The sequence below is a fragment of the Pieris napi genome, chromosome 11 (assembly GCF_905475465.1).
Source record: "Pieris napi chromosome 11, ilPieNapi1.2, whole genome shotgun sequence".
In the NCBI taxonomy this organism is placed as follows: domain Eukaryota; kingdom Metazoa; phylum Arthropoda; class Insecta; order Lepidoptera; family Pieridae; genus Pieris; species Pieris napi.
In genome coordinates, this window is record NC_062244.1 from 10,061,068 (window position 1) to 10,349,425 (window position 288,358).

At 33.1% G+C, this 288,358-nt stretch overlaps 10 protein-coding genes across 17 annotated transcripts in view; 7 read left to right on the forward strand and 3 right to left on the reverse strand.

Moving 5' to 3' along the window:
• The window catches only part of LOC125053888 (malate dehydrogenase, mitochondrial-like), a 7,216-nt gene extending 5,009 nt beyond the window's left edge, over positions 1-2,207 (reverse strand). Inside the window, exons 1-4 of the mRNA XM_047655495.1 lie at positions 1,946-2,207; positions 1,628-1,791; positions 1,017-1,124; positions 166-429 (exon numbers count right to left, since the gene is read on the reverse strand). Of these exons, the coding sequence (XP_047511451.1) occupies positions 166-429; positions 1,017-1,124; positions 1,628-1,791; positions 1,946-2,120 (711 nt within the window). The 5' untranslated portion in view covers positions 2,121-2,207. The remainder of the gene's footprint in view (positions 1-165; positions 430-1,016; positions 1,125-1,627; positions 1,792-1,945) is intronic.
• Positions 2,208-3,483: 1,276 nt separating this feature from the next.
• LOC125053891 (gustatory receptor 68a-like) lies at positions 3,484-5,264 on the forward strand. Its single transcript, XM_047655499.1, has 4 exons — positions 3,484-3,972; positions 4,563-4,631; positions 4,741-4,830; positions 5,214-5,264. Exons 1-4 carry the CDS (start codon positions 3,484-3,486, stop codon positions 5,262-5,264), a joined length of 699 nt encoding a protein of 232 aa, XP_047511455.1.
• Positions 5,265-8,057: 2,793 nt separating this feature from the next.
• On the forward strand, positions 8,058-9,089 carry LOC125054086. The gene has a single exon (XM_047655761.1). The coding sequence runs from the start codon at positions 8,058-8,060 to the stop codon at positions 9,087-9,089; it is 1,032 nt and encodes a 343-aa protein (XP_047511717.1).
• A 6,236-nt stretch (positions 9,090-15,325) lies between these two features.
• Positions 15,326-22,820, forward strand: LOC125053723 (interferon-inducible double-stranded RNA-dependent protein kinase activator A homolog). Of its 6 annotated transcripts, none has more exons than XM_047655236.1 (8): positions 15,326-15,557; positions 16,633-16,827; positions 17,037-17,190; positions 17,435-17,552; positions 17,687-17,826; positions 18,160-18,320; positions 19,142-19,276; positions 20,200-22,820. In XM_047655236.1, exons 1-8 carry the CDS (start codon positions 15,555-15,557, stop codon positions 20,446-20,448), a joined length of 1,155 nt encoding a protein of 384 aa, XP_047511192.1. In that variant the 5' UTR covers positions 15,326-15,554; the 3' UTR covers positions 20,449-22,820. The 6 variants fall into 6 exon arrangements, with proteins under 6 accessions (XP_047511192.1, XP_047511195.1, XP_047511193.1 ...); XM_047655239.1 differs by having other exon boundaries at positions 15,543-15,557; positions 17,687-17,817; XM_047655233.1 differs by lacking the exon at positions 15,326-15,557 and adding an exon at positions 15,732-15,858.
• A 2,243-nt stretch (positions 22,821-25,063) lies between these two features.
• Positions 25,064-28,241, reverse strand: LOC125054087 (putative uncharacterized protein DDB_G0282133). Its single transcript, XM_047655762.1, has 3 exons — positions 28,061-28,241; positions 25,884-27,660; positions 25,064-25,793 (listed from the first exon to the last, which is right to left on the reverse strand). The coding sequence occupies exons 1-3, from the start codon at positions 28,197-28,199 to the stop codon at positions 25,064-25,066; spliced, it is 2,646 nt and encodes an 881-aa protein (XP_047511718.1). The 5' UTR covers positions 28,200-28,241.
• A 13,237-nt stretch (positions 28,242-41,478) lies between these two features.
• LOC125053957 (dynein regulatory complex subunit 2-like) lies at positions 41,479-43,129 on the forward strand. Its single transcript, XM_047655592.1, has one exon. The coding sequence runs from the start codon at positions 41,554-41,556 to the stop codon at positions 42,964-42,966; it is 1,413 nt and encodes a 470-aa protein (XP_047511548.1). The 5' UTR covers positions 41,479-41,553; the 3' UTR covers positions 42,967-43,129.
• A 29,542-nt stretch (positions 43,130-72,671) lies between these two features.
• On the forward strand, positions 72,672-75,029 carry LOC125053725. The gene is made up of 4 exons (XM_047655242.1): positions 72,672-72,843; positions 72,928-73,213; positions 73,644-74,174; positions 74,582-75,029. The coding sequence occupies exons 1-4, from the start codon at positions 72,833-72,835 to the stop codon at positions 74,888-74,890; spliced, it is 1,137 nt and encodes a 378-aa protein (XP_047511198.1). The 5' UTR covers positions 72,672-72,832; the 3' UTR covers positions 74,891-75,029.
• Positions 75,022-76,859, reverse strand: LOC125053726 (geminin-like). 2 transcript variants are annotated; one of them, XM_047655243.1, is made up of 5 exons: positions 76,700-76,859; positions 76,442-76,563; positions 75,883-76,020; positions 75,541-75,667; positions 75,022-75,450 (listed from the first exon to the last, which is right to left on the reverse strand). In XM_047655243.1, exons 2-5 carry the CDS (start codon positions 76,558-76,560, stop codon positions 75,334-75,336), a joined length of 501 nt encoding a protein of 166 aa, XP_047511199.1. In that variant the 5' UTR covers positions 76,561-76,563; positions 76,700-76,859; the 3' UTR covers positions 75,022-75,333. The 2 variants fall into 2 exon arrangements, with proteins under 2 accessions (XP_047511199.1, XP_047511200.1); XM_047655244.1 differs by having other exon boundaries at positions 76,685-76,841.
• A 2,077-nt stretch (positions 76,860-78,936) lies between these two features.
• LOC125053724 (inositol polyphosphate 5-phosphatase K-like) lies at positions 78,937-97,311 on the forward strand. Of its 2 annotated transcripts, XM_047655240.1 has the most exons (10): positions 78,937-79,079; positions 79,175-79,294; positions 83,030-83,255; positions 84,397-84,572; positions 86,951-87,196; positions 87,945-88,098; positions 94,392-94,571; positions 95,029-95,172; positions 95,338-95,533; positions 96,444-97,311. In XM_047655240.1, exons 1-10 carry the CDS (start codon positions 79,066-79,068, stop codon positions 96,611-96,613), a joined length of 1,626 nt encoding a protein of 541 aa, XP_047511196.1. In that variant the 5' UTR covers positions 78,937-79,065; the 3' UTR covers positions 96,614-97,311. The 2 variants fall into 2 exon arrangements, with proteins under 2 accessions (XP_047511196.1, XP_047511197.1); XM_047655241.1 differs by lacking the exon at positions 94,392-94,571.
• A 7,609-nt stretch (positions 97,312-104,920) lies between these two features.
• Positions 104,921-198,020, forward strand: LOC125053854 (G-protein coupled receptor Mth2-like). Its single transcript, XM_047655446.1, has 10 exons — positions 104,921-105,440; positions 188,912-189,135; positions 189,977-190,203; positions 190,914-191,099; positions 191,599-191,677; positions 191,904-192,085; positions 192,564-192,689; positions 194,994-195,144; positions 196,385-196,574; positions 197,845-198,020. Exons 1-10 carry the CDS (start codon positions 104,958-104,960, stop codon positions 197,950-197,952), a joined length of 1,956 nt encoding a protein of 651 aa, XP_047511402.1. The 5' UTR covers positions 104,921-104,957; the 3' UTR covers positions 197,953-198,020.
• Positions 198,021-288,358: the final 90,338 nt, after the last annotated feature.

Here is a 288,358-nt window from a genome sequence, read left to right on the forward strand (position 1 = left end):
ATCTAAAATACTGTGTACCAAGAAACAGACATATACTAGCAAAATACATTCTTCTATGTACCACTATTAAAATAATAATTTTATAAATTCACTCTACAGGACATCAGTGTTTTGAAAACTGAATTTTTAGAGCATCTTCAGCATCCTTAAATATTCAAAACATACCTGTTCCTGACTCATAACACACGGGTGAACAGCTGCTGATAAAACCGGCACCATAGTAGTGGGTGTGGCGCCGCCTATAACCGGAACTCGTACTGACTCAGGTGGTACCCGTAGAAAGTCTGCCAGTATCGTATTAGCGCGAACACAGTTCAGCTCGACACAGCCAAGTAATCGTCGCGGGTCATATTTGCACCTACATCTCTGAATTTCACCCACGAGTGGGACCAAACTTTCTATAGGTTCCGTTGCTACTATTGTGAAAGCCTGAAATAAAGGCGACCTTAATAGGAAAAGGAAATAACATCTATACGTATTTGCCAATTTACTCAATGAAAGTTCTTTATTATTAAAATAAATAAATCAGTGGTGCTACCACCTTTTTAGGTCTGGGCGTAAGAATTCTCAATCTTAGAGGCAGGTAGGTGATCAGCCTCCTGTGCCTGACACACGCCGGTGACTTTTTGGGTCTAAAGCAAGTTGGTTTCCTCACGCTGTTTTTCCTTCACCGTTTAAGCGAATGTTAAATACGCGCATAGAAAGAAAGTCCATTGGTGCACAGCCGCAGATCGAACCTACGACCTCAGAGATGAGAGTCGCATGCTAAAGCTACTAGTCGAACACTGCTTTACTATTCTTTATTATTATTTACATATATCTAACTCTTTAAACAAGTTGCTTAATCCTTTATTCCATACTACAACAATTGTTCATTGTTGTTTCGCGCGGTAAAGACTTGTGATAAGAGTCGTGTGATATAAGAATAGGTATATGCCTTAATTGCTTTAGATATCGCAAAAATGTCTGATTATATCTATCTAAAATATTCCATATATCTCTTATAAAATACATACATCAGGGCAAGTGTTGCATATTTGAATCGCGATTTCCGTCAAGATAGGTGAATTAGCCTCAAAAGAATCCACTTCATTCCTAGCGACAATCACGACGACTCTGGCCCCCTGCAATTTGACTCATCAATATGAATAAAATCACGAATAATCCTAATGATCACTACTATACTACGATACTCGAAGATGAGATAAGTCTTGTTCGGACACAGACAGAAGACGGTGAGTAAAACTACTACAATTTGCTCCATCTATATAAAATCTTAAAATAAGAGTAAATATACAAATGATTAGCTAACAATTTAAAACTGGAATCTGTGTCTAATGAAATCAATCGTAATGTTAAAGAAGATGCACAAAAATTATTCAATTAGACAAAAATTCGCACATCTACTTTATTTTTTTAGGAATTTTCTTTTGCGAACCAACGAATTGTAGAATCGACTGGTGGAGGTGTTCCCTAGGAGATACGAACTCTAGTTGTAATAAAGTGTGGAGTGGGTAGCATCCACTAAAATGGGTGTCAAGGGGCAGCGATGACTGGACAGTCACGGGCGTCCCATAGCCTATAGGATGCTATGTTAAAAAAATAAAGAAATAAACCTATGGACAACCTTTAATGCATCACAAAGCATGTGCGCTCCAGAGTACGACGAAACTTTGCATTTAGTGTCTACATGACTGAGTTCCATTCCGTAGCCACAGGTGGCGCAGACATCAAACAACGCTATTTCGTCCAGTAATGGACATTGCTTCAACAGTAAAGCCAGTGGTTCACCTGGGAAAAGCATGAAATAAGCAAGCAATACGTGTTCTAGTCACAATTCGTTCACTGATTCATCATTCAGTAGAGTGATATAGACAAAACAGATCTCTCTCTGTAAATCTATGCGCTAGGATTTCCGTCGAAGAATTTTCTTATATTTATTTACCTGTGCAACCAGCTGCTCCACACACAGTAACTTTCATGCCGCTTGGACAAGTACTGTAACGTTTGATTTCTTGCCCTTTATTCAAATTTGTCTTTCCATAATATTTTTGCATACAACCGCCTGGAATACGTCGGCCTACTAAAAAACTAGTATTCATTAAACACTTGAAAATCATATTTTTTGTTTTTAAATTTTTTACACAATAATTTTGTTTATTTTTCTATTTTATTATTTAACGTTTGATTTATTTGACAAAGACTGACAGATAATTGTTTATTCTTTCATTTTAAGTCTGAAGAGTGTTACAATGAGAAAAGATAGAAGAAAGTAGTGTTTTACCTGTTTAAAATATAGTCCGAACTATATTTTTAACACTATCTGAAGAATTATTATTTTAGTGTTATTTATTTAATTATTTACAGCTATGTAAGGCCAGATTATAACTAAATTATGTACTTACTAAATATAAACAAGTTTAAACGCAAATAAAAAAATCTTCCCTACAAGTACTTAATTATTTGATGGATAGTAAATAAAATCCAGGCTAACTGGTAACTAGGAAAGAAAACAAAAAATAAATTTAAAAATGATCATGAAACAGATTCAGAAATTTGAGTCCAAGAGCTAAAGAAGTTGTAGCGCCAATGTTTTTTTTTAAAGAATTGTAATATAATTGTAAGTAAAAACCTATTATTAGGCAACCATTCTTGTTCTATAGAACAATAACATCAAATTGTTAATCGATTAAAATTTAATCTTTAATGAGAAACGCAATATCTTATTTGCCTATAAAATCAAACTACTGTTTTTAAATATTAGCTTTTAAAATAATTAAAACAAAAAGTATATAAAAACATGATACCGGCAGTACTGTATTATCATGACTATTATGCTTGTTCGTACGTTCAGCATACTATTAAATATGATATTTCTACTATAATAACATACCTATTGCAGTGAATAATTATATAGTCCAAACACAATATGCTTACATTACAAATCCTTATTTTATAGTCATTAGAAACTTTTGGTTATCAATTCATAGACGTTTTTATAGTTTGGATATCACCAACGTCAATACCATGATTGCCGCCTTAAGATTCTTGCCATTGAGAAATATGGAGCAAATTGAGATTCAAGATGTTTTAACACCGATTTTACTCACGGGATCATTTTTTGGATTGATACCGAATAGTGTGAAATTTTCAAAGTCAGAACAACGTTTTAAAAACATCCCAAAATCCATATATTTAAATATTTTGTGTGTTGCTTTTTTTCTAACCCTCCATGTAACGTTTTTAGTTTATCACCTCTACCTTGTGTTTTATATAGAAGAAAAGAGAAATACTTCAATGAAATTAAATTATGCAATGGAACTTGTTAATTTTCTTATAGTATCTAGTACAACATATATTTACGCGTACGTTAACCGAGCCAAGTATTTGAAAATCTTTAACATGATCGTGTCTACATGGAGTGGTATACCACAATCTCCGAACAGCCGAAATTTTTTAATGAAATTGTACGTTTCAACTAACATGATCCTTATAGTCATTGTAATTTTAATTTTACTACAGATATATTTAAATACGAATCAGGCAAATATCGTGCAAAAATTTGTAGTTGGAATTACATTAAATATGCCGCAAGTGATACAGTTTTGTTTTCTTTCCTTTTACACCACGCTGGTAAGATGTATCACTGCAATATTGGCAAGAATAACGGAGCACTGCAAAAGCTTAAAAGCGTCTGATGAAGCAAATATGAGTATAAGGCAAATGGAGCTGGTATATATGAAGGTGTTTGAAATTAAAATGGACATAAATAAGACGTTTGAAGGGTCTATTTTAGCCTCACTTTTCCAGTCTTTTCATGCGCTGGTCAGCGAAGCTTATTTAATATATTACGCTGAACTGCATACCAGCGACACTTCGAAGACTTTTGTATATAATAATGGTGTTTGGATTACATGCCAATTCATAAAAATATATTTGCTATCTTATTCAGGAAATTCATTAAAGGCTGAGGTATGTTTAATTATTGAGCTGTAAATTATTATATTGTTTTTTTAGATAGTGCAACCTATATTCATGCGTCCAATTTCTAACACTTTTTCGGGGTTTTTGCTACTCCATCCCACAAATGCAGCTTCGTTCTACTTTTCCTTGCCACTGGAACCACATTCCAGTAAGAACCTTGGGGCTATTTGGTTTGGTACATTTCCCAGCAATTGTCGCGTTTTATTAATTGGATTTTATTTGCGTCGTCAGAGATAAAATTCTTAATTTACGCGAATATACCAAACATGTCATCGCAACCACTTGTAAATCGTTGATTTTATACACATATTCTTCATTTGGATTAAAGAAGTTTTTTACCCGAAAAAAAGTTTAAATCTTATTTTTTTTCAAATATACATATCTAAAATTCGAAACTTCATACACTCTAAAAATAGAAATTTTTAATATCAATAACTTTAAATGTAAAAACTGCCGTGTACTGTGTTAAACAAACTTTAATTTTATATAACATTAGTATAGGCTACCATTTTGTATTAATTAACATTGACGTCGCTGCAGACTATTAAATTATTTGATATTATTTTAATTTGTTTAAGGCTTTTAAAATTGGTGAAGCTCTACACTACGTATCAACAGAAGGGCAAGGGTTACGATGGATGATGGAGGTAAGAAAAAATACTAACACGAAAGTTTGCATAGAAAATTCATTTCATTGAAAATTCTCCTACCAATTTATTTGCTTTATTAAATAAATAAAAATGCTCAATGTTTCAGGTACAACATTTCTCTACAATGCTTAAATATCAATCTATGGACATTAGTGTGTTTGGATATTTCTCATTAAATGCTACTCTAATGTTCAATGTAAGTGTTGCATTTTATATCAAGACTAGCTGACCCGGCAAACGTTGTTTTGCCATGTATATTATTTCTAGGACTTTGGGGTGGAAACCCCTATGCATAAAACATTTTATAAAAATCAGTCGAGCCGTTACGGAGGAGTATGGGAACGAACATTGTGACACAAGAATTTTATATATATAGAGATTATTTAAAAAAATTAAGCGTGGTGTCTTATTCGAATCCCGCCGAAACATACATACATTGCTTGTTTATTTGATTACATTAATTGAATAAGTTTATTTGCAATTTGTATAGTATACGTAATAGCGTAACATAGCATACGTATTATATAAAGCTTTGTTCTAAAAAAATACAGGATATATACCTATAAATTATTATTGCAGATGTCTGCATCAGCAATCACCTACCTGATTATTATGGTGCAGTTCGCTTAAAGTCTATTAGTTCAACGACGTCATCCGCCCATACTGTACGGTTTCAATGGCTTGAAAAATTGAATGTATGCATTTAGAAACTTATGAATTTTCTTAAGCTGCGTATAAATTAAGCGCGGCGGCCGCGCGAGCCAATGTTCGACCAGATTTGACGTTCATTTGCCGCGCGAGCCAATATGTAGATATAAATTTAGTTGGATGTGACTGCCGCGCGCGGCAGGCAATCCATCACGAACAGACCGCGGCGGATAGTCAGACCAGTTCACTCTTGTAAACCTGCGAGTATGGACGCGCGTGGTCGGTCGGCTGCCGCTTTCATTGTGATTCACCATCTTATTTGTAAAAAAAATAAAAGAAAAATAAATATAATTATTTATTTAATTTTTCAAATGTAAACTGAACTTTATTGACTATAATGACTCCTTTTCCAGTCTTTGATTATTTAATTGTAATTAATTATTTGCATGTAATCAAAAACTATTTTTAATAATGCCAGAGAAGTATAACTTCTTACGCGCGTACATAAGTACACGCACCCTTTTTTACGTATTCGCCGCGCGAGCCAAATCACCAAAACTATAACCGTCCCAACTGCGCGCGAGCCAACGACTGAAGCTCCTTTGATGCGGTCTCTAAAACCGACAGCGAGCGGATCGACCCGCGGCACGTTCGAGCGCAGCAATGTTCGAGTCGCCGCGCGCGGCAACCCCGTCTACATAGAGCGCGGCCGCCGCGCGCGCCAATGTTCGATGGTTTGCCGCGCTTAATGTATACGCAGCTTTACTTTCGTGTTATTTTGCATATAATAAACGTGAGAAAATATTCTCAGCCTAATTCAGGTCTTTAATTTTATAAGATAGTAGTAACTTAATAATTAATAAAACCTATGTCCTTGATCACTTGGAGGATGGGACGGGCTTTGGTATGGGATGCTACTTGTGTGGACACGTAAGCCCCGTCGTCGTCCACGGACAAGTAAAAAAGCTGGGGCGTCCGCAATGCAGGCGGAAAATAATAAACGGCTTAAATATAAGGCTTTCCTCCAACTTCCCTTTTTATTCCCTTTAAAGTAGAGACTCTTGGGCCGTGGGATTCAAGTGCACAGGCGCTAATTAAAGATTTAAGTTGGCGCTTGGTAGATAGTACCGGTGACGCCAGAGCTGGCACTTTCCTGGCTCAACGAATAAGTATCACAATAGAGCGAATAAATGATACCAGCGTTAAAGGTACACTGCCACAGGGAAGAAAACTTTTTAAATTTGTTTTAATTTTTAATTATAAATACAGTGTAAACTCTTTATCACGAATTTCAAGGGACCGAGCATGTTCTTTCGTTATAGAGAGAGAATAGAAATAAAACCAAATTTAACCAATTACAATAATTTCTAATTTTATTACTATCAATAGGTAAATTATTCTAAACACATAACGCTTTTCTTTTACTGGCCATCTTGACAGATTCAAAATTTATTTACGACTGATGATCCACGTTAGGTGACGGTGGTGCTTTTAGTAACTGAGACCAAAATTTCCTACAGGCTATGTAATCTAAGAATAATGGCACACGTGTTAATGCAATTAATAACAAAGGCGAGACGGCTGTTTATGACCTCTTTCTTAGAAAGAGACCACAGATGTCTTTCTTAGAAATTTCGACACCTCAAAAGTTTAGTTTTGTAAGCTGATTATTAAAACAACTATACTTAAGTATGTTGTTGATGTCTAAATATGAAAATGTTTCTTCGTTATAGAGACTGGCTGGTGCGTTATAAAGAGTGAATTAATGTAAGGGTTTGGTGATAAACCAAACACATGTAACTAGTTTTTCGTTATAACCAATGTTATAAAGAGTTTTCACTGTATTTATATATTGATTATTATTATACTATGTAGATTAAGAATATTGTAAAAACTTCATAATTAAAGTTTAATATAAAACATTTATATTATTTACCTTTAATAGTATCATGCACTATATTTATATTTTGTGCAAACATTTTGGATTGGTTTCAATGCTCTAATTTCAAATTTAGGTTTAAAATCAAACAAAATATCTGCAAACAATTCTTATTTTATTATTTGCCCTCCCTCCAGACTAGTCTTTAGACTGTCTTGTCTAACTTATTTTTCTAGATAATTAACCATTCGTGAGACAAAAATGTTAAGCAAAATGCTACTGCAATAGGCAAGCGACTCAGCCCGCCATTTCCTTACAAAGTACAAACAGAAATGGCGCCAAAACTCAACTAATCACTGCGCATATTAGGCTCTGCCACAGAGAAGAAAAACAAATAGACATGGTGAGTCCATGTATGTAGCCGTTCCCTTGAAAAAATAATTAAACCTATGGGTAGCCATAACTTTAAAAAATAAAGTAGTGTAAGTAAAAGAAAAGTTACAATAAATTTATTTATTTCGTTCATAAAATATCATTTCTATAGAAATTAGTTTTAAAGTGTGATAATTAGTTAGTCTGTAAAGTCTACCTTAAGATAAACTGGTAGCCTAGAAACCAAATCGAAAACATTTTTTAACTTAAATACAATGCACTATACAGTGACATTTTTATTATTAGCTTGACTGTTTATGTTGAAAGCAAGTCATCAATGAAATGAAGTAATAATTATTATTTTAACCAAATAGAAAACAACTTTTACACGTAACATGTGATGTCGGGAATATATATCCATATACTCACTGTTATTAACAGTCATTAGTGAATATTTGATGAAACAGCTACGAGCTACATACTACGAGTATCTGAAAATGTTTGAGCGCCACAGTCGTCAAATGATGTCTATATTAAGAAATATTTTGCCATCTTGTGAATATAAACAAGAGTTTAACAACGACAGAGAAGTTATTGAAGATATTATAAAACCAATTATCATGACCGCAACCTTTTTCGGACTCTTACCAATTAGTATAAACTTTTCGAAGATAAAACAAATTTATGTACCCGTTCCGAAATCTATATATCTAAACAGTTTCCGTTGCGTCACATTTATTTTACTTAATATTGTATTCTTGATTTTTCATATCTATCTTTTGTACGCATCAGCTGAGAGTTCTAACTTCGCCAATCTTCCAAAACGTATTAATTATATATTTGAAAACTTAAATTTTCTCATTGTATGCGTTACAGCGTATGTAAGTGGTTTTTTGAATCGTTATATATATTTAGAAATATTAAATAAAATAATTTGCGCCTGGACGAAGATGCCACCATCTGACAACGGCCAAAAAATACTGAAAAAAATTGCTGTGCAATGCTATATAATACTTCTGGGTATAATGTTAGTACTGTTATTCCTGATATATTTCAACAGCAATCAAGTAAACATACAGTGGAAGCTTGTGCTTGGAATGTCTTTGAACATGCCGCAAACAATTCAACTTGTTTACCACGGGTTTTACACAGTATTAGTAATATTGTTGGCCGCAGTTCTCTGCAGAATAACAGAACATTTTAAATCGCCTACTCAGTCGGCATCAATCATTGAAGTGAGACCAAAACAAAGGCATCTGTCGCTTGTGGAAATGAAATCGCTTTACATAGAGGTCTATGAAATAAAATTGATTATCGAACAGGCATTTAAGGCGCCATTGACTTATTCCCTTTTGCAATCTTTCCATTCTCTGATTGCCGAGTCGTATTTCATTTTTTACGGAATACTTTATTCGAAAGATATTCCAACATATATAATATATGCATGCGCTGAATGGATTTTATGCCAAGTAATCAAAGTGTACTCCTTATCTTATTCGGGAAATTTGTTGAAAAATGCGGTAAGGATACATTCACGCCCTTATTTATTAAACTAAATCACCGTAACTCATATATCTGACACACAGTTCTGTCTGTTTCTATCTCAGCGTAAACAGCAAGAGATGAAAGATGGCTAAACTTACGATTAACTTTTTTATAATTGTTTCATTAAACTGGCTTAGTTTTTATAAAACAGAGAAATAAATAGGTTACAATCACAACTGTCATTTAAAATTAATGAAATAATTAACAGAATGTTTTAGTCTAAACACCAAAGCGGATAATTCATAGGTTATAATTTATATGATAAAAACAATTTGTATTCCAGGCATCAAGATTTGCTGAAGCTTTGTTATCTCTGCCTACAGAAGGACAGAGTATTCGATGGTTTATGGAGGTATGTACAATACGTAAAAGCTTAGTAGGACATAAAATATAACATGTAGGTATGGGGCCGTTCAAGTATTACGTAAGCCCTATAAGGAGGAGGGGGTTGTTTTTGGTTTGGTTTCTTATTTGGTGATTACATCAACAGTAATTATTTACTTTTTTATATGTATTACCCACACATTGTCTATGCTTGAAAACGAAATGCATTTTCGACGATTCCTACAAAAAATTAATACGTTTATGTACAAATTTTTAGAGCTTTGCTTACTTTTGCTGACAAGAGGAAGGGGGGGGGGGGGGGAAATTGCAGTAAATCTGATTACGTAATACTTGAACGGTCCCTATGACGTCCCCTGAAATTCCCGCAGCTACGAATACATACTTCTCAAACCACTAGGGCAGGCCAGTCAGTGATAAGACTGGTCAAGGATCCTTCCTTTACGTTAGTGGAACAGTAAACCATGATCGTGAGCCTGACCAACTAAACTAAGAAGGCAGAGGTATATTCAGCCAATATTATAAGAATGTATCTCCCATTCTTAGTCGGTTAGTTATTCACCATACCAATAACAATTGACACAAGTTTTACGTTAAAAGGCGCATTTGAGATCGTCATTTTTTTAAATACAGACAATGTCAGAAGCCCATAACCAAGCGATATATATCTTTTTAAAATACCTAATGTGTTCTAGTATGAGTCATACTATAAATCATACTGTGTGACTCAAATTGCAGGTTCAAAACCTTTCTACATTATTGAAATATCAGTCTATGGATATTAAATTGTACGGTATTTTTTCGTTGGATGCTACACTTTTGTTTAACGTAAGTTCTATTAACAAGTAATGTTATTAATTAAAAAAATTAAAGAAATAAAACTCTTTATTCACTACAACTTCTTTTGTTCTTTCAGGTATTTGCTTCGGCATTGACGTACTTAATTATTTTGGCACAGTTTGCAGAATAGTTAAATAGCTTGACTAGCACTTAGTGCAATTACACATAGATTTGCTATCCTAGACTAGAATCTAGTAGTACGGGAGGTAGCAACGTTTTCGAGAAAGAATTTCAGGTCAGCTGATTTTGTGATATGTCTTCCTTCTTGCACTTCCGGTTAGAGTCTGGGCAATCTGGCTGGCGGTAGCGGTTGCGTTCATTAGTGCGCATCCTATCTGTCCAGGTAATAATCCTGGATTTTAAAAGCATTTTAAGAAGCGTAATTTTTAACTTTTCGTTTTTAAATACGTCTACCTGACATACTTTTTTTATTGCCAGACATTTTTCACGTTGCTAACTATGTGCCAGACGCGATTTTAAGTTTTATTTTTATGAAAATTTCAAAGCATTTTAGAATGTCTGTAATTTTAATATTATGTTATTTAAATATAAGGAAAACTGAAAATGAATTTGCCAGACATTAATTCGGTTGTTAAGTCTTGAATTAAAATGATAAAGTATTGCAGTATGATGAAGCATTGCATTTTAAGAAGCGTAATTTTTGATTTTTCCTTTTTAAATACGTCTACCTGACATACTTTTTTTATTGCCAGACATTTTTCCCATTGTTAACTATGTGCCAGACGCGATTTTAAGTTTTTTTTTATAAAAATTTCAAAGCATTTTAGAATGTCTGTAATTTTAATATTATGTTATTTAAATATAAGAAAAACTGAAAATGAATTTGCCAGACATTAATTCGATTGTTAAGTCTTGAATTAAAATGATAAAGTATTGCAGTATGATGAAGCATTGCATTTTAAGAAGCGTAATTTTTGATTTTTCCTTTTTAAATACGTCTACCTGACATACTTTTTTTATTGCCAGACATTTTTCACGTTGCTAACTATGTGCCAGACGCGATTTTAAGTTTTATTTTTATAAAAATTTCAAAGCATTTTAGAATGTCTGTAATTTTAATATTATGTTATTTAAATATAAGGAAAACTGAAAATGAATTTGCCAGACATTAATTCGGTTGTTAAGTCTTGAATTAAAATGATAAATTATTGCAGTATGATGAAGCATTGCATTTTAAGAAGCGTAATTTTTGATTTTTCCTTTTTAAATACGTCTACCTGACATACTTTTTTTATTGCCAGACATTTTTCACGTTGCATGAATTATTCATAACTTACATTTAGTAATTAGGACAATTTAAATAAAGTGTTGATTATTAATTTTAATCTAATTTTATATTCCTTTTTATGCTCGTACTACAAGCATTATACTGCAATACTTTTTCATTTTAATTCAAGGCTTAGTAATCGAATTAATGTCTGGCAAATTCATTTTCAGTTTTTCTTATATTTAAATAACATAATATTAAAATTACAGACATTCTAAAATGCTTTGAAATTTTTATAAAAATAAAACTTAAAATCGCGTCTGGCACATAGTTAGCAACGTGAAAAATGTCTGGAAATAAAAAAAGTATGTCAGGTAGACGTATTTAAAAAGGAAAAATCAAAAATTACGCTTCTTAAAATGCAATGCTTCATCATACTGCAAAACTTTATCATTTTAATTCAAGACTTAACAACCGAATTAATGTCTGGCAAATTCATTTTCAGTTTTCCTTATATTTAAATAACATAATATTAAAATTACAGACATTCTAAAATGCTTTGAAATTTTCATAAAAATAAAACTTAAAATCGCGTCTGGCACATAGTTAGCAACGTGAAAAATGTCTGGCAATAAAAAAAGTATGTCAGGTAGGTATTTAAAAAGGAAAAATCAAAAATTACGCTTCTTAAAATGCAATGCTTCATCATACTGCAAAACTTTATCATTTTAATTCAAGACTTAACAACCGAATTAATGTCTGGCAAATTCATTTTCAGTTTTCCTTATATTTAAATAACATAATATTAAAATTACAGACATTCTAAAATGCTTTGAAATTTTCATAAAAATAAAACTTAAAATCGCGTCTGGCACATAGTTAGCAACGTGAAAAATGTCTGGCAATAAAAAAAGTATGTCAGGTAGACGTATTTAAAAAGGAAAAATCAAAAATTACGCTTCTTAAAATGCAATGCTTCATCATACTGCAAAACTTTATCATTTTAATTCAAGACTTAACAACCGAATTAATGTCTGGCAAATTCATTTTCAGTTTTCCTTATATTTAAATAACATAATATTAAAATTACAGACATTCTAAAATGCTTTGAAATTTTTATAAAAATAAAACTTAAAATCGCGTCTGGCACATAGTTAGCAACGTGAAAAATGTCTGGCAATAAAAAAAGTATGTCAGGTAGGTATTTAAAAAGGAAAAATCAAAAATTACGCTTCTTAAAATGCAATGCTTCATCATACTGCAAAACTTTATCATTTTAATTCAAGACTTAACAACCGAATTAATGTCTGGCAAATTCATTTTCAGTTTTCCTTATATTTAAATAACATAATATTAAAATTACAGACATTCTAAAATGCTTTGAAATTTTCATAAAAATAAAACTTAAAATCGCGTCTGGCACATAGTTAGCAACGTGAAAAATGTCTGGCAATAAAAAAAGTATGTCAGGTAGACGTATTTAAAAAGGAAAAATCAAAAATTACGCTTCTTAAAATGCAATGCTTCATCATACTGCAAAACTTTATCATTTTAATTCAAGACTTAACAACCGAATTAATGTCTGGCAAATTCATTTTCAGTTTTCCTTATATTTAAATAACATAATATTAAAATTACAGACATTCTAAAATGCTTTGAAATTTTTATAAAAATAAAACTTAAAATCGCGTCTGGCACATAGTTAGCAACGTGAAAAATGTCTGGCAATAAAAAAAGTATGTCAGGTAGACGTATTTAAAAAGGAAAAATCAAAAATTACGCTTCTTAAAATGCAATGCTTCATCATACTGCAAAACTTTATCATTTTAATTCAAGACTTAACAACCGAATTAATGTCTGGCAAATTCATTTTCAGTTTTCCTTATATTTAAATAACATAATATTAAAATTACAGACATTCTAAAATGCTTTGAAATTTTCATAAAAATAAAACCTAAAATCGCGTCTGGCACATAGTTAGCAACGTGAAAAATGTCTGGCAATAAAAAAAGTATGTCAGGTAGACGTATTTAAAAACGAAAAATTTAAAATTACGCTTCTTAAAATGCTTTTAAAATCCAGGATTTTTACCTGGACAGATAGGATGCGCACTAATGAACGCAACCACTACCGCCAGCCAGATTGCCCAGACTCTAACCGGAAGTGCAAGAAGGAAGACATATCACAAAATCAGCTGACCTAAAATTCTTTTTTTTCAAACGTTGCTACCTCCCGTACTATAGGCAGATGATTATTACATTTACTGACGGCTCTAGACACTCGCGAGGCGCCTCCTAGGGACAGGGGACTGTCTACTATAAGATGGGCGTGATTGGAGTGACTGCATTAGCTACTTTATGTGCCTATCAATATTATACTGTCTTGCGCTTATATCACAAATATAAATAAAAATATCATATCATGTGGTATAAAATATCATTAATTTTACGTTTTATTCTTCCTCAGATGTCCTCTAAAAGTGGCCATTAATATTTTTTTTAGTTTTAGTAACATTTGATTGCTTATTTGGAATCGATTTTTTCACAACACCACTTTCTGTCTCCAAACGATTTCATTTGATATAATGTTATAATAGTGGTACACAAAGTGTAACTCCACTGCGTAATGTTAAAAATAATCCTTGCTACGCAGTTGTTAACATAAAATTGTGCGAGCGCGAGAGTATGGTTGAATTTTCGTCTCGCCTTCAGGCGTCTTTTAAGCAGAGCGATGGGCGAGACGAGGCGAGGTCAGACGACGAGCGCACCATCCTCACTCTCGCTCTCGCATTCCCTCGTGGAGGATCTGGATGGTGACTTAGATCATATAAACTGGTGTATTGTATAATGTATCCACGAATCGATTTAAAAGCAATTTGGCTTATCTATCATCACTCAAGACGTGCCACTCTGTGGGCTACGTAGGTCACTGTGCGTTTTCCAATAACAGAGCATAATGCGACTCAGTGCCGCACAATGCCGCATAATGCTGAAGCTTAATTGGAACGTGAATTAGTTTTCAAATGCATCAGCAGAGTGCGCAGTCAGTGTTGAAAAAAAATGTTCTGAATAGAGTTAGCAACCTCATTAATGTATAAATAATGTGGATATCAATAATAATTGGTCGAAAACTTTTTACGCTTATTTTAATAATCAAATTATTTCATTAACATTTTTTTACGGAAATAAGAGAAAACCTTTATAGAATATAAGGTTTTAACAAGCTAAATTAACAGTAAAATATATAGTTTCATGTAAGAAGTTTACATCATTTACGTTTTGAGTAATTTTTTTTAAATGATTTCTAAAAAAATTACCTATATACTTTTTCAAAACCATTGCAATGTTTACAAGAGTATAATCCTGTAAAATAAATTTGTTTACAGATCCGAATTTTAAAATAAAATTGTATTCATATTTTAAATGTGGAATATAAAAAAGTAACTATTTTTATTACCTTCATCCATACTTATATTTTTTTTTTAGCAGTTTGAAATAACTTTAATTATTTTCAAAATCTACGAAACAAATTTTTCAACAATAAATAATATTTACTAACGAAAATTTCGATAAATGCCAACTTAAAGAAAAACACTGGTCTATTTTCTGTCACTGTATTGGTATTTATTGCGAGAAGCACGCGAGAGCATTAGTTTTGAGAGTGCTCAATTGTGCGAAGCGTTGCTGTAGTTGGAACATTCAACGTTGAGCATTATGCCGCATAATGCGCTCTAGTGCTGTAATTGGAAAACGCACAGTTTACACTTGGCAATGTCAACGGTTAGAATGTCAACGCTAAACAAATTAAAAGTGACAATTTGCACAAGTCAATGTGTACGAAGATATTTAAATTATTTATAATTTTTCGCTCCAGTCATTTTGATTTCGATGTATTGCTCGAAATCTTTTAAGAATTAATTTATCTTAATAATAAGTATTTCCAACTGCTGTCTACTTGTTGGGGAATTAAATACTTATAATATAGTTAAATTACATAATTCTAATTCCTAAAATTTAATTAATTTTGTGAGTTTTAATTATCTGCAGTTGTGGAGAGAATACACAGGATGGTGAGTTAGTTTATGTTTATTAAAAATTTAAACAGGGTTCGTGGTGACACCGGGCTCGGCAATAATTTGTAAAAACACTGATTACTATTTTATTATTAATTTCAACCTCTTACCGGCTGAAACCGAAGCCATCTTGGCAAGTTACCCGGCCGCCATGTCATTGTAGAATCACATGGTGAGAATTAGTGAATATTCGTGTTGAAGTTTCATGCTATAATAGTGATAATTTATTGTTTATTTATTTATAGTGTAGTATCCAGAATAGTTGTGAATTGTGATTATGATAAATAGTTATATTCAGGTAGGTCTAGAATAAAAGAAAGTTTTAATCAATATTTTCTTGTTAAGAGATAACACATAAAGTAGTTTACCGGTGTACACACAGTGTAGTACTCTGATAAAATTAAATACAACGAACTGAACGACTTCAAAGACGGATGCAATAACATTTTAGTTAAGGTTCAAAATTATTTTTTTTACAAGTTAACATAATTTATCTGTAATGACAATAAAGAAAAACAAACTTTTCAATCGTAACTTTGGAATACTAAAAAAAAAAAATAAAGATATGTTTACATAATCGTGGCTTCTTAAGCTAATTCTTCAAATCGTGAGGGTAGGCAGCCAACTAATAGCACCACGGGAATACAAGAGAATCTTTTGTATATATATGTACAACCAATTCATGCTAGAAAGCTTTAAATCTAATTGACAGGACAAGGTTTCAAGGACAGAAAAGGTTCCTACAAAAAATGTGGTTTTGTCTAACAGATTATTTGCTATTAAATAGGTTGTGGGCATTATAGAAAGGAATGTTTAAGGAATATTTCAATATGCTGTAATACTTAATCTATTTCAATACACTTGAAGGTTTGCCAATTGTTTCTAACTAGTTTAATTATGTATTTGAGGGTAATCTTGTTATATTTATTCTTGCAAATTATAGAAATATGTATTCCGTCACTACATTTACTATCATTTCTGAATGCAGGTTTGTTTTTCTGAAGGATTTAATAAGTTTCATTTCTTTCATATCAATTTTGAGAGAATAATATATTGTAAAACATTTTAACAGATGGACGGAGGTGTTGTGCACCCTCATCCAGGGGTGGTACATGGTGGTATGCCTGGTTTAGTCCATGGTATGCCAGTGCATGGAGGTGGACCTGATGGGGAGCATGCCCCTCATGGTCCAAGGCGTCGGTACCAAAACAGACCTAAGCCACCAAACAATTTGGAAAGGCTACCATTAGATGAAGCAGCTAAGAGGGTATGTATTATATTTATTTCAATTTATTTTATAGTCTATTTTCATGTTTGGGAACAAAATTAAGCCAATTGAAACCCACCTTATTAATGTTTAATGAGAAGAAGTCCTATCTACATGTTTATGAAGTTTTCACAAGACCTACTTTTTATTATGTGCTCTGTTTATTCTGTTTATACCAAGTTAAATATATTTTTTATGAAATTCTATAGGAGATGGAGTCCTTGCCAATGAAGACACCAGTGTCAGTTCTTCAAGAATTGCTTGCCCGCCGAGGAACAGTTCCAAAATATGAGTTAGTGCAGATTGAGGGCATGATTCATGAACCAACCTTCAGATACCGGGTCACTGTTGCCGATTTAGTTGGTAAGTTAAAATATCTGTATTTAAATTTATTTTTTATTTTTTGATCAATAACAATGAATGCAAACTCTAAGCAAGTAACTGAATTAGGCAAATGCCTTGCTTCTATTACTGACTATACTCTTATTTTTTTATCAGCAAGAATGTAGGTAATGCCTTCTACGTCGAAAAAAAATAATATGAATCAAAACCAAGACTTTTGACCATGTTATATCTCAAGTAAATAGTTTTATTATATTTTTCACAGCAATGGGCACAGGCAGATCGAAAAAGGAGGCAAAACACTCGGCAGCAAAGGCACTTCTTGATAAATTGACAGGTGCAGCACCTGCTGATCAGAACACTAATGGCAATATACCAGAGACGTGAGTACAAAAAAGATTTCATAAGTTTCTATAGTTCATCATTAATATTTAAAATTAATTCAATATATATAATTAAATATTATTTATAATGTTATTGAATTAAAAATGAAATATTATACAAAATGTGATTTTAGGGGTGCAGTTGTGTCTTCATTTGAAGACAAATTATTGGGTAACCCTGTGGGATGGCTTCAGGAGTTGTGCATGTCTCGGTTCTGGCCTCCGCCATCATACCATGCAGAGAATGATGACAACGTTAATAGACGTATGTTTTGTTAGTAGTCTTCATCTTGACATTTTTACCCTTTTAATTTATTTGTAATATATTAATTTGTCACTTACTGCATGTTAGATACACGCAGGTTGGCACCTTTCATCAATTTTTGATTACGGCTGAGATTTAAAACCCGAAGGTCTGGGTGTGTACTGTGAGTTACTAACCCAACCAAGGTAGTGTCGGAATTGCCAGAATTAGACGTATTTATCTAATTTTTTGTATAGGATTTACATATTGAATTTACTTTTTTATATTAAATTTTTGGCTAAATATGTTGATTTATCTTCAGTTTGAATTAAACAAAATTAACATGGTTTAAAAATATTTCAGGTCTGCCGCACGAGCGCCAATTTACGATTATATGCACTTTACTGAAACGTCGTGAAGTTGGTACAGGCAAATCTAAGAAATTGGCCAAAAGACAAGCTGCTTACAAGATGTGGCAGGCACTTCAAGATAACCCACCTGATACTTTCCAACCCGAGGAAGAGGTAATTCTTACGACTTAACAAATGTGGAATTACGTCGCGAATAACAATAAAATATTAATAGGCTTCAAATTAAAACACACATGGACGCTTTATTTAATAATTTAGTCATATAATACTACGTCTAAAGTTGTACCGTGTTTGTTACAGTGTTATTTCTATGAAAAAAGAATGGTAACCGTGCTAGCAAACATGGTACTAACCCAAAGCCATATTTTATAATAAGCCTGATATTTTAATTATCATAATCAAATGGAGAATGCGAGTTTGATATTTAGTTGTCATCAAAAACATTTGATTTGAGACTTACCATATATGAAGTAAATATATATACTTTTTAGAATAGTTTATTTTTAGATGCCAAAAGTAAAATGTTTTTTCTAGGCTTTGCCATTTAACATGCTTGCTAGAGAATAACAGATATTAAAAAAAACATTGAACTGTATACAATGATTAACAAATGTGTTACTTAATACTTGTTTTGGTAAATATAGAAATGTCTATTACCACTAATTGCTTGCTTTCACATATTAGGCTTTACATGCACTTATATTTTCAGGCGATACAATAAACATCAGTCATAAAAATGCAAACACTTTGCACTTTTCATAGAATTATTTAAATTTTGATTCAGAACATCTATGAAGTATATTTTTGACTAAAGAAAACTCAACTAAAGAAAATTTATTCACAATAAACAAATTCAAAGACACAAGTGGCTCTCTAAGGCACTTGGCCAGGTCTTTTACTATCTTTCATCGGCTCTTGCGACAGGAGGGTACTTTCAAAAATTTAAATTTTTTATAATTGGTGTTGTTTTCTAGGGTGGTGTCGCATCACGTTATGCCGACTTGAAAGATAGTAAAATCTCCACATTAACCACAAGTCACAGCCACAAGGTGTCGCAGTTTCACAAACACCTGAAACAGTCTGTCGGGCCCAACCTGGCCAAGTTGCAGGTATGCATTTCATTACTTTGCATGAGAGCATGATTTCTATGGTATGTGCTGACAATAAATGTGGAACGGTTCCCCGAGTGTGCTTTGCATTCATAAATAAAAAAAAAATATTGTTGTAACTCTTAACCATTCTTTACCCTCGATGAGTAATCAAAATTTAATTAGGTGGATTTCAAAACACCAACATTTATATAATAATTAAATTAAAGTTTTAACTGATTTTAACAAGTATATAACTACATTTTAATTAGTTAAATTGATGAGAAATACTGGATTTAAGAGGTTTGAATTGTATATTTTGATGGTGTTCTTTTATGTTATAAGCTTAGGATTGCCTTTGTATTTGCTGCTTTTTCAATAAATGTGATCTGGGTTATTTGTAATTATTCAATTTCAAATGTTTAACTTCATAGAACATGCTGTGCGAATGACTTTTATATACACTATTTGTTTGAAGAACATAGTCTGTTTCATTTTCTATGTAGTTGATGTTACAAATAGTACTTGTCGCTTATGGAGCAGTGTTAGGCCGGGAGATAGTGACACAAAATAGTGGGTCATTTGTACCAGTATGACGGTTTTTCAGGGGTCTTATTACACAACGAAAAAAAGACAAATGATTTTCATAAATGGCGCCAGCTCTATGACCATCATTTTTTTTTCATTTCGTAATAAGACCCCTGAAGAATTATTTTATGTCACTATCTCCCGGCCTATGTTGGTCTGCGACTCTCATCCCTACAGTTGTAGGTTGGAATCCCGGCTGAGCACCAATGGACGAACAATCACTAAACAGATACAGAAATCTGAGGCAGTCTATGAGTTTTTCGTAGCAGAAACACTGCTTAAATGTTTTAATGTGCTATCAATGTGTATATAAATTTGATGTAAAACAGATTTGTATGGGTGATTAAAAATTCCAGGTTACCCCGCTGAACAACAAAGACTTCAACTTTGTGAAGTTCCTTCAAGAGATAGCCACGGAGCAGTCCTTTGAAGTGACTTATGTGGACATAGAAGAGAAGTCGATGGCGGGTCGCTGCCAATGCCTCGTCCAGCTCTCGACTCTTCCTGTCGCCGTCTGCTACGGGTCGGGGCTCACCAGCAAAGATGCCCAGTCTTCGGCAGCTCACAACGCCCTCGAGTACCTCAAAATCATGAACAAGAAGTGAATTCGAACCGTTCGCCCCATACAGATTTATTATATGTAAAAATGGCCACTTCACATTTACATATAATAAATAGGTATCGGACGAGCGAGACGCGGTAAGCCCTTTAACCACTCTACGGGTTCAGCACTTCGGGCTATGCTGTATAACTGGCACATTTGCAGTGTCCTAAATCCATTATCTTTGACATAATAAGGCTAGTCACATAACGTCTTAAACGCTTGACGGAATCAATTAAAGAGCGTTGGCGTGACATTTAGTCATTTGTCTAGCTTCAGTTTTCTTAATATGTATTCTGTGGGTATATTATTTCTCATGGTAAAATAGTGATTTGCATAATAAATTTGAAGAGTTAAGTGAAAGCGTCTCTATTGAGGGCTTTTGACTATTTGTACAATTTTATTTAGAATGGAAATATTATCAATAATACAATATTTTATCGCGAACCTGGGCCGGTCCAATCAGGTTTAATGAAACTGGGATATGGTAGGTTCAATTATTTATTTATATCAAAATTGGAAATTTAATTTTTGATTGATTTAGTTTCTGAAATTGCTAATAGTGGGAGGGGGTCAAGTATCTTTTATTGGCTATTTATGTCCAAAATGTTTCTCACATTTAACTAATGACGCTTCAGAGTAATTTGTACTACGTAATGATTAACAACTTGCCTAATTAAAACAAACAAAAAAAGAATCACATAAATAATTCTTTACATTAATATAAATGGGGAAATTAAATATTCAATAGGGAATTATGTTACACCGCTTGTGAAGAAGCGTACCATTTCGTAAAAGGCCGGCAACGCACTTGCGAGCCTCCTGGCAATGTGAGTGTCCATGGGCGGATGTATCACTTAACATCACATGAGCCTCCTGTTACGATAAAAAAACCACTATCATCACAACTAACTTTAGCACAAACTACTGCTCTTTTAATATGAATTTCTTTATTTATTAATATTATTTTTTTAATTTGAATCAAATTATTAGTAAAAACAAAAATTTAAGTCACTGGATTGTATAACCAAATATGAAATTTTAAAATATATCCAATTTTATCGGCGTCATTGTGACCACTGTTGAAAAATACCTTCAATGTTATGTCTAATCATAATATGAACTGAATCATCATTTTTTTTTTATTTAAGTTTGTTTTCCTGCAAAAATTACACAAAAAGCTATGACTGCGAATGTGCGAGAGTAAACATCATAGCCCGTAAGAATAAGGAAACAAAGTATGGAGTGGTCATATTATAATACAAGCTATACTTTGCATAGAATTAGTGTAATTTTCCCAGCGTGGAAATTACTTATAAAATAAAAAAATATAAAAAAAAATAAAAAAACAAAAAAATACAAAAAAAAGTGTGTATTATAACTTTCCAGTTTAATATTCAGCATTATTTAGCATGTTTTTGCATTAATATTAAATTGAAATCATCTACTTATCGAAATCATTAGCTGTAATGTATATTGTAATGAAATTATAGATTTTTCATATTGTTTATTTGAAGCTACTTTGTTTTCCGGTGTGTTGAGAGTTATCTAACATGCTGAGCATTAAACGGAAATATATTCTCAGCCGGTACAGTCTAGAGGAACTGTCCGAACCTTTGCTTTATTTTTGATTATATATTTATTCACGAAATGTCCCGTTTTAATCGATTTTTATTTATTCGTATTCGTATACGATTTTATCAAATGACTAAATGAATAGTTTTACTCGAAATCATAATCGAGCAAGGGTTGGGTCTTGCGAGATGGGCTGAGCGAAGGCAGGATGTCGCCGAATGAAATTATTATGAATTTACCAATAATCGTGTACTTTAATTTTTACATGATGGTAAACTTTGCATGTGAGCTGAGAACTAAGCGTTTGAGTGATAATCACTGGAAATAAGGGATGGGAAGCTAGGAGATACCTTGCCTGTGAAAATGGGCATTATTTTAATGCAAAGTATAGAGGTTGTAACATTTTCTATCAGTACAGAGTCGTCGTTATGCACGAAGCGAACGCGAGGATTCTGCACATCGAGTTTCTTTTAAATTGAATGGTGTGCCTCCGACCTGCCCTTAATCGATCGCACTGTTCAACTTAGAAGGGGCTGAAAGGAATGGAGTTTTGTTCAACCAAGACCTACTAAATAAAACTATAATGTCTGACCATCGAGGCAAATGTTCGTGTTATATTTTGTGTTTAGTCAGTCTTGGTTTTACTAGTATGTAGATCTATTGTAATTCTAGAATGTAATGTCACTGTAGTTCTTTACATTTCACTTGCCTAGTTAATAACTTGTTGAAATACTTTCGAAATAGTTTTTGTTTTGCTAGTATTAATACAGCTAATAAGTACAATAAAATTGGTGTTGCTTATACTCTTGTTTTTTTTATATACCTTCTAGCAAAGATTCATTAGAAAAACACGTTTGTTCACCCTTAGCACAAACTTTTCAATATTTTATTTCAAGTGTTTAAAACCTGGCAAACGATGTCAGTTTCAACTGCTGCAGTTAAAAATTCAAACGCCATCAGTGGCTTTCATACAAAAATGTATTATTATTACTGAGTCTTGTCTTTTACAAGGCGTAATATAATATAGATTATAAAGCTAATCATCATGTGTGAAAAGATTGCATGGCGAATCTTACGTCATAAAAATGTTTAGTCAAATGACTTACGTCTTACCTAAATGAACAAGAGAGCCACAAACTTAAAATATGGTATCGCCGAGTTCTCACAAAGACATACAAGTCGCTTAATATCCTTAAGTTCCCTATCAAGGTTCTATATACTGATATAGGCAGGAGTAGCTAAGTCCGCATAATTAATACTTCTAATAATAAAATATGGCGCAGACACATATGTGAGTCGGTTTTAGTGACAATGACATAATATCTTTATACAAAAGTGGGTGTTCAGTGTCTAAGACATACATACATATTTCCTCACGATATTTTCCTATCCGTATAAATAAGTCACAATTTGATATATAGGACAAAAAGTAACGGTGCATTGTAGTCTAGTCGACAAGTTGAAAATGGAACAAAATAGAGATACTGCTCTTAAAATTATGTGCGATACCTCATTGGATCCGGAATGATGTCTAGAAAAATGTGCTAAAAGCGTGTATTAGCACATAAAAAATTGCAAAAGTTATACACAATTAAAGATGAAAAAAAAATGTAATTTAGTTTTTTGCCAATATTTAATAAACTATTAATATTTAAGAAATTTCAAAAAAAGATTCTAAAAGAGGAGGAAATTTCCAATAAAAAACTCTACTCTCGGAACTCTATCTCCATTATTTATAGTTTTAATTTAACGCTGAAAATAGGTCTACGCGTGACATTTTTAGGATTCGCGCGTGGCGTCAAAAGCGACTACGGCACATTAATTAATTTATTTAAGGTGTTGAATATTTTTTTTTAAATTTGAAAAAATTATGGTGTGTTCTGAACACTATAAATAATTTATTCCCGTTGGAAATTCTACTTAAAGTTAATTTTTCAACAAGTTAAACAATTGTTAACTAACGAAATTTTCTCGAACGACCGTCTTAATTGTAAGTGAAAAAAAATGTTCAAATAATGGTCGTAAAAATATTTCGCTTCGTAGAGCCTTTCTTACATACATACTTAACAAGATCGTGCCATAAAAGTTAAAGAAATATTTATACTTTGTTTATAACAATTTTTTTACTTAAACAAAAACTTAAAAATGCATGTACTGTTGTTAAAAAAAAATTTTTTTTCTAAATCATCATATAATCGTTTTTTTATTAATACAAGATATTTATTGATTTGCAAAAAAAAAATTCCCGCCATTTGTTAATAAAATTTAAAAAAAAATATGATTAAATCAATATTTAAAAAAAAAAAAATTACACAACTTTATTACATTAAAAATATTATGATTAAAAAAAAAAAATTTTTCCTTAATAACAATTTTTAATTGTTTATAATCGTTTTATTTTATTTTCTATTGTTTAAATAATTAGTTAAGAATTTTTTTTTTCTAAAAATCATAATTGACAGTCCTCTATAAAGTAATAGAAAAAAATTTTTTTTTAATCAACAATTCTATTGTTTATTAACTTACCAATTTGTTATAAACAAATGTTCAACTTTTTTATATTTTTTTTCTAAAACTTCTAAAATTAACAAAAACAACCATATATAACAAAGTATAGAAAAACAATTTTTTAAATTTTTTGATTATCATGAATATTACTTTTATTTAAAAAAAATTTTTTTTTTTTCTAGACTTTGTTATATATGGTTGTTTTTGTTAATTTTAGAAGTTTTAGAAAAAAAATATAAAAAAGTTGAACATTTGTTTATAACAAATTGGTAAGTTAATAAACAATAGAATTGTTGATTAAAAAAAAATTTTTTTCTGTTACTTTATAGAGGACTGTCAATTATGATTTTACTTTATTATTAAATCTATCATTTGACGAAACAAATTACGAAACCTGTTTTTGTACGGTTAAAATTCTGTTATATTTTACTTAATTATTTTTATTTATTAAGGACGTCTTAACTACTGTAAATTAAATAAAAATACCTTTTTTTATTTTTTAGTATATTTATTTAACATACCAGTACAATATGCAATCATTTTTTAAACTTGTAATTATTATTTTTTCTAAATTTGAATTTGTTTAACTTCATCGTGCGTTGAGTTAAACTTTCTGACAACGACAAATTTTGACTTGTACTTTCGTATGGAGTATAGCTTATATCGTCTTCTCTTGATAAAGTCCACTCTTCTTTGAGTCCTTCCGAATTTGGTTCATAATCAATTTTTTCTTCAGAAATAGCGTCCTCCGGATCATAGTATTCGTTAAAATTATTACTAAAATCGTTTTTGTCATATGTTGGGGAATAAGTATCCAAAAATTCAGGTGGTGGAGGAACTATAACCTCATCATTCACGGCCCGCAATAATGTTTTTGGGTTAAGCATGGTTTGACTTAAGTCATAATCATTTTGTGTAATATCTGTAGGAGGAGAGTCAGATAAATCATCATCTATTGTATATTTAAAAGATTCTTTTGTAGGAGTTAAATCTATCTCTTTTTCTTCTTTATCTAATGGTATTGTGTTAGCTTCGTTAATTTGGTTTGAAGTATTATTAAAATTCTTCACACATGTTTGAGAATTAATTTTGGATTCAGTTATAACTGATGCTAATGCTTCGGGAAGCGGAATGTTGATTTTATCGAAATCTCTTATTTTGTATTGTCTGTTTGGTTTTTTATCCTTTTCAGGTTCATTAAGCAAATTTTGGCTTATACCACGTTCAGTAGTCGATTCTTTGAATGACTGCGACGGAGTATATTGGCTAAAAAAGAAACGTCTAAATAAGTAAAACCTAGTAGATATAAAATCTAAAATCTAGTAGGTAGATAAAAACTGTTATCCTAAAACATACCTGACGTGACATTTTCTTTGGTATTTCTGTAAAATGTCTTTAACATCAACGACTTTATTTTGTTTACCATTTTCTGTATTCTGATTGTTGGCCAAGACGAGTTTATTTTCTATTTCTGTATTTCTTGCCGTAGATTTATAGCAAACCTTTGTATCATTATTAATCATATTACTAAGTGTTCGTGTTGGTGAGCAATTTAGTGAATTAGTACAACCGGTTATGCCATCTAAGTTAGTTCGTTCAATATCATCAGCCTCAATATTTTTATTTATTTCATCATTTTCAGAATTATTGTATTCTGAATAATCCGTATTACTGTTATTACCCTTAGTTTTTATTTCCATTACATTAAAGTCTACTTTAAGTCGACCAACTATATGTATTTGTCGCTCTGGTAAAACCTTTGTGTACGAGTTTATTTTCGTTGCACTGAAGAAATATTGGTTTACGTCAACGTTGTCTTCTGTTTTTGTATATTTAAAATCGTTCCTATTTAATGTGTCTATAGATTTCGGCCCTACTATTTCCAAAATTTGATAATTATTAAAATCATTTTGTGCGGGTATAGAATCATGGTGTAAAGAAATGTCTCGGTTTTGTGAGGTTAGCATCGAAGAAGGTTGGATCGGTACCAAGAAATTATTGTAACCAATTGAATTATTTATGTTTGACTCAACGGGTTTCTCATGCATATTTTCCAGATTTATTTGTTTATCAGGTAGACTTGGATTGATTTGTTTGACAATCCTATTATCATTGTTACTTGGTAAAATGTTGTCGTTATAATTATTTGGTAAAGAGATAAGAGGTTCTGGGATAGCAAGATCTTTCGTGTTATCGTTCTGTAATTGATCCATCATATTATTGTTTTTATATTTTATTGGGATTCTTTGCTGAACCAATTGGGAATCGGATGTCGATTGTATCAAATGTGTATTTTGGGGTGAAGTATCTCCGTTGAGCATATTTTTATCAATTGTATTCCTTACATTAGTGCTTTCAGCAGCTGCTTCTGGATGATTAGAATCGTTGTCTAATAAAAGATGCATGTCAATTTTATTTGTGTTTTTATGTTGAACATTGACAATAAACTGATTCAAATGTTCTCTTATAGCGTTTGAGAATCCCGCATCAGATTCCGTAACCAGTGGTTCATTTTGGCAAGATTTATTTTCTATAGATTCTATGAAGCTTGAATTATTTGATGTCTTCTTTCGTTTATATTTATTTATATTGAAGCAAACATGTCTATCATTTGCTGACATAGCTTTGAAATTTGCTATACTGGAATCTAGTTTATATGTTTTTCCTGTTTTTTGTGTTAAAGGATCAGTGTTTTCCTTATTACTTTCTATGTCATTTAAAATATTCATAATTTTATCATCTTCATTTTGTTCCTCCGTGTCGGATGCTTCTATAGTATCATTAAAATTACTTTCATCAATTTCTAATGGAGAGATACTTTGAGGTTTTTCATTGATTTCGTTTAAACTAGTTGATTCGGCTGTCTTTTGTAAATTTTCTTTTATGTTCTTTGATGTTATTCCTAATGATTCCCGTAAGTTTTTAAATTGTTTTATGACGTCGGTGTCTCGTTTCTTTTTTTCGTTTGATTGAGAAATACCTTGTTTGGGACTTTTTCTTTTACGGGTAAATGTGTCTGTTATGTTTGTTTGTTTTAAGACACTTTCACGTGGCGTGCAAATTAATTTATGACTTTTATCAATACATGGATTTAAATCTTTGAATACGTATTCAGAATTAACATCGATCCCAACTGAAAAACATATAAAACATTACAAAATATAGTTTTCCTTATAAATTCCTTATAAACGCGCATAGTTATGCTTTCGTGTATTATTTCGCACAGAAGTTATGGCGTATCATTAATTCGACTATTGGAAAAAATATTATTGTTTATTTTAGAGATAAATAACAGTGAAATATACTCATTAATGTATATTCCTGCCAGAAGCAGTTTACGGGACTCTATCTTTAATTATAATATTATGTTAAATGATTTAGTTTAGTCATCATTTAGATAATATTGGATCTGAATAAGGGGAAAAGACAAAAGAAATAATAAAGGTAATTGTATCGAGATGTAATATGAATTAAGCGTGTTCTTAGTAAAAGTAATTATTTTTATTCTAAGCAATGCAAAATAGGTATTATACCAAAAGTTGAGCTGATGCAATGTGCTATAAGTTTGTGCTCGTTAGTTTGCTTCCGGGTAACGTCGCACGTAATACACCCATCGTAAACGCTCAAGAAATCTTTATCTCTGAAATATTTAATTGAGTACAATTTATTCATAATTTAACTGAGGTATTTGTATGTCTTATATTATTCGTTTACCGAATTAAAAAATAATAACAAACTAAACATTCTGATCTAATAATTTCTGTAATAAGTCAACTTAAATTGTAATGTTTGTTATACACATTTTACTACAAAAATGTTTATTAATTATAACATCGAATTATTATTTCTCTGACGCACGTCAACGATATCTGCTTAGTCTATAGTCTATAGATCGAACGCAGCTTATCATGGCCTAAAACAGATCCCCAAGTACCTACAATAGAATTTAAGCACACACGTAATATTTTGTTCGAGTAAAACTTTGCACTATTGTTGTACCCTCTATTGTTAAAAGATTCTGAAAAACTAGAATGCAACTTACTTAAAAACAGAATAATATAGTAGATTATTTTCCGAATCGCCAACTATTAAATAAAATTTGTGATTCGGTCCAGCAGTTAGACGTTCCATGTTTTCCATTAAATACACTTGATTTACCATGGCAAGTTCAATTCGGACTGATTTCTGATCTAGAGGGACGATTGTTAGTTGATATTTTAGAAGCAAAGATATCTGTTTTCTTAGATCGTTGCCTGCGGGAGCGCTTTTATTCATAATCTGAAAGGTGAAGTTGTCTCTTACTGAGACGGTTATTGGCGTATATACAGGTAGCTCCAGGCTAATATCTCTATGTTAGCCTGGCAGAGGTCAGTACTCGGCAACTTCCAATACCGCAATCTTTTTGAAGTGAAACTTCTTTAGGCGCATGAGGGTAAATTTTTTACGGATGAAAGGCAATAATAATATTAGCGTCACGAAGATGTGCAGCGATTTTGTCGGAGAAAAGGGAGAGAGCGATTGAGAACGATTGAGAGAGAGTGAGAAGGGCGAATCACCTTATATAAATTCTATTTTTAAAATAAAAATTTCTTAAACATAATTTATGAAATATTAGTATTTTATTATATGCAAAATAATTTATTGAAATCCCAAATGACGAATTGTAAATTAAAATGCCACGTGTTTTTATTATCGAAGAAATAAATTTAAAAAATTAAATTTATAATTTGTATTAATTTTTGACACTTTTAATATTTTAATTACAATTAAAAACCTTAAATTCCTAACGTATCTTCCTTTTTCCCTCCTTGTAAGTCTCGGAAATCTAAAGTTTTAGATTTGTATAAATATGAACAAAACTTAAAAATTAGTTTGCCAAAGAAGTTTCACTTCTGACATAGGTATACGTGTATTTTGTACGCATGCACTTTTTTTTTATTGGATTTCGATGTAGTTTCTTCAATATTCCGTCGCGCTGATGTCGTTATATGCAGTACAAAGCTAGTGGGAATTACAAAGTACCAGCGCTGAATATATCCGTAATGTCAATACAAAAATGCAACCTTAACCGCGAAATAGCTGTCGTTGAATGATGATTGATGATATTTTAACGAACATGCGATTAAAGTTTGCAATTATTACAAACAAAAAATATTTTCATATTAGTGAAGAAGAATTTATGCGAATATTTTAGATATTGTTTGACGCTAAATTGGAGGAATTTGATTATCAGAGATAAGTATTTTATGTACTTATAAAAAATTTGCTATTAATGAAATTTAAAAATATAATTGATTTTATAAAATCTATTATTCTTATAGCAATAAAATGGGTTATATCGTGAGTCGGCATTATTATAAAGCTCTGACTAAAAATAGTGCCGTAGGAGGTTTAAACATGTAACCATGGTAACAAACACTAGTCTACGTATTTTAACTTACCCGTTCCAAATCTCTGGGATGACTCTCTTCGAGTAGCATAAAAGTGGTCTAAAAATTTGAAAATACGCTTAAATAATAATTCAAATAAAAAAAGGGTTAATTAGTTAATAATATAATAATATAAATTAAATAAAAATTTGGGATAGTTTGTAAGAATTAAAAATAAGCTTATTTTCCAAAAAAAATATTGCTAATACTGTTCGACTATGAGCGTGTTCAGCGTGCGACTTTCATCGCTGACGTCGTAGGGTCGATCCCCGGCTGTGCAGCAATGCGCTTCTGATATTCGATCGAACGGTGAAGGATCTTGAACTCCGGCTTGCCTTAGACCCAAAGTCGAAAAAGTCGAAGGCACGGTAAGCTGACCTACTTCTTTTTTTTTATAGAACGGGGGGCAAACGGGCAGGAGCCTCATCTGATGTTAAGTGATACCCATGGACACTCTCAATGCCAGAGGGATCGCGAGTGCGTTGCCGGCCTTTTAAGAATTGGTACGCTCTTTTCTTGAAGGACCCTAAGTCGAATTGGTTCGGAAATACTTCAGTGGGCATCTGGTTCCACATAGTGGTGGTGCACGGCAAATTACTACAACCTAATTGTCTATTAGATTGACAAATGATCATGAAACTGATTTATTGATTTATGACTACTGTTTAATTATTAGTGAAGGAAGAAAAGTGCTGCTCTTCCTTTAACTGAAAGGCAGCCTGAACCACTATAACAACTGATTGGTCCGAAGGTCGAGAAGTTGTATATATCTTTAATGGGAATAATTTTCTTAGCGCGTTTTAGGGTCTGACGTCATCGTAGTAATTTTTACCGAAGATTTAGATGTCGCTTCATATTAATAATTATATTACTTTTTTTAGAACAGGGTTGAAACAGGCAGAAATCTCATCTGATGCTATCTGATACCGTCGCCCATCGACAGTATCAATGCCAGACGGATCGCTGGTGCGTTGCCGCCCTTTATTAGTATTATTCTTAACTAACTTAACCTAGATGTATATTGTATACTTTGTTCAGCTTGATTGAACGCGCTAATCTCAGCTCTAAATTGTATTGAAATACTTCATTTATCGAATAAGGCAAATTCTTAATGAATAGTAAAACTGTGGAGTACAAATACTTTGAATATCATAGACTCACTTTCCCCGCAGACGCGAGTAACGAACTAAACGTAGGTCCAATCCCTTTGAGTTGTTTGCTTAGATATGGTGAGTTCTCCCATATATGAGCTGATAGGCATTTCGCCAATATCACGGCGTTCAAAACCGACGAAAAACATTTCCGATTATCTGCTATTACTTTTCCGCTTGTTACGTATGCTATTAGACCTTTAAATATTTAATTATTAATACACAAATCCTAGAGAAGGATACCACTGGATAGAAGTAAAAAGACTCTTCAATAATAAAGAACTCTGATCTATATACAGTAGAACCTCTATAAGTCGAACATCAAGGGAGACGCCAAAAAATTCGAGTTATAGAGTTTTCAACTTATGGAGGATTTCGACTTAGGCGGATTTTGATTCGACATAAAGAGTTTGAGGTTTATTCTTATAAAATAAATAATAAATAAAATAATTGATGTGTATTGCAGTAGAACCAAACTACTTCTGACAGTATTTAAGTCGAAAACAAATGACTGGCTTAGCTAAATTTCAAAGGGAATCAAAATTGAACACCTGACACAAAGCAAGCAAACACGTGTTTCCATGAGTCATAAATTTATTATTGTATACTCCTAAAATGTTTTCTAAGAAACAATAGTGTACTCACATTGTCGGCAAGTTCTTAAAGTCGGTAACTTATTTTTGTTCGAACAATAGAGATAATAAATTCCAAATGATCAAGTTGTAAAGGTTGTAAAATAAAACGTTCCTATGTTCGAGATACAGAGGTCAAATTTAATTTTTCGAGTTATAGAGTGAAAATATGTACCAAAATGGCTTGGAGGGACTCGGTGATTATTTCGATTAACAGAGGGTCAAGATTTCAAGTAATGGAGGTTTTGGTGTTTTAAGGGAAGGGAACAAAACATTTTTTCGAGATTTGGAGGTTTTTGACTTATCGAGGTTCCACTTAACGAGGTTCTACTGTATACAAAAAGTTAAAACGACACAATAGTAAAGCAACAATAGTCTTGGCGAGAATCTTGATCGGCGTTGATTACTTTAACGAAAATTAGTCGCTAAAACTTTTCAATTAGTAATAACTTAAATAAAACTAATTAATATTAAATAAATACCTTTAGAAAAGTTTTAACAGAGCAAAATATTCTAAAATGTATTAAAAAACTAAAAGAGAAGTAAGTAAATGTATTAAGTTTATTATTTTATATATGTACAAGGGGTAATTTTGAATAGTCGGTGCATGTATGGAAACTTCAACATTCAAAAAACGCCTGCTTTTTTGAAGTCGATTAAAAATACGCTAATTACTTTAGCCCGTTGCACCATTTGTATCTACAGTTTATTGTTTGAAATGTTAGATAAACTTATTATTTTCATACGTATGTTATTAAAATCCATACATTTACAAACTCGATCAGCGATCCTCATAATTTTAAATGCTTCTTGGTTTAATGACGGTTCCGGTATCGGAAGGCACCCGAGGACTGCTTGTATAATACTAAAACAATTATAGAACAAATTTTAAAGTAGGAACTCTTGTCATTTACCAATGTAGTATCATTTATCAATACCAAAAAGCTTTTGGAGATAAATTATTTTCCTTACCATCAGAAACTGTATTTTTTTTGGTTTTAAAAATCGTAAAGCAGGATACCTATATGGTATATATGGTAAGCTTAAATGGGGTAGACCCACAAATACAGCGCAGCAGCCAACTAGCTTAATAAGCCGCCCAAACGGCTAAACGGCGCCGTTTAACTAGCGGGCTTAAAGATGTTCAGCTAGTTGTTGAAACAGCTAGGCAAGTGACTTGGATCGATGACGTTTTATTACTTGCCTAGCCTGTTGACTCATGAAGGTTAGCATTAATTTTTTATTTTGGTTTTTAATAGTATAATGTTGTTCTTGTTATCTGTAATTTTTTTAATTTAGTTATGCACTTTTTACACTTAGTATTTCTACGTTCTTATTAGTTAGTACTGGAAGAGATCGCTTGTTAGCGTCAAGGCCACCCATTGCCGTTTATTTATGTTTCTGAATGTATATGCACCAAATATGTAATGCAACTAACAATTAATTAATTAAATAAAGAAATAAATTTTGTTTCTTATACCCGAAGGTGAGCTCGTTTCGATCCTACTGATTTTAATAAACAAAAAATATAATAAATTCTTGACGAACCAGTTAGATATAAATAAATGATTTTTTTGTCTAGAACTTGTCTGTTTATAACGGTTTGTAAACTTGTTTATAAAGATTCTAGATATATTCTTCTAAATAAACGGTAAATAATACGAGAGCTTACTTTACTACACAAAATTATGCTCCGTTTATTTTACACAACAATATAGGAATCATGATTTTAGTATATTATTTAAAACCACTCTAATTAATTAATCACCTAACAGCAGTCAGGAAGTAGCTTATTAAGAGATTTGCTTTACTAAACAAACCGAAACAATTTCTAATAAGAATCGAACCCAGGTAGAAATAAAAAATCTCATATCGCATTTCTTCAAATATTAAACACTGCTAAATATAATAAACGTATTATATATAGGATATTACGTATTATGTATTTATTTTTTTATTTACACTTCGTTCCATACGTTACATTAATAGAAAAACAAATAATACCATACATAAAAATTATAAGTGATCTCTTCCAGGCAACCCTAGTTAGAAACTAAAAAATGAAATATGATGGGTAAAGTGCAAGAAGCGCATAACCAAATCTTATAAAAACCAACCTTAATCTCAAATAATATTGATAAAATAAACTAAAAACCTAATCTCACGGATTCAATGCGATCAATACAAAAGAATAAGAAATACAAGAATTACTGGTCACGATTGATCACGATATGATTGAGAAATGTTTATGCAGAAGAGTTTTAAAAGATGTTAGGGAGGTAGCCAATCTTATGGAGTCGAGCAGCCTATTACAACTTAATGGCGGAGATTCTAAACGATTTTTTTTTATAAAAACAATTCACACCAATTGACCTAGTCCCATGCCAAGCCGGTGAAGCTTGTGTTATGGGTACTAGGCAACGGATATACAAACATATTATAGATAGATAGACATATAAATACATATTTAAACACCCAAGACCTAATCACAACACCAAATGCTCTTCTCATCTAACCACTAGACCAATGAGTCGTCAAATTGAATTGCCGAAGAAGGATGAGCTGTGAGATGGAATTTCCAAAAAGCATCTATTAGAGGAGGGTAATATATAGTTATAAGGACCTGAGAATTTGAATTCATTTTTAAGATAACAGGGAGTTTTTATAAGGGAGTGTATTAATAAGTTTGTAATAATAAGTATGAGCAGTGTGTTGGCCTAGTGGCTTCAGCGTGCGACTCTCATACCTGAGGTCGTAGGTTCGATCCCCGGCTGTGCACCAATGGACTTTCTTTCTATGTGCGCATTTTAACATTTTCTCGAACGGTAAAGGTAAACATCGTGGGGAAACCGACATGTCTTAGACCCAAAAAGTCGACGGCGTGTGTCCGGCACTGGAGGCTGATCACCTACTTGGCTGTTAAAAATGATCATGATACAGATTCAGAAATCTGAGGCCAAGACCTAAATAGCGCCACTGATTAATTTTATTGATTAATAAGTTTATATACAAAAGCATAAATATGCTTTTAATAGAGGTTGTTCGTGGATAGAATAATAATCTCAGAATATTTTTAAGTGAAGAACTTACCAATTCAATTTCATCTGTCTACTATTAATCTTGCCTTTCATTGGGAAGCGAATTGTTGCAGCCGCGTTGTTTCTATTGAGTGCATTCAGAGATCTTCGCTCGTCGACTCGTAAATGCATATCTGCCAACTCATGGCTCTCGCATACAAGCCATAATAATTTTTCTAGCGATTCGGTTCCTTCTATCTAGAATGCAAAAATACCAAACGCATTTTGGCATATTGTTTATTTCAATCAATCAAAATACGTTTATTCAATTTAGATGCGTCTTAGCGCATGCTTATGAATATCAAAAACGTTTACTACGCCATCCGTTCGCAAAACTACCAGGAGGCCTTGTTCTGAGTATATATATGAGCTTGCCAACGATCGACACACATATTGGTCCAAGAAAATTAATTATTATCATGTGAGAAGCACTTATAGCCAAACATAACATACACGAAGAAATTTTTTTTTTTTATAAATACTAAAGGAATTAGTTTTTAAGAACTAAAGGAATCGATTTCAATGTGGAAGCAACTATAGATATCCAGACACAGCTTGTTTATCAGAATGCTCAATCTGGATATCGGTGAGTTTTGGGATGATGGGATGTATTCCATTATATATTATATCCTGATTCTTAAATATCTTAATTGCGAAATGTTGTTAATAATATAATACATTGACTAACATAGCGTTATGTATTTTAAAACAAAGTTTGTTTTGTCAAATAACTTTGACTTACCTTCAAATGTGGTGATGTAACACTGTATTCAATAAAGTCATAAAAATAATAAAAGATACTTAAAAAATAAGGACGAATTTGATTTAATTAAGGTACTAAACGTTTCGTGTTATTAAATACAGGGAATAAATTAAAGGATTATATTTATTCTATAATATTATTCTTTACTAATCCTATTAATAATGTTCAAATAATTTTTTAGTCCCATAGTGGCGACATTTTGTTCATTGAATTGCTTTTGCTTAAGATTTCCTATTTTTATAAAATACCTTCATAATCGCCTTCATAGTCTCTACATCAACATAGTAAACAGACATAAGCCGCCCCGCATCGGTGGATTGTATACAACTCGCCTCGTCCATAGTTATAAGACCGGATGTGGCTAAGCCATTCATGGCTTTGACACACAGTTCTGAAATTGATTATTTTACGTGAAGCCTAAAAAAACATCGTCAACCTCCTTCGTTTTTAAGTCGGTTAAAAAACAACTGTTTTGGGCCACAGATTTTTGTATCTGTCTGTAACAATTTATTTTTCGTAATATCCAGGTAGATCAGCCTGACACGCCGTCGATTTTTGAGTCTAAGGTTTCCTTTCGATGTTTTCCTTCACCGTGCGAATGAGTGTTAAATGCGCGATTAGAAAAATTCAATGTCCCATAGGTGTGATTTGAACACGCGACCGCAGAGTCGCACGATTAAGACAGCAAACACTGCTCCAATAAAGCTTATAGGATAACTAATTAAGCCGAGGGCAGTATGAAGTTGTAAGCGGGGATCTTTCATTGAAAACGAAAATAAATCAGTGGTAAAAAGTAATCAGCCTCCAGTGCCTGACACACGCCGTCGACTTTTTGGGTCTAAAACATGTCGGTTTCACCGTTCGAGCGAATGCTAAATGCGCACATAGAAAAAAAGTCCATTGGTGCACAGCCGGGGATCGAACCTACGACCTCAGGTATGAGAGTCGCACGCTGAAGCCACTAGGCCAACACTGCTCCGTTATACGTTACAGTCACGAAGGCGTTTAGATTTCTGTAGAATTCAATCTAAAACATTCGTATGACTCCCGAATGTCGAAAACGTGTTAGATTTGACATAAGCGATTCACATTTAGCAAGTCTCGACTCTGAATACCCTGTCTGATTGTTACTAAGCCCTAATAATATATTTGATTTCAAATTATTGTCCCGTGAATAAGAGGATTAGATTTCATTTATTAATACTGAAGATGAGTATCAACTGCAAGTGACGCATCAATGCCATATATTGATATTTACGATTCTAACATAACGCACGCTGGCATTTTATGGTAAACGCTAAATCTTCCGTACACGTTATGCGAGATTTTTTCCGTTAATTTTAATTATTTGCGGTTAAGGAAAATGTATTTCTTAGATTGTTGCTTCGTGCTAAGCTAAATAAATTGCATTGCCTTTTTGGAAACGGGTTCCTAAAACATTTTACAATATTAATGTCGGTGAAACATTAGGAGGACAAAAAGGGTTCTTTGACAAGGGCACATTTTTAACGTTGCGAATTTATTTTTAGGTAGAATTGTAAGTATTCTGTTTTTTTACGTCCAGAATAAGAAAGATAGGTTTTTTATTTATTAGTTAACTGATTAAGCTAGTTCCTGGGCTGTGCAAGTTTTTTAGACTTTTTAATCTTTATATATATAATTCTTCTGTGAGTGTGTATGTCACTGAACTTCTCTCAAACGACTGGACCGATTTTGATGAAATTTTTTGTGTGTGTTCAAGGGGATCTGGGAATGGTTTAGATTCATAAATCAGCCCGGCAGATGGCGCTGCAGTCGGTACTTCATACTTTGTTAAATATCCTAATCGCTTGAAATAGGTATAATGCAAGAGAAAGTCTGTGGGGTCCGCTAGTTTTTATATATAGTTTAAAATCTAAGAGTAGTGTTGGCCTAGTGACTTCTGCGTTCGGCTGTCATTCATAAGGTCGTAGGTTCAAACCCCAGCTGTGCACCATGTGGACTATCTTTCTATGCGCGCAATTAACATGCCCTTGAACAGTGAAGGAAAACATCGTGAGGAAACCGGCTCGCCCAAAAAGTCGAAGGCATGTGTCAGGCACAGGAGGCTGATTTACTTGCCTATTAGATTAATAAATGATCATGAAAAAGATACAGAAATCTGAGGCCCAGACTTAAAAAGGTTGTAGCGCCACTGTTTATTAAAAATATTTCACAGTACTCTTGCTATTTTTCCAATTACGATGTAGCTATGGACTCGACTCTCACACGTTTTACAAAGAGATACAAATTACAACCTTATTAGTTTTGGAGATCGATCTTAAAATTGGTACAATATATCATTCGACACAGACTATTAGAAATATGAATTGGGCGGTTTATTTAATTGTGGTTATAAAAATTTGATTTCGCTAATTCTCACTGATTCGAGCCCAACAATTCCAGTCGTGTGATTTATTTGTATGTATTTATATTTGTTTTTATTATGAAATATTGGTTATGCACTTCTTGCACTTTACCCATCATATTTCTTTTTTTAGTTTTTCCCTCCCTAGGGTTATATGGAAGAGAAGAAGAAGAGAAGAGATCGCTTGTTAGCAACAAGGCAGCCCGTTGTATCCCTTATAATTATTATGTATTTTATGTTATTTGTTTTTTTTATAAATGTAACGAAGTGTGAATAAATAAATAAATATTACAATTTTTTATAAATGCCAAGTACGTCCATAAACACTTAAGAACATTGTGTAAACCTATACATAGCAGATACCTAAGTAATGTACTTAGGAAGGCTTGCGGAACTATAGTCGAGGCCATAACGCATCTTCATTCCAATAATAATTCCATCTTGAATCACGAGGAATCATTGGTTTTTATGGTATTATTCAAGAATTTTTTGTTTTTGTTTAAGTGAGAGTAATTATATACGTTTCCGTTGCAAAACTCAAAGATTATTTTGAACATAAACTTTAGTAGATTTCAGTTCAGTAATAATATATCTACTATTTATTGTTTTGAGTTTGATTCCATGGAAGATGGATCGGGTACTGGTATGGGATGCAACCTGTTCAGACACGCTGGCCCCTTCCCATCTACATGGAACCAACAACAGAGCTGGTGCGGCTTGTGAAGCAGCTGAAAAAGCTAAAGCATGCTAATACAGGGGTCTAGGCTCAGAATATGATTTTGTCCCATTCGGTGTCGAGACCCTTGGTCCGTGGGGTCCTAGCGCTTAGAGGCTCTTTAAAGAAATATCAAAAAGGTTAGTCGACATCACAGGAGACCGAAGATCTGGCAGCTACCTCGGACAAAGAATAAGTCTACCTATTCAAAGGGGGAACGCTGCCAGTATCTTCGGAACCTTGCCTAAAGGGACTCCTTTTAATAATAGATTTTAGTTATTATATGTTAAGGTTAGTTATTTATTAATTAATTGGACCCATTAATAAATAAAAGGACCCTAAGTGGGATTGGTTCGGAAATACTTCAGTGGACAGCTGGTTTCACATACTGGTGGTCCGCGACATAAACTTAAAAACACTCGATTTGAACAAATTATTGATAATTGATATAAATAGCTTTATGTGGTTCGAATGATAAGAATTTTTTATGAATTTAACAAATACATAATAATTCCTAATACATAATAAAAATAATCGTTGTCCTTTTTGTAATTTTAAACCAATTTTAACTCGAGAGATAATTCGACGTATATTTTTTAATTTACAATATCGTTTTGTCAACATGTTTTCCAAAGACAGCGATAATTTTACATTTTTATTATCACCGTAATAACTTAGGTAATATAATATAAGAATCCCTACTGCGATATTTGGATTTTATTATAAGGCAGCCTTTAATAAATTATGTGATATTTAATGACATCCTAAGTTCCTTATTATATTTTTTTTTCACCACGGTCGAAGATAGAGGAAATGCGTTAATGTTAATATTATAAGATTGTTTTTACTATAATAATTTCAACTTAAATAACATTACTAATGTTAGAGGTCACAAGGTGGTACTTATAACTCGGAAGTAATAGATTCGATTACCGATAACAATTGTTTTGGTTGAAAGGAATGCCTGAAAAATTCTGTAAATTGTGTCAAAACGTATCTGGTTTGTTTGAATAGTTTACAAGACTCAAAAAGAAAAAATTACTATGAGCATCGTTACTGCTCAGTATAAACACAAGAAACGCGGAACGAAATAATAATTTCTACGTATTGTAAGGCTATAATTGCCTATGAAGAAAAAATATTAATGAAACCCAGATAGATACAATTTTATACGAACTTAATCAGCGATCTTTTGATTTTGTTACACGCTTTAAACAAAAAAATATATCAATAATTTATCATAGATCGCCTAAGTACCAGATGTATTATATATTAACATGTACCAAAAGCGGTGTAATTGCACACAATTAAAACCGTTAAATATTACAAGCAATGCTGGCCTAGTGGCATCAGCGACTCTCATCACTGAGGTCGTAGATTTCATCCCGGCTGTGCAAATTTTACATTCGCTCGAACAGTGAAGGAAAACATCATGAGGAAACCGGCTTGCCTTAGACCCAAAAAGTAGACAGCGTGTGTCAGGCACAGAACGCTGATAACCTACTTAGCTATTAGATTACAAACTTGTGAATTTTTATATATTTTAACAGTGCCAAGATATGAAAAAAAGTAATTTAAAGTACCTACTTTGGATTTTCCTATTAATTAAACAATTTAGTTTAATTAAATAATTTAAGTTTACGATTATTATTAAAAAAATATTGGATTAGTAAAAAATGTACGCCAATGTCAAATGGTCACCTAATTACCTCATTAAAATTGTTTTGTTTTCAGGGTCGCTGTAATCGGATTCAGTCTCAGAATGATAGATTTACATATTAATTTAACCGCAGTTTTGAGGGCGTTCATCATATTTACTCAACATTATTTATTTTATAGAGAAGTTGATAGGACGTGTGTTTGAATTCCGGCTCAACATTTTTATCTGGTTGCAGTTAAATTTCTCCCTAAGTCTCCGATTTGAGACCTTTTATTAGCACAAACGATCCGATCAAAAAAATATCCCTAATAAAAAGAATGCATCACTAATAGATAAAAACTAGCTGACCCAACAAACATCTCGCCATGTATATTATTTCTAGGAAACATTTTTTAGTTTAATAAAAATAACTATCTACTATAATAAAAAATAGGGGTTGATCGTAGAGGGGTGAAAATTTGGGGTTGTATGTATAAGGGGTTTGAAAGATAGATAGTAGCCGATTCTCAGACTTACTGAATATGCATCAAAATGTCATAAGAATCAGTCGAGCCGTTTCGGAGGAATATGGGAACGAACATGACACGAGAATTTTATATATTAGATAATACCTTCTATTTTCTTCGTGATAAGCTCTTTGGAAGCGTTTTGTGGAAGTCCCAGATAGCGTCTGGGGTCACGAGCCGCTCTGACGCAAAGAAATGTCGAGTTCACCCATTCTACACATTGTGCGACGTCAGTAACTGTTCCAAGAGATGCCTCGCTGTTTAAATTCTCAGCCAAGCGCTTGTGTAGATAACTTTGAAGCGGTTCACATCCACCGACGAGAGATTGATAACGAGCCTGTTTTCATATAAATCTTTTAGCTTTTCAATCTATACGTAAAAAAGATGAACGTTTAAAATAATAAATTGACTTTAAAAGGCTTTGGAGATTATATCAATACTAAATATAAAAATAACTAATAGGGTCTTAAATGTTGTACCCAAATTTCATAGTTCTTTAGATGTATTCTTATAATTAATTCATTTATTCACCATAGATAAAATTCAGACTCTGAATAAGTAAATATAATGGTATACAATCTTTTTGGATCTACGTAATATTTGTCATAATTAGAGAAAAACGTCATTGTTAGTCAATATTTTAAAATAAAACGTTACATTTGATTCAAACTGCTCTTATTTTATATCCTTATAATTTCTAAGAAGCCATGGGACTGACAAAGGAAGAGAAAAAGGCTCAGAAAGAAGCCAAAAAACTCGAAAAGCTAAGGGCTGAAGCAGAGGCTCGTAAACAAATTAAGCGTAAAGAACTACAACGTGAAATGGCAGCTCAAGCACGAAAACGAGGGGAGTTAGATAAAAGCTGGCGTGAAATGATGATTAAAGTAAAAGAACCCGTATTCAGACAAGACATAGAAGTGATGTGGCATGTATTTGAGAGGGTGTATGACAAAAAAGATCATTTAATTCGCTATACCACAAAGCTAATGAACATAGCAGATGACCAATTTCAAAGAACAGTAGCTAGTTTCTGTAACACAATCGATACGACGATTAACAAATTTCTCGAAGAAATGGATATACTATCAAAACAAAATGACATAAAAACAAAAAAACTGCTCAAATTTGGCGAAGATAATGCCAGCCAAATCATGAAAGATCATGATGTTGCAGAAACACATCTACAGCTTCTAATTTATCACGGCCATACAACAGCCGACACTCAAGCATGGACAACTAGGGGTGAAAATTTAGTTAAAGAAGATGAAGACCGAATGAAATATTCAAATGAACGAGAAAATTTACGTTCCTTTCTTGAAAATACATACAACACTACATGGGAAGATTATAAAACAGTTCTTAAAGCTTATGTCACAGAAACAGCAGATAACCAGAAAAAAGTGCGTAAGCTGCGTCAAAAAGAAAACTTAATGGCTGATATTATAGCCTCACAGTCGAAGAAGATAGCAAACAATGACAGCGTTTTAAAGCGGCTGCGATCTGAATTGGCAGCCTATGAATCAGGTACAAAACAAGCAGTGTTTCGTGATCGCCGTGACCGCCATAGGGCTGCGTGCTTCCGTTTAAAGAAAGGTTTGATAGATGGATGCGCATTGGATGCTAAACTTTTAGCAGTTTTAGTAAAAGAATCTGATGATACTCTTGCATGGTTAAATACATCACAAAGTAAAGCAGAAAAGATTTTACGGACAGCAGCACTGTGTAGAAAATTTGAAACTCAGCGCGAAAAAGTTCTACCATTTGGAACAGCGTTACCTCACTCCCCCACCGAAACTAAAACAAGTGCAAGACGACTTCAATCTGAGGATTCATTGGTGGTTAATGCAATAGCTTCGACGTGTGGACTAACACGTCTCTGGCAGAAAATATCTAAAGCAGAACTATCTAAACGAGCATTACTCCATGAAAAGATGCTGTTAGAAGAGGAAAACGCATTGATTGTGAGGAAATTAAAGGAATATCAAGAAACTAAATTCCAAGTGGATGCGTACAAATGCATATGTACTAAATCTAGAAAATCATTACCTCATCCGGTTGCTGTAGATGGTGGTTTAGAAGTTGCAAAGTATGAGAATTTTGCGCGTCTGTCTAAACAATGATTAATATTTAAAATATTAAAGAGTATACAAGCATTCGTTGTAATTTTTTATTGTTAGGCATTTTTTTTACCTATAAGCACTGCATATTGAAATTACTGTACAACCTAAGCTTTTTTCCAAAGTGGTTTTATATAATATAACAAATTATATGTAATGTATGGATACGGCGCTTTTTGATACAACATCTTGCCAGGCCGAATGCATAATTTTACCCCATTATTTGTCCGTATAATATACCTGATACTATAATGTTTTTTATAATATTATAATTTTAACTTAAAGTTTTTTCCAATGCTGGTCTATATTGTTGTAGGCTTTTTAAATGTTGCCTATTTCTATGATTAGCGTAATGAAAGACTTGATTGTTTCGTCTTTCGTTAGTGAATGATGATGTAGTCTCTCTAACATACAACTTTGATATAAAAAAATATACGAAATTAATCTCATTTAAATTGCAGACGGTGAAAATAAACCACACTAAAATGGTCGTTTTGACTGGAATGATATTAGCATAAATCTTCGGTTTTGAGGCTATAAATACTCAAACCCTTTTTAAAGCTTAAAAATCTGTATTTCATTTGAGACTTCTTTTAAGATTGCATCAATAGCGATAGGAATGTATATTTTAAACATATAATTAATAAATAACTCACTTTATTAAATTCCGGCAATTTTTTTTATATATTTAGATAATTAGCAGTAAATATATATTACTGTAATTATTATTATTATATATTAATAATTTAACGTTCAACGTTGTCTGATGCTAATTAGAAAAATATAGCAATCGATTCGCTTTAATAAAATATTCAAATTATTCAAATGCTTTGTTCACATATATAATATATATATATATATATATATATATCTATTATAATTTTGATTCCTGATTCCTATTAATGAAATTCATCAAAATCGTAAGCGTTACGTTATGATTTGTAAGTTTTCTTTCTACACTAATAGTATATAATATGGAGGAATTTGATGTTTTTCTTTGCGTATAAGTGTGTACAATGTAATAAATCGGTTTTAAAAATTATTTCACCAATATAAAGCTACATTATCAGTTTAGACTATACATTATTACATTTAGCGCCGTTGAAACAACAAGGAACACCATTTATATACAATAAAGAGTGCTATTCCTTAAACATACAGGTACAGGGAAATTTTATATGTCATACGATCAAACCAGATCAACCAGTCTGTGCAAGACAGGTAAAAAGTGTGTCAGGCACAGAAGTATCACTTCTTGCCAGAAATCAAGGGATCTAGCTCCACTGGTTTACTATATCTTTGGTTTCTACATGTATTTTAAACTGATGATTATCTTACATATTTACGTAATGACGGGATGAGCGACTCAATAAAATTGCTTGTACGATCGATATTCTATAATTATTATACAATTGTCATTCAACATTGTAACATGATAGTAATAAATCATAGGATTCTCAAGTAAATAGTGTTATGAAATCTTGACAGTATAAAAATATCCTTGAGGCTTAGATTCACAGATACGTTTAAAAGGCAGAGTATTGTGACTATAGAATAATATTATAAGTTCTAAAACAACGTGTATGCACAAAATTATACATGATTATTTTTCCGACCCAAATGTCGACCAATAGAATTGCACCATTCGACGTCACGTGGTACAACCTACATGGTATTATACTGATAATTTTTTGAAAATTTTCTCTGGTAGTTGCTTCAAGAAAAGTATTAAGTAGTTGTTTTATTCATTATGAAATTCTTATTTGTTAACTGTACATTTCGTCTCATGGTGCAATTCTATTGGCCGACATTTGGGTCGGAAAAATAATCCCCCGAATACCACACGAGCTTCAACATTATCTGGCATTTCCCTCAAGGTTCCCTGCAAACAAATAAAGTCGTCAAGTTTTTCAGGTTAAAAAATCACGAGCGCGAAGCGTTTTTTAACGTGAAAAACGACTTTATTTGTTTGCAACGAACCTATCGGGAAATACCCGATAACTTTGAAGCTCTTGTGGTATTACAAGTGAAAATATGACATAACAAATTTTACACACATACATAAATTATTTGATATTAAAGACTATCGAGAACTTTCGGTTTAAAAGTAAAAATGTATTTTAATTATGCAAGGACTAATTGAAAAAAATCGCAAAGTGGTTTTTATCGTATTTCAGGTTTTATTTGTTAAACAGATCATTTATTGAACAAAAAAGTTTAAATTGTCTGGAAAGATAAGTCGAAAGATGAAACGTTTACACGGAGCTTCGAAGATAGAAGAGTATCAAATACTTTCAGTGCTAGAATACTCTCGCCTTAAGTACTACTTTAGTATATTATCTATATATTATTTCTCTATAACTGTCATACGGTAATTTGATAACGCTGACGAGGTCCAACGTCCGGGTTCTAAATTGATAATACCATCCGTAATTGTAACTAGACATTATTTTATAGAAGGATAGTCAAATGCTCTCTATCTGCGAATACCTTTTTAACTTTTTTCAATAACGACTGGTACCTTATAGAACCCACGAAATTCAAAATTGCTTAATGTTATTTGTAAAGAGTACCAACACGTCATGCATGCTGTTGTAATTTTTTTACAAAGCGGTTAATGTGAACAAATATTACCATATTACTATTTGAGCTACGACGCTTATACGTAATTAGCAAAGACTTCAATCAAGTTAACTAGAACCACTCGGAGACGGAACGTTTGGATCTTCAATGATCATAAAGACATTTCCTCGTCACGAGAGGTTGACAGATTAAACATTACTTTCACTATGTCAGGACGAATCTTCTCTGAATAAATTTAGTTGCACCTTAATGTTTAATTGTTAGTCAATATGTACCACAATTGGAAATGACTGATAAACTGAAGGAGATTTAATTAATATTGTGTACCATTGTAAATGCAAATAAATTTATGTAATTTATCATTTTTCTTGAATGAAGATGGTAGCAGAATAAAAGACCGCGCTTTCTACCTATGGAATTACGACATTGTGAAGTATTGACTGTAAATAGTTGAGATTAGTACGATGCCAACATCCAAATGGACCCCAACATCAAATAAAAAAATGTAAATAAAGTTTCTCTGCAAAAGTCACTGTACAGGGTGGGTAAACAACCTTAAAGAGGTGTCATATCTTAATATATAAGGACTTAGATGTAACGTATATTTATATTTTTATAAGTAGATCAATACTAAAGTACAGACGAAATTATTATTCGAAAGCGAGGCTTCATACCACGACTTCGTCGAATTCCCATAGAACCTATTATCAATTAACGATTCACGATCATTAATTATTGTACTTAATAGGCAGACTATAGTACAATGTTATCAACCTAGACTTATATATAAAACTAGCTTTCTAGATAGCTTTTTCGGCTTATCTCATAAATTATATAGGACTAGCATCCCGTCCCGGCTTTGCACAGGCGGACATTTTGTGTAGATATTGATATGTTGTTTAATACTGTGGAACAATTTTTAATGTGTACGATGAAAGATATTTTATAAGTTTTTTATGCCTTGGGTAACATTATTGTTATTTTAGTAGGGATTTTTTTCTTGCAATTAAAATAGCCTATATTAATCAGTGATAATGTAGCATTTAAATGGTAAAAGAATTTTTTAAATCGGTCCAGTTCTTTTTGAGCCAATTCGTTACAAACATACTCACATACAAATCTTTTCTCTAAATATTAGTATACATATAGATAGAGCTTTCGCTTTCGCTTTATTGAAACCCGTAATCCCTTAAAATAGGCATGTAGGTGATCTGCCTTCTGTGCCTTACATATCCTCATGCTATTTTCTTTCATAATATGTGCAGGTATTAGTCCACTAGTGCAAAGCATAAATCTTTAGGGTTGAAAATCGCTTAACCACTTAGACACAAATTATAATAAGCGTCGGTGTTTAAAACAATTTGTTAACACAGTGTAAAGTTATAAAATATATATTTTATGAAGGGTGTTGCATCGAATGCAATTGAAAGAAGTCAAAAAGGATCTTATAAAGATAATCGCTATCTTAATAAGATTATTTTATAAAAATGATAAAATATAATATAATACTTGATAAAGACGAGTGGACTTGGAAGAGGTAAGTTTTGTATAGAGATTTTAGGGAAAAAAAATTCAATGTGTCTTATGCATAAACTATCCTTTATTATTTAATGAGTGTTTGGTTACGTTTACTTATTCGAAAATGTTATACCAAAGACGACGAAAACTTCGATAGATATTTGAAGCTTATAGTAATGTTTTTGAAATGCGTCTTTTTTATGTTTAAGGAACTTTTGATGTCCTGCTAACAGCCTATATAAAATTTATTTTAAAGATAAATAAACTTCAATTGTTTCTTTTTCTCTTACCTCATGCTAGATTTGATTCCCGACGAAATTAATGAATTCGCTGTTACAAAGGGAAAAACGAAATCAACAAAAATTTGTCTGCCCCACACATTTAAATTTGGAACACACCAAGCTATAGGATTTTTTACGAAATATTTTGAATTTAAAAACGTGGTAATGTACCCATATGTTTATCAGAGATCACGCGTCGTGTTTTGTTTTGGGGCTAAATCACGATAGTTGCAGCATCTTCGCGCACCCGAGGTTGATTCGGTATATAAGAACATAAGGTCGCGGCGCGGCACAAGTCAGACGCCGATCACCTTTGTGCTTACTGTGTTAATGGTGAGTAGCGTGTTGTGCAGAGTGATTTTTAATATACGTATATATATTAATTGTATCACAATTTTATTATTTTAAATTAAATACATAATATTAATTAAGTTCTAGTAGCGTTTTAATCTGATACTTCTGGAATAAGGGACCTAAATTATAGCAGTGTTTATACGTTTTATGTACCAAAATTCTAAATCACTTGTTTTTAATTACAAAATTGCCGTGACATTTTTAATTTAATATAAATTGTGATAATTACAAATTTTTATAATGTGGTTAATTCTATTTTATTGAAAATACATTTAAAAATATAAATATTACTATTTCTTATTTTAAGCTTAACAATATTCTTTTAAAGTGATTTATAATTAAACTAACAGTTGGTGCGCTAAAGAATAACTTTTATACATAAATATAATAATGATTTTTTAAAAACTTTAACATTACATATTGAAATATTATTATTCTAAATATATAATTAAAATACATAAATTAAAATTGAAAATTAGTAGACATAAATAAAATTAAAAAAATATATATATTAAGAAAAATAATTTTTCACTTAGAGTTTTTCAATAATAAATTAAACTATTAAATCATTAATCCAACACTTTACTACGCAAGACGACCGCCTCAGTATTCTAGTGGTTAACGCACATGGCGTATAAACTGAATGTCTCAGTTTCAATTACTAGCGAAACAAAAATTATTCTCGTACCACACAGAAACTTCAATCCAATATAAATAAAACGTAGGATGTTTGACTTTTTTCTATACTAAATTGTTGTTCTTTCTTGTTTTTATTAATGATACAGAACATTATTTATTTCTTCAGGTAAGTTTTCGTATTAGAATTCACGCTCAGTCATATCCCAAATAAAAAAAAGCGTAAAAACGACATTGATAAAGTCACCTAATTTAAGTTTCTGGATGTAATATGTTGCACATAACGGAAAGTCGATTGTTGCCAGGTGCACAGTAAAAATGTGTGAAACCGGGTCATTATTACGAGATTATCTTTTTATCTGCGTTTGCCATTGAAATATTAATTAGTGACTTAGATTTTTAAATATTTAATTTAGAAGTGTGTGTCCTGTGAATGCCGGAATAATTGTAAAACATTTTTGAAGGGTTTTTATAATAAATTTTCAAAAAACAATTAGAATTGAAATCTACGAGATAATTTTACAAAAAGGCTTTTTAAACGCTACAGGCCATGCATAGGCGGTGGTATCACTTAATCGGGTGATAAAACGGACACTTATCACCTGTTGTTTTATAATAAAAAAAATCGAAGTACGTTGCCAAAATAACAAAAACCTGATCCACCGATTTAAGTCTTTCCATAAATCTAACTCAGTTATAATATATTACCTTTTTATATATTTAATAAAACTGAATTTGGTTGGAATTTAAAAATAAATTTTCTGTTTCAATACGATTAGTAAGGAAAGCTCATCGCCATAGGGTATGTACCCAAAGACGTTAGTATAATACAGTGATAAAGTAATATTACAATGTTTTTGATAATTGCCCCTCAACAAATTTCTGAACAAAAAAGTGAAGGAGATAGGAAACATTACTTTTTCTCTAATTCTCGGTTCCTTGAAGATCTTCTGAATAGCATTTACATCCGCACTCGTGTAATGTCTTCGTGCATTTTTGTATTAATAAATCGTTTAAATCCTTGAATAAAATCTTAATTTCATTAGAGGTGCTTTTGGTAAAGTTCTAACAAATTAATATGAATGAAGAAATTAATTGTTCTTATATTTTTCGTGCTTTATCCTTATTTATTTATAACGTACTATAAACATTATTTGCCTTAATTGACTAAGGGTCATATTGAAAAATATTATGACCAAATATTGTTTAACTAATTTAGATATATGTACCTACCTATTTATTTTTAAATAATTAGAAAATCGTAATTTTTTGTAGTAAGGTACAGATTTATTCTGCGTAACTTTTACTACCCTAATACCTTTAAGACTACACGTAGATCTGAGATTATCTCATGATAGATGAATAATTCGATTATAAAGAAGCTACTTCTGTTTGCTAACTTATATGTCAGGAATTTTACCGATAGGCAAAGCATTTTCTGGTCCAATTTTAATCATAGTAAACCTTCGTATACGCTACGCCAAGGTTCAAACGTATTCATAATATTCTTTTTGTCGTTTAGTTCACGGTCCGTCAAACCACAAACTGTTTTCGCAGGCTAAAATTACATTCTGAAACAGGTATTTTGCACCTTTTTTTTTATTGCGGGAAGCTCTAGAGCTCTGAATTATTTAAAACGCCTTTGGAATTAAAGCGTGTATGCAACCTTGTTGAAAATCCTATAAATAGATATAGTATTAACGCAATCGGTCTTTTGCAGATGTAATAACGTAAATTTAATTAAAGATATATGTAGTTTTGTTAAGACATTAGAAATATAAAGCAGTGTTATTTAGTCGGAAAGAGTCTATTAAAAATAGAACATTGATTTCAGACTATACATACGAGATTAATATTAAGTAAATATATTATTATTTACATAACGTCGAGAGGAAAACGTAACTAATATAGTTATTTTATTAGTCATACATCAATACATATGTATTTCTGAATATGTCTCATAAATTCTATGTTACCTGTTCCATATTTAATTACAACTGTTAATCACTATGTAAATATTACTATACAATTATTAATTTATGTTTACGTATCACATTTAAAAGATGCCCATAAATTATAATAGATTTAAAACTGATCGATGTATTGCGTGCAAGCATGGCCACAAGTTGAACAAGGTCAATCACGGGTCCTGAATATGCAAGATCACGGACAATTTTATAATTCTAAATTTTAAATAATATTAAAATCTTGATAGCTACCAATTTAGACAAACAAACAAATTTGTTTCTATCAACGCAGAATTGCAATTAATGCATAAATATATGTAACAAATGAAAAGGAAATTGTTTTCTGTTTTACGGAAAATCTTTATAAAAATCAGTTACTTTAGTTAACTACATAATTAATTAAATGTGAACTTTACGGTTTTAATGCGAAAACAATAATGAGCGTATTAGCTACTAGCCAATTAACTTAATATTCAAGCTAAATACCCTGAGGTAATGCGTTTAAATCCCGGCCCTTTTTTCTATTTTTCTATTATAATTTGAGGCCATGGAAATTTTATTATGTGTTTTTATAAAAAATGTGGCATTCATTATTCATTTAAAAATTACATTTTTATATAAAATTATATATTTATTTTATATATACAGTCAAAACCGGTTATAACGACATTGAAGGGACCGTATAGTTGCCGACGTTATATCCGATAGTCGTTATAAGCAATGTCATATACACAAGTACAGTACATATGTATGTACATTGTACATAGTTATATTATCATAGTTATCGATCTAGAATAGGTAGGTATGGGTTATAATATGGTATGTTAATATTATAATATGTAAACGAGTCAAAAAAGAAAACAAAAATATTTATTACGAGATAATTAGGTACAATAGTAATCATTCATTTTGGTCTGTTTTTTTTTAGCCCAGTCTCAAATATTTTTTGCATTTTACGTTTCATACTCCTCAAGGTATGAGTATCACCAGTATCAAACTGTTCGTTAAAGGCAACAAATTTTTTTAAGAGCCTCGGAAATCGTTGTTGGCTGAAACTGTTCGTTGGGAGAAAGTGCGTAGGTAATAATATGCCTAAATATTCATTCAATGCTTATAAATAAGATTTAAAATCGTTTGTTTTGCTGAGATAAGAAGCGGTTGGTCGTTATAGCCGATGAATATCGATAAAATTTCGTCGTTGTAAGCGATATGTCGCTGTATCCGATGTTGTTATAAGCGGTTTGTTTACTGAATAGTTTAATACGGATTCGGACGGGACCATACAATCTGGTTGTAATAACCGATAGGTCGTTGTAAACGATGTCGTTATAAACGGTTTTGACTGTAATTCTATATTTTTATATTCCATAAAAAAATATATAGAACAACGTAATCCTCAGATTTATATTAATTAAAGATTGACTATTTGTGCATAATAGTGGATTCAATTACCACTTGTAAAAACTACGTGCGTTTTTTTTACATAAAAACAAAATTCTGCAGCCCATACGACTTGCTAACTTTAAAACAATTGCATAAGTAATGATTATTTTCTTTGATTGTTTCCTTTCTAAATCGCAACTTCCACTAATGAAATTGAACAAAAAGTATCAAATCACCACAAGTCAGTTCACACGCGAGATTGCACGACAGTAATTTTTCCCGCAGGAATCGATCACGCAAGGCCTAAGGTATTAATTATGTATTAGCAAAGATTTTTTTGTAAATATCTTATGTGTCAAGTTTGAGGTCAAACGCAATTTTAAGTGCATAAATTGTTGATACTAGATTAATAAAAAAATCTATTTCTACCCAAAGATTTGAGAGTTGGTTTTATAAATAGAACTTGTAAATATTTCTGCGTCATTATTATACCTTGGTAATTAAGTTAATAAGCCATTAAAATATCATATATGTAATTAAATTAAAACCTTCATAGGTTTGAATTATATTAAGTGTTATTTATAATTATTTATTTCTTATTTTAAATATGTCGCGTTAATAGCACAAATGTTGATAATTATTACATTTTACTAATATTTTAAGATTGGTGCAACTAAAAAAATTATATGCCCTATTATACGGAAGTTCCGTACGATAATCTCAGTACGATTTATGGCGAAGTTACATATTTATGGATTATTCTTGAACGACTCTGCTCTATTATAAATTTCCTACCACATTTGTTATTCTAAATTTTTGTATAAAGTTTATAATAATTGTCACATCCGCCTATTAAGTGCCGACGATTAAAAAATATTATCAATGAGGCGTCGTTAACAATATAATTACGTATCGGCGTAGTAATTGAACACGAAAGGTAAACAATAAGTGATGAATTACGACTTGAACCTTCAACACTATCTTCTAAGAGAATTTTAAAACCCCTCCTTCTTGTTGATTCAAAAGGCGATGCATAGGCGAATAGAAATAACAATGTTTAGATATTTTCATCACATAATAATCTTCCCTTTTTCCTACAGAGCCTATTTCAATTGTCATTGCTTGTTTGTTTTACTTTGGAGATACATAGGTCTTTATAGTGTATCCTATCATTTCTCAAGCGGAGGGTCGCGACCCTTGGGGGGGTTGAGTTTGTTATAAAAGGGGGTAGCAGTCTGTGGTAAAAAAAAATAATAAACAAAAACTACATAAACTATTCTACTAAACGAATCTTTTGTACCTAACAAAAGATTCGTTTAGTAAAGGATTTAATGATTATAGCGTAGTGTTATGAAACTGAATTATAATTTTACATTGACTCGCAAGAAGTCGCAAGACTGTTTTACTAAACTTTTTGCCTTTTTCGTGGGTCGCAACATAAAAATGGTTGAGAAACGATGTTGGATACCAATTGAATCGGTCTTGCTCATAGAGCAAGATCCCAGGGCCGCCAGACGTCACGTATTTTCTGACGGATGAAATGTGGACGATTGGGTAGTGTTAGTATGAACTATGATCGTATGCCTACCTGCTAGCTTGGTCAAACGGCCAATTTCCAGGTATCAGGTAATCAAGGTACACAAAAACATTACTTACTTCACGTAAATTCTCATGGCTGATTTTTATATATGTTTTCGAGTGTATAGTTAAAAATAAATTGTCAATACTCCCAGACACTTTCCGTCGGCCATATTGCTTAACAGACGCTTTAAGGGTCTCAAAATAATTAGTCAACTTCACGTAAATTCTGACGCTCCATTTTTATATATGTTCATCCGACAACTATTTTAAAAGCTTTGACAAGAAGACAGACCGATCCAAGGGGCCAATCATCCTCTAAACTAAATTTTAATATCTCTATGAGTGGGAGAGCATTATCTACGCGCATGAGACTGAGTGAGACCGACTGCGCTGTTAAAGCCATGAAAATTACTTGAACAGATATTTTATAATTTTTAGAACTTTTGTTGACAAGTAAATTATAGCAACAAAAATAAGAAAAAAATTGACACATAATAAATAATACTAAAGTTAGCCGACATTTTTTTTTTTCAATTTATTAATTAGAACTAAAAAATATTTTTTAAAAATACCACTTATATTTAAATAGCAGCAATTTTTTTAATTAATTATATATTGGAAATTTGGAAACAAAGTGGAAAAATATTAATTCTTCAATATTTCTTAACAGTGGCTTTTAATTTTCATTATCATCATCATCAAATATCAATCTTGAAATTGAATATCTAAATCGTGATCGTCATCATCAGCATTATCCTTATTTTCTTCCTCTGTAAAAAACAAGTTAAACAATGAAGGTCTGAAAAAACTAAAAAGATACAAATAATATGAGAAACGAAAATAATTTACCTGATTGTTCTTCCAGCGACTCACTGACAAAACCCGGTAATTGATCTCCATCGAACCAACGAGAATCATATTTACCATCTTGTAGTGTCCAGCCATTGTTTTCGGGGTTAAAAATATTTATCATCTTCATACTTGCATTGTTCCAAAGCTAGCCCGTCGAAACTGTTGCCAAAGCTCACTTTTACAAGGTGGTAAGTTACTGGCATCGAAGTTTCTTAAATTCTTTCGATTGAATTCTTCATTTATATCAGATACCATGTATGTAAATGATAAACAACTGTAGTCTGGCAGCATCTACATCAATTATTCCAGGAACGTTGTAAACATCACAGATAAATTTTTGTATTATGTTGAATACACGTTCTTCTTCATCTACATCACCAACAAAATCCAACGTACTAAAACGGTGAAATGCTTGTTGGTACTCTTCATTTTTCTTCAAAATATTAAACGGCTTTTGCTTGCCCTTTTTGAATAATAATAATTTTTCAAGTAATTTTCATGGCTTTAACAGCGCAGTCGGTCTCACTCAGTCTCATGCGCGTAGATAATGCTCTCGCGCTCCCACTCATAGAGATATTAAAATTTAGTTTAGGGGATGATTGGCCCCTTGGATCGGTCTGTCTTCTTGTCAAAGCTTTTAAAATAGTTGTGGGATGAACATATATAAAAATGGAGCGTTAGAATTTACGTGAAGTTGACTAATTATTTTGAGACCCTTAAAGCGTCTGTCAAGCAATATGGCCGACGGAAAGTGTCTGGGAGTATTGACAATTTATTTTTAACTATATACTCGAAAACATATATAAAAATCAGCCATGAGAATTTACGTGAAGTAAGTAATGTTTTTGTGTACCTTGATTACCTGATACCTGGAAATTGGCCGTTTGACCAAGCTAGCAGGTAGGCATACGATCATAGTACATACTAACACTACCCAATCGTCCACATTTCATCCGTCAGAAAATACGTGACGTCTGGCGGCCCTGGGATCTTGGACCATCAGACCGTTATGCTAACCTGAATGATTGTCATCTTTAAGTCATGCCTGATACATTCTTATTTTATATTTAGTGTAGAATGAACTCGACGCAAAGCGTAAAATAAACTCAAGAACTAATTAATAATGAAACAATATTGCTTACAGTAGTCATGGTGTAAATGAACTATGAAAAGTAGACGTTTATTGGTATAAGGGCGGGGTAAAAGTATCAGTCGAAAATTATTAAAAATTTCTGTATTCAAATCAATTATATTTCTATATGTTATAGATGTAAAACTATAAATATAACGTAATTCATTGTTTCCCAGATGACGTCGACAAAATGGTTCATGTGCGTGGTTGCGCTAGTATGTGTGAGCGTACGTTACGCGAACTCTGCACCTACGCCTACTCCTGAGGAGGAATACCCACCACAGCCAGTAAGCATTTTTTTTTTATTCCAATGAAAAATGAAAATATCAATATAACAGCACTCGATATTAAAATATTTAGCTCAAAGTGTAATATGCTCTGATACAAACCTATTTGCAAGTTTAAAAAAATACTAGCCTCTATCATAATTATACACAGTGGAATCTCTATAAGTCGAATAAAATTGCCATTCCCTTCCACTGAATACGCGGTATCTCGAATTATTTAGACTTTTTTACTCGAACAAAATGTTATTTCTCTAAGATGTATTGATAATACATATTATTTATACTCTATAACTCTAATTTCAAAAAGGAGACTCCGTAAGTAGTAGTAGTAGTAGTATTAATATGTAAATGTTATGTACTACAAAACTTAGTTGAATTGTTATTCAAATTCTACACTCGAACTCGAAAAACACACTTAGAAATATCAGCAGTTAAATCATATGTATGTCGAAGTTCTTGATAAAGTCAAAAACTCGGTAACTCGATTTTTTTTTGCATTTACCTCGACATTCGAGTTACAGAGATTCCACTATATAATAATTAAATACACAAAAATTTATCAAAAAAAAGTCTGCTGGTAAGAATAATCTATGATTTATTTAATTATTTAAATACACATCTATTGCAAACAAGTTACGATCTTGTCCCATATGTCATATGACATTTTAATAGTCATACGATATGCCAAAGGTACGATTGTAGAGTTATTAGACAAGCGCATCCTTGCAGGTCAATTGGTTAAGGTAGACAACTTTTCATTTGCTATTTACCTTTAAAGTAAATAAAATTGTTGTAACATATGTTTTTGTAGTTTAGGTTTCAGGTTGTAATAGTGCGCATTACCATAGTTTCAAGATACTGAACATATTCGACTAATATCTTCTTAAAGAAGAATCTTATTGTTTGTACAATTTGAATAAGGAACACATTTATGTAAGACTAGCTAGCATTTGTTTTTAGTAATATTTTATGAATGACACTTTAAAAATCCCACTTTTTATTCAACATTAGGACAACTAGAACACCTTTGGAATATTGAACTGTACCTAAAAGCCTACTTTTATCTTAGAACAATTAATTATTGAATATTGAAAAGGCTATTGCTTATACAAATTGGTAAATAGTTGCGTGTCATTACAAACAATTAAAATATAATCTTCATAACATTGACCCTTTTGTAGGAACTCGTGACATTTGAGTATAAACTTTAAATTATATGTTTCTAGGTATTGTCTAACAAATTTATTTTTTTAGATTTCATTTACGAATATTATTATTTTGTAAAAAGTTTAGAAACCTTCAAAAAATATTTTTAAATCAAAACATCGCGTGTTCCAAATTTAAATTTAAATTCTCAAATAATGACACGATGTTACAAGCACATTACACATATACTTTATAATTGACTTGAAAAACTTCATATTACATAAGACTAGATGATAATAGCTATTTACAAAGTGTTGATATGCAAGATGTAATCAAAGCAGCCAATTAAATCGCTTAACCTTAAACACAATTACAAGAACATCGCATATTTCACAGCTGAAACGTATTTCCCATAATTATCAGGTGTGGTGCGCTTGTCCGCTCATATATACTATCACAACCATCTAAGCAATGCACCCATTATACTAACGATGTGAACACTAACATTAATTAGAAGGAATTGCGACCTCTTTTGTGCTGTGATAAAATCACACAAAAATCTAATTCAATTATATTATATATGTTTTTAATTAGACAATGTTTTGCGACAGTTGTGTTGTGAAATATCAAGGCTATAATAAATATAATATAAAGGCTAATTGAATGGTGAAATTGGTAGATTTTTTTTTATTATGTTTACAAATACAGAATATTAATTTAAATCACATTTATTTATAAATAATCGGTTTATTTATTTTTTTGTTGAAAAATTGAACAAGATACATGTTTCTTTGATAATTTTACCGCGTAATTTTTATTTTACTATAAATCGAACCCAAGATCTTATAACCTTCGATCCTAAATGCGTGGTTAGTAAAACATATTACTTTATTACTAGGCGTAATAATAGTCAAATTATATTGCCATATTGTTTTTATTTTACCTTGACCGCCATAATCCAAAAAAGTAAGGAAGTATAAATATAATAGACTACTTTAGCATAAAATATAAATTATTTTACGGTTAGCTGACTTGACAAGATTTTTGTACTCATCTTTATTTTGATAACAAAAAATATACTTTGGATTCGAGCTAACATCTGTTGCCTTAATCACGTACTTAATTATTTTTAACGAAATGTAGTTAAATCAGTACTATAAGGAAACAGTCCAGGTTATTTAAGTAACACGCTTGTTTTTATTGACTTCAAATTATACATTAGTTCTATTGCATTTTATATATATTAAATAAATTCCATCTTGATTAAATTTATTGCCATTTCATTCTAACGACTGACTGCTAGACCCATATTCATAGAAAATACATTTAGATTGACAACTCTTAAGAGATTCTGCATTTGTTTGATTTAATTATTTATTTAAATACAAGTAGGTCAAAACTTATAGTTATATATATATACTGTATATAGTTTTGTCTAAGCGGTAATGTTTTCCTTCTACCTATAAGCAAGTGTTAGTTAGCTAACGCATGAATCACGAAACTAACACTGCTCCTTAAAACATTAATTGTAACCGTTACGACTTGTAGATTTTAAACCAATACAAAAAATGGGCTATGGCATAAGTACTTGTGACCCATGAATCATAAAGCGTTAGTCAATACATACACATTACTTCAAAAATATCTCATTAAAGACTGAACTTAAAGCTTCGTAATGCAAAGCTTAGATGTCCCTGTATATGCTTCACTGATCATTGAAACTTACATACTTCTGTAGCATCTAATCATCAAGAAGATATTTCATTTTTTTTATTGACGAAATTCTTACCTTGTTTTTGTTTACAGTACGAATATAAGTACGACGTAGAAGACCCTGAAAAGGAGTTATATTTCGGCGCGAACGAGACAGGAGACGCACAAGGCAAAGTTGTTGGAGGTTACCGAGTTTTGTTACCAGACGGTCGACTAATGGTAGTAGAATACACCGTTGAAGGAGACAGCGGATTCGTACCCAAAATCAGTTTTCTAGAAAATGCCAGTCCTTTTAATAAGGGGACGTAGATCGCTCATAGACTTAAGAACACAATAACAGTTTTTTTAAATTGACGTTTATTTACGAGAAGAGTAAATTACTTAATAAAAGTAATAAATTGTTACTTTTATTAAGTGATTTATAATCTTTGTCACGATTTCAGTGTTTCAAAACAAACCTTATAAAAATTTTCACATAACATAAATAAAAGTAAACAATCATTTTGAGTTCAGGGGGTTTTATGACTAAGTAATATTATTAAGTTTTCATGTATAATGATTATCTTAATTCAATGTTACCGGATCTGTGACTGATAGTTTGGTCTGTCCAGAATTTAAATTGTGATAGTACATTAGTTTAATTTTTATATGTACGTTTAAGAAATAAATTTTTGTACCATATTACATTTTGTCGTTTTATTTTACAAAACCTATTCAAAATATATTACATATTAAAATAGTTCAATTAAAAACACCATTAACATTTTGAATCTTTTGATACGAGCATATATTATATGAAGGCGATGACGCATTCAGATATTATCGGCGAATACAAATTGTAGTTCATAAAACTTTTGAAAAATTCGTCCATCCTTTAGAGAGTGCTTAGCTCTAAAATATGTGACCAAGAGGGTCACCATAAATAAATCGCTGCTTTGAGAAAGCATTAAAAATGTTACAATATTTATAAGTTTTCATACTCAGTATGAAAACTCTTGTCTATAAAAGAGATTACGCAAAATTTGTACTCAGTTATATTTTTGCACTTTACAAATTACCTTTTTTTTTTTTTTTTTAAATTTCTTTATTTTACAAAAAAAATATAATACAATCATAACAAGTTACATTAGCAAACCGCTGTGGTTTATATTCATGTAACCATAACAATCTTGTTTAGGAGCGCGACAAATGCATATAAAAGTAGTTTTTTAGTTTGCTGTTTATATTGGTTGGCGTTAGGCAATCTAATATGTGATTTGGTAGACCATTTATTAGCCGCGGTAGCAAATACCTCAACGTTCTCTCGCCATATACGTTGTTTGCTCTTGTTGTACAGAGCCGGACTTGCGTTACCGCTCGGGTCTGTACTTCATGCTCTACTCGTTTTTTTAAGTCATCTCGAAAAAAGTGCTCGACTAGAAGACATTTATTAACTTTATCTGATACGGGCAATATTTTACAGTGTTTGAAAACTCCTTTTTCTTCATTTTTATATGAGTCGAGCACATTTCTCGAGACAACGTGTTTGAGGATTCGCATTTGGAGGTTATGTATTCGGCTGAGATACGTTGGATAAGTTCTCCCGTAGCTACTTAGACCGTAATTGATGACTGATTCGCAAAGCGCGTTGTAAAGTGAAAGTTTGGTTTTAAATGGGATACGCTTTTTGAGTATTGTTATTTGTGCCAAAAACTGTCGAAGTTTATCGCAGACGTATTCTATGTGTTGATTCCAATGCATATTTTTGTCTATAATTAATCCGAGATATTTTTGTTTATCGACTATTTGTATAGAAGGGCACTTGCACACTGTTGATTTGTGGAGACAAGCGTGATCGTGAGCCACCAATGCTATACCAGTAGCTTCTTTTATGGAATTGGATTGTATGATAAGTAGTTTTGTCTTTTCAATATTAAGTACTAGTTTAGCATCATGGCACCACTTTAGTATGTTGTTAAAATCTGATTGTAACCTTTCAATAGCTATATGAGGGTCCCTATCATCAGGCTGCATGGAAGAAATACACCTTTATACCATTTGCTGACCACGAATTATCTCATATTTCGGCCATACAGAAGCGTTGAGAACTTGGAGAAACTGATCGTGCTTGGCTACACAGAAGGCAAAAGACGTGACCGTTCATCAACCAGATGGATCAAGTGAAAGACTCATCGTCCTCAAAACTGTAGGAAGAGAAGTGCGGGACCGAAACCGAAAACAGATACTCCGCTCCTGATGTTTCCTTGCTAACCACGACGCTCTGATATGAGCTACCGGCCGAAGAGTGAGATGGAATCATTTATTAACAAAAATCCCCGCATATCGTAGCGTAAATTTATATTATATGTACTGTTTAATTATGTACAATTAATTGACAAAGAATTAGTCTAGCTATTCAAAGGGGGAACGCTGCCAGTATCTTCGGAACCTTGGCTAAAGGGACTCCTTTTAATAATATATTTTAGTTATTATATGTTAAGGTTAGTTATTTATTTCAATGTATTTATTTAAGTTACTTACAATATGTATTTTAATCTGATACAACAATATTAAGTGTTAAAATAAGTATATTAAAGTATCTTACTTTATCAGCCATTCTCGTCATGATAACAGCAGTGGCCTCGGTGTCAAACTGCGGTCTTCCAGCTCGACCGACCATTTGGAGGATTGTGCTTATACTGTACTCCTATAAGATTATAGTCTGCTACAGTTTATTAGGATTATATAGTAAAACTAGCTGATCCGGCAAACGTCGTTTTGCCATGTATATAATTTATAATAAAAATAGGGGTTAATCGTAGAGGGATGAAAATTAGGGGTTGTATGTATTTTTTAATGCTGTATCATAAAAAATTAAATATAAAAATAAAACAATAAAAATTTATCTAAAAATAAAAAAATAAATTAGAGGTGGACTACCCTTAACATTTAGGGGGATGAAAAATAGATGTTGTCCGATTCACAGACATACCCAATATGTACACAAAATTTCATGAGAATCGGAGTTTCGGAGGAGTTTAACCACAAACACCGCGACACGAGAATTTTATATATTAGATTGTGATTATAAAAGGAGTTATATAAAGGTGTCCCATAAAGCAACGTCAATGTTGATAGGGCAGGTAGTGAAAATTAATAAAAAAGTCACATATTTTAAGCATATTGTCATTCAAAAAAGTAAATGAATTTTACGCAACCTTTGATGGTCTTACTATTATTAGCGAATTCGGCTTGAATATTAACACCATGTAGATTAAATGAGTATGGTGTAAAATATTTTTTTTTTCAATATAATAAAATTGTTGGTATTTTTAATAAATTTTGCTTATTACGGCTGCTAATCGAGGAATGTAAATAATTGCCATCGATTTCATTAATCGAAATCGATTTATGTATGAATTAAATTATTTATGTCCATCAATCAATTTTTGTTAGTAAAAAACTAAAAAAAACTGTAAAAGTAACTTTGTAAAGATATTTTCTAATTTGGTACGTAAATGTATTAGAAGAGGAGCGTTTACTTCTTATATCGCAATTGCGTATCAGCTATCAGCGCACAATTATAAATATTTTATAATTATTATATCATTTTGGAAATTTTATATGCTCTTAGTATTAATTATTAAATAAAAAACATAGCAATCTTGTAGTTCACGTAAATAATATTTGTTCTAATATTTTATAACCGTATAAAAGGCTTAATGAGATAAAAAGTGACCCTTATGTAAATACATAGGATAAAAGATTAAAAAGCCTACCTGATATGCTCCATTCATGTATTGTTGTGTATTTTTTATGATCACCAAGTGAGCTGGTAGATTGACGCCCATTGCTGAAAAAGTTCTATAGATAATAATATACATAATTGCTAACTGGCAAGTGTGCTGTTTGGTAACTTTCACACATAACATCAAAATTGATTAACTGACAGTAAACTATAGAGAAATAAACTATAAATAAAATTGTATGAAAATGTTAAGGAAATTAAATGTAATTTTTTTCGTTCCATGTACAAATATTGCTACGTATTAATTTTTTTAAAACAAACCAATTAATAAAACATATTCCACCAGCAGTCAAAGATAGAACTAAAATTATAGAAGTATATAGTTTCCACTTTGGACCTGATATTGCTCGGCGGTCAGATATTGCTCCTTCGTCGCCAATTGGTAATGATGAGGCGGTTTAAGTTCAAAGAATTAGTTATACAATAAAAAAAATCTTATAATAAAAAAAAATTGGATATATTTTATTATTTATATATTTATGTAAGGATAAATCACAATGCAAATCAATAGCACTAAGACTACAACTGTAGTATAATCTTGAACTTTATTTAAACCTACAATCTTTCTTGGAACTTTTATATACAGTTAAGAAGATGATGAGCTTTCTGTGCCTGGGACAGTTAGTTGATTTTGTCTAAGGCATGCTTTCCTCACGATGTTTTTCTTCACCGTATAAGCAAGCGCTAAAACCGCACAGATGAAGTCAAGTTCATTGGTGCACAGCCATTTTAAACGCATGTAGGAGTATGGTGGGAAAAGACTGAGCAAGATTACTTGTCTATGAAAATGATCAACATGCATAATTGTGATTGCCCTAACATAAGGTAAAGGATTGTAAACAAGAAGCACGTCAACATCACAAATATATATATCTTGTGAGAAATTCTCCATAACTCTGGTTAAATCCTTTTTGAAAACTTTCAACAGGATATCCTGTTATAGAAGATTAAGGTGAAAGGTATCACGTGAAGGAATTTCAAAATACGGAACAGCAACTAGGAATCATATAATCTAAGTTCTGACGAACGTTTTCAGATTCAAGTGCGATATGTTCAGATATAAGGTTTGTAGGTCTATCTGATCAAGTTTCTTTACTAGCTTTAGCTTTGTCCGCATTTAGTGTGTTTTTTGCGACCTCATCCGTTATATTTCTGTCAATTTACATAAAACTATGTTTATTATGCACCTTTACCAGAAATCTACTTGGAAGTTTTTGAGTTCACCTTCATACATGCAGACGGGTGCGGCCGGGGTTATATAATATGTAAGGATATACAGGGTGTGACGTAATGCATAATATGGAACCTAGAGGATGTTGTGGTGGTTCCGATAAATACCAGATTCGGGGAAGCATGCATTAGGAAATCTTTCCCGATACAGTGCTGCAGCTCGATTGGCGCTACCAAAATACTAACAGTAGAATAAATACATTTATTTGAGCATAGTAAGAACTAGTATATAGCTAATACATTGCTGCTAATAGAAAATCCAAATCACGAAGTCATTAAAGTCCTGGATAACGGCACAAATCGATGAATTGAGTTGCTTGTTTTATTGACATAACTCATCTCGAAATCTCAATGAAATAGACATGTTTTAACACCACAATAGGTTGAACTCAGGAGAAAAATAACAAATATATGAAATTTTTGTTGTTTAAAAAAACATGGATGGGTCCAGAAAATCAATACAATTGATAGCGCATCTACCCAAGCATACTATCCAAAACACAAATTAAAAAATGTGTGCGTGTACTAGGTGTACACACGTAAGAAGTGAAACTTCTTTATGACCTTATTTTTCGAAAAATGATCTACTATATGCAATTGGTTAAATAAAGTTAAATTAGATAAAGTTTTACAAAAGGCTTTTATTATCATAGACATGAATACAAATATAATTGTTTCATTTTACCTTATTACTACTAAGATTATTACAGAATTTCATTAATTGTAATAGAATTATTACTATCATTGTTATCGTTATTATATATTTTTGTTATTAATGGCTTCGAATCTCTTCGGATCAACCGTGGTAGAGACAAGAAAAATAAGGCGCGTAACCGAAAATGGTGACGATTTGCTACAAAATTTCTCCCATACGTAGTTAAAGAAGTTTCACTTTATAAAGTTTTGGCACCAAAAAGGGTGTAATTTTTCGAAAACGGGATAGCAAAAGCCTGAGCAACACACATCAGAAATAACAAAAACTACTTGGGCCAATTTCAAAAATTATTTCACCATTAGAATACTACATCGCTAAGAGTCTATGTGTATTTTCAAAATATTTTAAAAACTCCAGTTCTATAAAGACAAGCTTAATATAATAAGGTTCCCTCACCTAAAGTAGTTGTCGTAATGAGAATTGGCAAATCCTTATTTCTAAATGCATTTTCTATATTGACCCTCTCCTCATACAAAAGTCCCGCATGATGACAACCAACTCCGGATAAAATAAGTGACTGCGGAAATTTTGTTAGCAAATTTTATTCACAATTTTAAACGCCTTTATTTTACACCTTAGTTATTGGCAGCTAGATTTAGAAGGTATTTTCAGGAATGTTATACGGTATATTATATGTGAACCGTTATTAACTTTTTATTTTTGAAGTTATACTTCTTTAGGCGCGTTATGAAAAATTGATGAGAGTGAAATTTTACGATGCGCGCGCACCGTGACACAAAATTAACAGAATTAAGTTGCCCACGGAAGATGCTACGGCATTGGACATAATTAAAAAACAACATTCGAATAATAATAGAATTTATGTTACACTTAATGAGATAATAATAATAAATATTTATTTATTTAATGTTTCAAATGTAAACTGAAATTTATTGACTATAATGACTCCTTTTCCCGTGTTTGATTATTTAATTGTAATTAATTATTTGCATGCAATCAAAAACTATTTTTAATAATGCCAAAGAAGTATAACTTCTTACGCGTGTACATAAGTACACGCACCCTTTTTTTAATATTTTTTTTTATGTAACAGGAGGCAAATGGGCAGAAGGCTCAACTGATGTTAAGTGATACCGCCGCCTATGGACACTCACATTGCCAGAAGGCCCGTAAGTGGGTTGCCGGCCTTTTAAGAATTGATGGATCTTTCTTAACGGATGAAACGCGAGTACAATAAGGCAAACCACTTCAAGCCTTTTCTGCGAGTGGTACTGGGCCGATTGTGCCTGTCCATTTGACAAGCATGGGACTAGGAATAACTTAACACTAATTCAACTTAAAATTCTAAATTTCTCTAAAACAGTTAATACATAATTCTAGATACACTGAATATTAGTATTACTTTGGCAAGAACCTATTGACGTACAACTTAGAAGTCCTGTAATTCCCAGCAAAAATCACTGGATACTCACAAACAAAATTGAAATTATTAAATTTAAACGAAAACCATTAAAGTTAGGGGTCTACACACACGTGTTCATGATTAGGACAATAATGCATTCTAAACTAATGTCTAATTTATAAAAATATTTAAATACTTGTATTTTTTTAGTCTTAATAGTCGAAGCTAGAGCCGCAAGTCTCGCCCTCTGTTCGTTAGTGAATCCGACCGTGATCTCACGGGATAATGTTTCAGCGGTCAGCGCTACGCTCTTGCGGGTGTTGCAGAATATCTGTTACCGGTTTTTATACAATGTACTTTAAGTTTAACAGTGTTGGCCTAGTGGCTTCAGCGTGCGACTCTCATACCTGAGGTCGTAGGTTCGATCCCCGGCTGTGCACCTATGGACTTACTTTGTATGTGCACATTTAACATTTGCTCGAACGGTGAAGGAAAACATCGTGAGGAAACCGACATGTCTTAGACCCAAAAAGTCGACGGTGTGTGTCAGGTACTGGAGGCTGATAACCTATTTGCCTATTAGATTTAGAAATGATCATGAAACAGATTCAGAAATTCCAATTTTTATTTTTTATTTTAAGTTTATTCCGAAATTTTTAAATCAAACATCTACTTTCGGTTAAAACGACAAAACATTTGTAAAAGACGATAACCAAAAAAAACCACTAGCGCTTTAGGTCTGGGCCTCATTATTTTGTATCTATTTCGTGATCATTTGTTTTCTTATAGGCAAAAGCAGGTGATCAGCCTTCTTGCTTGATACACGCCGTCGGATTTTTGGGTCTAAGGCCGGTTTCCTCACAATGTGGTCCAACCAGCGAGTGATAAAAGCGCACATAGACAGAGGTCTATTAGTGCATAGATACGAACCTACGGCCTCAGTTATGAGATTTGCACGCTGCAGTCACTCAATATGCTAACACTGCTCTAAGACGAACATTTGGAAGTTAGCTCCAAAATATCGTTTGAATTTTCTAACGAAGTATGCGTTTAAAAGAAAATTTGTTAAATTAAGACCATATACCATATATATACAATATAAACCAAATGTCTGGTATTGGATTCGAATCTAAGCCATATTGTTATTATTTTTAATGAATTAGTAAAATATATGCAAAAACGGCTATACTGAGGAGTTACGAAGCTTTGCATACCTTATATGCGAGTGCCAAATTATAATATAGATAAATTAAAGATGAAAAAAGTTAGAAATTGTATGTGTATTCTTACGTAATTTAAAGAGCAAAATCGAACTGCACCAACACATACTCCTATGACCTCAAATTACTGATCCTATTAAACTATTATCATATCTCTTTAAAAAAACGATTTAAACGAAAAAGGGCATACCAAAGTGGGTTTTCCGTTATGATATTTTTGTATGATTGGCCATAGTTTGTAATTAAGAATAATATCGAACTTGAATATGCTTGAGCCTTCAGCGCAAGGATATCCTTCGACCACTAGGTTCAACTTTACTGGTCGACATTCGTCACCAAATCTAAAATTTTGAATTGGTTAGCTTGGCGAGATTTTAAACAGCTCATTATCTTTTTCACCACTAATTAAGTCACGACTTAACTTAGGATGAGATACAAAAACTAGACTTTTGTCGCGCCAACTATGACTTCTGTATGTGAACATCTAATACACTTTAAAGTTCGGGAGTCAGCAGTAATTTTTTTTATGTTGGGCAAATGGGATGTTAATTGATTCCGCCGCCTGCACACTCGCACTGCCAGGCAAGCACGCTGCCGGCCTTAATGGTACTTACGCTCTTTTCTTGAAGGACCCTAAGTCGAATTGATTAAGAAATACTTCAGTGGGCAGCTGGTTCCACATACTGGTGCGCGCAGAAATTGCCTTAAGAAACGCTCAGTTGTGGAACGACGGATGTTTTTTGTATATTTATTATTATAACATATTAAATATATGTACGTAAGCTGCGAAGTGCCTAGGAAACTTCTGAGTTCTTGAAGGTGCTACACTGGCTTAATTACCCAGGACTCAACGCACAACAGACCAAATAGGCCCCTAAGTGCGGAGACTAAGTCCGCCATCATAACAATAAATTAATATATTTGCACAGTTAGAACTACACACATGTCTCTTTCCATCACAACGTAAAGATAATTCGTTTATAGTGGTAAGAAAGAAGTAACTAAATTAAACTATTTATTTTGAAGAATAATAATCCATATTTACATGCAATTGGTTTCTGTTGGTTTCTGTCGAAAAACAAACAAAACAAATCATATACAATATGATTAAAATGATTGAGGCTTATTTATAAGTAAGTAATACGTACTTGTAAAATACAGCCGGTTGTTCCAGGGTGCCGAGCCAAGTAGCGACATCTTCTGGGTTACTGACAGTAGCTGATACGGCTATAAAACGTATTTTAGGAGCTGGTGATTCTACAGTATCTACTATATTTTTGTACTGCCTTTGCAGTTTCTCTATACGATGAGCTGCTTTAGCTGAAGACTGAAAGTTAGAAATGAGAGAAATATTCAGATGTAAGTTGAGCTCCAGTGATGGACTATATAATATTAGTTATTTCGTTGACATGCAAAGTTGTTGAAGCAATTGAATCAAGTTAATAAAAAATAAATCAGTTGCGCTACAACCTCTTTAGGCCTTTAGGCCTCTTGGCCTCAGATTTCTAAATCTGTTTCATGATTTTTTAAATAATAGGCAAGTAGGTGATCCTCCTCCAGTGCCTGACACACGTCGTCGACTTTTTGGCTCTATGTCATCGGTTTCCTCACGATGTTTTACAAAGTTCGAGCAAATGTTAAATGCGCTCATAGAAAGAAAGTCCATTGGTACACAGCCGGGGATCGAACCTACGACCTCAGGTATGAGAGTCGCACGCTGAAGCTATTAGGCCAACACTGCTCAATCAAGTTAATATGGTTTCATATTTAAAAACAATATTGTCTTGTATTATTATTATTATTATTACTATATGTATGTATATTTTTAAATTCACAATTGTCTATTACAGCGGAGGAATCCTGACCAATACCTACATAAAAGGTAAAATGTTATTTTAGTGTAATTAAGTGTAATTTTTAGTCATATTTTCTTTTTTTTAGGCAAGGCTTTATAGGAAAAAGGCAAGCCGGTTTCCTAACGATGTTTTCCTTCACCATTCGAGCGAATATTAAATGCACATTGGTGCACAGCCGTGGATCGCACCTACGACTTTAGGGCTGAGAGTCGCACGCTGAAGCCACTAAGCCAGCACCGCTCATTATTTTTAGTTTTCTTTTATTTCATTTTTAATATGTAGATTAAGATTGTAAATAATTTACGTTGTGTTAAATATATGAATGTTACTTCTTACTTCAATGGTTTTCATTCGACTAACGACGGCTTCGAGAACGGGTCCTCGAACTTCATCATTAAGGATATGTACTTCATCAATGAGAAATAGTTTTATAACTTCAACTAAATTTGTATGGTCCTTCCAACGACGCGTAAGCATATCCCATTTCTCCGGGGTCGTTATTATTATTCTATAATAACGTTCAAACTCAATCTCAAAATAACTTTATTCATATAGCTAAGTAAACTTACGAACGTCAAAAGAAGATGTTAAATTAATTCAAAATTTACATTTACTACCAGTTCGCAAGAGCGTAGAGCTGGCAAGAAACTCTCCGCCACTCTTTTTAATCGCTATTATTGTTTTTTAGGAGGAGTATGGGAACGAATATTGTGACACGAGAATTTTATATATTAGATAATAAATTTTCCACTGGGACTGCTTATATAATAAATAAGAAACTTTTTATAGATTTTTGTATTCGGGAAATGCCGGTTACATCACGATGTTTTCCTTCACCGTACGACCGAATGTTAGATGCGAACTTGGATAATCCATTGGTGCCCAGCCGAGGATCGAACAAACGACCTCAGGAATGACAGTCGCATGCTGAAGCCATTTAGCTAACACTGCTTTTTACCGCCTATATTGTACACCGATCGTTCTATTCTTCGGTTGAAAATTAAAGACAAAGTACGAAACAGTATCATGCGACGCCTTACAAACATAATAGAGATCGTATCACATTTAAAAAAGTTAAAGTGGAATGGGCCGGTCACATTGCCCACCTTTGTGATGATCGATGGGTCAAAACTAACTAACTAACTTGGAATGGCGCAGGGGGGAAAAAGAGAGGTCGCCCACTAGAAACCTGAGAAGATGTAATAAGCAGATAGCTGAGAAATTGGAAAATAGTAGCGAAGATTGAAGATTACTTCGGCCCTCACTCCGTCGGAGGTCGTATACTAATATTAAATATATACTATTTTTATTTTATTTATTTTATTAGATACCTAGAGCAAATTAATTATTACAGCAATTAAAATACCTATATGGCTTCAATTGTGGAAAGTCAACATCTGTATCACCAGTAACTTCTATACACAATAATCCAAGCTTCGTAAACTTTGGATACCATTCTGTTAATCGTTCCGTACATAGCGACTTTACTGGAGCCACTAAAATTTTAATTACTATTGGACTCTACGGCTAACTTCTACCAATGGCGCTACAACCTTTTAAGGCAAGTAGGCGATCAGCGGAGGTTTGGTCAAAGCACCAAGTCATTATTTAGAAACGCGGCATCCAAAATCCATCGACTTCTTTTGTTTAAGGCATTCCGATTTCCTCACGATGTTTTCCTTCACCATACGAGTGTTGTGCGCAAATAGACAGAAAGTTGGTGCACAGCTGGGGCTCGAACCTACGACCCTAAGGATAAAACACTATTTGGATAATTACACTGTTCTATCTCTATTAAGACTGGCCGTGTTCTTTTACTCTTGAAACCGTTGTAAATTGTCTGCTCCTCGTCTGAGTTTCTCCCTTCTCTCTCATGGGATTGTTATAACTTAACTACTTGTTAGAAAAATTGCATTATTTTTAATTTTGGCCCCACACGGTAATTATAAGCAAACTTTTGTGCATTTGAACATTTATAGGTACACAAATTGTCAAAAAAGATTTAGTCATGCACACACTATATAAGGTGTGAACTGTAAACTTTTTGATTTTACCTACTGTAAAAAGAATTTTATGACTTACTGTAAATTATTTTAAAATCCTGATTAATTTTCTTCTCCTCAATTTCCATTAGTAATTGAACTATGGCCATTTCAAATAAAAGAGTTTTACCTGATCCAGTTGGAGCGCAAATCACCAATGACTTATCTAAAAGGAAATTAGTATAACAGTTTTCAACTATTTAGGGCAATCACATAAAATACTATAAATTTAACTTACCTGAATATAAAGCATCGTCAATAATTCTAGACTGCACTAAATTAAAATAAGGATATTTAAAAACTTCTCGATATTTTTCATCTGAAATTTTTAAATTATTTTAAGATTTATTTACCTAAAGTCATTTAAATTGTAAAAATAAAAAAGGATATATATTATTATACCAATCTCCTCAATACTTCGAAGGTGTCCCTTTTGCCCCGTACCGCGCCTGGGTCTTTTAGGGCTATTTAAGTTAATAGCTATTCCGTCCTGTGAGTCTATACTTGTAACTTCTACATTGTTTGATGAGGGTAATGAAAGAGGTTGCGAGTCAGTTATTTCGTCGTCGTCTATAACGTTGGTAAAGTTAGACCTTTAAGATAATAGGAATTACAATATAAACATATTTTGTAGCTCGCCTTTATGATTAGCATTATAAATATTATATAAGCCCGCGGCTTAACTCGAGTTATTATGAATTATAATTTACGACTTATTCTTATACGTAAAAGATAAGAAAGAGTGCGACGGTGGGACTTGATAAATTTTAAATAGATAGAAGAAATAGAACAGAAGATTTTTACTTACAATTGGTTTCTTTTCATCTTTGTTGTTTAATATTTAGGCGCCAAAAGTTCTGAATATAGTCCTTTTCATGAAAGAAGTCCCCCAGACGCGGCGCTGCAATCGCATGACGTAATGTTGCCATTTATGAGTAAACATTTTACCTATTTTATTTACATTTAGCAGATGTAATTTATCAAATAATATTATTTTCTGCATACTTCGAAACAATGTTTCTGTTATGTAAAAAGTACATTTTTATTTACTTATATTAGCGGTGTTCTACCTACTTACAGGGAAGAGATGAGAAAATAGGGTAATAGAAAAGCAATACAATTTTTTATTCAGAGTTTTATTGCATAATTGTTGGTATACAATTTTTTTCAAAATACACGCCGCTATTATACCTTCGTTTATAATTCTTGTTACAGTTTTCTCTGACACACCTGCAATTAAATTATGAACAATTAAAAATAATAGTAACTTTATGTTTATAATGCTTATGTAATATGTAATAAGTATATGTTTTAATTTCAGTTACCTAGTTTCATCACGTTATGTATTTATTCAATTTTGTCGCAAAAACGAATTTATATCATAAAAGCCCCATCAATACAGCAAAAAATTATTAAATGGCAACTCTAAAAAGTACCCGTTATGGCGCCAACTCTCTTCCGAACATTGTTTAGTGGTATTAAAACACCTTGATTCTTATGTTCCGCTTCACAGAACTCTTTCACCTTTAATATCATTTCTCGAGCCGAACTTTTTACAACTTTTGGCATTGTAATCAATCTTTAAAATATACTAAGCTAGTTAAAAATTCACAAAAATCTACCACAACAAACGAACTTGATAACATCGACGAATGACAACATTGCCGACCTGTCAAATTTAGTTCCAAAAATCACCGCGGGACTTCTTTCATGAAAAGCACTATACCAATATAATTTGTTACGGATTTTTTTTTTGGAGTTTATGGCCTGGTATCTAGACCTTTAGGCCAAAATTTTTTATGGATCATATTAGAATACAGAGAAAAAAAAACGAATCCATAAGCCATAGATATTTCAATTTAAATATATTCCTGTGCAAGTGCGTAAAATACTTTTGGAGATGATTCCTGTATTTTATTTTGTAGTCATTGTTGATTAAAATGTTTGAAAAAGACCTCAGGTTTGTTTATATATTAAAAAGTTAAAATGCGCGTGTTGTTTTATTATATATAAATTGGCAATACCATAGTTCCGTCAGTTGTCACTTGTCATTCGAATTTTGTTATATTTGTTTTTGAAGTACTTTGACACAATAATATGATATTTTTCCTCAACGTTTGAAATGATGAAAAGGTATTTAGAAATTACCACAAATTGAATTCACTGTACTTTTTAGATGGTTGCAAAATAGTTACAAAGAAATTCGTAATTTATTCACACTTCATGCTCAAGATGTAAGTATTGTTACCATTTATGAAAAGTTCATAAAAACATTTGGATGAAACGTGGTATTTACGTGATGATTAATTTGCTTTAAGGAACTCAATTAAAGACCAGGATAATGCTGACACAATTAGTATCGACACATTGGCTCTGGAAGAGATTCTTGAAGACGAAAGGGCTCAGGAAATATCAGAATTGAATAGTTTAAGTGACAAAGTGTGCTATCTTCACACAAACCTGTTGTACTATAGAAACCCTAAGTCTAAGATGGGTTCAACATGTTACGAAGCATGGAGGACACTTGTGAAAAAAGTGGGTGGTTCACCTAATACATGGAAAGATTTGGGATATGCTTTAGGCGTCAATCAAGGAGACTTAGATGTAAGTATTTAAAAGGGTTATTCTTTTTATAACCACTCTAACGGATTTGAATTATAACAAATTAATTATTTTTAAAGATAATGTTGTGATATCTTAGTTATTACGAGCTTCAATTTTAAAGCCTTTATTTTAACTAATACAAGAGAAAGTTTACAAAATATAAATGTATATTATTAGTTTAAAATTAGTTAAAATAAATTACTAACTTAACACTCTTTAAATCAGTTCTCCCACAGTTGTATGCTAAAACTAAGGTTTATTAAAGATAAATTAGTGTAATTCATACATTTTGCTAATAAGAAATAGGTTCTTGTAAAATATAGGCTGAGTAATCTTCACAAACTCTTAAGAAAAGTATAAAAGACACATCAAGTGGACTTAAATAAATTAATCTTTATTTTGTATTTGACTTTAGAATATTATTTTTCAGTACATATCACATTCTGTTAAAGATGATCCAGCTGACATAATTCTCAAAGTCTACATGCAAAGTGAATCTGCAACACTAGATAAAGTGTTAGATGCATTAATAAAAATGAAGAGATATGATATACTAAAAGCAGTTGAAGATCCATTGTGTAATTTGGCACAGTGTTTTGTAAAAGATGATAGTGGATATCAAAGTAATAGTGATACTGGAAAAAGAGAAATAATTAGCTTAACAAAAAATGTTCCTAATGATTTGCCACCAGCTTTAAGCAAGAAATATGTTAAAAATGCTGATAAGCCAAAACAACCATCTCTCAAGCCTTCAACGAAGGCTGATGTAAATAAAAGAAGTACTGTAGAGGCAACATTATTTCTTACATATACAGAAGATGGTTTAGATACAGCCATTAATATTCAACATTATGTTAATAACTGGGATGAGTTTTCTGGAATTACAGTATTAACATTAAATGGTAAACGAGAAGAGGTTGTTCAAAATCCAGAAAAGTTTATAAGAGAGTATTTTGAAAAGGTATATTATGAATCTTTTTTTTTCATTCTTTCATGTCAATGGCTTTTCAGTTACTACTTAGGAAGCCGTTATGGTAAGTTTCAGAAACAAGACAGTACTAAATCTGACTGACTCCCTATAGGGATGGTGGACTCATTTTCCGCACTTAGACTCATAATTGGTCCGTTGTGCAGTAAGTCCTGGCAAATTTAGCCAGCCTAGCTCCTTCCAGAAGCACAGAAGTCTCCTGGGCACTTCACAGGGTTCATGGAGCGCTCCCTATAAGGAATTCATTTATTACATTTGGGAGCCTAAGTTGCACTATGTCTTGTTTCTGAAACTCCCACCTTCTATTTGTAGCCATAGTCTGAATATATTAGCTAGTTTTAGGACTTCATTCCTATTATTATACTTTTTTTTTGTTGCAGGCTCACTTTATAGTTCCGATTATAACAACAGGGTATTTAAGTAGAATTAAATCATACACTCCTTTGGAACCAACTACTGATGATAATTTAGATTTTAAATATGTGAACTTTATATACAATTTAATAGTAAATTATTATATACATGCCTCAGGGTGTATCAATGAAAAAGTAAGGAGTGTTCTGCCACAGAATGTTAATGTTGATGTATTGAGAGACATATCTATGTATCCAGACTTAATGCCTTGGACTTATGAAACTAATTTTGATGAACACTTTAAGGCATTTTTAAAAAACCTCTTTGTAAGATGAGAATTTGTATACTCATTTGTTCAACAATATAAGCTTTAAAAATAGCTAAGGTTCCGTCTTCCTGTGATAGAAAGGTGTAAGTGACATCCTTGGCAGTTATAATATATTATAGATACATATTAAAAACAATATTATTTTATTTTGTCTTTATTTGTATAATTGATATCTTAAAAAACAAGTCAATTCCTAAAACACAAAATTCCTTAGTACAACAGCATTAGACCATTGACAACTTAATGCATTTTAAGTTAAGAGTACACCAAGTTAATGAAAAATGTGGTAAGTAATAAATAGCATTTTTGACAACTTAAAAAAATCAACTTTGGTTGTAACTTAAAGCAATCTATTGTGAAGAAAAATTGTATTACTTAGAGAAAATATGAAAACCAGGTACAAAAGAAACTAAATATATTAACTCTATTTTGTGATAGATTCAGAGAAGATTATTCAGTCTTTGTTTCTTCAATGCTCTCCTGTGTTTCATCTGCTGCTTCATCAGCTGTACTGATATCGTTCACATCAATGCCAGTGTCATTATTGCTACCGTTAGCAAGCTCTTCCTGCAATAAAATATTTTGAAAGTGATTTAACATAGTAGTTGCGATAGAAGATATGATCCAAATAGAAATGCAATAGTAAAAAACCAGTACCTTTATAACTTCAACAAAGCTATTGGCTTCTTCCAACATCTTTATATATTGAGAGTTTTCTTCTTTCAAGTCATCAATAATTTTTCTTAACTTCTCATTTTCATCTAAAGCTTCATGTAATGCTTGTCTACCAAAAAATTAAATTATATAATTTAACTGCTATTGTTCACAAGAAATATTGTTTAAATATAAAGGATTTGCATTGCTGTAGCAATGTAAAATGTCAATAAGGTTAAAATCCAATATCAAAACTTAATAGGACTAGTTAGTTTGTATATAAATAGCAATTGGTATTAAATTTATTTTATTACTTAACCATGGAACCTATATAAATTTACTTACTGCCGCTTTTCTGCTAAAATTTCCCAATATTTTTCAGAAGCCCCATCAGGGTTAGTAAGATCATCCACAGATACTTTGTCTTTAATATCTACTTGCACCTCCTTAGTAGCAATATTCTTTCTTTTTACTTCTACATCTCTGAAAATAAATTTATTATTTTTATTACTGACTTGCCTAAAGAGAACTAAACCTTTTGAGATAATATACCTAGTTCAGTTCAGTAATTCACTACAAATATAAGTACATGTGCGGTATCTCAGACACACCAACATAGTATCAAAACATTATTAAACATTAAGACTGTTAATGAAGATTTACCTTAGTTTAAGCTATATTCTAGTATTGTAAATTCAGTCAACATAATATTACTTCTTAGGCATAATTATTCAATAGGCTAGATTGTAATTCATGTAAAGATTACTCTCTTTTGTGAACTTTATGATGGAAAAAAAAATAGTGATGTCTTATACTAATGTGGAGGTTATATGGTTTGTTTTAAATGCACACATGTGACAGAAATCAGAGCGAAGTTATGAAGGTATACAAATATATTTCTCACATGAGGGTCTCTTGAGATAGTTGGTGTTTTAAATTTTTAGAAGGTCTTCCAACTAAATTTTCCGTGTCTGTAGCGGCATGCTGCAAAGTTTTAAAGGATCTTCTTGTTGTTCGCGGCATGATCTGTAACAGTTTACGAAATAAACTTGTTATAAATTATTCCACACAAAATGTAGGTATCATTGCAAAATCGCCATTAAAATTTCAATTGTTACAAAAGATTTGGTGTGTTAAAAACCCTCACAATAAATATTGAGACCTTAGTTATTGCTCACTGTTCCGGTAATCGGAGTTTGTTAACAAATTTAAATCCAGTTTACTCAGCATAAAATGCAAAACAAACTTTAAAAGAACACTGCGAAATAACAGAAATTGTTAAATGACTTATGACAGTTTACTCATTCGTCGCCAAATTGACAGTACAGCCTTGTTTTCCCGCCAAAAAGTAACGGCTGCGTTTGTTTTCTATATTATATTCTTATATAATATTATAGTCTATTCTAAAATAATTAAGGATTTTTCCTAAATTTGTTTACAATAAACTTGTAGTTATTTTTATATTGACAACTTTTTCTAACTGTATACTTAATACTTATAATATTTACAGACAAAGTTAACAAAAAATCGAATCTTAATTCAAAACAAAAATTCAATATGGTCTTGGTAAAATTTTAGTCTTATAGATTGAAATTAAAAATAAAAGTAAAAATACTATGAAATTGCGAGGACAACCACAATTCAGAAGTTCTGAGAAAATATAAATAATTTTATGTGAGATCATTTTTATTACTTCCTAAGACATGCTAAATGGAAGCAACTATAACATCGGCCTTTTACAACCCGGATTTAAGTTAGCACCGTCTTCGTTATTAAGTTCCAATAGTTTGTCTAGTAGTAGTAATCTCTATTAGTGTGTGTATTTTATTTGTTGCCTCATGTAAGTATTCGGTTACATTAACCCCTCAACCATAAGAAAATACAGGTCAAAGGAAAATCAGTTTAAACCATACTAGATTTCATTTAACACAAAAAACCAAAACAAAAGTAACAAAATGTAATGGTAATTGATACAGTCATCTACTAAACTTTCTAAAACTTTCAGCAGTGCTAAACACTATGTGTTATACAGGATGGCCAAAAAGTCGTGGATCAAACGCAAATAGGGGATAGATGAGGTCATCAGCTGATAAAAATTGTACTACGGGAGGTCTCTAAGCTCAACCCCTGCATAGTTATAATTTATTTTGTGTTTTATAATAAAATTGACTTTTTTTAGTAATTCTTATTAAAATTCGAAAAAAAATACATCCTGTATCTTTTACAAAATATCCACTAGATTGGTACTGATGAGTTCTTTTGTTAGACATACTATTTATAGTTGTTTATTGAGTGTATTGAAGATAATATTAAGTTATACGATATAATTTTTTTTCAAATCAAAACTTTTTGTTTACTTCGGACCCCACTGTGAAAAAAAAAATACTCTACCGAAAAGTGACCCTGTATTACAAGTTTTGGCGCATTTAATAGGGATTCTGAAATGGTATTACACATGGCCATAAGTCGCTCTAATATCTTTCTAGGAAGAATTACAAACAACGATTGTGAAATAATTGTATTAAAACAATTATTTCTCAATGGTTGAGAAACAAAACATTTTACAATAAATGCTCAAAATTTCTGCCTCTGACCATAATACTTAATCTGCACCATCTTATCAACCTCCTACGTAACCCTCCAACCATCTGTCCAATTTTTTTAATTTAGTCCGATTCACACAGCACTGGTCACAGGTAGGTAAATAATCTATCATAAGTCCGAATCGTTGTTGTTTTTTCGTCCTAGAAAGATATTAGAGAGACTCATGGCCATGTGTAATACCTTTTCAGAATCCATATTAAATGCGCCAAAACTTATAATACAGGGTCACTATTCGGTAGAGTATTTTTTTTTCACAGTGGGGTCCGAAGTAAACATAAAGTTTTGATTTGAAAAAAATTTATATCGTATAACTTAATATTATCTTCAATACACTCAATAAACAACTATAAATAGTATGTCTAACGCAAGAACTCATCAGTACCCATCTAGTGGATATTATGAAAAAGATACAGGATGTGTTTTTTTTCAAATTTTAATAAGAATTAGTAAAAAAAAATCAATTTTATTATAAAACACAAAATAAATTATAACTCTGCAGGGGTTGAGCTTAGAGACCTCCCGAAGAACAATTTTTTGCAGCTGATGACCTCATCTATCCCCTATTTGCGTTTGATCCACGACTTTTTGGCCACCCTGTATAAGCTAAGAACGAAGCGTCCTATGACCATTGATCATTTCCAATCAAATTCGTTTTGCATTTGTGGTTCACGCCTGGCGCAAAGTGAATTTGTCTGAGCCAAGCTTAGTCCGGACAGCACCCGTCATTTAACATACTCTGTGGCAGACAGTCTCAACGGTGTTATTGAGGTAGTGACTGGTGTAAATTGTAATATGTTCAATCATCAATGGTCATGCCTGCTCTATAACTTATGGACGTATGTTATCTTTAATCTTATCAATAATTGATCCGTGATCGAAAGCTAAATTGTTAAATGTTAGAAGTGGTTTGTGTAAAATTGCAAAATGAATACGCTGAAGTAAGTCCAATTTTATTCAGCATTATTAGTGATCTCAATTTTTAATATTATACATTAGGTAGGTAAAATGTTTCTAATGTTTACATATCTTTCAGGTTTTATTTTGTGACCTGGAACGTTGCAACTAAGTCTCCAAGTCAAGACCTTAATGCACTATTGGATTTTCCATCGCAGTTTAATAAACACAAACCATTACCAGATTTTTATGTTATTGGGTAAGTGACACCATTCTCAGTTTGAAAACAGTTTAATGATAATGGCCAAGTAATAAATTTTTAATTATGCTAGACTGCTTTTCTCATAACATTCAGTCTGTTAATATAAGATCTGCATCCAGGGGTGTAGGCGATATTTTATACATAGCTGTTTCAAGCCTATGTCATGTTAAATTTCTGTAAGGTGTCTGGAATGAAAGCCTCTTGGTTTAATTTTATTTTATTGTCTTAATAGTTAATATACATACTGAGCGTTTGTTTTGGCCTTCCCAAGTCTTTTATTTATTTTTCTTAAGTCCATATATTGAGTTTAAAACAATGCAAGTTTTACTTTCTTTTATATTTTTTATGTCATTCATCATAATTTTTGTTTTATTAAATAAACTTTCATAGTTTTCTTTTATCTTTAACCATGATTTCTCTCAAATAAGTTTCTATATAATTTGGAAATTTCATGTGTAATTTATCATCTAAAGTTCTGTGAAGATATGCAGTTGTGAAATTCTTTAGCTTCAAATTTAAATTTTCCATAGCTTATTCATATATAGACCCTATTTTTCTTAGTTTTACAAAGCGTGCATATGTTTCATTAAAATCAATTCCTGGACTCTGAGTAAATCCTCGAGCAACTAACTTAGCTTTTCGAGTTGATTGTTAGGACCTACTTTATGCTTTAAAATCATTTTATAATCAACTTGATCTAACTGTGGTCTATGATATTTCTTTCAAACAAATCTTTTACTTTTTTCTTTTGAGTATCATGTATTTCCGATATAGACTCTTCTGTACTTTCATTTACAAGGTTGTCATAAGTTTCATTTCAATTTTCAAAATACATTATGTCTGTAACCCTAACTGTAAATCTGTAAATCTCTGCTTATCACAACTTTAATGTATTCTGGTATATAAACTCTGTTTGCTTAAGAAGTTAGAGAGTGTCCTAGAAACAGGCCTTCTTTTGTATTTTCGGAAAAATTACCTTTATTCCTCTTTACATTCAGGTGTTTTACCCATCTACTTTTAAATGGTGTGAAACTTTTTAATACTTTTTTTGAATAACGATTACGTAAATAATTTACAGTCGCAATTGCTTCAGCCCATAATTTTAGTGGGGCGTTTAACCTTTGTCTAATACTCTAATAGGATTTTGTTTTTTCTCTCATTTATGCTGTTTTTTTGCTGTGAAAGTAGCGGTGAGTCTCCTCTTTTTTCCATTTGCAGATAAGAAATAATTTAAATATTACAAAAAATTTTGATACCCCAAAATTGATTGATTTCATTCTATTTTTACTTTTTACATCAGTATGCACTGTCTCTAAGATGTCGTTAGTATAAACATCTTCGTGTCTTCTAAAGTGTTATTTCGCATTTGTCTAATATTTCGTCATTTTATTCCGTGCATCATTTTGTTTTTCGTCATTAATTTTAAATGTTTCACATTAATATGACCCAATTTACGGTGCCTTTCCCATAGGTTATATATCTTTTATTTTGAGTTTTATTATTCGCGTTCTCAATTCTATTCTATATCCAACCCTTAATGTACTGCGCTTTTTGTCTGTAACATACGCTTTGTAATTTTTTAATGTAACTTTGTAACCCATATTTGTTATGATTCAAACTGAGAGCAGATTTGTTTGTGTACTTACACACACTTATAAGGTGTTTTTAAAAACGGGTTTTGTGTTTAATATGACTGAACGACGATCGTACTCTCGAAATGAAACTCGAAGTGGAGTTATAAATATTCCGTTTATTGGTGGAACGTCGAACCCTAAAACTACACGCTGGTAAAGGGACCGGACCAATATCTGGCTGCCAGCTTCGTTTACCAGCTTTCTAAACTATATTGATCGTTGTCCGTAACCGATACTCTACCTCGTCCTTTGATGTCACTTCTATACTTCTTTGAAGCCAACTGTGGTGACCCATTTTCAGTCGTAATTGAAGAGAACACAGCTTTGTCCACCACACATGTGTGATGAACATCCACTGTCTCAGCACCACAGTAACTTTTTAATAGTGTATGCTTGAGCGATAGAAAGACTTGCAAATATTGATGTGCGTTTGTTTTTGTTCGATTTATCTTTATTGATGTTTTCTTATTTCAGCAAACTCCTAATGTGTGTCCTTTCTTATTACCGTTTTTATAGTATTAAACGTTACGCTTACTAAGCTTCATAAGTAGTGGTTTATTCTTCTTGATTTCTTGCCTCAAATTCTTTGAAAATCTTCACGTTTAAGAACTCAGACGAAGATCCATGAACCTGGCTTGTTTTCAACTTATCCCAAACTTCTTTTAATGTTTGGCAATTTTTATGATATCAATAAGAATGACTCGGCTTTGGCCTTCCCATGTTCTGTATTAAATTTCCACATGGTGGATACATCTTTTGGTAGTATTATTTTTTCAAACTCTCTACTACCAATTTGTTAGAATTAATTTATTACACGTTTAGGTAAAAATTTATTGACTCGAAAAGTGAATGTGTTTATTTCGAATGTGACTATGTCAATAAGATTTTACTTTTTATATATGCAAATACAATATAATATCATAGCTATAAAGGTCGAAAGCATCGTGCCAGCAGTTATCAGCTACCAACATTATACATATAATAATAGTACATTAATAATAAAACAATTTTTTTACCGGATTGAAGTTATGTATTTACAATTATTTTTCATAATTTAAAATTAAACCGACGTATCTGTTTATCGTGATATGCCGATGTTATGGAAAATAAAATCAAAAGATTATATGGACAAGAACAAGAGAATTTATCACTTAATTTCAACCATTCTCGACTCCATCGTCTTCTTTTTTTTTTCTTGATACACAGTGCTAGAGTCAATGCCACAATGTGTCATCTGAATTACTCATTGTAAGCACTAAGCACGGCGACGTCACGTTACGAAAGGAGAAACCTGAATCTACTAGAAATTTAACAAATTTGTTTGATATTTGGTTTGATCGTCTAAGCTATTGTTTGATGAAAACGTGAAGTTTGACAAACAAATTTGTCAAGCAAAATTGATCGTTTACAGGGCACTTTACATTAATTAAATTTACTTTTCAGTGTTTTGTTTTAAACAATAAGAATTTCAAAATATCAGCTCAAAACTTCCTATAAACTGATTGTTAAACTTTATATTAGTATTGTTGATAATAACTTTTATTTATTTATTTACAATTCGTTGCAAATAAAAGAAACACAATACATAAAAATTATAAGGGATGCAACGGGCGGCCTTATCGCTAATAAGCGATCTCTTCCAGGCAACCCTAGAAAAGATAAAAACTAAAAAAAAAGAAACATGATGCGTGCGAGAAGTGCAGAATCCTTAATCTAAAATAATAAAAAAAAATATTAATAACAAACTAAAAACTTAAAAGCTAATCTTACAAATACATGAACAGCGAATAGGAAACATAGAAAAAAAGGAAACATAAGAATTATACAAGTCACGATTGATGAGGATAGGATTTCTTAACCTTAGTTAAGAAATGATTATACAGAAGAGTTTTAAAAGATGACAGAGAGGTAGCCAATCGTACGGAGTCAGGCAGCTTATTCCACAACTTAATGGCGGAGATCGTAAATGAATTGCCTAAGAAGGATGAAGTGTGGGATGGAATTTCCAATAAACATCTATTAGAAGACCTAATCATCTTTTAGGTCAATAGAAGGATTTTATCCTGAGATAAATTATTATATCGGCAATTTATTTTAGGTTACAAGAAGTAAAGTCACAACCGCAAAACATGGTCATGGACAGCATATTCACAGACCAATGGACGTCAACTTTTAATAAAATTCTGTGCAGACAAGGATTTGTTATCGCTAAAAGTATGCGGCTACAAGGCATCGTTATACTTGTTTATACACAAATGAAACATCTCACACGTCTAAGAGATATACAGGCTCAGTATACTAAGACTGGTTTTGGTGGATTATGGGTGAGTTGTTGTGAAATATGATATCCTAATTGCTGCGTAGCTCTTGAAACATGTATGAATCGCTATCTGAGCTGGATGAACACCATAATACATTATTATTAAATTCATCCATAAAGTAATTGGTTAATTTCTTAGTAAAATTATTAGTTGTGTTGTTATAAGTTCCAAAAATTAAGGTTAGTTTTCTAGTATTTGTATAGCCCAGTTAAAAGCCTCCTATATATTTTTCAATTTTTTTTTATTTTTCAAATACATACTAAAGTTTGTATTATTTGAAAATATATTATAATCTATATAAAAATAATTATAATGAATTCAGTGGAAATTGTAAAAAAAATTTGTTCATATTTTAATTTGTGCATTTTTATGGATTCAGTATCCATGAAGAGAAAGATATATTTTGTGGTTAAAACTAATATTTTGGAATATAGCTATCTAGCTAGATAATTAGACGTACAATGATAATTATTATTTATTAAGCTTTAAGCTAACTTTTACTCTTTACTTCTTATAGAATAAATTTACAAAGCGGTGGTCAAAGTTTATATTCATTCAACAAAAATATATCATACATTTTCCTTAACATTGTTACATTACAAAACTCCAGTTAATTTCATAGACCTTATCCAGGAATGTTTTTTAGATCTTTAAAATACCTAAAAGACTATACTAAAGTGATGGCTATTTCTACAAAAAAGTCTAACTGACTTAAACAAGTAAAGGCATTTTTAAAAACTATAAAAAAAAAACAATAAAAAAATCAAAATACGTTTATTCAATTTAGATGCGTCTTAGGGCATGCTTATGAATGTCAAAACGTTTACAAAATTCGCGAAAGAGCAAGACTACGCCATCCGCCAAAACTACCAGGAGGCCTTGTTCTGAGAAGAACGGGCAAGAAACGGGTATAAAGTGTAATAACAGTGTTTTGTTCCAAATATGTAGTTCGAATACTGTGTGAAAAGTTTAGGTGTATAATTCATTACAGTTTTATATAAATTTACTGAAATATGCTTTATTACTAAAGAGGATTATTTCTAGTAAATATAAAGTTATCTCAATTTTAGTGTGAATCAAGGAGGGACAAAAATTATTATCTTTATTAAATCTTCATTAAAATCTTTATTTATTTATATTACAGGGTAACAAAGGCGCTGTTAGTGTAAGATTTAATTTATATGGGTGCTCGTTTTGCCTCATAAACAGTCATTTGGCAGCCCACGAACATGCGCTGTCCGATAGAATCACTGCTTGCAATATTATTTTACAAGAACACACCTACGAACTCCAGGAGACATCAAATATTTTGTATCACGAGTGAGTATCATACATTAATGTTACTGTAATCTGGACGAATATGGCTCCCATTGTTTTAGGTCGATCTCATTGGTACAACCTTCTTTTGTTTATGATCAAAATGAAAGAGTGTCCTATCCTGATTAAGGCAATTCTTTTGCATAACAAAAAAAAAGGGTGCGTGTACTTATGTACGCGCGTAAGAAGTTATACTTCTTTGGCTTTCTTTATTTTTTTTAAATATTAAATAATTATTAATAAATATTTAACGTTAATAATTTAATAATATTTAATATTTAGTATATTATTCAATTATTAATTAATATTAATAATAATTATTATTTATTATTTTATTATATTATTCATTCAATTTAATAACTAGGTATGTTTCATAACCTTTTAACTAAGTAACAATAGGTCTTTGTGAAAAAGCATTGCTAAATTTCTTTGAAAAAATAATTAAAACTCCTTTATTTGTTTAAAAGGTGCTACAAAGGTCATTATGGTCATTCAAAATTCTTGGCATAGCTGCTAACTTCACGCATATTCTATTTCTTTTTACTTGTAGATTGTCTTATTCCAATCTCGCTCGCGCACGCTCGGCGCCCGGCTGGTTTAAAAACTTCATACTGATAATTTTGTGTCACGGTGCGCGCGCATCGTAAAATTTCACTCTCACCAATTTTTCATAACGCGCCTAAAGAAGTATAACTTCAAAAATAATATTATCATTTATAATCAAAATTAACGGAAGAATTCATTATCCATAATTCAAAGAAAAAGATAAGCTCCAGTTTTTGTCACTTTAGATTTGTTATTACTTAGAATTTAGATAACTTTATCGCCCAATTTTTACGTTTTCCTACTTCTTTATCTTTTTTTACCTTAAACAGAATCAATAACAGCTATCGTTTGTTACAATGACGTACAATCAAACGTTTGTTCATATAGGTAACTAAGTGTACGCTTATGAATTTCGGAACGTCAGACGAAATCTCCTTCAGAATCATTTAATTTTATTAAATCATGATTGTTTTACAAAATTTGTTAGCACCTGCAACCCTCATAATCATAGGTTAAAGTAGTTAACTATTTAAATACATCTTACGACGAAAATTCTAGACAAAACTAGATAAAGTCATACAATAAATATGTATCCTTAAATTATTTACTACTAGCGGACCCGACAGACGTTGTCCTGTCTTAACTATGAATATTGGTTTCGAATTGGTATAATTAACTAAAAAAATATTTCAGAATCAAAGTGTTTATTATTCTAATGCTTTATGATATACAACATTCTTTGTTTGTTTTTCTGGCGCGTATATAGATAGTTTTCTTGGTATTCCGATACGGGAACATATGTATTTTATCAATAAAATTATAGATTGTTTACTTGAATATGGTGTTATAAATAAGCGATAAATATTATATCAGTTCTTATCAATAATATATATACATATCATGATTGCATACAGTTATCTGTATTTACCTAAAGGTGTGTTGATAAAGTTTCTAGGAAGCACTGTAGATAACAATTTAAACAAAAATAGAATGATATGAAATATTTGTAAATGGACAAAAATTATATCGAAGGGACCACGGTCCTAACATACAACTCTCGCTTCATCTACTTTCAAGACATATTAAAAAAATTTGAAGTTACACATGCAAAATGATAATTTGGCGATCAGCACGGCGAATTAAAAAAAAAATATCAGGAAAATCTGTGGCAATCAAATGAACACATTATTAGTGCGACTATACATTTCGCTTTGTTAATTTTTACGGCAATAGCTAAAAAGTATTTTAATTTTGAATACAAGCATTTTTTGAGCTTCGTACTTTTTTAAATTTCGGAAATACATTACTAACTACAAAATAACTTATTTATTTCAAATTATATTCAGAGTTTTAGTTTGAGTTAGGAACTGTTCGTTAGTTGCTATATTAGTATAGTATAGCCTCAATCAAGGATATTTTTTGTGTACTAAATCAAAAAATACAATTTAAAAATTAAGTTTTCATTTAATTTTAAAATATTTGGATGTTCTCATATTCTTTTTCGGTACGTACATTAATAGTAGGTAGTAATAATAATAATTTGCCAAAACCAGTATACATCACAAACGCGCATCGCAGGATATCGATGTAGTATTTATTTATTAAAAGCTCACCACATCACGTAATGCTATATCTACAGTATCTTTTTAAAAATATATTACAATTATTGTAAACATAAATGTTCAAAAAAAAAAAAAAATATAAACATTACAATTCCAATTTTAAATTTGACTAGTAATTTTTTGTTATTGTTAAGCAAAACAGCCGATTAGGTATCAGTTAGGCACTTAACAATTCTTTGAATTAATGATAGTTATTTCTTTCCCTCCTTTCAGCTATGTATTTTGGGTAGGTGATCTTAATTTCCGTCTGGAATTCCCAGCTGAGATTAATCTCACACCAGAGGAAATAGTTGAACAATTGCAGAAAATAGAAAAAGACAAATACGAATCGCTATTAAAATACGATCAGCTGTTTGCGGTGAAGGACAGTGGTGAAGCGTTCTCGGAGTTTAGTGAGGGGGAGATTCGATTCCCGCCGACATATAAATATGCTATTAACACATATGAATATGATCTTAAGTAAGTATTACGTAATTGTTTCATCTTTTAATTATTGAACGGGAATATACAACTAGCTGCCCCAAACTTCGTATGTGATTTTCATTAGCCTACCTTTTTAGTACATACCATCATGGAATATTTTGATATGCTACCCCAGAGACTGTTCGGAATGAAAACTTTTTAGATTTTTCTTTGTATAAACCGCAGAGTTCAAGTTTTAATTAACAAATAAAAAATACGGGTTGATCGTAGAGGGGTTAAAATAAGGGTTGTATGTATTTTTTGTATGCTGTATCATAAAAAAATAATAACACAAACTTTTATCTAAAAAATAAATTAAAAATTTAGGGGTCCACTTTTAACATTGAGGGGATTGAAAGATAGATAGAAGATATATAGAGTTTTTCGTTATAGGGAGTGAATGTTGTATGGGTTAAACCAAACAAAAAATGTATCTATTTTTATAATATAGACAGTTTTCATATAACAAGTGACGTTATAAAGAGATTACACTGTATATAGGTTGTGATTATTTAGTAAACACTAGCAGCAAAATGTTTGTGTGTATATCCGATATATGTGTTTGTGTGTATAAGATACCGCCTAATTTATTTTTTCTTCCTCGCCTCGAAGAGATCGCATGTTAGCAATGAGGCCGCCCGTTGCTCTTGGTACATATAAAAGTTCTTTAATATTTTTCACACTGAGGCATGTGAGTCATTATTTATTTTAAAGAGATTTTAAATTAAAATTCCAAAAATTTTAGGAGAAAGCCGTCATGGACAGACCGAGTGTTATATATGGTGAATCCGAATAATTACGAAAATATAGTTTTGAGAGCGGATCTAATATCATATAATCACGTACCACATTACATGGTCAGTGACCATAAACCGGTGGTGGCACAATTTAATGTGAAGGTAAGTGAATTTTTTTTTGTTGTCTCTTTCATTTATTTTAAATTTGGCATAGAGTGACAAGGATGTAGAATTGAATTGCTTGAAAGATGTATTGTTGTTTTCATAATTTTCTGGCATAATAAATATATGCTTTAGGCATATTTTTGTATCAGTGCATGGATTTTGCAAATAATAACTAACAAGTTACAAATATGGGAGCCGAAGTTCGCTGATTGAGCTTTGTTATGTACATACCCTGACTTACACACAACACACAAAGATATACTTGTTTAAGTAGTATTTGATCTATTTTTTTAATGTTTGAACCTTTTTGTATGTATTGTGTATTTCATTGTTGAATTCATTTTTAGTTTTATAAATTTAAGTTAAGAATACTATACCGTAAGAATACTTTATGTGGTATTCTAAATACAGTAATGAATGAATGAACGAATAAACGTATGAATAAATATACATTTTTGTCCAACAATATTGTCGGGCAGTCAGAAACTTTTACATAATTCTGACATAAAAAATATGTGCCAACAACATGTAAGTTTAATAGTTAAATATAATTTAAGTTAGCTGTAAGAGTGAATGAATGAATGAATGAATGAACGAATAAACGAATGAATGAATAAATATTCATTTATTTGTCGAACTGTTTTATTTGGCAGTTTTAAAAAATTATGATCTGTATTGAATCTATTAGAATTTTAGTACAGTGACGTATTAGAAAAGAACAGTCTTATACTAAATACCTTCCCTTTTGTAAATGCACAGAATTGTTAGTTCATCATAGGATTTGCTATAAATACGTACACCGGTATGGTTTTACTTATCGAATCAAGTTTAAGTTACGTCATACAAATCAGATTAGTCTTCCAGCCCTTCTATAAATAATGCAAATACTTTAAGCGACATTGATGATATAGGTGGTATCATTATATTTATATTTATCATTTCCGCTCCAAAAATATGTGGATACCACATTATTAATCATCCGATTTCGATGTAAGTACTCCCATAAAACACGTTTGCTTTAACGGGAAAATATGACAATACAAATCAGATTAGATAGGAAATTTTTGAACAAATATACCGCTGTGGTGGTTTTAGTGTGCGACTCTCATCCTTGAGGTCGTAGGTTTGATCCCCGGATGCAACAATGGACATTTTGTCTATGTGCGCATTTAACATTCGCTCGAACGGTGAAGGAACACATCGCGATCGGCTGCCTGAGACCCAAAAAGTCGACGGCGTGTCAGGCACAAGAAGCTGACCTAATTGCCTATTAGATTGACAAATTATCATGATACAGATGCAGAAATCTGAGGCCTAGACCTGAAAAGGTCACCACTGGTTTATTTTTTGTTTTACTAAATTGTGGTTTGAGTGGAAGTTTATATAGATCATCAAAACAAGACCAATATCGGGTAACTGATAACATCGTTTAATTGATCTCAGTTTAAAAACAAACACGAAAACTAACAAAATAACACTTTAGTCTAAAAAAGTTTATAAAAGTTCTTTAATATTTTTCCATTCTTCACATGTAATCGTTAACACGTACGTAAAAACTCGATTAACACCTTGAAATTTGTTTTTGCTACTCATACGTATAACAGTTCTTTGTAGACGTCATATGGTTTATGAAACATCGCGAATTTTAAATATTTACATTGAATTATTATAGCGGTATAAAATGAAAACTAGAAACTTGTAACAATAAATAATAACACTACAATCAATGCGATGACGTCAAACCCTGAAACGCGCTAACGAAGTTATTCCGACTAAAGATATACCTTCACGGCCTTAGCCTCTAGGGCCTTTCGAGTCCCTCTGGAGACGCCCTTGCGCTAGTCGCGGGAAAACGCCCATTCTGGCCGAGCTACGCCCGTGCTGAGCTGTAAGGGCTTAAGAGCCAATAGCGACATTCAATACAAAAAAAACTCAGTGTTTAGGATCCTCCATTTTTCTTGGAGGTATAGTACACCTTCACAACTTAACCTCTTTTTGACTTAAAAATTAAAAGAAAAGGTTCTTGAGATATCGTTCATCTAAAAATTTACTCTCAATAATTGTTCGTAACATTGCAATGGCGTTTATTTGGTCACTATAACAAATGACAATGTGTTTAACTTACGGTGTCCTTCAAAGTCAAAATTTATTAATTACTCAATAATTAAGATTTTTTACAATTTTCTCCATCAGAGACCGTTTCATATGTAACTAATTTCTAAAAATTTCACTATTCATTCATTCACTAACAATCTTAAGCAACATCTTATAAACCTGTGCTATGCTGAAACGGAAAGTATTCTTATTGTGCAACAGTAGTTTAATTTGTAAGTGTTATGTAGAAATCATGACGTCAAGAACAATTTTTTTAAATATTTATTTTATATATCTGAAACAAATATAAGTTTATTACAGTGTGGTGGAAATACTGGGCACAGTTTTTCTATCCATTAGTACGTCAAAGAGGTGTAAATAATTAACTTATATATTAAGGCCAATGACATACACATTATAGCCATTAACTTGCTCCACTAAAACGTCACAAACCAATTGAAACATCGACGGTCCATATAATATATAGTCCATTGAAATGTTACAATTTGAGGGCCAAACTGAACATTTGTTAGAGGACGCAATTTTATTTATGGGACATGTAGGGGGGGTTAATACAAGCTTCAACCCAAGTTTGTGGGGTTGGCGCCGTTGTCCCCCGGCCGCCATCTTGGAAAAAGGGGTGAAAACGCGTTTTTGGCTATATCGCCTAAAGTATCCATCGTATAAAAAATTGTTAAGACATATGTATTTTGTAGCAAATTGCTTTGCCTACAATTATGTATATGTGTGACTTTTTATCATATCCAAAATTCAAAAAGTTATAAGTAAAAAAGTGAAAAAAATCCTATTTTGCTTAATAACTTTTTTCTTTTGATTTTATCAAAAAATTATGTCAAAACAATTTTATAGAGTAGTCTAGTCGACAAGTTGAAAATGGAACAAAATAGAGATACTACTCCTAAAATTATGTGCGATAGCTCATTGGATCCGGAATGACGTCTAGAAAAATGTGCTAAAAGCGTGTATTAGCACATAAAAAATTGCAAAAGTTATAGACCATTAAAGATGAAAAAATAATGGCATTTAGTTTTTTGCCAATATTTAATAAACTATTAATATTTAAGAAATTTCAAATAAAGATTCTGAAAGAAGAGGAAATTTCTAATAAAAAACTCCTGACTCCCAGAACTCTATCTCCATTATTTATAATGTTAATTTAACGCTGAAAATAGGTCTGCGGGTGACATTTTTAGGATTCGCGCGTGGCGTCAAAAGCGACTACGGCACATTAATTAATTTATTTAAGGTATTGAATATTTTTTTTTAAATTTGAAAAAATTATGGTGTGTTCTGAACACTATAATTAATTTATTCCCGTTGAAAATTTTACTTAAAGGTTATTTTTCAACAAGTTAAATAATTGTTAACTAACGAAATTTTCTCGAACGACCGTCTTAATTGTAAGTGAAAAAAAATGTTTAAATAATGGTCGTAAAAATATTTCGCTTCGTAGAGCCTTTCTTACATACATACTTAACAAGATCGTGCCATAAAAGTTAAAAAAATATTTATACTTTGTTTATAACAATTTTTTTACTTAAACAAAAACTTAAAAATCCATGTAATGATGGTAAAAAATGTTTTTTTTTTCTCAATCATCATATAATCGTTTTTTTATTAATACAATATATTTATTAATTTGCAAAAAAAAAATTCCCGCCATTTGTTGATAAATTTTTTTTAAACAAATTGATTAAATCAATATTTTTTAAAAAAAATTTAACAACTTTATTACATTAAAAATTTTATGATTTTTAAAAAAAAAATTTTTCCTTCATAACAATTTTTAATTGTTTATAATCGTTTTTTTTAATTTTCTATTGTTTAAATAATTAGTTAAGAAATTTTTTTTTTCCTAAAAATCATAATTGACAGTCTTCTATAAAGTAACAGAAAATTTTTTTTTTTTAAATCAACAATTCTATTGTTTATTAACTTACCAATTTGTTATAAACAAATATTCAACTTTTGTTTATTTTTTTTCTAAAACTTCTAAAATTAACAAAAACAACCATATATAACAAAGTATAGAAAAAAAAAATTTAATTTTAAATAAAAGTAATATTCATGATAATCAAAAAATTTACAAAAAAAATTTTTCTATACTTTGTTATATATGGTTGTTTTTGTTAATTTTAGAAGTTTTAGAAAAAAAATAAACAAAAGTTGAATATTTGTTTATAACAAATTGGTAAGTTAATAAACAATAGAATTGTTGATAAAAAAAATTTTTTTTTCTGTTACTTTATAGAAGACTGTCAATTATGATTTTTAGGAAAAAAAAAATTTCTTAACTAACTATTTAAACAATAGAAAATTAAAAAAAACGATTATAAACAATTAAAAATTGTTATGAAGGAAATTTTTTTTTTTTAAATCATAAAAATTTTAATGTAATAAAGTTGTGTTAAAAAATTTTTTTAAAATATTGATTTAATCAATTTGTTTAAAAAAAAATTATCAACAAATGGCGGGAATTTTTTTTTTTGCAAATCAATAAATATCTTGTATTAATAAAAAAACGATTATATGATGATTGAGAAAAAAAAAATTTTTTTTTAACATCATTACATGGATTTTTAAGTTTTTGTTTAAGTAAAAAAATTGTTATAAACAAAGTATAAATATTTTTTTAACTTTTATGGTACGATCTTGTTAAGTATGTATGTAAAAAAGGCTCTACGAAGCGAAATATTTTTACGACCATTATTTAAACATTTTTTTTCACTTACAATTAAGACGGTCGTTCGAGAAAATTTCGTTAGTTAACAATTATTTAACTTGTTGAAAAATAACCTTTAAGTAAAATTTTCAACGGGAATAAATTAATTATAGTGTTCAGAACACACCATAATTTTTTCAAATTTAAAAAAAAATATTCAATACCTTAAATAAATTAATTAATGTGCCGTAGTCGCTTTTGACGCCACGCGCGAATCCTAAAAATGTCACCCGCAGACCTATTTTCAGCGTTAAATTAACATTATAAATAATGGAGATAGAGTTCTGGGAGTCAGGAGTTTTTTATTAGAAATTTCCTCTTCTTTCAGAATCTTTATTTGAAATTTCTTAAATATTAATAGTTTATTAAATATTGGCAAAAAACTAAATGCCATTATTTTTTCATCTTTAATGGTCTATAACTTTTGCAATTTTTTATGTGCTAATACACGCTTTTAGCACATTTTTCTAGACGTCATTCCGGATCCAATGAGCTATCGCACATAATTTTAGGAGTAGTATCTCTATTTTGTTCCATTTTCAACTTGTCGACTAGACTAGAGGATCTCTTTCTGAATATGTTCCTCTAGAATTTTTTTATATTTCGTTAAATGGAATGCCTGTTACAGCGCACCAAAGCTGACCCGGGTTCGGCAATGCTCATGATAAGCCGATTAAAACAACATTTTTACTTTACTTTTATGATCTCTCGTTTATTTTAAACAAATTTTAGAAATTTTTTGTTCAATTCCAACAATTTGTAACAAATAAGTAAAGCTTTTGGAATATTGTATTGACCCCTACATGTCCCATAAAAAATTGCGTCCTCTATCAATGTTCAGCCCATGTAATATTTCAATGGACTAATAGCCGATGCAAGAAACGCGTTTTCGACAAGAATTCTCATTTAATGAAGATTAATGGGATTAGGATAATTTTTTGTTATGCATAATTTATAATTGTTTGATTTATGTTATACATTTTTAATTTAAATGTAATTTTGTTTTTTGTTGTTAGTAAGAAGTGCAGCGGGTAGCGAGTTTATTAAATTTGGAATGAGATAGTCTAATGTTTTTTTTCATAAAGATTATTGTTTAGTTAATAGTAATTCGTTTTTTTTTTTTCATTTTCTACGTGTTAAATCTTTAGTTGATTTTCTGTAAAGTAGTTTTCATTCAATAACTTTAATATATATAATGGAAGAGACTAGCTTATCTTTTAGTTAAATGTCCTTTTTTATAATGTGCAATAAAGTTTTTTCTTTTCTTTTCATTTCTACACGCCTTATTACATATTTGCCTAACAAAAAAAAAAACAAATGATCACAAAACAGATACACAAATTCAAGAGCCATACAAAACTTTGTAGCGCTACTGTATTTTTGGTTCTTTATTGCTTGATAACTAATTTTAATTTGTACTCTCCATGCTTATGCCCTAACCCTTGCACGGTAGGTACGTCAGACATTCCCTCGTACGGTGTTAGCTGAAGAACCTGAGACCAAAGTGTCTAGGTCGTCTATACGCATGCGTTCAGCTTTAGTAATGCCCATGAATGATGAAGCTGGTGATTTAGAACCGGATGCAGACATTGAGCCCAGCAGTACATCGGATGTAGTCGATTCTGCGGAAGAGGTGATGCACGCTTTTATTTTGCATTTTAGCCTTTATTAATGACGCATGTCTTTAAATACCTTGTTATTTTGTTAAGTTTACCCGATTACGTCAAAGATTTCATCATTAATACTTAGAAAGATTTGGTGATGTTATTTATGAAAGTAATATATTTTTTTAAAGTGCCTAAGAATTAAAGCGCGACTAATGAAATAAAAAATCTGTGGTGTGTTAAATTTACTATGATTATGGCAACACTAAGTATAGTCATAGACAAAGTAAATTGTTATGACGTTTGACACATTCATAGAGAGCACTCTTCTAGACGTTATTTGACAGATAGTTCGATACATTGTAAGTAAAATTTGAATCGTGGCGATTTTATAATGCAAAACTTGCTTGATCACAAATGCACATCACAACACTGAAATAAACAAATTCAATATATCAAATGGTCTTTTATTATTATAATTTTCAGAGTTTCGCGGATTACACGGAGAAAACCGTGGAGTTTGCGCCAATATCTCGTATATGGTACATCGGTGACGCGGACTTTAGGACGGAGTGCACTTTGTCTCATGACGTCGAGATCAACCAGGGTGATTGGATTGGTATTTTTGATGTAAGTATCACAATAAATTTGATTTGATTACTGTTCGTTTACGTGATGTCAAAAAAAAGACTTAAGAACGGAAACATTTAATTTTATGAATTTTTTTTGTATAATGCCCTTATCTCAGACAGGGGTTCAAACGGTCACTTTTTACTAACCTTTATTTTATTTTAGGCGAATTTCCATAGTCTAGACGACTATATAACATATGACTATGTGAGCAAAGTGGGTGTTCAAGAAACGCCTCACGTCGCTGGAGAGTCACGTACTATAACGTTAAGTTTTCCCGTTGGCAGTGGGGTTAGAACTCCGGGATTCTACAGATTCATATACTTCAGCCAACCGAGCAATGATGTCAAGAGTGTTTTAGGTAAGTTAAACTAAAAACAGTTTCTTCAAAAACAAAAATATAAGAATAACTCGATGAGATGCAGAAATGAGACTGGACGAAACCCAAAACATTTGACGTGGCAACGTCTAATAAATCGATGAACGCCGGCTGCACGCACGAATAAGTATGACTCATTGTCCCGTTACGCTCCTTGTAGTCTTGCGCCGCAAGTATCTCTATCATCTATCTCTCTTCCACTAGATTGACTATGCGTCCGAGGATTCACTCCTTTGTATCCATACTAAATAGTGATAATTCAATAAAAATTATTTAATTTTATTCATAACAGTATGCGATCATTTCATCAATGTGGTGATTGGTCGTACTTGAATTCGTGTATGCGGTGATGTTAGTTATTTCGGCTATGTATTTGCGTGTTGTTCCCACGAGACTGTAAGTACGCGCTCCTATTTCACCATGCCTCCTGCTGATAGAGAAAAATCTTTGTTTAATTTATTTTATTATTATTAATTAATTAAGATGTCATGTGGAACATGGTGTAATGCTTCTTACAAACGTTGTGTAAATCAAAAAACTTGGCGATTAAAAAGAGTGGCGGAGAGTTTATTGCCAGTTCTTCTCTTCCGTTCTACGCCCTTGATTTGAGAACTAGCAGTAAATGTAAAATTAGAAGCATTTAAATTTTTTTTGACGTTCATAAGTGTACATAGTGTAACCTATAAAAGATTTTGAATTGAATTGAATGTTTTGTTATGACTTCGTCACGTTAAACTAAAGTCCGTAAAGTTTATGTGTGTGTGTTTTTGTTTGTAATAAATGATATGTCTATGTCTAAGCCGACTTTACAGACAACAATATTTTTTAATCATATATGCTTTTTAGGTTTACACTTTCGTCTTTTTTCTAAATTTGCTAAAACTTCTTTCAGGCATCTCCGATCCCTTCGAAGTGAGCAGTAAGGAAGACCAACTGGTTTCCATAGACCCATGTTCAGAGGCGTCCGGTAGTACGGTTAACACGGATGTATTCACAGATTTCACAGGGCTTGATGTGGCAAAACTTTCCCGCCATTTCTCAAACGACTTGAGCATTGACTGACTAAAAACATATCTGTCACCGACAATGAGACGCAAGAACGGGGACGGGTAAAATTATATTTTTATGTTAAATTGGATTATTAATTTAAAGCGATTCTTATGTATTGCCAATTAATTTGCCATATTAGCTGGATATTTTCACTGTTGTAGATATATATGCACTAAAGCGCGTATGGTGTCGTATTTTAGAACAATTTAAACCTAGTTTCAAATTGCTTCCATTGTAGTGGCTGTTTTATCTCAAATGATAAGCGCTTTTAAAATATTTATGTATATAAGTATACGTGAGTTTAGAGATTTTATTACTACGTTACCAAAATGTGATTTTTTTGCAAAAATATGACATTTCCCCCTTTTTTCTCTTTTACGTGCTTGATGAAATACCTTCTTATTTATAAATAACTAAAAACCATACTTTTTACTTAAAGTCTTTCGTCTCTTTCTGTCGAATTGTGTACACTGTGATGAAGAGAGACAGAAGAGTACTTTAAGTAAATGTACAATAGTTTGATTCATTTTATGTCGCTCGCTCGTACGTTTGCTAATAGCCGCGCGATAAGCTCTTTTAATTTTTGATGCACGTATTACGTCAGGTATCAAATTCATAGTACTTTTAAAATGCGTTTGCGCATACTTTTCCAATAAAACATGCATTAAAGGTTAACTGTAAGGGTATATGGTATTACTTATATAAATTACATACAATAATATTGTCTTTGATTAACATAACTATTATTCATTTAAATAAAACACTATTTTGACCGGATTGAAGTTATGTAAATTTATAATAATACATAACTTCAATCCGGTCAAAATAGTGTTTTATTTAAATACATACAATAATTTTACCAATTATAATAATATTTTGTATTAAGTTCATTGCTTGCCGATAGCGATCTATTACGTAATTTGGCAAGATATTGGAAGCAACGATAAAGCTTGGTGAAAACGTACGCGTACGAGCATTTGTGCGTATGCGTACGTTGTACGTATGCGTTTTCACGCGTATGGGTATGCGTATGTATTTCTAATGGAAATAGTAGCGATTAGATTTTGGGTACAATATTATATATTATAGATTTTGATTATATAGCCACAAGTAGTATTTATTCACGATGTTTAGGAATTGTATTTTAGCTTAATCGTTGCTTGACCTTGTCTCTTTTTATGAGCTTACAATAGATAGAGATGGAAATATTTTGTGCTGTAGGAGCACAATATAGACAATAAAAGACGTACTTACTATGCGTACTTATAGTAAGAGTACCTGATATATTATTGCGGATTTAATCATGTATAATAACCTTTTACATTTCAACTCGTAAGATTTGTTACGTTAATTTAAATCCGACGAAATTTTGACAGGTATATGTATGAAAAATAACTGAATTAAGGTTAATATTTATTATATCTGTTAAAATCTGATATACAAAATAGGCTTAGCTCTCTAGTTAATTCGCTTCTAAAATCCCACCTTTATGTCACAAAAATATATATTATTCTAGATATTTAGTCAAAACTTTTTCCCTTATTCATAAATGTAAATACATGTTTTGTCTCTATCGTACTCGTATCACTTTTCAAATAAATAAAAGAGACGAAACCATCTTTAAGGTATACGTTTATGAATAAGGCTGTTAAGAGAGACTTAAGTGCAAAAGAGAAAACGTACTAAATATAACACGTTTTGTCTCTATCACACTTGCATCATTTTGCAAATAAATAAAAGAGATGACACCATCTTTGAGGTGTACGTTTATAATTAAGGTTGTTGTGAGAGAGATTGTTTAAACTCTAAATTTGACGTTTGAACATTAATTGGAACAGTTAGATTATGAGACAACTCTTAACTTCACTCCAGGTCATTCCAGCTTCTTTCGCCTCCAATGATGCTTTCTTGCCAGGCTATTTATTTGGGCGGCCACTTTTTTGAGAATTCCAGTCGAGCGCTAGCTTAGCAACGGGACTTGGATTCCTCCGGTTTATGCGTCGCCTTCCATTTTCAGCATTTAATAGTTGATTGATAATTGTATAGATTTTATGTCTAGTATGACACCTTCTAATTCAAGTTCTTTACAAAGTGTTATTGTCAGTTAATTATAATTGCCTATAGTACTCACACAAGAAATGAGGCTGCATTTGTAGGCCTCGTAAATGCAGTGCCTAAAGCGTAATATATATATTCAATTTTCTGTTCACACCTCGGAGCGGGATCTCCCCAGCTCCAACTCCTTCCACTTGACCGTGAAGAGCGGTTTGAATCGTCGTGGACCCTTGGGTCTTTTTACATTATTTACCTGCAGCTGAGTTTCATCATCGGACATCGAGGCTGAATACGAAATTCCACCCGTATCACCTCGACGCCCGTCGTTCCACAACTGAGCGGCAGTATTTGCCGCGCACCAACATTTTGGAACCAGCTGCCCACTGGAATATTTCCGAACCATTTTTCCATTCTATAAAAACATATAGTTATATTTTGTCTTTATCGCTCTCGTGATACTTTAACATATGAACGAGACAAAAACTTTTTAAGAATATTTTTTTTTGTTTAAACAATCTCTAAGCTTTAAGAAAACTTTATGTTGGACAGATTTTAGTACAATATTTTTAATGTTATATTAGGGTAATAGGTGTTGTGTTTTATATGGGTATTAGATTTTGTTCCTAGTTTTGAAGCGTTATTCATGGCTGTTTTTCATTCAGAAGACCAATTTACAAAAAAAACTTGCAACATTCTTACGATTAAACACAAAATGGCAGTATTTTAAGTTAAATATATGGATCTGCATGAGAAAAAGCAGTTGCAGTTTGAGTTGCAGTCGAAATTGTGAAGAAAAATTTGCTATGGAAACATATATTTCATGACTGTTAATTTATAGGAATCGTAACAGTATTTATTGATGTACATTATAATTACGCAATGGGTAATAAAAATCAACGGTCTCGCATATACAAAATAATTTATATATATTTATTTAAACCAAAATCTGTTGTTTATTTCAAACTGTGTTTAAGCTTCATACAAATGAAGATCGGCGTTTTAATTTTGGTAAATTATATTGATGAATAAAATCAAACTAACGTCAGTTTGAAATGTGTAGAATAAAAAGCAATATGCCGCCATTTTTAATGTCAAGTTTTTTTTCTAAAATGGGTTAATATTATATAAAAGCCATGATTAGTGCAATTAATTCGACAAATTTGCCTTCGAGATTATGTTATCACAAATATTTGTACAAGTTTTGGGCTGTTAAGATATTGGTTTTATATTATAAGCAACTTTATTGTGAAAGCATTAAGCGTAAACTATGGATAATATATATTGTAAGTGATAAAAATAAACGCGGCAAGTCACAATCTTTAAATAAATAGCATTTTTCATACATGTTCTTATGCGATTATATGCTTAACACAATAGGGTTGCCTTAACGTTGTTATATATATATATATTTCATTTTTACAATAGGGCCAATTTAACAGATCACATTTGACATCTGTCAGTTGGTGTCGTAGTGAGGTGACCTGTTTAAAACACCGATTAAAGTATCGATAAGGACCGATTAAAAATTATTTATTCCTTTACAAGTAACCATTGAATTCGATTCTACTTATATCCTATAGTTCAAATGAAAAAACGATCCATTGATGCAACATTGTACCGGTGTTCAGTTCTCTTGAAAACCAATTAATATTGTTGAATGTTTAGAATTACTAGTGAAAGTTAATCGTAAAATTACTTACGATAATAAATATGTAAGCAGAATGGAAAAAAGTTTAGAAATAGTGTATAAAAAATTTGTTTTCTGTTAAGTCGGTTTACGGACGTGACAACAAAACATTGATGAAATTATTGCATACTTTTATGAATAAAATTGTATAATTTTTATTGAATTGTCACTATTTTGTATGGATACAAAGGAGTGAATCCTTGCATAGGCAAATCGAGTGGAAGAGAGATAGATGCGGCGCAAGCGTACAATGAGCGTAACCGGACAATGAGCTTTTTCATGCGTGCAGCCAGCGTTCAACGATTTATTAGACGTTGTCACGTCAACAATACATAATTATTGACCAATATGTGTCAAATGTGATTTATTAAATTGGCCCTACTATAGCTCCTTATTTTGTTAATGTTTAAATGGTACAATATATATTTTTACGTATGTAAAATTATTCATAATGTAAACATGTACAAAATGGCTTATGGATAACTCTGCATGTAAGTATCTTAATGTTTTAATTGTGAAATAGGGTCATTAGCCATTTAAAAGTATTTTATTGGTGTACGCTATTGGCCTACATAGTTCGAATGTTAGCGAGTCTTCACAATGAGATATGGTTAAAAAGGATTTTACGATGTCTTAAGAAATGTTGATATAATTGACAGCTAAAGGTAGGCCCTTAACAGTCGTACTCAGAGTCATCCATTAACACATGCAATTTAGTAAATATTTAAACGAGCAAATTGCAAATTAATTTTAATTTGATGCTTGAAGACCTATTTTCAAAAATCAATTGCTAACATTTCCTCGTTGTATTGAATGTTTTTTGTATTATTATTCTACCATTTGTGATAATGGAACACTCTCAATCGACTACGATCCGTATGACAGCGTACATAGTTTTCATAATTACCAAGTGTACAATATATAGCTCTATAGAATGACCAAACCTGTGTAATCATTAATAGTTAGTGCAATGCCATAGAGACAATTAGATTTAGGTGTTAAATAAATTATATTTTTAATCTGTTGTTTTATTAAACTGTACTGTGCCTGGGTTGACCACAGACTATTAAATATTATGCTAATTAAAATATTTATGAGAGTGCCGGAGATTAAAAAAACTAGTGCTGCTACAACCTTTTTGGTCTGGGCCCCTGATTTCTGTATCTGATAATTTGTTTCTTCTAATATACAAGTAGGTGATCGGCTTTATATACTCGTCGACTTTTTGTCTGTAAGGAAACGGATTTTCTACCTGTGTTCTTTAAGCGTGTTAAAAATTCGCACATATAAAGTCCTCTGGTGCATAGCGTGCTGGCGTTCGAACCTACGGTCTTAGGGTTGAGAGTCGCACGGTGAAGCCACTAGGCCAACACTGCTCTACATATTTACATACATAAAATAAATAGAATAGATTCAATATATTATAATAGAACAGGTTCTAATTAACAGAAACAGGTTAAAAAAATTCTCACTGTAGCCTTGACTCATACATGCAATCTAATTGAAATTCTGGAAATCGTACCACCTAAACTAAATCTAAAACGGTTTGAAAAATGATTTGGATTACTAAAACCATACGATCTCAAATTATGTTTTAGCTTGATAAAGACGTGTGACACTGTAAAATGTTCTAAGAGTACATTGTCTTCACATATAATTATTTAACAAATGTAACAAAATACTGTAAATCTATTTTAAAACAGTAAGTGTGGAGTTTCTTGCCCATTCTTCTCCACACGAAACTACCTTTTGGAAGGGGCAACTAGAATCTTTGTATTTTTTTTGACGTTCAAAAGTGCCATTTTAAGTGGTCTAATTGAAATAAATGATTTGACTTTGAATATAACATGTTAGAGCCCCTCATCATACCACACACATTCACTAACCGACTCCGCTGGCTAAAAATGTGTCATGGCTTCCGAACTTCCAGTGCTCACTGTCCTTCGCCACTTTTAATAATTGCTGGCTTTCAGCAGCTCCATAATCAGTCCTGAAAATGAGTCCACTCTTTGCATTGCAGAAATTATAATCTATGATGCCATCAAAAATATTACTTGTAAAAAAAACAAGTAAAAGGTCATCTATGTAATACCAAGTCGGTGAATTTTTTCAGTTCCTACCGACCTTCTGTTTTAAGTTATTACGTAGGTAGGTATCTTTATTATAACTTATGAATTAACAACATCTTATACTGACCATACCAATATTACAAATCATTCATGTTTTTAATAAATACATTGACTAATTTTATCTACAACGCAGTTATAGGGATCGCAAATGGTCTGAACTGCTTTGAGAAAATGGTGGTAGGGCCTTGCCTTTTTTTTGCTCGACTCGGCGCGGCGGGAACGACAGTGACGACATTTTAGATATTAGGAATGGCATATTACTACGTAAATTTTTTATATGTGACAAATTATTCTCTACGGCAAAAATTAAAGGTAAAATAGTTTTTAAATATTTGTACGTCTTGTAACATTTTAAAGTAAACGTGACAAAATAAACTCTAAACAAGTACGTTTATGGACTAACTTTGAAGATAATTGTGAAGCCTATCCATCAAAGTTCAAACAACCTAGTTAAACTAACTAACTAGGTAAACAGATACACTAGGTATTAGATAATATGCTAATACCAAACTTTGCAGCTGTTTATAGAAGATAGTTTCGCGTTTGTACAAACAAAACAATTTTATGATCCATATCTTCGTTAGGTAATCAATGTAGAACAACAAACACAGATCAACGCCAACGCTCTATTTTAACTGAAAACAAACATTTCTGAAACAAAACAACTTTGTTAGTTAGTTTATTTAATTTGAATGGAATATTTACACATTTAGGGTTCATATAAGATGTTTTGAAAACTTGCATAAAAATTCAACAAGCTTTCGTTTCCAGGCGACTACCATAGATAATTTTTTTATAGAATGGGGGTAAACGACCGTATGGGACAACCAAAAACGGCAGTCGTCGCATCCTATTTAATGGGTGCGTTGCCGGCCTTTGAGGGAAGAGTATAATCTTTCTTTAAAAAATTGGAGGTCTTCCAGGGAATGGGGTCTTCCCTGAGTCGATTCTACATTGCGCAAGTTCGCAAAAGAAATGTTTTGTGAAACGGACCGTGGAACACTTCCAAGTGATTATTAATAGTAGTAAATTATTTATTCCACAGACGAAGTAGTAGTAGTATGATAGTAGTTCTCAGTTCCCGCACTTAGACGCACATTTGGTCCGTTTTACGTTAAGTCCCGGCTTAATCCAGCCTAGGTCCTTCCAGAAGTTCAGAAGTTTCCTGGGCACTTCGCAGACTTCACGGAGCGACCTCTCTACTCCGAGGATTTCTCTGCACACTGCCACAGGGACCTATTTTTAATAATAAATAATAATATATATATAATAACAAAAATAAAATTATATATAATAAATAAATAAAATAAAAAGCCTTTTTATTTCTTGCAAAAGAACAGAGTTAACTTAATACTATTTTTACAAATATATTTTTAAGAAAGTAAATTAAACAATTATTATTATTATTTTTTCCTAATTTTTGTATCTCTTTCCCAATTATTATTTTGCAAGAACCATTCCGCAGGTGTAGGCCTCCTCCAGGGATCTCCGTGTATCTCGATTTTGGGTGAGCTGCATCCAGCTCGAGCCAGCTGTTTAAGCAATGTCGTCCGCCCATCTCGTGAGCGGTCTTCCTCTGTTTCGTTTCCCAATAGGGCCACCCCACCTGGTCACCCTTATGGTCTTGCTACATGACCTTTGAATGAAAATTATATATATAACACTATAATTATACAATACTAAACTATGAATTGATATACTATGCTAATTATTCTTAATAGCAGTAGGTAGGTAGGTAGGCTAGGGAAACCCGAGCAAAATGTAGAGCCTGGGCTCGTACTGCTATAATTGTTCATAGAATTTCATTTTAATTGAGATCATTGACTTCGTTAAGATTAATTGAGATTGACTTCATTAAATTTGTATCACTAAGGGGTTTTCATTATTATATGTTTTTGGTATTGCTATAGAAATCGCACGAAAAAAAAAGGAAGAGAAAGGGAAGTTTTATTATTAAATATTCCAACTTTGACTTAATTGAGGCTGTGCCTGATTTGCGTAATGATACACTTTATTACATATATTTTCTTTTTAATTCAATATTATTATGGATTAAAAGACTTAATAATAATTAATGCAGAACTAGATTTAAAGGTGCGTTTAATGCTTTGTCTATATTTACATTTTTTTTATTTAGCCAACACAAGGTAAATTTGGAAAGAAACAAATCGGTTTATTTTAAAATTATCCTTAAATTACGTACATATAGTTTCATAAATTCTGATTTAATTAAATAATATGATTTAATTAATGAAAAATGATATATTCACGATTTTCCCTATACATATAATTACATAATGATCAAGCGTCATACTGCGTTGATAGGTCTTATCAAGCAAATCAGATAACTCGTTTATCTTTGTGCGAGGTGGTGTGCGTTGATGTCGAATACTTCGGCCTTGTTATCGGAAAAGCGCGGGAAAAGCGGCTATCACCCGCCACTGGCTACGGGCTACGCTCAGTATTCTTCCGGTCGCCGTCAGCGATGGACGTCTCCGCGCGCGTGCTCGTATTTTTATTCGTAATCGCGCTCGTAACTGTCCGCGCTCACATGTCGCTTCCCTCTCACGATAACATCCTTAGAATACAACTTTGGGATGCTGAGGGGTTAGTCAGAGAACCCATAGCCACAGATACTCCGAAAATCGTAAGACACAAAACGAAAGTTGACTTATCATCCTTATATGATGCGATGATGGGTGATGAGTATGAACACGGTGTAGGGCGGTATGCAAGACATAAAGTTAGGCATAAGAGGCGTAGGCCGCGTCAAAGCGGGACCGATCTACCCTGGAGGTTCCATTCTGGGACAAAGGTGATGAACGTTGCGGTCTACGATGATGATGTGCCATGGAATGTGATAGAGGGAGCTGGTAGCGAGAACTCAAGTGCAGTGAGTGATACAAGTGCAAGTTACCAAGTGTATCATCGTGATGTGTCGCTGCCGATGCCGCTTCGACGAGACGAGGTAAAAATAACACATTTAATTTTAGTGACCTAAAGCCTGCAAAAAACTGAAGATAACTTGAATGAAACATGTTCCAAATATTTAAAGAACGGTGAATCACTATTATCAATATTACGATATACGTGGATATTATCAATGATTACAGTTGTTTTTCGATTGCGTGAAGATAAATTTTTAGGAAGAGATATTATCTTTATATTTTTACTAAAATTATTTAGAAACCAAATATAGTACATCAAATACGAATTAATGTTTCCAGGTTTTTTATAAATACACGCTAATAATGTTTCCGCTTAGCGTATTATGGGTAAGACAAACATTGTGTTGACTAATTACCTTTCAACGTATAGGTTGGCATTGTTAAAGGAAATTCCCAATTGTATAGGGTTACTAAAAACGTTTGCAGCAAACAGGATTTACTGGAACGACTAGGGGACTTTTTATAGGTATCCTGCGTCTGCAGGTGCGTTATACGAACCTTACTTTTAATTGAAATACGCGTACGTACTTGAGTTTTCAAATTCAGTATACATTCATAATTTATTCACGGGATTCATCAAATTAATAAAAACCCTGATTCACTTTAATCTATCCTTCAAAACAAGGATTGCGAGATCTTGCTTTTGAGATTGCTACTCAAGGTTTTTAAATATTCTATCTGAGTTAGAATTCCAGAGCTAATTACGAGGCCCTTACTCGCTGGGTACATTTTTAAGAATGAGATTAACATTTATTATGTTCAGGAAGCACTCTTGACACGAGACAACCCTTAGTCAATCAACTGACACAAAGAAATAAAATACCATGATTAAATTTAAAAGAAATTATTTTAATTTGGGATATGCTTATGCAAATATTTTGGCCAAATGAGAAGTGTTTTAAGGCATTACCACTAACATAAAATACTTAAATGAATTAATGTGTTTATAAGGAATTTATCTGCGGATTTATTACATGTGTAGGTGGACTCGGTAAATGCATAAAATTAATTGCTGCTATTTACAATTTCCGATTAATGAAGTCAAATTAGTTTTGTTAAGTATATTAGTCTTTGTTTTAGGATTTTTTTGTATTAGTTTTATTGCTTAGTTATAAAATAACTAAAGATACGAATAGTAATAAGGTGACGGTCCTCCGTACTAGTTTAAATTAATATGTGATAGCGGAAATTTGTCGCATTTACAAATTGTGTGTGTTACTTTTAGATTCATTTGAAAGTTTGCCAATTTCAATTGCAAATAGTTTCATAGTTTTGCGCTCATTTGAGTTATATATCTCAAATGAGCTATATATATATATCATATAACGTTTATTTCGCATAGAAGTGCTGTTAAAATATAATAGTTTTGATGTCTCACTAGAAATGTTGTGTTAATTATTAACCTCTTCGGTTAACGTTATTGAAATGACTTATTTATTATTTGATTTCATTTTGCTGGATTCGCCTATTATTTAGGAGTAATATATTAAATTACATAATTGCTATTTCTTAATGTATCTAAAGATTTGAGGCCGTTTGAGGCTGCGGTCCTCTTATTCAGTAAAAACAAAAAGAGTCCAATTGCACCTTACTAAACTTCTTTTACTAACTACTAGTAAAGTACTTTAGTTACGAGTGTAGACGTGACGTGTTTAATGTCAAAGTATCCAATATACATAATTACTATAACACAATATTAACAAAGTTGTAACGTTTCGAAATTTAAAATTTCGCAAGTGCTAAATATGATCGCTTGATGCATGTAACGTAGTTATGGGAGGGATATTGAACTGCGATTGAGTTATGACCCTCCCGTAGGTATCGATATGTAGAGAAAGATTGGGCCGTAATAGGTTTTATCCTCACCACTCGGAGGCTGCCCTTTAGGGATTCATTTAAGTAAAATTTTAAACATTCCCGCGTGTTTAAAATTTCTGAAGTTTTTTACCTGTAGTTAACAACGGTGTTATCGAAATAGTGAGTTGCATATAAGTGACATGCAAATTATCGTGATTTTTAAGCTGAGAAGAATTTTTATGTGTGATAGCCTAAGACGTTGATGAAATCTGATGAAATAAAAATGAGAAATTCATAACCTCTATCGCATATATATTTCACGTTTTTAGTTATCATAGTTTGCTATGGATATGTAATATATAAAATTCTCGTGTCACGGTTTTTGTATTCAAACTCCTCCAAAATGGCTCGATCGATCATCGTGAAATTTTGTGTGCATCTTAGTGTCTGCGATACGGACAACATCTATTTTTCATCCTCCTAAATGTTTAGGGTGGTCCACCCCTAAATTTATTTTTTAGAAAAAAATTTTATGATACAGCATACAAATATACATACAACCCTTAATTTTCACCCCTCTACGATCAACCCCTATTTTTTATTATAGTAGATAGTTATTTTTATTGAACTAAAAATGATTCCTAGAAATAATATACATGGCAAAACAACGTTTGCCAGGTCAGCTAGTACCATATAAAATTCATAACAACGTTCGTAAAATGAAAATAGCATTCGGCTTGTCAAAATTAAAAGAAAGCTTTCAAAGGCTCGAAATAAAAACATCGATATAGCGAATGTAATAACTTTCGTGACCGCGTGCACGCCTATCGCCCGCAGGCTGTCGATCGCCAATCAGCCGGATATTAGACACAAATCAATAATTTCCCTAGCACCGTCCACGCGAGACTAATGGAGTCTGATTGACTCGTACTGTCACGTATATTTAGTGTGACGCGCTGTAGAGGAAAAATGGAACAATTTATGAATCTTTTCGCGTAATTTTAAGTACATAATATTTATTCACTCATTAAAATTTTTATATCATTACTAGGCTTCCAAAAGAGAAATAATTATTTCTTCTTTACTATGAGATAGATTTAGTACGAAGTTTTAATATGATAAACAAGACTTACTTACGAATATAGCATATCAAACACATAAAAGTTCTTTATTTTTGAACGAAAATATCATTATTTACCAAAGACTGATTACGATTATTGCACACAAAATGTACTATTAAAAATGCATTAATAGATTAAAGAATATTTATTTGGTTAAAAGTTACTGAAAAAATAACTTTTAATATCCATAAACTAAAAATAGACTAGAAGAATTTCAATCATAGATTACATTTTATAAGTGTAAGCAATACGCTCTTTGGCTCACCGCACATATTTCTACGAACGGACAAGGTTTTCAATATATTCATTCCATCCATTTTTAAATTAACAAAAAGCTATATTTCAACTTCACCTTTTAAGTTTATGAAATCATTCCATTGATTGCAATTCAATTGGAGAGTAGGTTAGTTGGTTTTTTGTATTGCGTGTGCTTTATTGCGTATTTTATTACCTTTAAGTATAGATACAACCTGTATTTACCCTTTCAACAAAGTAATTTTACACAATACAATTTTGTGTATTAACTGTGATGTGCGCGAGTTTGTCAGCACGCTGTCTTATTGACTGTATTCAAGAAACGGTAGCAAAATACAATTTGACGTTTGACGCGGAAGGTTTTTTGTAATTAATTTGGAAGAAAAAATATCCGTCTTAAGGAACCTATATAAACGTAGACATCACGATTACAATTAAAGTTATAACTATATTTTCTTCAAACAATATCTTTATGAATTACCTACCCTAGAAAATGCAATTCTCTGCGGATAAAGATAAGTTCACAAAGGAATTGTATTTGTAAGAACTTTGTGACTATGCCAAAGCTAAACAAGCTTATTCCTTAGCTTCTTTAAAGCCGTAGGGCCTTTATTTATTTCTAAAATAAACGGTAGCTATTATAAAGGTATTTATAAATTTGTAATATTCTTAAGAGTTTCTAGATACAAGGGATAACGCGTTAAGTTACTATTTTTTAATAGAAAAAATATTGCTTTTCTTGTTTCTTTAATACGTGTTACAGCAAAATAGTTTTTTCAATAATTTTGATAAACACAGTTTAGTCAGTTAAGGTTAAGGTTCAGGTAGTTCACACTTCAACCAAACGATCTATTCGCGAGAAAATAAATATTTCTAGAATCAAACAATCTTGTTTCTTGAGTACGTGAAACAGCAGAACAGGTTTTTGAAGTTATATTTCTTTTGGCGCGTTAGGGAAAAATAATGAGAGTAAATTTTTATGATGCGCGCACACACCGTCACAAAAAACCGACACCCTGAATTTAGCTATTGTCAACATTTTAGTTTTTTCTATTGCTAGTGTCCTTTTTTCTACAATGGTACTCTATATACTCTATATTATATACAATTTTTGAAAAGATTTTTATCTTGTTACGCTAAAAAAGTATAACTTCTAACACGTGTACATGAGTACACACACGTTATTTATTATAATATTGATAAACATAGTTTATAATTAAAGTGTAATTCACACTACGATCGAAGGAGCAATGTCCAGTAATATTTCTGTTTGGAATCAACACAAACGTCCAGCGCTGACACAAATGTCAATCAAATAAGACTGATTCATGAATGTTAAGTGAAAAAACAAGTATTTTAAGTGGTCTCTATATATAGTGTTCTCGTCAGCGTGCAAACATAAATATTTGATATGTTTGGACTGTTTATCTAGTTATCATCACGTAGTGATGTCGCAACAAATTATACAACTAATTCACACCTCGTGTGTGCTCATTTGTCACGTAATGTGATTTCCGCTACACGCTGCTATTGTAACATTAGAAACTGGTAATCCCCCGCAACTACATCTGGACTACCTTTTTTTTAATGAGTCAAGTCAAGCTCGACATGCTTGACGCGGGGCCTGTGGCGCTGGAACACTGAAATCCTTCTGCTATTCAGAGGGGTAGCGAGACCCCAGTAAAAACACCTCAGCCCTATACACGTCCTTAATAAGGGCCCTCGGGGTTCACAGGCATTCTACCCAAGGGAAACATCTAGACTACCTACTATCTGGGTCGCTATGAATTCCGGCATCCATCAAAATCTTTGCAGGCACTAAATTCTTCCTAGCCTACTCGGAACGCATTATTCGCTGGTTTGGTTACGAATAAAATCGAAATTGTTATCGTGTAGCGCTTATCTCGATATAGATTATAGAATTTCGCGACCAAATTAAGGCGAAAACGAAAGATCCAGCGAGTCAAACTTCCAGTTTTTAATACAGAATAAAATATTGTAGGTCACCCAAAATGTATGGTATCCAGATTTACAAAATAATTCAGCTTCAAAACCGTTGGTCTTGGCATCAGATTTGTAATGTTTTCTAACAGGCAAGTAGGTTATCAGCCTGACACACGCTGTCAACTATTTGAGTCTAAAACCTCAAAGCCTTCCCCATACGAGCGTTGTAAGAATAGAAAGAAAACTCCATTTAAGTCCAAAAACCTTGAGGTTGTTCTAGAATGAGAGTCGCACGCCTAGGCCTACTACGCCCACACTGCTCCAAATTAAGATACATATACATATACGTCAAAGCGGTCCGCTTAATTTTGGATTCTATTTATACCGAAATCAATCGCACTAAATTATGTAAACAAACGGCTGATAGTGATGTTTGATTTGTTGGAATTTAGCTACGTATTTCTAATATCAGTTTAATAAATAATTAATCATGCGTGAACGATAGTAATAATTGTGCGTAGTAACAGAATAAATACCACATATCGTCTTTGTGTAGTTAAAATAAACATTTGTACATAAGTACTTCAATAAAACAATACAATTCGAACAAATGAACATCATGACAAATGAAAAAAAATTCAAACGATGTCGACGTCGTTTTGTGGCTCACGTGCATGTCCCTCTAGATTTTTTCTCTTTTGGAATGATTCGAAAACGTGTTCCCGTAAATCTTTAATCTTATGTATTTTGTATTAATAACTCTTCTTACGATGACTCTGTGCCGCTGTCAGACCTAATCCCAGATATATTTCTAGTATATAAAATTATTATCGCGAACGTAACAATTTATTTTCGCTCAAAGAGTCGAGTGCTGTGAATCGATATAAAGTAGTGGCTACTTAGCCGAGAAAGGTGAGATAAGTCTTCCGGTTCACAAAGAGTTAGAGCGGGCGTACACGGACTGCTCGAGCAGTTAACGGCTGACCGACGTACACGGACCGCTCGAGCGGTCGGCGTTGACTGCTTGAGCAGTCGGTTGTTGACTGCTCGAGCTGTCTCTACCAACCGCTCGAGCAGTTGAATTTCTACCGCAGTCTAGTCATGAATTCTGACGAGGAAGCACTGCTTTTGCTGCTTCTGCTCAAGCGGAGACGACGGCGCAACGTCAGAAGAGAAAATTTTGGGTTCATCCAATTTTGGAATTAAGAGAACAACATGGACAATTCTATCATTTGTTTATGGAACTTAGAAGTGATGAAGAAAAATTTTTCAACTATTTTAGGATGTCAGTGTCTTCGTTTGATGAAATGAATAATATACTAAGCGAGGCCAGAAGAGAAGGGAGGGGGAGGTCGTAGAGCTGTCGACTGCTCTAGAGCCGCCGACGGCTCGAGCAGTCAGTGTATGCCTCGCGACTGCTCGCGAGCGGTCGACAGCACGATGGAATTTCATCATGTAGTTGACGGCTTGAAGCGGTCGCAACTGCTCGAGCAGTCGTGTGTACGGCAGCGAATGAATGGCTATAGTTCACCGCGCGGTCGCGGCTTCAAGCAGTCGGTCATAACTGCTTGAAGCAGTCCGTGTACGGCTGGCCTTAGATATCCGTCAGATATTACGGGGTCGAGAATGCCTTAATAAAGGCTTTCATCATAGAAGTACTTTGAAATAAAGTTATAAAAGTTACTCGTCCATGAACAATGGAGTCGATATGCTGTCTATTTTTTTCTTTATCTGACAATTAAATAAGCTAAGCACAGTGTACTGGCATTATATCACCATAGATAAAAGTCTTATGGATCTGTGTGTCAAATTGAGTTTTATATGTGATAAGAGATAACTCCATAGACTGTTACTGACGGCTTTTTCTTTACTGTTTGGTATAACTTAAAAGAGCACTTTTAATTATTGTTAGTCTACCTATAGACTATAGTTACTTAATCTGTATATTTTGACAACAAAGACTGTCTGTGTTGTATATTTAATTTATAAGTTCTATGAAAGATTAGGCGGTATGGTCGAAAGACTATAGCCTGCGCCATGGGCGAAAAAAAAAATTAAGTATAGACTATACTGTCAAGTCGTTGCGACGTTGGTCCGACGACATGGTGTATCTCGCCAGCGGTACATGGACCCGGCAAGCCCATGCAACTGAACTTTGTACGGGGTTGGAAGAGGCATATTATGCCCTATCATGGGGCTCTTAAGACTAGAGTTAAAAAATGTATTACAATTATTTAATTATAAAAATTTTATAAATAGAAGGCTTTATTATTTTTACCTCTGTAACTGTTTACTCATCGATTCACGATTCTGGTACACTGATGCACTCGGGCCTAAGCCATGTGAGCACAGTTTTTTGTTATAGGTTGTCATCTTGTAGAAATTTGCGGGTTATTCTTGCTGTATTAAATACACATTTAAACCACTGTTTTTTGAAGGATGCAATGGCTTTTGGGATGTCTAACAATTTGATAGATTCATGTAACTGTTTTGGGATTTTTCCGGTGGTGTATAAAGTGATAGGGACTATTGATATTTTTAATATTATACTGTCAAGGGTATAACATTATTCTAATTACAAATACACCAAACCAACTGTAAAATGAAATCGTAACCAAATACGATCACTCCTTTTTGTGAGAAATGTATCTCATTAATTAATTAAATTCCCCATGCTCCCAGTCCAATTAAAATATAATTCACAACGAGGGTAGCATTCATAGGGGCTACATTAACTTAGGTAGAAGTTATTCTAATAAAATGAAATATTTCTATTTATTTGATTTTTTTTTTCTATAATGGATTTTCTAGTGTTGAACAGTCATGTATTCGTAAACATGATAAGAAACATAGACTTAAAATTTGTGCTTGATATTTTTGAAGGTCGTGACAAGATTGTGTTAAATTTGTGTATTATATACAAGAATCTTTTGAAAATTTATTAAAGTAAAGTAAATCATTTAATCATATAGGTAACATAATTTACACTTATGACTCGTCAGTACATATTAATGCTTCTAATTTTACATTTACTGCCAGTTCTCAAATCAAGGGCGTAGAACGGGAGAGAAGAACTGGCAATAAACTCTCCGCCACTCTTTTTAATCGCCATTTTTTTTTGGTTTACAAAATGTTTCTAAGGAGCTGCAACTATTACACCATGTCCCATGTGACATTTTAAGTAATTAATAATAATAACAACAAATTAAAAAACAAAGATTTGTCCTCTATCAGCAGGAGGCATGGTGAAATAGGAGCACGCACTTACATTCTCGTGGGATCAACACGCAAACACATAGTCGAAATAACCAACATCACCGCATACACGAATTCAAGTATAATATTTGTATTTATACATCTAGCTTTAGAATTATGAAATATAATATGACAGTTGTACTTAGATTCATCCATTGTGTTAGGATTATGTTTTATATCTAAATCGACAAGTATTGAACTTAATGCTCAAACAATTGAATTAAGGAAGCATGAACGGTAAAAGAATTGTTGCATCTCACTATACAATATTGTGTTCTTATTAAAACCTATTTTCTTTAGTAAAAGTTACTTATAATGATTCTTATTACGGGCTAAAGCTTTTTTTTAATAATAATAATACTTTTTTTAAAAGGGTTGTGACAAAAATTCATATATCGCTAGTCCCCACACTAGGGAGCCCTGTGTTGTGGCTAATTAGTTAACAATTGTTCCGTGGTACATCGTACGTACAAAATTTAGTGTTACAACTAGATATGTCTATGTTACAACTATATAAGAAATTAAGTGCGTGTGAATGTGTGAGTGTGTGTTTATAGATAAAATCTTTTGCGTAGACTATAACGCTAAATATAAAAAAGCCCATACAAAATTATAGTTTAAGTTTCAAGTTCAAAAATTGAGCGATCGCGTGACGGGAAAATATCAGCTAACTTGTAGAAGCATGGAACTAAAATTATGCCTCATTAAACAACTTCCATGCAATGTTATTACTTTTTTCAATGTTCACTTATATTATAAAACATTGAATTTATTAGGAAAGTGATGGGATCATTCATGTTGTGCGTAACTCCGGGTAATACACCGACGGCTGATAACCTCAAATAAGATTCAAAAACATAATGAATAACTACGACTCAGGTAAAAATTATAATATATGTTCCTACCCAGTAAACATAATCTTAATTGAAAATGTCAAATGTTACCTTTTTCAGGACTTTTGTTTTAGAATAGTGGGCAAACGGGCAGGAGGTTCACATGATGGACATTCTCATTGCTAGAGGGCTCGCGACTACGTTGCCTTTCAAGAATTTGTACGCTCTTTTCTTGAAGGACCTTAAGTATCCTTCCAATTTCTAAAAGGCCGGCTACGCACTCGCGAGCTCTCTAGCATTCAGATGACATCATGCACATCAGATGATACTCCTGCCCGTTTGCCCAGTTCTATAAAACGGTAACTAAGTTGTAATGAAACTTAATAAGGCATTTATTTGCGAAACGAATATTTATAATTAAATATGTCTGAATAGATAATTATATTATGAAATATAATTGATATGATTTAGCGTGTGTAAATTTAAATAGAGAAACCGTAAACAGTGGTTTTAATATAAAATTAATATCAAACCGTATGTATATTAAATTTAACTCTATTCTATACTAGCGTTTACGTTATTAACATTTCATACATATTCGCCAACGTTCAATTTTACATTAATGTAAGTACAAGGTCTAATTGGCCATTTCTGCTTCAATGGCGAGGTTAAGGTTGTATATAAAAAGGAATAAAGTCGGATATTTGACTCGGACGTCACCTATTTACCTTGATGCTGGCTTATGGGCATTTTATCACTTGATTGATCGTTTGGAACTTTATCAAGAACCTTATCAAAATATGTGCGCATTTAACATTTGCTCGAACGGTGAAGGAAAACATCGTGAGAGAACCGACATGTCTTAGATCCAAAAAGTCGACGGCGTGTGTCAGGCACTGGAGGCTGATCACCATCCTGCCTATTAGATTGACAAATGATAATGAAACAGATACAGAAATCTGAGGCCCAGACCTAAAAATTTTGTAGCGCCCTTGAGTTATTTTATATTTATAGTATAAAAGGATGGTAGAACATTAATCGGGGACACTGAACTGAAAGAAGATAAATAAAACTTTCGTGAATATTATCCCATACGATCAGTGACCATATCATTACATCGAATCTTTTGATGATAATTCATCGCATACGTATATAAGAATTCCTCGTAAAACTCACTGTTAAAAATTATTGGAATTTCACTTACCTACCGTTATTGCAAAGGAATTATCAAGTTACAAAATTGCAGAAAACTTTGTTTTTCGAAAATACTAGTAATCGAATCAAGAAATTTTTGTTTAAATGGCTAAGATGAATCCTTTCTCAATTTTGTTTGATTATAATCTCAGGTTGATATATTACATTACTGGTATTGTTGTTTAAAAAACTGCTAACCCCTCCCTGAGAAACACCAGTGTTGGCCTAGATCCTCAAGATGTTTTCCTTTACCATTCGGGCGACTGTTAAATGCGCACATAGATAGAGAGTCCATAGGTGCAGAGCCGGAGATCGAACGAACGACCTCAGGGATTAGAGGCCAAAGAAATCAGTGGGCCAACACTGCTTATACTTATAAATACCTATAATTGTTTCTTTATGTTTTACACTTGCTGTTTTCTTGCATTGCCTACCCTTATTTATCGTACATTAAAGTAATCGTAAATTATACGATAAATCAAATTATATAATTAATATGTCATCTAAAATTATGCATCATGCATTTAAGTCACCTAATTATTGTTTTAAAACTTAAGAAAGCAATAAGTTTGTCCCGGACAGTTTTATATTTCATTAATAGAGTTTTTTTGTATGGCAGGCAATTGAGCCTATGGCCATAAAGCTGCTGCGTAGATATGCATCTTTAAAGACCGGCGACGCGGTTGTATGTTGAAGACCTAAGACCTATGAAGGAAGACTGGCAGACGAGTCCACATCTCACTGTTTCAGAAGTAGAAGCATAGAGAAGTGGACTAAAGATTTCCAGCCATCTTGATGGTGTGGAGGAATCTGGAATAAAATTCTATAATTTTCTTATTAGCGTATCTTATTAACGTAGGAGATAACAGTTATCTTTTACATAAGATTTATGATAAAAGCTTATATCGTTCCATCTCACGGTACATGTTGGGGATTATTTGCATACAAATTACGGAAAGCTTCTTTGATAAGATAATTTCTAACTTCTGTTTATTTCGAGCTTTTTAAAGGCACAATTTATATGCGTTGTTTTGTTTATTATTAAGTAGCAGAATTAACATAGAAACGCCTTTCGAATTTGTTAGGTATAATAATTTACCAGTTAAGGAATATTAACGAGGTACCAGAAAACAAACAACCATTTGTATACTTGAAATATTTTTTTCGTAGCGAATCGAACCCAATAGTGCATTAACACAGTAGCAGCTTGTGATATGATCAGTTAATGAACCTCTGACGATTAAACTCAAAAACTTCCGAGCCAAGCTTTATTTTTCCAAAATTATAAAAACGCAGTCCTGCAAAACCAGGACAGGCCGATAGTATTTAATAAAGTATCAAAATTATGTTTAGGGACTCAATAATTAAATAATAAATAACGTAATTCATAAGTTATTATTTAAATATCTAAGATTAAATTTAAAATTAATTTAAACAAACATTAAAGAAAACTAACAATTATAGCTGTTTATTAAACCGCGATAACATATATCTTAATGATATAACAGATAAAACACGTCTACAATAACATTAATGTGCGACAGATTAGATTAAATATCTCCTTTCTGTTTATAATCTATGTCTTAACGCTTAGCTTTTAGATATCTGTACTTTATCTGTGGACCGACATAGACTTTTAACTTAATTGTTTTAATTAAAAATTAAGATAGTGGTTTATATCAACTTAAGGAATATCGACGCAATTAAGATAGCATGGTAAAGTGAAGGCAGGTTGACCTGTCTCTTTTCACTACATCGAAAATACAATTTGACAGAAAGAGACAGATAAGGGCGAGTGAAAATTCGATAAGTCATTCCTCACTTTTATGCTTAAACCTTATTCTAGAATAAGACTAGATCTTGGCGAAAAACGTAGATAAATTCCTTTCACTTGTTTTTGAGTTAATATTACGTAATAATAAGTCTTCTTTTCTAGTGTTTCATTGGTAGGTACTTACCTAGGCGTGGTTAAAGAGAGTTTGTCTAAATAATAAGTTTTACTTAAATAGAGGTATAGGTTCGACCCCTCATTAAAAAACAATTATAAATAATGAAACTGTCTAGTCTTAGTCTATTTAGTCTTCACAAATGAAAATGTTTTAACCCTAATCCTTAAACTCCTAACAATCTCAAATATTTAGCAATTTCTTGATAATATCTGGCCTTTTTATAAATTAACAGTTAATTGGAATGTCACTCGTGATATATGAAACTCATTTAGAACAAAACTGTGACTAGTAATTTTTTTTCAACTTATAAACCCGAACCTCCGGAAAACTATTCAATGTTGCGTGCGACATATTTAATTTATTAGTTAAGAATTTAATAGCCGAGACCTAATAAGTATATCAGTTGTACTCGTCAGTACAATAGTGTCTAACAATAAATGCCCCGCTGTGCTGAGAAGCACCCAATTAAGTCCTCTAGTTCGGACAATACGTAGGAGGAACTAAACGTTGAGCGCTGTACGTAAATTATACGATGAACAAGCCAATACCAATCTTAATCTTTAGGCATAGAATCGATATTCGTTTGAAGTCTATTGTTCCGCATTTTTCCATAATTGATAATGCTAATGAAAGCCGAGTAAGACATATGAGCGGGCTCTACAAAATATGGGATACGATCTTGGTTTTAAGTCATAGTGATCAATGTATTTTTCTAATTAAAGTTCTTTTTGGAACTTGATGTATGTAGTTAGTATAGACTTTTCACTATTCAGTAAATTTAATTTTTTATTTTCTTTTTGTATATATTATAAAGGATAGTCTTATAATATATACTAAAAAGGGGCGATTGACCAACCAAGCAACTAAAGTTATGTATGCTATATTAATTAAAAGGAGAAAAATGCTTGAATTTCCGTGATGAAAAATTCTGTAGATACTATCAATTTATTATGTTAAAAACCCATACTAATTTCAGTATTGATAATTAAAGTGCTCATAAATGCGGCAGTGTTGGCTTAGTGGCTTCAGCGTGCATTTCTGAGGTCGTAGGTTCGCTCCTCGGAGCACCAATGGAGTTTCTGTCTATGTGGGCATTTAACATTCGCTCGAACGGTGAAGGAAAACATCGTGAGGAAACCGGTTTGCTCTAGACCCAAAAAATCCACTTACTTGCCTAATAGATTAACAAATGATCATGAAACAGATAGTGTACAGAAATCTGAGGCCCAGACCTAAAAAGGTTGTAGCGCACTTTTTTTTAATATTAGCAGGATATTGTTTTAAATTTCTTACTCTATAACTTAAACAAAAGAAAATCGTGGAACCGCGTGGACCTCCTACGATTTCCACAGACCGACATCAAATCCTCATAAAGCGGAGAAGATGGCAACTCCACTATTCTGTTACCCAACAATGCATCCACGGTATAATTTGTCACATAGACCTGTCACAATACCATTCTTATGCATAGTATTACACTTAAGGCAGTGTTCACAATCATGTATAAAGGCCGAGTTAAAAAAGATTTAAACATAATGGACTTGCTTCGATTTAAATAATTTAGAATATGTTATTGGACTCGTTTGTTGTACATGCATTTGGAAAGTACTTAAATCATTTTAATGGCTTGTTGTATGAGGTCTCTTACCGTTTTTAGTTCGTGTATAAGTAAACGTTTTTCACGACTTTCAAGTGTCGAAACCTATAGAGTTTATAACATGTCGATATTCAAAGTACGGAGCCGAAAACAGAATATGAATTAGTTAAAAAAATTTTAGTGTTCTTCATAAACTTAATACATACTTCACTTAAAGATATTTGTCACGTTTATTCATTTTCAAATCGACCCAGGAGTAATAAGGACAAAATTATTATTGATTGTGTTGATCGCTCCTGCCTCGTTTCAACACCGTACGAGCCGTATCAATACAAAATTTCATCAACATCACCTTGATGGCTGGAAGTCTTCCACACTCCGTTTCCCAAGAGATTTTCTTTTGCAAACTGTGGAATCGACTCCCGGTGGGGGTCTTCCCTGAGAGGTACGACCTCCAACTATACAAAGTTAGAGATTACTCCTCCCTCAAAGGCCGACAACTCACCCACTCAAAATGGGTGGCCATGTGCTGCGATGACTGCCCTTTTTGGACGTCCCGTACGCTCGTTTGCCCCCCGATTATATAAAAAACCAATTTGTAGCGTTTGTATGAATATAGAGAAAAGTGGTTCGAGAAAATTTCATATCTAGGACCAAGCAATTGAGGTATCTCCGAAAGAAATCATAAAATTAATCTAAATCTTTACAGAGAATATAATAATATTTATAATACACAAATGCACAAAACAGAAGAACTATTAAAACAATAACTAACCTTAAATAATACAGTATTTACAATTTTCTTAATCTACAAAGTAATAATAAAAATAAATAAAATGAAAATCAAAACAAATTCAAAAAGTTTGGTCCCTGTGGCAGTGTACCTTTAACGCTGGCAGCATTTCCTTGCTGTATTGCGATACTTATTCGTTATCTAAATCTAAAGGCAGAACACAAAAATTTGTACAATGTTTTGTCCAGTGAGACCTCCAGTAAACAAACAAAGCTGATAAAAGAAACAATACCTACAAATATGACTATGGCTTCTATGAAATCGTTAACAGATGGGTATTTGATAGAAGCTTGGGTCCAGTATTGTTTCATAATAGGTGATTTATTGCTACACGATCATCGCTGTCAATACTGTGATTTATTAACGTAAGCTAAATAGTAAAAATTTCTAATGCGTGGGCAACTTGTAAATGTAATTCGGTAATATTAAAACCTCTAGTTAAGGTCTAAATATTGTATTGTTTTTATTATATTTAACACTTCGTTACATAAAGATTGTACTTAATAAATAAGGAAATCGGCAAAGCAATTACAAGCAAACTCTTCCAAGTGCCTATCATATTAGGGAAAAATAAAATACTGTTGCAGAATGTGAGAAATCCTAAATGACATACTATTATAATACATATAGTACGTATAATATTTATATGTATTAAAATCATAATTATTGAAGGGGATTTCCCTGATAATTCGTTATAAAGTTATATGGTATGTGTATGAAAGAATGCGGAAAAATATTGTCCAATTATTATTTTATTAAATCTAAAACAATAAAAACATAATAATAATCACACTTTATTCATGACAGAAATATGGTTGTTATAAATTTGATTTAACAGTTAGTCTCAACACTTGTGTTAAGGGTCACTAGAATTCATTCATTTCGTAGTACGTGTATGTATAAAACAATTTGTTTAAGACAACTGTAGACTTAGTGTTACATCTAATTAAACAAAAGTCATATAAGTACCTTAAGTATTCGTGTGTAAGTACGTGAATGGGTGTATGTGCATATATTAGACTCTGTATTTTAAAGTGTGGATGTGAGTTGTTATAACCGTGCACGGAACCATACAGTCCTCTGTAGAATCGATATCCAGTGCGTTATGCGTGCGTAAATAATTTTATTTGTGAGTTTATATCTGGATAGTTTGATTATCTCAGAATCCATAGATTGGGAGATTTAAATTAAAGCTAAGAGATAGCTTTCTTAATAGGGTTTTGTTTTTAGGTAGTTTGATATCATATTTCTTACGAAAACTCCCATTGGTCACATACCTATTTATAAATCACGTTTGGAACTGAAAGAGTACCTAATGATGTTACCAAGGAACAAACTATGTAGCAAACTGATTGTTAAAAAATAAATAAATCAGTGGCGCTACAACCTTTTTGGTCTAGGCCTCAGATTTCTGTATCTGTTTCATGATCATTTTTAAATCTAATAGGCAAGTAGGTGATCAGCCTCCTATGCCTGACACACGCCGTCGACTTTTTGGGTCTAAGGCCGTTTGAGAGAATATGCGGACATAGAAAGAAAGTCCACTGTTGCACACCTGGGGATCGAACCTACGACCTCAGGGATGAGAGTCGCACGCTTAAGCCACTAAGCCAACACTGCTGTCTGATTGTTACTAAAATTATATTGAGTTCGGAATCGGAATTGTTCTTGTTGTTACAGGGTAAGCCTGCGAATAGTGGGACACAATACGATGTGTATGACGTCACTAAGCTAACAATTTATGCATGGGCCTTAATGGTTGCCATCAGCTTCTATTTGCGAAGCTTTCTATGAAATTTTATTCGTTAATGGCTTATATCTCCAAATATTGGGTCTTTATGTTTCTTCCTAAACTGTTTCTTGTACTATAATGTTTCTTTTAATATGTTTCGCTTCTGTTCGGAAAGTTGTATTGTAGGTCGTTACAGTGCTAAATTACATTTTTTATTATGTGTGTGACAACACTTAAATCATTATAGTTATACAGTAAACTTTTGTGAAATAAATTACACGCAAATAATTAATTAGTTCGCATAACTGCTACGCTGATGCACTTTTTGTGAGGACTTTTTACTACAATTAAATCATAGAAAAGCTAGCATCAAATGATACCAGTGTATGGTTCTATTAACTTGAAGATGCGTTTGAAATATATTGTGTCATAAGCGGCGCGGCAAATGTTGTTGCCATATAAAGATTATAACAGTAAAAATATCGCTAATTAAAAATGGAGGTTGGTAGCACGGTGAATAAAATTTTTATTTAAATATTTAATGTCAATTCATACAAAAAATTTACCCTTATCACTTAAAAAAATATTTAATAATAAATAATCGGTTAAGAACGAGAATCCTATTTATATGATTTAAAAAGTTCCTTTACTTATTTAAAATGAAACGGCTTTTTATTATAGAGTACGAACAGCGCACAGGCTTTTTGTGCATTGTTTGGTATTTCTATTTAGAAAACACCAGTAAATATCTGTTATAGCAAGAAACAGAGTCAAGCTAAATATAAAGTTAAATCTTGTACATAAACAATATGAAAGCCATAAACATGCTTCATGGTCGTCTGGCGGCTGACCTTTAACTGTGGTGTCTTCGTAAATCGGAACCTCGTAAATTCCCGCAAAAGGTATGAAGTTTTAAATGTTTAAGTAATCAAAACAGCGTGCTGAGTAGACAGGGTTTTTTTATAGAACAGGACGAAAACGGGCAGGAGGCTCACAAGATGTTAAGTGATCAGCTCGTATTGCCATAAGGTTCGCTAGTGCGTAGCCGGCCTTTTAAGAATTGATATATTTTTTTTCTAGAACAGGACGAAAATGGACAGGAGGCTCACCTGATGTTAAGTGATCAGCTCGTATTGCCAGAAGGTTCGCTAGTGCGTAGCCGGCCTTTTAAGAATTGATATAATTTTTTTCTAGAACAGGACGAAAATGGACAGGAGGCTCACCTGATGTTAAGTGATCAGCTCGTATTGCCAGAAGGTTCGCTAGTGCGTAGCCGGCCTTTTAAGAATTGATATATTTTTTTTCTAGAACAGGACGAAAATGGACAGGAGGCTCACCTGATGTTAAGTGATCAGCTCGTATTGCCAGAAGGTTCGCTAGTGCGTAGCCGGCCTTTTAAGAATTGATATAATTTTTTTCTAGAACAGGACGAAAATGGACAGGAGGCTCACCTGATGTTAAGTGATCAGCTCGTATTGCCAGAAGGTTCGCAAGTGCGTAGCCGGCCTTTTAATAATTGATATAAAACTAAAGATTTTTAAAACAGTATTTTATTCGTAACTCCTTACTGGCGAAGTTGCGATTTTCAGAAGACTTTTTAAAAATTTCTTACCATGTTAAGTGATACCTAGTCGCTAGTGCGTTGCCGACATTTTAAGAATTGATACGCTCTTTTCTTAAAGGACGTAAGGAAGTACCTACTGCTTCCCTTAAGTATTATCAACCAACGTTTATATACGATTAGAATGTTACTTAAATTTGCGCTTGGATATCGTCAATCTACTGCTGAAGTATTCTTTTAAAATGGCATATCATAAGGTTGAGCATAGAATTTCGTACTATGGTAGGGGAGCCCACGATGCTAAATGGGGATTTACTCGAGCGTCGTAGAGACCTATTGGGATGCAAAGCTTAGATAAAAAGAAGAAAAAAATGTTATATGATAAATTCCTTTTCATCGGTGGGGGAAGCGGCTATAGATAGTTAAATATGTAAAAAAAAACTGTTGCATGGACATCCTCGAGCGCGTCAGATATTGATAGCATCTATGCCCTACGTATTTTTAATAATGTACGTATGTTAATCTGATCGTTTGCATGATGCGGGTGGTTGTATTTAAGGGTTGAAAATTAAAAAAAAAAAAAATTATCGAGCGCGTCAGATTTTCTAAGGGAGTGTTAAGTGCACCAAAAAAAAGCTCTCATTCACTAATCTGACGATTTCGATGGGACGCAAACCCACAGCCATTTTCTTAATTTGCAAAAAAAAATCGCAATTTTGAAATACTCAAGCGCGTCAGATTAGAGATATATGTGGTTCATCTTTATGTTCTAAACGTACTGTCTCATAATCTGACGATTATCTAGAGGGATTCGCCTGATCTGACAAAAAAAATAATAGAAAAACGGTTCACCTAAAGGGCCATCCCTGCAACTTCCCGCTAATTCCATTCCTGGGCGCTTAAAATTGATATTTTGAGCTCGCTGAGTTCAAAGAAATAACATTTCTATGCATTTGAGCTCTCCCAGCTCGAAAGTCTGATAGAAGTTTCATAGAACACTATTTTTGGAATTTTTTGAAATTAACCGCAATAACTTTTGAATGGATCAAGCAATTTTAATTGATCGAACCACAAATTTCGGAGTAATCCCGAAAAAACACTTTTTCGGGTTTCTTTCGTGTACGATATCTCTCGAACGAATCAACCGCTTTTGACCAGCTTGGTGGCGATCGACATGGTTTTTCAAGCTCAAAGGCGGATTAGTTTTTGAAGTTGATCGATAAAGAAACCACTTTAAAAAAAAATATTTCTTATTTTTTTAAGATTTTTCAAAATTTCTCAAAATCTATCGGTCCGAATCGGTTCAAATTCACAGGAAATGTAATTTTGAGGGAAATATTTAGAACGCCGTTTAGTAGATTCCGATCGGTTTAAGGAAATGTAGGCATCACGCAGCTGCACGCATTTAACTTTATCGACGAATTTTTGTTATTTCGGCTTGCGGAAATCGTCAGATTATATATTTTTCATTATTCTTGAATTATTTCCTTCAAAATAAAAAAAAAATTAGCTACGCTCGAGAATGTCGAGATGACGTTTTTTTTTTACAACTTTGTTGCCCTCCCCTTTTTTTCCGTCACTCTCAAATTGTCAGATTAGTGGAATATACACTTTTTAGGATGTAATTAACTCACCCTACCTTAATCTGACGCGCTCGGGAATTTCTGATGGTAAATTTTTTTTTACTAAACTGATCCTGTCTCCTTCACGTGCGGCTTTATATATGGGCCTCATATTTTGTGGAGGTACTTAACCGGGTACAAGGTATCCCCCTATATATTAATCTGCCGCGCTTTAGTAAATCCCGAAATCCCCTCTTGGGCTCCCCTACCAGTATATCTATTCTTTGGCGTGTGCTGACCCAATAGTATTATACTATCATGAGGATATTTGCGGCGGGAGACGCCATGCCAGTCCAGACCTAGTTTAGTTTTTTCTACTATATCCTTATACAATATTAATTATATGCAACCTACAAAATACTACATGCAGAAGTGCAGTAACATCCCGTGTAGGCAAATATAGTCCCATATTTAGGAAAGGGGAGATTTGACTCTGCTAGCTAGCCTACCTTCTCGGCCACAGATCTGCCTGATCGCGTGCCTATTAGACCGGCTATTAGGGTTTTATTAAAAAAAAAAAAAACAGAAACAATCTAAAATTTCGTCCATAAAAAATATTTTTTTGCTGTGCTTCAACGAATTGAATCTTTGTTTACATCACATGTGTGTTTCGAATTTCCACAAACAACTTTTACATCGAAAAAAGCCACCATGAAATATTCATTAAATATTGGTGTTGACATTATACAGTGCTGTACTCACAAGGTTACAGTCAATTTTTAATTTTGAGGTAACTTGTTTAGGACCGAAATCTTTCTAGACTTATTTAGTTTGCGAAGTTCTATAAGATAAAAAATCCTAATTTATTAAATATTTTAAAGTAAGCTTCGATTAATTCAATATTTTTTTATTATATAGACGTCAGAACAGTTTTAAAAATCAAATAAAATTTTTTTTTATAAGAACATATTTTTTTTTATTAACAAACGTTTTATGTTTTTATGCTTCATACAAATATACACAATTTAAAATTTTCTTAACCTACAAAATAATTAAAACTTAATAAATAGAAAATTAAAACAATTAATTTATTTAATTTGAAAATGATTGCTCAAACTTATCTTATAACGTTCACTACAATACAGATCAAAACTCAATTCCACGAAGTTTGTATAACCGAGATTCTATTATTTTCATTTGGAGAGGTGTCATTTCTATTGTCTATACGTCAGGGCATTATCAAATTTTGGCGCCATTCATACGTTAACTTTTCATACTGAAACTAAAAATAACTTTATTCAGATAGGTTCACTTATGAATGTCAAAAGATTCTTTTTCAAATTAATTGCAAATTTACATTTACTACCAGTTAGACAAGGGCGTAGAGCGGGCAAGAAGATTTGGCAAGAAACTCTGCCACTCATTTTAATCTCCAAGCTTTGAGCAATACAAATTGTCCATGTGTCAATTATATTCTAGTTTATTTTTGTACAATGTAAAACCTCTTTTCGGAGTATTGTTCCGGTTATAAAGGACGTTAAACTCAATACACAGGCGTATAACCCGGACGCTTTTGGTTCGATTCGCCGCGGAACAATTGTTTCGTATAAAGCACAGAAGGCGGATCCAACTTACAATGATCAATTGAAATTGAATTCGTCCCGTGTATTGGGGCGCATTTTAATAGATATTAAATTAGTTTTATTTATATCTAGAGTCTAGTAACTTAATTTTTTTATGGCTCTGGCACGGTTTGTGCATTAGCCAGCGTCAAGTATAAGATTTTTATAATTCGTGCTTTTTGCCTTAGAAATTCGACCATGTCCTCCATGTACGGTTTTAGGCACTCGCCCGGTACCGCACAACCCTCCCAAAGACCGAGAACAAATTTTAATTAAATTAAAACTTGCCCTCGAACCCGGTACCCCTCACCTAGCTGCCACTTAATAAGACTAGGCTATGAGGCCCCTGAGTAAGTTCAGTAAGTTCTTGAGAAACAAGAATTAATTTTGTGACATTTTAAATGTTTAACAGAAAGAATCATTTCCGTTGTCCTAAATACGTAACCGTAAATCAATATGCGTTATCTTTGTCCATTGACATCATATCTGTTACTGATAATGATTGGAACCAAAACTTTCGAGTAATAAAGCGACATAATTTGGCAGGTTATTAGGCGATTTTTTTAAATATAGCTGTACAAAAATGAAATCACTTATAATGAAATTGCTTATTAATTGTATGAATTTAAAGCGACACAAACGTGATCACTACGTAAGTTTTAAGTTAGTTATAAAGATGGCTTACTCTACTTTGAGTTTTTCAAGTATTCATAAAAAAACTTACAGGGCATTGGTAGCAAAACTAACCCCGTCAATTATAAAAAAATATAATATTCAGTCTAATTTTAGTTGCATTCGTCTCTTTTCGTCACAGCGTAACCAACATAAGATGGAAAGAGATAAAAGAGTATTTTAAATGAGCGCAATTACAAAGTTTTTATCAATATGACTTAGGACAAAACAGTCGTAAGCACTGTCGACCGGGTCCAAATTAGATTAAAGCTTTTACTTATTATACTATTGTTAATTAATAATAACTTAAAGCAAATGTATAAAACGCTTCGATAAATATAATTGTTCCAAAACAAAAGAAGACCCAGCTGCCGTCGGATCAGAAAACAAATGAAAGAATAAAATGTGAACAAGCAATTTTTTCCAGTTCACTTGGCGAAGAATTGGATAACTAAAAGAAACGCGGCCAAATTGAGGAAATTAACTTTTTATAATGACGTTCATTGTAATTAAGCGCTAAAAATATTTTGTTATATCAGCTCTAAAACTTTATGGTTGCAAATTATTGTTTGCAGAAGAAATAAATGTTTTAATTGCTTGTAAATGGATGTAATAAAATGTTAAGGGCTCGACGTATGCGTGCATTTTCAAATGACTCGTTTTCTCTTTATCTTAGCATAACAACGCAATCGTTTTTTGTACGGGTTGTTTTTTGTTTGAATTGAATGGTTTTAAATTAAGAATTAATTTTTTAAATATCGTGAACTATATTATTTTATGGAATCGAATTCAAATTTACTATATGTTTTTGTTTAAAACAAAATAAAAACATGGCGATTAAAAACAGTGGCCGAGAGTTTATTGCCAGTTCTTCTCTTCCGTTCTACGCCCTTGATTTGAGAACTGGCACTTAATACATAGAAGCATTTCATATACATTTCTTTTTTTGACGTTCATAAGTGTACATTGTATGATTAAATGATTTTTGATTTTTGACTTTTTAAAATAATTTATTGAAAAATACAAAGCTTATTGTGCGTTCGTATCTTATAATTTTTTTTTGTAATAGTAGGCAAACGGGCATGAGGTTAATCTGATGTTAAGTGATGCCGTCCATGGAGACTCATATTGCCAGAAGGCTTTGCAGTTGGGACGTTCTTGAAGAATCCTAAGTCGAATTGGTTCGGCAGTGGGCAGCTGGTTCCACAGTAGTGCGTCGCATAAGAAAAACAAGAACTGTCTTAAGAAACGCTCAGTTCTGGAACGACGACTAAAATGGCAAAGAATAAGTAGAATATAATTCTTTGTCCTGTATCCAATTGGAAATTACAGACATATTTTTGCGTCTCTTTTCACAGCAATACGACAATTTACGTTTTGTTTTGATATTTTGTAACGAACTTAGGAAGGTAGATATAATGCGTGTCTCTAAACAAAAGAAAACAAATAAACATATAATTTCCAAGGATGACATTTCGTGGCGTGACTAAATATATATTTACATCGTACACAGTTAGTTCTTAATTAACAAGGAAATGCTTGTCTCGCCTTGACACATAAATAAATTAACACTTTCAGTGGCTGTGTTCAAACTAAATAATTAATAGCCATGTACTACAATTTGTTAATATACTGCGCAGTAGGGAGAAAGTTAACAGTACTGCATTCCTCGTTGTATAGGTTTTCCCATATAATAAATACCTTTATTTTATTAGACTTAGAGGAAATAGGAAATAAAGACAGGTTTACAAGCACAAAAAGTTTATAATATACTGAAAATATTCATAAACACGTATATTAACTTTATCATCGGACGCCGAGGCAGAATAGAAAATTCCACCCGTATTACCTCGACGTCCGGCGTTCCATAACTCAGCTTTCTTAAGGGCATTTCGCCGCGTACCAGGATTGTGGAACCAGCTATCCACTTAATCCATAAAATCCAATTCGACTTAGGGTCCTCAGACAAGAGACAAGAGCGTACCAATTCTTAAAAGACCGGCAATGCCTTGCGAGCCCTCTGGCAATGAGTGTCTTTGGGCGGCGGTATCACTTCATGTCCCGTGTAACAAGGTTGAAGCGTCTTTAAAATATCTTGTAAAATAAAAGAGAGATTAAAAAAGATGCCGGAGAGGTTTATGTCAGTTTTTCTTCGACCGCCCTAAGCCCTTGGTCTGAGAACTGGCCCAATTACGTACCTACTAAAAATATATTTTTTTAGTACGTAATTTTTGACTTCCTTTTTTATTGATGAATTTCGAGTTTACGCATTTTATTATGAAAGCCACGGTATGGGGTTGAAATTGATTCGCAAACAATTGTCGTAATTTAATTTTGGAGAAATTAATCCAACTATAATAAGCAAAGCTGCGGTTAATAGATAGATTACTATCTATTGTATCCGTAGCATATACTTAAGTATGTATTTTAATCATACAAACGTCAGGTGGCAAGTTAAACACTTACCTATTGCAAATAGCAATAAAATTAAGTGCCTAATCAAAGTGTCTGCTTAAATAAAAAATATTACTATTTGTCATTGAAAGTTAACAAATGCTGGTTGATACTAATCTCTGTGATTTGCGATAGCTGACTTAAAATTGAGGTTTATACCCAGTATCGATCTAGTGATCCAACTTGTGAAACAAAACCTCAATGAATATCTCTGACATTCAAGACTGGAAATTACACACGCAGACATGTTGCAGAACTCTACTAAGTGCATGATCAAAGATGATAAGTCTTATCATTTGATCGAATCTGCTCCTAATAGAACACTGATTTAATCCCTATAAACAAACTATTTGAAAATTATGGTACTTCATTGATTTTTGCAATCCCGGCTATTTATATAACGTAACCAAATCAGCGATAAAATATAATACAATTAATGTTGTGCATATTCATCGAATGCAAATTTAAATCAAACGGATGAATATTATAATTAATTTGAATGCTCATATTTAGATTGTGTACAAAAACTATTAACATATGAATTCGCATGACCTGTTTATAAATATTAATCAATCGTACAATTACCTTTTGGTGTGTAAGTTAATATTACGCGAGTGCATAGAGCAGTGTCGGCCTAGTGGCTTCAGGGTGCGACTCTCATTCCTGAGGTTGTAGGATCAATCCCCGACTGTGCGCCAATGGACTTTCTTTCTATGTCTTCATTAAACAATGAACCGTGAAGGAAAACATTGTAAGAAAAGCGACTTGCCTTACACCCAAAAAGTCGACGGCGTGTGTCAGGCACAGGAGGCTAATCACCAACTTGCCTATTAGATTGATAAATGATCATGAAACAGATACAGAACTCTTATCTTGTCAAATACATTCTTTTATTTATTAGACAGGATTAACATTAAATGTTTGATAGTTACGAAACCCATTATACATACAAAAAACATAATAACATTTTCTTTAATAATATATTTTAGTTATTTTATTATATTTTAAGGTTAGTTATTGTAATTATTGTTGTTATTGCTTTTGTGTTTTTACTTCTGTTATAGTAATTTCTATGAAATAGTTAAGATATATTATTAAAAAAAATGTAATTGAAATATATGTAATGTATTAAATTATTTTTATAATTGATTACTACACCTTCGGCCACATTTTGGTGTGTAAAGTGTAAAACAGCGTTTTTTTTACATACAGCTAATGTCTACAAGAAAATTCAATACTACTACTTATTCTTACTATTTTAAATTGATTTGATATGATTGACAAGAATAAAGAATATTGGACAAGGAAAAGTGTATGTTCTTATACAGTGTATGCTTTATAGAGTATCTACATATATATAACAGACTTTACAATCACTTTTTGTAGTGTGAAGTGGAGATAGATCGAAAACAGCTCATTTGTGCCGAGCAAATAATTTGTTAAGGTAAGTTGGATGTTATTCATTCATGATTAATTTGTCATGCCACGCACTTGTTTTTGCAAGCTAATATTATAACTAATCGGTTTGGATAATAAGTTTAAAAACACTCCTTGAAAGTGTTAGTAATACAAACCTCTTTATTATCCGAATGATATTATTGTTTAATTACAACTTTTTTTTCAATAAAGTTCACAAAAAAAGAGTGTGACTTTACATGAATTACAATGTATCCTATACAATAATTTTGGCTAATAAGTAATATTATTTTGACTTAAGTTCTACAATACTATAACTTAAACTAAGGTAATGTTCATTAACAGTCTTAGTGTTCTATAACATTTTGACACTATGTGCATGTGTCCGAGATACCGCACTTGCACTTATATTCACTACACTAGGTTTATTAACTCAAATGGTTTAGTTATTACAACTAAGTGTGATTTTATGTTTTGAACTAACTATAACCAAAAATTAAAGAGTAGGTATAACTATATAAATCATTGCATAGTTTTAAATCGAACATTGTGAATACTAAAAAAAAAAAAATAGTTTAAAAAAACTAAAAAAACACGCCTTTAAAGCACATCAAACTAAAAAGTAAAAAATAATTCCTAATTTAGGCTGAAAATTGTAATAAACAAAAAATACTGGTTTTATTGTGAAAAAGCGTGGGTTGCTCTATAGACGAAAAAAATATATGGCACAGGCACAAAAAACACGCTTTTAAAAAGCGTGTTTTTTAGTTTTTTTAAACTATTATTTATTTTTTAGTTCAATTTTTGTTATTTTTTTTTTCGGATTATAGCATTGTCATCGATCTTTGACAGGTGCGCAAAATTTGAATAAAATCTGTCCGTTTAAAGTGGGTCAAAATCGAGTCCGAAGGAGTCGGTTACATACATACATACAGGTGAAGCTAATATAAAGCGTGTAATAAAACGTTTGTGGTTGCCAGTACGTTTGATTTAAATTTTCATAGTTTAAAGGAATTATTCGATTGGACAATAAGTCATAACTACGAGGCATGCTTCTCATAAATTATGGAGGTGACATTAAGCGTGGAATAAGGGTATTAAGCTGGCCCAGGGGTAGACCATAATGTTGGAGAATTAAAACATTTTCAATTGCTTCTTGTTAATAGGTTTCATCATGCAATGTTTTTGAATATACAAAACAATTTAACCACTACATCGACTTGGATAAATTCGAAGAGAAACACTAAGCAAAGAATGTTACATGTGTATGAATTTCTGTGACAAATAATAAAACGTGTATTGTTTCGTCATGATCGTAGAACAATGTCGGATTTGAAAAATATCCAAAATCCACTTTTTAAAAAAATTCCACGTGTTTTAAATTTCTAATTAATCAATCGGGAAAGTGACGGATTTGATAGAAAGATTGATTTTTCTAGAAAACTGTGTAATTTAATGTCATTATTTTTATTTTGTTTCAAAACAATCCCTTTTATTTGCTTGTATGCTAATTTTCATAATTACAGAATATGAATTAAAATAGTTATGACAAAAACTAACATGATTATATTGTTTTGAAATGGCTGTGGCATATTCTACGACTATGATGGTTTAATTGGTGACTAAATCCAAGACCTCCAGGTTAACGCACATAATTTTACTAAAAGGAACAAAAAACATAGTTTTTCACGTTTTAATCGAATTCTTGCGAAGCAGGAAGTAATTTCACTAACAATGAAATGACCGTGGAAAACCCAATACCCCGTAACTGTACTAATCAATGATAAGGAAAGCAAATATTTTGATAGAGGAAAGTGTTACTAATCAGTGATAAAGCAAATATATAGAAATAAGTAATGTGTGATAAGTATCACTGAAAATTGTTTGCAAAGGGTGCGGTTCTAGGAACGATGTTGGGAGTGCCTTTAAAATGTAATGTTAATTAAAATTTGGTCAATATATTATTCACTATGCAAGACTATTATAATATTGACTGTAATATAAGTCTAGTAAAATAAAAAAAATAAAAAACGGTGCGTATACTAATGTACGCGCGTAAGAAGTTAGGTATACTTCTTTGGTATTATTAAAAATAGTTTTTGATTGAATGAAAATAATTAATTACAATTAAATAATCAAAGGCTGGAAAAGGAGTCATTATAGTCAATAAAGTTCAGTTTACATTTGAAAAATTAAATAAATAAATATTTATTATTATTCTCTTACATTAAGTGTAACATAAATTCTATTTTTATTCGAATGTTGTTTTTAAATTATGTCCAATGCCGTAGCATCTTCCGTGGGCAACTTCATTCTGTTAATTTTGTGTCACGGTGCGCGCGCATCGTAAAATTTCACTCTCATCAATTTTTCATAACGCGCCTAAAGAAGTATAACTTCAATAATAATCAGCTCAAATTTAAGTCTTTCCGCCAACTTCAATTTTGTTTCCTTTGGAGTAGAGACTTTTGGGCCGTGGGGTTCAAGTGCACAGGCGCTAATTAAAGATTTAAGTTGGCGCCTCGTAATCTACCGGTAATCCCAGAGCTGGTGCTTTCCTCGCTCAACGAATAAGTATCGCAGTACAGCGAGGAAATGCTGCGAGCGTTAACGGTACACAGGGACCAAACTTTTTCAATTTGTTTTAATTTTATTTTTATTAATTTTTAAATATTTATATTATTACTATGTAGGTTAAGAAAATTGTAAATACTGTATATTTGATTGTTATGATTACTAATAAACGTGTAAAAATCAAATTGAATCCGATCCAGCGGATACGTCAATATGAGACTCAGATTTGAGCAATTTTCATAAATAATTTATTGATTAAGATGGCAAATAGACGAAGGATAAAATTTAGAAACGGGATTAAGTCTGTCTAAGTGAGGTTGTATTGGACTTTAAAGTAATGGAGTGTGATTGAGTTGTGAGTGAGTGACTTTGTTGACTAATTGCAATTGAACGAATGGCGCCACAGTTTCATCTCCTCTTGATGTTCTCCTTTAAAGCAAGTGGTACTTACGTAGATATAGGCGTTATATATTTATTTCGTAATCTTACAGCTAACAGAAAATATAGAAAAACAAACAATTACACTAAAAATAGCCAAAGAATACATCATATTTACAAAAATGTTCAAGCATTTACAAAAGGAAAAAAATAATAAAAAACATACACATATATCCGTTATTTCTCAGCCAGGATTCAATAGGGCACTGCTTATGAAATATTAGGAACAATAAATATTATATTTAAAAATATAAAATAATATTTAAATATAATATTGTTACGAGCTAGGGGATCGGATAGAAACGCCGTAGATTTCTTCAAGGGTTTATTTTCTAATTAAATTAACGAGGAATTTGTTAACACTAAAAACTGGAAAATACGCACAAAAATTCACTGAATACACACACAAAATACTGTCACTAATTACTCTAATAACACGCACTTCACACAGTACTTGTATTCACTTTTCTTCACTATATTCGCACTTTGTCACTCCGGTGTTTATCGCTTGGTATCGCATTGAAAACTGAACTGACTGGTCGCGTTTCGGCTCGCTTATATATCCCTGGGATCGATGTTCGAGAACTCTCTAGGCGGCAGCGCAACTGAGTAGCGATCGCACAATTCTAGAACGTGCGTACTAGCAGCTATCTCTTTCTCACAATGCTCCGTCCTTGTCGTACGGCGTTCTAGAGTGCTCGGTCTAGCTTCGAGAAGGTTCCGATCTTCCCTCTCTCTCGCGTATCATTCCGTCCTTGTCCCACACCTAGAAAACTCGTTCTAGAACATTCCTTCATCAAAGGGGTATAACCAGGCCTGAAAACGCCTGAAAACGGGTTTTCTGAAAAGTGTACCATTCGACTACACGTGTTCTGAAACTGAAAAAAGGTTTCAGGCTCCTGAAAACTAGGGTAACATTATGTAAATTACGATTTTCTAATATGTGATTGACCCTCTCCTGAAACGGTCAGAAATCACATTTCAGCCTGCTGAAAAGTTCTCTAAGTAGTGGAAAAATCTAAAAACATTGCAGTCGACCCGTCTTCGTAACAATATAATATAATATAATATAATATAATATAATATAATATAATATAATATAATATAATATAATATAATATAATATAATATAATATAATATAATATAATATAATATAATATAATATAATATAATATAATATAATATAATATAATATAATATAATATAATATAATATAATATAATATAATATAATATAATATAATATAATATAATATAATATAATATAATATAACATAACATCGTTCAAAAACGTTTTATTATTACTAGGTTAGATAGAACTCAAAGAAAGCATAGCAATTAATCTATAAAAACAAAAGCTTTGTTTGAAATCCATTAAATAGCGACACTTAATTTTTCCTTTGTGCGAGCACTAAATACAATTGGATTTCCTGACGCAGTCTTCGTGAGCTCTTCACAGCTGAGAAAGGATGTCAGATCCGCAAAAATAGGCCATGTCAAGACTAACTTAAGAGTCCCAATGCCCTGCGGCGGCAACGATTATGTAACCAAAGCCTACTTCACTCAGGGATGGCGAAATTTTCGAATAATTTCCGCGATCTCGTTAGCTGACCCATTCGTCATTTTTGGTCGCGTTTTATCCTGGAATAAATTGGGATTTTAATTGTGCTTTCTTTTCTTCCTTTGTTTGAGTTAAATAAAGTTTACATTTAGTCACGGTAACAAAGGTAATTAAAGTGAGTAGCAATCGTTAGGAATAACTGCCGAATCGAAACATTTTTTCATCATCTTGACGTCCGTCGTTCCACAACTGAGCGATTCTTAATGCAAATTCGCCGCGCTACGCCACTATGTGGAACCAGCTGCCCACTGAAGTATTTCCGAACCAATTCGACTTAGGGTCCTTCACGAAAAGAGCGTACCAATTCATAAAAGGCAGGCAGCGCGCTTGCGAGCCTTCTGGCAGTGTGAGTAATCATAGGCGGCGGTATCACTTAACATCAGGTGAGCCTCCTGCCCGTCTGCCTCCTGTAACATAAAAAAAACATACTTTTTTGGAAATATGAACTTCTATCATTACGATACCTCCTAAGTATACTGAGTCATCTAACAAATTTAGGTATTTTGTTTTTTTTATACAAAAGTACATAATAAACCATGATCTTAATGTTAGTGTTTTTTTTTTTTAAAAAGACCTATAATTACCGAGATAATTTCACGTATACTAAATCAATTTCAACATCAGTTAAAATCGTACATTGTATACTGATCCAAATAACATTGTATCAGTATTCGCGGGGCGTGAGAAGGGACGCATTGATACAAGTATATTATGGCTCAGTATACGATAAATGACGGCGAGGGCGCGAATTTTGTTTAATTTTCTCAATAATAAGGTGAATAATACTAATGATACAATTATCTCAGGAATCGGTGATATAATGCAAAACAGGGATGAATATGGTAAGTTACATTGATATACTTTATTTATGTTACATATAGTGTGATTTTGCCATTTTTGTTTGATAATTGTTACACGTTGCTTAGTACGCCGTATACTGATACAACTATATTTACACCTGTTTACAACGAACAAACTTTATAAAGAAGACACTTGATTTATCTGGCTATAATAATGTACTAATTCAATTTTTGATATATTTGTTTTAATTGTGGTATAATATATTTTTTTATGTGTTATAAATTTTATAACTTGATATTGGCACGTTAAATATAAAAATATGAATTCTTGTGTTTTTAATTGTTGTTTGTTTTAGTCTCCATTGCCACCGGATGCAAATTTTATGGAAGAGGAGCTCATCAATACTTGATGATATTGATTAGAATGATAGCAAGGAAGTATCGCAGAATATCCCTTCTAATGCTTACATATTATTCCTAGATTATATTATTTGCTCTTCGCCTTGGGTATCAAATGTTGATAACTGAACTCAAAAAGGAGATCGATCGCCATCAGTCATAGATAACACTCCAGGTAATTCGCCCATCCAGAATAGCATTATAGAAAATTATTGTGATATTACTCCAGTACCATCGCCGTATAATTCTTTTGACTCATCTCCTGTTAATTTCTGACATTAATGATATCACATACTCATCGTCCAATAACGCCAAAAGCGCATTTCCATTGCGAAAAAAGATAAAGAAAGGCTAAGAGTTTTCATAAAAAATGTAAGGATAAGGAGAGGAAATATAAGCTTAATAGAGGATTGGATTATATGTCAGTAGAAACGGAAGAGTACATGCTACGAGAATTATGAAAACTTCTTGCCCCTCAACTTGTCGGAAAAAATGCAGTGAGAAATTAACAGAATGTTTTGGATTATTGGACCACCGAAGACAATGGATTTTTTGGCAAGATATGTTGTAAGAGCTGGAAAAAAAGAGAAAAAATATTGTCGATAAAAAAAAGCAGTGAAGGAGATAATATTATTAAGACCACAAAAATATCGGTTTGCAAAACTATGTTCTTGAGAACTCTTTCTATTAGTTTTGATTTTGCTTATACAGATTTAGAAAAGTCCGATAAAGGTAATGGATTTATTAAATCAGATAGCGTGGTCTTTGGATGAACATATAATCCATCCGATAACGTTCACAGTGTTATAGATCACGTTGAAGCATTTTCTCCTGTAGTCACATTACACTCGCCAAAAATCAAGTAAAAATTATCTGGAAGGCTTTTTATCCTTCCCAAAACTGTTCATGAATCGAATGGTTTATGGACTACTGTGAGACAATATCTATATATAGGTTTTATAAACCCAAAAAAGATATTTGTGAACAATGTCACATTTATGAAAATAACAAGCAAGTTCTGCAGGCAGATAAAGAAAAGCATGAAGAGCATTTAAAAAAAAGAGAAAGCTAGAAAAATGAAAACAAAAGATAAAAAATCAGCGTTACAAAATAATGAAATCCTTACATCAGCATCTGATCTTCAAAAGTGTCTTAATGTATGTACCTCACGGAAGCGTGAGTACTTTTTATTATAAACGGAAACATTATTTGTATAATTTCACGATATTAATTCTGGGATCTCGCCAAGGTGATTGCTTTTGATGGTAACAACAGACAGAAAAGAGAGGTGCAATTGAAATTTCCAGCTATCATTTTAAGTTTATAGAAGATACGGGTGGTGAAGGTGTCAATGATTACCTGTTTTAGTCAGACAACTGTGGAGGCCAAAATAGAAATAGGATTTATTTCTTAATGTATATGTTAGGTAGTTTAAAGTGTAGTATAGCTATTAGCCATCGCTTTCTAATAGTGGGTCATTCACAAAGTGAAGGCGACAGTATGCACGCTTTAATTGAAAGACAGACAAAGATAAAAAGCTTAATATGCCTGATCAATGATATACACCTTTTAGATACATACACAGTTATTGAAGTGTCTCAGGATTTAATAAAGGACTTCAAATCAAAGTCAAAACTTATAAACAACTGGACAACTACTAATGATGGATCTATCTATCTATCTAAATAACTCTAATGGAGCAGAAGATAGTGATTCAGATTGATGTTTGATTCGTTCAACCTTTAATATTTTTATTTATTTTGTTTAACCTTATAGCAATTTTTTGAGCGTTAGAATTTCCTAGATTTTTAGATATTTATATTATTCATATCTATTATTTTTATTAATATTGTTTAACGTAAGTTACCATTTTTAGTTTCTATTATTTTTATTGATGTTTGTTACTTTTCAAGAAACTTTAATGATTACTACATGCTACAAAAAAGGGTCCTACTTAGTATAAACGAAAAATATATCGTGATTCTTTAAATGTGTTGTTTTGTTAATGAGACTACTTCTTCCTAACCTTTATTAATTTCGTGAGGTATTCGAAATACCTAAAATGAGTAATTAAAAAGCCTCGATTAATTATATTAGTCCAGTATACGTTGAGGTTTTAACTACTAACATAGGTAAGTACTTTCCTAGTATAATGAGTCAAGTGATGTAATTTAAACATTTTATTATTAAGTGGGACAAAAAAAATATAAAATAACCAAAAGTAGTATGATATTAATAAAATGATTATCATATTTCTAAATACTTCCGAGTAAGCCATGGATTTTCATGTACAACGTACATGAATATAACTGGTAGTTAAACCATTTTACTATTGAGTCCCGCCCGTGTATAATGAGTCATGTACATAAAATATCATTTAAAAACAAAATTCAGCAAAATCATGTTATACCAAAGGAAGAGCTTTCAATCTTTAGTAAAAAAACATTTAATTTATTCCGAATTAGTTTGATTTCATTAAAATATAAACAATTTGCCTTAAAATGGCTCTCCTGTAAAATTACTAAAATGTCAGTTGACTCAGTATACTTAGGAGGTATCGATTAGGTATGTGGAGGACGGATGTTGAATAGTTTCTCCAACTTAAAAGGAGTGTCCTTGCCCCTCCTAATCACTGATTTGTCCGAAGACCCCAGTGGCTAAGGTCGTGTCTCTTCTATCTATCTATCTTGAGACGGAATAACATCGTTAGCGCGGGCCTAACGTCTTCGCAGTGATTTTATGTCGCTACAGGTATATCTAAAAGTAGATTTCCACCTTTCTGCGGATAATGCGGTGACATCACTAGACCGAGTGACTCAAGAGGAAAGCCAATATATTCTTTACACCAAACCAAACAACTAATCAGGCTTTTAAATTACGATATTATTATACTGGTCTAAGATCCCGATATACAACGACCTTCACCGAGATACTTATTTAATTTAATATAAAATTCTATACCAATCGAAAGTATGAAGCCCATAGAATATGCAAACGTTAGGTTGTTTTTAATCAATTAATTATTTATGTGTATATTTTTTATGTGACACTAAAGCATATATACATCTTAAGTAAAAAAGAAGGTTATAGTGATACATATATAATACTACCCTGATTAAAAATATTGATTAAAAAAAAATTTAAAAATTTACTACATGCAAATTATAAATTTTTTTTTTTTAAATATTAATTAAACATACTCTGGACTGAAATTTGCTAAAATAAAAATAAAAATAAATAAAATATGTTTATTATGGAACATAAGATACATGTATCACTTATTCCACGTCATTAAATTTGAAGGCATCCCTACTCATCGGCAAAGAAGACAGAGGGTGTAGGCCGAGAGAAAAAGCCGGCGTAAAAAACTCTCGGTACTCTGCTAGGCAACCCATATGGATTATATTTATTGAAATATTAAATTAAATATAAAATACGTTTCATTAAATAAGCATCTCGGTGAAGGTATATGTATATCGGGATCTTATACTAGGTATACGCAACGCATTGAGTATGAGTCTAAGTGCGGAAACTGCGTCCACCAAATACGCTATTATTATAAAGGAATTTTGTCAATAGCTCGTGTATAAACTAACTCTGTATATAGCCTAGTCTCCCTCAACAAAGGAATGTTTTAGTCTGAAACCAACGGTCTGGTACTCACAATAATGCAGTGGGTTTAAAGTAATTGATAATAAAATTGTGCCTCAACTCGAAAGAAAACATTTTGACTAGATTTTGTATTTACATATGGATTTTTAACTGTATATGGCATACCTATTATCTATGGCAATGTGTTTATCTTTGCATAATTAGAGAAAGTCGCTCCCTTACAGCGTGGGTGTTACAGGAAATTACTTAGTTAATTTGTATTGGTTTCGACAGCTCAGTTAAACGTAGTGTTCGATTACCGTTTGTAGTGTCAATTTAATGTTGTATAATAATTTATGTTGTGTAAATAGTTTATTTACGGTACTGATTTAATTATCTAAGCACAGTATCAGGGCGTCGTGTGACTTTACAATATTGACATACAAATATGTTCGGTATGAAAGTGATGAGACAGTAAAACCTGTATATTTATCTGCCTTTTTCAAGTAGTTGTTATAACTGTATAAAACTAATTTTAACTAAAAGAACCTTTAGATACTTTAGGCTGACATTAAAATAGGCAGTGAGCATAGACTATACAAAAATATAGAGTATACAATAAATACATTCTTGTTACGTATTGTTTTGGTCTGAACATTTGGAATAGTAGCTTCTTTAAATCACTAGAAGTTAAGTTAAACAGTTTGTGAGACAAAAGGCAAACAAGCAGGTGGATCATGGGCAGCCGTTGCCAGCCTTTAAGTTATGGTACGCTTTTCTACGGAAAGACCCCAAGTCGTAACTGTTTAAAAACCTGAAATGCTGGTTCTTCAACTGCGGGACAAGAAGTATCTTAAAGCGCTGGTGGAAAGGGAAACTGTACTTGAGAAGCTCCAAATTATCAGCAATTATCAAGTTTCATATTTTAAACTTTGGAGGAGGCCTATACTCAATAAGAGGTCCTTGAAAAAACAGAATATATATATGATGTATGTATATATATATATATATATATGTTTGTATTTTGTGTGTGTGTGTATATTTTGTAACTTTTTGTAAATTTTATTTTGTAAAGTTTTCAAGGAATAAATGAGGCTTAATTATTATTATTATTATTATATTTTAAACTAAATATAAATGGTAAAATATCAGTGCCAACCCTACAATACGGCGTCAGCGTATGAAATGAACGTGAAGTAAAGGACCCTTGTCATGTGAAAAGTGCGATGCGCCCCACATTTATACGGTTGACTGAAACCAATCGGACAAGATAAACTTCGCATATATTGAAACTATTGACCCTTTACGAATTCAGATAGTCGATATATACAGCGATGTTATAGTGCGTTGGAGGGTCCGAGTTCTTCTGAAACATGATGTTAAGCTGGGCTGAAACGTGCCTTTTAAAAAAAGGGTGCGTGAACTTATATACGCGCGTAAGAAGTTATACTTCTTTGGCATTATTAAAAATAGTTTTTGATTGCATGCAAATAATTAATTACAATTATCACATCACAATTATCATTATAATCAAAGACTGGAAAAGGAGTCATTATAGTCAATTAAGTTCAGTTTACATTTGAAAAATTAAATAAATAAATATTTATTATTATTATTCTCTTACTTTAAGTGTAACATAAATTCTATTATTATTCGAATGTTGTTTTTAAATTATGTCCAATGCCGTAGCATCTTCCGTGGGCAACTTCATTCTGTTAATTTGGTGTCACGGTGCGCGCGCATCGTAAAATTTCACTGTCATCAATTATTATAAAGCGCCTAAAGAAGTATAACTTCAAAAACTTTTAAAGGGAAATTCAGTAACAGAGAATTTAAATTATTTAATTTTGATGTTTAATATCAAAGTCGAGAAGAAATAAAAGTACAAAATACAAATTACTTAATTATAATATTATTGGCGCTGAAAGATGAAAGTGATTTTTATCTTAATTAGAGCTTCACCGTTTTCATACGCTTCAATGCTTGAATCAATTTATAATTCTAATTAAATTTAGGGAAGGAAAGAAACTTAATGAATATAGGTTGAATGAAAATAGGTTATGTTAAATTTTATGATCACCAAGGAAATTGTACAACTACTATGGCTAATCATCATCATCATCATCATCAATGGCTACACAGCTCCTTGTGGGCCTTAGCCTCCTCAAGTTTATTTCGCCATCGCAAGGGCAATGAATCTTGAAGGGGCCTAAGTCGAATTGGTTCGGAAATACTTCAGTGGGCAGCTGGTTTCACATAGTGGTGGTGTGCGGAAAAATTGCATTAAGAAACGCTCAGTTGTGGAACTACGGACGTCAAGGTAATACGGATGGTATTTTGTATTCTTCCCTGACGTCCAATGATGAAACTCAGCTGTTCGACCCCTGTTCTATGAAAAGAACACTATCTATTGGTGAAACATATAAAAATCCGTTCTATAGTTTTTGAGTGTATCGCGATCAGACAGCGATCGGGAGATGTAGGTTCAAAAGCTTGATCAGTTTTTTAGGGATATACGATATAATTCTATAAATCTTAATGTTACATTGAAATACAAAAGTAAATGCGATTAGTTGGCAGCGAAGCCTTACTGTAGATTACATTCACATGCTCCAGTTACGAACCAAAGAACTCGCAAAATTGGTATAACCTGTTCATTAAGGACTAACGAAAAGCGAAGAATTATTAGCATGAATTTACCTTCATTTAGTTTCTGATGTAGCGTTTTATTCATTTTGCTTAATTAGCGCCGGGCGTAGTTAGAAAATAAATACTGTGTAGCTGCTATTATTCCTTATTATTTCTACATAAAAAATATGACTATTTACGTTCCATATTCGAATTGTTCTTACAAGATATTATATCTTTAAGATATTTCGATAATTGTTAATTCGAATAGTATGTATGTGTGTATTTATCATAAGTATATTTATATACAAGGCATGTTGATGCTTTGATTACGGGGCCCACTTATAAATAAGTATTCGTCGACTTCCTTCGTGTGTCGTGCTTTTAATGGGACTTTTTCTCAGCAGAGACTAATTGTTTGGTACTTCAATCGAGGTCGATACAGACCGAGAAAATGATATACACAAAAGTTTACGCTTCGAAAATGCCCCATTTTATTTATTAGATAGGAATAAATATGGAATGGACATACCGGGTAATAGATTATATATGTAACCATTTATATGCTAGCCAGCCGGAAAAGCAGTCATACCGGGAGTAGAACCTAGGACTCCTGATTGCGCAGCAGTCAACAGGAGCCAAATATCTTTTTCGAGCAGTTAAATCCTTCGAGAGGAACTGTTAAAAATAACACATACAAGTGTATGTATAAAGTTATAATGATCTTCTGACCCTTGTCAAGTTGTCCTATATTGGGGATACCACAACGTTTCTTTTTATGACGTTTCAATAGCGCTCCATACGTCGCCTTTCAAACTATTTCATAGCTGATGTGAACTTACGTATGTGAAATAGAAATAGGACAGCCATGAATGGCTAGTAACGCATGTTCAAGACACTTCGGGCTGAGATTAAAACTTTTTGTTAGTAAATTGCTATTAAAACAGTACAATATAATATTGGCTTTAAATTTATGTGCCTTGTTTATTAAAGACGTGCCATATACGTCGTATTGTTAATCTCCTACGATTTAAAACAATAACGGTAATTAGTTTTAAATCATAGCACGCAACCTTTTCATATAGGTAACTATATACTGAAATATTTAAAAAAAATTCGATTTAAGTTTACTAGTAGTTACCAAATTAAGAGCGTAGAGCAGGCGAGAACTGGCAATATACTCTTCGCCATTCGTTTTTGTTTTAAGGTCAATATATAATATATCATCCGTGTAACAAAACAACAATAAACTGTAATAATTACAGTAGCAGTCGGTAAATATTGCACATCAATTATTAGATTTATCGTTTATCATAATTTCAGAACTTTATTGTCTTTTTGTTACACGAGTAAATATTTAATATTTATGTAAATTCGATAACAACACAGCACAGATGGACTTTAAAGACACGGAAAGGGCTTGGTCGGAAAGGAGAAGAGGTCATCCTAGAAAAAGGTAGATAGAAGATATAGAAGTGTTTGCAGGAAGCAAATGTAGAAAGAAAGTTAGGATAATAAGTAACAAGAAAAAAATAAATAATAGTTTAAAAAAACTAAAAAACACGCTTTTAAAGCACATCAAACTAAAAAGTGAAAAATCATTCCTAATTTAGGCTGAAAATGGTAATGAACAAAAAATACTGGTATTATTGTGAAAAAGCGTGGGTTGCTCGATAGACAAAATATGGCCATTTTTTTCTTTTTTTTTCGGATTATTGCATTGTCATCGATCTTTGACAGGTGCGCAAAGTTTGAATTAAATCTGTCCGTTAAAAGTGGGTCAAAATCGAGTCCGAAGGAGTCGGTTACATACATACATACAGGTGAAGCTAATATAAAGCGTGTAAAAATGTAAATAACAAATTTAAACTGCATATGTATTAACATTTGTAAAGTTTCCATAAACGGGATTTATCTATTACTAACAAAACTGCATTTAAATGTCTTAAGACAAACGAAAGAAGTCAAAGTCAAATCATTTATTTCAATTACCCTATTAAGAAGGCACTTTTGAAAGTCAAAATTGCAATTTAAAAATATTTAAAAAAAATAACTCTAGTTGGTCCAAAAGGTAGTTTCATATGGAGAAGAATGGACAAGAAACTCCATACTTAGTGAGTTTTTACTATTTTAAAAGTAGTAAGAATAACTACTTTTACTCTCTACGTAGTACAAACTGGCTCTTAAAATCAAAGTCGACATTAACGCACTACAAAAAGCCTTTGAAAGACTCTACTTTGTATGGCTGTCCTTTCACCGAAACATGTGAAGTAAGCCTACATACCTTATATGTATTGTTTTTACTGCCCCACATACCTAATTGCGTTAATTACCTTCGTACAGTTTCTACTAATTACATTTCGCTAAGCTTTTTATGTCCACGAACCAATACAAGTAATATTTCCGTTGAATATCTCATTAAAATTGTACAAGGTTTTAGTACAACTGATATATCGAAATCTATTGTGGAATTTTAACATTAAAAACATTTTTATTTTTCCTTTCAGTTTGGTTGTTTGAATGAGATCGCTTGAAAGCGATAAGGGAACCCGTTGCCTTCATTATTTAAGTGTTCTCATTAGTTTTTTAATGCAACGGAACGTAAACAACAAAATAATAAAAATACAATAACTTCCGTCAGAATTGTAGTATGGATAATATAACAGCCATCAACCACTGGGTACTGAGCAACTACAGGTGGTCTGTTTCTTCCACTGGCAGCCGAAAAAATATGCTTTGTAGGTAAAGAGCAATTGGATATGTCGTAATGGGGACAGATCACAGACACTATGTGGAACCGGCTGCCCACCGAAGTATTTCCTAACCAATTCGAATCCTTCAAGAAAAGAGTGCACAAATTCTTAAAAGGCCGGTAACGCACTTGCGAGTACAGGTGAACCTCATGCCCGTTTGGCCCCTATTATATAAAAAAATGTGCGTGCGTACAAAGTACACGTGACAGAAGTGAAACTTCTTTTGCAAACTAATTTTTAACTCGTGTTCATATTTATACAAATCTAAGACTTTATATTTCCGAGACTTAGAGGGAGGGAAAAAGGAAGATATGTTAGGAGTTTAGTGAATTTAATTGTGAATAAAATATTAAAAGTGTCAAAAATTAATATTGTAAATTTATTTAATCCATACTAAAAACACGTGGGTGGCATTTTAATTTACAATTTGTCATTAGAGATTTCAATAAATTATTTTGCATAAAATATTAATATTTCATAAATTCTCTTTACGAAATTTTAATAAAAAAAAAATAATTTCTATAAGGTAATTCACCCTTCTCACTCTCTCTCAATCGGTCTGTCCCTTTTTTTCGACAAAAGCTGCACATCTTCGTGACGTTCTGTAAAAAAAAATATCAAAAGTAGTTTAACTTCAAAAATATATACCTATATGTGATTCAATAAATTCGCTTTTATATGCAGTCCTCTTGAAGTTGACATCAGTCTTATTTTCTAATACATGCTTTCCATGCATATTATTACTGTTATTAAAATGCTAATGAGTATTACTTGATTCATAGCTTGTTTGATTATTTACGATGACATTAAAGTGGTCGGTGAACTGAACCGGTAACTATTCAATTATGCTAATGTACAACATATTATTTTATTGCTTAATAAATTGCGGATTAATACTAAGCACTTGATTTGTCTCTGTAAGGAGATGAGTGTAAAATAATTAGTTAATATTAAGCGTCATATTAAAATGATTTAGTTTTATTAAATTTAAAAGATTTCTTTTTTCTTTTCTTTTGGACACACGAATATAGTGTCAATTATAGAACAGAGTGTTAATGAACATTACCTTAGTTTCACCTATTTGTTAGTATTGTAGAAAATTAAGTCAACATAATATTACTTATTAGCCATAATTATTGTATAGGCTAGATTGTAATTCATGTATCTCAATCTTTTTTGTGAAAATATATAAGGTTTAGGGGAAAATAAGGATTTCTGGCTGTTTGTTGCCGTAAGATACAAGCAGTCAACACGCTTTATCATGTCATATTTACTACATTCTCCTCTCCCATTAGCAATCAAATTAAAAAATAAGGAACAAATATATTATTCCGTCGTGTATTCTCAAAAACTGTTGAATATCCTCCCACATCTTTCAAATCAAATAACGAAAATAGCTCTTCTCACGAAAAATTGCCTCCATTTAGAATGTTCATCATCGGACGTTGAGGCAGAATACGATATTCCCCTCGCATCACCCAGACGTCCGTCGTTCCACAACTGAGGGTTTTAAAGGGCAGTTCTTGCCCTATTTCTATGTGGAACCAAAAACTTAAGGAGCTTACCATTTCATAAAAGGCCTGCAACGCACTTGCGACCCCTCTGACAATAAGAGTGCTTATGGACGGTATCACTTAAAATCAGATGAGCCTCCAGCCCGTTTGTTGTGTTACAAAAAAGACAACCTGGCTTGTGGTGGGAATTATTAGTGATTATTACGCAGACTATAAAAATACCTAAGTATCGTAAAGATTATTAGACACATTATGTACAGTTACATAGATTAAAGCGTTATGAAGAGCTTAAGATCATAAAGTCAGATACTATACTTAATACCAGCTTCAAAAGCAATAAAGTTTAACCACCTGATAGATGTTAATTTTGCTTGTTTAATGACCGCTTGTGCGTCATACTGAGCTAATATTAACTATTTGCGCTGGGCCAATTAAAACGACTTTCCGTGAGAAAATACATTCGAAAAAAGATACGTATAATTAAATGAGAAGTGCACTAGCTAGGATCCTTTGGTTCGTGAGTAACTAGTCATTTGCCATATTAGGTATTTTAGGTAGGTACTTGACGACATAAATTCTACATACTACAATTTAATATTTAAACTACTGTCGCACAAGAAGAATACTTACGGTTTCAGCATAGGACAGATTTCGAAGGTGTTGCTTTAGAATGGTAGGGAATGTAAAAGATTTGAATAAATAGTGAAAATCGCAATTTCACTATTATTAATTTTAAATTTTATACTTCACAAACAGAGTCATTTTGTAAAGTATAAGATTATAAATTCTAGTAAAATTGTGAGATATTTATGGGCTTTAATGCAGCGAATGCGTGAGATTACCGTACAAGTAAAATTCTTCCACACCCACAAATTGTAACACTTGTTCGTACGGTAAAGGAAATTGCTAGAAAGATTTCTATGATTGCCTTAGTCAAATAATTTTTTGTCATGAGACTCAGTTGAACATCTCTCATAAGTAAAAAAAAATAGTCCTCCTCACCTCAGTGCTTTATGACCTTCTCTCATACCCGATTTCACAGCCGTTTCGAAGGAGTTTGATCTGTAGGAGGAGCGAATTGCTTCAGACCCATCAGCCTCACCTCATTCTTTCTAAAACGCTGGAGAGGCTGGGACACCTGGAGATACGAAGCCAGGTATCCTTCTACATTCCTACATCCAAATCAATACGCCTACAGCTCAGGCAAATCAACAGAATCATCACTCCAGAACGCGGTCTCTCATTGCCAACTCTCTGAAATTAAAGTGGTGAACCCTTGGAGCATTGATTGACATTGAAGACCCTTTTGACAAAACAATTTTCACGTAACCAGATCACTAGGAACACAACTCTTCATCAACAATATGTTAAAGCAACGAGCTATACAGTTCACCATAAATACCACTACCCGACCAGTATGCGATTGCTATATAGATAGAATGGTATGGATATCATTTGTTATTCACAGTTTACCGTATTTATATGATAAAAAGGATTTAATCTTTAACACATTTTGAGTAGCAATACAATCTAATATTCTATATTGAACTAACAAGCGCCAGTCGCGTTATAAATCCAATTGTCACTGAATCTATCCAGCTCAATAAATAATATGATATCAATGAAGCGGTCGAGAATAGAAATAATAAATAATAATCAGTTATGATGAATGGCCCGTGTTTGAGATGTATTTCAACTCAGAAGACGGCACTTGGATATCCTTAGAATTGCAAAAAGTTATCAAAGAGATTGGAATGTCGCGCCATAAAATCATATAGTTTTATAATAATTTACGCGTGGTACGTTTTGTACTGTCATTTAACTGATTAATAGTAAAATGTTATAGACCACAAGCCCATGAACAAAAAATACCTGTGAAATGACCCAACGTGAATTACGATTAGAAGGCTGTTACTATATCTGAAAATAGCTCTGAGCACTATGCCGTCATTTCTGAGCGGTACATGTGAGTACGTGAGTGACTGGACTTTCTCAGGTACAATTGGGGAATTTCGACTAATTATTAATGTACGGCTTTGTTATAAGTGTATAGATGATTAAAAATAAATGTCGAAAAACCTAGTGCCGTACTAAAGTGATGGTGCCGGAAATCGGTGCAAATTTTTAATTCGACGACAGTTGCAGAAGCAATATAGGTCATTTATTACTGTACGGCATTTGTGTGATTCCTTTTGGACACATATAAAGATACTTTACCCGTAAACGCCGTACATATTTCCAGCGGAGCGGTCGAAAGCCAAGGGTCGCAACATATGTCTGATTAGCATATAGGTGATGATGATATAGAACAACATAAAATTAAATGATCTTGAGAGTACTTCACAAATATATAACATTTTCCAGCATGCCGTACATTTTTTGTGGAACACATAGGTGTATGGGGTAAATTACTTTCCTCAGAAAAGAGTCATTTTCCGGTGAGTTTTATCTGTACGGCAATAACACAGGTTATTAATACTTTAGACAATCTTCAATAAAAGATAAATGCCGTACACTTTCCATAGTCCGCTAGTCTGTGAAATGGCAGATTATACCACCGCCTACAAATACAGGGCGTCCCAAAGTTATGGGAAATTAAGGGAAAGTACCTTAAATATCGTAGATAGGGTATTTTACTAAAAGAAGACTTTATGTTATTTTTAAAAGTTAGTAATTCTGCATTCAAAGATTTTTAAAAAATTACTTGCCTCGTCTGGGAATCGAACCGACTTAAATGTAAAAAAAAACACCCCTACTTTTATGATGCCAATCGAAAGAATGGCCAAAAACTAATAACTCTTCTTAAGTAACATAGTATTTTAAAAGAAAAGAACAGTGTGAATATATCTTTTTAATCAAATTAAAAACATTATCTATCGTATTCGGCCTAAAAAAAATCCCCTACGAGTCTGTTACTTTAGAAAAGTTATTAGGTTTTGGCCATTCTTTCGATTGGCATCATAAAAGTAGGGGTGTTTTATTTTTACATTTAAGTCGGTTCGATTCCCAGAGGAGGCAAGTCATTTTTAAAAATCTTTGAATGCAGAATTACTAACTTTTAAAAATAACATAAAGTCTTCTTTTAGTAAAATACCCTATCTACGACATTTAAGGTACTTTCCCTTCATGTCCCATAACTTTGGGACGCCCTGTATTATATTTTTATTTTTGTTAAAAATATTTTTCCTTTACCTCTCTCTGCTGGTACGTTAAGGCTGTAAGTATACTTTACAGCCTACAGGTAGTATACTCAGACACGTACAGTTATTAATGACCTTAAGGGACACTCAAACGTCGTCGAAGTATTTATCAGCTGTAAAGAATAATCTGGAGTAAAATGTACGGCATCTGGTTTTTTTGTTTATTTATATTTGTTACATATAAAATAACAATAATCTTTGAAAATATTACTCCCCATATTACTCTAGGAGCATTTGTAATGTCATCTAAATTTCGGAAATTTCATATATTTTTTATCATAATATTTTTATTTGTTACCATTTATAATGAACGGCTATAAGGTACAACGGTCATATTTAGTGACATTATGTAAAAAAACAAGTTGCCGTACATTATTCTCTGATCTTACAGCAGTAAGAACTTGGTAAATCCTGAAATTTCGATAAATATTTAATTACACAAATATTAACTATAATATTTGGACGGCATAATTATAAAACATTATTGTCCGTGTTAAATAATATTTTGAACATGTTGCCGTACATTTTACAATGACCTTAGGGTATATGGGTGTAGGGGTAGGGTTCCGACCCTTGGCTTTCGACCGCTCCGCTGGAAATATGTACGGCGTTTACGGGTAAAGTATCTGTATATGTGTCCAAAAGGAATCACACAAATGCCGTACAGTAATAAATGACCTATATTGCTTCTGCAAATGTCGTCGAAATAAAAATTTGCACCGACTTCCGGCACCATCGCTTTAGTACGGCACTAGGTTTTTCGACATTTATTTTTAATCATCTATACACTTATAACAAAGCCGTACATTAATAATTAGTCGAAATTCCCCAATTGTACCTGAGAAAGTCCATTCACTCACGTACTCACATGTACCGCTCAGAAATGACGGCATAGTGCTCAGAGCTATTTTCAGATATAGTAACAGCCTTCTAAGCGTAATTCACGTTGGGTCATTTCACAGGTATTTTTTGTTCATGGGCTTGTGGTCTATTATCTTATCATAATTGATTATTACGTATGCACTTATTATATATGCATTAAAATAAAATATGTTTATTATGGACTTATTCCACGTCATCAAATTTGAATCTGTAGGTATCCCTACTCATCGGCAAAGAAGACAGATGGTGTAGGCCGAGAGAAAAAGCCGACGTAAAAAACTCTCGGTACTCTTTTAAAACAGCAAATCATCAAACAACACTTATTTTAAAACAAATATCGCAAATTAATTAGAAGTAGCACTAGTCTCAAGCCCTTTTATCAACTAGATAATCGTTATCTTTATAGTAAGCCTTTTTACACAGCTTTTCTTTAATACAATTCTTAAATTTATTAAAAAGCAGAGATAAAAGAGCCTCTGGGATTTTATTAAAGAAGAGTATTATTATTATTTTTTTCTCTCTATCGATCTTTCTCACTGGCTTGCTCCCTATTCTCGCTCCATGGCTATTTGCTTCATGCTACGTTAGCCTTTTCTCACTCTCTCTCAATCGGTCTCCATCGCTCTCTCCCTTTTCTTCGACAAAACGCTGCACATCTTCGTGACGCTAATTGTGAGTCAATTAACCTTAAGCTGAGCTTTTACATGTCTGTTTATACATACTATTATTTATACCTTTTCTTTAGATTTTATTTTATTTAATTTTAGTTATAGTTGCATGTTATTTTTACTTATCTTTTTGTTAATTAATTATGCATCTCTTGTACTTTACCCTGTGTGGTTTTTTTTCTATTGATCCATTTTAGGGTTGCCTGGAAGAAATCGCTTGTTAGCGATAAAGCCGCCCGTTGCCTAATAACTTATGTAACCTACTTATTTTTTTCTATATGTATAATGTGTATTATGGCAATGAAGTGTAAATAAATAAATAAATAAATTACTATTACTGCATTTCTTCCGTAAAAATTGTACCCCCATGCGCCTAAAGAAGTTTCACTTCAAAACACTGTATTATTAACAATTTCTTATTTTATAATTGTAAGTATTTTTTGTTTGCCATAAAGCATGCATCATGTTTATCGAGTGCATTGTCTATAATTAATTCACGTCACAGAAAAGATAAAATGCCAGTGTTCGGTCATCATAACTTCATTGACGTAAAAAACGAGGATGTGCCGATAGTGGTGTTTATACGTGAGGCCGAGAATTGCTGTAAACCAGAATTCTGTGGGAAATTAAGTTTTTAAATCGAGTCGTGACATGACAAGAGGTATTGAAATTTGAACGTTAAGTATTTTTAGCGTTAAGTACGAAAAATTATACATAATTATTAAACAATTTAATTTTTGGACTGTTGTTTATTTTTCGTAAACATTTTTTCAAATATTTTTGAAAAATAGTCTAGTGTGAAGTGATAATGTAGCAATATTATTTATTTTATAAAAACATGTTTCGACTATTTTCACTTTATATTTGGTGCTCATTTTATTATACTAAGATAAATTCTCTTAATATTGTCTTTTATTGACATAACCTTTACACATTTAAAGAAAAAACTTTTTCAACCGGATTAAAGTTATGCATTATTATCCACCGTGACCACGCACGCTGTAAAGCAAACGTCGGATAAATTTAAAATTATGTTAAATAATAGTAAATTTATAATAATACATAACTTTAATCCGGTTAAAAAGTTTTTTCTTTAAATTCTCTTAAGTTATGGAAAAACGTGAGCGATGAGAAAAGCGAACACAAAAACACGTTTTTTTTTTCTGTCAGTAATCTTGCCTATGTACTGTCAAAACTCCATTACTCCATTACACTTTATGTATGTAAATTAACATCCTGACTCTCTTACAAACCCTTTACTTTAGAAGACAGATGTCAGATAAAGAAAAGAGTACATGAGAAATTCCATAATGGGAACGACACGATGATATCGTTTCCTCGTTCACAAGACTTGTAATTTTTGCTTTGTCGCTTCCTTATTACATTTCTTTGATGAACGAAATTGCTTCATTAAGATTACCGAAATATAATATTAATATGTTAAAGGAAATGTATATAATTCACGCAACCGGTTGTTGTAAGATTATTTAAAATATATACCTTTCGAGATTTATAATTATGTGTATACAAATAATATAAAGCTTTTAGAGATGGACTTTTATATTTTTTGTTTGTTGACAGATTTAAATATAAAAGTTTTTATCATAAATTAATATTACACTTATTTGTGTCCCTTATCAAAGATTAATTAATTATAGCAGATAAAAGTATACGAAATAAGGTAAATTCCGTGATCTATTAATAGGATGTCAAGAACGCTCGTCTGTCATACTTAATCTTAACTTAATTAACGCGCGAACTAATAAGTAATTAATTTTGAACCTGAGGTTGGCATGAACTGAGTTACGGTAAAATGGTCTTGTTTACGCCAAATACTCGTATAAATAAAACTGTACCAACTTCCCTTGTCCTTAGATATCCGATGTTTCATGATTTTTGAAGTGAAACTTCTTTAGGCGCATGAGGTTAAATTTTTACGGATGAAACGCAATAATAATAATATTATCGTCACGAAGATGTGCAGCGTTTTTGTGGAAGAAAAGGGAGAGAGCGATGAGACCGATTGAGAGAGAGTGAGAAAGGGCGAACGTAGCATGAAGCAAATAGCTAAGGAGCGAAAGTAGGAAACAAGCAAGTGAGAAAGATCGAGAGAGAGAGTGAGATAGGGCAAACATTGCATCACGTACAGTTTCATGGAGCGAGAGGTGGGAGAGAGCTATAGTGAGAAAGATTGAGAGAAAGAGAGTTTAAAACTTTTAACTTTAACTTATTTTAAGATTGTATAAATTAAATAAGTTTGTATAAATATGAACAAGACTTAAAAATTTGTTTGCCAAAGAAGTTTCACTTCTGACATTTGTACTTTGTACGCCCGCACTTTTTTCTTAATAGGCTTTCTTAATCGATTTTTCTATCTTAGTAGCGAGGAAAGAGCGAGAAAGAAAAGCAACAGTGCTCCATTTAGGATAAATAGAATCTACAAAAGAATGTACTTCAATGTGATTATAAAGACTGCTGACTGTAGCTTCGCCCACACTTAATTTATATTATGTCCAAGGTTAACTTCACCTTGGATCGATCTTTGTAATTGAATAAATAAGGTTCCGTACGGATAAAGTACGTGAGAAAGGAAAAAGTAGCGCATCCATACACCAGCTTTATTATAAATTCACTCGTTGAATAAGATAATTTTAAGTAATTATAATATTTTAAAGCTTGCTTAAAGCCACAAAGGTGCTTTTTCCTATTAAGTAAAATCATCAGCGAAAGGACGCAGAAATATAAAGACGAGAGTCTATCAGTCTGCTTTTGTTATCAAAGAAATAATTTTGTAATGTCCAAATTAAATGGAAATTTGTATTGCAATTTCCCTTTACATTTGCGTGTTGCAAAGGGAATCTAGCAAGGTATTAAGCTAACAGTCGTCAGACAAATCGGACTATTTGTCAGTCAGATGGCGTTGGCTTTGATAAAGTTCAACTAGCCAGAAATGAGGTACGATACGATTTAATTTTTAACGCATTGACGATTTCTAAGCGCTTACGAAATATTACAAAATTAGTTACCTTCGTTTTAAGCTGTATCTATTTAAAATACAGCTTTGTACGTTGCATAAGTAACTGAATTTGAACCTGGAGGGGTCCGATGAAATAAAAAGATTTTCGGGACACAGTATGTTAACGCCCTTACATGTCGTACGTAAAGGTCAATTGAAGTTTTGAGATGTTTTTTAGTTAGTGAATAATTGATTGCAATGGCATGACCAACTTATTGTTATGCAATGTACATTAATTATACATAATGCATGTGCACTATCGAAATGAAGATGACCTTGTTTATTGACGCAATGAGAATGTTTCAGCTCTGAGTAAATTTTATTTTTTAATATCTATCATGGCGTATATGTAAAATGCGGAAGTAGTAGTTACAAAAATCCCCCAAAAAGGTTGATTATTATATCTACAATTCCAGTATGAGAATTTTGTTATTTGCGGCAATTGGTACAGAACGGAAATTGGGTGAATTATGTATGTTTAATACAACAGGAATGTTAATTATTTTGGGGAAATTGTTAATAATTTAGAGATTTCATTGTTCCAAAGTTAATATGTCTGTTTGAGCAGTTGTGGCTGCAGCGCGCGACTCTTATCCCTAAGATCGTAGGTTATATTGCGGCTGTGCACCAATGGACTTTCGACTTGCGCCTCTAACACTCACTTGTATGGCCAAGGAAAACTCTTTTGAGGTTAAAAAAAATACAATTAAAAGTCACGTTTTGAAATTATATTTGAAATTACAATTTAATGTTAGATTCCACTATTATCTTGGTGGGTTTGTAATTTACGTAAATGCATCGAGGCATATTTTGACGCATTTTTCTCAGTAAAACACGTCCATGACGATAATAGTTCAGTAAAATTATTCTCTATTTAAACGGTAGTTGATTGATTGATATGAGTCACCGGTACTTCGCGAGTTTAAAATGAATATTAATCTTAGTACAACATTTGATTCAGGATATCCTGGAGTTAGAATATTCACGAATATCGTTGTTAAAAAAATATGAAATCTCCCACGAAATCGTACTATTATGATTCAGACTCTAGACATAATGTAAGTAGTTCTTAAATTCAATACTTTTTAATACATTGAAGTCACTTAATTCGAGGCTGTCTGTGTCTAGTGGCACAGGACTGGGAGCGCTGGAAGTTTCTCATTTCGGAGGCCAATAACTTTTTGGATCCCAGAGCCAGTGGAGTCAATGAGTGTACTTCGGGTAAAGTTGACTATATTGCGATATAAAAATATGTTTATATCGGATAATTAATTAGAGCAGTATTGGCCTAGTGGCTTCAGCGTGCGACTCTCAAACCTCAGGTCGTAAGTTCGATCCCCCGCTTAACACTAATGGACTTTCTTTCTATGTGCGCACATAGAAAGAAAGTCCATTAGTGTTCATTAGTGTACATTATTTAACATTCGCTCGAATCGTGAAGGAAAACGTCGTGAGGAAACTGGCTTGCATTAGACCGAAAACGTCGACGGCGTGTCAGGCACAGGAGGCTGATCACCTACTTGCCTATTAGATTGACAAATGATCATGAAACAGATACAGAAATCTGAGGCCCAGGCCTAAAAAGGTTCTAGCACCAATGATTTTTTAAATTTAAGTAATTAATTTTAAATACATATTAAAATACTAGCCAGAATCTAACACATACAAGTACCCAGTATAATAAATATTTTATATACGATACATGATGGTCTTAGCTTGATGTCTTAGACATTGATATAATTTGTATATTATGAAAGCCAGTACATACCGTTATTTATTAAACATAATAGCTCAATTTATTTCTTATTTCACAAAAAGGCGTCGTGGATTTATGATGATGTCATTATAAAGCGTCTATCATACTTACAGTAATGACATGCTATTACGTATTCATATTTTTCTACTCTAAAGGAATTTATATTAGATTTTGATTATGGTAATAAAGTGTAATTTTTTATTGTTTATTCTGTATTAAGTCATACATGTCTTTGCGTTAAATTGATATTTTTAAGGCTTGTAGGTCAGTTAAGAGCGGTGAGCTGAATATACGGTATTGATTTTGAGTGTAATTCAGTCCGGTTTTCTTACGATGTTTTGCCGACATACGAGTAAGTGTTATACTTAAGATTCGAAGGCACGAATGTACTGAAAATCGTATGTTTAGCCTAATGGTTAGCTAAGTGGCAAGTACTGCCTTGCGATTCTGTAACTAACTTTTCGGATAAATAATAAGGAGGGAGCTTGTAGTTTATTGTTTATCAGAATGCGAAATCGTAAAATGACTGCTTCACGACTGATTTGAGCGTGACTGCCGCTACGAAAACCGCTATGAGAGTTCGAAAAGTGAGTTACAGAATCGCAAGGCTGATCTATTTTATTATTAAATAAAAAATATGTACAAACATTTTAATATTATTTCCGAATAAATCACGTTCTAGAAGCTCCATCAATTTAGTTCTAATTTAGATAATATATATGTCTAATTTTGAAACGTTTTTTTCTTTATTTGTTACGAATATACTAAAATGCAAACCCTTCTAATATAACGTAGACAAGCCTTGACTGGTAAATGTTTAAACTCTGAAGTTTTGAGATAGATTCCAAAATAAAAAAAAATAAAAAATAGCTACTAGCTTCGCGCATCACTTGTGTATTTTATGATTCAATATTACGCACACATTATTTGAGCCATAAATGATATCACTTATAAAACTACTTTGTAACGCTACAATTATCTTTTGAATATTGTCATTGTTAGATGATTGTGTCATCATATTAGTCAGACTAATGTTATTGTATGAATGAAAGATGTTGATGTAATTTTTTTTATCAATTGCATAGTGATATTTATTTATTCATTACAACTATCAAATGTACAGTATTTACAATTTTCTTAACCTACATAGCAATAACAAAAATAGGTAAAACGAAAATTAAAACAAATTTAAAAAATTTGGTCCCTGTGGAAGCGTATAACGCTGGCAGAATTTCCTCACTGTATTGCGATAAAATTCATAAAAAAAATGTAAATTATTAGCTTACAGCGATTTAATACTATATATAATATATAATACGTTCATAGGTATGGGTATTCTGACAGTACCAAGTCTGTATATCTATGAAGCAGTGATGACTGTCAAAAAGCATCCACAATTCTTTAAAACTTACAAAGAAACTTGCTTTTATATACCAAGGGATCCAACACGGCTGCGGGTGCCTGCATGTTGCACCGCGCTATACTCGAAGAATTGTTACGCCATGGCTGTGAGAATATTTAATCACCTTCCTAAAAATTATAGATCACTGCCATGTAATGTTTTCAAGGGGAAGGTGATTAGATTTTTAAAGTCAAGGTGCTTTTACAGCGTAACCGAGTATTTAGAATATAAGTTTAACAATTACTCATAAATGACTTCTTATTATGACATTTGCATGCCTGTTATTGTACGGCTGATTGTGCGGACTTTTCTTGTTGTTGTTTTTATTTTATTTTGTACCACTATCATTGCAAATAAAGGATTTATTTATTTATTTATTTATTTATAGTGAGGAAATTTGTAAAAGAGTTTGCATGGAGGCGAATAATATATGGAAGAGTCATTGTGTAGAAGCATAGTACATGCAAGTAGCAACACGTTCAACCTAGACTTCAGCTTCTCTTGCACATCACTATTTCGTGGCTGTATCTCTCTTTAATCGGCAGCTCATGTCTGGCCGTCGTGGTCAGCAAGGAAGCATCTGGAGCGGGCTATCTACTTCCACCAGTTTCTGTCCAGCGCCTCTTATGTACAGTTTTGAGTACGTTGAGTCTTTCAGTTGATCGGTCTATCTGGTTGGTAAACGGCCACGTGATCTTTTGCCTTTCTCGTGGCTATAATATATATAATATAATATAATATAATATAATATAATATAATATAATATAATATAATATAATATAATATAATATAATATAATATAATATAATATAATATAATATAATATAATATAATATAATATAATATAATATAATATAATATAATATAATATAATATAATATTATAATATAATACAAAGGGCCTCATAGCCTAGCGGTCTTATTAAGTGGCAGCTAGGTGAGGGGTACCGGGTTCGATTCCCGGTTCGAGGGCAAGTTTTAATTTAATTTAAATTTGTTCTCGGCCTTTGGGAGGGTTGTGCGGTACCGGGCGAGTGCTTAAACCGTACATGGAGGGCACGGTTGAATTTCTAAGGCAAGCAGTGAGTATGCTACCTAAGAAAGGAGACTGTGTAGGTTTAGAACGTAGCAATACGCTCTAGGCCGAGGATGGCAATTACAAGTGGTCAGTAATTCAACATTCCTTTTTTGTAGACCCAGCCCCACAGTCCCCGCGTCAAGCTCGACATCCTTGATGCGGGTCTGCGTAAGCGCATTTTCACCTCGTAAAAAAAAAAAAAAAAAATAATAATATAATATAAATGTACTATGAAATAGTTCACATATTGCAAAAGGTTCAAAATTTATTTAAATTATCATTATTGCAATTTTAAATAATAATGTAATTTTCTAAAAAATAGAATAACTAATGAGCATAATTTGCTTAAAAAACTAGAATTACGTAATTTGAATACTGAATGTAGACAACGTCATAAAAACGTAAATATCATGAAGGTGACACCGCTTGGGTACTGTCATTTCTACATTCAAAGGATTAAGTCTAGCAATTAGAATTTATTATCATTCAGGTTAAACGGAATAATAAATAACATGTGTGACGGTTAAAAGCTACATTGAAGTTTTGTTATTTTTATCCCTCACGTGTATAGCTCACGTACCGACCTTTAATTAACCTGAGTTAATGATTCTATGTGACCTAGTTTGTTTTTAATCATTGCTTTATTTTTTCACCAAAAGGTTGGCTTTGATCTTGAGTTGTATAAACGAATGTATAAACTATTTTTTCATCGAATTGGAGTTTCATCAAGCAACTGTAAAGGTGGAATAAAACGAACTATTTTTTAATCAAATTAATTGTTACTTTTATGAGAACATAATACACAGCTAGCATCAGTTTGATATTACAACCGATATAATGTCGTTAAGTTTAAAATAATTTAAAACCATCGAGTCAACTAGAAAATTTATAGTAGTTTCTTTTTAATTATTTAAAATTTTCACGAGTCACGCCTTTGTTTTAATTTTGACAGCAACTAATTAATTAATTCGTCACAAAAACTTGCCCCTAACTTTCCAGTATAGCTCCACGCACTGCATCGCTTTCTCTCTAACTGCACCAGCTCATCAGTCCAAGAGTCAGAGAACCTAAAACAGAAATAGACAAAGAATAAGGTTCAGATACGACACGAAACATTTATCCCTAATATTTCCAATTGACTATCTCATTTATTAGAGATTAAAGTTGTCCGATCCGATCAGAGACTAGTGAAAAAGATTTTTGACTGCAGAACACGAGAACTTGGGTTCAAATCCTGATTGGATCCAAAATTTAATTATAAATGTAGTCCTAAGTTATGAAGTCGGTGTTGCTTGAACTTCTCTCGAATAAGGCCTACTATCAATCCGGTGCCTCAACATACTCTAGGCTATTTGGATCCCATCAGAAGATGAGGGCATAGAGAATTCACTTATACACGGAGGTCCAACGAACATTCACAATAGAGATGTGCTTTTTGGCATAATAGATATTTCTAATGATTAAAAGGTTAAAATGAGTGTAGATAAAAGCCGTACCTAACATATTTATTTACTTAAAAGGTGCAACGATGGATGTGCTCAGTAAATAAAGCCTGACGGAGCTAACACAATTATCGCTAATGGAGCTGTTTGTTTCTCACATGGCGTAAAGGTTTCTAACTTTAATTTATAAGTTAAGGAACTTTTTCAATAAATCATTTTATATTATTAATAGTTTCGGATATTAAGGATAATACAGCATCTTTATATTAAGAACCTGTTTATATGTGATATCGTTGAATATTTGGGATTCGTTAATATAATAGGGGGCAAACGGGCAGGAGGCTCACCTGATGATAGTGTGCCAGAAGGTTGCAAATGCGTTGCCTTTTAAGAATTGATATGCTCTTTTCTTGAAGGACCCCGTATCGAAATGGTTCGGATATACTTCAGTGGGCAGCTGGTTCCACATAGTAGTCCGCGACAAAAACTGCCTTAAGAAACACTCTTTTCGCGGCATTTCGTATTCTGCCTTGACGTCCGATGATGAAACTTAGCTGCAGGTATTAGTCCAAACAACTCACCTAAACACTCCCCATTGCAGTTGAATTTGCAATCACCAGATGTATAGGCTTTCAAGAACGTGTGCTTAAGTTTGTAAGTACACGTATGTTTTTCCATACATTTATCTGAATCGTTTTGTTCTAACACATAATATGTTTATTTTCATAAATTTTGTTGAGGGTGATCTATAATATTTTAACTCGGCCAATCGTCACATTTTGATTCACTTGATTTTATGTTTGGCTCGGGTTATAGTTTTTATTTTGATTTCTTTTTTGCCAATTACATTCATTATTAGTTACGTCCTCAATGTTAAAATTTTTATTAGTAGTATATTATCAGTCTAACCTCTCTTGTTGTCCAAACTAATTTTCTCCTTATCCTTACGAGTGACAATTGTGTCTCTTTCTTGTTAAGAATATATGGAAACGAGGTACTTAGGAGTTTTAATATTTTAATATAAAATAGTGTATGAATGGCCACGCAACCGTTCTTTGTGGTACATAATTTAAATCAGATACATTCTAGTATCGACGTACCTCAGTTCAGTGCGATATTCGCAGTCTGTTTATATTGTTAATCAGGTTTATTGGGCCTAAGTATACTCATAGAGTTTTTTTTTACTTTATAAGCAAGTATTAATTGCTGAGGTTGTAGGTTTGATTCCCGGTTGTGCACTAATGGACTTTCTATGTGCGCATTTACCATTTGCTCGAACGGTGAAGGGAAAGATCGTGAGGAAACCGGCTTGCCTTAGACCCAAAAACTCAACGGCGTATGTCAGGCTCAGAACGCTGATCACCTACTTGCCTAACAAATGACCATGAAACAGATACAGAAATTTGAGGCCCAGAACTAAATATCTTCTAGCACCACCGATTTTTGAAGTTATACTTCTTTAGGCGCGTTATGAAAAATTAATGAGAGTGAAATTTTACGATGCGCGCGAACCGTGACACAAAATTAACAGAATGAAGTTGCCCTCGGAAGATGCTACGGCATTGGACATAATTTAAAAACAACATTCGAATAATAATAGAATTTATGATACACTTAAGAGAATAATGTAAATGTAAATTGAACTTTATTGACTATAATGACTCCTTTTCCAGTCTTTGATTATTTAATTGTAATTAATAACTATTTTTAATAATGCCAAAGAAGCATAACTTCTTACGCGCGGACATAAGTACACGCACCCTTTTTTTTTATTGCGCACAAACATTCGGAACAGCAGCCGTTCAATACGCTTATAACATTCACCGTGTTAAATAATTAAACGTTTTCATAAAATGGTTTTATTGCTTTAAGTTATGGCTGCTTAATTTTTTAATTTTAATTAGCAATTATAATTTGGAGCTATATCTTCTATTATATTGGCTTTAAATTAAATGTTTTATTCCTTTATGTGTATTTCGTTAATTGATTCGCGCCATATTAATTTTATTGACACAATTTACGATACTGAGACCCGCAAAACCAGTTTGATGGAGCAAATGTCCATGTGCTTAAAAATTGCATTAAAACATTAAAAAAATATAGCCGACATTAAAATGTACTAAAAATAATGTTATTATTTTATTTAGTCTTAAAAGCGTTTATTACTTAATGTACATTGTACATACATACAAGGGCTTTCTCCCTTTTAGCCTGCAGTTGGGAATAGATTCGAATAGGGGAATGAGGATTATATGTTGGTACCACTTGTTTTTTTTAATTAACAAAAGCAAGGCAAGCTCCAAACGGGCAGGAGGCTGATGGCTGAGGCTAACCTGCTGAAGGCTCGCATGTGCGTTGCCGGCGTTTAATAAATTGGTACGCTCTTTTTTTAAATGAATACCGCCTCAATGTAAAATCTAATAAAAAAATACGTGTGTACTTATAAACGCTTTAGAAGTTATACTTCTTTGGCGTAACAAGATAAAAATCTTTTCAAAAATTATATTCTGCGTTTGTAGAAAACACTACACGAACAATAGGTAAAAATGTCGACTATAGCTAACTTCGGGGTGTCGGTTTATGTGACGGTGTGCGCGTGCATCATAAAAATTTAATATCATTTTTCCCTAACGCGCCAAAAGAAGTATAACTTCAAATATTCTTTCAATTTGAAATAATAGTTTCTGAGTTCAAACAGAGTATACATTAAAATACCGACAAACAAATCTTCTAACCTAATCATGCAGTATCCGCTTTATTAGACTCACAACATCTAGTAATAACACCTGTATCAAAACAACTCGAGAATCAATAAGTGGCTTTATCTGTGGAGGTCGTAGACTATAGCTCTATTGATAGAGATAAGTGGGAAGATAAATTTCTGTTTGTATTTCTGATTAGATGGTCTTTTTTATCTTTAGTGCGTGTTGTTGTACTGTGATGGAAATTAGTATCGTTTTAGGCGCGGATGTCAAAGATAAGATATATTTTAGTAATGTCTTGTTCTTCGATATTTCTTAATTGCGACGTGTAGTTGGTAATTGGTGTAATTAAATGTGGATTGCGGTAATGCGATCTTATGATATAGTTTTAGTACTTCGGAGGTTTTTATAACTATATTAAGTTGTGGAATAGGCTGCTCGACTCCATACGATTGGCTACCTCTCTGTCATATTTTAAAACTCTTCTGTATAAACATTTCTTAACCTTATCCTATCCTGATCAATCGTGACTTATGTTATTCTTATGTTTCCTTTTCCTTTGCATTGCATCACTATTCGCTGTTCATGAATCTGTAAGATTAGCTTTAAAGTTTATAGTTTGTTATTCATATTTTTTTTGTATTACTTTAGATTAAGGTTCTAAATATTTTTTTTATATAACAATTGGTTCTGCACTTCTCGCACTCATCATGTTTCTTTTTTTTAGTTTTTCTCTTTAACTAGGAAGCCTGCCTGGAAGAGATAGCTTATTAGCAATAAGGCCGCCCGTTGCATCAGTATTATTTATTTGTGTTTTTTAAATTTTTTATTGCAACGAAGTGTAAATAAATAAAATAAATAAATAAATATATCATATTATCGTATTTATTAAACATGGCAAAAAGTGCACGGCGGTGTGAGTCCATCTAATAAGCATTTTGCTGAATTAAGGTCTCCTTCAAGGTCAAATTTATTAATAATAATAAACAAAATCATGCGATATATTTTTTGTTCACAAGTACCTCAAGAAATAGGCGCTTTCGTAATCACCTTAACTGTATAAAATGTAAAATTAATAAATTATAGTTATCTACTTAAAATACTGCTATTAATTTATAAAATATTTAAATTTGAGTCATGGACTGTCAAAGAAAATTAAAAAAAAATTTAAAAGTTTGGTCCCTATAAATATATGTTAACAATAAGCGGATGTATGCTCAAAGGACATTTTGTGTAAGGAAACACCAAATAACCTAAAGCGTCAATAATCAAATTAATTATAAGGAAACAATTTAAAAATGAAATTTGATTCGCAACCTTTAGAAATTACATTGGCTATATAATTGCTTGACTAATACATATTGTTAATGTATATAAAAACAATTTCAACTAGGAGTATTTTAACAAGTAGCAGAGTTATGTCTTAAAGATATTCTCCGAACACGTTTGCTGAAAGGCACTAGAAACATCGTATAATAATTTAAGCGTTTATATACATTAAAGAGGCTCGTTAGGCTTTCGTTCAGAGACATTATATAATGAAATATAAAATATTTCATATAATTATTATATATTTTCATGGCATGTGATTTTTTATTTATTTATTTATTTATTAATACTTCGTTGCAGAAATATATTACAATTGACCTAATTAAATGAAAAGGATTGCCAATGGCGGCCTTATCTCTCTCTTCTGTGTGTTTGTAGTAAAACTCTTGCGGGCTGGACCGTTTTTTTATGAAATTTGTGTGTGTACAAGTGGATACGATAATGGTTTAAATTTACAATTAGTTTTGTTGTATTTAAGACGCACAGGACAACTTCTGTCTAACTAAATGACTAAATAGATGTTTTATTAACATCTAAATTGAAGCACACCTCTTACAAACATTCATAAGAGTATAATATCTTTTTGGAATACATATATGAAAACATATACATAACAATAAAATGCAATAGAATTTTACCCCGTAAAAGCAATTCTAAGATTTTGGGATCATTCCGAGCATTGAACCAAAGAGTCGAGATCTATGACCTAACATTTTACTTGCAGGATGACTAGTCATAGTCATAGGCAAAACAAATTGCAGATCATTATAATCTGTACATCCAGGCCTCTTTACGAAACCGCGTAACCAGGAGGATTAGTACTTTTTGTTAAGCAAGGTAAAAATGTATCCATACTTTTCCCGCACTCACGCCAGGCATCAGAGAGCCGGATGACCCAAATCACATCGGGCGATTCCAACACAACCACGTCAGGTTTTGGAGGTATCACGTTCTAAAGGGTATGTGCTTGGGGTCTATAATCAGTATTGTTATTCGCTATAAATAAAATTCTCGAAATAGTAATAAGACCTCAATAACAAATACGGTCTAAAAATATATCTTCGTAGGATTACAATTTATAATATCTTCAGCAAATAAATAGTATTGACGTAGTTGAATTATAAGCGGCTTATAACCATAGATTAGGTTTGTTAGTTTTAACGACAGCATCCTAAGTAATAAACTGGGACATAAATTACAATTAACCGTTTTCATAACTTACACGCTATCGCGAGAACGGATAAATGTTACAACTTATGATTAAATATCATAGTACTACTTTTTTTTTTTTTTTTTTTTTTTTTTTTTTTTTTTTTTTTTTTACTTGGGGAAATGCATTGCGCATACCCCACCGCGGTGCGACTGCTTAGTGCGGGAGGGTTATGTGGGACTCGCGAATGTGCATACCCACTAAAACCCCAAGGCGCCACCAATAATCGCCTTAGGAGGGATGCGGTAACAGCAGAGCCTTATCCGCTTCCCGACATGCGATGCGGCGGTTGTGTCCGCCTCTCCCCGCCCATTGTTGATTTGTGAAGATACTTGACACAGCAAGTATCCTTCACAGATCGGGCCATACGCTTTTAGGAATAGCTAGGGGAGATCGGGTCCAGTGCTTGCAGGGATGGATCACCATCCCTTCTTTTGAACGCATGGACCCCTGCTTCCCCGCTTGGGCACTCTTTAGGTGGCGAGGATTTGACGGGCCTGCGGTTTCTTTCGCCGCCGCGGACGGGTTCCGGGACAAAGCTCCCTGGTTCTTCCCGCTTCTTCTTTGACTTTCATGACCGACTCGCAGAAATTGTAGAAGATTTTCCACGAGCCGTCATTTCCTGCGCTCAATATGGCTTTCACTACGTTTGGCAGAATTGCGTCCTCGCCCTGGAGGGCATCTAACAAAGGTCTCCTTTCCGCTTCCCATGCTGGGCAGTCCCTAAGTGTATGCAGGGCGTCGTCCCGGCTGTCTCCGACACAGTGGTGACAGGTTGGTGACTCCTCACACCCTACTACTTTGTGCAGATAGCTACCAAAACATCCGTGTCCGGACAGCATCTGCACAAGTCGATAGCTGAGGTGACCCCAGCGCCTCTTTACCCAAAGTTGAAGCAAAGGTCTGAGGGCTTCGGTAGTATATTTACCGGCACTCGCATCCGCCAGCTCTCTTTCCCACTCTACTAACAATTCCTGGTCTTCTAAGGCTCGCCACGCGTTTAATTGTTCCAGTGTGGGGTTATCCCCTTTTTCCCGAGCTTCGGCCCTCCTCCAATATACTTCGCTAAAAGCAGCCGCATCGAGATGCCATGGCGCGGTACCGGCTATAACACACACTGCGTCATAAGACACAGTGCGGTACGCCCTCGCAACCCTGGCAGCGACCACTCGCTGCGACTGCCTGAGTATTGTGCGATTGTACCCGGTCAGTTTGTCGGCCCATATGGGACACCCGTACAGTGCTTTTGCCCGGATCGCATTTGCGTATAAGAGGCGACAGCCCCCACTCGGCCCGCCGAGGTTTGGCATTATGCGCGAGAGCATGTTTGCGGTGGCGGTGAGCTTAGGGGCAAGTGCCACGAAGTGTGGTCTGAAAGTCCACCGTGGGTCAAGAATCAGCCCAAGGTATTTGAGCGTAGTACCGACCCGGATAGCTACTCCGCCGACGATGATGTCTACGTCTTGAGGTGGAGCTTTTCTGTGGCCGTAGAAGCATATAGCTTCTGATTTCTGAAGGGCGACAACAAGGCCGAGCTTCTTGATTTCAGAAACCACCCGAGCTACTCCAGCTGTCGCTCGGAGGCGCGCTTCCTTAAAATCTTCTCCAATAGCGACCACGAGGGTGTCGTCTGCATAGCATATAGTTGACACTCCAGGGACTAGTTTCGCTCGCAGCACCCTGTCGTAACCTATGTTCCAAAGAAGGGGGCCAAGAACCGAGCCTTGTGGGACGCCGCACTTGATGAGGTGACTCCCTATGCCATTTTGTTTCGGGAAGATAACACGGCGGCCGTTGAGGTACGATGCTACACATTTTCTTATATAGGCCGGTAAGCCGTGGTGGCGAAGGCCGTCCGCGATACAGTCCCATGGCAAGGAATTGAAAGCGTTCGCGATGTCTAACGATACCGCGAAAACCACTCTGCCCCGTGACACCTGCTCCTCGCAGACGCTTCGCAGGCGCGCAATTGCGTCGATCGTTGACCTATGTTTCCGGAAGCCAAATTGAGCCTCATGTATGTTTGGTCCTATAGTTTCCAAATGATTGTAAATCCGACCGGCAATAATACGCTCGAAGAGCTTGCCGGCTTCATCTAGGAGAACTATAGGTCGATACGCTGATGGTGACTCTGTAGGTTTTCCACCTTTTTTTAGAAGAACTAGCAACCCAGTCTTCCATGTCGACGGAAAGAGGCCATTTCTAAGACATTTCGTGAGTAGGCCTCGAAAGCGCATGTCAAGACCAGCGTCGAGGGCCAGAGCTAACACTCGTCCGTGCATGCCATCGGGACCAGGTGCAGTTTTTTTAGTGGTCATGCGTGTTATTGCTGTCTTCAGCTCCGAAGGAGATACTTCAGACACTGTGACACTGTGTTCCGTGGTCGTCTCATGTGGGGAGCTCAGGGCGTCGCGTTCAGGAAAAAGTTCCGCAACCACTGTGCTGAGCAGTTCCGGCTCCATGTTTTTCGTGAGTGGCGGGGCCCACGAGCGCAGCTTGTTTGTGACAATCTGATACGGGCGTCCCCAGGGATCCCGCTCCAGGGTGTCAAGCAGTTCTTGCCATGCTTTCTTTTTTGCTTCGGCGATACCTATTCGCAGCGCCAGTTTTGCATCTCGGTATACGCTATATGCTTGTTTTTCCTCTTCTATGCGAATTGGTCGCCTTCTGCGAGTCCTGGTGTAGCCTCGACGAGCTGCTACACAAGCAATCCGCAACTGGGCGAGTTCTGCCGACCACCAGAATACACTGGTCCGGTGAGCTCCAGGGCGTCTTCTTTGCATTGCAGCATCCGCGATGCAAGTCATTGCGCCACGAAACCACTCTGCCTCTTCCTCTGGATCTACGGAGGCTGGGATCGGGCACCAGGCCTGCACAATCGTAGCCAATTCCGCCTGTTCCTTGTTAAGACTCCCAAGTGCCCATTTTGGGCCCAGTTCTGACGGGTCCGAGCTAGGATTGGCCGACGGAGAGAGAGTGCGGAAGCGGATATACCGGTGGTCCGAAAGCGTCTCAACCCCCGTCAGGACCTCCCAGTCCTGAACACGGCACGAAAGATGGGGGCTCGTGAACGTCACATCCACAATAGATTCTCCGTTTGTTCGAACACACGTAGCTTCAGAGCCCCTGTTAGCCACTACCAAACAATGCGCTGCTGCCCAGTCCACCAACGCTTTTCCTCGTGGGCTGGACACCTGTGAACCCCAGGCCACAGACTTTGCATTCAGATCCCCAGCGATGACTAAATGTCTCGGATGGCTCCATTGCACCAGGCTTCCCAGTTCGTTTAGGAAGGCCTCAAATTCAGCCAGCGAGCGATTGGGGGAGAAGTAGGTACTCGCGATACACATTTTGCTACCCAACTTTGCTGCCACATAGCCGTGGCCTTTTCGAACTGGACCAATGCAGGGCGAGCCATCTGCCGGTGTAACGATAATTGCGGCCAGACCGTCGAGGTCGCCAACCCAGTTCGCCCTTTCGGGTATTGAGTAGGGCTCGGAAATTATACCAACGTTGATATTCCACTGCGCTAGACTCTGGTACAGTAGGTCTTGTGCAGCAGCGCAGTGGTTTAGGTTGCTCTGAAGAAACCGTAGGGCCATGTTAATTTGCTGGGGTTTCTATGACCTCCATACGCGCATTGTTGCGCGGAGACTTTGCGGGCGTCTTTTTTTTAGGTGACGAGCGGCGCCTGGGTACCCTCACACTGGGAGCTGTGCAGCTGTTGCCACCTAGCCTGTGATCCGCTTTCCTACCGGCCTCGTCGCAGAGTAGGCACTTGGGTTTTTCACTGCAGGAGGCTGCCCTGTGACCGGCTTGACCACAGCGAAAACACAGTTGGCTACGATCAGTATCGGACATGCAGCGGCTAGCTACGTGCCCGATTTGTAAGCAGCGAAAACACCGTAGCTCTCTTGGCTTTGCAACACTAATATTTGCCGCAACCCATCCGACAAAGAAACGCCCCGCTAAGAGTTTTTTGGCGGCCGTTACGGGGCAGTTAGCCCACGCTGCACCAAGACCCGATTTATCTTGTCGTATACGGCTGATCCTTATTTGATCAGCCGGGCACTCTCCCTTCGCCGCAATCGCCTCGCGCAATTCATCCGCTGTAATAGAGTCGTCCAGGCCAGAGATGCGGACATCGGCGCATCGGACGGGCCGTGTAATCTTGATTCCGCTGTCACTCAGTACTGTTTTGAGTCGGTTGGCTAAGGTATCGGCTTTTTCCCCACTGCCGGCTCCGGGGATCTGAATTATCGTGGCTCCTGTTGCCGCTCGGCGAAACTTAACGCCCTCAATTCCAGCCTCCTTCAGATCTATTTTAGCCCGTGCTTCTTTTAGGGCAGCGGCGTAGGTAACACCCTTAGCTTCAGCGTCTTTAGACAAAGTGAGCACAATTGCAGCGGTACGAGGTGCCTTTAGCTTGGGCAGTGTCCTGGGTGGGGGCTTTTCAGCCTTCGATGTTGCCGACTTTGGAGCTCTCGCATTTTTTTGCGTCGCCTTTGCCGCCTTTTGCCTTTTTTTAGTAACCATCGTCCAATTTTCTTCATTGGTGGTGGTCAGCGAGGGCCAGGAGTGTGGCAATACAATGGCACTAGCGGGAGAGGAGACAGGTGTATTTCTTTCAAACATTTCCATCCTCGGCGCGTTTGCCAAACGGTTTTGCTCATTATTTCCAACGGCAAGCGTCTGCACAGTTGCCTTTCCCCGTTTTGTTTTCGAAGCTGCAGCTGACATCGGTGATTTGGAAGGTGGTTTCGCCTTACCTTTTTTGCTCTTTTTACTCTCAGTCGGAAGGGGAAGGGCTGGCGTCTCCAAGTTGGGCCTTGACCCGAGATCCTTAAATTGCGCATTGATATGCTCACCTACCTGTCGGAGGATCCGAGCCTCCAGTTCGTCTACATTGACAGCTGGGTGGTCCTTCGGAGCTTGCAAGATCGACCTCAGCTCGCGCATTTCGCCTTGCAGTAAATTAAGTTGTGCACGGAGGCGTTCATTTTCTAGCTGCAGAGCTCGAGTTTCATCCGACAGCGTTTGCACGGCCAGATTATCAGCATCCGTTCTGATTGCTACAACTGCCTTTTTAAGAGCGGCTACAAAGGTACCTTTTAGGTTCATAGAACACCTGGCCACTTTTTCTACGGCAGCCAGGTTTTCTTCGATGCGTCTTCTGGCGTTTCCAACCGTACCTGTCTCAGTGGGTTTCTCGTTAAGAGCCGCGAGTTCCGCCTCGGCTTCACTTTCTCTCTCTACTCTCCGGGCTCTTTGGTATCCCGCTTTCGTGCGTTCGTGCGAAAGGATAGGGGTGTCGCTGCAGCTACTCTCCTCGTCATCCTGTCTCGTTCTCTTTCGGGGTCGCCAGAAGCGCGACTTCTCCCCTGGGGTGCAAGGAGCCTCACCTAGTCCTCGAGGACTCTGTTGATTTTGTGTCGAGCTTATGCTTAACATGGAGCTTGTTGAGTCTGAGCTCATATTGTCAGCCATGGCGAAGGTCCAAGTTGCACTTCGCACCGGTGATGGACATGAAGTGCGCTGGACGATCTCATTGCTTTCCCTTATTGCGATCTCTCCTTGTGTAGAAGGTGTTGCAAAAGCGCCTGAGCACTCATCCAACCGCCCGCTACAGTCCGTAAGCTTGTTCATTATTTCCGTATTATTGCCAGGTCGTGAGTTTTTGGGATCTATCGCATGGTCGTGGTCCGCCCCCAGAATACGATGCGGACCGGATGCCATGACCACTTGGTCATGGGAGGGATTTGACCCTCCTGGGGTAGTCTTTACTTTTCCGTTACTTTCCATGCTTTGAGGTGCTTTTAATTTTTAAGGAGGGGTAGCTCCCCTCTTTGGTGCCCTAGTGACCGGGTTTAAACCCCCCGGTCATGCATCCCATCGCCGGGAACCAAAACTTGGGATTCAGGTGACCTGTATACGGACAAAGTATACATAGAGATACACGTTGTAGTAATAATAAAAGCGCGGGTACGGCAGACCAATGTAGGCCGTGGAAGGGTCAGCCGCGCATAGGACGCACAGTATGAATAATCGTTTGTCCTCCACCTTGGCTTCGCATGCAACGAAGCAGCACAAGAACATTATACAGACGGACGTAAAACACCACTCTCCGCCAGCCCATTCAAAGGAGGAGGAAACACAGATACAAATAACGCCAATACAAGTACACACCGTTGCCGGATAAAGGGAAGCGGGAAATACAAATAACGAGCACGCACACAACGCTCCACAAACCAGCCTGTTGAGGAGCAGGGAGCACATTGAGACACGAACAAGACAAAACACAAAGCGCCGAAATCGCCCGGACAGCTAAAGCGCCCTCTACCCGGCCGCATCTCGCGTGGTTCTTCTAATGAGAACCTGTCGGGAGCGGCTAATAACGTCGTGGTGGTCCCATTTGCTTTCCAGCAGCACATTCAGGCGTACGCCCCGTGCCGCCGGTACTGAGCCCTCCCGCCACGACAAGGCTGGACCCCGCGGAACTACATAGTTCCGCGGTGGGAGGGATCATAGTACTACTGTGTAAAGGATTGCGATGTCTATATATATATCTTATATCTAATTTTAAAAGTTCAAAATAGCATTTTAAAAGCTCACAAATACGTTGATATACAAATGTTTTGTAAAGATTTTTCTTAGGTAATAATAGGAGACAAACGGACAGGGCTCACCTGATGTTAAGTGATACCACCGCCCATGGACACTGTCATTGCCAGAAGGCTCGCAAGTGCGTTGCCGGCCTTTTAAGAATTGGTACGCTCTTTTCTTGAAGGACCCTAAGTCGATTTGGTTCGGAAATACTTCAGTGGGCAGCTGGTTCCACGTAGTGGTAGTGCCTGGCAAAAACTGCCTAAATAAACGCTCAGTTGTGGAACGACGGATGTCGAGGTAATACGGATGGTATTTGGTATTCTACCTCGTACGACCTCGACGTCCGATAATGAAACTCAGCTGCATGTATTATATCGATCAACTAACAACTAGTAAGCTAAGCTTTTTGTATTCGATACCCTAATCTAAAGACCCAATCAAAATATTGAACATCAAAATACGAGTGGCACTACCTTTTAGGTCTGGGCTTCAAATTTCTGAATCTGTTTCATGATCATTTGTCAATCTTATAGACAAGTAGTTGCAGCCTCCTGTGCCTGACACACGCCGTCGACTTTTTGGGTCTAAGGCAAGCCGGTTTCCTCACGATGTTTTCCTTCACTGTTCGGGCGAATGTTAAATGCGCACATATAAATAAAGTCCATTGGTGCACAGCCGGGGATCGAACCTACGACGCTGAAGCCACTAGGCTAACACTGTTTCACTCTTTTATTATTTATTTTATTTTTATTTATTTACACTTTGTTGCTTAATGATATAAAAATTTAACAAAATTACAAGTAAAGGAAAGGCAACTGGCGGCCTTATCGCTTTCGAGCGATCTCTTCCAGGCAACCACTGTGAGAAAAAAAAAAAAAGAAAATGTATTACATTACATGAGGTAGGCAAAAAGTGTACATGTATTACATATACTTGTAAAAAAAAGATACTAAACAGAAACATAAAAAAAAAGAAAAAACAAACTAAACTAATAAAGGATACATTAAAAAAAAAATTATACTAATAGTAATAAAACATGAATCATTTTAATTTAATTTAAGATGTCTCACGTCGGTTAGTTAGTATTATTAAAGTTAGGGATACGATGTGGACAGGTAATGTTTGTACAGAAGAAATTTAAATCTCTTTAAATTTAAAGATTTAAAGATAAAATTTAATCTTATCAGCAAGATTAAAATATTCTAATACATTCGAGCAATAATTTAAAGATAAATTCATAGTATAACAATACGCCGTTACATTAAAACCGGTTATGGCAGATTCTAGATCACCATCGAAGCCTGAGGGATCAAAGTTATTGAATTTCAACTGAGATCACTGACGGGTTAAAGTTTAAACGGATTTATGAATCGAATAACCGTAATCAGAGGATCGCCTTTGTATGGTTAATCTTATTAAGTGATTGTTCCAGTGTAATTTCATACATTCCAATACTTCAATCTCAGTTAATATTTAACGAGTTTAATTGTTACTGTAAGGGTTTTTATTGTGCATTGTTACCTTAATAAGGATTTAATAATTGAATAACTGACAAATCCTTTGATCTGCAATTGTTTTTCAAAGTAAGCTAAGATTCTGTATCGTTTTCGGACCGGTTTTGAAGACACAATCAAATACTGAACTTAATAAAACCAGTGGTTATACATTTTTTAGGTCTCAGATTGTGACCTAGTCATTTTGTACATCCAAATGGGTTACACCAAATGATGCCATAATTATTCCAATTGGAATCGGCATTTGGTAGAAAGGGCCAGTTCCTATCATTGGAAATCGGTACTGGTTTTACAAAGTAAGTAATTCGTCTATTATTATGTGTGCAAAAGTTTCTACTCAAAATAAAATGTGACAAAACATTGTTTAAGACACTCACAATTGTTCGATTTGAGTTCATTATTCGCAAAAAATTACGTAAATTAGCAAAGATTTAAATAAGATCATTTAAAATCATATTGTAACCTTAAATGATATACATGTTCTGTCTCCTTGAATCACTAATTAAATAATAGGGCATTAAGTTTATTCGCCAAGTAGCCGCGTTCTTCAAATGTTGGTTGAAATACGAGAGACTCAGTTTCCGAACAAGTCTTTGCTAATTTTGTTAAAACACTTCCAATGTATCTTATTTATACGTTAAAAGCTATCGGGAATAAATCTTTTATCGAGAAATAGCTGTGATGCTATTTCAGTAAGTAATGAATGACAGGTTTCGGTGTTTTATTTTGTGCGGATCTGACGTGGTTCGCTTATAAATACCGTCGCTTCGTTAATGTTATATCGCGTGCATCTTAACTGCTTTTTTAATTTGATAAGGTAAAAGTATCTGGGTGATCGTAAATAATTCATCGATAATTTATCTTTCGTCTTCAGTTACGCTCTTCATTTCTGATGGTTGTGTTAGTGGCACCGAACAACTTCCTCCACTCTCCTGTCTTCGGCCTCTGCGCCTGGGTGCTGATGAGACCTATAAGGGCCTTTACTTGATAGATCCATAGGGGATCGGCTTCGAAGTTTGGTGCCCTCCAGTTTCGATAAGATTTTCTTTACTTTCTGGAGCTCTGTGATACATGTCAAAAAACAAACAGCATGCGTTGGTAACAAAGTGTCGAAAGACGATTGTTTACCTGTAACCGTCTTAGTATGGACAAGCTTGTTTCCTGTCACGTTCACGTTGTCCAAGTTTATCTTTACATACACTTAAAAATATATACAAGCTTTCAGTGTTTTGGAAGAGGGTTTATATGCATTAAAACGGAAGCGTAGAACATATTTATTTGACGTTCATAAGTGTATATTGTAATTCTATATAAACTAGCGGATCCGACATGTGTTGTCTTGCATGATATTTCAAGCGATTAAGATATTAAACAAAGTATGAAAGTACCGACTGCAGTGCTATCTGTCGGACTAATTTGTGAATCTAAACCATCCAGGGTGTCACCCAAACGCATACAAAGAAGTCATTCAAATCCGTCCAGGCGTTCAAGAGGAGTTTAGTGACATACAGTGCGTACAGTAGAATTATATAACAGGTGTCTCAAAAGAAAGTTAACATTGAGTTTCAGAGCGTTATGTGAAAATGTTAGACGACTTCTTGGTGCCTGAACTTCAAAACTTTCCTGGCTATAACCAAAGAACATGGACAGCAGGACGGAGCAACGTCACACACGTCCAATACGTCTCTGCCACGAGTTCGTGAAATTTTCTCAGGCAAATTGATTTCCGATCAACTAAATATGAACTTTCTTTTGAGACACCTTGTAGATAAAGATACATGTTATACAAATGATTTTTGAAGTTATACTTCTTTAGGCGCGTTATGAAAAATTGATGAGAGTGAAATTTTACGATGCGCGCGCACCGTGACACAAAATTAACAGAATGAAGTTGCCCACGGAAGATGCTACGGCATTGGACATACAACAACATTCGAATAATAATAGAATTTATGTTACACTTAATGTAAGAGAATAATAATAAATATTTATTTATTTAATTTTTCAAATGTAAACTGAACTTTATTGACTATAATGACTCCTTTACCAGTCTTTGATTATTTAATTGTAATTAATTATTTGCATACAATCAAAAACTATTTTGAATAATGCCAAAGAAGTATAACTTCTTACGCGCGTACATAAGTACACGCACCCTTTTTTTATGAATGAAGCAGTACACAAAAGTGTCCTAATTAAAGTATCTCATAAAAATATACCACGGGGCCTCAAGAATCGAACGCTTTGTACATACAAAATTCAGTGGGCGGTAACTGCTATCCATATCTCAAAAATGCTATTCAACGTCGAATTATCATATTTATTGAGAGTTTATAAAAGGTTCCCATTCAATTAAGCGAGGTTCTAGTGAAGGCTCGAGTGGGTGCAATGTCTTGGAGGCGCCCTTTACTGACTTACGGACACGTACTTCGTAGATAAGGCTTTATTGGAACGCTTTTGAAGCTTCCGCATACGCACTTTTCTAGTACAAACTATGACGTGCTATTCCCTATTATTTAGAATTGTAAGAAGAAGAAATTTACGTGGTAAAACCTACAAAGGTGGACAAGCAACCTTCAATAATGGATAACGAGAAAAATAAATCCTAAGTACAGCAGTTTATTTATACACACACATACACACAAATACGGCACACATGTCTTAATATTTAGTTTTGTATTGCAATATAATTAATATCAAAAGTATTCTAAATTGTACGTTAGTCATGTAGTGATTGTGGGTCAGCCAAAAAAAGTCGTACATATATAAAAAAATTTTGTTCTTGAAGCATGTTCGAACGTACCAATCTCGTATAAATATTGCAATATAATATATACTAATAAGCTGTATAAAACGGTTTTGGAGGTAGTACATAGTGGAGGGACTGAGACTCTAAGCGGAACCACACTTGGAGTGGAAAGCGGCCGCAATTGCTAGCAGTGCCGCGAGCGAATATTGCACGCTATTTATATTGAAACTAATCTATATACTGGCACATTGTCTGAATTTATTCGCTTTATTCATCATTTGCTACAAAAAGGTTTTATATATTTTTGTTTTTTACGGGTATTATGTTCTTAATTCGATTTTTGTGTTGGTAATACGACTTCTATGGCGAGAAGAAAATAAATAGTCACTGTTACTTGTTCATATACCTACCTACATACAATTAAACCCACAAAGTCCATGCTCGAATTCAGTCTACTACAGATAATATTAGAAGTAGCGTAGGTGTTTATCAGTTGTCAAAGGGACTCTCGCATCTCGCTTGTCACGCACCGAGATAAGACAACACGATTTCATAGCTTTTATAGAACCCCTTATTAACTCTTGGCACGTACCTCGTAATATGTAACCTTGCCTTAATGATGTAAATAATTAATATTGTATTACTGTTTCATATACTGCTAATGAAATAGTTACTATATATGTATATAACTGTATATACTATATAATTGTCTGCGATTTCGACTTAATTAGAATTTGGATTTGCTATATAAAGCCTATAAAATAATCATAAACTTTTAAAGGCGATTCCGCGTATTTAGTTATTAAGACAAAGCAGCCGTTTGAAATTGTCGTTTCCGTTATTGTAATCTACCGAAACGACAATTATTGTTTGACGGGAATTGAGTCTTGGAACTCCAGACTTGTTTTAAAAGGAGACTGTCTGCTTACGACAAAAATAGGAATACTTATAATATTTTCTTGTTATTATAATTTGCTCAGTTTGAAGTAATGGATGAATAAGTAGTCTTTATGTTGCAGAAAATCTGTCAATAAGATGCTCAAATCCAGTAAATCTTTTGTCCATTTTATTTTTGACAAAGAATTTATTTACTATAGAGGCTTATACTTTTACGAATAAGTCGGAATATATATTCAAATTCTAACAATAAGTCCTCTCAAATGTACCAACGAAATCTCGGATTGTGTATCCCTTTAGAATATTCAATTCAATATTCATGTTTAATATTAAAATGTGACGTTATTTCTCACCAATGTAAATATCTATTTTTATACTAGCGGTTTGTCCTGGCTTCACACGGCTAAACATTTTTGAAGAAATACTTCTTTAGGCGCGTTATGAAAAATTGATGAAAGTGAAATTTTACGATGCGCGCGCACCGTGACACAAAATTAACAGAAGATGCTATGGCATTAGACATAATTTAAATATGTATATATAATTTAAAACAATATTCGAATAATAATAGAATTTATGTTACACTTAATGTAAATAATATAGAATAATAAAAAAATATTTATTTTTTCTAATTTTTCAAATGTAAACTGAACTTGATTGTCTATAATGACTAGTTTTCCAGTCTTTGATTATTTAATTGTAATTAATTATTTGCATGCAATCAAAAACTATTTTTAATAATGCCAAAGAAGTGTAACTTCTTACGCGCGTACATAAGTACACGCACCCTTTTTAAATATTTTGCAAATAATAGCGTATATTACGAAGGGTTGTATGTGAAAGTTTTTTTAAATCGCTTCAGTCGTTTTAGATTTTATTCTTTTTAAACCAACAAAGGTAACCTAAGCTACCTATATCATAACGAAAGTTATGTTATAAGGCCTGTTATATAAACTATAGGTTATACACACTACAGGTTAAACAGCACCACCTTGTTGGCTGGAAGTCATCCACAGTCCGCTTCATAAGACACTTTCTTTTGCGAACTAGCAAACTGTGGAATCGACTCCCGGTGGGGGTCTTCTCTAGGAGATACGACCTTCAATCGTTTAAAGAAAGAGTACACTAGTTCCTCAAAGGCTGGCAATCCACTAGAATGGGTGTCTATGGGCTGCGATGACTGCTCTTGCTGCTATTTTGGGCGTCTCGTAGGTTCGTTTGTTTTATTCTATAAAAAAATCCATCGTTTGCATAATAAAAACAAAAGTCCAGGCTATATATAGACTTGCCATGTATGCATGATTATATATTGCAGAAGCATATGCGTGCATTTAAATGTAATCTTTATAATAAATGACTCTTATGAGACGGACATCCGACCGGTACGAGAACAAGTTCAGGGAAGTAATAAAAATAATTGTCGTAATATTTTTATAGGTATATTCATTGCATAGAACCTCAAAGATATATCAGATAAACGAATTGCTATGCTAGAAATCTTCAGAGCTGTGAGGTCCCTCCGCGAAGTCTGCGAAGTGTCCATTAAACTTCTGAGCTTTAAGCTGGAGGAGCTAGGCTTAATTAGCCAGGATTTAACGCACAATATACCAATGGTCTCAGTGCGGAAACTAAATCCACAAATCACTACACTACTACTATGCCACAGTATTCATTAAAAGAGCATAGAAGATATAAACAACCAGTGGCGCTAGATTTAGAACCATGCATTAAGGCCTCAGATTTCTGTATCTTTTACGTGATCATTTATTTTTTCTAGTAGGCAAGTAGGTGAATAGCATATAGAAGATAAAACTAATAATAAGATAGTAAAATAATATCTATTTGCCGATATCTATCTATCATCGTTATTACTGTTTCTCTGTTACATAAGGCTTGCGGTATGGCAAGCAAAATGCGCAATATATATCACAAAATCTATAAGTTTCAATTTAGTCTAGTTACCTTCATATTTTACAAACACCACAGTGGCGACAACGGGTCGTTATTTCTCAATATTATCTTTTTAAAATGAGTTTATTCGAATTACAAACCAGAGATAAAATTGAAATTCTAATGGCATTATTAATATGAATGTGATGTTACGGCAGCTGTCAAATGTCAATATACCTGACGTTTTGAATGATATTGACTTGTGTCAACGACGCACGTTTTTCCTGCTCTATTAATATTTCAAACACGAAAGATGAGTGGTTGATGAAATTAACTCAACGAAACATAAGATAATAAAAACCTGCCCATTGTTTTACTAAATAACCAGCTGCACTAGCATTTAATTTGTTGAACAATTTGTCGACACGAACTGTCATTTTCATACAAATTTAGTTTTCGACTTTCTACATACACTACTGTTAAGGCATCTTGACCAAGCCCCCAGTATATGCTCTCTTGTAAGAAATGTTAAAATAAAAAAAAGGGTGCGTGAACTTACGAACGCGCGTAAGAAGTTATACTTCTTTGGCATTATTAAAAATAGTTTTTGATTGCATGCAAATAATTAATTACAATTAAATAATCATAGGCTGGAAAAGGAGTCATTATAGTCAATAAAGTTCAGTTTACATTTGAAAAAATAAATAAATAAATATTTATTATTATTCTCTTACATTAAGTGTAACATAAATTCTATTATTACGAATGTTGTTTTTAAATTATGTCCAATGCCGTAGCATCTTCCGTGGCCAACTTCATTCTGTTAATTTTGTATCACGGTGCGCGCGCATCGTAAAATTTCACTCTCATCAATTTTTTATAACGCGCCTAAAGAAGTATAACTTCAAAAACTTCTAAATTTTTTGTTGTTTAAACTTTAAACCTATGTTGTAATAAATACACTTGTCTATAATCTAACAGTCTGTAAAAGCTTTTATAATTTTTAAATGAAAAACAACAATTTTATATTTTCGTAATATTGTATTCTTATCATCTATTTGCCCTTTGAAGGCAAAGGTCGGACATAAATTACCTCCATAACTAGTGGCGGTCTTGGGAAGAAAAACAATGCAATTTATATGAAGGACATTTCCCAGGCTCGGAGCAATATGTTAGAATAAATAACTAATAAAGCCCGATAAACCCGCGTCTCAATGGGACCCACTTACAGAGATTGCGATGAAGTTTCTACACTTGCGGCCTCGTTCGTGCTCTTTTTCAAATTGGCATATAATCGAATAATATCGACAGTGATATGTCGCTCTATATTCGAGTGTTTATTGCTACGTAAATTTAAATTTCGAATTGCCAAATGTGATTACTATAGAAGAATCTAGTAGGTACTACGTCTGAGCGTTTCGTTTTTTTTAATTACTTATCGTTACATTTAAATTTAGAATTGTTTAATGGACTGTCCATTAGATAGAAATACATATAATATAAACGTACTTGCCAAACATTAGTCGGAAAATTATTTTACTTATTTAAATCCTTAAAAATGTATCGAATTTATCGTTACTCTATACCGTAGAACAATATTTTGGCTGTTTGATGCTTTCAATACTATTTTAATGGCAATATATTTGTTTTAATAAAACAGCAAAATCACATAGTTATGCCGAATTCCAAAGAAAAGTTTATTATTTTTGTATCAAAACAAATGCTTTTATAAAGCTATACAATTAATAAAAGTGCAAAAGTTCGTCACGGAAGAGCTATAGGAAGTGAAAAAGTTTAGAATGTCGTAAATTTACCAAAATATATGTGCGAGTTACGGGAAATACATATATTTATTTATTAAAGTATACCACATCGTATATAATACAGTTTTTACAGTATAAGTTAAATCTATTTATTAAAAAACCGTGAACATAAATTTAAAAAAAATAAAAATGATTTCTCTTTTTTAGTTTGTTTAGTTATTACCTATTTAAAAATACTTATTCGCCAAATACCGATTAGATAACTGAAGCTTAAAAAAGCTTTTTTTTTAATTTATATATTCGAAGTCAAATAATGAATTATCAGCGAAATTGAAAACGTTAAACACGTACACGTTCACGTTCATGACACGGGCATTCACGTGTTAAGCCACCCCTAAATTCTATTTCCTGCGAACGCTTGGCCTGAAAACTTTGCTACTTGCCACATTATTTTCTATGTATAAATATACTTAAATAAACCGGTTTAAATAAAACATTTTTTATGTTAGAATTACCGTGTAAATACTAGTTGTATTTGTGATTTAAAAAATAAATCAGTGGCGCTATAACCTCTTTAGGTCTTGGCCTCAGATTTCTGAATCTTTCATTATCATTTTTAAATCTAATTGTCAAGTAGGTGGTTCAGTGCCTGACACACGCCGTCCAGTTTTTGGGTTTAAGACATGTCGGTTTCCTCACGAAGTTTTCCTTCACCGTTCGAGCAAATGTTAAATGCGCACATAGAAAGAAAGTGCATTGGTGCACAGCCGGTGAAGCCACTCGGCCAACACTGCTCAATTATTGTATTTGTGTTTTACACACCTTAATTCTGTAAAAAAGTAGTTCCTGATATTAGTATGGTAAACCAAACAAACAAACTCTTTAGTCTTTCAATATTAGGGTAGATTGCAACATCACTGATGAGTAAATTCATATATTATCTTTAAAAATTTTAAGTTACTACTTTTCAAATATGTATATGAGTTGAATTATAACAAAAATTTAATTTAACTTATTTTTATAAAAAAAATAACTTCCTAACTTAACTGCATTAAAACTAAGTTAAGATGATTTCAAATAGAAATATTAATAATTTGGTTATTCAAAGGTGTTAAAAATTCGAAGTCACATTAATATTTAAAGTAGCTGAAATTGTTAGTGAACCTTGAATTTTTTTATAGAACGAAAGACTACGGGAACTGTAACTTATTTTAAAATAAACAGAGTACACTATTGGTAACGTCAGAGAATAGAAAAAAACTATTTCAATTCATATTAAATTATGAATGTCACTCTACATTTAAAAGGTGCGAAATTTAAATTTAACAGTTATTAATGAATACAGTATTCTTACCGTAAGTTAATACTTATACAATAGAAAACTTATTAATACAAAATTTAAACTTAGAACATATAAACAAATCAAGAAAACATAAAACCTAAACTTTTTATAACAAATGATGAATAATGTGAATTCAGCCAGTGTGCAACTATAGTCTAGTCGACAAGTTGAAAATGGAACAAAATAGAGATACTGCTCTTAAAATTATGTGCGATAGCTCATTGGATCCGGAATGACGCCTAGAAGCGTGTATTAGCACATAAAAAATTGCAAAAGTTATGACAATTAAAGATGAAAAAAAAAATGGCATTTAGTTTTTATATGTGCCAATATTTGATAAACTATTAATATTTAAGAAACTTCAAATAAAGATTCTGAAACAGGAGGAAATTTCCAATAAAAAACCCCTAACTCACGGAACTCTATCTCCATTATTTATAATTTTAATTTAACGCTGAAAATAGGTCTGCGGGTGACATTTTTAGGATTCGCGCGTGGCGTCAAAAGCGACTACGGCACATTAATTAATTTATTTAAGGTATTGAATTTTTTTTTTAAATTTGAAAAAATTATGGTGTGTTCTGAACACTATAATTAATTTATTCCCGTTGAAAATTTTACTTAAAGTTCATTTTTCAACAAGTTAAATAATTGTTAACTAACGAAATTTTCTCGAACGACCGTCTTAATTGTAAGTGAAAAAATATGTTTAAATAATGGTCGTAAAAATATTTCGCTTCGTAGAGCCTTTCTTACATACATACCTAACAAGATCGTGCCATAAAAGTTAAAAAAATATTTATACTTTGTTGATAACAATTTTTTTACTTAAACAAAAACTTAAAAATCCATGTAATGTTGTTAAATTTTTTTTTTTTTCTAAATCATCATATAATCGTTTTTTTATTAATACAAGATATTTATTGATTTGCAAAAAAAAAAATTCCCGCCATTTGTTGATAAATTTTTTTTAAACAAATTGATTAAATCAATATTTTTTAAAAAAAATTTAACACAACTTTATTACATTAAAAATTTTATGATTTAAAAAAAAAAAATTTCCTTAATAACAATTTTCTATTGTTTAAATAATTAGTTAAGAATTTTTTTTTATAAAACTCATAATTGACAGTCCTCCATAAAGAAACAGAAAAAAAATTTTTTTTATCAACAATTCTATTGTTTATTAACTTACCAAGTTGTTATAAACAAATATTCAACTTTTTTTTAATTTTTTTCTAAAACTTCTAAAATTAACAAAAACAACCTTTAGCACATTTTTCTAGACGTCATTCTGGATCCAATGAGCTTTCGCACATAATTTTAAGAGCAGTATCTCTATTTTGTTCCATTTTCAACTTGTCGACTAGACTACTAAATATATCAGTCTTACATTTAATAGTATTGAGGGTGTAACGTCCAACACAACGCGCTCGCGGGGCTTCTAACAATTGCGACCGCTTACCACGCCTAGTGTGATTGTTTCGCAGCCCCAGTCTAACATTTCCGCATTATAATTGATTTAATTAGGTAACAAAACTAACACCTAAAAGATTTTATCAGCGCCTGGTCTCGACTTCGCCTTTCATTTTACACAAAACGTGACTACTTTGAATGCGAAAGTGTAAAATAATAAAACGAGTGGGTATATATTTTGGTTAGTATTATAATTCAGTGGCGCTACAAACAAATATGGGGCTTGGCCTCAGATTGCGTCCATTTCTTTGATCATTTTTATTTCATCGACTAGTAGGATCAGCCTTGTGTCTGACACATGTAGATTTGAGTTTATTTGACATCGGTTTCCTTATGGTGTTTTCCTTTATGCGAGTGCTAGACAATATAAACATAAAGTCCATTGATACTCGAACCTACGGCGTCAGGGATGAGAGTCTCCCTTTTTTTATTACGATGGGGAATTTATGTACACACCCCACGCCGAAACAAACAGTGTGTAAGTGCCCCACTACTCACTAAAACCTGTCAGTCCCTCTATTGCGCTATAAACGAGGCCTGGTAACAACGTGTCTTTGTCCAGGAATAGCTGAAGTCCTTATGCGAAAACAGATTTTTGTTCGCGTCCAATGTATTCGTGCCATGTATCCATTCAATATCGCAATTCAATCAATAATGTTTTTTTTTATATTAATTAATAAGTACTTTCTATTTTTCATGAAGTAATTATGTTTAAAGAACTTTATTTCTCATTACAAATTTTTTTATTTATTTACATGAGAAATTTAATATTATATAGGAACGAGATACACGTCGCCATCAGCTAGCCCAATTTAAGATTATGCTTTAACTGAATATAGGATATCTAGACTTTACGCCATTTGTTCACTTATTAAGAGTCAAGAGCGGTCAAAATTCAAAGCGAAATAAATTTAGATTAGATTTTTCCGTTACCTTTTGCAAAAGCAAAAGTTCACGTAAAAAGGTGAAAACATTCCCTGAAAACATTTTAGTGTTTACGTTACAACACAAAGAAGTTGTGTAAAGTTCACCTGGCTTCCTCGTGATGGTTGACAGTGACGTCACGCAGCTTTCCACTGGGAGAAACCTTATAAAACAAATTGTATCAACCTCACACAAAACTTTGGACAGAGGTCGCTCGTATTTTCAACTGATGTTTGTTTTTCACGACTTCGGTCGTATTTTGTTAAGATAAAATGTCTTGTTCTTACTGGTTATGTTTTCCGGGAAACTTCTACGAGAGATAATAAAGATGGATTTAAAATAAATTGAATTGCTGTGTTTGTTTACCTGCAATTTGAATTAGTTTAAGTAGTATTTGGTCAAAGCGTTACGTGTAATTATATTTATTTACATTATTATATGTACCTTTTATTATGTATAATGTACGCTCATTTTAATAATGAAACTTTTAATAGGACAGAATCATTAATAACTTACAATAGGGTGATATCCTAAGTTATATATTATATTAATAAACGTCATCATTCTCATCTAATTTTGTTCCATTTCTGGACTCCTCCATCTTTCTCCATTACGCCCTGCACTGGTTTCTCTGGATCAACTGGGAGCCAACCTCCTTGACGATGTCGTCAGTCCACCTAGTCGGTGGGCGGCCGCGCGGCCTTTGTTCTGCCTAGGTCTCCATTCAAGGAACCTGCAAATACAAAAATAAATATTACACTAAAATAAATTTAAAATGTTTGGTTGCATTGGCTGGCCCTTAATTCTGGTACCATATCTCTACGGTATCATTATAAGAACGTTACAAGCACTACATAATAGTAGTAGGAGAGCTGGCACCAATTTTTGGGCAGGTATTTGAGGCAAGCTGAAAACTTGTCACATACCTCTCCTATTATATTCCAACACGGAATTGCAGACCTGGCTGGTGAGTAGCGGGGCTAAATCAACCCCTACATTTTTAAAAATATTAATTTTTTTTCCCCAAAAATATATTTGAGGCAATACGCAATTTATATATGTTGCAGTGTAATACTTAATAAATACGAAAAAAAATAAGCCAGACAATTTAATCGGGGCTGTAACATTGCCAGACGCGTGCAAACATTTTTTGCAAAAAATTATAAAAAATGTTTTTGAGGCAGCTTGAAATTTTAATGGAATGTTATTTATATCTATAAAATTAGATTCCCAAAAAGACAGATCATTTCGGTAGGGCTTTCTACCTGCCAGGTGACCAAACAAATAATGGATGAGTACGGGCCTGTACTACTTTAGACAAGCTGTAGTGTGAGAGAGAGCGCATTTCGACAGCTGTCTTCTAATCTAATATTAGGATATTGTCAATAATTACTGTAATCAGGGAGTTTGATTATTAAAACTGATTCTGATTTGATACCGAAATTCTAAAATCTATTGCTGCATTCGACTACAGCGTGGCGAAATATTGTTTTGACAGTGTGACCATGGAATAGCGATATATTTTTTCAGTGACCGACTGATAAAAGAAAACCTTTCATTCATTACGAAAAATTCACAAATTTTTGTTGTCTCGTATTAAAATAGTTTCGATGGCGACTCAGAGTTATTGTATACCAATGTTGCGACATACTTTATTGAGAGAACTACATCGAAAATGCACACAAAAACATTGGGTACGTTGTCGGTGTTGCTATTCGAAGTTGCAGAGTACTGGCGCTATCTTTTATATTCATTTTCCGCATTATTACATATCATTATATTTAAGCACGTTGCTAACAAGCTGACACAATATTGAACTTTTTCCGCACATCTGAAGGATATATGAATACTAGTTAACTTACCCTACGTGGTTTTGGATAGGCATTTATTATATTAAAGTAATTCAGTTAGGGTTTTATTCGCATATAATATTTGGACATTGTAAGTGTGTACTAAATGTTAGTTTGTATGCCTTTTTTAAACGCGAGTTTGCTACAAAATTTTAATGGAATGTTATTTATATGTTAAATAATTTAATTTAAAAATAATTTGCAAAACCAAAATAATCATCCCCGAGAGAACGGGAATGTTGTTAAGTAATATCCAGGATTATGTTCATGATATTAATAAAAAAATTATCAATTTTGACATTTAATATATAAAGGGAAAGAACGGATATTTTTTATAGCATTTTTTGTAAGTTGATATTTTATTTATTATTTTAAATATAATAATATCTCGCTATATACCATAACTAAAGGTGGGTAATAGCGCGCCGACAGGTATTTTATAATAAAGATTACTTTCAAGAAACATACGTGAGCTGTTTCAAGAATATCTAACCTCAACCTTACGAATAAGTTGAAATACTCCACTTGAATATATATTAGCCAATTCATCATTCTTAAATGACAACCAAATTAAGCTGTCCTTCCCTTTAATTGCCTTTTGGGCGGGATTTCCCCGAACGTATCAAATGGAGGTTATACACCCTAATATTTGTTTATGTTTATTAGCTGAGTACATCGTTCACGTGGTAAATTTGTCATAGCTCACTCATGATCGTGTATGGCAATGTTATAAGAGTGTATGCGGAAATTCGTCGTAGGATTTCTGGTCGATGCAGTGCCAAATCCGTTTTTGTTATGTTGTTCTACGTCATTATATTTAGACACTATCTACATAATCTGTGAATAAATGCCGTAGCAAATGAGAATTATATTAGCACAGTGCCACATACTTTTCTTGACCGGTAAGAGCGTCGCTGTCATGGATATTAGTATTGCCAGTAAATAAAAATTAACCATTATAAGGGGAATAATTTGAAGTCATGCAGGCTAACATAATAATTTATTGAAATGTCTTAATAAAACAATGTATACTAGTATCTAGAAAATACAGATCTAGGCTTAAAAGTGACACAAGCTTAGGAACAATTGATATGATATTACCTGTGCTATTAATATAATATCTTTTAAGATACCTAGCAATCAGAACTGTTCGATAATTAAAACTACACCCATTGTAATTAATAATGCAAGAAATAAAAATAAATACATTTTAGTTACATTTTTATTACATGTTGGTATATCGTAAAAATATTTATTGTACGCACCAAGAATTTACTAAAAATAAACAATGTCAGTCTGACATTTCAAAATGGCGACTCTAGTACCAATTTTAGCCGCTAGAGCCAGCATCATAGTAGAGGTCTGTGTTCGATGTAGATCTGTGGTGTCCATTAATATGTTATTATTTAAATTATTAACTGCGCTACACATGTGTCTAATGAGAAACTTCTGCGGTATTTTAAGAGGTAAAATGTTTGCTTTGGTTCGCTAAACTTTACCACTCTATTACGCCGAATAATTAAAATTAATTTTGATGAATTAAGATGTGGGTATCTTTATATTTTATTAATTCATGTTTCACCTCAAAACTAGAACCCATCCTGTAAAATATTTTATCCTTACCAAACTCGTGACATTCAATAAACGTGACAAACATAATAATAAGTAATATGAATCACTTGATTAACCACAAACATTTAATATATACATTTCTTCAACAGGAAGAAGAGCAGGAAGTGAAAAAGGAATTGCCAGTTGTGCCAAAATGTTGCGCGAGCGGGCAAAACTTGAGCGTCACAATCGAAAATGGAAAAACAAAAACAGTCTGCGCCCGGTCGAGCCTTACTTTCCAGCCAATATTCCACAAAGCTAATGAAACGCACATATGGAGTTACGATAGCAATGTGTTTGAAACTATAGTCGGCAACCCTTGTGCTTATGATAGGTGAGTTTTTTTAATAGTGATGTAATTCTTTTGGATGTTTGTACTAGCTGGCAAAACACTCACTTTACAACTCGATTTACAAAAGTAATCTTTGTTCATAAAACAATTGTTTTTGAGTATTACTTCTTCTAATTAGAAGTCAATCGGCAAAAACTGTTATAGATATACTAAAATAAGCCAGCTTTTGTTTAAGCCATCCAATTAATATATTTTAAATCGAAAAGTATAAAACTCACTATTTCACCTATTCATTTTGAATTTAAAAGCATGTGAAATTCTTCTCTAACACAATTTTTGAAAACGTTCACATCGTCATGTCATATGTCAATTTCTGACAGTTGTCAATGTGCGCGGGAAATTCAAAGTGTGTTCGAATTCAAAAAGAAGTATAATCGACTTTTTTCATAAAACGTAGACTAAAAATGTCACCTATGTATCCTGTTTTACTCATGTTTCACGCCGTTTTGTAGCTCATTTAAGAATAACATCTAGCCTATAACTTATAAACACGTGCCGTAAATTCCGCAGTGGGCGGAAGTTGATTCTAAATTTAAATAAAACTTCTTCAACGAATATAAATAGGAATGTATTACATACTTTATTTACTGCTGTAACAGAATAAAAATTTTATATGAAAATTATTGTTATTAAAATGTAAACTTAAAAAAATAAACAAAAAACGTTGATGTTAGACATTCATTCACTTTACCTGCAGATATTTTTTTCTTATTGTCTTAAAACAACCATTTAGATATATAAATCGTTATCAAAGGCTTACAAAAACCAGAAAATCAATCACTATGTCGAGGTCTTCATAAGCCTAAATCTGATAACTTTTCAGGTACAAACTAGAGCCGGACAAAATGAGCGAAGATGAGTTTTATCTTTTATTCAATGGCTCTCTATTCATGCCGTTCAGTAAGCCTCCGTTGTTGGGCACAAGGAATTTTTGTATGGAGACGTTTTGGAACGAATCCAATCCAGCTGGAGTGACGCTTCCACTGGTGTGCTTCTCCGCGCCCATTGAGGAAGCTGGCACGTCACCCACGCTTATCGCTTACGCAATCGGTTAGTAAGTAGTGAATTAATTTAACTTTTTTATTGTTTTTTTTAATGGTTAAAAACAGTTCATTCTGATAAACTCAAACTCAAAATAACTTTATTCATATAGGTAAACAAGTACATTTATGAACGTCAAAAAAGAAGTTAAATTAATTGTGAATTTACATTTACAACCAGTTCGCAAGTCAAGGACGTAGAGCGGGCAAGAAGAACTGTCAAGGAACTTTCCGCCACTCTTTTTAATCGCTAGGTTTTGATACAAATTGTTTGAACTGGAACACTTAAATCCTAAGAATTAGGATCATTTAAATATTTGTAAAATTTATAACAAGCTTTATTGATTTAGCGTTTAACGAGGGCTTTGAATTTATTTAGTGATAGTTGTAAAAACGGATACAATTTCCACATAAGGAGTGGTTTATCTTTATTAAACTGATCTCAATTAGATAACATTATTTATACTTTTACTTATAGGTAGATTTTCTATATCTTTAGCAGATAAAAGATGTTCTTTAAAGAAAATCAAATTTAAGATTAAATCATAGTAATCACAATTCTTATCAAAATTATTGGCCCGTTTATTGCCAATATTTACAATTGTTAATAGTAGAAGTTTAAATTTATTTCCTTTTGTCGTCACAAAGTCACAATCCCAATACGTAAATAAAATTAACGATACCTTTGCAGGCAGAATAAATAAACGAATATATTTTCAGGGTTGATAATATCAGTGCCGTTTCTTCTGGCAACAGCGGTTGTGTATATCTTCATAACAGAGCTAAGAGACACACATGGAAAGGCCCTAGCTTGCCATTCTACGTGTTTAGCAATAGCATTTTCGTGTTTAGCGGCAACGCAGCTGGCCGGACATGCTTTTCCCAACACCGCTTGCTCTATAATGGGTAAGGTACCAAATAGATTTATATTAAGAAATTCTAGGGTTTATCTATATATACCCAAGGGTTGTCAGTCCTAATGTCATGTCTGCTCTGAGTTATTTAAATAAAAAACTGAATTAAAATGTATTTAAATTACCATTTTTTATTATGAAATCGAGCTATCTGCGAACGTATGTTATATCTAAACGTGTTTTAATGTAGTTTTGTTATGATATTCTCTTAATTAAAAACGAACGTATGTTTTGAATTTAAAACAAAAACTAATAGCTCATTTAAAGAAAAAAATTTTTTTTTTTTAACCAGATAATCTACCATTAGATACTTCAATGCAGCAACTATTTATATCACATACATACACATAGAAAATATAACGGTAATAGATTTTAATATATTCAGAACTCACTAACAATTTTTTATAGTAGTTTTTTACACACATGTTCATAGTTCTACATAGATTGGTATACTTTGATAATTAATGCAATTAATATTTTTTTTCTTGCAGCCTACCTCATCCAGTTTTCATTTGTTTCCTGTTTTTTCTGGTTGAATGTTATGTGCTTCGACACTTATTTAAATGTTAGGTAAGACTAATTGTAATTATTTAAATATGTTTTAAAGAGCTTTTATAAGAATATTTATTAGAAGCAGTGACGTCGCTTAGACTCCTTCAAAATTAAACAAATACCTATGCTTTATACCTCCAGCGCATTTGCAGTCTAAACCATTTTATTATTTTTCTATTTTAATCATAAAAGAATTAAAAAATAATTGCAACATTTTTTATCACATAAAAACGTTTTTTTACAGAAGATACATAAACGCATCAGTAAGTAGAAGGAGTATGAGACGAAGATTTGCATGGTATTGCGCATACGCAATTTTACTACCAATTCTATTACTAATTATAACAATAACAATGGACCTATCACCGGCCGTACCTAGTACATACTTAAAACCTAACTTCGGCGTTAAAGGCTGTTGGTTCAAAAGTAAGTCTAAATTACTTACAAGACGTTAATCACATATTTTAGTAACGAAATGTTTTAAAAATTAAAGCAAAAAAAGGGTGCGTGTACTTATGTACGCGCGTAAGAAGTTATCAAAAAATTATCAAAAATAGTTTTTGATTGCATGCAATTAATTAATTACAATTAAATAATCAAAGACTGGAAAAGGAGTCATTATAGTCAATGAAGTTCAGTTTACATTTGAAAAATTAAATAAATAAATATTTATTATTATTCTCTTACATTAAGTATATAAATTCTATTATTATTCGAATGTTGTTTTTAAATTATGTCCAATGCCGTAGCATCTTCCGTGGGCAACTTCATTCTGTTAATTTTGTAGCGCATTTTGCGCGCGCATCGTAAAATTTCACTCTAATCAATTTTTCATAACGCGCCTAAAGAAGTATAACTTCAATAATTTAGGCCACGAATGCTAATTTAATTTTCTCTTTTGCAGCGGACCAGGCCGCGTTGCCGTATTTCTATGGCCCAGTGGCTGTAATCCTACTTAGTAATTTAATTATATTTCTCTTCACTTCCCGAGCTTTTGTGCGGCATTATGACAAGCTTAAGGACGTTTCACGTAAGTCAACAAATTAATCATAACGTTCTTTATAGAGTGATTTTTGGAGTTTACTCCTATATCTGTGGGATTGAACGTGTAAAAGAATGAGATGGAATACATTACACCGACTTTTCTATTTTGAATTCACGTTTTGACAGCCACGTTACAACATTGTCAGTGTTGACAGGTGTAAAAAATAAAAGTAGATTGTCTAGCGTGCCATAGAGTTTTGTCAATAGTAATGGTCAGTGAAATTAGCACTAAATAAAACTCCTGCCGTTTCCCATGAATAGTTTACTACTATGTAATATATCAAAGATCTTAGCCTCAGCAACGCTTGGACGTGTCTGCTAGTAAAAACATATATTCTTACCACCTTTAGTATGAAAATATCGTCGATAGCCACAGAACATTATCGCCATTTTATCGTTCGTAAGGAGTAAACTCCAATCGTGCGTCGTAGCTGACACACACACACTTTTTTTTATAAACATTTTTTTGGACAATTCTCCGATTATATTGTCGTCAGAGGTATGTAATTACTTAGCAAAATAGCATTTGTAACTAGCATGATTACTACTTATTTCTGTTGGCAAATTTTGTATTATATTTACAGAAAATTTTAGTAAGGTCTCTTAAGATTTTGTTCAAGATTATTTCTTTGAAGGTTTTTACTCTTATGTTCATTCCTTTAATTTGTTCAGTGTTGTAGCTGGTGAGTCAGGACATGTAATACCGTCTCTTAAGCTGTATTGTTGCAAGGACAGGCAGCATTTTGGCTCACTCTGAATCTGTAACTAAGACATATTAATTTTTTTTATCATCTTAAGTATTCTCGTATACGCATCGTATTGCAAAAGGCCTCACACATTGGCTAATATAATTGGTTATTGTTTTTTTCTTTCATATAAGTTTTAAGGGTAGTTTTTAAAATTATTAATTGATTTTAATATGCGAATGAATTTAAAATAATTATAATATATAATAACGTAATAACACAGATTATGGTGTAGGTAGGTACTCGTACATTTTTATATAATAAATTGTATAAATTCAATTGACAAATCTTTAGGAAAATGTTTAAGGAGACATTATCATTAAATAATACTAGAACTTTTAAAATTTCCACTTTTCTTATTTTTTAATCATAAAGTTTATATTTTTAACTGTTTGAGATTTTTATACTGTAACATAAGCTAAATCCTTTGTTTATTTGAATTTTCGTGAGTGTATTTTATTGTGAGCAAGTGTTTTGTTCGCGTGTATGGCTAGTAAAATGTTAATTTAGTACGAACAAAAGAACGAAATCACTCTTTGTTTTATCTTTATTGTCTGAAATTAAAAGCCCGTGGTTTATAAGCTCAGTAAAAATTGTGTAAAAATTTAGGTTTAAATTAAGTTGTTATGGAGAAAAATTGTGCTTTGTTTTATATATTACGAGTCAGATAGTACGCATTTTATTATTTGTCTAACCACCTTCACTCATTTTGTTTGAACGATTGATACTTTTAAAGTAAAGGGACATAGGGATATATGCGTGTTGTTCCCACGAGAATGTAAGTGCGTGCTCCTATTTCACCTACTGCTACTATACCTACTGCTAATATAGATCAAATCTTTGTTTTTTATTATTAATTACTTAAAATGTCATAAGGAACACGGTGTAATGGTTGTAGCTCGTTACAAACATTTTGTAAAACAAAATACTTGGCGATGAAAAAGAGCGGCGGAGAGTTTATTGCCAGTTCTTCTCGTCCGTTCTACACCCTTGATTTGAGAATTATTGGCAGTAAATGTAAAATTAGAAGCATTTAGCATTTAATATGTATTTCGTATTGTCTTTGATTGACATAACCTTTACACATTTAAAGAAAAAACTTTTTAACCGGATTAAAGTTATGTATTAAATTCAAAATTATGTTAAATAGTTCTAAATTTATAATAATACGCACAACTTTAATCCGGTTAAAAAGTTTTTTCTTTAAATATGTATTTCTTTATTAACGTTCATAAGTGTAAATTGTGTTATCCAAATCAAAATGATTTTGAATTTTATGCCATTACCGCACAATCGGTTTGAAACATTTTGCTATGTGAAAAAATCGTGTCGATTGTAGATCAAATATTAATAAAAATATTACTTTAAATACTAAACAATATCGTCTTAAGCAAAGGTATTGTTGACTCAAGGAGCACGTTTTTTACATTTTTATGAAGGGATTTGCTTTGAGAATGTAAACTCGAAATTACAAAGTTTAGTGTTAAAAGGATTTTAATATTAAATTTAGTTCTTTAATAACTTAAATAAGTATATTTTTGCAGCCTTAGACCTAACGCACTCAGAGTTCAGTACATCTGATGATTGGGTGCGACTCAATACGGTGCTAGGTCAACCTGTGGCCGTCACTGAAACTTCACCAACCAGAGAGCCGCGAGTCAACTTCAACCAGAGGTTAAAGAAATATAAGAAATTGTAAGTTTATTTATTAAATTTCATTAGAAATACAACTCACCACCTCCACGTCTGTCGTTCCACAACGGAGCCAGATTTTGCTGCACACTACCAATATGTAGAACCAGCTGCCAACTGAGAAATTTCCGAACCAATTCGACTTAGGGTCCTTCATAAAAGAGCGTACCAATTCTTAAAAGTCCGGCAACGCACTCCCGAGCCCTCATTAAGAGTGTCGATGGATATCACTTAACATCAGATGAGCCTCTTGCCCGTTTGCCCCAGTTCTATTAAAAAAGCAACTATTATTGAACCAATCTTCTGTAATTAATAATGTTTGTGTATTTATCTGTCTATGATCGGCGGTTACACTTATCATCAGGTGAGCCTCTTGCCCGTTTGCTCCCTGTTACATAAAAAAACTCAATTAAAATTAGTGTATGTTACTACTCACTACTTCATTCAAATTATATTTAAGCTGTGATGGATAAGGACAAAACATAGTTCAATTACATATTAATACTTAATTTATAATATTTTTATTACCTATAAAACTAAAGTTTATTAGATTATTACTTCCTTTGAGTTTCATAGCGATCGTGAATAGTACTCGTGAAAACCAAAGAAAATATGATAAAAATATTAATATTCATAGCACGTTCATATTAATCAGGCGATGATTGACACAGCCTCCCTTGAGCACTTATTAATGAAGAAATTCGTTCACCTGACCCGCATATATTGTGTCGAGAATCTAGGTCTTACGATCGAAGCGTGTTTGCTAAGCCCGCATTGAATTGAATAATTAGTGGAGAAATTTCATAATGTTATACTGTCTTAGTTCTAATTTGTACAGCTCTGTACAAGATAGAGTATTAAATACAGTTTATTATAATGCGTAGTTTTTATCCGTCGTAATCTGTAATTAAATCTAATATATAATTCAGACTATTTAAATATATCGTGTATACTTGAGATATAGAGTTAGACTTTGATAGTTTAATATTAGAATATAATAAATTTGTAATATTATTTTTTCACAGTAGAATTAACAGTTAATACGTATATATATATATATATATATATATAATAATAGAAACTTTATTTCCTCCATCTTCGATTTTGTTCCCTTTGGAGTAGAGACTCTTTAGCCGTGGGGTTCAGTATATGTATTTTTATTATTACTACTAGAAACCAACAATAGTAGAAATGGCTTGTTTGCTTGTTGTATACAGCGGAAACAATTATTGATATTATACAGATTTCGCAAGTGTTGCCTGTTATCCGCCATCATGGGCATATCCTGGGTGCTGGAGGTGGTATCTTGGGCAGCAGGAGCCGGTACATCAGCAGTATCAGTATGGTCGGTGTTCGACCTTATCAATGCATTGCAGGGTGTCGTAATATTCGCCATCTTTGTATTGCAACAACCCGTCCGATCGTATGTTAAGGTAAGGAATTTATTTTTAAATAGTAATAATAAATCGTTTATTTGTTTAGAACGTGGTACATTCAGATTGATAAATTCATAATTGATTCCATATTTTTATTTTATACTAATTTCACTAATGTATTTTGATTATATGGTTTTTATTCTCGGTTTACTCGCCTTGGTAATGGAGGTTACTAGGTGAAGTAATAATATCGATATCGTTAAATTACTTTTAAGATAGCAAATACAGTTTTGGATGCACTTGTATCCGTAATCTTCGTTGTCATCCTGATAAATGGGACGATAAGCTATCAAAAGAATTTGTAATATATCAAAAATACACATATAACAATGTTGCCATGTTAAAATAGTATTTTTATTATCATAACAGACTGCATACCCATAAGTATTGTGAAGGATGCGCAACACAACTTCTTTTTACTTAAAGTGTAAATAGTGACAAATGACTTAAGCACTCATTTGTCAAATAGCGGTGACGCGGTGATATTAGGTGGGAAAGAATTAAGAAAGCTTCTGTTACGTTGATAAATTTTCAAATTAAAATCACCTTGTGTAATCGTATACTTAGTCAAATTAGAAATTAAAAAAAAAAATTAATATATTTATAAGGAGAGACCCTTAGACCGCTGGGAAGATGATCTGAAATGATCAGCCGGCAAAAACTAGCACTCCATAGCACAGGACCGACAAAAATGGGCATCTTTGGAGGAGGCCTTTACCCAAACCGGGGTTCCTGTTAATTCATAATAAATAATATATATTACTAACATAATCTAAGCTAACCTACTAACAAAATCAACTACCAACTATTGTAAAACAAGAAATAAAAAGGCTTATTATTATTATTATTATATTTATAAGATTAATAAAGAAAGCATTGTTAAGTGCCTATCTTGAAGCTACGCCGCTGTTTTGCCGGTTTTTTGTGCGTAACTAAAATTTCTGGTATTTTTATTTTATCTTGTATGTATTTTTTTAATTATTTTTTGTAAGATTTATGTTTACCTAAATTGTTATACATTTTAAATAAAATAATTTGTAACTTATACCGTAGATTTAGTACTATGTGTGACGTGGTAAACTTTAATAAATACATTAAATAAATAAATAAGATTATATAATTACACTATAAGATTTTGTGTTTCAAACTAATGGCCGGCAAAAGTCCAAAACTTTAAATACAGGATAACTATTGACAAATCGATATTATTATTAATAAATTGTCCAGCAGTATTTCCATCGAATTTAAAATTATTATTCCTTTACAGCTATCAAAACTCTACAGCGCGTGTAGAAGAAGAAAAGACGAATCAGAAATATCCGTAGTGAGTGACAGAAACAGTATGAGTGGTACGGGCCGAAGAGATTTTGTGTAGTGAACATCGTGGAACAGAGCTACCATGAATTGACATTTCAGTATAATTTTCTATAAAACGAATATCGTCGGGCCTGTTGGTGTAGGGAGGGTCGAGTTGGTGTAGTGAAAAGTACCTACTAAAGATGAATGAATTTTCCTGATACGTAATGATGATAAAATTAAATTAAAGGCTTCGTGAAATTAACAAAAAATCAGTATTAAATTCACCTATGTAAATATTGCTTTTTGTAACTGCGTTGTCTGCCTGTGTTGTTCAAGCGAACCTTCTTCTTATAGTGCCATCTCCTTGCGAAGGTTGGCGATCATCATGGCTATTTTAATTGGATGCCGCGCTTCTAAACAATGACTTGGTGCTTTGACCAAACCATTGTCTCAAGTTTTTCAACCAGGACGTGCGTCTGCGGCCAGGTCCGCTTCTACCTGCCACTTTGCCTTGTATGATTAGTTGAAGGAGCTCATATTTTTTGGAGTTGCGTAAAGCGAACCTTATAATCAATAAATAAGTGTTTACTTCTTTTCACAATTATTTTGATAAATATTTCATAATATATAAAAACTTTTTGGAAGCCTTTAAAATTAATTTAAGGTTTTCTTAAGAAAAAGAAAACAAATCCCTAATTAACGATATTAGAGACTGATTTTATTACAGTATTATGTGATTTTAGTAAAAAAATCGCATGTTTGGAACATGACTAAAGTTCCTTCTTACTATTATTCCACAATAAATAATAACGACCTCATATAAAATAACACCGAGTTTCTTACCATGTACACAACTTTTAATATGTTAAACTTCGTAACCATGGTAACAAGCAAGGTAATAGGGTTATATAAGGTCCTTATTTCAGATTTAATTGGTTGTCACAGTTCTAATGCATAGTTTTAACGAAATTTCGAACCCGAGTTTTGTAATACCGCGCGATTCTAATGTCGTCGATATTGCCGATGAACCGATAAATTAAGTTTAAACTGTGTAGTTAGACTGAAAACTTAAATTAGTCTTTCGTTATAATTTATTTGTATATAATATGTAAAAACTATAATATAAGTTTGTGTTTACTGATATAAAGCTTAAAGTGTAAACAAACTTTCGGTCTAAGATTTTATTGTAAATTGATTTTTATTTTCAAATTTGTACATTGACTGTGTTTTAAATCTTTTACATGTGATTTCTTGTAATTTATATAGTTTCTACTGTGCAAAACCTATGCTTTAAATATATTTAAAAACCTGCTTTCTTTTAGCAATCATAGTAAATGTTTTGAGGCTATAAATTATTTTTATATTAAAATAAATCATCTATCATCAATCAAATATTTGGTCATTAGGACCAATAATTTGAAACTTACTTACGAGTCGTAACTGCTACTGACGTATACGTAAGATTGAAAAAATCAACTCAGGATTTCGTACTTAGTTATATTCGTAAATGTGATACATTGAGCAGAGGCTTGAGACTGCGTATCTTAACCCTAAGGTCGCGCGTTCAAATCTCGGCTGTACACCAATGGATATGACCATATTACACTCGGGCGGACAGCGAAGAAAATCAACGCGAGGAAACCCTGCCTTAGACCCAAGAATCCGACCGCGTATGTCAGGTACAGTAGCCTCTTCACCTACTTGCCTATTAAGAAAAATAAATGATCACGAGAGGTCCGGGCATAAAAGGGCGCAACTGTTTTTTTTCATTGTCGCTATATCAGACAAGGTAAATTATAGTACCGTTTTTTTGCTTAGTAATTGTTATTTTTTGTATATTATTTTTTGTGTTTGTTCTTTAATAATAAACAATTAATTGCGATACACTAGTGTGCCATAGATATTTATTATGAATTTTTCCATCTTCATAAACTTAATACTGTAAACTGAAATAAATAATAATACTGAACTTATCACACGTATATATGTCAAATAAAATGAGCGCGATACTAACGACTTAAACAATTGACAGTCGCATTTTACTTGGGCATCACAAAATTAGTTATATTTGTATGTGTTTATTCCCATAACGGGTGCTAGTCATAATTATTTTAAGCCATAACTATGCATCGCCTATAGACAGTTTCTACGTTATCTGCGCTTATAAAATTCTATAGTCTATCGAAGTTGTATGAATGTTATCTGTGGATATGTTTACTCTGTTATAGTCTAGTCAATAGCTGTCTTAATTTGCATAATCAAAATTGAATATATGTGGTATTTAAGCGGGCTTCTAACATCATAAATATACTATAAACCGCACATAGATATTCAATGTTTTGTCCTAATGCTAACAAATAAACAATATCTGAACAATGTAAGTTTATAGTACGTTTATTAACACCGTTATGAAGGCGTAATTGCGAGAAGAATTCATAGAAAAGTTTTGAAAACTGTCCCTTTCTATCTCGAAATAGAATGCATTAGCATGAAAGGGATAGAAAATATAAAGCGTGTTTGATCATACTTTATAGAGTTTTCATATTAATGTAGTGGGAATTATAGCGGCGACCTTCAGAACGAGACTTAGCGCAAACAATGATTATCTTATGTCAAAATCCTAAACATCCATGACATAAGGGAGTCATACTTAGAGCTAAGTCAAATTTCTGAGTACAACCTTATCTATTACGTGTCTGTATGAAGAAACTTACGGCTCGCAAGAATCATCTCGTGAGAATACTACACGCCCGTAATTGATTTTTTAAAATTTTTGTAAATAATGCTTTTTATTATATTGTCTTTGGTTTATACATAAAACTTTTTAAAGAATATAAATATGTAAAACAGTGAAATGTAATAAGTTCGCGTGTATCCGTTAAATAAGTTTTTTAAGTGCTTTGTATAAAATCAAAATTCAAACTTTACGACAATAATTAGACGTAAAATATTTTTAATTGTTTTGCTCTTCGTATAATTTTGTCTTAATTTATATAATGTATATGTGTACCTATAATTGTTAAATGTTATGGAATTTAAGGAAAATAAAAATGTATATTTGTCTATTTTGCAAACATGACGTTAAATAAAGAAGCTTTATAAGTGGTTGTTTTATTTTGATCAACTAAATTAAGGACGAAAATTATATAAAAAACAGAGCATACTGTTCAACTGAATTTGATAGTCTTAGATTCACACTTGGTGAAACTTCGTTTTACTTGAAAACCTGTAAAATGGTCAAAAATAGGATTTGGATATTAAAAACTACATAACATACATTGCGAGAAAATGTACTACGATAAACATAGTCAACATCAACTGTTAGGAAGTTTAAAATAGTATAAAATTTTTAAATCTCTCGCACATGCCGTAAATTATCGAAACAAACGGTCAAATAAACCCTATTCTTCATAACGATAGGTGCGCTTTATATAATTGAAAATGGCATAGGCATATATTGAGGAGAATTCTCGCCGAAGCTTCTTTATCCACTCTGGGCTGAGGTCCGATGGCAAACTAGGTAACATCGGCATTCCGACCGTGTATCAATACGCAAATTAACTTCATGACTCTGCTTTGTATCTTATGGTTTATGAACGCTAGTGAAAGAATAAGTGGTTGTTAGATACAACTAGTTAAAGTATTTAAATTTTCATACGTAACATTTGTTATTAAAAAAATAAAAAATAATAGAATATTGATGATATGATATCTTATTAAAATAAAATTTAAATATAAAACTCCTTCGAAACGGATCGACCGATTCTTATGAATTTTTGTATGCGTATTCAGTAAGTCTGAGAATCGGCTACTATCGATCTTTCAAACCAAACACAAACCAACCAAAGCCAAACAAAATGTTAAGGGTGGTCCTTCCCAATATTTTTATTTTTTACATAAAAGTTTTCGTTTTTATTTTTTTATGATACAACATACAAAAATACACAAAACCCTTAATTTTCACCCCTCTACGATCAACCCCTAATTTTTATTTGTTAATTAAAGTCTTATGACTTAAACTTGAATTCACAGAAAAATCTAAAAAGTTTTCATTTCAGAAAACCGAACAGTCTCTGGCGTAGCATATCAAAATGTTCCGTGTTGGTATGTACTAAAAAGGTAGGCTAAGTAAAATCACATTAAGAAGAAGCGAAGTTCGCGGGGGCAGCTAAGTAACTCATAAAATAAATTAGAAGTAATAATTATGTATCTTATTAAGATTATTGTACTGGTCACTTTATAAAATTAATAAGTTAGAGAAATAATTCATTGTTAAGTAAGAGATTTTATGACATCTTGAGCACATTGGCCAAGATCAGGCGGTGGAGAGCAGGCCTCACTAGGCCGTCGGAAACCTGTAGGTCGAAATACCGATGAATCAACACAGTGGAGCTGTCTGCAGCTGAAAGCCAGCAGGACAGCCCTGTAAGATTCTCATTTCGGAGGACTTAGACACTTTTTGGGTCGCAGAGCCACTAGAGTAAGAGACTTTATGACGAATTCTAGCGATTTATATGTGTACAAGTGACCGCAAAAATGTTCACATTCGTATAATGTATGAGGATATATATTGGATTATTCGAGTCAAGAATTGGAGTATTTTGCATGGCTGAATGGTTTTCGCATTTCCAATCGGTATTTCTAATAATAACGGAATGGGGTGATCCGGGTGAGGCTCGGTCTAATCTCATGGAATTCCTTTAAAGCCTCGCCTGGCGTCTAGATGTAGCATTTTCTGGCAAATGGAACGGAAATTCTGAATTCAATTTTTTAAAGGATTTTAGTTGAAATAAATCTCATAAAAAATCGACGTAGTTTTCAGTGTATTTTTTATAAGGGTAAATACACCACATTCTGTACAAATTATAATTTGTCTGTACCTTTTTTTTATGTAATAGGAGGCAAACGGGCACGAGCCTCACCTGATGTTAAGTGATACCGCCGCCCATGGACACTCACAATGCCAGAAGGCTCTCACGTGCGTTGCCGGCCATCAAGAATTGGTACGCTCTTTTCTTCAAGGACCCTAAGTCGAATTGGTTCGGAAATACTTCAGTGGGCAGCTGGTTCCACATAGTGGTGGTGCGCGGCAAAAACTGCCTTTAAAAACGCTCAGTTGTGGAACGACGGACGTCGATGATACGGATGGTATTTTGTATTTTGTCTTGACGTCCGATGATGAAACTCAGCTGCAGGTAGACCTAGTCATATGTATTTATTTGATTTTCATCTAAATCTATTCAACTGTTCGGCCGTGTTAAATGAGCCGTCTAAAACTCGCCAACAACATCCAACAATTTACTACGTGTATTATTAGATGTATGTTTAATTAAAATATGAAATTATGTTAATATAACCTAATAAACAGTTAACATATCCCTGACGTAATGTTCACACAATATCTTATCTCGAAGTCACAATGCACTAACAATTCTAGTTCCAACTGAGCCAATCACATAGTTTCGTAATGCGCATTCGATGTTTGTCCCCATTTGTCCCACATGCCCCGGAATGGCAGACACGTTGACATAACTCGAACATCTAGAAACCTTGCATAAGTTATATTTACAGTGAAACAACTTATAGACTATATTTGTCTATACTAATATTAGAAATAAGTACATATTTTTTATATTTTGCAATCCATTCAAAGACTACAAAGATTGTTTTACCACTAGAATTTATACATACTTTATACCAGATAAACATAAAATATTGCTATTGGGAAACTAGTATTTTAAAAAATAAACGTCGACCCGAGAATAGAAATAAAATTAAATGTATGGTGTTTTCGATAGAAATATCATCAACACAGATATAGAAATCGGAGGCCATATTCAAAATTTTTAGCGCTGCGATGACATCTCTTAAATGAAAACATACAATTCTCGTGTCACAATGTTCGTTCCCATACTCCCCTGAAACGGCTCAACCTATTCTTATGAAATTTTTTATGCATATTCAGTAAGTCTGAAAACCGCCTACTATATTTCTTTCAAACCCCTAAGTGATTAGGGGTGTCATACAAAAATACATACACCCCCTAATTTTCACCCCTCTACGATCAATCCCTATTTTTATTATTGTAGATAGTTATGTATGTAAGTTTTTATTATTGAAGAATTAGAAATTGAACTATTCTTGAATAGTCAAAAAATAGACTTTTTGTGCATAACAGAGCACTGGCTAAAAAAATATGAAGTTTTGTTTAATTTTTGTAACCACAGGGTTGGTAGTGTGTTTTGCAGAGAAAATGCAATTCATGGTGGCTCATTAATCCTAATAAGTAAAAAACTTAAATGCAAAGAAAGAAAGGATATTATCAGCCTCTCTGTAGAACTAACTATTGAAATCTCCTGTGTGGAACTGGAGCAATTCATTGTTGTATGTCTATATTGTCCTCCATCAGCTGTCTATAATAATGTTGAAAATGTATTAGAGGAGATATTGTGTAAATTAGTAAAGTGTAATAAAGGGCTAATTGTGTGTGGGGACTTTAATGTCAATTTACTTTGTCATTCTAATTCAAGTGTACGCATACTTAGTCTTTTTCGTTCATACAATTTAATAAATCAATTTCATTCACCCACAAGAATAACAGCTAGCACCGCAACTTGTATAGATAACATATATAGTGACATAGCCCCTTTGAATGTTTGTATTTTCAATAGATTTAAATCTGATCACACTGGTCAATGGTTTGAATTCCAATTAAGGAAACAAAAAACATGTAAAAAGAAGAAAATTGTGATAACTCCTATTACAAATGACCGTTTGGACAGATTTAGAGAAGCATTGGTCTATAGAATGCCATTTCTGTGTGGCAACTCATCCCCTAATAATTTATACAATACTTTTTTTGGATCATTTATTGATGAATTCAAGAAAGTATTTACTCAAAAGACTTTATTGGTCTCTGAGAAAACAAGTTTCTGTGACTGGGCAAATGAGGAGTTACACAGGAAAAGGTTAAAATTATATGAAATCTATGACGAAATGCAATATAACACTAGTGTGGAATTTAGGAAATATGTTAGGTTGTATTCAAATAATTTCAAAAAAGATTGCAAAACTGCAAAGTCTCAATATTTAAGTTCAAAAATAAAAAATAGCATGGATAAAGTAAAAGCTACCTGGAAAATAATAAATGAAGAATCAGGTAAAACGTCTGACAAACGAACTGATTATATGTTAAAAGTTAAAGGGAAGTTAATAAAATCTGACCCAGAGGTAGCTTCTTCTTTTGAAGAGTTCTTTACAAATGTACCACTAAATACGACCAAGTCCCTAGATTCTTCACCTGCTGCTGCGATCTCATTGCTAGAAAAATGTGTACCTGAATGTAATATTAAATTTCAGTTTAAACATATAACTTGTAATGATATCGTTAAAACGTTTAAGCTTATTAATTTAAAAAAAAGTAAAGATATATGGGGTATGTCAACAGTCATTTTAAATTCCGTTATTAATGTAATAAGCTCTGAATTGTCTATAATTTTTAACAGCTGTATCGATTGTGGAGTCTTTCCGGACGAAATGAAATTAAGTAAGATTACACCGTTGTTCAAGGCAGGTAGTGAGTCTGATCCGTCAAACTTCAGACCTGTTTCCGTGCTCCCTGCGTTGAGCAAAGTTTTTGAAAAGATAATGCTAGACCAGCTTTCTTTACATTTTAATAAAAATAAACTCTTACATAATAAACAGTATGGTTTCACTAAGGGTCGCTCCACAATCGATGCCGGTGTGAAGTTGATTTCGGATATATTTAACGCCTGGGAAGAATCATATGATGGAGTCGGCGTCTTTTGTGACCTGTCAAAGGCCTTTGACTGTGTTCATCCTGATATACTCGTTGGAAAGCTTCAACACTATGGCGTTGATGGCAAAGCTTCCAGCCTGATGAATTCATATTTAAAGGGAAGGATCCAAAGAGTTCATGTCAATGGAGTCACCTCTCCGGGTTCGCAGGTATCAATGGGCGTCCCCCAAGGATCGATTCTCGGGCCTTTCTTATTTCTGATTTACATAAATGACCTCCCATTCTTTGTCAACGAAGTTCATGAGATGGTATTGTTTGCTGATGACACTTCACTTCTATTTAAAGTGAATAGGAATAACGTATTATTGGACGATGTAAACAATTCTATCTCTCGTATAGTTAACTGGTTTAATGTAAATAACTTATTGCTTAATGAGAATAAAACAAAATGTATTAGATTTACAACTACTAGCGTAAAGCGAGATATTGGTAACCTGAAAATTAAGGACAGTGAACTAAACTTTGTTGACAAAACTGTTTTTCTAGGCATAACAATAGATAGTAAACTCCAATGGGGCCCACACATAGAGACTCTTTCGAATAGGCTGAGCTCTGCAGCATATGCAGTAAAGAAAATCCGACAGTTTACTGATGAGGACACGGCTAAAATTGTGTATCATAGCTACTTTCATAGCGTTATGTCGTACGGCATTTTATTGTGGGGTGCTGCTGCAGAGGTTCAATCCATATTTGTGCTGCAGAAGCGGGCTGTTCGGGGTATTTGTTGTGTTTCTCCGAGGGAGTCGGTACGGAATAAGTTTAAGGAATTAAATATTATGACACTATCTGGTCAATATATTCTTGAAGCCTTGTTGTATGTCCAAAAAAATATAAACGATTTTAAAACAAATGGTGACTTTCACCAGTATAATACGCGAAATAGAACTAATTTGAGTGTACGACCAACCAGGCTCCAAAAGATAAATCACTCCTTATATGGAAATTGTATTCGTTTTTACAACAAACTCCCAAGCGCAATTAGAGAATTATCACTAAATAAATTCAAAGTCCTCGTTAAACGAAAATTAATCAACAAAGCTTTTTATAAATTTGAGGACTACTTAAATGATCCTAATCCTTGGGATTGAATTGCTCCAGTTCAAACAATTTGTATGACAATACTTGGCGATTAAAAAGAGTGGCGGAAAGTTTCTTGCCAGTTCTTCTTACCCGCTCTACGCCCTTGACTTGCGAACTGGTAGTAAATGTAAATTTACGATTAATTAACTTGACTATTCAAAAGTGTACTTAGTTACCTACTTGAATAAAGATATTTTGAGTTTGAGTTTGAGTTTATTTTTATTGAACTAAAAAATATTTCCTAGAAATAATATACATGGCAAATCAACGTTTGCCGGTTGCTAGTAATATAAAAGTGTTTATCATTAACTTGTTCTGCTCGCGATTTCGTTTTGATTCTTAAAATGACGCCTTCAATTGTTCCTGAACTAAGCACGTTCAACGTCTTCAGCGTTACATTTGTATATAATTTATAAATTGTATCGTTTATTGCTTTCAGATGAATACGTGACATTCTGAAGTTAATGTTTAAACAGAATAACCTAGTAAGTTCACGGCATTAGGACAGTATAATAATAATTCAGGTGCGTAACAGCCATTAATGTGTTGACATCTATTTCAAGTTTTGCAGTAACAACATACACGGTCAGTATGGTATAGAAGCATGTCGTCGATTTTCCGATACCTATAGGTTTCCTCGCTATTATGGCCTAGTGGAAAAAAGAGAGGCCGCCGACCAGAAACCTAGATATAAAAGAGATAGCGGGGAAAGATTGGAAAATTGTAGCAAAGATGAGAGACAAATAGAGAATTTGGAGGGCTTCACTCGTGTACTAATATTAAATATACAATATTAAAAAAAAAATATTAAATTACAACAAACTCCAAAGCGAAATTAGAGAATTATCACTAAATAAATTTAAAGCCCTCGTTAAACGAAAATTAATCAACAAAGCTTTTTATAAATTTGAGGACTACTTAAATGATCCTAATCCTTGGGATTGAATTGCTCCAGTTCAAACAATTTGTATGACAATACTTGGCGATTAAAAAGAGTGGCGGAAAGTTTCTTGCCAGTTCTTCTTACCCGCTCTACGCCCTTGACTTGCGAACTGGTAGTAAATGTAAATTTACGATTAATTTAACTTGACGATTCAAAAGTGTACTTGGTTACCCACTTGAATAAAGATATTTTGAGTTTGAGTTTGAGTTTAAACTAAATGTAATCCTTATTATACTCGAATATAGGCTATTTTTTATATTTTCGAACGTGGTATGGACGCATAATGCAGAGTAGGTAAAAAAATATAATGTGGTTTACTAGGAAAAACTAATATTTGTATTTATATTATTATAATTTTTTAATTTTTGCAAAAAAAAATTTTTTTCATTTTTTTTAATTGTCATCTATTTTAGAATAGATATTGTAACTTAGACTGTAGAAAATGTGGTGATCGTCGATTTTGCAATACTTTTTCGCTATCATTTCAGCGAGGAAACTTACATGAATAACTTCAAGTACTAACTTCAACTTTGCACGTAGTAAGTTATGTAATGAAGAGTCGAAGTTCAAAAATGATATCTCAGTCGAGACCAGTATTAGTTAAATTTATTCACATGTAAAATAAGTACGTACAACACCCCACACTAAACATTTCCACGCATGTTAAACTCCAGTAAAACCTCGCACTTGCAAATCGCCCATCACAACAACCCTTCAACAAACAATGATTATGAAGTTAGACGTTCCGTGAAATATTGCGATACCATTTCGTAGGGGAAGATGTCTGTACATAACAAAGTGTGATTGATGAGATTTATCTGGAGGTGCAAAGTACCTCGAAATATGGGACGCGGTGCATATTGCCGCCCCGAAAAGGGGACGCATTTAATGTATTCCGATAAGACTTTAATGCTTAGCGTGCTTCAAATTTTCAATTATAATAAACTGACGTTGGTAGAATATTTTATCGCTATTATAAACATTGTATTAACTATCGTTGTTTTCTTACTTGAACGTCGATATATTTAACTAAAATGGTTTATCACTATGATTTTTTATAGAGGAGGAGGCTGATGATGTTAAATGATACACAACAGAATATACAGCATTCCGGCAACGCACTTGCGAGCCTTCTGGCAATGTTAATGTACACGGGCAGCGGTATTACTTAACTGAGCCTCCTGCCCGTTTGCCTCCTATTACATTAAAAAAATGGAAACTCAATGCCAGAGGGTTCGCGAGTGCGTCGTGTGGGGCAAAATTACATTTGCAAGTTTTTCGCTTTATACAGTTTTAACAGCGATGGCCCGGAGTAAAGTAATCAGCTTGTCTTACGATAAAGGCACAAATATCGCCGTTTTGATTTAGCGCTCTCTGTTCTATACCGTTCTACTCCTCCCAAGGTCTCACCTGTCTTCTATTTCTTCTTTTTCTAAGGATAAAATACATTATAAAAAAGAGCTATACCTCAAAAGTATTTAGGTACGTATCTACTACTACATTATTACAACATTTTATTAAAGAAGAAATTTACTGTTAATTATATCTATAAAAATAATTAGAAAGGAGGCTAATGGAATATAAAATAATTTTGTAAAAACTTTTATTCCTTTTTTAACATTCTTTCATATACATTCGTGTACCAGAAATTTTAATCACCACCTTCAGGACTTCATAATAGTTGAAGGATATTTGCAATCCCATGAGTATTTCTTCACATTAAATTTTATCACAACATTTGTGAAATTCAGTATCTGTATACGAAGATGTACACAATAGTTATTTTGGTACACCATTGGTTGGTGGAATTAGATTGTTCAATTTATGATAGAGAGAAACTCACATTTTATAGTTAGTATTCACACACAGCTAGGTTACAACTTAAAATTAAAAAAAATTCAAAATTCAAAAATCATTTATTCACGTAGGTAACACAATGTACACTTGTGATTCGTCATTTAAGATATAAATATTAATGCTTCTAATTTTACATTTACTGCCAGTTCTCAAATCAAGGGCGTAGAACGGAAGAGAAGAACTGGCAATAAACTCTCCGCCACTCTTTTTAATCGCCATGTTTTTTTTTTTTTACACAACGGTTGTAAGGAGCTGCAACCATTACACCATGTTCCACATGACATTTTAAGTAATTAATAATAAGAACATAAATAAAAACAAAGACTTGTCCCCTATCAGCAGGAGGCATGGTGAAATAGGAGCACGCACTTACATTCTCGTGGGAACAACACGCAAACACATAGTCGTAATAATTAACATCACCGCATACACGAATTCAAGTACGACCAGTCACCACAAGCAGCACCCGTTCACGAGTATGACGCATGGCCAGCCATCGGCCCCCTCGCCATATTTTAGGGAGAGAGACAACCCGACGCATGGACGCCGCCACAAGCAATGACATTTAAGCGAGCATGACGATCCTTGAAATGTGGACTTGGCTACATAAGAAAATAATAATAATACTGAAATAATTGGATACCACATGGATCACGGTTTGTTCCCACTTTACATTAAAACAGTCGTGGATGTTGACGATCGCCCCAGAGTCTGGAAATGCAGCCGAGAGATTCAGTCGTGTTACCTATAATATATACTGGAGCAACTCATATCCAAGCACTAGGATCGTTTAAATATTCATTTATATTATAATAAGCCTTAGTAAGCAGTTTTACTTTAATGTACGATTTAAATTTATTTATTGACAACGCTTATATCTCACTAGGGATTTTGTTGAAAAAACGTATACAATTGCCTTGGAAAGAATTACTCGTTTTATGCAGCCTTCTGGTTGGTGCGCTAATTTTGTCTTTATTACGAGTACTATAATTATGGAAGCTACTATTCTTTTTAAAGATATCTATATTTTTCCGCACATACAAAATATTCTCATAAATGTATTGACTTGCCAGAGTCAAAATATGTAATTCCTTAAATTTGCTTCGGACCGACTCCCGTGGGGACAACCCACAGATCGCTCTTATAGCCCGCTTTTGCACTACAAATATCGATTTAATGTCAGCTGCATTACCCCACAAAATAACACCATATGACATTATACTATGAAAATAGCTGAAATAAACAAGCTTTGCTGTGTTCTCATCCGTAAGATCGCGTATCTTTTTAACTGCGAACGCTGCGGAACTTAGCCTATTCGAAAGACCTTCTATGTGTCGGCCCCACTGGAGTTTACTATCTAAAGTAATTCCCAAGAACACCGCATTATCAACAAAGTCTATTTCCTCGTCTTTAATTATTATTTGAGAATGACTACTTTTTACATTTGTAGTTACAAATTTAACACATTTTGTCTTCTTTTCGTTTAACTTAAGATTATTTGTATTAAACCAGTGAACTACACTGGAGATGGCACTGTTTACGTTATCAAGTGATGGATTTTGTCGTTTCACTTTAAATAAAAGCGAAGTGTCATCAGCAAACAGTACTATCTCGTGAAGCTCCTTTACAAGAAATGGCAGGTCATTTATATAGACAAGGAATAAGAAGGGACCAAGTATGGAGCCCTGCGGTACTCCCATAGTAACAGAGGATCCCTGTGATATAGCTCCATTTACATTTACCTTTTGAATTCTATCGCTCAGGTATGATTCCACAAGATTTAGCGCCCTTTCGCCAATGCCATAGTGTTGAAGTTTCTTGATTAGGATTTCGTGATGGACACAGTCAAAAGCCTTTGATAAGTCGCAAAAAACTCCAATGGCATCATGAGAATTTTCCCAAGCATTTAAAATCTCGGAAATTAATTGAATGCCAGCATCTGCTGTGGAGCGACCTCTTGTAAAACCAAACTGCTGGCTATGCATAATTTTATTATTATTAAAATGTGTCAATAATTGTTCAAGAATGATTTTTTCAAAGATTTTACTCAAAGCCGGCAGCACAGATATGGGTCTAAAATTTGTGGGGTCCGAAGTGCTGCCCGTTCTGAATAACGGTGTGATTTTACTTATCTTCATCTGGTCTGGAAAGACTCCACAATCTATACATTCATTAAATATTATAGCCAACTGAACTGATAGTATTGATTACTGATTGTAAAATGAAAACAGATACACCCCAAAGATCTTTAGTTTATTTTTATTTTTAGCTGTTTAAATGTTTTTATAATGTCATTGCAGCTTATGCGGCTAAATACAAACTTATGATTGCATACAGGAACATTCTTTTTCAATAATAAAAGGGCGGCTAATGGTGAAGAATTTAAAACGCTGGTTGTATTTAAAGGAATGTTAGTAAAAAACTCTTCAAATGCAGAGGCTACTTCGAGGTCGGAACTAATTACTTTGCCGTTTATGTTCACTTTGAATTCAGTATCCTTTCTGGAGGTTCTTCCAGTCTCCTCGTTTATAATTTTCCAAGTAGCCTTTATCTTATCAGAGCTGTTGTTTATTCTAAGACTTAAGTGTTTCGCCTTAGCGATTCTACACTCTTGCCTAAAACTTTTTGAGAATATCCTAACATAAGTTTTAAATTCTTCACTGTCATTATACTGTTTTTCATCATACAACTCATACAATTTTAGCCTTTTTTTGTGTAGCTCCGGAGTTGCCCAGTCACAAAAGGTAGGTTTCTCCGAGACCAAAAAAGTCTTTGGAGTGAATACATTTTTGAATTCACCAATAAATGAATCAAAGAATGTGCTATATAAATTATTAGGGCATTGGTTACTACGCAAAAATGGCATTTTAAATATCAAATTTTTCCTAAATCTATATAACGATCCTCTGTTATAGGAATTGTGCATATTTTCTTTTTTTGATCTTTACATTTTAGTATTTCAAATTCAAACAATTGACCAGAGTGGTCAGATGTAAGTTTGTTGATAATACAGGCGTTGAGAGGAACTATATTACTATAGATATTGTCAATACATGTTGCCGTGGTGGCTGTTACCCTAGTTGGTACAATAAAAGTATTAATTAAATTATATGATTTAAACAGATTTAGCAAACGTTTACTTGAACTACAGTTGTCAAGCAAATTTACATTAAAGTCTCCACTAAAGATCAATTTTTTCTTGGATTTTTGCAATTTGTACAGAACCTGCTCCAATATTTTTTCTAAACTATCATATTGAGCTGAAGGAGGGCTATACAAACTAACAATGATAAATTGCTGCAGCTCCACACAAGATACTTCTATAAGGCGTTCCACAGAGAGGCTCACTATGTCCTTCCTTTCTTTAAATTTTATTTTTTTACTAAGCAATATTAATGAGCCACCGTGTATTGCATTTCCTCTGCAGAAATTTTCTTAAAAACCATTTAACTTAAACGTACTTTCACCACAAATTGCCGTAAAGGGATGTTCTAATGGATGGTTTCCGGGCAAAATGTGTTACTTAGTACCGGCTATGTTCGTTAGCAGTATGTGAACATATAGACAGGTCAATGGGACAAGTTAATAAAGCGTCTCAGTCACCTTTAAAACATACTTCGTGTAAAATTTGAAACCACATAAAAACAGAATACAGAATATAGTCAGGATAAAAATCGACTTACTATTACCGTTATATATTATTAACAGTTGAGGATCGTACGTCAAATACATACATAGTTCGTTTTTTATTAAGAATGGGAGAACCAAAAAATCTACCAAAATCTATAAACATTGCATTCTATTGCAATATTTTTTAAATAAGTAAAAACTTTACTAAAGTCAATTCTCTTTAATCTATGAAAATTATCTACTGACCACGATTATTCATCAGCAACAGACGTTCCGCTGATTTTCGTTTTTTGTGTAAAACTTAACCTAATAAATAGTTTTTTTTATAGAATAGGTCGGCAACGGGACGCCCAAAAAGCAACGCAACCCATGGACACCTATTTTAGTGGGTGCGTTGCCGGCCTTTGAGGTAGAAGTAAACTCTTTTTTTAGACAATTGGAGGACGATTCCACGGTTCGCTAGTTTGCAAAACTTTCTATCTTACTACATACTTAAAATCTCGTTCGTAATAATTGTTTAAAAAACAATAATTTTTGCTGTATGTAAAAATAAAAATGGAAGAAAAATTTATTAGAGCCGTATTAAACCATGTATTGTTTTACCCAACGAAACCAATTAAATTTTAATTAATGGCACTTAGTATTGAATGTGTGACTCCCTAGCGGTTTCATCTGCGCTTTAAAGCTTTATTGATCGATCTGTTTTATAAATATTTATTTGAGTATATATTTACTTGTTTATACGAATTTAGTTTTTTAATTAATTAAGAATGGATTTTCACTTTGAATGGATTGCAAGGCGCTTATAGTAATATCCTAATGTTTAAATAACTTCAACGTTAATTACATTATTTTAATAACTAATCGCATGGCTTACCGAATGGATTAACGAAACAAAAACGAACGAAAACTAACACCTTACATGGCGCTAGATACTGGCTACGGGGCTTTTGGACACTATTTACACAGATTGAAAAGGAGCCCCGCGTGCGACTGTGACGAAAGAACAGACCGATGGTGGTTCATTTACTTGTTGACTGACTGGCTTTCATGAGGGTATTCCGAGATAGACTATCCGATATGTTGCTCAAGCACAGATCGCAGGAAAAATTCTGCCACAGAATTGTCAAATATGTCAGTAAGATAAATAGCATAGGTGAGCGTGTATCGAATCCGATTCGCCCATAAATTTCATGAGGATATTTCCGGAGTAGTTGTCGCTCGGGCCCGGTAGGAGACGCCAAGCTTTCAAGACCTAGTTTATGTAAATAAAGATAGTAGAAAATAAAAAACGAAAACTAAAAAAATTTAGTTATAAAGTTTAAAAGTTTGGTCCCTGTGGCAGTGTACTTTCAATGCCGACATCACATGTATATACTTATTCGTTGAGCGAGGAATGCACCTGGGGTCACCGGTCCGGAAGTATCTACCAGGCGCCAACTTAAATCTTTAGCTAGCGCCTATGCACGTGAACCCTACGGCCCAAGAGTCTCTTCTCCAAAAATATATTACATGCTATTTCTTCTTTATTATCTATATATGAAATCAAAAGCTATAAATATATGACATAGCTTTCCCTAATCGATCAGTACCTATCGTGGTATTAAATTTTTGTAGCCATGCAATGATTATATCTTAGAGATTTAATTGAAGATTCTATACTTTAAATAAACAATCATCATAATGAATTTCTCGATTATTCGATTAATAAAGTCGAAGTCAACAAATGTGCCAGCAGAATGAACTAATTAATTATATGAATTGACGAATTCGCACAATCGTATTTCCCCTAATTGATTGATCTGAGATTTGTTCCCGTTTACTACATTAGTAATATGACACACTAAACGAGTGTTATTTGGTATCCTCTGGTACTAGGAAACTCATTATTTTTATATTCTGCTATATTAAAAACAAACTACCTAATATAATAAAAGAAAAAACACAGCCATTTGTTTTTCTAATAAGCAAGTAGGTGATTAGAACCATAAACACGCCGTCGACGTTTTGTGTTCTCGACAAGCGAGTGTTAAATAGACAGAAAGTCCACAGCCCGAGTTCGAACCTACGACCCAAAGAATGAGAGTCGGACGCTGAAGCCACTAGAGCCATACTGTTCTTCTATAATAAAAGCAAATAGAATATTCTGAGAGCTTTGCGTGCTTAATCCACTTAACCTTCAAGACTGAAGAATATTTGAAGCTACTGGCTTTTTTAAAAATTTTGAAGGTAATTAAAATTACTTGGTACTAGCTCCCACGACCATGGTAACGATTTTATTTTTAAAGTACAAATGTCCTTGTTTTATAAAGAATAGTGTCTATACAACCTCCATGCTTCAAAATTTAAAAATCGAATTCAACCCCACTTTGTATACCCCATTATCACATTTAAAAATGGAAAAACATTAGTAGAGGAAATAGAACGTGACTTATCTGTATAGTCGCGAGCATCCCTCATTCGCATTGATTCGATTCGCTCCGCTACATAAGCCCTGATAGATTGGAATACTCACTACAAACATTTCGATTTTCGCTTTCGTTGCTCGATGTTTGTGAACAAAATGATTTGCAATACATTGAATTTACGAATAATCGACTAGAATTTTTCGCTAGGAATGTTGAGGGAGTTGTCAAATATATCCTACCACTATTATATGGCCGATTTGGTAACACTGGTAATACTATAAAACTATGTATTATATTATTACTATAGTAAGACAGTATCTATTCCGGTATAAAAACATCTCAGTGTATGTACTGAATAAAAATGCGAATAAATTTTTAAGCTATTGCATAGATTTTATCGCGGGCTTTGAGCGCGGCGACCGAATCAAGAAATTCCGTAACGAAAAAACCTAACACACGATGACGTAATATAGGTACGGCAAATACGCGTTAGAGCGGGACAGAACGCATACTGCCTCTCACATCGTATTAGCGTGATCGGATTGGCGTGTTAGTCTGAGCCTGGTAGACTGGTAGATTGAATTAATATGAAAGAAAAAAAATACTGCAAAAAATAAATATATCTATATTTTTTTTAATAGAGCGCATCGTGCAATCAGTCTTCTGACTATGAGATGAGTTGTAGAATGATTTGCGGGTGGAGATATTCCTCATTCGGAATATCGACCATAATAATATTAGCTCAGTCAATGCTGCTGAGCTCAAGGGTTCTTCGTCTTTTGAGTCGGTTTATATACTCCGGTAGGGTGAGTTGAACAGCTAGGTGGTTAGGATGATTTTCCAGCCTAGTCTTCTACTTCTGAGCGTATACTTTTCTTCCTCCTTGACTGTAGGTATGCCTAGGTGTTTATGTATTTCAGCGTTTCTTAGGCGAGTTGCTTATTTTTTTAAGGATGTAGTTTTGTGTTCTTTGAATTTTAGTTTTGTTAGAGTCACATGTAGCTCCCAACAATTGTATCCCGTAGGTCCACACGGGTTTTATAACAGAATTGTAAATAAGGAGTTTGTTGTCGATGGACAATTTCGAGTTTCTACCCAGTAACCAGCACAGCCTCTTATATTTAATGTTGATCTCACGCCGTTTTGTTTCGATGTGTTTTTGCCATGTCAATCTACGGTCCAAGTGCAGTCCAAGATATTTAACTGTGTCACTCTGAGGCAGTTCCATTCCTCCTAGGTTTACAGGGGGGGATGTCTTTCTTCGCAGTGTGAATGTCACTTGTACTGATTTGCTTGTGTTCACCCTAACTCTCCACCGATCGAACCAGTTGCTTATTTCATTTAGAAGCTTCGCTGCAGATTTAACGTGGCTTCTTCGGGTTGTTTACTCGTAGCTAGGATTGCCGTATCGTCTGCATAAGTTGCAATGTTGCCTTCAGAAGTACGCGGTAGATCTGAGGTAAATATGGTGTACAGCACTGGGCCAAGTACAGAGCCTTGAGGTACCCCTGCGAGTATATCATGAAAACCTGATGTACAATCCATCTCTTTCACTTGGAATATTCTACCGGTGATATAAGACTCTAGGATTCCATAGAAAGTATGAGGCAGAAGTGACTTGATCTTGCATAAGAGCCCCTTGTGCCATACCCGGATCGAATGCTTGTTGAACGTCCAGAAAAGCTGAGGAGCAGTACTCTTTTAGCTCAAGGCTATTGCTTATGAATTTACACACCCTGTGAGTTTGTTCGATAGTGCCGTGTTGTGCTCTAAACCCGAATTGGTGATCTGGAATTATAGAATTTTCATGCATAGCTTGCCGTCGTAGTAGTACCTTCTTCAGTACTTTAGAGACGATCGGGAGAAGACTTATAGGGCGGTAAGATGAGACCTAATGTGGCGATTTCCCGGGCTTATGGACCATAATCACCTGAGAAACCTTCCATAGCGCTGGAAAGTATCCAACACTTATAAATTGCGTTGAATAGGGTCGTCAAGTAAGTAAGAGAACCTTTTTGTCAATGAGGTCAAAGCCTAATGCCTTCCTATTCTCTATTTGTTGTATGGTTCTTTGTGTTACAATAGATAGTAAAAATAAATAAATAATAATATTTTTTATGTAATAAAAGGCAAACGGGCAGGAGGCTCATCTGATGTTAAGTGATACCGCCGCCCATGGACACTCACAATGCCAGAAGGCTCGCAAGTGCGTTGCCGGCCTTTCAAGAATTGGTAAGCTCTTTTCTTGAAGGACCCTAAGTCGAATTGGTTCGAAAATACTTCAGTGGGCAGCCGGTTCCACATAGTGGTGGTGCGCTGGTACGGATGGTATTTTGTATTTTGCCTTGACGTCCGATGATGAAACTCAGCTGTAGGCATTAGACCGAACAACTCCTCTGAACACTCTCCATGGTAAATGCGGTAGAAGATGCAGAGAGACCCCACATCTCTACGCAAAGCCAAGGGATCAAGCCGCACGGAAAGTGACTGGTTGTCGAGGATTCGAAGTTCGAACCGCTCTTCGTTGAATACGGTCAAGTGGAAAGAGGTGGTACTGGGGAGCTCCCGCTCAGAGGTGAGAACAGTATTCCATGAGGGGCCGAATTTGCACTTTATAGAGTTGCAAGCGGTGGCCCGGAGTGAAGTACCGTCTCGCCTTGCTGAGCACACCGCGAAACTGAACGTTATTCGATATGTCAACGCCCAGTATTCCGATGCTCGCTGAGGCTTTAAGGAGAGTGTCTTCAAAGAGGGGAGTAGCGACAAAAAACATTTTTATAGTTTATAAAAAATGCTATGCAATAGCTTTACCGCGGCAGTCCCCGAGTGCCACACGTTTTTTTTTTATTTTAGTACTTAATAATGCGTATATTTTTAATTAATATTTTTTAAAGCTAATTAAATATTCTATGATCAAAATCTAACATGGAAACTTCGAATATGAGATTTTTATTTTCGATTAATGCTAATTATATCATTAAATATTGAAATAAACCAATAAGCGAGGAACACGAAAACTACTTTTAAATGATTTATTATTACAAACCATATAAAAATAAAATATTTTAAAACTAAATAAATGAAAATAATAAAGAAATCAGAACACAGAACAGAATACTTAGAAACTGCAATCATATTGCAAGATAATCTTCCTGCTTCAATTACTGTTATTAGTTTCTCGTTCCATTACTTAAATGATAAACCTCAAAGAAAAAACTGTGACCACACCTCTGTTTCTTTACTAGAAAGTATATTTTTCAATGTTTTATTCATACTTTGAGGATAATACTCTGATAATATAACTAAAAGACAGATTATCTCAGAGATAAACCAGTTTACAGATAAAATAATTAATTATTATAATGTTGTAATTTAGTTATTTTTTAAAATTTTACACATACACATAAATTATATTAGAAAATATAAATCTCAAAACGCAAGCATAATTCTATTAATCTTAATTATCAACCAATGTGCACGCCATCACTGTCAAATTATTATTAAAATAAACTATCGAAATAAACCCAGAGAATTTTGTACCGCTTAACAGTCAATGAATATCCTGTTATAGATTAGATAAACTTAAAAAAAAATTATGATTTTATGAAAGTAATAAAATGAATACAAAAAAAATATTAAGTTCAATATTTTATTAAGAAATGTAAATCCATTTGCAATACTAACATTATTCGACATTTTTAATATCTAAAATACGCCATTATCCGAATATTGTGGTTATATCTTGTCGATCCGAAAGCTTTATTAGAATACGTTCTTTAATTTGAGGGGAGAATTTACCGTATCGACGGAATGAACATTAAATGTTTGACAGTTACGAAATCCATGACAGGAAAATGTTTTGTAAAGGAATTTTCTCTTCGTCAATTTTCCAATGTTTTCAATAGTTATTCTGCTATTCGAGATGAAGATGAAGATTTTTAAAAATTTTTTTACCGACTGACAGACAAATATTTCTTCTGACAATTGTCATGTCACATGTCTTATGCGGTAGAGCAGTGTTGGTCTAGTGGTTTCATCGTGTGACTGACATCCCTGAGGTCGTAGGATCAGTCCCCGGTGCACCAAGAGACAATCTGTGTGCGCATTTAACGCTCTTATATGAACGAAAATATGATTTTGTCCCATTCGGTGTCGGATCCCTTGGTCCGTGGGGTCCTAGCGCTATAAGGCTTTTTAAGGAAATATCAAAAAGATAGTCGACGTCACAGGAGACCGAAGAGCTTTATGCTTTTAAAAATATCTATTTTAGTATTTATATTTTAAGGTTAGTTATTGTTTTTATTATGTACTTAATTCATGTATGTAACTTAGAGATAATATTAATTCTTTTATATTATTATTATGTTTGTTAAGAATATTGTAAATATATTTTGTATGTATGTTTGTATAACATACTTATAAGTTATGAACGAAAACATCTTCATGAGTAGTCTACGTACAGCATGTGTCAGGCATAATATAGATACGCAAATCTGAGGCCCATACCTAAAACGTTGTAACCACACTGTTTTTTTTATGCTGTACTGTAATCTAGGAAAGAATTTCAAGTTGTTATAAGTTCTCCACCCGAAATTCTTTTTTAAGTTCTATTGAATAAATTACATGTTCCTACATTCTTACAAACTCACGTTTTACATACCTTAAATGACTCTCTATCAATATAAGTTAATACTTTATCCGAAGACATCAAACATATGTTTCCTCTACAACACAACTCTAGATTTTTTATTTGAATATAGTAAATAAGGTTTACTAGCGAATAGCATGACAATCCATCAGTCTTTTTCATTTTTGCTTGAGTTCGTCGGAAACTGATAACGGTTGACGTTAATGGAAGATGAAATTCAACGGATCGTTATAATATCCAACACAACCTTATATATTGCGTTTTAATGACCTTGACTCAACCTTTAAGACGCTGAAATCTGAATAATACTTATTATATCAGCCGAGTACTATTGTGGAGGTCCTGCTATTGTCCTAACTAAAGGGATGATCCTCCACCAGTCTAACAACTGTCTATTTGGACTGTTGACTGAGGTCAAGAAGACGTATGCAAAAGTCAAAAGTCATTTATTCATATAGGTAACAAAATGTACACTTATGAACGTCAAAAAAGAAATATACATGAAATGCGTCTAATTTTACAATTACTGCCAGTTCTTAAATCAAGGGCGTAGAACGGAAGAAAAGAACTGGCAATAAACTCTTCGCCACTCTTTTTAATCGCCAACGCCTCCTCCGCTCGAAATAACTTCGTTAGCGCAGTGATTTGTAACAGCTAGTTGTAAATGTTGCTACACTATTGTGGTTGTATTGTCATAGGAGTTAGCATGGTTTCCTTACGATGGTTTAACTATGGTCTTAAAACAATTGCATAGCTGGTAATAAACGGTATAAAAGGGAAATGTAACCATTAAGCCACGGAGGCGGTAAGTTAATAATAAAGTGCGAATATAAATTCTAATTATATAAAATTCTTGTGTCACAATGTTCGTTCCCAAAACGCCTCCAAAACGGCTCGACCGATTCCTATGAATTTTTTGTAGCATATTCAGTAAGTCTTAGAATCTGCTACTATCTATCTTTCAAACCCCTAAGTAATAAGGGGTGTCCATCCCAAAGTTTTTATTTTTATTTTTTAGAGGAATCCTTTCGTTTTTTTATGATACAACATATAAAATACATACAACCCTTGCTTTTCACCCCTCTACGATCAACCCCTATTTTTTATTATAGTAGATAGTTATTTATATTGAAGTAAAATAATGTTTCCTAGAAATTTAATACATGCCAAAACAACTTTTACGGGGTCAGCTAGTATAATATAAAATTAATTTAAGTCTACAACGCCATCTTAGTATCAGAGTTAAGAAATATGTCAAATTACACGTTGAGTTGACCTCCTTCGAATTTGAAGTCGGCTAAAGAACACTTATTTTCCTGTTATGATAATGCTAAATTGCCATTCTCAATAGATAGAGCGGATTAGTCGGGGAAGAACCGTCTAGTAGACCTGTATTACTATCAATGATTAATCGATTATAAGAGTATCAAATAGAAATTCTATATCGGTATCCAAGTATTGATATTACCTTAAGAATATTTCAATTGGTTTTTAAACTTAGTGCGCCCCGACGGTTCACCCGCGAATATCTATAAAAGACATCTTTTATTTTTATCACATAATATGAAGGTAAAAAAGATTTTACATACACCTTGTAATAATAATAACGAATCAAAATCAAGATTCCATTTGATGCAGTTGTTTGAATGTAATACATTTTGGCGATTTTATTTGAAACAAAAACACTGAAAAACTCCCTTCTCACGTGACGTAATAAATTGCCATTAAAGCTGTAATTTTAAAGCAGCCGCGGCCGTAATTATAACAAATACGAGCTTACATGCAATTTAATTATAAGCTAACTAATAAGCATGTTAAGTTAAGCTTTTAAATTAATATTTCAGGGAGTTAAATTGCGAGAGAATACACATAAACTTAAAAGATGAAGCTTGATTTTGCGTTATTATAAAACAACTACTAATCCAAATCATTTTTTAAACTTTCATTTCTCTTTCCTAAACACAAATATCTCCTTACAAACGTGTAAAAAAAAAAAACATGGCAATTAAAAAGAGTGGCGGAGAGTTAATTATATTTATTGCCAGTTCTTCTCTTCCGTTCTACGCCCTTGATTTGAGAACTGGCACTAAATGTAAAATTAGAAGCATTTATATGTATTTCTTTACAGACAAGTCATAAGTGTACAAAGTGTTACCAATATGATTTAATGATTTTTGAATTTGAATTGAATTTGAATTTGAAATAGGGACTCTTAAATGAATCAATTATTTTCTTAGAGATTTGTATTTCGTATTAAATACAAACGTATATTAAAAAAGGAGAATAGCTGTTTTATATTTATACTTAATTTGTTTTTGTAGATATGTCAGAAAAGAGCTTAATTATTACCCTAATACATAGGAAAAGGCTTATATAATGGGTAAAGGTACTTTAAATATTATTTCGTGTTCGTGTCGTAATTTCTTACATAAAGCAAAAGTTATTTTTCTGCGGTCTCGTTGCTCGGCTAGTGGGATTATTATGGAAATTGCTTTGTGAATTAGTCATATTATAATGCTGGTTACTTGCTACAAATTACGTTTGATACTTAATTTTTTTCTCTTTTAGTATTTTTTAATACTTTATATTGACTTTTATGACCAGTTTTTCTTTTCTTAATAAAAAATATTTCTCATCAATTGTAGGTTTAGATTTATATATTTGTACTAACCGGATGTTGGAGAAGAGGGCGTTGGCTTCAATTTCCTGTGGCGCTCCATAAGAAAATGTACAAGAAAAATATTAATACAATTCTGTTTATTTCCACGTTGAAAGAACAATTATTTTTTACGTTTTTTTGACCAACACATATTTTATTATTTTAGACAAGATTATTAGTTGACTCACGGTGTCGATTGTATCAAATAATTACTAATTTCCACACATTTTCTTTCTATGAATGACCAAGTGTAGTTTACTAGTGTAGTAGTATAGTAGTACATATAAATAAAACTCCATTATTTTAATGTAACAGGGGGCAAATGAATCGATTCGGAGAATCTGATGTTAAGTGATTCCGGCGCCCATAGACACATTGCAAGAGGGCTCGCAAGTGCGTTGCCGGCCATTTAAGAATTGGTACGCTCTTTTCTTGAAGGACCCTAAGTCGAATTGGTTCGGAAATACTTGCAGGTACGGTGCAGCTGCCCACATTGTTCAATTTCCAATGGTATTCAGCTGTAACTTGAACATACCACCACAACTAACTTTCTTAATTACTTTATGATTACCTTACTTTAGTTTTTTTTAACGTAGAACCCAGCAACTGCTTATAGATAATATATATATATATATATATATATATATATATATATATATTATAGCTAATAGACTAAATATCATTACGCAAACAAAACAGCAGAACATTTGTAATCAAGAAAATATACGCCCAAAAGCCATTATACGGATTTTCTTATTTAAGTATTTAAAATGAGGCCGTGTTGAATCTAGGTTATTCATAAGAATTTGCCCGCGTATAGATAATGAGCTGGGGCTTGACCTTTATAATGCCTTTTCTAATTATCTTAATTTTTATTTATGAGGCGGGTAGAAAAAGCCTATTATAATAACGTGGCTTGTTATTAGGGTGAAATCAACACTAAAATTCGAACCTTTATGAAGAAATGATACTTAGAATGTTAAAAGACTGATTTTGTTTTAATGTATACAATATGTCAACGCTTTACTCAAAATATACACGATACTATTCTTCTAGATAGAAAGGCAGAGGTTTTAATTACGCTTATTTTTACGCTTTAAAAATACGTATTTTTAAATTTTATGCTTATTTTTTAAACGACTTGAAAACGAAGAAGGCTATCCAATGGATATTTGTGATGTAAAGAAATGGATTTATTAAAGTCAATATAATTAATAAGACCTAATCAGGACTGCTGCTGCAGTATTTCCGAACCAATTCGACTTAGGGTGCTGCAAGAAAAGAGCGTACCAATTCTTAAAATGCCGGCAACGCATTTGCGAGCCTTCTGGCAATCATCCATTTGCGGCGGTATCACTTAACATCAAGTAAGCCTCCTGCCCATTTGCCTCCTATTACGTAATAAAAAAAATTGTTAACTACATTGTTGCACTGGTCATATCATTACAAATAAAAAAAATTACTTTCGAAACACTCAACAAAATTGTTGTGAGTAATTTTTCTAAATGCTTGACTTTGACTTAATGTTCCATGACCCCTTGATGGGGCAGAAGACACGGTGATCCTTCATCGTCAGTATTAAGCTTCACATTGTACATCGTTGGTCTTTCCAGTTCTCTATGCTCTCTCTCTATCTCTATGCCATCTGTGGGATGTTGCCATCCGTTACTGTATGGGTTTGTTTGGAACGACCACTGAACCGCTTTTATTGTGGTGCTTTCGGATATAATTGTAATATATAAGATTCCCAATTGCTAAATATAGACATGAAGTTTGAAAAACTTCAGTTTTATTATTCCTATATAAATGGAAACTTAACACATTAAATAAGTTCCTCGAAATATTGACATTAAAATCATAAGTGGTCATAAAAACTTAGCAAACACTTTACGTATAATAGCAATTATTGCTTAAAGATATCGTTAACTAATGTCCAACGCAAAAATATATTGATTTAGACTAGTATTGGTAACAGAAAAATAGGTCAGTTTATTAATTTTTATTATTATTCCTTATGGTTGCCTGGAAGAAATAGGTTTAAAGAGATAAATATATGGCCTTATTATAATAAAGTATGTACATACTATAGTATTTACGTAACAAGTATTAACTAAAGAAACAATAGCAGCTGAGTATCATCATTGGACGTGGAGGCAGAATACGAAATTCCAACCGTATCACCCAGATGTTCACGCCACTACCAGCTGCCCACTCAAGAATTTTCGAACGAATTCGAAATTTCATTAGAGTCGAAAAGAGGGTACCAATTCTCAAAAGGCCGGCCATACATTACGAGACGTCTAGCAGTGTAACTTTGCCCCGTTCGCAAAAGAAAACATAGATTCCATGATAATTCAATAAGGTCTAAGATTATTCTTTTTAGCCATTCATACGTAAAATCAATAAATGTTATACCAAAAACCGTTATCGTATTATCCGTAACAACGGAACAGTGAAATTGAAACCAATAAAATGCTAGGAGTAGTGAAATGGCTCCAGAAAATCCAAACACAGAAATAAAGTACTGGAAAGCATTCAAGACTTTATTAACACCTAAACAAATGCTTTGAGATATCTAAACTATTGAAAACAATTTTTTAAATGTGAAAATATTTACACCTTGCTTATATTAAGCTCTCTCTACTTCAGGCATATTTTGTTTAAATAATAATACATAAATAGCTTGTTATAAGTAGCTGGTTGCGTAGCGTAAAAAAGAAAGTCCCTTTAATTCGTAATGACAAGATACTAGCGAACTATGGAATCGATTCCCCTTTCTTCCGTGGAGATACGACCACCTATTATTTAAAAAAAAGCATACTCCTTTCTAGCAAAGGCCGGCAAGGCACCCACTAAGGGTGTGCGATGACTGCCCTGTTTGGAGGTCCCGTAAGGCATGTTTGCTATGCTATAAATATAATCTTTATATACATAAATTACGTGTCACGTTGTTTGTCCGCTATGGACTCCTAAACTACTGAACCGATTTCAATCAAATTTGCACACCGTGTGCGGTTTGAACTTACATAAAAGATAAAGCTTACATCTCAATTTATACCCGCAATATTATTTTATTGCTAATTATTTGTTAATTATTTGATAGTCACAATTCTAACAGATGACGCTGTGTTGAAAGTAAACGAAATAAGCTACAATTTAATGGCATAACCACCAAAAAAGCATGGTGGTCCCCAAGACTGGTGTTCTCCTACCGTTTCCCTTGAATATTTTACTACTATGTAATATAACAAACACCTTAGCCACAGCAACGCTTGGCCGGTCTGCTAGTAATATAATAAAATAATTTTATGCTACACTTAGGAATTGTACTAAGCAAGCTATATTACTTTAAGAGCCCCAGCTAAATAGCAATGGTTTTTTTTGGTTAACCGACCCAGACTTGCCTGCTACATACTTGACTGTTACCATTCAATGCTAAAGTCTATACCAGAAATAAAATGTGGTTGTCGCGCAACGGAATGGTTTCACATCTATAATATAAGAAGCTTTTTTCGAATAACCGGAAGGCCGTTTAGTTGACGAGGGTTGTCATAAGTCTTCCTTCCGAAGGATGCGTACAACCCCTCATAATTGTCCCATGTATCAGATTTCATAAATTTTTGACGAAAATTGAACAGGATCAAAATCACCACTGACGTTAAAATTGATTCATATCAAGTGAGAAGGTATTAATATAAAAAGTAAATTAGTCTGGGTTCACTCTTAAACTGGGGTTACTGAATCGTCTCTTTCTGTTAAATTATGTTTACCTTGTGATGAAAAGAGAGAGTACTTTTAAGATCAGTGCAATTGGAATGATTTATAGTCGACGCATTTTAAACTGAGTCGTCGGGCAATAAATGTCAATGACAGTAGTAATGTGCACGCAATGCAACCCGTTACTTAGCTACACGCACTCTGACTCCTGATTGGTCGTTACGAGTAAGAATTATTGTTTTTCTATAAATATAAGATTTTTTTTCTAAGGTGGTTTTGAAGAATTCTTACGCATATCACTACACCTTTCCATAAGACCTATAAGTACGAGCGAGACAGACATATGTATATATATGATTTATTACCCGAAGCCTCAGTTCTTAATGTCGACTATAGTTTTTATAAGGTTAGCTTAAATTTAATCACTTAACATAGAAATTCTAGTAACTTTAATTCTCTGGTAATTAATTAGTTTGAATAGACATCTTTGTTGCCTCTTGGGTTACGCCTAGTAAGGTAACATTTACTTTAATTATGATTCACAAATAAGTAAATAATAATCTTAGGTACTACTAAAGTTAATATAGTGAAGAAAGAAGAAATTAAGTTAAAGTTATTCTTAAGCAATTACAATAACCCTAAATTTACGGGTGCTAGAACTGAACTATTATAACATATATCATATTATATTTTTTAAACGGTAACAGTTTAAATCCCATAGGCACGCAACGCACTCGCGAGGCCTCTGGTATTGAAAGTGTCCATGGGCCAGCCTCCTGCCCGTGTGTTCTATAAAAAAATAAGTTTTTAGTTTACTGTTCTTACGTAAACTGCAATAATTTATTATACGCTTGTTCTTTATGGTTCAGCTATAATAAATAAAGGTTATTTGATATCTCAGTCCACTTTACTGCTATAAAATCTAGTTCTAAGCAATTTATTAGTACAAACGAAGACGTTATAGTGTAATAATCTAGGACGGTATTCGATACGCTGTATTATTGATAGTGTAGTTGTGGTAAGTGAAATTGTAGGTAAGCTACTTTCATACTTATTAAAAAAAAAATATTCATGTAGGTAACGTTATGTACACTTATGAACGTCATTGAAAAAAATAATGGTTTTAAATTTTACTGCCAATACTCAAATCTTTCTTTTTCTTCTTCTTCTTATAGTGCCGTCTCCTTGCGAAGGTTGGCAATCATCATGGCTAGTTTGATTTTGGATACCGCACTTCTAAACAACGACTTGGTGCTTTGACCAAACCATTGTCTTAAGTTTTTCAACCAGGACGTGCGTCTGCGGCCAGGTCTCCTTCTACCTACCACTTTGCCTTGTATGATTAGTTGAAGGAGCTCATATTTTTTGGAGTTATGTAAAACGTGTCCGAAATACTCAAGTTTCCTTTTCTTAACCGTCATAAGTACTTCTTTGTTCTTCTGCATTCTGTCCAGCACGGTTGTATTTCATATGCGGTCTGTCCAAGATATTTTAAGCATACGTCGATAAAGCCAGATCTAAAACGCTTCCAGTTTTTGGACATAGTCTCTGTCAGCGACCAAGATTCTACGCCGTAGAACAGAACAGAGAAGACATAACATCGCGCAATGCGTCAGGGGTAGAAAGGTCAAAGGTCAATAAACTCTCCATCATTTTATATTGCCAAGGTTCTTTTTCAAAATATTGAGGTGAGACGGGGCAAATGTCTCCACATAAGTAGCATCCCATGCTCTATACTTAAATAAATATATTATCATACTCAATATTCACTCAAGTCAAACTGTTAACCTCCTCCCATCTTTGATAATGGTATTTTTGGCTTTATTCTTCATACAAATCAAATATATGCGAAAATATTTTCTTAACCCAAGTGCGTAACACAAATGATACTCGAAGTGTAAGTAATCATAAGGATCGCGGCCATAAATCAACAATTTAGTGTCGCAATTTTCATAATTCACACTACATCAAGTTAACCGGGAAAAAGAAAAATCCAATTTCCTTGCCTTGCATTACAAGGAAGGGACGAAAGCCACCTTGAGGTTCGTTCGTATTGGTCACATTATGTATCTAACGTACTTTGTCACGCGATAATTAATTATATACGAGAGATTTAGTTACGAAATTTTATCCTCATTCAGAAATAAATGAGTATTCGTGATTGTCATAGTAAGCAGTGTTGCCTTAGTGGCTTAAGCGTGCGACTGTCATCCCTGATCGTAGGTTCGATATCCACCCGTGTACTTTCAATTGATTTTCTCTCTATGTGCATATTTAAAACTCGTAGGAAAAAGTCGGTGTGTGTCAGGCACAGAAGGCTGATTACCTACTTGCCTGTTAGAAAAATAAAGGATCACGAAATAGATACAAATATCTAAGTATCAGAAGTCACGTTTTTGTAGTCAAACACAATTTAATGCGTGGACATTTAAAATATTGGTCCAAATTTTAATCAGTTATTAGTTTTTTAACAGCACTTTCAGTAGTAGTAAAGTTTTATAATTTTGTTTACTAATAATTCATTAACTATTTGTTTTATATCCATATCTATCCTATTGAAGGCAATAGAGGCTATCAGATACTGACTGATTTAGTTCATTCAAACTCTATCTTTCTATCCTTTTCGTGTGGATATAATGGTTCAAATCAGCAGTCACGGTCAGTGAGGCACTGGCAAATAACTATTTCATAATATTTTTATAGTCTAAGGGTGAAATCTATAGTGCGCACTTAGACTTTGCTCAGACTTAACTACAACCATTATTTACTTTTTTAAAGGATAATAAAGAAGGTATTGCATGAAATGAAACATCAATTTCTGTCTTAGCTTGAGCTTAGCTTAATCTCACCGTTAAAATGTCTATAAATATACTAAATCATAGTTTAACCTTAGTGTTTTTCGTAAGTAAAGTCTGAGCAAAGTCCAAGTGCGCACTATAGATCTCACCCTAAATGTCCCAATAAAAATTTTAAAATCCGATTATTATACAATATTTACCGATATTTCTGAAATTATTTAAATAGTATTTATGCGTAATATTTTGTGTGAACGCGCCCTATTTAGGTGTTTCGGATATGAACGATTATTCGGGGGTACAATAATAATGGGGTAATAAATTATGATTGATGAATACCCTCAGATACACTCTACACGAAGCACGATAAAAATATTTACTTTGATTAAAATAATTAATTCTCGGTACATTAAGCTCCTATTACTTAGCTTAATTATAATAAGCCATATTTTTCAAGGTTTATGAATAATTTTGGAGTGGTTTTAAAGATAGAAAATATAAAAAGAATTCTTTTTAATATATACGCATTAAATGAATAATCATTTGATCATGATCGTTTATGAATATTATATATATTACAATACTCTTAACAAAGAAAATTTTCTGGTTTATTCACATATTTTCTCTAAATAAATACCCCACTAGGTCAAGTAAGGTAGGGCAATTCACGTGTCATAAAATCATGATTTCAGCGTTGTCGAATGAATTAATATTTAATTAGTTAAAGATCTAAAAAGATCTAAATACGTTCGATTATTGCGCAATTAAAGATTTTTGATGGTACGTCCATCTTAACATAGAATACAAATCAATGTTTCAACCCAGCGCCACCACTTTTTGCATCATAAAATTAAGAGGCTCACCCAACTGCTACTGAAATAGAAATAAGACAGATGATAGTCAACTAAACTAAATGGTGAAATAAGTTAGGCAAATAATACAGGTTTATTTCGACGGCGTGTCGTTAACGTGATTTTAATACACGATTGCATGTGATTTTTCGCAAAAACAATTGAAAGACGTTATTTTTGTAACATTTGAAAATTAGCGCAATATATACTCAGATTTATATATAATACACTTCTTTAAATTGTGTCTTCAGTTAGTATGTAATTTAAGTCTAACCTAATTACTAATAAGGATATTACCAAAGCAAGTGTCCAATAAAACTACTTACAGTCTCTATTAACGGGAATACACTCGGTTCTTGTGTTCTATTTCTTCACTTACCACTGTGTAGCACTGAAGACTAATGTGCACTAATTCACATGGTTTTTTTCCATCTTAAATCTTACACTCAAGTTACATAGCCTAATCCTTCACGTGTTGGGAACACGCCTTTGTTGTAATCTCCAGAAATCTTTTTAATTATTCTGGCAACATAAATGTCCCGATGGACGTCGTCATTGGCAATGTACCAGAGTATATAATAAACGTAGCACAACTTTTATAATACATAGTCCTACCCGGTCATCTTCTCCCTCCATAGCTTTACATTCCTTTCAAAATTCACATCGAATCTCGATTAATGATGACATGAATAAAATGATTGATGTATAATATCGATCGTGTGCATTTCAATGGCTAGCTGTCCGCAGATAGTTAGTCAAAGTCATTCGGTAAACAGAGGAAAACTCCAGTTCAGCAAACACATTAGTCATCTGTCAAGGCAAAGACAAACACGAGCGTATGGAAATATATGGAGAGATTCTCTTTTGATTGTTCTGCGAAGAAAAGGGATTCGAAATTTGAAATTGAATGAGTGAATTTGAATGAAATTATTTCATATTAAAGCGAATGTGTGTTTATACAATTACATATTCTCTTTGATTGATTGTTCAGTTAATATTGACTAAAGTAAATAATATAAATTATTTATTATGTGACTCCAACGATAATTACTATAGACTCACACGATCATATTTTAATATAATTTAGATATATCTTAAACTACGACAGAAAATTATGGAAAGTGGCTAACATACGAGGAAGCACACTAATAAAGAACTCCTTAAGTAACATCTATATGCTGACGGTACTTAAAAGCGGGTCTACACAATTATGATAGCTAGATAGGATTCGTTATACTCAAGAATTAAAATAAGAGAGATCTAAATTCCAGCTATGTCAGGCACCCGATTCATTAATTGTACATATTGATGCGATTAAAAATTCGACTAACGTTATGATTAAAGTAAGAAAAAGTGAAAAAAATAATTTCAGCTCTAACTTTTATATTTTAAGTTTGATACTAAATCAAATAAATTTTATTGATATAATTGCACAAACAAGCAAGCAAGATCGTTTGATAGAATGTTAATTTCAGTTTATAACAATATAATCGGTTTAGTTCTTAAAATTGAAGTTCTTTTGCTCTTTTAATGCAGTTTTCATTTAGTTTTTCGTAAATAATATTGACTATTCATCCCATACATTAAATGTATGAAAAGTCGTTATAAATACTGAATAAACATGTGTCATTTGAAACAAGATATAGCTTCATAAAAGCTTGCGTGTTCTTTGAAATTACATTTAATGAAATTTTAAAAGCACCGCGTATTTTTGTTTAAATTGTTAATATTTTTATTCCAATAGCTTTAAATGCCGACATTCAAAAGTATTTGTATGCTGCTAAAATTTATTTAAGTTTAAAAATTATCTATATATATGGTTTATTAAAACGTGCGGTGTAATGAAAGTCTAATTATATGTGAAGTACTTAAATAATATGACATTTTTTTAGTGAAAATTTTGATGTAAAGATGAACAATAATTGGAGTCTTTAATGAAAGAATTCTCCTTTTATCCTGAGTTCTATTATCAATATAATGGCTGATTATATTTAATATAAATTATGTATTTCTTATGTAAAAAATGTTATAAATTATATGATTTACTTATTATAAAAATATACTTTTTATGATAAAAGGACAATATATTTTACTTAATAGAAAACTAGCGTAATATGTTCAAGCGCTAATTCTCACTTCTTTTTCATGTGTACGTAAAAAACAATTTATAGATCTGGGGAAAACGGGTAGGAGGCTCTTCTGATGCTAAGTGATAATGGACACTTTCAATGCCAGAGGGCTCGCGAGTGCGTTGCCGGCCTTCTAAGTATTGGTACTCTTTTTATGATGTGTACACTGTACAGTTCATAGAACCGTAAGAGTATACTATGCTTACCTACTTTGACCATATTACCAGGAGAGAACCGAATAATCTGTGATGGCATCTCAACATCCCTAATGCACTGAGACAAGCTGATGATGAAGTGGTGTGGATATAGTCGATCGACGTATCGGTTAGGGTTTTTTAAGACAGGCACGACCGTCGAAGTCAAAGTCAAAATAATTTATGCATATATCAAAATCAAATCAAATTACGTTTATTCAGTTGTGATGCGTCTTAGCGCAATGCTTATGAATGTCAAAAACACTTACAAAATTCGCGAAAGAGCAAGACTACGCCATCACCATCATTACATGTAGGTAACAATAATGACGAACAAGAATTTTTGACGTTCATAAGTTTACATTGTGTTACCTACATGAATAAATGAGGATTAGGATTTATAGACATTTAAGATTACATGTTTTATAAGATAGGGGCAAACAAGGCTATGGACAGGCATACATACAGACATAGTTAGTTTAATAACTTAAGGAATTGTCGATATCAAGGCTAGTAATGTTATTGTATAATCTCGTGAATTTCACTTAGCGTTTAGCGTTTTTTCGTTAATCTTAGAATTCCACATCGCATCGTAAACTTATTTCTTCGATTCAATTCTTTTTGGATTTATGAAAGTTAGAAATGATGGAACTTCCAAACTTTTGTCAAGTCACATAAGCTTTAAATAGCACTTAACCTTAATGGGACCTGCCATTAATTCCTGTGGGAAGCTAATGCTTTTGTTACTCGTAAAGTCAATATTCAGCTGACAGGGGTGTTTTTAATAACTTTCAGAGAAATTGACGAGCGGCGGAATGAATACGCGTAATTTTTAATCCGATAAAAGCATATTAACGCACCACAAGGGTTTTGCTTTTTATTTACTTTTATGTAACACAGAAACAAAAGTGAAGGCCTGCGTCATTTAAATATTTTGTAATTGATAAAAAACAATGATTCAAAATCATTTATTCATATAGGTAACAAAATGTACCTACACTTATAATCGTCAGAAAATAAATATATATGAAATGCTTCTAATTTTACATTTACTGCCAGTTCTCAAATCAAGGGCGTAGAACGGAAGAGATGAACTAGCAATAAACTCTCCGTCACTCTTTTTTCCAGGAATTACGAATGGTATGAGGAAAAGCCTAAAAAACTTTTTGCGAGTTTTTCCTATTTTAATTATATTTAACTAGAGATGGAATTGCAGTTATTATTGATAAATTTATTTTTATATAAGGTGTGAAGATTTTACCAGGTTAGTTTTTAATGCCTCAGCACCTTAATCATGAAAATCAACATACATATATCTAATTGTACAAAGCCACAGGGAACAAACTTTTTAAATGTGTTTTAATTTTCTATTCATTAATTTCTATTATTATTACTATGTAGATTAAGAAAACTATAAATACTGTATATTTGTGTGTTGGAATTAAACATATTTTAATTATAAACCCCTCCTTATGAAGTTGGTTAAAACATGTCGAATCAAACATAGGTTAAAATTTTCTCAGAAGAAATTTGTACTAAATGTATATCCCACTAGAGGAAATATCAAACAATAAAACAAAACACAAGCGAAATATTCGTAATGTCTCGGCAAAAAACTAAACTAGAATTGTACATTCACAAACACTACTGATTTTCCTTTACATCGCGTCCGTGTCCTTTCAATTGGAAAATTATTCATCAAATCAATTCGTAGAAGCGAAGATCCCCGGTCCTCAAATAAGATACGGTAATTGGCTCTACTAAAATAACGACACTGGCTTCAAGGAAATTGAATTTTTCATGTCTTTATTAATTCATTTTACGTTTCCGTTAGAACCTAATTGAAACATCATAGTTCGATTGTAAACGTTCGTTTGTGAATCAAATACGTAGAATCTATTTTGTGTACTAGTTTATTAGATAGATTTAACATTTTCTTATGGTTATAAATGCTAATTTATATTCATTTTGAACGCGTTACGAATGTTATGGTCAGCGACAAGTGTTGGTTATATTTAAATGTACTCGGGTTACCCAATACAATAGCTATTGCGGCTTTACGTTTGCGTAAGTTGATGCCAAAAACAGTTATGTTGCCTGGCTTTGATACAATTAATTTCTAGTTCCCCGCTCCGTTATGTTTTTATGTCCATTTGCCTATTTTTTTTAATTTGTGTTGTCTCTTTACTAAGACAACATGGAATATTACGATCTATCAAAACTTAAGACTAATAAGTATTTAAGAGTAACCTTATTTATTGATAAGGATATACATAATTAACATAAGAAGATGTCCAATAACACTACTAACAGTCTCTATTAAGATCTATTAAGAGGAAGACGCTATTCTTGTTTTTGTGTTCTATTTTTTAGCACTTAAGACTAACGTGCACTAACACTGATTCACTAATTCAAGTGGTTTTGTTCTTTTTAATGTTGAGAAGGCCCGTGGTGTCAAGAAGTAAAATAGCCTCGACATTCACGAGATGTTGGAGCCTTTTTTGGGCTCTAGTAATTGTTTTAATCATTCTGGCGACGTCCTCTACATTAAGGTACCTATGGAGGTAATTTATGAATTTCATTCTTATGGCATTTAAAACATTGATTATTGTTTATGTAATGAAATATTATATTGTTTGGTCTCATATAATGTTTAAGATATAAGGATCCAGTTAATTTAAGATATACTTAATTACACATATTCCTATTATATTAATAAAAAATCTACATAATTACACTATTTTAATTAAAGTGTTTTTTCTCAAAGTGTGTTTATGCATAAGCAGAGATCGAAAACTTTAAAACATTTTAAAACGGTACATTGATGATTTATTGATGCATGAATAATTATTAAAAAATTAAATAAATCAGTGGTTCTACAACATCTTTAGGTCTGGGCCTCAGATGTCTGAATCTGTTTCATGATCATTTTAAATCTAATAGGCAAGTAGATGATCAGCCTTTCGTGCCTGACACACGCCGTCGACTTTTTGGGTCTAAGACATGTCGGTTTCCTCACGATGTTTTACTTCACCGTTCGAGCGAATGTTAAATGCGCACTTAAAAAAAAATTCCATTGGTGCACAGCCGGGGATCGAACCTACGACCTCAGGGATGAGAGTCGGACGCTGAAGTCACTAGGCCAACACTGAATAATTATTGGTGATATGAGCAAGATATATATAATTATTTCACCAACATAAATCGGTTTAATGCTTTGCAACTCATTAAGGTGCAACTCGAAATAATCCCATCTCGACAATCAGCAACTAACTGCCGCTAACCAAGTCTTGTTAACGAACTCAACCTAACTAGATAGTAACGTGATACCCGCGACCTAATTAGTTCCACCGACACTTTTACTAGTTAACTTTCGACACATTTAATCCAGAAACAAAGGTCTGTTGGTATTCCCACATCGGTGATCAGTACTATGTACCATTTTTAGTTTAATGAATTGAATAGCTGAGTTTCATAGTTGGACTTCGAGGCAAAATACGCAATACCACCCGTTTTACCTAGACATCCGTCGATGCACAACTGAGCGTTATTTAAGTTTGTACGCACCACCACTATGTGGAACTTGAACCAATTCAAGTTATGTTTCTTCAATATTGAGTGATACACATCAGGCGAGATTCCTGCCTGTTTGCTCTATAAAATTGATATAGGGGTTCGTAATTAGAACGCTAAATATATATTACAACAAAGTGTTCACTTTTTTCAGTATGAATGATTGCTTTGAATGCTTTTATAACAGAAATTGTTGATAGTAATAATACAAACAATTTAATTATAATAAAAAGAAAATTAAAACAAATTTGAAAAGTTTGGTCTCTGTGGCAGTGTACCTTTAATGGTGGCAGCGTTTACTCGATGTATTGCGATACTTATTCGTTGAGCGAGGGAAGCACCAGCTCTGGGATTACCGGTACTCTCTACCAGGCGCCAACTTAAATCTTTAATTAACTCCAAAGGGAAAAAAATCGAAGTTTTTGGAATGACTCTTAAAAATTGTTTAAAAACGTTTCAACTCAGCTACGAAATATTAAAGGAAGTACAAATATAATGGCATTGAAATACAATTTAGATTATTTATTCTTTACTAAATTAAAATAAGAATATTTCCCTAAAGGACAAAGCTAAGTTATTCAAATTATGATTATAATATAAACTTGAATGAAATCATTCACTAGTTCTATTAGCATATATTCAATTCAGATGATATTATTAGCGTAAGTTAAAAAGTTCAGCAAATTAATTTATTATTATTATATTATCTGAACCATTTTTAATATATATCGCATACGATACTGAGATATAAAACTCGATCGACACTATAAAACCACATTTATCCATTGGTAATTATGAAACGGTCCACTAAGTGTAGTTGGCGGGTTTGCTGGGACGCTGGGGCCTAGTGGCTTGCAAATAGAGGCAGACGAAACCGCAACGATCGGACGTAACCGTATAATCGATAATGGACTTTAATTAATGTTTCAAATGAGATAATTTCGTTTTAAAATAGGTGAATATAAATTATTAGAAATACGTACAGTTAGCCTTTGTTGGAATAAAAACGCTTTTAATGATTTATTAATATTCAGATCGTGATATATCGTGATTTAACAAATTCTTCGTAATCTCCTTCAATTGTCCGTAAGAGTCAATGTAAAATATCCCTTCACATTACGAACAACCTCTTTATAACGAATTTTCAAATATCAAGAAAAGTTATACCTAAATACCTCTAGTTAACGAATTTTCTCAACCCAAAACCTTTATATAAGTTCCCACCGATGTATGGCTCATAGTATGTGATTCATGTCGCGACAGGTTTTGACACGTTTATTTTGCCTCTCGTAAAAATTTTTACGTCTTTATAAGTAACGAATTTTAGACCAACCTAACCTCAACATAACAAACTTCAGTTCAACGAATTACTTGAAATAACGAAAATTATTTTTTATATCGAGATTGCACTGTATGGTAGGGAAGATCATGAAATCACATTTAAATGAGTTAAGGTAGTATCGTGAAATAGTAATTTAGCACTGACACCTATAGGTGTACAACTGTTGTGAAATTGTATTACTTGCATTAGGTATATAATATATATGTTATGTAATAGGAGGCAAACGGGCAGGAGGCTCATCTAATGTTTAGTGATACCACCGCCCATGGACACTCACATTTCCAAAAGTCTCGCAAGCGTGTTGCTGGTCTTTTAAGAATTGGTACGCTCTTTCTTGAAGGACACTAAGTCCAATTGGTTCGGAAATACTTCAGTGGGCAGCTGAATTATATGTATCGGTATTCATTATAAATGAATAAATAGGAAAAAAAAATAGGAATTAATTGCACAAGCCCGATGTCCGTTGATGAAATAACCTGCCAATCGAGGTATATCCGGAACAATATGAATATTATGATCAGCCTCTTTTGCTACATTTCCGGATGCAGGTCTTCTCCATTTTCTTCTAGTATGCCCTGCGCTCGCCTCTGCATCCACCGGGGGCCAACCTCCTAGACGATGTCGTCAGACCACCTAGTTGCTCAATCACCATGTCAAAATTGAATGCTATTCACAATTCCTATGTTGAATGAACTTAAATGTATAATTTGTACTATTCAAAGTTACCTAAGTAATAAAAGAATAATAGCGTCTATTCAAGAACCACGAGTAATAAAGTTTTAACACCTATACAATACAAACGCCATCGATCTTAGATTCTCAATTCAGAACAAATGAATAGAAGTATCCCCAGGCGATAACTATTTAATATTTATGGGGTCCTTTACGGTTATTTATGACTCTTAAATGTGTATAAATTGAAATTAAAATCGTTTCCAATAAATCATTGCTTCTTAAGAATTATCTAAGATAATTATTATTGTTTTATATGAATTATTAATTTTTTATAAAGAGGATAATAAAAACCTCTGTTTTTATACAACATATTTTTTTAATATGTAGGAGAATTGTTGGCCTATTGGCTTCAGCGTGTGACTCTCATCACCAATGCACCAATGGACTTTCTTTGTGCGCATTTAACATTCGCTCAAATCGTGAAGGAAAAGATCGAGAGGAAACCGGCTTGCCTTAGACACAAAAAGTCAACGGCGTGTGTCATTCACAGGAGGCTGATCTCCTACCTGCCTATTGGATTGACAAATAGTCAAGAAACATACAAAAAACTGACTTAAAAAGGTTGTAGTGCCAATGATTTATTTATTTTATTTTCTTAATATATTAAAATGTAGGAAAAGACGCGCACATCGTAATCCAAAAGTTATCACGAAGTGGTAATAAATATTTCATTCAAGTCCCAAAGAGATTTTAGTATTTGCTTGTTTGCGTAACGCGCACTTGTTTAAATAATAGGAAAAGTTTTGTTATAGACGATATTTTATTAGAGATTTGTTATATGAAGTGGTTAGGCACGCGACTTATACTCTGAGGTCGTGTGTTTGAACCGCCTATGGGTTATCTTACAATTAACACTTTCTCCTACATTACGAAAACCAGTCATAAAGAAAATTACAAATTGTGTCAGGCACGAAGATCGTACTAGTCTATAAAGAAAAAATTTTGAGAAAAGAGATACTGAAGTCTAACAACGCCAGCAAGAGATCTAGTTTTTTATATTTCTTTGGGATTCTGTCTCTTCCACACTATATTATAGAACTGTAGATTACGTATGAAATATACCCATAAACACGCTACAGAATACTTTCCAAGTGCGCGTATATTAGTCCTTATCACGATATAATGCTCCCTCGGGAAATGGGTGCAATAACGAGTGATAATTACAATAACAATGTGCAGAGATAGCGTCGCTGAGGTATGAGAGGTAATAAAATGCTATATGAACTTTACTGTTAAGATTTTTTGCCTTCGAAATCGATTTCTTTTATTTCTTTTTTGACGTTCATAAGTGTACTTGTTTACCTATATGAATAAAGATATTTTGAGTTTGAAAGCATAAAACAACAAATCGAATTCGAAATCGAACAAATGGTTAAGCTAAATAATTTTGAAAAAATCTTGCTTTTAAATGTTTATCCTATGTATTTCTAGAAATGTGATTTAATTAGTAGATATAAGTATAAACTCAACTGAGATTAAACTACAAATTATTCTAGAGACAGAAAAAATATCGCTACTCAAATACAGATTACGCCACTGAACCTACGCAATGGGGCCTTTTTGAAGTTATACTTCTTTTGGCGCGTTAGGGAAAATGATGAGTAAATTTTTACGATGCGACACACAAAAAACCGACACCTGCACACCGTCACAAAAAAACGACACCCTGAACCATGGTCAACATTTTAAAATAAAAAATATCCATTTCTTTAATTATGTAGAAATATTTCTTTTTGTGGTATATAAATAAACTTTAACTAGATAATCCGTTTAATAAAACTTTCAATGTATTAAACCTTTTTTCTATTGTTAGTGTCGTTTTTTCTACAAACGTAGATTAAGGCGAAAGATTTTTATCTTCTACGCCATAGAAGTATAACTTCTAACGCGTGTGCATAAGTACACACACATGTTTTTTTACTGAAGGAAATGTGGAACTCCCTATAACAGCTCTACCCACTAGCACCACCTTCCATTGCATTGACATCGCCTTACAAGTGTTTAGTAACAGGGTTGCATTTTCTTGCGTCCAACGCGTGATTCTTCATCATGTTCTCACTAAATATAATTGTATCCCGCTTTTCCTATAGCACACATACGCAATAAATAAACATAAAGAAACATTACTTCATTTGTTTTATTCAACATTCTTCACCAATCGGAAGCGAAGCTAATATCACAAATAATATTATGTGAACAAATAATCCACAAGTATAGTTAATATATATTGAATGAAACAAATTGAATTTCTTCTGCGTAGTTTACTATGGCTACTGATGCGCCGGGAAATTCATTTCCGGTCACGTACTTACTGACTTTAGTCACTCGAACTGTGGAATTTTCCTTAGTTTCCTAGCTTCGAGGAGAAAATTGAAAGCACATAAAAATAATTTTATTTACCTTGTAAGTTGGAAACTAGAATTTATAGGACATGTATCAATTTGGTTTATTTTATTGTTTGAAACGCTTTTAAGTATTTTTAAGTACCGTAACATAATTAGCATGAACCGTGTTGGCCAAGTGGCTTTAGTGTGCGACTCTCATCCCTGAAGTCGTAGGTTCGATGCCCGGCTGTGAACCAATTGGCTTTCTTTCTTTGTGCGCATTTAACATTCGCACAAACGGTGTAGGTAAACATCGTGAGGCGGTTTCCTCGCTTAGACCCAAAAGTCGACGGCGACGACGGAATGGTAGCCCATTAGACTAAAATTGGGCTAGCTGATAGCGACGTGTATCTCGTTCGTATATACTTAATATTAAATTTCTCATGTAAATTAAAAATAATTTTTGTAATGAGAAATAAAGTTCTTTAAACATTTGGTAATGAAAAAGATACAGAAATCTAAGGCTCAGACCTTGTAGCGCCACTGACAATTTTGTTAACCTGGAATTATTTTGAATAGAAAAGGGTATTTTATAATTATTTCTTGCCATTTATTACCAATGTTAAAATTTCTAACGTGATGATTTGACATAGACATAGACATAGACATTGACATAGACATAACATTTATTACAAACAAAAACACACACACAAAATAACAATACTTAAAGAAAACATAAAATAAAATAAGACATCACAAACAATAAAAATTAGAAATTAAAATTAAGAAATTTTCTTTTGCCATTCGGTTCGCTTCTAGTGTGCAATGTGTGTGTACTGTGGTTGTAATTGGCCCTGGCTCAGCATTATGCTGAGGAGCAAAAAGTTCCACAGCGCTGGTCATTCTGCCAGAGACCACAGCAGCTAGTTTGGAAAGCATATTGAAGAAGCTAAACATAAAAATATAACCTTTTTAAAATATCAATGTTGACATAATTGTTAGTTAGTATTATGTTTACACCGTGACGTAATAAGTATACACAGCAACAAAATACCAATTTTAAATTAAATCTGAAAGTATTTTCACAGTATTTTGTAGCTTAACGCTGCCGCGAAATTCGGCATTATTATTATTAGAATTTAATATTCCAGCCATACGTGTATCCCAAGAATACATATATCTACTAATCTGATATCCAATTTTATTACCAGTAATACTAATAAAACTCATATCTTAATATATTGTTGGGCAATATTTAAATACAGCCTCAAAGGAGTCTTTCAATCTTTATTTACGTGTAATAAAAATATGAGAATCTCTCCAGTGAAAGTATGAAAAAAGTCGAGGGGTTATTCCCAAGCTCTCGACGGGGGAATCGTGCGAATGCGTAACCAGGATCTCAGGATGTTTACTTTCCGGCGTCGTGAGATAAATACCGTTGCTAGCACACCGCTGCATTCCACTTTATTTATTTGTGCCTGCTGTGATTTACAGGTAGTGTGTTTGCGAAATCTTTAAATTGTGACTAAGAATAATCAGTTATTGACTTATGATGTTAAAATGGTGAAATAAACTTAATTAACGTTGAAATGGTGGCTTTGTTCATAAATTTATACTACTATTTGTTTATGTATAAAGCATTTCAAAAGATACTGAGAAGATTCTCTTCTCATTACTTTAACTTCGGTTCGTACTAAAAATGTTTTGTCACTGTTATGTATATGCAAACTGGCATAAAAGCAACAAGGACAAAACATTTAATGTTATTTAAGCCTTGCAGTAGGTACCTCTGTTTATGAGAGAGTTTCTGAGCTCCCGATGGGAGTCGAGTCTGTATCAAAGAAGGTAGACTAAACAGGCTTTTGACAACTCAAAATTGTATTGGATTGCCTTAGCAGTGTAGTATTGGAATGCGAAAAATGTGACTTCGAACTAATACTTTATTCATAATAAGTTCTGTGGGCTACAACAAACTAAGAGTGCGCCGAGAATTTGCGCTTACCATGTATTTTATAAATTTGTTACGTGAATTAAGTTTGGTGGCTTTTTTTTTTGTATGGATACTTTCAAATAAAACACTTTGTTTGAAGCTGGTTAACAACTGGCTTTAATTGTTTAAAACATGAGCTTATAACTAAGATAACATTAGTGGCAGTGAGGTTGTGACGCTGGATTAACAAAATCTAACTTGACTTATTGAAGAGTTCTTAAATCTAAGTGGCAATTATGTTATTGGACCTTATCGAATGTTAAATAATAAATTTAGGACTGTGGTTTACGTTATAATTTACTAAAATATATATAAATGCAACTTAACTAATGTTAGTCAAAAATTCAAAAAGTCAAAAGTCAAAAATCATTTATTCATGTAGGTAACACAATGTACACTTATGAACGTCAAAAAAGTACATTAAATACATCTAATTTTACATTTACTGCCCGTTCTCAAATCAAGTGTGTAGAAAGGAAGAGATGAACTGGCAATAAACTCTCTGCCACTCTTTTTAATCGCCAAGTTTTTGTTATACACAATGTTTGTAAGGAGCTGCAACCATTACACCATGTTCCACATCGTAAGTAATTAATAGATAATTAATAATAATAAAATAAATTTAAAACAAAGATTTGTCGTCTATCAGCAAGACGCATGGTGAAATAGGAGCACGCACTTACATTCTCGTGGGAACATCAAGCAAATACATAGTCGTAATAACTAACATCACCACATACACGAATTCAAGTACGACCACTCACCAAGTTAGGTTACATAACTCGTGGAAAGAAAAACAATTCGGCAGTGCCTGATGTATACGTTAGAAGGTGACAACGATTGCCGTTAATATAAAAATAATTACACAATATGGAAATAATTAATTAACTGCATACATTAACAGACCTTTTTAAATATACGTTGAGTGAACTGACAAATGGTCTACTTTGTGTGTTCCTATTGTGTTGTTTTTTTATGTGTATGTATTGTTTTTATATGCTATAAATGTAAATATTTGCCGCATTGGAGTTATCTATAATCTGTATAGTTCAAAATATATAAATAAAGAAAAAACTTAAGCATTGTTGAGAATAACAACACATTGATATATTTTTTACTCGTCCTGTTTATGGTAAGTAAAATTGCTCCATTGCTCTTATGGCGGTATCGTAAAAGTTTTATTCATGTCATCATAATGTTACTATTGTGTTTATTCGTATTACATATTTGTATTAAAAAATAGAAGCTCCTAGGGGACTATAAAGCATTGTAATGCGTAATTTGTGTTACCGACCCATAACTTACCATACGTATGAAATATTCTATTGTAGGTTTATCATAGACTATTTACATTGACTCTACAGTCTTTGTTTTATGTAATTATTTAACAGTTATTGGTTTACGGAACTTTTTTATACAACCCCCCAAACGGGTTCAGGCTCACCCAATGTTTAAGTGATACCCCGCCCATGGACATTTTCTATGCCGGAGGGTTGCGAGTGCGTTGCTGGCCTTTAAAAATATGATACACTCGTTTCCTATGTCGAATGGTCGGAAGTTTACTATTAACTATTATTAGTTAAGTTTTGTTACTATTATTAAGTTTGTACCCGATTTGCGCGATCATCTCTAGGTTAATATACGTACATATCTACCTATATATAATTGTGGCAATTTCTCAAGAGTACTCCAAAAATTAAAAAAAAAAAAAAATGTTTTTACAACTTTTTTTTAAAGTTTATTTAAAAAAGAAATCCATTAAGAACTATGCACGTTCTTAAATTATACAATATTAAAAAGTGTTCCTTAGTAGTTCAAATCGAATCATCATCCGTAACTAATTGAACTAGCTGAAATGGAAAACAGAATATATATAATACCAAGTAAAATCAACGAGAACTATAAAAAGTAAGAAACTAAAATTACAAATATAGTCAAAGAACTTCTCTAACGCATACAAACGTGAATTACGTTTCCGAGTGCTTTATAGAGAGACTGATCACCCGTAACTTAACGCGTAAAAAAATATATAAATTAAAATAAACAAACCCTCCCACACAATCCCCTCGACCCAAATACACAAAGCTTATACGGTACATTGTTACAGTACTAATTACATGTATTTTGTTGTTTTTTAATGATTATCAACGAATATCCGCAATAAACATAAAAGCTAAACAATTATAAATTTTGCTATTACAGTTAATTAGCGCTTTTTGCACCAAAAATAGCACAGTTGCGTGTTTATTGTAAGCAAATATACGAAATGAAATTGCATTTTCGACAGTGATGCAAACAAAAGCTCATCACCGCCGGTCTTGTGCATTACAAATATTTGTACGGGGAAATGATAATTATTTTCATAATATACACGGCGCTGTTGCAAAATATTGTGCCGGTTGCCGCAGCGTAATGAAGAAATTATTCGCATACATTTTTAACCAATTCTGCTAATTTTGCTTTTTAAGTGTTAATTTTTTAATGTGTCGCTAAATTTTTCGTTACACTTTCCCACTTTAATTATGTAAACATTTGGAAGCAGCCTTGTGATTCTATAACTCACATTTTTCGAACTCTCACGGCGGTTTAGTGGGAACCGCTAGATTTCTGATAGCACTGGACGGCCCGCTGTAAATATTATCGTTAAAGAAGTTATTCTAATCAACCAAAGAACCACGCTTCTTGCGTTATCAAAGATAAGTAATGCTTTTACTCTGCCAAGTCTTGATTAAAAGGGACTTTATTGTTAGCGATTATTCTAACAGGACATCAGCAACTCACTGTGCATCCCAGTAGAATCTGTTGGTGGAACCTACAAAGCTGAATTTGTAGTTTATAAAATAAATAATAGTTTAAAAAAACTAAAAAACACGCTTTTAAAGCACATCGAACTAAAATGTGAAAAATAATTCCTAATTTAGGCTGAAAATGGTAATGAACAAAAAATACTGGTATTATTGTGAAAAAGCGTGGGTTGCTCGATAGATGAAAAATATGGCACAGAGTTAGTTAGTTAGTTTTTTAAACTATTATTTATTTTTTATTTTTTTATTAAATTTTTTTCACTTTTTTTCGGATTATTGCATTATCATCGATCTTTGACAGGTGCGCAAAGTTTGAATTAAATCTGTCCGTTAAAAATGGGTCAAAATCGAGTCCGAAGGAGTCGGTTACATACATACATACACACAGGTGAAACTAATATAAAGCGTGTAAAAACACCGTTAACTTTGGAAGGCCCAAAAGGCTCTAATGACACAGACACGGAATAGTCTGACAAATAATTAAGCCCTTTGTTACTTAGGTTAATATGGCTTATATCGATATCGATACCTTAAAATCGAATGTCGTAGATATATATGACGTAGGATGCCAACAGGAAATCCAGGAATAACATAAAATATTCCCAAACTTTTAACCGGAAATTCGATAGGAGTTCAAATTCATTTGCGTGACCCCTGAGCCGATCGTAATCCGGAAACTATTTCTATTCCGAAGGGATTCAACCCTCTGGGATACGCCTTCATGTCTTTTAATGTGTACAAATATTTCTACGAACCTGGAAGAAATATTCGCAAAATTTTCCAGTTTATTTTTGTGCATTTTTAAAATCCAAGTGATAAACTATGAGGTTCGTCAACGTTCAACGTATATTATGTTAAAATTTATATAATATGCATAGTAATATATATAGAAAATAGTCTTTAAAAAATTTACATTACAAAAAAGGGAAATCTTACATTTAAATATCTTTTCCTTACAAACAATAAATATCTTAATATAATATGTTTAAAATCACATTAAATTTATTTTTATTTTCTTAAATAGGTGGTCAAACATAAATGTTTATTATTTTTAGTTTGGATCAGGATCGGCTTATGATCTGCCTTGCCTTGCCTTTATTGCGGGGGCAACTTATTGATTGACTAATGACAGTTTTATTAGAAGCTGATTCTTCTACTGCTATTCTTGCATGAATTTGGTATGTCTTTCTGTAGAAAGCGTGTTATTCGAGCTGTATAATATGACGGTTTTCATTTATGGAGGAATTCAAATACTGAAGTCCGAAATTGTGTCCTCGAAAAGAGTTAAAACAAAAACAAATTCCATTAGTAGTCCTTTGTTTGTATGACATATGATTATTTTAAATAGCCTATGTTGCTATATGGTGAAATAAATTTAAAATGCTGCCCAGTAGCTTTTAAGTTTATACATTACAAAATAAATAAATCTCTAATTTCATAATAATACTATAAATAATGCAGTCTCCATTATGTCATATTAGTTTAAGCGTTAGTGTAGTTAATGTCAAAGACTTCCTGGCTCTGTTAAAACTGACAAAGTCCATGTTTTATCGCTGTCTTAGATAAGAATGTGCACAGCCTAGACAGTTACTGTATAGTTTCGCACAATATTATCTTAATAGGAGTTACACAACTGCAATATTATTAATGTCTGCGCAATAATTCTAAGATCCATAACTTTTTGAAATAATTTTTTCTTGTATTTCTTTTACTAATTCTGCTAACATTAAGATGTTATTAAAACATTATCGAATAAATCAAATGTAACGTCAGCTACATAAAGAGTTATTATTATTCATAATATGTTTTATTTGTCGTATTCCTTGTGTACCCTTTGTTACTTATATGTATAAAAAAACTCAAACTGCAACTAATTGGTCTCTTTCCGACAAATTATATTTACCCTGTAATGAAAAGAGACAGAACGCCTACGTTATAACGGTGTAATTAGACTGATTCAGTTTTTCCGCTTCACCAGAATGTACGCGATGTAGTTGATTAATTCGCACGCGTGATTCGTACGTGTCGAAAAGATTTTAAACCAGGCTAGCAAAGTAGACTTTTTCATATAAATAAATTCAAGGGATTGTTATTTAAAACTGTTTTGCTATATTTAGAAACGGGTCCTGAAGACAAGGCAATGATGTTAATAGGATTTCCTCTTTAATGTTTTCAAACCATAGGCAATATAGGAACACACACATAGGATAGCTATTATATTTAATGATTATGACATCAAACTTGAGAGTTTAATTTCCTATTATCCTAGAATACAACATTAATATCATAAATAGAGTTTTTCCAAACGATTTCGTCACATAGCATTCTAAATCCCTAACAGTCGCAATTGTTTAATTTCCGGGTGGTATTTGTTAATTTTCTGTGTTATTTCACACGGACGCTTTTACGAGTGACCGCACAAAACGCGCGAATTTGTATAGGTGCTTAAAAATCACAATTGTGATGTGTAATCTTGGACACTGTCGCATCTCGTATAAGTGCTACTACGACCATGTTATTAGAATAATAATGGCATTACAATGTAATGTGCGTTAAACACTAAGTCACGGGGAAAGTAAAAGTAGTTAGGATATAATAATATGTTTAAAGATAAAATTTCCTCTCATAGATACCGTATATATCTCTTTTTTTTTAAGACAATTCATACCAATTGACCTAGTCCCATGCTAAGCTGGTGAAGCTTGTGTTATGGGTACTAGGCAACGGATATACATACATATTATAGATAGATAGACATATAAATACATATTTAAACACCCAAGACCTAAGCACAACACCAAATGCTCATCACATCGATGTTCGTCTCAGACGGGGATCGAACCCGGGACCCATGGATTCGCAGTCAGGGGTAGGTACTAACCACTAGACCAATGAGTCGTCAAATTTTATTTTATTGTTTGATTTTATAAATGTAAGATTATCATAATATGTAATAATAGTTTTATATTCTACATAAATAATTGTATAATAATTTAATAGTTAATCATATTAATGCATTGAGTGGAAATAGCGAGCAGTGTTTGCAATTAATCCGTCGAATTCTAAATTCAAAATGTATTTATGAAACGTACACGCTAAGCAATAACTTTCACAGAAACAGCGAACAATAAAAAGCACTGCTGTTTATGACTCACATAAAAAATATAGCAGAACTTAATAGAGTTGTAGCAGTATCGGCAGTAATGACGCTGCGATAGCATCTGCGAGGGGTTGATCTCCACTGCAGATTAATTCTCTGCCCGCAACATTAACTAATGACACTCAGGAGATGGGAAGAGCTCTGATAACCTACGGAAACTCGTTTCAGTTCATTTGGGGTGCACAAATGTCTGTTTTCGCATTTGCTTGATGGTGGTATTTCACAATTTGACATTCATGCCAATGTCTTTTGTTTTAATAAAAGAAATATCAGCCGTAGATCAAATGACGATCGCAGTAGCCAATCGGTAATGACATTAAACAAAAGTCGAATCAAGGTTAAATAAACTTTTGTCAAATAAATAGTGTCTACCAAGACGCTCGCTATGACTTATGATATAATAATAGTTACAAATTAAACTTCGACCAAGTTTTCCATATCGCAACAGCTATCAGCTATTTTGTGTCTTGGTTACGTTTAATACCAACTTTTATTAACCATGAAGTAACACGGATGGAAATCCTGTGGGCCGAATATTAACTTACTATTCTATGTAGGTTTTCGATAGCTACCAAAATAGTTCTAGATATCAGTAGTATATTAGTTCAGATGGCTAAAGTAACAAAAAAAATCAATTGGCTGAAAAAGCATAAGTTGTATGTTTCGTAAATTTGTTTATTAGCATTCTGTGTCGTCACACGCCGTCACTTTTTAGGTCTAGATATGCGGTTTCATCTCGATAATTTCCTTCACCGTACAAGCAAGTCAAATGGACAGTTATTCAATTGATACACTGCTAGGAAGAACCAGCCAGGAACACTAGCCCAGCATTGATCTGACGCCCAATACACATACCTACCGTCGATTGGATTAAGACGTAATTGTTATATCCTTATATTTATATAAACTCCATTGGTGGTCGAACACGTGACGTTAACATTAAACAATAACTTAAAAAGAGTAGCGGAGAGTTCATTACCATTTATTCTCGTCCGTTCTACGCCCTTGATTTAAGATTTGTTAATGTAAACTTAGAAGCATTTAGCATTTAATATGTATTTCTTTGTTGACGTTCATAAGTGTACATTGTGTTACCTTAATGAATAAATAAGTTTCGAATTTCGAATTTGTATCACGGTTGAGAGTCGTATAGAGAGCTCACATAGTCAAACAAAAGTGTATACTCAAACAACCCAAATAGTTAAATTTAGACTGATATTGATTAAATATAGGAGTCAAGGTTCAAGTTAGTCCCACATCTGAATCTAACTGTACAACTCTGTTTCTAAAGGTCACTCTTAGTGTGAGGGTCCAGTCTACATATATTTGCGTATCTTTCAATGCTCTACTAGATTATTGATTTTCGTTTGCTACGTTGTTTTGGTAATACACAGGGGTTGCTAGCAGAAAATAATAAACTCGAAAAGGGGACCCTTCATCCATAGCAACAGTCCTTGTCATCGGAATACAAAATCCTAAGGTATTTCAAGATGTAAAATTCAAAGTTTTTCCTTATATATTCAAGTTAATGAGAAGGGTAGGGTTTGCAGTTACCAAGGGAACATTATTCCCATTATAATAGCAATTTATTTATTTAAAGTCTGTTTTATTTATATTAATACTAACTGACCCGGCAACTGCCATGTATATTATTTCTAGGATTTTTTTTTAGTTCAATAAAAATAAATATAAAATAGGGGTTGGTGGTAGAGGGGTAAAAATTAGGGGTTGTATGTATGTTTGTATGCTGTATCATAATAAAATAAAAACAAAAAAATTGTCTAAAAAATAAAAACATTTTTTTGGGTGGACACTGGACACCCCTTATCACTAAAGGGTTTGAAAGATAGTAGCCGATTCTCGAACTTACTAAATATGCATAAAAAAATCATAAGAATCGGTCGAGCCGTTTCGGAGGAGTATGGGAACGAACATTGTGACACGAGAATTTTATATATTAGAAGATTATCTTCTAACAGAATACGCTTTAATCCACATATGTAGTGGTCCAATCGTTAAATTGTCATCAAAAGGTTTAGTTTCATGACCCCACACTAAGCATATCTAACAATGATAGGAGTATGACCTGAGGAGTGAGGGCATGAAATTAAAACCTATTTTTGAAGCAATTTTGGCCTAGTGGCTCTAGCGTGCGATTCTCTGTAGTAGGTTCGATCTCCGGTTATGCACCAATGGACTTTCTATGTGTGCATATAGCGATCGTACGGTAAAGGAAAACACCGTAAGAAAACCGGCATGTCTCAAGCGAAAAATCGATGACATCGTCCGACATCTACTTGTCTATGAAATAAAAGTCATCAAAGAAACGGATACAATCTTTGACATAGCAACGTTTTTAATTTATTTTACAGGATAATATAATAAAATAATAATATGTTACATTAGAAAACCGCTGTGTTTTTTAAATGTAGCTATAGTATCATAGCATACCTATAACTCAATGTTAATTAAAAGGTTTTATACCAACTTTTTGATATGGATCGAATTTTTTTTATATTTATATTGGAGTATGCTTAAATAAAGGTAGGGTAAGCTTTGCCTAAGGGTGTGTGGTGTCGAAGTGTGAATTAATTAATCCGTCCAATATCGAGATACCGCTTAATGGACTTTTGTTGTGCTTCAGAAGAGCCTTAACCGCCTTCGGTGATAAACGAAAACAAATTGTTGGGAAATCTTAGCACGTACGCTTCCTAGAAATATCACAATAACTGTAGGTTTCATTTAAATACATTTATATTATTTGGTGAAAATGTTAGAACTAACTTGAATAAGACTTGGCATTTAAAAAAAGGTGGATATTTTTTTCAGTCTAACAAAACTATAAACTAAGGGAATTTCTTTATTTGGCTATGATCAAATGGCGAAATTTTGACGCGCGTTTCCAAATTCCGCGACTAGACATCGTGGTATTTTTGTACAACCGATCAAATGAGCGCGCGTTGACGCGACGCTCAGAAAAGAAAAACTGTGTGTGTACTTACACCCGTTAGAAGTTATACTTCTTTGGCGTGACAAGATAAAAATCTTTTCAAAAAATTTATATTTCGCCACTAACGACACTAAAAATGCAAAAAAAAATTACTCTCATCATTTTCCCCTAACGCGCCAAAAGAAGTACAACTTCAAAAAGTCTCTAGACGCAGGCGAATGCGCACTTTGATAGATATGCTACGTCCGTTGACTGTACCGTGGAGAGCGAGATACCATCGCGATTGCAGGTTTTTTGTGACTTGTTTTCGTATTCAAAGTGAGTAAATCTGAAAATATGTAATATAACCACAAAATTCTCACACTTCATCCTTCTTAGGCAATTCATTCACGATCTCCGCCATTAAGTTGTGGAATACGCTGCCCGACTCCGTACGATTGGCTACCTCTCTATCATCTTTTAAAACTCTTCTGCATAAACATTTCTTAACCTTATCCTATCCTGATCAATCGTGACTTGTATAAATCTTATGTTTCCTTTTACATCACTATTTGCTGTCCATGTATTTGTAAGATTAGCTTTTAAGTTTTTAGTCTGTTGTTAATATTTTTTTTTTTGTATTAGGTACTTTAGATTAAGGTACTATGTATATATATATATATTTTTTTTATATAACATTTGTTTCTGCACTTCTAGCACGAATCATGTTTCTTTTTTTAGTTTTTTCTTTAACTAGGGTTGCCTGGAAGAGATCGCTTATTAGCGATAAGGCCGCCCGTTGCATCCCTTATATTTTTTTTTGTATTGTGTTTGATTTATTGTTTTTTGCAACGAAGTGTTAATAAATTAAAAAATAAATAAATAAAATAATAGCTTCCTCCACGACCATTTTCCAAGATCTATAGAAACAGACTGACGAGCTCTCGCAACGTGCGTTAGCGCTGGTCATTTGAACTCTTTATAAATTTGATCACGCGTTGACCTGCGTTAACGCACGTTCCATGTTAACAAGTCCTAAAACAACGGTGTTTTGAAATTTGAAACTATGAGTTAGGTGTAAATAAAAATACAGATAATATGTTTCATATTGACTTTACCTAGCTTGTTGACACGGTATAATGATGACACCTATATTATTTAATATGACACTACCATATAATTGCCGTGAATTTATACTAAACAAATATGACTTGCAATCGCATAATAACCCCAAGTCTTCATTGTCGGCCTCTTCATATCTTGCTTATAATCAAGGTTTCAAAGGATTTTAAATACCAGTCCCCACAACCCCTCTTGACTTCCGATTTCTGTGTTTGTTTCATATCAGGTGATACTTTTCTTCATAGTACGAGCGAGGATTAATTGCCCAAATGGAAATATAAAGACATTGGCGCAGGCGTGATTCGAGTCACGACTAGAGAGACATAAGAGTCACTAGACCACCTCTCATAATATAATTTAACTGTCAGCTTAGGCTGCAATGTGAATTTTGAATTTAATAAACGTGACAAAACACTATACTTATTAGGCAATTAAAAATAAATAAATCAGTGGCGCTACAACCTTTCTAGGTTTGGGTCTCAGATTTATGTATGTATTTCATGACCATTTGGCAAGTTGCTGATCGGCCAACTGTGCCTGACATACGCCGATTTTTTGGATCTAAGGCAAGACGGTTTCCTCGATTTCCTGCACCAATTGAGCGAATGTTTAATGCGCATTTAGAAAGAAAGTCCATTGTACAGCTGGGGATTGAACTTGCGACCTTAGGGATGAGGGTCGCACGCTGAAGCCACTAGGTCAACAGCATTGTAATCTTTTGAAACTTGATATGTTTAGAACTGAGACTTAAATAATATTAGTTCCAGACGACAAAACGTAATTATAATTATTACAAACTTATGAATATTAATAAAAACCATTATGTTAACAATTCCAGGGATATTTCAGAATGTATTAAGCAAAATGTGTTTATGAGTAAAAAGCGGGGTAGGGTGTGTCTGGCGATTAAAATTGTTTGCACGACTAATGAAAACGTGACATGACAATGCATGTTGCGACGATACCCTATAATTATTGTACGAGCTAAGGCCCGCGGTTCTGCCTGTATAAAATAATTCATACATTAATCATATTTTCTATAGAGAAGGTTAAATAGGTAGATACTGGCGCCCATGGTCACATTGGCACACACAGCGTAAAACCGACATCGAACTTAAGACCTCAGGATCGGAGTCGCACGCTGAAGCCACTTAGCCAAAACGATTAAACATATCATTTTATCAATTTTTTTTCTGAAATAGATTACTTGGCCTGCGATAAAATATATCGTGTAAGTTTCAAAATGGATACATAAACTACTCAATTCCACCATATATTTTTGCCATTCTCCCTACTTTAAGAAATGATGACGAAAAATTATATATTTTTTTGGAGTTTGGCGACCAGATTGGTCCTTAATCATTAGTATTAAATTATCAAATAGTAATGTATATGTTATAAATAGACGTTAGAATTCTAGAGATATTTCTAATTGTATACGGCTTTAATAAAAAATATGTTTGCGCCAGTTACTTCGGCTTCAGAAAATATATATTCGTTATTAACTTGTCAAGAAATTACTAGCGGCCTGTGCCGGCTACGCATTGATGGATTATTTTTTAAATATTTTGGCAAATATAGCCTATCACTCAAAGGCAATGTAGCAATTCAGTGGTGAAAATTCTTAAATCGATCCAGATATAGAGAAATTAAGGGCTTTATTAAAAACATTAAAAAATAAAAAATAACACCTCTCTTTATAATATTAGTTTAGATATTGTTTTAAAAAGGGGTAGGCGCCGTTAACAAATAACAACAAAAAACCAAAGAAAAAACACAATATAATATTATGTTTTAAAAATAAGAGTTAATTATCATTATTAATAATTCTGAATCTGTTTCATGATCATTTGTTAATCTAATAGGCAAGTAGGTGATTAGCCTTCTGTGGGCAAGCTGGTTTCCTCACGATGTTTTCCTTCACCGTTCGAGCGAATGTTAAATGCACACATAGAAAGAAAGTCCATTGGTGCACAACCGAGGATCGACCCTACGACCACAGTCACTAGGCCAACACTGATTAATAAATATACGCAGTCATATTTGTGACACGTAACGTCACGAATATAAAAAAAACGCAATCAACCAAATCGGGGCAGATTTACAAAAAAAACAAAAATATGTTGCAAACGTGATCGTTCCTAATCAGGCTATTATAATTCGAGGCAGATTTTCGCGTTCGCCAAAACATCGTTGTGTTAAGATTGAAGATAAAACGGGGTGAAGGAGTAATGAAGATAACCGTAATCAAGATTTAAATAAATCGTCCATTAACTGAACCTTAGCTTTCGGCAAACTTTATTTACGAAGGAAAATAACATTTCTTTATACCTTTATGTTCAAAGAGTTTGGTTCGGGTTTCGGTATTGAAATATGAAGTTGATCGAAGAAGATATTGTAAGTTAATAAATACATATATGATATAACTTTTTATGCAGTAATTCTGTTATCTAAATAATAAAATAGGTATACATATGTTTTATTTTCGTGTGAATCTGTGGTGATGAGGTCTATATGTATTTCTTTAATAAATTGTCTCTGCACACAATTTAACATTACGATCTAGCCTAACTTAAGACTAATAAGTAAAACTAACCTAATTTACTAAAAAAGAATATTTAACTTAAGAAAGTGTTCAATAACCTTAAAAAATCCTTCAAGAGCGTACCAATTCTTAAAACCGGCAACGCACTCGCGAGCCCTCTGGCATTGAGATTGGCAGATGAGCCTCCTGCCAGTTTACCCCCTGTTCTATTAAAAAAAAACTTCAGTCTATATTGAGGAAGACCAGAGTATCTCGTCTACTATTTTTATATTATATAATCTGTGCACCTTTTTTATGTCTGTCAGTTCCAAACAATTTTTCATTTTACTAGGACTAGAACTCAGGGCCTTGGACACATTAATAATAATAATGAAAGTCCTTTATTCGCTGAACTTTTTAATTTACATGCTTTTCTTATTAAACAGTATTAAATCTAATTTACATAGCGAAAATAATAATTTATTAGCAACCACTTTTTCATGTTGTCTGTCGACTTAGGCCTCCCCAATTGTTTCCACGTCTCTCTATCCTTGGAAGACCTTCTCCATCCTTTTGGTAGATCGTCCTCCCATCTTTTAATTTGACCGCCTCGTTTTCTTTTCCTGTTCCTCGGATACCACTCTATTACATCCTTAGTCCATTTGTCATCCATGTGTCCTTGTACACATTATGAACCATTGAATCACTCAAGCAATTACGTCATGGAATTATTCGCATTAGCCTTTTTGGTTCTTTTATCATCAAACTATATGTAACTAATCGTTTTTCATATTAAGAAATATATCTAACCGAAGTTCATACAACATTTTTATTGGTTCGATTAAAAACGTGTAACCCATTGTTATTAAGAATTCTCAAGACATTATGTGAATTAATGCACAATAAAGTGTTTTAACAAAATTGAATCTTCGGAGAAAAATTTCGTTACCCGTGTCTAGCGTGACAACCTCTTAGTGGTGGAAATTTATAACAGTAGCTCCCATTAAACGGAGTGCTCCTGTCTGATGCATAACGCCCTCCCAAAGAATTATTTGCTGAAAATATACACTTGAACCACTGCTAGTAGTTCTTACTAGTAGCACGGTAATTGTGTTCTTCTCCGAAACTGCTCGACCGATTTTATGAATCTTTATATATTTGATAGATATGAGAACAGATTGCGAAGTAGATTCATCTTGCTAAGTGATTTTTATTTGAATAATTAGGGACAAACGGGCAAAGGGTCATCTTATGTTAACTGAGACCGCCGCCCATACTGCCAGAATGCTCGCGAGTCTTGCCGGCCTATTAAAAGTAGGTACGCCCTTTTCTTGAAGAAGCCTATGAATTATAACTTTGTTCCTATTGAAATATTATTTAAGCCACGGTATGCACCAATACATAGTTTTATATAATACTAAAAAAATCACATAATGAGTTCACCGAATATTTATTTCCCGAAGCTGAAAAAACTGGCTCATAAGTATTTTTCATTAAAGCCTTCTACTATCACCTCAGAAAGATTATATTTGTACAAATACATAAAAGAAATCGCTTAAGTCTAGATATGATCCAATGTGCTTTTTTCATACATATATCTAAGACTAATAATTAATTTAAGTCTAACCTAAGAAAGTGTCTAATAACACTACTTACAGTCTCTATTAAAGGGAAGACACTGTTCTTGCGTTCTATTTCTTCACTCACTGTTTAGCACTTAACACAAGTGTGCTTATTGAAAAAATCTTGTCAATAATTAATTTCATTTATTAAATTTCTTAGTTAAAAATATTTTTGTGTATTATCTATTAAATTAATGAATTTATATTCGTTAAGTATTCGTGGTATTCGTGGCATCAATAATGGCAGTGTAATCTGAAAGGATAGTTGAGTTTATTATTAAATCTATTAAGTCTGAAAATTATACACAAATATTTTCAGACTATACAAGGTTCATCATATCGTAGAATTTCTGAGAATCAATAATGCCGACTGGGCCTTTATTCTGAGTCAATAAATCGCGGTTGTTGTACAAATAATAACTCGGCAACTTTGAGTTATCATTGTCAATAATAGAAATTAAAATCATATCTCCTTATTAATCAACACCACGATGGAAAGCGTTTGATTCTTAAACCAATAGTCTCTCAAATTTCTTATAATCAAAATCTAAAACGTTAGACGCACTTGGCCATCGAAAGATTCCCATTGGGATCATTATAGGCTGTGGATGATTGATGATAGATGATCATGTAACCTAAGGAATAGCGGGTTATCCCTGAACGCAAACTTTAAGATGTAATCTATCCATATGAAGTATCACAAATACACTAGCTATTTGCATGGGCATGACAATGTGCGACCGTTGACCGTTATTTTGCCGTGAATATTAAAACTATAGTATCACCTAAGATATTGATTGTAATCAAATAGTGTCAAGGAAAGATTGTTCACAAATAAGTTGTGATAAACTAAAATTAAACAATGTTTTTATTTGAATTATTATATTATATACACAAAAGGAAAAATATTAACTAAACACTTAAATAAAAAAATATTAACTTAACGATAATTTCCGATACAAATTATGAAGTTTTCGACGAACGAAGTTAGCTACGATTCAAATGTTTAATCAAACTTCATATCAGTGAAACCGTCTTCAATCTTCATATTGTTAGAGTATTGCGCTGAACCTTTTCAAACACAGGCTCGGGGCTCGAGGGCGCGACCACTGACGGTCAAAGGGTAAATAATAAATATCTAAGGGACGTGATGGATGTGTGCTTCCGCTACACTAAGTATATTCTTTTTTCAAATGTCGGTATTATTAAGTTATTTTTTACGTTTATTTTCAGTGTTATGTTTCATGTATTGCTAATTTAAAAATGGAATAAAATCTATAAGAGATTAAAATGTTTTCAAATGTAGTTATCCACGCCCGGAGTGGTATTCAAGTAAACCCCCGACGATGTAATTAGATTTCACTATATAATTTTAAATGAAATTAGAACTTGAATTGCTTGATTCTAGTCACAAAAAGTCATTGCTTGAGCTAACACTAACCTGAAAAAAGGAGAAATAAATGTTAACTTTGATTAGTAAGCATACATAAAATCAAAATACATCTGTTCACGAAAGTGGATCTTTGAATATCATTATAAAGCCAACTGTAAAGTACTTCATAGTGTGCGGTCAATGTCCATTATTCAGGGTACAAAGTTATAAGTGCCTTTGGGGTCAAAGAGACCCTTATTCAATTCACCTGTTCCGGGCTTTGACAAGCATATTGGATCTGACATTCCGCTTCTGAAACGTTTATTGGTTTACGAGTTATGGTTCCCAATAGCTGGCATATCATAACGTTTGGTTGGGATTTGAGAATAAAAACTATTAATAAACCTTTTATTATTAATTATTATAGGAAAATGTATAAACGACAGCAGTGGATTCGAAATAATAATATTTGTATTAACATCTCCTTTTACTCTCATTCAAATCATTTGTTGGTATAAATTCATGTATAGCGCCATCTAGTAGCAGGACGCGTTTGATATTGATTATGGCTTGACAAACGCGGAAACCATCAACAAGTCTAGTTTTAAAAAGTATATATATAGCACACTCCACAGAGAACGAAAATAATACAATAAGGAAATTTAGTACAAACAGAGATAAATAACTAATAAAAGTATACACTTTAATAAAATGTTCTTTTAAATTGTTTATAAATACATTTGCGTTCAGTTGGACTAAATCCATTCTTTTCGCGTATAAACCAATAAGACCGAAGCATAAAGCAATTTTCCCGAACCGAGTGTTGAGGTCGATAACTTTAATGAAAAACAACTTATGATTGCTCCGGATTGTTTGAACAGTTTTAAATCAAAAATGTTTTGAGCGGGATAAGCGAAACAAGGTATTTTGTAATTGTTCTTACTTTATTTTAATGTTTATTTCAATGTATGCTATGTAAAGCCCGGCTTAATATAAAAAAAATGCTTTGGGCGAAAATTAAATTACTAAGTTAATACGTAATTAACTACTGTTGCTATAATAACAACATTTAGTATAGTCAAACACATGTTAATTCTGCAGCTTACGCGGTTAAAAATTCTCTCACTAATTAATGTCGATACAGCTAGACGAATTGTTTATTTTAGTTACTTTCATAGCTTAATGACTTATGGCTTATTATTATGGAGTCATGCTGCTGATGTCGAAACTATTTTCATCCTGCAGAAGAGGGCTATTCGTGCAATCTATAATTTAAAATGTAAGGAATCTCTAAGAGATAAATTCAAGGAAATTAATATACATACTTATCTTTCCCTCGCAATATATTTATGAAAATAATATGTATGTATACCAAAATAGATACATACGCACGTTGTAAATACTCCGAACAAACGTAGGCTGCAATTTCCCCGTACTAGACTATCCAAAGTTAGTAATTCTTTTTTGGGAAAAGGGACACTTTTCTTTAATAAAATCCCAGAGGCTCTTTTATCTCTGCCCTTTTTTAACTAGCCTGTTGGAATAGTTCTACTCGTATACTAGTATATACAATACTGTAGTATATTTTTTCATCATCATCATCAATGTCTATACAGCCTCTTAAGGACCTTGGCCTCCTCAAGTACACTTTGCCATCGCAATCTATCCCGCATCTAACTTCGATCCTCTATTGTTTCAAGGTCCTTGACAACACCATCCCACCAACGCAGCATCGGCCTACCGGGTTGTGCATTCAGTAAGGACCTTGGGGTTCTGTCTTTCGACATTCGGTGCACATGTCCCAAACACTTGATTCTGATGCACTTTATGAATTGGACGATGTTAGCGTTGTAAGGGATGTTATAAAGTTCAGTAAATATTTTAAATTAAAACATTAACAGGCTTAATAGATAAGCAAAGCATATAAATAAAGTTGTCACGCCCACAAAAGTTAAGGTCTTTAAAGAAAATATATTTCACACGAAACGTGACTCACTTAGTTGTTTTTCTTTGGATTGTTTCCAAGTACAATAATAATGGCGAACGGTGTAAGGAGACTGATCTACGTCAAGTAACTTGCTTTATTGTTTCAATAAATGCATAGAATCGTTTCTTTCACGAACTTTTCTTTGCGAGCAATTATAGCACACATAATTTGTATTGTTGGTCGTCTTATATTTCTTATGATTGTTTTGTTGGGCGACAGAGTTGAACATCAGTAAATCTACACCGGAATCAATATATTTAGTTAATAGGTTAGGATAGTAGTTGCCACAAATGAGCGTTTTTTAAGGCAGTTTTTTTAACAGATACGTATATATACTCGTATATATAATATACATACACAACGAGCAGTGTTGGCCTAGTGTATTCAGCTGCGACTCTCATTCCTGAGGTCGTAGGCTCGATCCCAGGCTGTGCACTAATGGACGAAGGAAAACATCGTGAAACGTGCCTTAAGGCACCCAAAATGTCGACGGTAAATGTCAGGCACAAGTGGCTGACTACTTGCCTATTAGATTGACAAATGATGATGAAACAGACTCAGAAATCTGAGGCCTTAAAAGATTTGTACCCACTATTTTTTTTATTTTACATTACACAAAAAAAGATCAATACACAAACACGGCAGCAATAAAATCTATAGTTTATTTAAACTAAGAAAAAAAATGTGATTTGTCGAACAATACCCTTACCCTTAAATATTATTAGTATACCCTTCATATTTTCGGAATAGCCTTATTAATAAACACAGACTAAAGTAAGACATAACAATATAGCTATCTTTTTCATAATCTAAGATATAAAAGAGGATAGGTAAATCTTCCCGGGCTTTTAGAGATTTAGGGTTAATATCAAGTAAACCTCGTGTTTCCAAATAATCGTGACCACATAGATCACTTCCCGGACATCCGCCCATCCCCAGTTTGAAAGAGTGTGAATTGCAGTTATGATTTATGGAGCACCAAGCTGTGAAAATCGATCGCTTGTAAACGATATATTTAAGGGTTTTGCTGGTACATTTAGAGATTGACAACTACATAGGGTAAAACGGTAATTATAAAACAATCTTTTATGATACTATATATGTAAGTGTGTGTGACTTCTCATTGAACAATAATTTGTAGTTATTAGCATATTGTTGATTACCGTTCTAATAAACCAGTGGCGCTACTAACTCTTAAAAGGCCGGCAACGCACTCGCAAGCCCTCTGGCATTGTGCAAGCCCATAGACACCGGGTGGTAGTATCACTTATCATCAGTTTAGCCTCCTGCCCGTTTGCCCCCTGTTCTATAAAAAAAATTTTCTTAGACTCAGACTACATCCGTTTCTGGGGTCTTTGTGGTGTTTTTTTTTATTTTTAGAATTTTGGGTTTGGGGCATGCCACTTTTCTTACGATGTTTGCCTTTACCGAAGGTTTATATATGTATATATAATATATATATATATACAGGGTGTCCCAAAAGTCGACGTCAAGTATGTGTCATATATGTCACACGCTTAAGCCACTAGGCCAACACTGCCACTGTACTTTGTACTATAACTAAAAAGTTGAACTATAATTAAAAAAAAATTAATAAGCAATGTTGCTATCGGGTGTTAGAAAATAATAGTTATTCCTTTGTCTATGGGTTTAGATACTTTTTCACTTTCATACACACATATATAATTCTTTATTAAGTATCAAAAATTTCAATTTTTATACTGTTAATGATGCTGTGAAACTTCGTACCATGTCCACCCACCCAATCTGAATTAGACGTAATGTTATGTCAGGGGCTAATTTATTGCATTCTTCTTTTCTTTTAATATATTCTCAAGTAAACACAAACAAATTTCGTCTAAACTGTCCCTAAGATAAACATACGCCATTTTGAAGGTGTAACGTACGTCCAACTCCGAACTGATTGTTGGTGAACCGGAAGTTAGACTAAAGTTTCAGACCCTACAACTGTCTTATTGGACGTTCATGTAAGTAACTAACACTAAAAGGAAATTTATTTTGAAGACAGATTAAAAACGTTCGCACAGACTAGGTTACTACAGTAACGATTCCCGCGTAAAAATGGTTACCATGGTAACAAAGCGCTATTTAAGCGGTATATTTAGGTTTTTTTTTTCGAGTTTATGGCCTGGTATCTAGCTAGACCTTTAGGCCAAGTCTTGAGTATTTTTATTCGGTTTATTATAATTTCCCCACTGTATTTTTGATGAATTTATATAGAGCCACGTAATAGGATCTATTTTTTAACATATCACTCAGGCGGCGTGAGGGATCTTGCACTGTCAAGATCTTTGCACTGTCATGATCTTTGCACTGTGTCACTAATTTCACTGACAAGAATCAATCTGTCAAATGAAAAGCAGGTATATTTAGTTTTATCTGTGTCTGTGTCACCATGTCCCAATTGTAATAAACATAAATAATTATATATTGCATTACTGAAAAATCGATCGGGTTAATAACAGTTGAACTCATAAAATATGTAAATATTTTTAGCTCTTTATTAATTAAGTCTATAAAAATTCGCACACAGTGCTGGCTATATAGAATGCAATATTTCTTTGGTATTATCATTCTGACACAAATCCCGCATTTAATAATATAAAAGTGACGTTTTAAAATCCACTTTTTCCTGTCAGACATTCACAAAAACTAGCATTTACCAGCTAAAAGGAAACTGCAAAATTCTTGAATTTCCAAGTTAATTCCACTGATTCATACATTTCCTTTCCACCACAGTGCTCATACTTTCAAAGTTGAACGTTAATATTTGAAAGTTTGTTGACATTACCCACACATCCCCACCTAGATAACAGGAAGTCTAACTTTCTGATATCCGAAAACTGGATTTGCGAAAATAAGAACTTTTGTATTTATGACAATGTTTTGTAGTTTTGTGATTTAGAACTTCTCACTGACTTAATCGAAACGCCAATCTTAGCCAGTGTTTGCAACGTTTTTATTCATAAGATGTGATTCTCAACCACAATGAAACAATAGATTTTTTTCTTTTTTTTTTTGTGAGAAAACCTAAAAAAACAAGTTTAAAATTATATCATTATTAAATGATATCCATCCTCCGCTGAAGAGTCTTAAATTAAAGTCTATTTTAGTCGCAGCTATAAGATTCATCTACTAACTCAACAAAAATCCCACGAAATCTAGTTTTTATGTTTCTTAACAATTATTCTTATTTTTAACTTTTATTTTATTTACATTTTTATTAATTTTACTATACTCATTTACACAAGACTTCATTACGTACACTGGTAATTTTTTTTCTCCTAAGTATTTATTTTTCTTTTTTTGCGACTGAGCAAACTAGCTGCTGTGGTCTCTGGCAGAATGACCAGCGCTGTGGAACATTCTGCTCCTCAGCATAATGCTGAGCCAGGGACTATTACAACCACAGCACACACGCATTACACACTTGAAACGAACCAAATGGGAAAAGGGATTTTTTTTATTGTTTTTGATATCTCTCACTTTATTTTTTCTTTGATTATTGTTATTTGGTGTGTTTTTGTTAGTAATAAATGTTATGTCTATGTCTAAAAATAAAAACGTATGTCGTCGATTAGGAAAAAAATAACAAATTAGACAGAAACAAAAATGTGTCTCCAAGCCTCATTAGGTGTTAAGACTATACGTAATAATAGAACAAAAACTACATATAATTAGAAGTTAATCAAGCGATTTTAATCACAAATGATAATTATGATTGGTCCAGTCACAAAAAGCTTTTATCCTAAATTGAAAACAGTTCATGGTTTATTCATCCCACGTTCATATCTCAGCCAATCTAAAAGGAACCATCGGATATCTGTTCACATATGTCACACACACGCCATTGAGTTAACTTCAGAATTCACGACGGGTCAAGATAAAATTGCTACTACATTCGTATAAAATATACCGATACAATTTATTTCAGAGCTATCGAAGCTCATTTTAGAATGAACACTTTATAATTCACGGCACTTAAGCGGTAAATTAAATCTTTTCGCGCTATCGCCTCACACAGTGCCTTTCAAACGGTAATACAGACTTAACAGTATTATACTGAGAGCTTTCCGAGTAAACGGAAAAAAGAACAATGCCACCAGTTAACACTCAAGAGCCTGGCTATTTCGTATTGCGTTGTTACAGTGGCTTATTCGGCCGAAGTATAAAATTTATCGCTTTGCAACAATGGAGTGTTTAATCCAATTTTGCTTGATTTAATTCTGTTGGCTCACACGATCCAAATATACAATAGTCTGAGCTTTGCTTTTGAAACGTTTTCATTACCGCTAGACCGGATATTATGCACTCCTGTTTCATTGTTGCTGAATAGAGCATTTGAAAACATTATAAATATTTATGAGACGTGCTTCGCTGCTATTTTTAAGCTACGAAAAGTGGTGTTTGTTTACATTACTATTACGTTAATCTTTACCTATAAATAAAACCTTTCTATTATTTATTGGTTTTGGTTTTTAATAGCTTGGTTTTTTTACAGTATTACCTATATTTTTTTATAGAAAAGGGGGCCAAACAAGCCTACAGGACGCCCAAAAAGGGCAGACATCGCACCCACGGGTGGGTGCGTTGCTGGCCTTTGAGGGAGGAGTACACTCTTAATGTGAACAATTGGAGGTCGTACCTCTCAGGGAAGACCCCCATCAGGAGTCGATTCCGCAGTTCAGTAGTTCTCAAAAGAAAGAGTCTTGTGAAGCAGATTGTGGAAGATGATGACAGCAAGGTGATGCTGATGTAACTTTGAATTGATACGTACGTACTTACTCGTACAGTTGAAAACTTCATCAGATTATTAAAGCGTTGATAATATTTTAATTATGCTATAAGTAACTCTTGAACACTGACAAACAAATAAATAACTTATCGTTACGTTGCGTTCAGTAATATATAACATTCAATGCTGTTATGGAATCGAATTTACTAAAAACAATTTTGATAACATAAGAAGTATCCTGAAATTCTTTTCAGGAGATCTTATAAAGACTGGATGCATATTCAAAATCTGAGCGTTGAATTTAATGTCGACTTGTTTAGTGTCTCAGGGCAGCGCAAAGAAACCATATTAAAAGTATGCGACGCCTTAACTATTTGTTTTATTAAATATATGTACAAGAGACTTATTTCCCAAAAAATATTATAAAACAATGTTTTATTTATTTATTAAATGTTAAGGTAGGCAACCTCAGTTGCGTGCATACAATTTTTTTGGGAATCAGTCCCGAAGATTTCTGCCATTGGTCAGAAAGATGGTTCAAAATGGTGGCCAACGAATAACAAGGATTGAATAACGTGTTCTTTGTAATTGTAATTTTTATCTAGCACTAATTGTGACCCCTAAAATTAGCGGATGCGGATAAAAATTTACTTTGTCTTATTAGAGCGTAAATGGAGGTATGATTTTTTCCTCTGAAAGATGACAGGAACATTAATTAATATACAAATTTCCTTAATAATGTACACCCCTCAAATACTTTACCGAAATTTTCAAAGTGCCTTCAAAATATGAAAGATATTAAACGTGAAAGTTTACCGAGCGAGTGCTTTCAAGTTGTGTCAGTAATTTTACAATGTACATATTATAATCGTACCTGAAATGTGTGTTTTACAATTGTCATAACCAATGTTTGTTTAAATTGAACCTTTAATTAATTGAACCATTGAAGGGACTTCGTGTATTTTGGGAAGTTTTTTTGTCATTATATTTCAGTCATTTACGTTTTTATGTAATACATTATACAAAATATTAAACTTGTAATTCGAAATTAAAGGTTTTTTATTTATTTATGTTTACACTAAACTTTCTCAGGAATTGAAAATCCCATTAGCAGTTTTTGAGTTAATCGCGTTCAAACGGACAGTTACGGCCGGAGGATTTTTTATAATAATAAAAGGGTAAAAAAATAAAGTACTTAATCTTTTAAGTATAATTTATTTTATAATATATTAATTTGATTCGCAATTTTGTGTTTTATCGATAAACACGTAATCGCTAAATTGATGTCATGAGTGGAGAACAAGTTTGTAGTGTTCGTAATTTAGTAAATTTGTGAAAGTTTGCAGCCTATTTCCTACTATCGTACCTGTGTCATCATAGATGCAGTTTTTAATAAAGTCTCCAATTTGAGTGTTAAAAATATTCTTTAATGAACATGGTACTAAAACGAACGACATATTTGTTTTTACTTAAAACCTTAAACTTCAAACTTTAAGGTAAAATTCTCGGTCAAATTTGGGCTAATTATTATAAAATATATATACGAATGTATTTTGTTTATCAAAATTTAAATTCATTTTTTCATATGGGTAACACTTATGAACGTCCAAAAAGAAATATGTATGAAATGCTTCTAGTTTTACATTTACTGCCAGTTCTCAAATCCTTCCGACTCTTGCCAAGTTCCAGTTCCAGAGTGGTTCAGTCAGGGTCCAAGGTTACAAGTTGTCCATACTAAGTACCCAAACTAATGGTTAGCATTCTTATACTTTTCCATTTATTATTTTTTGAAATATTACAAACAACACTGGGATTATGAAATAAATTTCAAACTAAATTATTAATCTTTAAATTTGTTATTATAGCGAAAGATTTGTTTGAAGTTCTATTCTTGAAGGGGAGTTACCAATACAACGAGTTCTACTTCGTGATTGAATATTGATTTTAATAAGCTTTGTAATTATTAATATTATTATTTAACTTACTAGGGCTGTTCAATAAAAAGTGATAATGAGTATGACGCAATTATCTTTTATTAAATGTTATTTTATTTTTCGACCTAGTCACAGGTTTATAATATACTGTTTTTTCTATAATTTTTTCTTATCTTTTTAAATTATGTTCTTCCTGAACTTTTGAATTTATGACCCCTGAGATGTTACTTTAAACAAATAAATATAAATCAGTGGCGCTACAACCATTTTAGGTCTGGGCCTCAGATTTCTGTATCCGTTCCATGATTTTTCCTCAATCTAATAGGCAAGTAGGTGATCACCCTCCTGTGCCTGACACACGCCGTCGACTTTTCGGGCATAAAGCAACCCGTTTCCTCCCGATGTTTTCCTTCACCGTTCGAGCGAATGTTAGACGCGCACATAGAAAGAAAGGTCATTGGTGCATAGCTGGGCATCGAATCTACGACCTCAGGTATGAGAGTCGCACGCTAAAGCCACTAGTGACTAGACAAACATTGTTACGTTAACCGCGGAAATAGGTAGAAATCACCAGGAGATGATCTATCATATATTAATTTCAATATCTTTCTATGTGTGCAATTAACACTCGCTCGTACGGTGATGGAAAACATCGTGAAGAAACCGGCATACCTCAGACCCAAATAGTGGACGGCGTTTGTCAGACACAGAAGGCTGATCACCTACTTGTCTATTTAAAAAAATAAAAGAAACAGGAATACTAGGCGGATCAAAAAGTGTCATTAATTTTGTTCTAGAAGCATCGTTAATTGACATAAGAAACAAATATTTTTTAAAAGGCTTTCGACTAGAGAGAAAACTTTATTATTTATTTCTGAATTAATATCATTCCAAAATTTTAGTATTCAACCGTTCATTAACTATGATCATTAATGTGGAGCTTGTCATTAATCAACGTATTCATTTATTATTTCATTCAATTCAGCTTTTATTGGTAATTGTGATACGTAACATATATTATAAAGAAGTTTATAAATAGCGCAAAATTGTACTTCATGACTTAGATTATATAGAAACAGTGATGTTAGGTAGTTAGTTATCTACAAGAGAGATAGGTGTTCAACAGGGGGCTTAGTCAAGATGCCTTAACTAAACTTGGATGAAAATTTATCGACACGAACGGTCAGTTTCATACAAATTTAGTTTTCGACTTTCTACATACCGTCACTGTAGAATGATTGAAGTTCAAGTTCAATACTCCCTTTAGGTCGAAAGAAGAGCAGCACCTTCCTTCCTCCACAGACCAATTTCAATATTCTCATTGAATACTACATTATCCCTGAGTAAAAGCTATATTTCTATATGTATGTCAGAGATTAGGTTATAATAGAACACGATGTAATTTGTTTTATTACAATGGCAACACCACACAATTTAATGGACATCTTACAGATTGTAAAGTATCAATGTGTCAATTGTCAAAGTCAAGCTGTCAGTAGTGCGTAGAATCGGTCGTGAAGTGCTAGAGTTGCTTTCCGATCGGCGCCTGTGCCTGCTGACTGTGTTTAAATATTAAGTAATAATGTCATGGTGGCTGTACACACTCGGCGAGAGCCTCTCGCCGAGAGTCTCGACCGAGAGGACCGAGAGAAGAGCGCAGCCTGTACACACTCGTTACGTTATTTGTATTTAAAACACCGTTAATAATGGACGTGGAAACCGCTGCTGCTGTTTGTCTTTGTGCAATAAGTTATTATAATTTTCTTCACGTTTACCATAAAAAAAAAATTACGAAGCCATGGCGAAGAAGAAGATAATGGATGGTTACTATGCACCGCAACAGAAATAGGTAATTAGGTTCATAAATTTTTAATATTATCCAAAATTGTAAATTGCTACTTGTATGTATGTTTTACCTTTTGTATGTCATTCATTTATTTTGTACATTATTTCAGCAGCACCATGGAAAATCAATTGGCAGAGCTAGTGGCAGAACCCTCTGGCCACTTTGATAATTTTACAAGAATGTCGACTTTAAATTTTTACAAAATTTTTTCAAAAAGTTGCTCCGTTGATAACTAAGAAGAATACTCTTATGAGAGAAGCAATACCAGCCAAAATTCGCGTTCGTTAGACCACATTGTGCGATACGTCCTGTCACAACCACAGTCATCGAGCAAGTGATTGAACGAGTGTGTACAGGTCGCTCTCGTTTTACTCGCGAGACCCTTTGACTCGTGCGCAAAAAACCGACAGGCGACCGAGAGAGGCGAGACCGACTGCGAGGAAGCGAGGCGAGACGAGAGCTCTACTGTAAACTCTCGCCCTCGGCCTGTCTCGGGGTGTCTCGCCGAGTGTGTACAGCTACCATCAGACGACGGTAGTGATACCAACTTTGTAATTATTAATCGCGTTGAATCTCCGACAGGTATATTAAATGTGTCCAAACACTTAAAAACTCTCCCCTTGAATCACCCTTGCTGATAATGAAAGCTATATTCAAATTGTTACGTAGGATTAAAGACATAAGCAGAAAGGAAATACGTTTTTTACTATATGTATGTAAAGAAAAGCTACGAAATAACAAAAAACAGTGTAATAAAATAGCTGGTATTAAATTCAGGCTCACGGATCGGGCGTCACATGTACACGACAGATTTTTTCAGTTATTGTCCTTTACCATGTTTCACAGAAGGGGAAACAATTTTTCACGAAAGCCATTAGCACGTCGCTCTGAGATGACTCTTGGAAACGTTTGCGACCCCACATTCTGGCCAAGGCTGGAGTTTTTGACATTGAATGTGTATGTGGGCGCAAATTGATATATAATGGTTATATTGTTACATAAATATAAAGATTGATATTTAATTCAAGTAAATAAATATTTTTAAAGATAATAATAAATAATATTAAGGATTGATAGTCTGTGGTAAATTCATAGCATTTATTATTTATGTTTAAGGAATGGTGTTGATCAGCTGCTATTGTCATTCATCATCATTTGGTAATATCGGGGTAAAATTAGTTCAAAACCGTTATATGGTTTATTTTATTTACCAATATTAATGGATCTGCAAATTAAGGACTATTTGATAGTCTGTAGTCTTTATTATTTATATTCAAGAAACGGTGTCAGCTGTCATTGTCATTTAATAATGTCAAAGTCAAATTACGAAGCCGTTAATACGAATGGTCTATTTGTCAATGTTGCTAGATCTATAAATTACCGACTATTCAATGGTCGATAATAATAATGACTCCATAGTCATTATTATTATTATTATTAATTAAAGTCAATAATTAATATTAATTATCATATCACTTTAAACATTTAAAACTTATTGATAATAAATATTAAAGTAATCTTTGACACTTGTTTCTATGACTGCCGTTTGACTCTGTGGTCGATTCGGGTTCGGTCGTGGAACGAGTACACGAAATGTCACGAAACCTCTTTATTACAAATTCTGGTTGCTATATATATGGGAACTGGTTGGTGAAGCGTTTAGTTCGGTTGAGCGGCCGAACCAATCAGAAGCCTTTAAAAAGTGGACTTTAATGTCGAAAGTAAATGGCTGATGCCAACAAACCAATTTATGACGTCATTATCTTCAACAATTCATCGTGGTGTCCAAACACAATTTTAATGGCGCGTTCAATCTCCGACAGCAGCGGTGGGATAACTGCCCCAAAAGACTTCTGAATCTTTGAATGGCACAACCTTCACTTTGGAACAGGGATTGGTACATGATAGGGATTGGATTGGAACAACGCGGACGAAAATATCACGAAGTTGATGGTACCTCCACATGAAGCTCGAATAAAGGCCATGCTATAGCATTTTACGTTAAGTTACGAGTTAAAACATGGGCCGACAGCTGGTTGTTGCATTCAACCAAGTGGGAACAAGTGAAGAAACCATACGTTTGGCAACGAATTTCGGTATGTGAATGAAGTGCAGAAATGGTGCAACTACAAGCGAGCTGCTACGCAGTGTACGCTACAACGGTATGGATGCGTTTTTTAGAGGATTCGACAAGAAACTACCGACGCCGAGGTAATGGATGCGATGGTCACAGGTATTTACTCTTGAGTTTATTCGATCTGAGTTGCTGAGTATTAGCCTCGATTTACTTAATAAATTAGTATTAGTTTTTGAAACGTTTTGTAAACGTAAAATCGTAAATAGTTCACGTGAGCCACTTGTTATGGTCCATATCTTAAAGGATCAATTCGTTTGTTTCACTTGCAATGAACCGTCATTTGTCTCGGTACTGCATAGAGAGAAATCCCTCTAAGGCTAACGTTATTTCGTCACTATTCAGTAAGAATAATTCCAGTTTTTGTGGCACTTTTAATAATACTGAGGTTATTGAATGATTACTGCCATCGTAAGAATCACTTCGAGAAAAATTGCTACCGCCGTCAAAATGACGAACGTGACGCCCTAAATAAATGTAATAACTATTTATTTAATGTAATAACTATTTATCTATTCATCTATTGAGGGTAGTACGAAAACTGTATTTATTGGTAACAAACATTATTACTGTCTTTTTTATACTGGTGCAGATCGTTTCTTAATTCGAGAAAGCATTGCTGGTTTTAATAGTTAATTCTTGGTAAACGTAAACAAGTTGACGTACAGTTTATGGGCATTGAGGGTCAAAAGTTTGTCTCAAAGCAAAGCGTTACAGCTATGGTAGAAATTGATAGTGTCATTTTAGAACTAGCGTTTTATGTAGTAGGTGACAACTAAACTCAATTTGATATTTTAATACGGTCTAATCTTCTTTAAAAACAAACCCGGCCTTAGCGTTACTCTCAGCGAAAACGATATGTCTATTAATCGTTAGTTTATTGAGTGTTCAAATTTGACGCCCCCTATTAAAATAAATACCGATTAATGAAATTTACAATATCATCAATGTCGTACGGGTAACAATCGGTGAGCTAAAAATTAGATTTAAAAAAAAATATACCCGATAAAATTGTACAGGGGAAATGTGGAAATTATTCGAGATTTAGAGTAATATGGCATATTAAGAGATAGCTCTTCCCCATACAGAGCTCAATTTTATTAGTCGAGCAAAGGAACGGGATGGACCGACATTGCGTTTATTTTCGCGAGTTAAATTCAAATACGGTTAGAGATAATTTATTATCGTTTACCTTTAATTGCAGACCAAATTAATAGATTAGGCAAAGCCCGTTATTACAGCTGCCTAGATATGGCAACTAGCTTTCACGGAATTCCTATATTTATTTATTACATTTTAGGAAGATTTACAGTATTTTAAAGAAAAATTAAAGTTTGTAAATTATGTTTACAAACAAAAAAAAAAAAACAATCAATAACAAATATCTACCTAGGGATATTCCATAATATCTTAGGGACAATAGGAAGAATAAAATTAAAATTAATAATTATTAATTTATAAAAACTACGAAACAGTTAAAACATTTCAATTAAGTATGAAAAAGCAGATTTAAATTTATAACTATTCTAACGGAAATAGCCAGTGTGTGTGAATGTGTGTCATACAGTCATTTTATGAACAGAAAAGATCGATGTCAAACTGGGTTGAATATTGGTTGTAGGTCTGTACATTTCGAATCATGAATGTACTTATCAGAAGACTTTTGAAAAACTGCTTTCGTGACACCAGATGGATAGTTTGAATATTTGGATATGCCTTTCGGTCAATTTATGTATTTTTATTTTTTATTTTATTTTTTTATTTTCCTCAGTGTGAAAAGCGAAGAGAGCATTTTATAATGATCATAATAAACATTCCATATGTTATAGATATGGCGAAGTAAGATTCAAATCAAAGTTGTCAATATAAATTTGAACCATCCAATATTTTTAGACGTTTACTGTTCACACATAAAATTTAATTTGATTAGTCATAATAGTAAAATGACAAATATAAATTTTGTATTAATACTCAATACGAAATGCTTTCTCTTCAGCTCAGTTACATTCTAAACATCAAAATAGGGTGATGTTTGTCTACCGTACGTTGCGATTTCTTTCTTTCCACTTTTCGGTCTTATTCTATTTTGTTGGGTATTACTCATCACTAAAAACTAAGCGAGCATTTTATATCGATCATCATAATGAAGGATCGATGGGTAAGTGAGATTTGAATCACAGTTGTAAATATAAATTTAAAATTGAACCTTCTAATATTTTTGACGTTTATATGTTGAACATCAGGAATGTAATTTGATTTAAACCCCTAAAGTCGTAACAGTGTGACGCCAAATATCATGGTTTTTGTGATACCATTTTACCGTAGGTTTTAATTTTTATTTATTTTTCAAAGAGATCGGTTTCCCGTATATTCTTATATTCTGTCATTTATACAGCTTGTAAGAAGAACTGTTTCATAATCCTTAACCTAGTTGTCAGCAGGCCGAGGCGGTTTTGTTGTCGTTGGCTGAATAACCAATTGAGGCAATTGTTTGAACGTCATGGTAAGTTACCAGTTCAGTCGAATGGACCGTATGGGCGGAAGATTCGTCAGAGCGATTTACGTGAGGAGGCTTCTACTTCCTGCTAACCTGACGTTGTTGGACCTAGGTAATTGCATTTTATTTATATAACTTTCATGACGAAAGATGATGTTTATTTTATGTATGCGCATTGATGCGTTTATACAAAATATTATATTTTTCCTATCCAAAACATCCTTCCTAAAACGCTGGCTGGCCACCATGCGTATCCTTGATCCTGGTCTGGTTGGCTAGATCTCGAAATGAGTGATGCCTTATGTGTTGGCTAGATCTCGAAATGAGTGATGCCTTATGTGTTGGCTAGATCTCGAAATGAGTGATGCCTTATGTGTTGGCTAGATCTCGAAATGAGTGATGCCTTATGTGTTGGCTAGATCTCGAAATGAGTGATGCCTTATGTGTTGGCTAGATCTCGTAATGAGTGATGCCTTATGACTTATGTGTTGGCTAGATCTCGTAATGAGTGATGCCTTATGACTTATGTGTTGGCTAGATCTCGTAATGAGTGATGCCTTACGACTTATGTGTTGGCTAGATCTTGTTATGAGTGAAGCCTTATGTGTTGACTAGATCTTGTTATGAGTGATGCCTTGTTTTAAAGTTGTAGCAATCTAAAACAGCGCAAGGGACGCGCTGGAGTCAGTATGGCCGTGTGGGCGCAAATTGATATATAATGGTTATATTGTTACATAAATATAAAGATTGATATTTAATTCAAGTAAATAAATATTTTTAAAGATAATAATAAATAATATTAAGGATTGATAGTCTGTGGTAAATTCATAGCATTTATTATTTATGTTTAAGGAATGGTGTTGATCAGCTGCTATTGTCATTCATCATCATTTGGTAATATCGGGGTAAAATTAGTTCAAAACCGTTATATGGTTTATTTTATTTACCAATATTAATGGATCTGCAAATTAAGGACTATTTGATAGTCTGTAGTCTTTATTATTTATATTCAAGAAACGGTGTCAGCTGTCATTGTCATTTAATAATGTCAAAGTCAAATTACGAAGCCGTTAATACGAATGGTCTATTTGTCAATGTTGCTAGATCTATAAATTACCGACTATTCAATGGTCGATAATAATAATGACTCCATAGTCATTATTATTATTATTATTAATTAAAGTCAATAATTAATATTAATTATCATATCACTTTAAACATTTAAAACTTATTGATAATAAATATTAAAGTAATCTTTGACACTTGTTTCTATGACTGCCGTTTGACTCTGTGGTCGATTCGGGTTCGGTCGTGGAACGAGTACACGAAATGTCACGAAACCTCTTTATTACAAATTCTGGTTGCTATATATATGGGAACTGGTTGGTGAAGCGTTTAGTTCGGTTGAGCGGCCGAACCAATCAGAAGCCTTTAAAAAGTGGACTTTAATGTCGAAAGTAAATGGCTGATGCCAACAAACCAATTTATGACGTCATTATCTTCAACAATTCATCGTGGTGTCCAAACACAATTTTAATGGCGCGTTCAATCTCCGACATGTACAATGTAATTATGGTACCTACTGAAATGACATACGAAGGAAATTTTAATTCATAATATTTTAATATTCGATATGACGTAAAAAGTAGTGTATATAGAATCAATTTTGTATGGCCGTATCAAATATTAAAGACCATATAAACGCAATTAATACTTATGAGGTTTTTAAGCGCACCTCGGGCCCCATGTATTATGTTATATATGTACACGTTCACGTCAATTATTAATACGATAGTATTCACTTTACTATAGGTAAAGTATTCAGTTATATATTTAAATTGATTTAAAACTTACTGTATTGGCACATTTTCAAAAAACTCCATAAATTTAATAAAATAAAACGTTATCTGATCCTTTAAATTTCATCTGTACAAACATTACCTGTCCAAATCGTATAACTTTCGTACTAAGTACTAACCGAAGTGAGACTGATTTTAAATTATCGTGATTCTGGGCACTTTTTACTTTTTATTTTTCATGTATCCTTGATTAGTTTAGTTTGTTTTTTGTTGCTGTTTAGTTTTTTTTTTCTTAATAAGAAATGTAATATGTATTTTTGCACTTCTTGCCTACCTTATCTTATTTTTATTTTTTATTTTCTCACAGTGGTTGCCTGGATAGCTCGAAGGCGATAAGGCCGCCAGTTGCCCTCCTTTTCATTTAAATATTTCAATTTTTATATTGTAATGCAACGAAGTGTTAATAAATAAAATAAAAAAATCTTCTAATTTATATGTAAAGTTGTTTTTGAGTTAACTGTTCACATTATATTAACTGCAGATAGGAATAAAACTCGTGTAAACATAACAATGTATCAACGAGCGTAAATTGTTAAAACTACACATTTGTATTTTCACTTAGACGCGCGGCTTTTACAGCACAAAATGGGACAAGCAAAAAATTTATAACCGCTGAAACAAAGCACTGTAAATCTACAGAGCGAGGCAAGAGCAGGGAACTTGAACTACAAATTGAACATTGTCGCCTAATGTGACTTCGAAAGCTTCCGTCATACATAACGTTAGAATTTGTATTAAGTCAAATGTTGCGCCTGTGTTTCATGTATTGTATCTTATGTAAAGAAAAAAAAGGTGGATAGAAGAAATAAAAGCGGTAGCAGGAAATGAATGGAGAAAGAGAGCCATAGGCAGAGTCAGTTGGAAAAAGCTGGAGGAGGCCTTTACCCGTGAAGGGGTTCCGATCGACGGTACTGAAGGAAGCTAGAATATAAAATAACAAGTAAAAGAAAAAAAACATGTTTAAAAATGTAAAATAATCTAAGCTGTGTATTATAATTTGTTTTTGTCACGATTGGTAATAAAACGGGCTTTATTATTATTATAAAAATTCCGCCTGAAAAAACCAACCTAGGAGTTCAGGCACCTCTCTTTCGAATTCTTCGCGATTATAAACAGGATTATATCCGGAGAGTCATATATTCGGTAGTGGGCTGATCAATTTTAAGGAAAGCAGTGTTAAGTGCCTATCTCATACCGAATCCTCTGTTTTGCTGGTATTTTTTGTAAAAAAATTCTGCTTAACAAAAATTGCTAGTATTTTTATTTTTCTATAACATTTTGTAACATGTATGTTTACCAAAACTGTCATAGTTTTAGATAAAAGAGCTTGTAACATATATAGATATAGTACATACTATGTATGATGGTAAATTTCAATAAATAAAAAAAAAAACTAACTTCCTTAATTAAAAATTAAGAAGAAAAGAGAAGACAGTTTGTCTACACTGTCTTCTCGTTTCATTACAGTGTTAACGCAATTTGAAAAAAATAACTATTTTATAATTTACGTTAAATCGCGCGCTCCTGCTTCTTAATCGGCCACCCCAAGTGCCTCGCGCGGGTCCTTCTCTACGTAACTTTCCAGCCTTTTCTGGGCCAGCCGACGGCCGCTCGGTGTTCCGAGACAACATACTATCTCTATATACCTAAGCAACACAATAAAGCTTTAGTGATTAACTGACCCACTATTTTCTACTTAATCCCCATTTAATATTTCATAAATCGTACAACACATGATTGTTAGAAATTGCAATTTTATTCATAGATAATATGCATTAAATATTTAAACTGCTCAAACGCTCAATACGATTCAGCAAACACAACCTTTCCACCCTAATAGCGTGGAAAATAGAACATTTTCCGACAATTCCCGAGTTATTCGAATAGGCGAATGTGTCAACACACCGTGATTCCAATCACTCTGCTATTTTTATATAGCGTTGCTCTCGACAAAATGCATTTAATCTGTAGTGCACTCTCCTCAATTGCTAAGCCCTATCGGACGAGCTTTCACATATTAATCAACGCTTTTTGTGAGGCGTGTAATTTATGTTTATTGACATTGATTACTATTTTAACGAGCCAATAATGTCTTTGGTTTACCGAGGACTTCACATTTCCGTTACGGATATAATTGCAAAAATATTGTACTATTTACATTACTCGGCGTTGCGAGAGCTTTACAGGAATACAAGCGTGTGCGTTGAAGAAATTATTTAAATTTAAAGTAACTATTTAACGAAAATAGTGCACATTTTTTTATAGAACAGGGGGCAAACTTGCAGTTAGCTCACCTGATGTAATGTATTATTCCCATGGATGCTCGCAATGTCAGGGCTTGCGATTGCATTGCCGGCCTTTTAAGTAGGTTTTTTGGTAGGATTAATTTGGTAGTTGAATTAGTTTGGAAATACTTCAGAGGATAACTGGTTATACATATTGCTTGTGCGCGGCAAAACTGCCTTAAATGACGCTCAAACTACTATTACATGCATCAAGATATATCCAAGATTAGGTAAGCGCCACTGGATTTATTATAAAGCACAGGTAAAATAAGTGGTAAACAGTAGCCTCGGACATCGGACGTCGAGGTAGAATCCGAAATTCCACCCGTATCACCTCGACGTCCGTCGTTCCAAAACTGAGCATTTTTAAGACAGTTTTTGCCGCGCACCATCACTATGTGGAACCGATGTTTCGAAAGCTTACGCTTACTTAAGAATTCGTATTAGGGTCCTTCAAGAAAAGAGCGTACCAATACTCAAAAGGCCGGTATCGCACTCGCGAGCTCTCTGGCATTGAGTTTCCATGGGTGGCAGTATCACTTAATATCAGATGAGCCTCCTGCCTGTTTGACTCTTATTTTATAAAAAAAAGCTTTCCACAATAATTCTTTCTACCCTGCCTCTTAAACAAATAGTATTTTGTATTAGACAAATTTATTACTGATTTATACGACTGTAAATAATATTCTAACAGTATGCGCATTCATTTTGTCTCTAATGCAGTATTACATATTTGCATTTTGGCTTCTCCCGTTGGCGCGTGCTCCGAAATCATAAAAATAATTCCTACATGTCCCTTGCATTTTTTATCTGTAGAGATAAATCGTCTCTAGTAGTTTTTTATGTAAATTTAATACTTCATAACTAACTATAATAATAACATGTATAATACTCAGTTGGTTTTATGACAAATGAGAAAAAAGTTGAGTGTTTTTAAGCTGGTTAATTTCTCATTTATTTATTACTCAAGTCACGTCCACAGTATGAAACGTATGTAAAAAAATATTGCATAACTAACCTGTAGCAAAACAGTAATAAATAATAATAATAATAAAATATTTATTTGTTTTCTCTCACACAAAAAAAAATACAGACACAAAATACAAATTTCAGCATTAACAGGCAAAATCTGTGTGAGAGACTGGCGACTGTACTAGGATACCTGTATTACAGATTGCCAGTCCCTCCGCATCCGGACCGAATGGAATTTAAGTAGGTACATCAATTTGATCGAGAAACTATTACAAATATTACAAATATACTCACATTTAAGTGGGTGTATGTGATGGTGCATGTATGGTTTAGTGTATGTAAGTGTTAATGTATGTATGTGTTAGTGAATTTATGACCTAGTGTATATATGTCTTAGTGAAGCATATATGAGCATGGGTGATAGTGTACCTATGTACTCGTATACATAACGTGTTAGTGTTAGGTATTAGCTGAGGACTACCAACAACTTCTCAGTCCCCTCGTAGTCTAGATTTTTAAGCCATTTGACTGTAGCTTTTTTACACTCATATTTAGTAAGCGGATATATGTTGATCAACCTGTTTATCTTGTTATATAGGTGACAGCCCATAAAACCAAAAAACCTTCTTGAGAAAGCTGTGGACCAACGGGTATCTGAGGTGCAGACTTTATATTTGCATCGTTTGTTGTCATTCAAAGAAGGATCATAGCGAGTTATGGAGTGTTGTTTGAGCACAGTGTTCAGTATAAATAGTTGACGAACACTCAACACGTCAGATAAAAGATATAGATCTTTGGTAGGGTAAAAAAATGGTTTAGAATAACTTACTTTCAATAACGCACGCTGAGCCCTCTCCAGTTTTATAAGATTAGTTTTACAAGCCCCTCCCCAGACAGTAACACAATAGCTTAAAACGGATTGGCAGAGGGATTGATAAACCACTTTAATTATCGATTTTTCAGCAATATTACGGAGATTCTTAAAAGTGAAGATAAGTTTCCGAGTTCGCGATAGTAGCAGGTCAATGTGGTAGTTAAAATTTAGCGTGCTATCAACAACGACACCTAGATACTTAGTATTGTTGGCAACAAAGATCTTTTGACAGTCACAAGAATCAGTATCAGAACATACATGAGCAGTTAAAGCAAGGTTAGTACTAGAACCAGGAGTTTTTATATAGAACGGTATACATTTAGTTTTATTGACATTGATAGTTAGGGCATTCATTCTGAGCCATTTGTTAACAACGTCGAATCCTCTTTGAGCAATGTCGACAGTATCTTTCCAGCTATCACCATGAAACACAAGTGCAGTATCATCTGCAAATGTTATTATTTTACCATTTTGTAACTGGAGGTCACAAAGATCATTGATAAATGCCAGAAACAGTGTCGGACCTAAAACACTACCCTGTGGCACACCATAGCGTATCGGCAAATCGTCACTAACAATGTTGCCCACCCTTACTCTTTGTTGTCTATCACTCAAGTAGCTTTCAAATAGTTTAAGCTGCAAACCACGAATACCCAAAGCCTCCAATTTATCCAGCAGAATAGGACCAGCGACCGCGTCAAAAGCTTTTGCAATGTCCAAAAATACAGCTAAAATTTTATTTTTCTTATCTAGTTTTGTAACAATATGATCAGTTAATTGATGAACTGCGTCGCTTGTTGATGAACCCGGTCTGAATCCAAACTGTGAGCTGGAGAGTAGGTTATTACTTTCTAAATAATCGATGAGGCGTTTGTTTATCAATTTCTCAATGATTTTAGATAGCGTAGATAGTTTAGAAATAGGTCGGTAGTTACCGACACAATCTCTATTACCACCTTTATAAACCGGAATTACTTCAGCTAGCTTGAATAGGTCCGGAAAGATCCCTGTAGAAAGAATCAAATTAAATATATATGTAAGTGGAGGGACTAAGATTTCATGATAACGTTTGAGAAAGGCTCCAGAAATATTATCTCTGCCCGCAGCACCGTCCTTCTTCAGTTGCAAGATAAGAGATTGAACTTCAACTTCATCAGTAGGTAGCATGACGAATGAGGACAGTGTATGATTGATTGATGGTTTTTTATAAGAGCTATTAGAATATGCTTTTTCGGCAATATCTTTCCCGATAGAAACGAAATATTTATTAATGTTGTTGACTGAGACCATCGGGTCCAGTGGAGAGACCAATTCAAGTGCAGTGCTAGTTGTATTGTTAGAGTAGGTTAGTTGTTTGATAGTGTCCCAGAGAACTTTTGTATTAGTCTTAGCAGCTTTAAGTAGGCGGTTGCTCTCATAAGTATTTTTAATATTTTTTAAAAGTGAGTTGCAAAAATTTCTATACCTCTTGTAAGTTAACGTTAATATTTCGTTACTAGGATTTTTTCTTGATTTTTGATGTAGTTTGTCACGATGCTTTACACATCTTAGTAGACCTGCAGTCATCCAAGGCCTCTTGATCCTTTTACGATTTGGGATGGTTAAAGTTTTCGTATTTGCTTTAATTACAGTGTCAAGCGCAGTCAGAAGAAATGCTGTTGCCTCATTGGGATCAGTCATTTTATATACAAGGCTTAGATTTAAGTTCTTCATAGCATCGTCCAAAGACGGGTAATCAATCTTTTTCAGAGAAGAGTATTTGTCAGTCATAGTGCTACGTTCAAGTTTCAGAATTAAAGTGTCGTGATCCGTGACTGAGGTTTCAGCAACATAACAAAAGACGCGATAAGAACATTTTAGTATTACATGGTCAAGACAAGTCCTGCCATGAGTTGGAAATATGTGGGCTGGCAATAAACCGTGAGAAGCCAACATATTCAAATACGTTGAAGAATTAACATCCTTATTGTTATCCAATATATCAATATTGATATCACCTATCAGAACTTTATGAGTACTACTAATCTCAGAAAGAAGTTTGTCAAGAGATACCAAAAACCGTTGAACATCTTTGTAACCAGGTGGTCTATATACTGCAATTAGTGTTACATTATCCTCAAGGTTAATCAGTAAACAGTTGGCATCACAAAGGTCAGGCTCGGATATAACTAATTTCACATGTTTTTTGTAAAATACTACAACTCCTTCATTCTGTGTGAAGTTTTTCTCGGTTAGAGCAGAGTTGTATCCCTCAAGAGATGGTAAGTTACGATTATTATGCAGCCAACATTCCGTTAAGATTATTAAGTCCCAATCAGTCCTGGATCTAAACAATAAGGTTTGAAAATCAGAAAAGTTACGATTTATACTACGAATGTTTTGATGGATAATTTTTAGACACTTATTCGGGCAGTTCATAAGTCTCTGGCAGTCCTCTATGTCACAAAGAGAAGATTGTGCAACATCAAGTTTATCGATATCATTTATAATTGCATTAGTTTTATCGAATTTTATTTATTGAGTCCGCAACTATGGTAAGACAAAAAGGCACGCGGTACAGCACAACCCTACGAGGATTCCACAATCCCGGGGACAACGCCACACAAATGAGACCAACACAATACACATACACACGGCACGAAAACAGACTGAGATTGTTGTTAACAGTTACATTCTTTCTATGAGTACACTTTGTATATATTGAGTGTAAGTGATGTATAATTTCAGTGAGTGTGTGAATATAGGTTAAAATAAGTGTAAGAGCAAATACAAATTCAAACGAAAATACATTATAGACTAAACGAGAACTTAATATGAAAAAATTGACTAAGGTAATTTTATTACTAGCAAGACTAAAGTAAATCAATAGAAATAAATAACAATATACAGTTAATTGGCAATATAGGTTAATGAGAAAGCAGTTACATACAATGAGTCATGATTCCTTTGCCAGCTGAGATAAGCATTTTTCTGATTGGATTAAAATCGGTCTACCAGTCGAATCCTTACGCAAAAGTATTCTTCCATTTGAATGCCAGCACGAGTAGTTATGTTTCTTGGCAAATTGACGGGTTTCAAACATAAGTTTTCTTTGAGATGGACCTAGATGTTCGTCAATGTAAAGTGGAGTCTTTATTCCTGGCAAACCGATAGTATGAGTATTGAGCTTCTCAGAAACCGGCCTTCCTTTGTTAAAGTTTCGCAGCTTAGTCAATAAATCATTTTTAGCATTAACACTCATAAATTCAACAACAACAGGTCTTGATTCTCCTGGTCTACCCGGCAGCCGATACAAGTCACGTACATCACTCCTATTTATATCGACATCCACAGCTTTGCCGATGACAGAAAGGGTCGAGAGTAAGTTGTCAAACTTTTCGTTTTCAGAAATCGGGATATTGCGAATCTCCAGAGTTGCATCTCTTGTACGAAACTGTATATCCTGGATATGCGATTCTAAGTTTTTTATGGCATTTTTATTATTTTTTTGGTTAGTTTCAATTTCCTTTACTCTGTCATTGGTCTCCTCCTGAAACTTGTTAATAAATTCTATTCCTTTTTCTATTTCTGAGTTAGACTTCTTTATTTCCTGGAATTCAGTTTTTATATTGGATAATTCAGAAAATAATTTGTTTAAGGTGTCATTTAGAGTGGACTTCCATTCACGTAGGTTTCGTTCTTGATCCTCTCTCCATTCAGAAAGCATTTTCAGGACATCCGCACTTAAGTCGCTACTTTCGGAACTAGAATGAGCATTCGGGGAAGAGGTCTCCATTCGTTGTCGCTTGGAGCGCGTTGTTATATTGGTGTCACCCTTGGCAATACAGCCCGCACTCGTCATCGGAGGCTTCGAAAGATCAGACTCCGATCGGGAACAAGACATCACAGAAGTGTTACGAGGGGGTGAGCGTTGGATATTGGGCATATCTTCAATGAACCCAGAGTTCAATATCGCAAAGCAACAATAGACAATCGCACCAGTTGATCGTAGCAGGTATAACAGCTTTGTAGTACCGTAGCAAATCACAAGCGTCGTAGTCTAACTTACGTCATTAGCCGAATATGATGTAGAATTTCGACTCGCCGGCACTCAACCGTTTGGTGTAATGGCAAACAACAGCGCTCACTTCACAGCCTATCCAAGAAGAGGCATGGGTTCAAAACCACAAAACTCCAAACAGTTCAATTTAGTATTTTAATTTAAGATTTTAAATTTAAATTTCTCACAAAACTCAACACAGTGGACACGTCCAAGCGCTTCCGCGGTCCGGAGGGGAGAGGGACCAAACTTAGAATTTTAGATAGGTGCACTCTGTGGGCCTATTTAGAACTAAACGGAAACATGATTTCGTTCTTATATTTTGTTGTGTTTTTTTTAGTTTGTAGATGTTAGTTTTGTAATTGTATGTCCGGTCACGTAATTTTATTTTTGTTTATTTGATTATGCACTTTGCCTTTATTTCTATTTTCTTACTAGGGTTACCTGGAATAGATCGCTTGTTATAATGCCGCCCGTTATAAAATAAATGGTGCGAAATCTACGATATCATATATATTTTTGACAAGTGCAAATGATACTAATATGTGTGAGTCTGCTCACGAAGGGTAAGATCTTACAGAGAATCATTCTTAGCCCTTTATCAACATATTGAATTTTGACATACTAAATCATATTGATTTTTGACATACTAAAACATATTGATTTTTGACATACTAAAACATTGAATTTTGACATACTAAATCATATTGATTTTTGACATACTAAAACATATTGATTTTTGACATACTAAAACATTGAAGTTTGACATACTAAATCATATTGATTTTTGACATACTAAAACATATTGATTTTTGACATACTAAAACATTGAATTTTGACATACTAAATCATATTGATTTTTGACATACTAAATCATATTGATTTTTGACATACTAAATCATATTGATTTTTGACATACTAAATCATATTGATTTTTGACATACTAAATCATATTGATTTTTGACATACTAAATCATATTGATTTTTGACATACTAAAACATTGAATTTTGACATACTAAATCATATTGATTTTTGACATACTAAATCATATTGATTTTTGACATACTAAAACATATTGAATTTTGACATACTAAAAAATATTAAAATTTAATATGCTAAAAAGTATTTAATTTTGACATACTAAAACATATTGAATTTTGACATACTAAAACGCATTGAGTTTTAACATATGGTCACGTTACGGATACGTTATACGTGACAATTTTTTTCATAAAATATCTTATTCCACTATTAATGATTGAGTTCTTTCACATCGAAACTATACAATTTAAGTAAAGGCCAGTATTTTATATTTTTAATTAAAAAAGCATACTTACAAAATTGGCCACTCGGTATTGTTACCGTATTCACAATATATTTGAAAATTTTTGACTGCTTTTGAATAGAAGTTAAAATTATTTGATAACAAAGAACTCAAGTTCTAATGAGATTTCATGTATTGTTTTATTTAAAAACGTCATTATACTGTTGAATAAAAGTGAATTTGTAATTCAACAGTACAAAATTATTAAATGTTTTTGTTCATGCAAAACAAATTTCTGGTATTAATTATTATAACATAACCAAGCAAAATATGAACCTTTTGTAACCTTTTCACTGGTTTCACAATAAGAACAATAACAACTGTTTCATCGGGAATCAAAGTCATGAATGAGCCTTCAGAAATGGCCTTAATTGAATAAATTACTCTTTTGTGTAAACAAGCAAATTATTTTGCAACAACTGCACAAATACCTATACAAATGTCCGAAAATAACAATGTCGCATAATTTGGAATTTTTATTTAATTTCTTTATATAATATAACAAATAAATGATCAGAATAAGAAATCGGTGTTTCCTAGTCTCTATTTAGACTTGTGCATTTAACAATCTCTCGTACGGAAATGGAAAACATCGTGAGGAAACCGGCATCCTTTAGACCGAAAAATACCATATGGTACCAAAAAACACATAATCACGACCAAAACCTAGAGGTTGTATCGCTATAGTTTTTACAAATAAATAATTCTGCTGTTGACTTTCGTACTATCTCTATATATTGGTATATCAAGCCTTAATTACCTCTTCTCTGATGCAGTGAATCAAGCTTTTAGACAACAAAGGAATCGATTACTCGCAGAACGCTCTCATTGTTCCAACTAATAATATAAGTTAGTTATATAAATTAAAGCATCAGATCGGACGATAAAATCAACTAAGATTTACCATCTCAATCAACCTTCCTTTCTACTATTTCCTTACAGCCATAGATTAAAGAGTGTATTGTTAAAGATTTAGATAAATTTATCATCGATCGAATTGGAAGCTTTTCGGCTTAGGCATGTAGAAAATTTAAATTATATGTAGAATGTTCTTCTGCCTAATTCAACGCTAAGACTGACATCTATTATATACAAATATATTTACTAGTTTTTTGGATAGATGAAATAATAAATTGTCATTATAATTCTGTACAAACTGCAGAAAATAACTTATACACCCGTAACACAAACACAACAGTGTTCGCCGAGCAGTGATTCCCAACCTTTTTTTTGCCACGTCACCTTAGTCTTTCTTAAATTCTTATGCCCCCGAATCTAACTAATTTTTAATATAAAGAAATTTAATTGTTCACTTGTGAAACTAAACTGATAGGTTTTAGGAATTACTAGGAAATTGTTAACCAAACACAGTAAATTTTAAAAACAATGAAAAACAGCAATTCAAATTCCAAACCAAATTGTTATTGTTATTTATATGTGTGCAATTAACACTTGCTTGTACTGTGAAGGAAAACATCGCCAGGAAACCGGCATGCCTTAGGGTAGTGTCAGGTAGAGAAGGCTGGTCACCAACGCGTAAAATAAAAATTATCAAAGGAACGTGCGCGCAATCCAAAACCCATATAGGGTTGTAGCGCCTCTGGATTATTCTAGTGAAAAATTTATAAAATACTTTTAAGTGTTAAAAACTTGTTGTCGGATATAAAATCATATATTTATGAATTAAATGTTTTTTCGTTTTTAATTTATCCAAAAACAATATCGTGTAAAAACCTTTTGTTTCAAATTTAATATACAGATTGCATTTGATAATTTTATAGAATATTGTATTTAACCTGAATATTATAATTAAACGAGTTAATTGAATTATTTTCCAATTATTACGCTTCAGTACTCAAGTACTTATTATGGTTCGAGTGAATTGTATAGTTCCTTCAGATTTGCGCTCGCCCAAGCTTTGCACCATTCTGTTCTTTGTTTAGGAAAACAGTACCAATACCACGCGGTTGTATAGTGAATGATGTAATTAATAACATATGTGTGTTTGAAGAAAGCAGTCATTTTGATGAGGCTCTAATTTTTTTTAAGGTGATTAACGAAATGGAGACAGAAAAGAACGATATTTGTGTTTCAGTTTCATTATTGTTGCATGTGCTGTTTTACTCACTATTTAATCAGTAATGAACGAAGGATTACCAGTAAAAAAGGAAGACAGTAATTATATCACAGAAGATATGAATATCAGTGAATGCTATTTAGATCAGCTAAAGATCGCTGATACAGCGAAAGCCTAGAAGCGAATAGTGATATTGCACTATTCGCTTACTATTCGATTCAATAATCACACTAAACTTTAAAGTTACACATGTGAAAAATTGGTACAAGTCTATGTGGTAACTTTGTTTCTAGTTCAAAAAATCAGGCTCATTCTTATCGATATATAATTGGTCAGGCATATAAGTTTTCGAAAATTATTCTTATTCAATCTGTTCGACCAATAATAAACCCATTCTAGTGGATTTGTATGAACGTCATAGTTTTAAAAAGCGAATAGCTTAGAGGTTATCAATTTATTGATGCAAAACGCACAATAGGAAATTAGTAGTTTCCAATATATCTCAGATTCCATCAATACTCTCGTTAAGGTTCTGAAATGGTTCCCCGGAGTTACGCGCCTTTGTTAAGGCCTCGATCGATCTACCAACAATATGCCAATTTCAATTCTGGTTTCGTTTATATCCAAATACAATGGATCTATGATAAACGAGTTAGGCTTATAGTCATTTAGGCTCGTTAGCTAAGGACAGGAATGCTGTAGAGTTATGAATGAATATAATAATATTTGTATTGCAAGGCCAATGAGTCCGCTATTTGTGTGAATAAGGAATTGTCCGTCCGCAAAAGGACAGATTTATTGTAAATAAATACTAATTTATTACATATTTATAGTTTACTAGTGGACCCGACAGACGTTGTCCTGCATGATATTTCAAGCGATTAGTAAAGCAAAGTATGAAAGTACCGACTGCAGCGTCATCTGGCGGGCTGATTTGTGAATCTAAACCATTCCCAGATCCCCTTGAACACACACAAAAAATTTCATCAAAATCGGTCCAGTCGTTTGAGAGAAGTTCAGTGACATACACACTCACAGAAGAATTATATATATAAAGATTGATTTTAGAATATGTATGTTGATGTTTTATTCATTGGCTCTGCGATCTAAAATCTATCCTAAATATTGACTATTAAGATTACTGCCTTCCGATTCTGTAACTCACTTTTCGAATAAATAATAAACTACAAGCTCCCTCTTTATCAGAATGCCAAATCGTAAAATGACTGCTTCACGACTGATTTCAGCGGGACCGCCGCTGAGAAAACCGCTGTGAGAGTTCGATAAGTGAGTAACAGAATCGCAAGGCTGATAGTAAAAAAAAAGTGGCGTGACAACCCTTGGACGTGGCGGCTTCGGTTTCTCTTTCTCAACCAGTGAGAGACGCGGGCCTATCTTTATGAGGGTAATATTTAGTGGAGACTTAGAATTAACAATGACTCTGTATCGCATAGGATTTGACAAACGGGAGTCATGGTTCACGCTAAGGCTGGGCTGGTCCTTGAAACTTAATCTTCATCTTAATCATTCCTCAATAATTTTCGTAACCAAAATTTGCCAATTATATTAAAATTGCCTTGATGTATCTTCACAACATACATCAAGGAACGTTTGTTTGTCTTATTTATTATTATAATATTATTAGCTTTAAGATGTGATCAAAAAGTGTG

Bases quoted from the DNA above. Each gene is read 5' to 3' on its own strand.
- LOC125053891 (XM_047655499.1), top strand. From the start codon at position 3,484: ATGATCCTTATAGTCATTGTAATTTTAATTTTACTACAGATATATTTA. The intron at 4,632-4,740 runs GTAAGAAAAAAT...TCAATGTTTCAG, and splicing joins GGTTACGATGGATGATGGAG to GTACAACATTTCTCTACAAT. The intron at 4,831-5,213 runs GTAAGTGTTGCA...TTATTATTGCAG, and splicing joins ATGCTACTCTAATGTTCAAT to ATGTCTGCATCAGCAATCAC.
- LOC125054086 (XM_047655761.1), top strand. From the start codon at position 8,058: ATGTCTATATTAAGAAATATTTTGCCATCTTGTGAATATAAACAAGAG.
- LOC125053723 (XM_047655233.1), top strand. From the start codon at position 15,838: ATGATAAATAGTTATATTCAG. The intron at 18,321-19,141 runs GTAATTCTTACG...GTTGTTTTCTAG, and splicing joins CTTTCCAACCCGAGGAAGAG to GGTGGTGTCGCATCACGTTA. The intron at 19,277-20,199 runs GTATGCATTTCA...TAAAAATTCCAG, and splicing joins CCAACCTGGCCAAGTTGCAG to GTTACCCCGCTGAACAACAA.
- LOC125054087 (XM_047655762.1), bottom strand. From the start codon at position 28,199: ATGAATAAATTGTACTCAATTAAATATTTCAGAGATAAAGATTTCTTG. The intron at 27,661-28,060 runs GTATAATACCTA...TATGTTTTTCAG, and splicing joins TTGCATCAGCTCAACTTTTG to TTGGGATCGATGTTAATTCT. The intron at 25,794-25,883 runs GTATGTTTTAGG...TTTCTTTTTTAG, and splicing joins CAAAGAAAATGTCACGTCAG to CCAATATACTCCGTCGCAGT.
- LOC125053957 (XM_047655592.1), top strand. From the start codon at position 41,554: ATGGGACTGACAAAGGAAGAGAAAAAGGCTCAGAAAGAAGCCAAAAAA.
- LOC125053725 (XM_047655242.1), top strand. The intron at 73,214-73,643 runs GTAAGTATTTAA...ATTATTTTTCAG, and splicing joins TCAATCAAGGAGACTTAGAT to TACATATCACATTCTGTTAA. The intron at 74,175-74,581 runs GTATATTATGAA...TTTTTGTTGCAG, and splicing joins TAAGAGAGTATTTTGAAAAG to GCTCACTTTATAGTTCCGAT.
- LOC125053726 (XM_047655243.1), bottom strand. From the start codon at position 76,560: ATGCCGCGAACAACAAGAAGATCCTTTAAAACTTTGCAGCATGCCGCT. The intron at 76,021-76,441 runs GTGAGAAATATA...ATTTATTTTCAG, and splicing joins CTATCTCAAGAGACCCTCAT to AGATGTAGAAGTAAAAAGAA. The intron at 75,668-75,882 runs GTAAGTAAATTT...ATTTTTTGGTAG, and splicing joins ATTTTAGCAGAAAAGCGGCA to ACAAGCATTACATGAAGCTT.
- LOC125053724 (XM_047655240.1), top strand. The intron at 88,099-94,391 runs GTAAGTGAATTT...CTTGCACGGTAG, and splicing joins TGGCACAATTTAATGTGAAG to GTACGTCAGACATTCCCTCG. The intron at 95,534-96,443 runs GTAAGTTAAACT...AACTTCTTTCAG, and splicing joins TGATGTCAAGAGTGTTTTAG to GCATCTCCGATCCCTTCGAA.
- LOC125053854 (XM_047655446.1), top strand. From the start codon at position 104,958: ATGGACGTCTCCGCGCGCGTGCTCGTATTTTTATTCGTAATCGCGCTC. The intron at 189,136-189,976 runs GTGAGTTTTTTT...ATAACTTTTCAG, and splicing joins AACCCTTGTGCTTATGATAG to GTACAAACTAGAGCCGGACA. The intron at 195,145-196,384 runs GTAAGTTTATTT...GATATTATACAG, and splicing joins TTAAAGAAATATAAGAAATT to ATTTCGCAAGTGTTGCCTGT.